This window comes from Caretta caretta, chromosome 11 (genome assembly GCF_965140235.1).
Source record: "Caretta caretta isolate rCarCar2 chromosome 11, rCarCar1.hap1, whole genome shotgun sequence".
Taxonomy (NCBI): Eukaryota; Metazoa; Chordata; order Testudines; family Cheloniidae; genus Caretta; species Caretta caretta.
Genome location: NC_134216.1, coordinates 70091614 through 70379971, shown reverse-complemented (window position 1 = coordinate 70379971; position 288358 = coordinate 70091614). Strand labels below are relative to the sequence as shown.

At 45.9% G+C, this 288358-nt stretch overlaps 1 protein-coding gene and 1 non-coding gene across 7 annotated transcripts; one reads left to right on the top strand and one right to left on the bottom strand.

Moving 5' to 3' along the window:
* Positions 1 to 93605: 93605 nt before the first annotated feature.
* Positions 93606 to 214053, bottom strand: COL6A3 (collagen type VI alpha 3 chain). Of its 6 annotated transcripts, XM_048869348.2 has the most exons (46): positions 213551 to 214053; positions 182929 to 183052; positions 180239 to 180856; positions 175162 to 175764; positions 168044 to 168646; positions 164169 to 164765; positions 162659 to 163225; positions 160319 to 160936; positions 158175 to 158774; positions 156893 to 157495; positions 154190 to 154789; positions 151714 to 152060; positions 150886 to 150964; positions 149351 to 149496; positions 147422 to 147514; positions 146728 to 146781; positions 145536 to 145607; positions 143861 to 143887; positions 143692 to 143736; positions 143543 to 143596; positions 142745 to 142807; positions 141439 to 141504; positions 140676 to 140729; positions 138910 to 138945; positions 137222 to 137284; positions 136751 to 136813; positions 135963 to 136025; positions 135186 to 135248; positions 134068 to 134118; positions 133508 to 133543; positions 133339 to 133401; positions 132567 to 132629; positions 130315 to 130347; positions 130173 to 130209; positions 130061 to 130072; positions 129372 to 129865; positions 128396 to 128495; positions 126825 to 127529; positions 125127 to 125229; positions 122435 to 122694; positions 119460 to 119723; positions 115847 to 115930; positions 111111 to 111290; positions 110943 to 110993; positions 95793 to 95963; positions 93606 to 94430 (listed from the first exon to the last, which is right to left on the bottom strand). In XM_048869348.2, the coding sequence occupies exons 2-46, from the start codon at positions 183014 to 183016 to the stop codon at positions 94390 to 94392; spliced, it is 9633 nt and encodes a 3210-aa protein (XP_048725305.2). In that variant the 5' UTR covers positions 183017 to 183052; positions 213551 to 214053; the 3' UTR covers positions 93606 to 94389. The 6 variants fall into 6 exon arrangements, with proteins under 6 accessions (XP_048725305.2, XP_074974255.1, XP_074974257.1 ...); XM_075118154.1 differs by lacking the exon at positions 180239 to 180856 and having other exon boundaries at positions 213551 to 214049; XM_075118156.1 differs by lacking the exons at positions 175162 to 175764; positions 180239 to 180856 and having other exon boundaries at positions 213551 to 214044.
* On the top strand, positions 141959 to 142031 carry TRNAK-UUU (transfer RNA lysine (anticodon UUU)). The gene has a single exon. It is a non-coding gene; the product is annotated as a tRNA-Lys (tRNA).
* Positions 214054 to 288358: the final 74305 nt, after the last annotated feature.

The window sequence follows — 288358 nt, the reverse complement described above, 5'->3', positions numbered from 1 at the left end:
GTTTGTGATCCCCTGTTTGAAAACATAATTTTCCTCTTCTTGCCTCCAGTTCTTTACTACTTTCACCTCTTTAGATCTAACGATACGGTCTCCCACAGTATTCTTGCCAGCAAGTTAAAGTAGTATGGATTGGATGAATGGATAGAAAGCTGTCTAGATTGTCGGGCTCAACGGGTAGTGATCAATGGCTCCATGTCTAGTTGGCAGCCGGTATCAAACGGAGTGCCCCAAGGGTCAGTCCTGGGGCTGGTTTTGTTCAATATCTTCATAAATGATCTGGAGGATGGCGTGGACTGCACCCTCAGCAAGTTTGCAGATGACACTAAACAGGGAGGAGTGGTAGATATGCTGGAGGGTAGGGATAGGATACAGAGGGACCTAGACAAATTAGAGGATTGGGCCAAGAGAAATCTGATGAGGTTCAACAAGGACAAGTGTAGAGTCCTGCACTTAGGATGGAAGAATCCCATGCACCGCTACAGACTATGGACCGAATGTCTCGGCAGAAGTTCTGCAGAAAAGGACCTAGGGGTTACAGTGGACGAGAAGCTGGATATGAGTCAACAGTGTGCTCTTGTTGCCAAGAAGGCTAACAGCATTTTGGGTTGTATAAGTAGGGGCATAGCCAGCAGATCGAGGGATGTGATCGTTCCCCTCTATTCGACATTGGTGAGGTCTCATCTGGAGTACTGTGTCCAGTTTTGGGCCCCACACTACAAGAAGGATGTGGAAAAATTGGAAAACATCCAGCGGAGGGCAACAAAAATGATTAGGGGACTGGAACACATGACTTATGAGGAGAGGCTGAGGGAACTGGGATTGTTTAGTCTGCAGAAGAGAAGAATGAGGAGGGGATTTGATAGCTGCTTTCAACTACCTGAAAGGGGGTTCCAAAGAGGATGGCTCTAGACTGTTCTCAGTGGTAGCAGATGACAGAACAAGGAGTAATGGTCTCAAGTTGCAGTGTGGGAGGTTTAGGTTGGATATTAGGAAAAACTTTTTCACTAGGAGGTGGTGAAGCACTGGAATGCATTGCCTAGGGAGGTGGTGGAATCTCCTTCCTTAGATATTTTTAAGGTCAGGCTTGACAAAGCCCTGGCTGGGATGATTTAGTTGAGGATTGGTCCTGCTTTGAGCAGGGGGTTGGACTAGATGACCGCCTGAGGTCCCTTCCAACCCTGATATTCTATGATTAATAGATGTGTGTAATTATGGCCCTGATTCAGCAAAGCCTTAAGCATCTCTCCCAGTTCAGCAAAATATTTAAGTTTATTCTTAAATCACAGGGGAATTCTGATTGACCTCACTGGAGCTTAAGTACAACTCAAGAACTTTGCCGAATCAGAAGCTCTGTTCATAGATTCTAAGGCCAGAAGGGACTCGTGCGATCATTTAGTCTGACCTCCTGTATAACACAGGCCATAGAACTTCCCCAAAATAGTTCCTAGTGCATGTCTTTTACGAAAAATGTCAACTCAACAGCCATGTGTGTAAGCTATGAATACCACCAATGCACTGTGTTAGATCCACAGTGATACCCAGGCATGAAATTGAATTACATTTCTGCAGGGCTTTTTCAGTGTGGTGCCAATCAAAAGCACTTCAGGAAAATGAGCACAATTAACTGTGCAACTGTGTTTGAATATGCCAGGTTTAAAAAAAGTGAAATTCTACTCTGAAATGTGATTAAAAATGGCAACACAGAGCTCTGTGTTTGTTGTCTTTCTGTGGCTCCATTTCAAAACTGCTCCGTTTTACAAATAAAACTACTTTCCTCTAGTTAGCCCCACAAACTCAGATGGGAATCTGAAAATCAAGCTGGGTTCTTTCCTGCTCTTCTGTCATCACCAGTCATAAAGGTTCATCAGGCCAAATTAAGACCCTGATTCTACAACATACTCAGGCATGTGCTTAACTTAATGCATGTGAGTAGAGCTATTGAAGTCAAAAGTCTACATTATTCATGTGCTTTAAGTTAGGTGCATGTTTAAGTGCTGAACCACAGTCTAGATCCTCAATCATAACTTTGTGTCTGGCACAACATAACACATGAACTCTGCTGTCTCGGGTTATGCTGCAGCCTGGGTTGGAATGGAACTTGATGAGACTAAATGCATTTAAAGTACCACACCACAAATTATGGCCACGCTGGTAAAAAATATTTGTTGCTAGGGAAATTCTGAGACATCAAGTATCAAGAGATTAAAGAAATGGTTTTCAAAACCTGTTGCTTAGTTACCCCGGGAAGAAAACTGGTATTCCAATGCCAGTTTGTCTGTAATTAAAATAATAATGAATTACATTTTGAATGCAAGAACGTTTTCTAAGGAATTGCAGCACTGCGAGCCCAAGAGCTGATCCTGTAACTACCATCAGAACAGGAACTGGACCACTGAGTAGCTTCTCTCTCTGAGGAACAGGAACTGGATCACTGAGTTCAGGAAGCAGGATGGCCACACACACACACATTTCCCTGGGCCTGAAAATTGCTACCTTAATGGAATTACTGGACGCCAATAACTCAGAGGAAAAAAGACTGGAGTACTGGAGTTGAACATGGGACTCCTGCATATCAGTGAAGGCTACTCAGTGCTTTCTTCTTCTGTGTTTATAACATATGTATTAGGGCGTATCATTTCGTTTTCCTATAAAGCCAAGACATCATGGGCACAATGTTTTGACAGACTATTATTGACCATTTCATCAACTTTGTCTAATGAGTCAGAAGATATTTCTAATCCATTTGCTCTCTGCAGCAAACTTTCCGGCCACGTTTTATACTAAAAAAATTTAAAATAGTTGTTTTTAAAGATCTCTAAGCCCAAGACATCTGAGCACGGCACAAAAATAAATTAGCGACAGGAGGAAATTTAAAAGAGAGAGTCAGTTCCGTCAACAAATAAAGCACTGGAAATGGCATGGAGAATGCTAACTCAAACATCTTGCTACTAACCCACTCAACAGCCAGAGGACAAATGAGACAGAGAACCAAATCCAACTTGAGGCCCACTTGAAAGGATTTCAGAGCCTGGCTTTGGCACCTCTTAAGGGTTAGAGGGATATGTGTACTGTTTATCACACATGTTTTTCCTTTAATATTTTAAGCAAACTGTATTTTACCATTGCAGAAGGAGGCTGTCTAGCTAGCTGCAGAAGGCAAATCAAATCCCTCAGGAAATGCTGCAACAAACAAAAGCACTGACCTACCCCTGTGCATTATTAAATAGTTATTTTAAGACGTAGTATCCATGGCCTGTTTAGCCTTGGTTTTCCCCAGATGAGCTCCAAAACTCAGGCACAGTATAAACTATGGCCAGTTCACATGACCTTAATTCTAGTCTGAGCCTGTAGGATTTGCCTGCTTTAGAAGATTATCATCTCCATCGTCAGGGAAGAGCTAAAAGATGCTAGTGCAGTTGTCTTCATGTTGTTTTCTCTGATGTGTGGGTGGGTTGATTTCCCCCCCCCCTTGTCATAAATATAAAGGGAAGGGTAAACACCTTTAAAATCCCTCCTGGCCAGAGGAAAAATCCTTTCACCTGTAAAGGGTTAAGAAGCTAGGATAACCTCGCTGGCACCTGAAAAATGACCAATGAGGAGACAAGATACTTTCAAAGCTGGAGGGGGGGGGAAACAAAGGTTCTCTGTCTGTGTGATGCTTTTGCCGGAAACAGGAAGGAATGGAGTCTTAGAACTTAGTAAGTAATCTAGCTAGATATGCGTTAGATTCTGTTTTGTTTAAATGGCTGAGAAAATAAGCTGTGCTGAATGGAATGTATATTCCTGGTTTTGTGTCTTTTTGTAACTTAAGGTTTTGCCCAGCGGGATTCCCTGTTTTGAATCTGATTACCCTGTAAGGTATTTACCATCCTGATTTTACAGAGGTGATTCTTTTACTTTTTTTCTTCAATTAAAATTCTTCTTTTAAGAACCTGATTGCTTTTTCATTGTTCTTAAGATCCAAGGGTTTGGGTCTGTGTTCACCTATGCAAATTGGTGAGGATTTTTATCAAGCCTTCCCCAGGAAAGGGGGTGTAGGGTTTGGGAGGATTTTGGGGGGAAAGAAGTTTCCAACTGGGCTCTTTCCCGGTTATATATTTGTTAGACGCTTGGTGGTGGCAGCAATAAAGTCCAAGGGCAAAAGGTAAAATACTTTGTACCTTGGGAAAGTTTTAACCTAAGCTGGTAAAAATAAGCTTAGGGGGTTTTCATGCAGGTCCCCACATCTGTACCCTTGAGTTCAGAGTGGGGAAGGAAACTTGACACCCCTTGACATGGGAATAAACTCATAAAAGGTCCAATTCTGTTATATACTGACCCACCTACGAAGAGGCGCAGCATCTCACTATTTTAATAAGAGCTCTCAGCGCTTCTTAAATGGGGCTGGCTGGTGCAGACCCCGATGTAGATTTTAATATTAAAAAATAACTTAGGTTTTGAGAGACTCCAGCACTTCTCTCCCTTTCAACTCCCCATGACAGTCTATGAAGTGTGGTGATTTTGTATATTGCCATGGGCAAATGAAAGGAGAACTTTAAAGTCAATGGAACTTTGTATATTAACACATTGGGACAGCACACAAGTGGCAAAGACTTCACCGGCACTTACATTTTTTTCACTTGTGACCTGATTTCAAAGGGTGAGAACACCTCTGAAATTCACGCAAGCAAAAGAATAGTGGAGCAGTAAATGGGAGCGGTTTTCAGAGACACAGAACCTGGTGTTCATCCGTGTGAGGATTGTTTGCATGTTTAATATTAAGTGAAGGATAAAATTTTAAAAACTAGGTCAACCGGCCTTTTACCCTGCCAAGGCAAGGTTTTTCCCTGCAGTCTCTTTCTTAGTGACTTTCCAGATCCGTTTTACACGTCCAAGGGATTGGCCTGAAACATTTCAATTACTATTTCAAACTGTCAGATTTCAGTGTTTTTGTTCCTGCTGTTCAGCCTAAACTTCCCTTTCTTAATGTTAGACTCATAGATTTTAAGGTCAGAAGGGAACATCATGATCATCTAGTCTGACCCTCTGCACATTGCAGGCAACAGAACATCACCCACCCACTCCTGTAATAGACCCAGAATCTCTGGCTGAGTTACTGAAGTCCTCAAATCATGATTTAAAGACTTCAAATTACACAGAATCCACCGTTTACACTAGTTTAAAGCTGCAAGGGACCTGTACCCCAGGCTGCAGAGAAAAGTGAAAACCCCTCAGGATTTCTGCCAATCTGACCTGGGGAAAAATTCCGTCCCAACCCCAAATATGATGATCAGTTGGACCCTGAGCATTTCAACAAGACCCAACAGCCAGATAAGTGGGAAAAATTTATCTGCAATTACTCTGAGCCCTCCCCAGTTAGTGTCCCATCACCAGCTGTTGGGGATATTTGCTGCTAGCAGTCACAGATCAGCTACATGCCATTGTCGGCCATCTTGTCATACCATTCCCTCCACAAATTTATCAAGCTCAGTCTTAAAGATAGTTATGTTTTTTGCCCCCACTGCTCCCCTTGGAAGGCTGTTCCAGAACTTCACTCCTCTGATGGTTAGAAACCTTCATCTAATTTCAAACTTCAACTTATTGATGGCCAGTTTATATCCATTTGTTCTTGTGTCCACATTGACACATAACTTAAATAACTCCTCTCCCTCCCTGGTACTTATCCTTCTGATGTATTTATAGGGAGCAATCACATCTCCCCTCAGCCTTTGTTTGGTTAGGCTAAACAAGCCAAGCTCTTTGAGTCTCTGCTCATGAAGTAGGTTTTCCATTCTTCTGATCATCCTAATAGCTCTTGTCTGCACCTGTTCCAGTTTGAATTCATCTTTTGTAAACATGGGAGACCAGAACTGCACACAGGTATTCCAGATGAGGTCTCACCAGTGCCTTGTATAATGGTACTAACACCTCCTTATCTCTACTGGAAATACCTCCCCTTATGCATCCTAGGATTGTGATCCATTGTGATCAGTTACTACACCTAGGTCTTTCTCCTCCTCGGTCACTTCCAACTAGAGTGACCAGATGTCCTGATTTTATAGGGGCAGTCCTAATATTCAGGACTTTGTTTTATATAGGTGCCTATTACCTCCCACCCGATTTTTTCATATTTGCTATTTGGTCACCCTACTTCCAACTGATACATCCCCAGTTTATAGCAAAAATTATTGTTGTTAGTCCCTAAGTACACTTTGCACTATTAACTTTAATCCCATTTCTATTATTCCAGTTTTCAAGGTCATCCAGATCTTCTTGTATGATATTCCGGTCCTCCCCTGTATTGGCAATGCTTCCCAACTTTGTGTCATCCGCAAATTTTATTCGCAAACTCCCACTTTTTGTGCCAAAGTCATTAAATTAAAATGTTAAATAAGATCGATCCCAAGACTGATCTCTGAGGAACTCCACTAGTAACCTCCTTCCAGCCTGACAGTTCACCATTCACTATGACCTGTTGTGGTCTGGCCTTTAACCAGTTCCTTATCCACCTTTTGATTCTCCTATTAATCCCCACCTTCTCCAATGTAACTAATTCCCATGTGGAACTGTATCACATGCCTTACTGACATCCAGGTAAATTAGATCTACTGCATTTCCTTTGTCTAAAAAAATCAAGTTATCTTCTCAAAAAAAGTGATCAGGTTCATCTGGCATAATCTACCTTTTGTAAAACCCATGTTGTATTTTATCTCAATTACCACTAACCTCAATGTCCTTAACTACTTTCTCTTTCAAAATTTGTTCACAGACCTTGTATTCACTTGGGGTCAAACTAATAGGCTTGTAGTTTCCCAGATCACATTTTTCCTCTTTCTTAAAAATAGGGACTATATTAGCAATTCTCAAGTCATAGGGTACGATCCCAGAGTTTGCAGATTCATTAAAAATCCTTGCTATTGGGCTTGCAATTTCATGTGCTAATTCCTTTCATATTCTTGGATGGAGACTATCTAGGCCCCTCAATTTAGACCCATTAAGCTGTTTGAGTTTGACTTCCACCACAGATGTGGTAATTTCTACCTCCATATCCCTGCGACTACCCCTAAGCTACTCATTATCCTTTTAAAAAATTGGTTTGTTATAGTATTACTCTGCACTAAACTCCTTCAAACCACACTAATTTCTCTCTCTCTCTCTCCCCCTTAATGTTAACACCCTTCAAATGCTGTTGTCACAGATACTACTTAGATTTCTTTCCACCACATACAGAATTTAACTCCATCCCTACTCCTGAGTCAAGGACTCCAGCTGCCTAATCGATGCTGTGGGTATTTTGCAAAGTCTCTCCAGTTTGTCAATGCCTTGAGGGTGCCTAGTATTGAATGAAATATTCTAGGTCTGGCCACTCCAGGGTCATTTAGAGAGACCTTGCGTAAGTTGCAGAATGCACTGTTGGGACTGGGTTTTGCTTTAAACCTCTTTGGTTATGGTGAGAAAGCTATATGGAAGCAGGAAGTGGTCCCGCTATTATGGGAAACATTCCTGGCTTATAAGTTACCCCAGTGAAATGAGCTAGAGAAAGGATCTGAGTCCTCACTCCCACTTCCTTTACCCAGAGGCCTGCCTGACCTCAAGGGCTCCCCTTCTACTCTCCTGGGTGGCAGAGTCCTTGTAACCCTGACAAGGCTGGGCCTAGGATTGGGCTCAACCCCCAACCTTCTCGTGGTCACTTAGGACAGGAGCTAGGGTGTCCCTACTCTGGTGTGCTCTCTCCTCACTGGATGCTTCCCTGACCCACTGATCATTACATACAGTTCAAAGAAAATACAATTTTTTAAACAGCAATCAATTAAAAAATTTAAGGACAAAATGGGAAAGGTTAAAGGAAAACACATCACCCCGCTCTGTGGCACAGGGACATCACAACCAGTGTCTTTGGAATATCAGGGCAGTTCAGTCTGTTCCTCACACGTCCCAGGCCTCCTGCCCAGGCCCTGGCTGTGCTGCAGGGATGCTGCGGGTCAGACACTTGCTCTAGTGGTGGCCACACGCTCTCGGTCTGTAGGTGGCAGGACCCTTCTTCCCAGCGTTGCCCCAACCCCGTTGTGGCTACGATCCCCCTCCAAGTCTGGCCTGCAGGGCCTCTTGGCTGGGGGTGTGTCTCTGTGCTGGGCCCGCTGCCCAGGGTCCTCCCTCACTCTCCCCAGCTGCTCAACACACCCAGCTCCAGACTGTTCCAGCCCCAGCCCCACTCTGCCTCAGCATGGCTGCTGCTCTGCCTCCAGCTCCCTGGGCTGCTTCTCTGGCCCCTCTGGCTCTGGTTGCTACAGCTTTCCTCCCAGCACAGGTCTGCTCTCTAGGCTGCTTCTGTGACTCTGCTCCCAGCACTGACCTTACTCCCTGGGCTGCTTCTCTGGTTCTCTCTGGCTGGCGTGGCCCTGCTCCCTAGCTCAGCTTGGGACCCTGCTCTCTCCTTAGCTCGGCCCCACTCTGTTCCAGGCATTTCCAGCTCACACTGAGGATGGGACCCCCCAGCCTTCTGACTCCCTCATTAACCTGCCCGCCCTGTCAATCAGGCTGACCTGAGGCATTGGCCTCTCCCCATTGTTCCTGGGGACTGTCAGTCTCAGGGTCCTGATTTCCCATAGACTCTTTCCCTGTTTTTTTTTGGTACTGGGAAATAGCCCATCAAAAAACAAACAAACTGAGTTTTAGTAAGGGGCCAACAGTCCCCTTACATATAGCAGGAGAAGTGGTTATTAGTGTGTGGTAAAATCAGTCAGACATTTGTAAAGTCCAATCTCATCTAATAGCTTCCTCCACAAATGCATCCTAAGGGAGTTAGGCCCCTCTGAAAATCACAGTGCTTCTGGGAAAGACATTGTAGTGTATTGAAAACTGTAAAAATTACAAAATGTCACTAAGTCCGACTGGGGAGGAAAGGGAGGGTTCCCGCTCTTTTTTGCAGGCTCAGGGGCTCTGAAGGAAGCATGTGATCTGTGTCCTGATCAGACAGTCTGCAGAGAGTCCACCTACAACAAGATGGATGAGTTGTGCCTCTCTGTTTTAGGGAGCAGCCTGTTTTATCTCTCTCTGTTTTGAGGGCTGTTGTGTGTTGAGGTTCTGAATTCCAAGAAATGAAGTAGTGTTATGTTACAACCTTCTTGACAGAGTATTTTATGTCTTTACCTAACTTCTCTGGATGAATGCCATGAACATAAGACACCATCTGCATTCTGATAAAAAAAAGTTGCTGAAAACTCATTCTCCATTACTTTCCAATAACATCTCTGGCTCCCTGACTGAGATTTTGGTTTATATTATCGTAAATCAAAGAAATGAAAATATTACAGCATTGGGGTCAGAAAGGGAGCACAGGAATGTGTCAGGGCACACGCACAGCGAGAAGTGTTGACATTCCATTCTCCTGCTCCCATTTAGGCTTCTCTTATATTACCCACCATCTCCATCTCATTATCAATGTCCAGGTCGGAGCGTGGGAAGCGGCGAGAAGTCAGCCTGCAATGCATTCTGGATGGGATGGTATTAAGTTTATTGGGCGGTGCAGCAGTGGAGAAGCAGTTCTTTGGGTAACATTGTATTACATTTTTAAGGACGAAAATCCTCTCCAACAAGGAAATAGCTATTATTTTTATATGCACTGACTGACTGTGCCTTGATTTCATATAGGAACTATGGGCCAGATTCTTCTTCATGTTGAGTATCACTTTCCTCTGCCAGTACTGAATCCCAGCCTCTCTCTTTGCAGCAACGCAGAGGAAGAAGAGAGAATAAGACACCCCACACTCACCTGCATGGCCTCACAGCTGCAGATGCTGAAGACAGAGCAGCTGCTCTGTGCCTGGTATTCTGCACCTCTTTGTAGAGAGAGAGGGAGACTGGACCTTACATTATGCAAACATTTATAAATAGACTCTTTGGGAAGAGAACTTTTTTTGTGGATTGTTTGTTTTTCAAGATCCCTTTTAGCAAACACATTCCACTTTTGAGATATGAAAATGACTCTTCTAGATTGTAGGACAGTCTAAGGTATAGGCCACTTCTACATTGATTGTGTTAATCTTGTATTTAGTCACCCTTCTAGTTAGAACCCATTTCTATTAACAGTGAGATGATGGTGATGTGAAATGGATATGTCAAATTCTCAACTTTTGTTTTAAAGCCCTCATGGTTGCAAAACAAACCTTAAAATGGTGCAGTGATGTCTTCCTGAGCCTGCAGCCAGCCTGAAACACTAGCTCTGAGAACTGGCAGCTGCCTCATTCTGCTCAGCAGGGTTGTTAACACTGAAACCTAAAGAGGGCAATGTTAAATATTCTACTGCTGATCATTTTAGCAGAAACATCCACTTGGATTTGGCAAATGAATCTGACAAATGGATCTAAAATTCAGATATCAAATGGGTTTTCATAACAAATACAGTGGAGGCAACAGAGCAGCTGCATATTTAAGGTCACGTGGCCAGTAGCACTAATACAAGGATTGAATTTCTTTCATGTGTGTGAATATACATGTGTATCCTCCCTGAACTTTTAGAGAACTTCTTAAGGTGATGATGTGATTGAAGTGGGTAATGCTCAATAACTGATATCTGTTGGGAGTAAATTTTGCCTTAACTTTTACAGTATCCTTACTTTTACCTGTTTCCATTGGCAAGATGAAATACACTTGAAATGCATGTCAGCTTTTGAATGCATGAAACGGTCAGAGTTGTAAGAGGTTAATTTAAACAACTTAATGCTAATACGGAACACTTATTTTCTACACAAGAAGTAACAGAACCTAAAACATCTTTGAAAGTCTCCTGCCTCTCTCATTTTCGAATGCGTAGCTGCACATGGTTTGTCTCAAATGATATCATCAGACATTAAAATGGAAAGTCCCTGCTTCACTGTTCACTATATGTAAGCTGCTTAGAAAAAGTGTTAATAAAGTAAGTTGCCAGTTAGGTATTGCAGTTAGACACCCGGCTGCATTGTCAGGCCATATAAAATGGCATAGCTCCTTGAAGTACTTGGAGCTACACCTGATCATGCCAGCTGGGGATCTGGCCTTTAGTAACTAGACAATCAACAGGGTTTTCTTTTTTAAGGCTTGTACTCACTGAGCCAAAGCTTTCTCTTTTGGCAGCAAACCCCACAGAGTGAGGCTGAGCAGATACCGGCCTCAGGTGCATCCTCTCCACAAACCATCCTAGCAGACTTCTGTAATACACTCTGCAGTGCACATCCCTGCTCCTCGGACTAGGAGCCCAGTGCAAGCCATCCTGCTGCTGGCTGGTGCTTGCTGTTGATGGTAGCCTATGCAGCAGTTAGACTGCGGGCTGCATTCCTCTCCTCTCAGTGGACTCTTGGTATTTGGGCAGGCTGCCTTCATGCCAAGAAGAGATTCTGTGTGCCATCCTTCCAGGTAAGAGCTTGAAATCCAGCACCTTTGAAATGCTTCCAATTCCACATGCAGGGCCAATTAGACAGGCAGATCTGCAAGGTCTCAATGCGAGGACGAGATAATGGCATAGGGAGGAGGGGTTTAGATTTATTAGGAACCGGGGAACCTATATAGGCAGGATGGGCTCCACCTAAACCAAAATGGAACCAGATTGCTGGTATGTAAAATTAAAAAGGCTGTAGAGGAGATTTTAAACTAAGGGCTGGGGGAAAGCCAACAGGTATGGAGGAGCACAGATATATGCAGAGATAAAGTTTCTAGACACCATAAATGCCTACTTCTTGTAGGAGCTAGGCCTGGAACCCACAAGGAGAGAGGCAATTCTTGATTTAGTCTTAAGTGGAGCACAGGATCTGGTCCAAGAAATGAAGATAGCTGATCTGCTGGGTAATAGCATAATATAATTAAATTTAACCTCCTTATGGGTGGGAGAATACCAAAGAAGCAAAACATAGTAACATTTAACTTCAGAAAGAGGAACTACACAAAAACAAGAGAGCTAGTTATATAGCAATTAAAAAGTACAGTCACTATTGTGAAATGCCTGCAAACTGCATGGAAACTTTTTAAAAATACCATTATAGGTGCTCAAATTAAATGTATACCCCAAATTAAAAAACACAGAAGACCAAAAAAGTGCCACCGTGGCTAAATAACAAAGTAAAAAGTGGTTAGACGCAAAAGGGCATCTTTAAAAAATTGAATGTTAAATTCTACTGAGGAAAATAGAAAAGAGCATAAACTCTGGCAAGTCAAGTGTAAAAGTACAATTAGGCAGGGTGTCATACGGCGGCACAGGTTTCCTTCCCCTTGTCCCTGTGCCCTGTGCTTGGGCTGGCCAAAGAAAGGGTCTCAGACTCCCCTTGTAGGTGCTTCACCCATGTTTTTATCTACAGTGGCTGTACAGTCCCAATTCCCCCAACACCTGTCCCCACCCCAAACCCTCACTGGGTCCTCTGGCCTTTTGAGGCTTGTGTCAGCCAGCAGAGACAGAGCCTCAACCCTCCTATCTTCCTGCCTGGCTCACCCCTTCCTGAGCTCTTCCCTAGGTTTATATGCCTTCCCAGTCATCAACCCAGCTGGTTCCACTAGACTTAGCAGATCACACTGAGCCTGCCCTCATTAGGGTCTGCAGCTGGGCTCCCTGCTAAGGGTCCTTGCCCATACACCCGGCCACCCTACAGAGAAGTAGGGGGAAGCCGGCTCATTAGCAGGGCACCCAAAGGTTTTATGCCTCTGCCCTGCGACACAGGGCAAGACATTTTTTGTGTCTTTTGGTAGTTGCTCTTCACAATCCTAACAAGAAACGTTTTTATAAGTTCCTCAGAAGCAGGAAGCTTGCTGAACAATCAGTGGGGCCACTGGACCACTGAGGTGCTAAAGGAGCACTCATGGAAGACAAGGCCATTGTGGAGAAGCTAAACAAATTCTTTGCATCAGTCTTCACTGCAGAGGATGTGAGGGAGATTCCCACACCTAAGCCATTCTTTTTAGGTGACAAATCTGAGGAACTGTCCCAGAATGAGGTGTCAGTAGAGGAGCTTTTGGAACAAATTGATAAATTCAACAGTAATAAGCCACCAGGACCAGATCATATTCACCCAAGAGTTCTGAAGGAACTCAAATATGAGATTGCAGAATTGCTAACAGTGGCATGTAGCCTATCACTTAAATCAGCCTCTGTACCAGATGACTGGAGGACAGCTAATGTGACACCGATTTTTAAAAAGGCTCCAGAAGCAATCCTGATGATTACAGGCAAGTAAGCCTAACTTCAGTACCAGGTAATTAGTTGAAATTAAATTTGTAAAGGGAAGTCATGCCTCACCAATCTATTAGAATTTTTAGCATGGGAGGTGGGGTTAACAAATGTGGACAAGGGTGATCCAGTGGACATAGTGTACTTGGACTTTTAGAAAGGTCTTGACAAGGTCTCTCACCACAGGCTCTGAAGCAAAGTAAGCTGTCATGGGATAAGAAGGAAGGAACTCTCATGGATCAGTACCTGGTTAAAAGACAGGAAACAAAGGGTAGGAATAAATGGTCAGTTCTCAAAATTGAGAGAGGTAAATAGGAAGGCGCCCCCAGGGATCTGTACTGGGACCAGTGCTGTTCAACATATTCAGAAATGATCTGGGAAAAAGGATAAACAGGTGGCAAAGTCTGTAGATGACACAAAACTACTCAAGATAATGAAGTCCAAAGCAGATGGCGAAGAGTTACAAAGGAGGTCAAAAAACTGGGTGAGCAACAAAATGACAGATGTAATTCAATGTTGATAAATGGACAGTAATGCATAATGGAAACATTATCCCAACTACACATACAACACATGAATACTGGGAACAGTTCTGTGCACCTCATCTAAAAAAATGTATTAGAATTGGAAATGCTACAGAGTACAGCAACAAGAATGATTAGCGGTATGGAACAGCTTCCATAGGAGGAGAGATTAATAAGACTGGAACTTTTCAGCTTGGAAAAGAGACGACTAAGGGGGGATATAATAGAAGTCTATAAAATCATGACAGGTGTGGAGAAAGTGAATATGGAAGAGTTATTTACTCCTCCTCATAACACAAGGACTAGGAGTCACCAAATGAAATTAACAGGCAGCAGGTTTAAAACAAACATAAGAAAATATTTCTTCACACAACGCAGAGTCAACCTGTGGGACTCTTTGCCAGGGGATGATGTTGTGAAGGCCAAAACTAAAACTGGGTTAAAAAAAGAACTAGGTAAGTTGATGGAGGATAGGTCCATCAATGGCTATTAGCCACGATGAGCAGGAATGCAACCCATGCTCTGGGTGTCCATAGTATATGATTGCCAGGAGCCGGAAATGGACAATAGGATTGGATCACTTAATGATGACCTGTTCTGTTCATTCGTTCTGAAGCACCTGACATTAGTCACTGTCAGAAGACAAGATACACGGAGAGGATGGACCATTGGTCTGACCCAGTACACTGTGTACGAGTGCAGCAAAGGGTGGGAGTTAGCTCTCTGTTTAATTCACTCTGTCAAGTCACTTATTTATTTTTTCCGTAGTAGCATGCATTGGTTAATAAAAGCATAGGAACTGCCAGATTGGATCAGACCAGGGACCCATATCCTGTTTCCCCACAATAGTCAGTTTCAGCTGCTTCAGTTGAAGGTGCAAGAAACCCTGCAATATTATGGGATAACTTTCCCCAAGGGGAAGTGTCTTCCGGACTCCCATTAATTAATGGTTGGTTTATGCTCTGAGACATGAGGGTTTATCTCTCTTCCAAAACTCATTGTTCTTATAAATATCCAGTCCTGTTTCTTTGCATTCTGCTAAGTTCCTGGTTTCAATGATCCCATTGTCGCTCCTGAGTTTCTTAACCTTTCTTGGTTAGTGTTATGTTATTGGTTGGTGCTTTGTTTGGTCTGCAAATTGAATTCACTTCTCATCCTAGATTGTTCTTTAAATTCACTGTACAAAGTGCAATTGTGTATTTTGCTTTATATTGGGATGTGGAAATTTTTGGGCATAGTCACTTGATTAAACTGTACATTAAGTGGCCCTTTAACTCCAAATTGCTTCCATCACAGATGAGTGACTAGATCTTTCCCCTATCAAATCTCTATGATAGGTTAGTGTAGTGCAAGCCAGAATAACAATAAGGTGAAGAATGGTGGTAAATTCCACTCGATATCCTGCATGTTGGCTCATACCTGTACAATTCAAATGAAATGCTGTTTCTAGACATGTTTACAGCCCCCAAAGAATACTCAAGAGAACTTGCCAGCAATTTATTGAAAGGCTAAAGGAAGAATGCTGTATCCAGACAATATAAACAATACCAAACAATGTGCTGAAATAAATAGTTGGTGTCATAAGGTCACCTTACTACAATAAACAGTCTGGGCTCTGGAGAAGGATAAGATATGAGAAAGAAACCATCATGGAAGCCACCAGGAGGGGCTTGTAACAGACAAATGAGGTGATAGGAAGAAGGGCAAGGTTCTTGAGACACAATCTGTTATTGGACCATCTTCTCTTGGTGAGAGAGACAAGCTTTTGAGCTACACAGAGCTCTTCTGGGAAAGGTACTGAGAAGCATCACAACTAAACAGAAGGTGGAACAGATTGTTTACAAGTTGTAACAAACGGAGTTCTAGGAACCATTCAAAGTGATGAGGGGAACAAAGTATTGGAAAGTAAAGTTCTTTATTTCTGAATTGAATTTCTTCAGACAGTATCCATGGCACCTGGCTTCCCAGAGGACTGACTACATAACAAGTTTCATCTTCTACAGCTATGTGGCTTTTAAGTTATCAGTGTATAACACCATCTTGGTCACCATGGGGAAATGAACCTGTGACCTTCACAGCTAATGGCACGAGTCTCTCTACAGCATAGGCTAAAGAACAAGCTCTTCTTGGGGGAGGTTTAGGTTGGATATTAGGAAAAACTTTTTCACTAGGAGGGTGGTGAAGCACTGGAATGGGTTCACTAGGGAGGTGGTGGAATCTCCTTCCTTAGAGGTTTTTAAGGTCAGGCTTGACAAAGCCCTGGCTGGAATGATTTAGTTGGGGATTGGCCCTGCTTTGAGTGGGGGGTTGGACTAGATGACCTCCTGAGGTCCCTTCCAACCCTGATATTCTATGATTCTATGCGACTGTAGCAGACCAGTATTGTTTGTGGCCTGGACAGAGCAGGAAGCATAACACACTGGACAGTGGATTAGTCAAGCACAAGAGCATTATTCTTTCCCAAGAACACCATTGGTTACACTAGGATAACAGAACAAATGGAATTTTGACCAAATTCTCCTCCTTTTCTCCCTCACCCACTTTGGAGATGAGAAAAAGCATGAGACATTTTCTTGGAAATTTGTAAGTATCTGACAACAAGGGCTGATAGCAATAGCTCTTCCCCACCCTTAAGTAGAAATTTTATATCCTTGGCACAGTGATGCTAAAAACTACATTGCCTTTTTATGGGAACAAACTCTGATAATGTGATATGTTCATAGATATGTTCAGGAGCCACCCAATGAAATTAATAGGCAGCAGGTTTAAAACAAACAAGAAGTATTTCTTCACATAACGCACAGTCAACCTGTGGCACTCATTGCCAGAGGATGTTGTGAAGGCCAAGACTTTAACAGGGTTAAAAAACAAACTAGATAAGTTCATGGAGGATCGGTCCATCAATGGCTGTTAACCAAGATGGTCAGGGATGCAACCCCATGCTCTGGGTGTCTCTAAATCTGACTTCCAGATGCTGGGACTGGACGATGGGATGGTTCACTTGATAACTGCCCTGATCTGTTCATTCCCTCTAAAGCTGCTGGCACTGGCCACTGCTGGAAGACAGGATATGGTGCTAGATGAACCATTGATCTGATCCAGTACGGCCAATTTTATGTTCTTATGAATTCTATCAAAATTAAGGCCCTGATTCAGCAGGACACTTAAGCATGCCCCTAACTTTAAGCATGTGAGTAATCCCACTGAAGTCAATGGGTCTACATGCTTAAAGTTAAGCACACACTAAGTATATATTGAATCAAGGCCTAGGGCTGGAGTTTTTAGATCCTGTCTTCCATCCACCTTACAGTGCAGGATTATTTTAGGATTGTCTTCAGTGCTTAGCACAGTCCAGTTTTGAATTACTCACATGAGGATGCTTCCTCTCCATTCCCCTGAGAAACTATCCCACAGTCTGGGAGACCTCACTGTTAAAAACAGAGGGACAGGAAGACATAAAATCTGAGCAGGGAAAGTAATAACATGTGACACAGCTAAAGAACTTTTATCAGTCTATGAGGTTGTGGGAGACATAAGCCGTAGTATTAGTTGTGCTATCTTTACAAAGCCAGATGGAGGGATAGCTCAGTGGTTTGAGCATTGGCCTGCTAAACCTAGGGTTGTGAGTTCATCCTTGAGGGAGCTATTTAGGGATCTGGGGAAAAAATTGGGGATTGGTCCTGCTTTGAGCAGGGGGTTGGACTAGATGACCTCCTGAGGTCCCTTCCAACTCTGATATTCTATGACTCTATGATATGTTAGGCCAGCTGATAGATCATGTCCTGCGCTTTGGGCTGAATCTGATAAGAACAGCTCTTAAGACTTTCAGCATCATCAAAACTAATCCTAAACTGTCCCTTTCATTTGGGGTTGAACTCCAATCTTTGTTTTTAATCCCAGTCTGGAACAGAGCACTGTCTCCTTGGAGCATATCTTTGGAATGCTTCTCTAGAAGAGAGGGCCCACTCTGCAATGCAAAGAGAATCTTTCCTGTCCCGTTGGACAGCCCCATGGATTTCTGAAGAGGATTTACTTCCAGAAATCACACAGCAGAATCCAATAATTCTGCAAAAATCTCAGACTGTGAGGACTTCTCAATCCTTTCACTTGGAACTATAATTTAAGGGCAAAAGAGTACTTCCCCAGATGGCTTTTGGAAAACATGCATAAATAACTTACATGCATTTAGGCTCCATAATAAAGCACCATTGATTTAGAGAAGATTGTATCACGTTGAATACTTTGGACAAGAACGATGTCTGAAGTGACTCTGGAGGAATATGTATTTTTGTCATCACTGGCAGAGCCGTGTATTGCTTCTTTTAAAAGAAGACAAATGTAACTTTAATAGGCAACATTTTCCAAGTGTGACAAAGGGATGTATGTTCACAGATCATCACTGTGCCTTTGCAGGCATGGAGATGACTAATGCGGTGTCTTAAAACCAGACGCCTTCTCCAAATCACATTTTACTAAATAATCCATGATATGCGGTCAAACAGCTAGAGAGCCATGTAACAATTTTGTTAGAAGCTTCATAGTTAAAGGAGAAAACAAGTCCAAAACCATGGAGGTAAAATCCCAAAGAGCTTAGTTTACTATAGCAATTGCAGAGCAGCAAAAAGAGAGTGTGTGCCCACATATATACCTGGAAGGGCCACGGGGCAATGGAACTGCTGCAGTTCCAGAATGTGAGGGGCAGGGGGCGCAGGCCACAAAGCAATTGCAAAGGAATACTCCTGAAGCCCTATATGCTGAGGAGTTGTGCTCAATGGCAGCTCTCCATGGTAGGGCGGGGGCTTTGGGGCACAGCGAGATGTGGAGGAATGGGCAGTATCCATAGACCATGGCATAGTTGCTGCCAATGCAGTCAATAGTCCAGGGGTCGGCAACCTATGGCACGCGTGCCGATTTTTAATGGCATGCTGCTGCCTGCCGGGTCCCAGCCGCCGGCCCCGCTCAGCCCGCTGCCGAACCCAGGCCGGGACTCGGCAGGCAGCAGAGAGCCATTAAAAATCCTGCCCGGCCTGGCCCGCTCTTCTCCACGCCTGTCCCCAGCAGGATGAAGAAGCTTGGTCCTGCCAGCTCCTGCCCCTCCCCACCTCTTCCTCTGCCGTGCTGGGTTCCTGCCCCTCCTCCTCTCCCTGCTGCCGATCAGCTGATGACCCTTGCACGGGAGGGGGAGAAGAAGAACTGCAGCCTACGGGGAGGAGGTAGAGAAGAGGTGGGGACAGGGCCGTGGGGACAGGGGGTGGCATCAGGGCATATCCCCTCCAGCCCCCTGCCATAAGCTGCTCTGGACAGGGGGCTGGGAGCACCCCCACGACCCCAGCTCATACCCACAGCCCTCTGCCCAGCCCCTTACATCCCCCCGACACACCCCAGCCCCTTACATCCCCCCGACACACCCCAGCCCCTTGCCCTGAGCCCTGCACCCCCCTCACACACAGCCAGTCCTGACTCCAGTGTCCCCCAACAGACCCCAGTCCTGACTCTTCCACACACACACCTCCCACATTCCCACCCCCACCCTGAGCACCAAACAGGAGCTCCTGCACCACCACCCCCACATTCCCACCTGCACCCCTTGCCCCAAATGGGAGCTACCCAGGTAAGCACTCTACACCCAAACCTCTTGCCCCAACCCTGAGCCCCCTCCCTCATTCTAGCTCCTGGCCAGACCCTGCACCTCAATCCCCAGCCTGCTCCTTCACCCCCAGCCCTGTGCTCAGTGCACTCCCACCCTCAGCTCAGTGCAGAGAGAGAGGAAGAGAATAGGCTAGAACCAGGGAGAAGGTAGGTAACCACTCTGTGGGCATGTCCGGGAACCCAGACTGGCAGCGGGCTGAGCGGGGCTGGCAGGAGACGGCGGACTGAACCCCAGACCGGCAGCGGGGTGAGCTGCTCAGCCCACTGCCGGCCTGGGGTCCCAGCCGCCGGTCCCGCTCAGCCCACTGCTGGTCTGGGGTCCTGGCCACGGGCCCCGCTCAGCCCACTGTCGATCTGGGGTTCTGGCTGCCAGCCCCTTGCCAGCCGGGGTCCCGGCCGCAGGCCCTGCTCAGCCTGGTGCCAGCCTAGTTGAACAGAACCCCAGGGTGGCAACGGGCTGAGCGGGCCAGCGGCGTAAGGTTAGCATTTTAATTTAATTTTAAATGAAGCTTCTTAAACATTTTGAAAACCTTGTTTACTTTACATATGACAATAGTTTAGTTATGTAATATATAGACTTATAGAGAGACCTTCTAAAAAACATTAAAATGTATCACAGACACGCAAAACCTTAAATGAAAGTGAATAAATGAAGACTCGGCCCACCACTTCTGAAAGGTTGCCGACCCCTGCAATAGTCTGCAGCGATTGCTGCGGAGTGTCTGCACCATGCTCAGCACATGAGGAGTTGGGGGTTCGGTTATGGAGTTTCCCCTGCATTCGTCCCATTCAGGGTCTGGCCTATGGTTTTTTAGAGACTTTTTCCTGTCTTCCTGTCTATCACTGCCTTGTCTATTAAACTGGCCAAACACCCGAGATTCTCTAGCATTCCACTGTCATTTTATTGCCTGGAAATAAGTAGGTTGGTCTCTAGTCTCTGGGGAAGTATGGGGTGATGCCTCTTAATGATCTTTGGAATTCAGCCCCAGCTACATACTGTGGGGTGCACCCCATGGAATTGAAGCAGAGATTGACAGGCAGCCAAACCAAATAAAGTAGTAAACTGATCTGCTTCTATTTAGGGATGGGCACAGAGCTGCAAAGTTTAGCTCCAGGTCTGAAGTTTGGGTGTGTTCAAATCAGGGGGAGGGGGAGGGAGAAGGCTGAGTCATCCCACTGTGAAGGCAGGGGCTGGTTGCCAGGTTCGGAACTGGATCGTGTTCCAGACTTCTCCCAGGTTAGGAGGGTGTTGGGCTCTGGGTTTTGGTTCAGGCCCATCTCTGAGTTATCCCTCCCAGAGCAAAGAGAAGAAACTTATTGTAATTAAAGCAGCTTTCCTTAAAATGGACACGTGTCAGTTCTCTGCCCTGCCAGTTACAGTAATGTACAGCAAAGGGCCACATGCTTCTGGAAGTGAAGTCCGTGTACACACAATTCTGGGAAAAGTGAAACAAGGGATGGAACAGACTCGGCATGAAGACCTGTGAAGCTAATATGTTTAAACTGTCTGAAACTGTTATTGCTTAAACCACTCCGATCATTTGGGAATGTACCGTTTGCCATGTAAACTGTCTTTTATGTGACACTTGAACATCTGTTGCCAAAGCCTTTTTCTTTGCCCAACACAGACCAAGTTAAGATCTGTGCAATGCTAACAGTTCTCCTTATTAGAGAAATCAAACTTCATGCCTGGGGCTGGATATTTTCAGAATGATCTGGAAAGGGGATATTGTGGCTGGGCGGGCGATGAAAGGTTTGACCCTGCTGAGTTTGGTCAACTCCCAGAAAAATCAATGGGAGTTGGGGGAGCTCAGTATTGTACAGGAAGCACCCAGCACTTTACGGGGCATACCCTGATTGCTTCGCAGTACCATTCACAGTGCATATTCAGATAGGACACATAATGGTTGAGATGAGCCGTACCCTCTTACTTAGAGCCTGCACTCATTGAAGTCAATGTGGGCACTGCCATTGATTTCAATGGGAGCTGGAGCATTAGACTTGCTGCAGTTTGATGCAGGCAGGATGCAAGGTTAACATGTATAGGTCCCTGGGAATCGAATGCACCGATGTCCCCTTTGTGACCCAAATACTACTGGGATTTTAGATCTTAGAGAATGAGATGAGTGACAGCTGTCACTCATCATGCTCTAGTACAGTGAGCTAATCCTATTTACACCACCAGTTGGGGATGTGAGTGCATTAGTTCATTCTGCTTCTAGAGATATGACTGGCTCTGGGTAATACAGGCTGTCACTGGAGCTCCTAATATCTCTAAACAAGGAAAGAAAGTTCCAAGGGCTCCCACTGTAGCAGTAGTGAAATGGGCTGGCCATGCTCCCACTCCATCAGGTTTTTAATCAGACCCTCGTTGCTCTCCTCAGGGTGAGCCCTGTCAATGTGTTCAGCTGACCTCTATTAGTTTGCACAATGTCCTGGAACAGAAATGGGAGAAAATCACAAGGCCAAAGCAATTTAAAAGACTCCATCTGAGTCTGCTTAAAAAGAGAAATAAAAAAAATGGGCCCAGACTGAAACCTCAGGTCCAAACACCTTGACTGACTGGGGAAATTCAGATTCAGCTACAAACTATTTCTACAAATAAGTTAACTGTGCAATGGTATTTGAAACAACAGCCCGCTGTGATCTGAGGTTTTCCCTTACAGATAACTATATCCGTTGCCTTCTAGTGATATTTCCAGTGGAGAGACTGACTGATTCCTTCCTCTCTTGCACTTCCACCTTCTTTTTCTGCCATCCCCTGCCCCCCACCCTCATTTTTCCAGGAATTTTTTTCTTTAAGAAGAGGGGAATGGAATAAACAAATTTTGAAAGAATTGTTCTGAAAATTTTCCGAGAAAAAATGAAAGTTAAATTTTTCAAATAAATGAAAAATTGTGTGTGTAATTGTGAAACACACTTACCCTCTTGTCCAGCCCTCTTTAGGTCTCATCTGACGGCAGTCGCTCTACTGGCATGCTTTCCTCTACTACTTGTCACCAAGTCAGAGAGGCCAAGGGCCCATCTGCTGGGGAATCACCATTATCATCACATCTTACAACTGCCCATCCAAATAGGGACCAGGCCCCATTCATGAGAGTTTGTAAGAGCTGATGAAATAACAGGCTGAAGGAGCTGCAGGGACAAATGTTTAAACCTATTATGTTAGATCCTCAGCTGGTTTTAATTGACGTAGTTCTATTAATCTCAGCTCCAAAGAGCTTAAACAGGATGTACATGTTATAGGTCCTATATAGGCCTTATGCACAGGGGTGAATTTCACCCTGTATGAACATATATGCACAGAAATGCACCTGTCATAAATATAAAGGGAAGGGTAACCACCTTTCTGTATACAAAACTATAAAATCCCTCCTGGCCAGAGGCAAAACCCTTTCACCTGTAAAGGGTTAAGAAGCTAGGATAACCTCGCTGGCACCTGACCAAAATGACCAACGTGGAGACAAGTTACTTTCAAAGCTGGAGGGGGGCGGAACAAAGGGTCTGTCTGTCTGTGTGATGATTTTGCCGGGACCAGGTCAGGAATGCTCTTCAGAACTTCTGTTAAGTTAATAAGTAATCTAGCTAGAAATGTGTTAGATTTTCTTTTGTTTAATGGCTGGTAAAATAGCTGTGCTGAATGGAATGTATATTCCTGTTTTTGTCTTTTTGTAACTTAAGTTTTGCCTAGAGGGATTCTCTATGTTTTGAATCTGATTACCCTGTAAGGTATTTACCATCCTGATTTTACAGAGGTGATTCTTTTACTTTTTCTTTAATTAAAATTCTTCTTTTAAGATCCTGATTGCTTTTTCATTGTTCTTAAGATCCAAGGGTTTGGGTCTGTGTACACCTATGCAAATTGGTGAGGATTTTTATCAAGCCTGCCCCAGGAAAGGGGGTGTAGGGCTTGGGGGGATATTTTGGGGGGAAGATGTCTCCAAGTGGGCTCTTTTCCTGTTCTTTGTTTAACACGCTTGGTGGTGGCAGCATAGGGTTCAAGGACAAGGCAAAGTTTGTACCTTGAGGAAGTTTTTAACCTAAGCTGGTAAGAATAAGCTTAGGGGGTCTTTCATGCAGGTCCCTACATCTGTACCCTAGAGTTCAGAGTGGGGAAGGAACCTTGACAGCACCCATTGAAGAAAAGGGCAAGAGAAGAGAAGGACAGCAATAAGAAACAGTCTTGTGGCCTTTTTTTATTTGAGATGATCAAATCTCTGCAGAGCGCACACTTGGGAATTCTGGCAGGCATTACAGAGAGAATTCTGGCAGGCATTACGGATAAACAAAGCATAGCTGTTGTTTTCACAGGGCATGCCCCAGAGCTGTACTTGGGATGTCTCACAGATGTTACACTGCATTGTGTTTTGCCCGCTTTGTGATGCTGTCTCTGCTCCAGCCTAGTTCCCCTGGGGAGGTATGCTGGAATGTTCCCCAGATTTGCCTTTACAGAAGTGCAGGGTCTCAGCATTTGGTGAACTAAATTAACCAAGCTGGAGAGGGACAGGGCTATGAGATGGGTGATGTACTGCAATGAACGGGGCTAGGAGCCAGGACCACCAAGGTTCTATTCCTGGGTCTGACAGAACTCAGAGTGAGGCCTTGGAATTTGCACTGACTGACGTCCAGAGGTGCTGGGCACCCCCAGCTCCTGCAGGTGTGCCGTGTGTCTCACAGCCCAAAAGCCTTTCAAATTGGGCACCCACAGGCTGAAGCACCTCAGCTTAGTGACCATCTTTGAAACTGTTGCCTTGGACCTCTCTGAGCCTATGAGAGGCTGGGTGTAGGTGGGCATGCTCACTTGCACCAGGTCTGAGTCTAGCCCATAGTACGCTTCCTAACCTGTGAAACGTGGAGAGATTCCGTGTAAGCTCTGCAAGAGGCCACCGCTGTTGGACAACTTCCTGTCGTAAGAGGCCATACCAAAGTATCCCCAAATGGAATGGGCCAGCTGCTCTAGAACAGCCAGTAAAAACCAGGGCAGTTTCAGGCCGTTTCCTATTATGCTGGCTACACGGCCTCCAGGAGGCATTTTGGGCACTGCACGTTAGCAGTGCATAGAGATGCCCTGGCCACACCCATGGCATGGAAGTAGGGCGCTGTGGAAATGAGGTACCAGCTCTGTGCCTTCTGGGGATTCCTCTAGCCAAAGGTCAGTCCCAGTGCAGCCAGTGAAGATGCTTTATGCCATGAGTAGCTAGGAAATGACCCCTGGGATGACAGTATTCCATGTTCATTATAAAGCAGCCTTCACTAAACCACCTGATTTTTGTCAGGCCCTGGAGTGGTGGCTTAAGATAGGTTTCACTGTAGTTACCCACCTCACAGGGGAGTTGTGAGAATTAATTAATCCTGCTCCAGTGTGTTGTAAATGTAGCGTGTGATCTATGAGCTAAGAGAAGATTTTTCCAAAGTGACTAGAGATTGAGTGCCCAACGTGGGACATCTTAAAGGGACCTGACCTTAAGAATATACTGAGCACCCACCCTCAGAAAAACAGGCCCCTGTTGGGAGTCTCCAGCTGGGTGTGAAAAACTGGAAGCATCCAAAATAACTGGAAATTCTTGGCCTAAGCACTGTTGTTGTGAGGAGTCAAAGTCCTTCAGCCTATGACGGTGGTTTCTGAAAATACACACTCCAAGCACATACTGATTCAGGAACAACTCAGGCAACCAATGGAAATTACTAATTGGCTTCTGAGAGTGACAAGGTGGGTGAGGTAATATCTTTTATGGACCAACTACTGATTTAACTGGGAATTGGTCCTGCTTTGAGCAGGGGGTTGGACTAGATGACCTTCTGGGGTCCCTTCCAACCCTGATATTCTATGATTCTATGGTGAGAGAGACCAGCTTTTGAGCCACACAGAGCTCCAATAAAAGAGACTTCCCCACCCACCTTGTCTTCCTCACCCAGCTTATCCTGGGTCCAACACAGCTACAACCACACTGCACGGTTGGTATCTTAGCATCTTGTACACGAAAAGAACTTCCACTGAAACCTACAGAATTAGCACCTCATGACAGAAGTATTGTCATTAGCTCTCTGAGCTTGCAGAATACACCGCATGAAAGGGGCGTAAAAGGAATATAACTTCAGCGATTACAGGCTGGCCTGGAATAGTGTCAAAGTGGACTTTAGAAAAAGACCCTCAGAATTTCCTGGCAATAATGGAAAAAATCCCATATAAGCCCCTGGGATAGGAAAAATCTCGGGCTCCCTCAATACAGGTGAGAGAATAAAGAGAGAGACTATGGTCCTGCCAGCTGTAAAGTGTATTTGCATATTAAACTCTCTGGCTCCCCCTGTGCCCATGACCATGTCTACACCTGTGGTTGTGTGTAGGGTACCGCTGTAGCTACATGCTTCGGAGGAAAGCAGACTGAATCCACACTGCAGTGTGTAGCTACACGTGGCAGTGAAAAGCTGTGGCAGGGGGCGGCAGAGGGGAAAGGCTTCAGCAACGACACACTGCTCTGCTAAAAATAGCAGTGTGGACAGTGAGGTGCTGCTTGGGCGTGTAGAGAGCGGTGTAGGGTATATACCGTAAGGTTCTGGTCTCTCACCGGAGCAGTGCCTCACCACCTAGACTGCTATTTGGTAGCTGGGTGTGCAGTGTCTGTATCCTATACACCACTGTAAGTGTAGACACAGCCTACAAGGAACACAGGAAAACTGACTGGGTTCATTCTTCTGTCATGTGTAATTTGCACATGCTTCAGTGGTGTTTCAGTGGGACTGAAATGTTCCCTTTGCCACCAGCTGAGGAAGGGCAGTCTTCTGGTGCGACCACTGGACTGGGGCTCAGGAGACCGACATTCAGTTCCTAGCTGTATTAGAGACTCTCTGCATGAACCATGAAGGGAAAGCAGTGGATGTATTGTTTCTTGACTTTAGCAAAGCTTTTGACACGGTCTCCCACAGTATTCTTGTCAGCAAGTTAAGGAAGTATGGGCTGGAAGAATGCACTACAAGGTGGGTAGAAAGCTGGCTAGATTGTCGGGCTCAACGGGTAGTTATCAATGGCTCCATATCTAGTTGGCAGCCGGTATCAAGTGGAGTACCCCAAGGGTCGGTCCTGGGGCCGGTTTTGTTCAATATCTTCATAAATGATCTGGAGGATGGTGTGGATTGCACTCTCAGCAAATTTGCGGATGATACTAAACTGGGAGGAGTGGTAGATACGCTGGAGGGGAGGGATAGGATACAGAAAGACCTAGACAAATTGGAGGATTGGGCCAAAAGAAATCTGATGAGGTTCAATAAGGATAAGTGCAGGGTCCTGCACTTAGGACGGAAGAACCCAATGCACAGCTACAGACTAGGGACCGAATGGCTAGGCAGCAGTTCTGCGGAAAAGGACCTAGGGGTGACAGTGGATGAGAAGCTGGATATGAGTCAGCAGTGTGCCCTTGTTGCCAAGAAGGCCAATGGCATTTTGGGATGTATAGGTAGGGGCATAGCGTGCAGATCGAGGGACGTGATCGTTCCCCTCTATTCGACATTGGTGAGGCCTCGTCTGGAGTACTGTGTCCAGTTTTGGGCCCCACACTTCAAGAAGGATGTGGATAAATTGGAGAGAGTCCAGCGAAGGGCAACAAAAATGATTAGGGGTCTGGAACACATGAGTTATGAGGAGAGGCTGAGGGAGCTGGGATTGTTTAGCCTGCAGAAGAGAAGAATGAGGGGGGATTTGATAGCTGCTTTCAACTACCTGAAAGGGGGTTCCAAAGAGGATGGCTCTAGACTGTTCTCAATGGTAGCAGATGACAGAACGAGGAGTAATGGTCTCAAGTTGCAGTGGGGGAGGTTTAGATTGGATATTAGGAAAAACTTTTTCACTAAGAGGGTGGTGAAACACTGGAATGCGTTACCTAGGGAGGTGGTAGAATCTCCTTCCTTAGAGGTTTTTAAGGTCAGGCTTGACAAAGCCCTGGCTGGGATGATTTAACTGGGAATTGGTCCTGCTTTGAGCAGGGGGTTGGACTAGATGACCTTCTGGGGTCCCTTCCAACCCTGATATTCTATGATTCTATGATTCTAACCCGAGAAAGTCACTAAGGGCTTGGTTACATGAGGAAATTTATCAGCAGAACTACACCAGTCTAATTAAAACCAGTGTTGTAGTTATGCTGGTATTCCAGAATAAGAACTTCCACACGGCGAGTTATACCAGTATAACTGCAGTGCTAGAATTATTCCAGTACAGTTATGCTGGTAAATTTCCCCATGTAGACAAGCCCTAAATCTCTCTGTGTCTCAGTTCCCCATCTGTAAAATGGGGATCAGAAACTTCCTGTCCCTCCCAAATATTGCCTGTCTTGTCTATTTAGATTGTAAGCTCCTTGGGGCAGAGGCTGTATCTGTACAGTGCCAAGTCCCCTGATCTCAGCTGGGGTTTCTCCGTGTCCCAGGAATACAAACAATAACCTTTTCGGAGTGGAGACCAGAACCAGAAGTGCCAAAATACCGTGAGAAACAGATTCTCTGTTTTGGGCTGTTTCATGTCTCAGGCTACAGGGAATTCTTTGAATCAAAGCCCTGAGACTCAGTACTGAGGTGCATAACTGTATATCAGACATAGGCTCCCAGGGGTAGGGAGAGTCCTTCGGTTTGGGTTTGTACAGCACCGTGGGACAGGACTAGGTGCTACCACAATACAAATAGTTGTTAATAGCTGCTGTCTCTTCCCAGGCCTGACTAAACTCCCAGAGTCCTAGCCCAGCAGACAGTGGAAAGCATAGGCCACTCTGTGTAAATATAGGCTGGTCTCTTTGGGGTGGTCCTCTTTCTGGTTATACCAAAGTCCAGGACAGGAATCTGGAGATTTTCCCAGGACATTACAGCTGAGAAACAGCAGGAATCTCATGAGACAGCCTGAAGTCACAAGATTTCCAGCCCAAAGTGGTCTGGATATGCTTCAAACTTTTGAAAGCTTTGTCCAAGCCAACTCTCTTAACTTCTTTGGGTTCTGCCCTCCCTAGTGTGTAGGCTTTGTAGGGCAGTGCGACAGATTGTGCAACTGGTGTGACTGCGACGGCACATCTGAGAAACACACAGATTTCCCGAGGCTGGTGTAGTATCTGGACCAAACAGTCTCATGAATTTCCAGACACATACTTGGCTTGGACTGAGGAAGGGGAGCAGCTCAGTTGTCAGTGTTTGTGAGAAAACCCGTTCACTGATCACAGTCTGACTGCAGCCCATGAAGGCGAAATGGTTTCAACTTGGGCCTTGAAATGTGGATCTAATTATATTGGCAACACACATTCCTCTGTCTGATGTGACACTTACTCCACAGTTTGCAGAACACATTAAAAAGATCCCTGTCTGTTAGGGTCATGAAGCAGCATTGCTACTGGCTTTTCCATTTGGTAGTTCTTCCTCAAATTAAGAGATTTAGGCCTAGATCCTCAAAGGGGTTGAGATATCTAATCCCCATCCGTGGGAGTTAGGTGCCTAAATACCATGAAGATTTGGGCCTTAGGAGCTGAAGATTTCCTGCCTTTGCCTTGTATGTTCAGTACTCACTTCCCAAGTAGCGCATGGAGGATATTATGACAAACCTGTCTACAGGATTGCAGGGGCATTCCCTGTATCAGTGGTGGGCAACCTGCGGCCCACGGGCTGCACGCAGCCCGTCAGGGTAATCCGCTGGCAGGCTGTGAGACAGTTTGTTTACATTGACCGTCTGCAGGCATGGCTGCCCGCAGCTCCCAGTGGCCATGGTTCACCGTTCCTGGCCAATGGGGATGTGGGAAGTGGCTGGGAACAGCCCCCCCTCCACCGGAGAAGCCCTGGCCAAACCGGCCCAAGCACCGGCCCGCCCACCCAGCTGCCCCGGGCTGCTGGCTGGCTGGCCCACCTCAACTGTACTGGCTGCCCTGAGCACCAAGCTGCCCAACTGGCCCAAGCACCATCTCAGCCCCCTGGCCATCCCAGGCTGGCCCGAGCCACCTCAGGCCATTAGTTGGCCTGGACTACCGGTCGGGCACGCCCCGAGCTCCAGGCCACTGGCCCAAGCTGAGCCCCCACCGGCTAATTCTCAAATGGGCAAAAAGGCAGAGGTTAGTGACATCTTATGAACTTGTCACAGTTAAGCTTACGGTAAATTTTTAGCTCTAATAATCATGACAGGGGATGTGGTTGTGCCAATCCCAGGACTGGTTTGCTGCTGGGCTTTGAAAATCACACCAGTGTCCTTGAACTTCTAATCTTTGTTCAGTGGGCAACGGGTGCAGAAAGTGGTCTATCTGGTGATGGGTTTCTGGCAAACTGTGTAGGTGAGCACCTGAGCTGTTGCATTCTATACTAGCTGGAGCTTCCTCAGAGTGTGGGAACTCCTTCCTAGATAAAGAGAATTGCATTAGTCCAACCTGGATGTGACAAATGAGTTCTGCTAGGATCAAGGTGGCCGAGGTGATATCTTTTAGTGGACCAACTTCTGCTGGTAGACAAGACAAGCCTTCAAGATTCAGAGAGTTCTTCTTCAGGTCTGGAAAAGGTAACCAGAGCATCACAGCTAAATACAAGGCAGGCCAGACCGTTAAGTATGAGGGGTTAATGCATGTTGGAAGAAACCATTTAAAATGAAGCGGACAATTAACACCTCGGGAGTCATAGGACAAAGGAGGGTCATCCCTTACAAATTGTCTAATGAGCCATAAAACCAGTGTTTCTGGTTACCTTCTCTAGACCTGAAGAGCTCTGTGAAGCTCCAGAGCTTCTCTCTCCAACCAAGTCCAATAAAAGCTATTACCTCATCCACCTTTTCACTCATGTTGTGGGATACACGCGGCTAAAACAACACTGCAAACAACTCTCCTAGGATGCATCTCGCAAAAAGAAAAGGAGTACTTGTGGCACCTTAGAGACTAACCAATTTATTTGAGCATGAGCTTTCGTGAGCTACAGCTCACTTCATCGGATGCATTCATCCGATGAAGTGAGCTGTAGCTCACGAAAGCTCATGCTCAAATAAATTGGTTAGTCTCTAAGGTGCCACAAGTACTCCTTTTCTTTTTGCGAATACAGACTAACACGGCTGTTACTCTGAAAACTCTCCTAGGGTGACATTTACCCATGATCCGGCAGACCACTGTAGGTCCCTTCACACCGCTGGAGCTGAGGGAGCAATACACGCCAACCAAAGGAAATACCCCAACAATCTAAGAAGCCAAGAGTAGGTTTCACTCCATCCTCCTCAGATGGGTATTTGTAATCCCTTGACAGCCTGCTGGGAGTGATCCCGTATTACAAACACTAGAACAACCAGCGAGCAAAATATCACCATCTCTCTCATGGTTCGTGGCCTGAGCCAAAGCCTGTTGCTATCTGTGGGAGTCTCTCTTGTCTTCAGCAGTCTTTGGACCAGGCCTCTCATTGGATCAGGCTGCTTTCAGGGGCTCCAGTGAAATACCTTGTGATACTGGAAGCGTTCTTCTGCAAATAACATTTTTCTATTACGACAACCCGGCCCCCCAAAAGGCTCATCGAAATCATGTTGGGTTTGGGCTGGTTTGTTTCCTGGCTTTTGCAGCTAGTTGACTGTCAGCTCTGTGTTAAATCTGATTTTTCTGTACAAGTCAAGGGAGACATTTTTATTGTTCACATTTCAGAAGCAACATCCCATTGTGCTGCCAACGGGGGACATGGGACAGGCGTTGCAATGTATTTTCCAGGGCATGCTGGCATGGTCCCCAGACTGACTGGCGACATGATTAGGGGCCTGGCTCAGCTACGGTATCATCAGCTTTCTGGCTAAGTCCCTGAGACCCAGGAAGAGTCTGCTATGATGCCCCAAATCCTTGCCCTCTGGAACTAGTCAGGCAAGATACTGGCAGAAACGTCTCCTTTTCTGCTGAACACTGTTTGTTTTAATGCTACCATGTCCTCCCACTCATTTATCTGTTTCTTCTCCAGGCGGTGTCTCCTGCCATGTAGATTGTGTGCTCTCTGGGACAGGGACTTTGTTCCATGTCTGTGCAGTGCCTACTGCTGGCCAGAGAGTCTGGAGAGCTGGGATTTAGTCCCATCTCTGCCACCGACGTGCTGGGTGACCTTGGATTCCTTCCCTTCCCCCCTCCCCGGCTTTGTCTTGTTTTGTAGACTTTAAACTCTTTGGGGCAGTGACGGTCTCTTACTGTGTGCACTTCATAAATATCGCTTCCCTGATGTTGGTGCTGAGCATTAGCTGAGGCCAAATCCAACTGAGTAATATCTGTTTGGGACGGATCCGTGCAAGATGTGCACAAAAATAGTTTCACGAACCAGAGAATGGTATTACCACCTGTTGGTTTTTAGGGGCTCAATATCTCAAGAACTCCTTGCTCAAATGACTTCAAATTCAGGTGACTGAGCCTACCCTGGACTGGATGAGGCACACAAATTTTCACTGAATAGCCATGTGGATTTTAGAGCATTGGGGAAAAAAAATCAACTTTTGAACAGTGCTACCACCCCCTTTCAATATACAGCACCTAGCACAATGGAGCCCTGACTTTTGATTGGTGTTCCCACTGGCTACCTGAGTATAAATAAATGTGAGGCAGTGTGACTTAGTGAACAGAGCACTGGGCTGGGACTCAGGAGACCTGGGTTCTGCCACTGGCCTGCTGGGTGACTTTGGGCAAATCACTTTGCTTCTCTGTGTGTCAGTTTCCGCATCTGTGAAATGGGGAGAATGATAATGGACTTCCTTCGTAAAATGCTTTGAGTCCTACTGGCTGCATGTGCTGTATAAATGCTAGGCAGAGTAATTTACAGAGCAGGGCTGCCGCATCTGTGTCCTCTCCTCAGACATTTCAGGACAAGTATGTTTGTGGCAATAAAAACACTCTCACCTTCCACCAAAGGTTGTACATCCCTATTGCTGGAATAGAGGAACATACTAAACAAAGAGAGTCCTGCAATAAAGCCCTTCTGGGCTCTGTTTGGATGAAAGCGTTTTATGAAGTCTGATGGCGCCTACAAGCATCGGAAGGCGTCGGCCCGTAGCACGCCAGCAGGAGTAAGAGGCTCTCTAAAGAGTTGTACATCAGAGGTTACCCGCCAGCATGTCCTGACTTTTGCCTGAGCAAGCTCTGTTTTTAAGGTGGTCCAGCACTCCCAGCTCCTGGGCTCCATTCTTGGCTGGAGGAAGTGGTTGCTCTACATGGCTTGGGCTCCTGGCAACTGGTAGGAAATACTGATACAAAGGCCAGGCTGTGTTAATGCTGCTGGTAAAAGATCTAACTGCTGCACCGCCCCTCCGGTGCCGGGGGAGGGATGGAAAAGCATGCAGGGAAGTAGGGCGCGGAAGGAGGAGGGGGACTCAGGCAGGACACTTGAGTGGTACTGTGGCACCTTACCCCACTGGTCCCCTGAGGAGGAGCCAGCCAGTGGTTTTTGCTTGAACTCCCACCAGAGCTCTTCAGAGTCCAAGCTGAGACGATCGCCTCCCAGAGGGGAAGCCTTTTAAAGGGGCTGAGAGGGGGGAGAGGACGGTTTGCTGAACATGCGCTGAGACAGGGAACCCCTATTTCCATTTGGTTGGGTTTTATCGTGTTTGCTTGGAGCTGGCAGCCTGCTAAGCCGCATGGGGACGGTGCGGCCAGAGACAGTGCGATCTGTGCTATTGTAACTGAAGTGAACCTTAAGACCCGCCCAGCCACCTCCAAGATTTCTTGTTTTGCAGCTTTGCTTAAGCTGTGGCCATCGGGAAGTGTCTTTTCCAGCTGCCCAGACCATGACACCTGCCCCAGGGACCAAGAGCAGCAAGCTCCCAAGTGATCCAGGCTGTGTTAAAGGCAGACAGCTGGCAGAGGTGGATGGGCTGCCTCTCAGTTCAGCTGCTCTGAGAACTGTAGCTCTGGTGCCAGATTTCCACACACATCCTCTGACTCCAGGAGTTTTGGAGGCCGCATTGCCCCCTGCCCTTTTTGTCCACCATGAGGGCAGATGGCAGAGCCAATGCCTCCGAGCCCTTCTAACCTCTCATGAAGCCTGCTCCATGACAGGGTACAATTTAGCCCACAGCCATTAACAGTAACAGATGCTACTTTGCCCTTTTGCATAGGCATGTGCAGTGCTTAACCCTATCTCCTGCTCGGCATGGGGCTAGACTGTGGCATTGAAACCTGACAGTAGAGGGTGTACGGAGGGGAGGCAGTGCAGAGTCTCGCTCCCCTTGGGAAAGGCAACAAGGAGAACTTGTGTCTCAGGCTGATACAGCTGCTCAACATACCTGGAAATCCACTCTTCTGCGCTCCCAGTAGGGGGCAGCATGTTACTCGCTCCACTTTGCCAGGCCAATGCTCCCACCTCCTCCCAGAGTGAACACTCCCAGAACTACCCACGCCAAAGCAGAAGGGCTGCCCTTGTGTGAGGCACTTCTGCTCTGAGTAAGAGGAGATGGCAGTAGCCCCTGAACTCAGTGTGGGAATCGAATCTTCGAGATCAGACCCACAATGCATGACCAGGAGCTCATTTCATAGGTGGTAATAAATGCAGCTGTCAGCCTGCTTCAAGGGAGTAATGGGCTGTCTTTGGTGGAGAGGGGAAATGGACCAAGAGGGCTGCAGGGCTGATAAATTATTTTCAGCTCCTGGGCGGTTCGACGTGGTGCTAATATTGATGATGGTGCACAAAATTATCCCCCATTCAAATCACAGAGCAGCCCAGTCAAATACAAGTGTTGTGGCCCACTCAGGCTTCTTAACTGATGGCTCAGAAAACAGTCATGTACTGTCACCTCTCGTTTTCCTTCCAATTCCTCTTCTGATCAGCCGGGCTTAATATAGAAGAACGAAGTGAGAGCTGTTTGTGGCCATGATTTTACTTTGCATTCGTCAATAGATTCAGAGGCCAGAAAGGACCAGTACGGGCCTCTATAACACACATCACATCCACTGGGCAGGCATGGGGGGGCGGGGCTGGTGTTTCCAGGCTGACTTGAACCTGAATCATACTGCTACCCCAAGGAGCCAGTTGATGAAAGGCTCTTGTTGCCTTCTCCGAAGATCAAACTCAGGACCCTCCGACTGAGGCTGATGCGTTAAGAAGGCTCCAAAGATACCACAGTAGTAGTAGTGTTTCCATAGCACCTAGGAGTCCTAGTCATGGGCCAGGCCCCCACCGTGCTAGGTACTGTAGAAACCCAGAACAAAAAGACGCGTCCTACACAAGGGCTTCCACAGCATTTAAATATACAACCTCTTGCACCATAAGCATGGCCCTAGGCCACCAAGACACTTGGCAGTATATAACTGTGGACCTCTATTTAAATGCAATGTCAGCACAAAATGGTTTCATCCATCAGTTACAGCATGAAGATGGACTAGTTAGCAAGTAACTAGGAAATATCATGCAGATTGAGATCTCTTACACCAGTGCACAGTAATCCCTAGCTTTTCACCTGGAGATCTCACAGTGCTTTATAAAGGAGCACAGTACCATTACCTCCCTTCTACAGACGGGGAAATTGAGGCTTAGAGAAGTGAAGTGCCTTGCCTGAGGTCACCCAGCAGGCCAGTGGCAGAGCCAGAAATAGAACCCAGCTCTCCTGAGTCCCAGTCCAATGCTCTAGCCGCTACACCAATCTGCTCCGAAAAGAAGCCAGCGTACTAAGAACTGCACTGGTCAGACTGGGAGTGTTGTGTGCTCATAATGCCCTAGTGTGGATGATCGCTCAAGGTATAAAACAATGGGGAATCAGGCCCTAAGTCTCTACTACTTGCCAGTATGATTGTAAACAGGGCTGTAGCCGTGTTAGTCCCAGAATATTAGAGCTCTGTGTAAGAAACTGGTCCAACAAGAAAGATTTTCTCACCCGCCTTGTCTCTCTAATATCAATATGGTTAATAATTATTTGTATTACTATGTACAAAACACTATTCATACGCAGAGCAGAATGATGGTCCTGGTCTCAAACAGCTTATAGCCAACCTGTGAGACAGCTTGCACCTTGGGTAGCCTTTAATATCTGTGCAAAATGTGTTGTCCCCCTCGGATTATGTTTTACACCCACTTTGCACACAAGGGGCAGGAGAGAGTCAGGCCCTAGGTATCTCAGTGTACAGGGTGACTTACATCTGCCCTAACCGAGAATCTGATGATCACTCTGTGGGCGCCTATGTCCTGGTAATGTAGTGACATCAATTAGGGCTAAACATGGCATGTAAGTGAAAATGGTACAGGACCAGCACAGAGACTGCTGTGTAATCTATCTAGATAATTATATGGCCCCTTATCACTAGAGCAAGTGAGCATATGGCAGGGCCCTGTGCAGTAGGGATGTATTATTAGTATCATCATTTTCAGATGGGGAACTGAGGCACAGAAAGTCTATGGCTGATCTGAGAGCTGAACCATATCCCCTTGAGTCCCAGCCCAATACTTTTAACCACACGATCACCATTCCCCAGAGAGCCTCAACCTCACATAGTTGGCAGGAAGCTCTCGTATCCCTGCCCTGCAGCTGCTAAATCCTTCTCCTCTGGGGGCTTATGCCAGGAGAGCTCCCTGTGGCTCTGATGACCTTTCTTTGTTCTCTCACATTTCATCCCACTCTGGGCAAAAACAAAGATGATGAATCTCGGCTGTATTTTTGCACAGAGTGGGATGAAATTGCCCAAGTTCTTTGTAATCCCGGGAGCATGGGATAGGGCTAAAAATGATCTCAAAGAGCACAGTGAGTCATTGGGGCTTCCGTTATAAACTCCTATGCAGTTTAAAGTGTGGTTATGGTCATGGTCAGAAAAGTGACTCTCAAAGAGCCGTTCTGATGTTCCATATTTATTCAACAGCAGTGACTTCCATATACAATGAGCTTAGTGTACAGTATGAAAGAGCATTTCTCTAGCCCTTAGCACTGCAAAAGTCGAGCAGGTAGCTGAAAGCCAAGCTGCATTTTTTCTACCTTTCATATAATCACGGATGATAGAGTCTAGAAATGGAACATAGCTGGCAATTGGGTGCAAAAAGAACAGTTTGTCTTTCGCAATTGTATGATTGGTGAACGCAAACAAAAAGAACTTGTTTTTCCAGTGACCCGAGCAGCTCCATAGAAGGGATGTTCCAGTTTAAGGAGCAGAAAAGAGTGGGAGACAAGGTGCTATTTTCAGAACCACTTTTCTGACTTCAGTGACCCATTAAAGCCTTTGAACAAAAGTGCATGTAACAAATTGAGAATTCAAACTGATATTTAGTTACACAACTGGGACAAGATTTTCAAAACTCAGAACCTAAAGTTAGGCTGCTAAATCCATACTTAGGCACCTAAACCAGCAGCCAGATTTTCAAAAGTGCTAAACTTCAAACATCACCTTAATCTGGACTTTTGAAGCCTAAGAGTGTGTCTACACTGCGCGCAAAAAAAAAAAAAAAAAACCCCAGGCACCACACAAAAAAACAGGGCAGCAAGTCTGAGAGCCTGGGTCTGCAGACTTGGGTTCATGGGGCTCCTGCTATGGGACTAAAAAATAGCCAGGTAGATGTTTTGTCTCTGGCTGGAACTTGGTCTTTGAAACCCAGTCTGAGGGTGGGTTTCAGAGCCCGCTCCAGCCTGAGCCAGAATGTCTACATGGCTATTTTTAGTTCTGCAGTGAGCCCTGCAAGCCTGAGTCTTTAGACCCAAGCTCTGAGACTTGTTCCCACTTTTTTTGTTTTTGTTTTGCAGTGTAGACATACCCTAACTAGTTAATGCTTTAACCACAAGCCCCACCTTCCTCTATGCATTAGTCAACCGAGTTTGATCCAAGATGAATCTGGCCTATATTTTTTCCAAATAACTTTGCAAAGGAAAAGACACATCCAAAACTGTGCAGACTCACAGCACCAACCTTGTAGGCAATGACATGGAGCAGCAAGAATTGCATGGAGCTTGGAAGGATAAAGACTAGTCACTGCCAATGGGTTTAATTAAGAAATCAGATGGATAAGAGAAGCCAGCAAAATTTAATTTCAGCAGACTTGATTAGTACCGAGATTGTATTTAGTGCCACCAACTGAAAACTGCTGAACATTTTCACCATCTTCAGTGAAAAATTCAAAAAGAGGTGGAATGAAAGAATGCACAAGGGGCAGGTCAACAATAAAGGAATGAAACATGCATCCAAGGTCTGTGGGGATGCTGAGTAATTAATTTGGGAACGTGCTCTGGATTTGGCACCTGCTTGTTAGATGTCAAACTATCGGCTAATCCTTCCAAATCTGCTCATAACCAATCCCAGCAGTCACCAAGCAGTGAATCTTGAAATCTCAAAACACACGTTGTTTTGTTAAACCAAAAAGGCACACTCGCATCTAGCCCTTCAGCAGTGATAACTGCTCCAAATGATAGGATTCCTTTGATTGTGCTGCATTGGGGTTTACATTATTCAGTGTGGCTTCTTCAGCCAAAAGCTAACCAGTGGCTCGGATTTGTTGTCAGAACTGCTGTTGGGGATCTAGTGTAATCCTCAGTTTTTAAGGTAGTTGACTTTTAGGAATTTGTTTCTTATTTTAAGGATACTGTAAAGCCATTCATCATTATTATTGCAACCCCTTTTGGCCCAAGTGTTTAGCCAATACTTGCAGCCCGCTGCGTTGTTTCTATTAGGAGGATAAATTGAGGAGATGTCTGGTGCAACCTTGTTTATCTATAAAGCACGGAGACACAGCCCTCTTTCCTTTAACATAGTAGAGACAAAGAAAAGGCCAGCAGTTTCCTTGCTCACAATTTCCAAGCCTGCCTTTCCAGCCAGTCCCGTTACCCAAGTTGCGCTGAACCTCTGCTCCATCTCCGGGCTGGCCCATACTCACAACTGCTGCTCTTGTTTTCTGCTGGCTTTCTCCTGCTTTCTGCCTCCCTCATACACAGACACACACAGCTGCAACCAATCAATCCCTTAGCCCCCATGTTTGCAACCAGACCCAGGGAAACCCCTCTGATCCGCATGTCCGTGATTTTGCTCAGGCTTTGCCATGTAGCCTAATGCCTTGGACAGTAGCCTCCCATTGTTTCCACTTACCAACACATAATGGGCATTTAATGACTCTTATTAGCCTGAATGAGGGGTGCTTAGCACACCCAATAGCTTTAGCCTGATCTGTAATTGTCAGCCGATCAAAGATCTACTGATGGCTGCTGTTAAACATCTTCCAACATAGCACTGCTTTTGCTCTTTGTATTATGGTTACGTTGACAGGCCCCAACTGAGATGGGGTCCTGTTGTGCTAGGAGCTCTACTAACACATAGGGTGACTTAATTTTGTAGTGTAACTTAGGGCAAGTCTACATCGACATACAGCCCCTGCAGTAATTGAATCGGTTTTACACATCCACGCTACACTCCTCGTGTCAGCGGTGCACGTCCTCACCAGGAGCGCTTGCATCAATCTAACTGCCAGTGTGGGGCATTGTGAGATGGCTTCTGAAAGGCAGCAACTGGTGATGTGAGCTACGCAGTGTCTACACTGACACTATGTTGCTACCCGGCTCGTGGAGGTGGAGTTAAGTTGGTGTAGAGGGCAAGGTACATCAGTTGGAGCGACATTTTTAGTGTAGATGCTTACAGCCTTAACGTCAATCTAACTCTGTAGTGTAGACCAGACTTGAGAAACTGTCCCTACATCTGACTAGACAAGATGAACAATGGAAGTATTATTATCCCTGTTTTACTTGTGACTTGCCTGTGGCCATGCAGAGTTGGGAATTGACTGCAGACTTCTTGAGTGTCAGCCTAATGCCTTAACCAAAAATCATCCTTCCTCTCTAACAAAAAAAATCTCCTCCCCTCTGATAGGACATTTTAAGGCTGTTTCTAATAAGGTTTGTGATTTCCTGTCTGGCCTGCTGTAGCCCATAGGCTTGCCTGTACTGTATTCACTGCCTTGCCTTCATTATATTCGGCTGCTTTCATTATATTCAGCTGTAATGCAAGAAACCTACAGTATCCTGTAAGACATTAGCTGAAGCATAAGTTAGCATAAATAGGGTTAAGTAGGCCATAACACTTGGCATAGATCAATGGTTACCTTTAGAATTTAGGAACTAAAGAGAGCTTGGTCAATGGTAGGAGGTAGAATGTTCCGGTCAGTGCTAACGCAAGGAATATGGAAGGAATAACCACAAATCCACTTAAGCAAGGAGTGAAGGATATGATTGTGAGCGGAAATGATAGTTATACATATCAATATACTAACCTATAGTAAACAACTGTCAGGGATGGTCTATAGATAATACTTAGTCCTGCCTTGAGTGCAGGGGACTGGACTAGGTGACCTCTCAAGGTCCCTTCCAGTCCTATGATTCTACAGAAGGAGGACACCTCAGCATTAGTAGGATGAGGAAATACAAATAGGGAAAAGGGGGAAAATCCCTACTGAATATGCATTAGATATAGTGGCATCAGCATGACATTGTAAAAGTTGCATCCCAGCCCGTGGACTGGGGGAGAGACATGTAGCCCTTGGAAGGGGCCAGAATGATGGACAATGGTGATGAGGAAGATAATGGGTGAATTGCATTCACCCTCCAGAAGTGGATGCAAAATCGGTGGGTCCCATCGGGGCTTTGGGACGAGCATGATGGGGCTGCGCCAGTTGCTCTGTGACCGTTCTATGACTCAGAGTTCCAGCATCAATTGAACCTCTTCTTCCACGATCTCCCGCATCTGCCGGGGAAGGGGCCGGGTGGTCTCGCGGATTACCTGGCTGGGTTCGGTCTGGATGATGTGTTGGGTGAGGGTGATCTGTCCAGGTGCCACAGTGAAGGTCCTGGGGAAGGCCCTTAGCAGGCTGCAGACTTGCTTCAGCTGCTCAGGAGTGAGGCTGTCACCTAGCTGGGGTTCACCCTCATCATGGGCCTCCAGAGCCTATGGCCCCAGTGCGGGTTCAGGGGTGTACAGGTAACCAATAGCCTCTCATGCTCCCACCAGGGCTTCAAGAGGTTTACATGATAGATTTGGTGGTGGTTCTTGTGATCCAGCTGTTGAATCTCATACGTGACAGGACCAATCTGGGGGATTACCTTGTAGGGGCCTTGCTAGTGAGCCAAAAAGCTTTGACTCTTCAGAGGGAAGCAGGAGCAGCACTTGTTCCCCTGGGTGCAAAGGAGCGGGTCCGGGCCTTCTGGGTGTAGTTCTGCTCTTGGGCTTCTTGGTCCACTTGCAAGTTCTCTGGCTAGTTTCCCCACCTGGGTGAGGCGTTCCTGAAGCTGCAGGACATACTGTAGCAGCCCCTACGTCGTTTAAGGTCTGGCTTGACAAAACCCTGGCTGGGATGATTTAGTTGGGGATTGGTCCTGTTTTGAGCAGAGGGTTGGACTAGATGACCTCCTGAGGTCCCTTCCAACCCTGATATTCTATGATGGGATGTGTTCCCAGGCCTCCATCAGGTCCAACAGCCCCCAGGGTTGTTGGCCATTCAGGAGTTCGAAGAGGAAGAACTTTGTGGATGACTGGGGACGTCTTGTGTGGCTAGCAGTGGGTGGGGTGGGGTGGATGGACAACTGGTCCCATTGGCAGAGCTCCTGAGGAGGGAACTTTTGGAGCATTTCCCTTAGAGTCCTGTTGAACCGTTAGGCCAGTCCATCTGTCTGGGGGTGGTATACCAAGGTCTACAGTTTCTGGATCCCCAAAAGGGTACACACTTGTCAGAGCAGCTTGGAGGTGAAATTGGTCCCCTGATCCATGAGGATCTCCTGGGGGAGGCCCACTCAAGAGAATACCTCCGCGGCAATGGTGCGACCAGTGATGTTCCTTAAGGGGATGGCCTCGGGGAAATTGGGTGGCATAGTCCAGCAGGATGAGGATATACTGATACACAGCATTGCTCTTTAGGAGGGGGCCCACCAGGTCCATCGAGACCCATTCGAAGGGGACTTCGACAACGGGTAGTGGGCCTAGGGGTGCCTGTGGCACCCCTGCGGGAGCTGCAAGTTGGCACTCCGGGCAGAAGTTACAATATTACTTCACCTTCCGGTGGATCCCAGGCCAAAAGAACTGAGCTAAGACCTGGGCCAGGCTCTTCTCCTGCCCAGATGGCCGGCTGCAGGGACATCATGTGCGAGCCTCAGGATAGCCATTTTGTGGGCCTGGAGAATGATGAGCTGTGTCTGGGACCTCCCAAGTCCAGGAGCCTCAGTCGATGGGGTACAGCTGGTTGCTGGTTAACTCAAACCTGGGCCATTGGGCCACCCACTGAGGCTCGATCACATTGCAGTCAACATGGGCCAGTTGTTCATAGGCACGGCATAGCATGGGGTCCTCCCACTGGTCAGGGCTAAAGTCTGGGAAGTCTAGTGGGACGGCAGCCTCCTGCTGGTGGCTTGGGCCAGGTATCAGGGTTGGCGTGCCCTCAGTATTGGGCCTCTTTTCTTCCTTGGCTTCACCGTTTTCAGCCAGGTCTCCCTCAAGGACTTCTTGTGAGAGTACCGCTCCAAGTGGCAGGGCCCAAAGCAGTCTGGTGAACTCCAGCCAGTCACAACCCAGAATGAACGGGTAGGCCAATGTAGAGGCTAGTCCAATCATCATCAGCTGGGTGACTCCGTTCACGGTAAGTGGGACCCAGGCTCAGGGGTACAGCTTGACAGCCTCATGGATGCACTGGATCCGTATTTCTCCGAGGGTTGGGTCTGGGGCGAGCTCTCGACAGATGAAGCTCTGTCCACAACCTGAATCGAGGAGGCTGGTGACTGAGATCCACCTGACCTTGACAGGGGTTGTGAGCTTGGCAGAAGGATGCTGCTGTGCCCAGGAGTCGCCCATATAGACCCAACAAAAGTTGCAGTCCATCTCGATGCAATCCTGCTGCAGATGCCAAAACCTGCCGCATGAGAAGCGGGGCCCCACTTCAGGGGCACCCTGACCTGTGTGGTGGTTCAGCCGGATGGCAGGGCAGACTTGGCAGCAGCGCTCGGCCCTTCTTATTGGGGTGTCCCAGCATCCCCTGCGGTGCTGAGCCCGCTCGGCATGGGGTGTCACTCCCCCAGCTATCATGTCTGCAGGATCCAGGCCACATGGCTGCTTTGGTCCCAGACTTCTCAGGTCTCGAGGTGCCCACCCCGATGCTGGGACCCGCATCACTGGCCCGATCAGAGCGTCCGCAGCGAAGAAGTCCTCCTTCAGAGCAACGGCTGTGCTCGGCATTGGTGGCTGGTGCCAGAGGACCCAGGCCCTCCCTCGGGTTGGGAGGATGTGCACAAACTGCTCCAGGACAATCTGTTTACCAACGTTATTCACAGTCCATCACTCGGGCTGCAGCCACCTCCAGCAGGCCTTCAACTCCTAGGCCATGACCCAGGGTCGGGCACGCATTGGATAGATCTTTTCACAGAACTGCCATTGGAAGGTGTCCAGGGTGTCCAAGATGGCTGCTTTCACTCATCTATAATCCATGGCCTCATCATTTGGGAGCCCCTGGTAGGCAGTTTGAGCTGCCCCGTCAGGTACGGGGTGAGGAGGATGGCCCATTGGTCACAGATGCGACCCGCTCAACTGTCACAAGAAAAGCCTCAGGGTCGTCTTGGGGTCCTATCCTCTCCCAAACGCACAGTATGGTGGGGCCAGAGGGGCTGGGTGCTTCCATGGGCTGGGACCGGGCATCAAGGCTGCCAGGTGCTGAAGGCATCGCTGCTGCTGCTGCTCACGATGTTGAGCCCCCAGCTCACCAAGTAGCTGCTGTTCCTGGTCCCCCAGCTGTTGCACTAGTCGCTGCTGTTACTGAAGTTGTGCTGCCCGTTGTCGCTGGTGGCTCTCGCTGCCATCTCCATTGCTTGGCCATCTCCATTCTTGTTACAGGAACCGTTAGAGTGCAACTCGCTTAAGACCCCTTCCCACAGGGGTAGGGTGGCTACCCGTGTTCTCCACCAAGTGTAGTGGACTCACGGTTGTGCCTCCCCCTCTGGGTTGAAGGAAGGCCACATCACCTCACTTCATCATTGGGCTCACAGCCTAGTATCAGGGGGAATCAGCAAAGCAGTGGTTAGAGCCCCAACACCCTTAGCAGGTGGGTCCAATAAGCAGTCTCTAAGCCCCAGACCTTAGGCAGGGTGGAACAAGCAAACAGCCTATTGCCCCTGGGCTACTTCCTACCTGAGTTCCAGATCAGGCTGTGTGGTCTCAGGCTCCTCTGTTTCATCAGGGTACTCAGCCGGTGGCAGTCCCACCAGCTCCAGCTCATCCTCGCCCCCCTCCAGATCCAGGGCACCACCTGGCTCAGCAGCAGAGTTGGTGGGCAGCAGCAAGCAGGACATGTCTGTCTCCTTCACTGGCTCTGCCCCAACTGCATCTGGGGAAGAGACAATAGTCTCCTGTGGAGAGTGACCATTTTGGGTGCTGGTGCAAAGGGGTGCTTTCTAATTGTAGCTATGATGGCATAATGGGAGGGGGATTTGAAGGCAGAGCCCCGCAGTGTGAGAGTAGCGAGAAGAGGAGCCTACACAGGGTTGAAGACTCCGATGATAGCTTTAGTGTTTCCTCTTGTGTTGTGTTTGGCACCAAGAGAAAAAAGTCAAGGGTCCGAGTTCAGTCCCGTGGTAAGATGGAAAGCGAGCAAGAGCAGTGAGACCACAAGAACTGTTGATGGTAGGCAAGACCCATCCATCTGGGAGTGGAGCAGCTGTCTCTCTCTGAGACAAGTATCTGGTTTGGGGGCTCTGTGACCGGGAGGGTGGTCCCCTCACCAGCATTATGTCCCACAATTCAAAAGAGCATTGTTGTTAGGATTCAATCCAGCAAAAAGAATGGCCACAATTTCTGATGATCCTCTCCAGACGCATTTAGCAGAAGGTTGGATGCAGGAGTGTGACTCCAGGTGCTGAGTTCCTTCCACCTTTTTTCTCTCTGTCTCCTCTACTGCGTTGGCCAAACCACCACCCCCCCTCGGCAGGTGAGCTGAGTGTGCATCCATCCCCACAAGCTTGGGCTCAAGAGCCTGCAACATCTGGAGGGGTTGGGGCAGGAGAGAATCATACTGGCTCCTGGATCCTATGGTGGTGGGGTGACTGGCCAAGCCATTTGTTGACATTGGCTCTGTCTCTTTTCATCGAGTTGGACTGATCTAGAGCATGTGGGAGATGGAGGAAGGGTGAGATCTTGTGCACCAAAAGAGCTTTGGGCAGTAATGGCTCTTTCTTGAGAGATTTCCTGTGCTCGCACAGATGAATAGTTCAGGAGTTCCAGCCAGAGGAGAAGCTGGAAGAAGTGGACGTGAGCAGCCTTGACATCCATCTAAGCAGAGATGAACAGTCCTGAGCTTTCTGCCTTCCACAGCACTGGGCGTGAGTCAGCGGTGACTGCACTTACTTCCTCATCCTTCTCCTCCTAGTTTTCTTCAGAGGACATGTGCACGCTAGCTGGGTGCGGAGCTCTGTGGTATTAAGTCCAAGGGAACAGTCAATCTACTGTGTAGTGACTACTTTGAGTGCAGGTGCAACAGGGTACTTTTTAATTGTAGCTGTGATTGTATAATGGGAAGGGGGGGGTTGAAGGCAGATCCTTGGGGTGTGGGAGGTGCCAGAAGAAGAGCCTGCACGGGGTTGCAGACTCCAATGATAACCCCAGAGGGAAAAACAAAAGTTATGTTTAGTACCAAGGGAAACATAGTCAAGGTTCCGAGTCCAGCCCCATGCTAAGATGGAAAGCAAGTGAGAATAGTGAGACCGCGAGCACTGTTGATGCCAGGCAAGACCCATCCAGCTGGGAGCAGAATAGCTGTCACTGTCTGTGAGAGAATCATCTGGTTTGGGGGCTGCTTGTCTCTGTGATTGGGAGTGGTGTATCCTCCCCAGCAGAAGGTTGGATCCAGCAGGGTGACTCCAGGAGCTGAGTTACTTTCCTTCCTCCCTCTCTCTTCCCTACTGTGTGATTGGAACAGCCCAGGCCAACAGGAAGTGAGGGATGTCACCATCCAGGGTTGGTTGCATGGTAGGGCTGGAGCTCTGGCGGACCAACCCTTTCTGCACCCAGTAGGGCTGCGGGGTGGTGTGTGTGAGGCTTGTAGTCTTGTTTTTAATACTGGTATGGACTCAGCATGCGTGCTGTCAATAAAATGTCTTCTTCAGCAGCTGGCTATGTGCACTTGGTGAGGGTGGGACCCGGCTGTCCGAGCTGCAAGGTGGGTGCAGTGGGTTATTGCAGCTAGGCCTTGGCTGTATTGAGGAGTTGTAAGAATTGCAAAGGCCACCTCCCGTAGCTCCAGTTACGACCTCCACAGTAACGAAAACTACTGCACAAGGAAACAGAGGAGGCATAGAAGAAAGGGTGGAGGAAAGACCATATACCCCTGAACAGATTAGGGCTTTAGGGAAAAATCAATGGGTTCCCTAAATAGAAATATGGTAGTTGGATGGTTAGCAAACATGGCAGGAATGCCTGGATTAACAGGGAGTGATATCTCAGCTTTGATCAACGAATGTATGAGATCAGGTGACTTTGCTGGACTCCCCTATGAAATACAGGGAAGAGGAGAAAGAAATACAGATAGGATAGAGGAGGAAATTTTGAAGTTTTTCTTTCCTGGAGAAGATCCAGTGGTATGGTTCCATCAGGAAAAACAGCAACAAAAGGAAAGGTCAGAACCATACATACCTAGGAAAGGGTTATTGTATAAACATTCAGGAATTCCCCGGGGAGGTAGAGTAGTGTTATATTATGTCCCATAATTCAAAAGAGCATTGCTGTTAGGATTCAATCCAACAAAAAGAATGGCCACAATTTCTGATGATCCTCTCCAGATGCATTTACGTGATATAGAAGAAACGGCAAAGAAATGATATGAAATACAAAAGAGAAACAAGTTTGCCTCTTAAGGGAAAGCATGAAAAGGTGTTGGTAATAACCTTCTCCAATAATGGTCCAGGGAAGACCAGAAAGTCAACAAAAGCAGCAGAACAGAGAAGAATTTAAAAAGGAGGGAGATAAAAATAGGAAATTCATTCCTTATGAACAGAGGATGGGTGATTCAGGAAGAAATTGGCGGGGGGAGAAAATTACTGCAGTATGAACCTTATGAACAAATTAATGGGTTACCTACAGAAGAACTGCTCTGAAGATTAGCAAATCATGAGAGGATCATGCCTACGGCTCCACCTAACCCTAAAGATCAAAGTATATGGAGGCTGAGCACCCCTATCTTCAGCAGATCATGCTGATTTAGTGGCACATTTACAAACAGATGACTGGGGGAGACCCACTGTATACATGGAATTTAATAAGGGAGCATTCTGACAGAACATGTTAAGAGATACAGGTGCCACATTTTCTCTGTTACAATAAGAATTTATTTGGACCTCCTGTAACAGGCAGGAAACTACAAGGATTTAAAGAAGAAAGAAGTAAAGTACCGTTTAGTGCTCCAGTGCATTTTCAATTAGGGACATTTAGATGGTGTAATAAACATACATCTAAGGGTAACATAAAATCCCTCCCTTACCTGTAAGGGGTTAAGAAGCTCAAATAACCTGGTTGGCACCTGACCAAAAGGACCACTAAGGGAAGAAGATCCTTTCAAATCTGTGGGGGGAGGTTTTGCTCTCTCCGGGAGAGAGAGAGAGACCAGGGCAGGAAAAACACATCTCCTAAAACCCTACCTGAAATAAGCATCTAAGATTACAAAAATTGTAAGTAGTAGCAAGGAAACGCATTAGATTATCTTTTGTTTTAGCTTGTGAACGTTCCCTATGCTAAGAGGGAGGTTTATTCCTGTTTTTTGAAAAGTTTTGCCTAGAGGGGAATCCTCTATGTTTTAAATCTTATTACCCTGTAAAATTACCTTCCATCCTGATTTTTACAGAGGTGTTTCTTTTACTTTTTTCTTTATTATAAAGTTCTGTTTTTAAGAATCTGGTTTTTAGTGTCCTAAAAAATGAAGGGTCTGGTCTGTGCTCACCTTGTTTACCTATTTGGTTGGTATATTATTCTCAAGCCTCCCCAGGAAAGGGGATGAAGGAGCTTAGGGGAATATTCTGGGGAAACAGAAACTCCCAGTGGTCCTTTTCCTGAATCTTTGTCTAACTCACCTGGTGGTGGTAGCAATACTGTCCAAGGATAAGGAAGAATTTGTGCCTTGGGGAAGTTTAACCTAAGCTGCTAGAAATAAGCATAGGGGGTCTTTCAGGCAGGTCCCCACACCTGTACCCTAAAGTTCAGAGTGGGGAGGGAACCCTAACAGATGGTAATGGAATACTTGGTGTTGATGTACTAAGAAAACTTAGATTAACAGTAGATTTAGTAAATAAGGTGTTATGGGAGATGCCTTTTGATAGAATTAAAGCAATAGACCAACTTTCATTGAAGCAGGGTATAGGTTTGCTACTATTAAAGCAGTAGAAGAAATGAAATAGTCTGGTCAGCAAAAGTTTTGCAAATTGCACAAAAGCATAAAGAGATCTGGGCTACTAATAAGACAGGATGTGGAAAAATAGAAGCAGAAGATTGATTACTGGACCAGATCCCCCACCTCAAAGACAGTACAAATATCTAAGGAAGCAGAACCCAGTTTAATGAAAATGATACAAGGGCTTTTAGATCAGGGAGTTATAGTGGAACAGAGCATAAATAATGCTGCTATTTGGCCAGTTTTAAAGGCAGATGGTAAAACCTGGAGGTTAACAGTCGATCTTAGGCCTCTGAATAAAGTAACCCCAGTGACTGCTCTTGTAGTAGCAAAGTATCCTGAAGCGATTGCTTCCGTTATGGGTGGAGCATGGTGGTTCACTGTTTTAGATTTAGCGAATGCATTCTTTGTGATCCCTTTACATCCAGACTCCTGGTACAAATTGGCCTTTACTTTTCAGGAAACCCCGCAAACCTCCCCAAGGATTTCATAATAGCCCTGCTATTTGCCATATTCATGTAAATAAAATGTGGGAGAAAATGGCTAATAAGGAGAACATATCATATTATCAGCACAAAAACTAAGGAAAACGATTTGGAAATATTAGATCAAGTTTTACAAAAAATAAAAGAAACAGGGTTCAAGGTCAGTCCAGAAAAAGTTCAATTATGCCAGCAACAAGTCAACTACCTGGGAGTAACATTAGGACAGGAAGGACAATCTAGTGACAAACAGAGGGTCAAATTATTACAGAAATTGCCGGTTCCAACAGATGTATTCACTTTAAGGTAGTTTTTAGGGATGACTAACTTCTCAACAGATTTTATAAAGGATTATGCAGAAAAAGCTAGTCCACTGTATCCATTATTAAAGAAAGGTAATAGATGGGAGTAGAGATCAACAGCAAGAAGTTTTTACTCAGCTTAAAAGAGCTTTAGCTCAAGCCTAGGTTTAGTGTATTGTAGCAGAGCTGCTTCTCCGCCTCGATGGGTTCCGTGCTTCCTCTTAGCAGCAGGCTGGGGAATTCCTCTCTCCCTGGGTTTACTGTTTCCACCTTGTCTGAGCAGGGGTTCCTCCCAGCCTCCCTGACAGGGGTGGGGAGCCTCTTAGTCTCTGATAGCTCCTCCGAGCATAGTGGCAGCAAGCCAAGCACCCAGTTCAGTCTCTCACCTCTGGCAGGGTCTCTTCCCCCAAACCTCTGGGCCCCGGAAGGGCTGTACGCCCTGTTGGGCAGGGTTTCCCCTGCCCATCATAGAATCATAAAATATCAGGGTTGGAAGGGACCCCAGAAGGTCATCTAGTCCAACCCCCTGCTCGAAGCAGGACCAATTCCCAGTTAAATCATCCCAGCCAGGGCTTTGTCAAGCCTGACCTTAAAAACCTCTAAGGAAGGAGATTCTACCACCTCCCTAGGTAACGCATTCCAGTGTTTCACCACCCTCTTAGTGAAAAAGTTTTTCCCTAATATCCAATCTAAACCTCCCTCACTGCAACTTGAGACCATTACTCCTCGTTCTGTCATCTGCTACCATTGAGAACAGTCTAGAGCCATCCTCTTTGGAACCCCCTTTCAGGTAGTTGAAAGCAGCTATCAAATCCCCCCTCATTCTTCTCTTCTGCAGACTAAACAATCCCAGCTCCCTCAGCCTCTCCTCATAAGTCATGTGTTCTAGACCCCTAATCATTTTTGTTGCCCTTCGCTGGACTCTCTCCAATTTATCCACATCCTTCTTGTAGTGTGGGGCCCAAAACTGGACACAGTACTCCAGATGAGGTCTCACCAATGTCGAATAGAGGGGAATGATCACGTCCCTCGATCTGCTCGCTATGCCCCTACTTATACATCCCAAAATGCCATTGGCCTTCTTGGCAACAAGGGCACACTGCTGACTCATATCCAGCTTCTCATCCACTGTAACCCCTAGGTCCTTTTCCGCAGAACTGCTGCCTAGCCATTCGGCCCCTAGTCTGTAGCGGTGCATTGGATTCTTCCGTCCTAAGTGCAGGACCCTGCACTTATCCTTATTGAACCTCATCAGATTTCTTTTGGCCCAATCCTCCAATTTGTCTAGGTCCTTCTGTATCCTATCCCTACCCTTCAGCGTATCAACCACTCCTCCCAGTTTAGTATCATCCGCAAATTTGCTGAGAGTGCAATCTACACCATCCTCCAGATCATTTATGAAGATATTGAACAAAACCGGCCCCAGGACCGACCCCTGGGGCACTCCACTTGACACCGGCTGCCAACTAGACATGGAGCCATTGATCACTACCCGTTGAGCCCGACAATCTAGCCAGCTTTCTACCCACCTTATAGTGCATTCATCCAGCCCATACTTCCTTAACTTCCTGACAAGAATACTGTGGGAGACCGTGTCAAAAGCTTTGCTAAAGTCAAGAAACAATACATCTACTGCTTTCCCTTCATCCACAGAACCAGTAATCTCATCATAGAAGGCGATTAGATTAGTCAGGCATGACCTTCCCTTGTTGAATCCATGCTGGCTGTTCCTGATCACTTTCCTCTCATGCAAGTGCTTCAGGATTGATTCTTTGAGGACCTGCTCCATGATTTTTCCAGGGACTGAGGTGAGGCTGACTGGCCTGTAGTTCCCAGGATCTTCCTTCTTCCCTTTTTTAAAGATTGGCACTACATTAGCCTTTTTCCAGTCATCCAGGACTTCCCCCATTCACCACGAGTTTTCAAAGATAATGGCCAATGGCTCTGCAATCACAGCCGCCAATTCCTTCAGCACTCTCGGATGCAACTCGTCCGGCCCCATGGACTTGTGCACGTCCAGCTTTTCTAAATAGTCCCTAGCCACCTCTATCTCCACAGAGGGCTGGCCGTCTCTTCCCCATTGTGTGATGCCCAGCACAGCAGTCTGGGAGCTGACCTTGTTAGTGAAGACAGAGGCAAAAAAAGCATTGAGTACATTAACTTTTTCCACATCCTCTGTCACTAGGTTGCCTCCCTCATTCAGTAAGGGGCCCACACTTTCCTTGGCTTTCTTCTTGTTGCCAACATACCTGAAGAAACCCTTCTTGTTACTCTTGACATCTCTGGCTAGCTGCAGCTCCAGGTGCGATTTGGCCCTCCTGATATCATTCCTACATGCCCGAGCAATATTTTTATACTCTTCCCTGGACATATGTCCGACCGTCACCTCTGTACCTGTGGGGTCTCCCTCCTGGGGTTTCAGTGTCTGCACCATCCGGCTCTTCAGTCGCACACCTGCTCCCCACAGCTTCTATCGCGCGCACCTATCTGATTGGAGGGGAGGCTTTTAATAGGTTCTGGCAGGCCCTTGATCGGCCCCAGATGTCCTAATTAACCTGGAGTAACCCCTGTTCAATTACCAGGGGAAAGGGGACTTGCTTATCCTCAGGCTAATATACCTGCCTTCTACCACGCTCCTATAACCATCTGGCCTGACCCCATCACAGTATCCAAAAGTAGGACAACCTTTTGTATTCCAGTTGGCTACTACAAACACGGGCATGCGTGCTGTTTTAAGTCAAAACCATGGTACAGGCTCTCGACCAGTGGCATATGGCACTCGAAAATTCTGAGTAGAATAGAAGAAAAATTTACTCCTTGTGAGAAGGGAGTATTAGCTTTAATTTGGACCTTGCAACATTGGGAGTATTTAGTAGGGTTATCCCCAGTGCTTTTGAAAACATCCCATTCACCTGTAAAATATGTATTAACAGGAAAGATTAATGAAGGGCATGTCTCTAGTCCCAGTTTAACAAAATGTACATTAGCCTTGTTAAATAAGACTGTAGCCATGGAAAAGATTCCAAGCTTATCTCCAGTTTCTTATGGTTTTTTTGATAGGAGAACAGCATGAATGTCCTTTGCCAGAAATTCCACCGGAAGGACCTATATTGTTCCAAGGTGGAGCAATCCTAAGTGAAATTATGGATAAAGTAGATGTAATTTGGTTTGTGGATGGTTCTAGCATTTATCAAGAGGGTAAAGCATATACAGGATATAAAGCTGTAAGGATATCTGCTGAAAGTTATTAAGGGAGCATGTTTACCTCATTCGCAAGCTGCTGAAATTGTAGCCGTAATAGTAGCATTAGAAAATATGCCAACGAATGAAACAGTGACTATTTTTACGGACTCTGAATGGGTATTAAGAGCTATAGTAGATTGAATGCCTCGATGGCAAAAGAGAGGCATGAAAACAGCAGATGGTAAACATATTGCCCATACTGACAAGTTAATGTATTTATGTGATCTAGCACAACAAAAGAACTCAACCTGTGTTGATGGGCAAAGTAAAAGTTCACAAGAAAGGTGCTGAAGGAGCTCAATGGAATAAGAAGGCAGATGAACAGGCCAAGGAAGAAGCCAAGGAGGGGATGATGATATAGCAACCACTACTCCAGTTGGCCCAGATAACAAAAACAGAAGGAGAAAAGATAGAGCAAATCAATCTAGTAGCTTTACAAAGAAAAGATCCTCAAATACAAAAATTGGCATCAAAAGAAAACCAATGATGGAAAATTTGGCAACATAACAGGATTGGTCCTAGATACTAAACAGATGATAATGTCTGTATGGATAGTTCCAACTGAAATTAGGACTGAAATAATCTCCTCAGTACATGATAATGGGCATAAGGGAATAGATAAAAACTCTTGATAGGTTGCAAATGGCAGGTTGGTGGCCAAGTATGAAGGCAGATGTAGAATATGTGAACAATTGCTTACCCTGTGCAGCTAATAATGGAAATACTAAGATAGTAAAAGGACCATTAGGACACTAGAGAATAGATTGCAAATTGATTTTATTGGTCTGCTTGCAAGAACTGCAAGAGGAAATCAATATTGCCTTGTAATCATTGATCCTTTTTCTAAATGGGTTGAGGCAATTCTTACGAAAAATAAAACATCATTAACCACAGCTAGAGTTCTGGTGGATCAAATTATTACAAGATGGGGCATCCCATAAGAAATAGATTCTGATCAAGGGCCACATGTTATAGGAGAAATCACAAAGGGATTGTGTCAAGCTTTCAGTATTAAATAAAGGTTGCATATAGCTGGACATCCTCAAAGTTCTGGCAGGTAGAAAGAACTAATTAGAATAAAAACTTCCCGGAGGAAGGTGGTGAACCATCAGGGTAAAGATTGGGATCAAAAGTTGCCTTTAATATTAATGGCTATTGGGGAACTGTAGCATCACATCAGCTGTAGCATCCATTCAAAGACATGACTGGGAGAAATATGAGATTACCGGAGCAACGGTGGGTAGTTGGAACACCCCAAGATGAATTAATTCCTAGGGTACTAACAGATCAATGGATGCAACAACTGTTAAAGTCCATTACTGACGCACACAAACAAACAGCAATTGCACTTAAGGCAAATGTCCAACAAATGGACCAGAAAATGGGACCAATTTTGCATCCCACAAGAATGGCAGATAGGTGATATGGCCATGTATAAACAATTCAAAAAAAGGGGGGGGGGTGTCATGTGCTTAGTCCTCTGTGGGAAGGACATGTAAGAATAGTGGATAAAACAAGCTCTACTGTAGATCAGCTCAATATCCAACAAGGAAAAAGAATCTAAATGATTCCATTCATCACAGTTAAAAAGGTGGAAAAGAGAAGCAAATTAATAAGAGTGACTGTCGCTTTTAAAGACAGGATAGAGGACAGCAGATAGAAGAATGCAGAAGGAAGAAATAAAGGAAGAAGTTTGGGAGAATCTACATGGTTGGAATTTTCAGAATTCACAACCCAACGCACTGATGATCTATTCAAAAGTTTGCCTGTAGTAGAGTCAATAAGTCAGACCCAAACACCCCAGACACCAACTCCAGACAATTTAGTAATGGGACAATCCTGTTCCGTTGTTACTCCTCTGTGGAAGGACCAATATGGTCGACCCATAATAGACCTGGATATAGAACATGGAAAATTTCATCAGATGTGGTGTTTGGATATTGGGTCACACTCAATACTGAATAGTGTTGCAGGGAACCATGGGAAGGAGCAGGCGGCCTGGGACCTGAAGGGCCAGTTGAGTGATATGCGGGCCAAGGTGAGCAGCTACAAGGACAAGGTGCAGAGACTGGATGGGGAGAACCAGCAGCTCACGAGGCACCTGAAGGAGCAAGTGGCTCAGAACTGGGAACTGAGTAGCCAGCCAGGTGAGAAGCCAGGAGACTGAGGGGGAGGGGGAAGGATCCCTGTCGTTCTGGTTGTGGGGGAATGGCCCCTGCCCCTACTGTCTGCAGCACACTGAGCTCTGCACTGCACATTTGCCAGGAGCTGGCACAGCAGAGGCTCCGTGAGGTGATGGAGTTGTCAGGCTTGACGCAGTAACCAGCGGAGCAGGTCCCCAGGCACAGCAGGACCATCTGAGAGCTGGAGGGGACCAAGCGGGACCTGTCAGCCCTGCTGGAGACTAGAGAGGTGGGTCTGAGCCGGGGGGGGGGGGGGGGGGGGGGAGGGAAGTGTGATGTTAACCTCCCGCACTGGAGGCAGACAGCCCTGATCCAGGTCATGTGGCTGGGGCCAGGAAACAAAGCTCAGCGCTTTAGTGGCATGTTCTGTGGTCCCTGTGCTAGGATCTCCCATAACATGCTGTACCCTTAACCCAACCGTGCCCTGTCAGATTCCTGCTCAGTAGACAGGTTTTGCACCCATTGGCTAATCTGCATCTGCATTCTACTGCATGCTCTGAGAGGGACCTGGCCTTACACAGCACCTTCCATCCATGGGCTCAGTCTGCACCTCCTAGACACAAGCTTCATCTCCTATAGCAATAGCTCAGCCTTATGAAGGTTTTACTTAGACTTACTGGGACAATGTTGTGCTCTTCTCCAGTCTCCTGGAAATTCCCATCCTGCTTTCAGGACTTAATCCTGTATCTGGCTGTTTTGCTTTAGTTATTCTCACACTCACTGAGAGTGCTGCACCTCCATAAAGCGACTGCTGTCCTTCTGGGGTGTTTCAAAGGAGCCTTTCCCCAGTGTTCAGGCACCCAACTCCCTTTGAATATCCCAGCCCGAATGTTGGGCCTCTTTGATTCACTTGTACTGCAAACAAGCACTGCTTTCTGCACCATTGCATGCATTTCCCACAACAGCTTTGCTTTGACTGCGTTATCAGCTACACTCCTTGTCTAGCAAGCCTGTCAGTTAGCAGCTGGGATTCAAACATACTGGCTTGACCCATGGCGTGTGACAACTGTTAGGGGGCTTATTCCTTCACCCACTTACTTCCCTGGTCCTTCTTGCATGAACAGAGAGCAACAATACCCGAAGTCCAAAGGTGCAAACAATTTGATGTTTATTGGGGTGAACTTCCAGCAAGCATGATTCCAGTTTCCTTCCTTAGTATCCTCCTTCCCAGCTCTGACACCACAGAGCCTTACACCTGTGTCCCTGTTCCCATTCCTGCCCTTAGCCAAACATGATTCCAACTTCCTTACCCCCATTCCCTGTTCCCATCTCCCACACACCCACCTCCTCCCACCCACACCCACTTCCTCATTGACTACAGATTATATAGTAAAACTTGAGTTCTGCTTAGCTATACCTTAACCAATCATTTTCCTGAAATTTAACTAACCAATCCTAACATATTGTAACATGATTATGTAACCAATTATATCCCACCACCTTAATTAGTTTACACCCAGCAAAATTAATTATACAGCAGACAGGAACAATCACAGAACCAGACAGAGATTATACAGACAAACAATAGCAAAGTGGGAACTATAATGACAAGACAATGCAGAACTGAGGATTTCACATCCCAGCTATTGATAAGTGAGTTCTTGCCAGACAGGATGCTATCAAACTAAGTTTCCTTTTACATTTTCTAGGCACTTCCCTTTCTCTGGAGGTGATAGGAATACAATCCTGTCCTGATAGTGCCTAACAGCCCAATAGCACCTTATTCAGTGTGACTAGTTTGGAATGTGAGGATGTGACTGTTCGCTTCCCAGCTTATGGCTGCCTCTGCTGCTTAGCCAAAGGCCTTAGCCTAAGAACAGGGCCTCAGACTGTCACAGTAAGAGAAAACCCTTACACCAGCAGACAGTGATTTTGATTCTTTCTTTTATACCTCTAGAACTAGCCAAGTGATAAGAATACACCTAAATTCTTAGAGTATAGGCCTTTACAGACAAGCCTGAATATCTATATCCTAACAACAACATGGTCTGTTGTCTCCTGGTGGGGAGGGACGGTGTGGATAGTGATATCCAGAGAGTCTCTAGCAGTAACCCCTAACCAGGGGTGGAAGTGAGCCAGGACAGGCCGGTACTGCGTACCGGTAAGAACCCGCAGCGGCCCGTACCCAGCCCCCATCAAAGCGTGGCAGTGCTTTAACATCCCTGCCCCTTTTACCCCCCCCCGGCCACTGATGGGTGGGGTGGGGAGGGCAAAGGGAGCAGCTGCCCTGGGGCCGGCTATTTAAAAGGGCCCGGGGCTCCAGACGCCACCGCAGCAGCGGCGTCCAGAGCCCTGGGCCCTTTAAATCAACATGGGAGCCCCATGTGGCGCGGGCCAGGAGGCCTGGAAGGGCTGGCTGGGGGATGATGACCCCCCCAGCTCCGCCTCTTCCGCCTGAGGCCCCACCCCTTCTAGGGGCCGGAGCCACCCAGGCCCCGTACCGGTAAGTGTCCTGACTTACTTTCACCCCTGCCCCTAACTCCTCCTGGTCATGCTCCAGGTGAGTGTGAGAACAAGGAGTTGAGAAGCCAGGGGGGAGCCCAGCTGCAGGTCATGACCCAGCAGCTGCACCAGCAGGAGAGGAGGAAGCTGCACAACCTGCTGCAGGAGCTCAAGGTAACAGGACACTCTCATTCCACCCCACCTTGAGGGGGTGGGGAGCACAAGGAATTAGGACAGGACACCAGGCCGTATGGTGTGGGCGGGAAGAAGATGGATTGGGAGGGACAGCTGGTGGGAGCTTGGGACAGAGCCTTTCCCGCACTGGACTGACCTGTCTCCTGTCCCCAGGTTAACATCCATGTGTGCCCCGTTGGCCTGAGAGAAGGAGAGGCAGAAGGGGCTGGTGCACCTGCACTTCCCCCTGCAGGACAGCAAAGCCCTGGTGCTCTCTAAGATGCAGGAAGGGAGTCCAGGGGCTGGGGCACAGCTAGCCCTGGGTCTGTGAAGGGCCACAGTCAGCCCTCTGGCTATGCACTGGCGGATATTCAGGGCCTTGCAGGGCAGTCACTGTATGGACTTGGCATTCGTAGGGTTAAATTGGAGAATGCTGGTGCAATCTACAATTTCCACATTACACAGGCACTAGGCTTGGGCACTTCCCCCTGCAGGGATCCCAAGCCAGCCACCTCAGTCCCAAGCCAAGGAGTGGCTGACTCTGTTTCTGAGTAGCTGCTGCTTAAATGTAGGGCCCCTGTGCTTGGAGGCTTGGAAACCCTGCTAGCACCTCTCAGTCCAGCTGGGCCTGCTGCCTTGAGACCAGCCTTCTCACACCACCTCTAGGGGCTAACATTCTTCTGAGCAGCTGACCATAGGTCTGTGCACACGAACTCATGAAGGAGGGTGAATCGTAGTGTAGATGGTGCACAGACATTCATGTATGAGACTCCCAGTGACAGAGTGTTCCCACTGCAATGCCCTTGGGGCAGTGCCCCATGGCCAGTTCCTTCCTTGTTAACAAATTACATCTTATTTGTAGACTGAATGTGTCTGGCTTCAGCTCCCAGCCACTGGTTTCTCCTTCTGTCTCTGACTGCTAACTTAGAGCCCTCTGCTCTCATCTGTCCATATGGGTAAGTAGAGACCATGATCAAGTCTCCTCTGAGCCTTCCCTTCAATAAGCTGAATACAGGGAGCTCCTTCAGTCTCTTACTGGGGCAAGTTTTCCAGCCTTCGAAGTAGCTGCTGTTGCTGGGCCCCCAGCTGTTGCACTGGTTGCAGTTGGCTCTCGGTGCCATCTCCATTGTTGTTACAGGAACTATTGGAGAGCAACTCACTTAAGACCCCTTCTCACAGGGGTAGGGTGGCTACCCATGTTCTCCACCAAGTGTAGTGGAATTGCCGTTATGCCTTTCCCTCTGGGTCAGAGGGAGGCCACACCGCCTCACTACATCACTGGGCTCACAGCCTAGTATCAGGGGAATCAGCAAATCAGTGGTTAGGGTCCCAACACCCTTAGCAGGTGGGTCCAATAAACAGTCTCTAAGCCCCAGCCCTCAGGCAGGGTGGAGCAAGCAAACAATCTCTTGCTCTAACCCTTAGGCAGGGGAGCTCTGGGAGCAGTCTATAGCACTACAGTGGGGAGATGCCACACCAGGGGTCGGTAGGATGGCAGGAGTAGGAGAACGCAGGCCCACCCGACTCCACTGTGTTCCAGCCCAGAGCCCGAACAATGGCGGGGTGTCCCATCACCAGATCAGCAGGGATCCTCCTGCAACACACTGACTGGCTGTTAAGTCACAACACCATCAGACTAAACCTCGGGGCTACTTCCTACCCAAGTTCCAGTTCAGGTTCCGTGGTCTCGGGCTTCTCTGTTTCGTCAGGATACTCAGCTGGCCACAGTCCCACCAGCTCTAACTCCTCCTCAGCCTCGGGCCTCTCCAGGTCCAGGGCACTGCCTAGCTTGGCAGCAGGGTCGGCGGGTACCAGCAAGCAGAACATATCTGTTTCCTTCCCTGGCTCTGCCCCAACGGAGCTCAGGGCTCTGCCTTTTGTACTTCCTGCCCTGCCTCTCAACTTCCAGTGGTAGGGCCAAACCCAGCTGGACTCCACCCACCGGGGCAGAGAGAGTGGTTCCTCCCCTCTGGGTCAGAGAGAGGCCACACCACCTCACTGCAATAATAAAACTAAAAATAGCATAATGTTGCTATATAAATCTATGGTAGACCCTGATCTTGAATACTGTGTGCAGTTCTGGTTGCCCCAACTCAAAAAAGATGTATTAGAAATGGAAAAAGGTGCAAACCAGGGCAACTAAAATGAGTAGAAAGAAAAGGAGTACTTGTGGCACCTTAGAGACTAACAAATTTATTTGAGCATAAGCTTTCATGAGCTACAGCTCACTTCATTGGATGCATACTGCAAAACGAGTAGGGGTATGGAAGTGTTTCCATATAAGGAGGGGTTAAAAAGACCGGGATGGGAAAACTCAGCAGAGATTTAAAATTGTTCCTATCTAACGGATTTTTGGTAGCCCCTGTATGAGATTACTATAGTGGGCCTCAGTTCCAGCTCCCACTTCACAAACTCACCACCATGCTTTGTACTAGATTGTAAACTGTTCAGGGCAGACAACGTCCCTTTAGATGACAAATTTCTGACCATCTCAAAACAGCTTTTGAAAAACAACACTGATTCTGTTTAAACCCAAACATTTAGAAAAATGCTGATTTCAATAAAGTTTTGTTTAGACAAAACTGAAATGAAGCTTTTTGTTGATGTCCAACATCTCGTTTCAACATTTTTGGGAAAAACGTTTCAATTGTCTCAAAAGAAGTTTTTGAAACAATATTAATTGTGTATTATATTTAAAAATTATTAAAACTTGGAAAAGGTCAAAATCAGAGCAAAATGTATCAATTAACTGAAAACTTGTTTTGCTGGGAATTTTTATTTTTTGTTTGTTTTCTTTCCCTTTTGGAGTGGAAAAAAATTTGAATTTGAGGAATGTCCCATCTAATAGAAAATTCATTTCCTGCCCAGCTGTACTTCCTCTGGAAAGAAAACAAATTTGCCACAAAACAAAATAATAATAATAACGTTTTCAGTCAATTGATCCATTTTGCTCTGATTCTGACCTTTTCATACAGTGCCTAGCACATTGGGACCCTCATCTCAAGTTGGTTTCTCTAGTGAGAGCTCCTGAAGCAGGGGCCAAAATAGTCTTATCTACTATACATCTGAGAACTGGCAACATGCTGACTGACACACACACACTTTGAGGGTGACAGAGAAAGTTCAAAAAAGCAGAAGACAAACCAAAACACCCTATGATTTAATTTAAAAAAAACTGATTTTGGGGATCTTACTCATAACTTTTGGGGTTGGCAATACTGAGTATCTCCATTCCTGAGTGTTGAGCTGTCCTAGATCTCATGGGCTTGAGTAGGACTTGCAGGTGTTCAGCAACTAAGAGTTGGGCCCTGAAGGTGGGATCTGCCAGTCCAGACTATTCTGGGTTCCTGCAGATCTTGTGGATTTCATTCTGCTGTAGCTCTTCACTACTCTCCACCCTCTGGTGCCTTCTTACAGCTTCTTTAATGGATTTAAGTGTCAGAGTTCAACATAATCAAGCCAGCATTTGCACATGAAAATCATGCATGCACAGTAGGTTTCTGTACATGGAAATTGTGTGCACAATAGGTTCCAGTCAATAAGTGGGATTCTAGGCTTCCTTCTCAGAGCAAGCTCTTCTGCATTTTCTGGGGATGCTTATTTTCTAACACGCCACCATTATCACCTTAAGAAGTGGGTGACAAAGAACTGTTTTGGCCTGAAGCATTACAGTGAATGCTCACTAGTCTAGTCTTGGTCTCCTCTCCTGTGCTGTCAGCACAAAGCTGCCTTCTATTGTTACATGCTTGTAAATTTCCTAATCTAATCCATTTCCAGGAGGTCTTTAAGAACCCAGTCCTTTCCCATCCACAGCCATTTCTACCTAATCTATTTAGTTCCAGTTAATGCAGACCTGGCTTTCCCAGCTGCCACTAGAAATTCTGCATCTGGATCCACTTGTACTAAATTGTGCAACTGGGACCTGTTTCCTTTTGCCCTGTCACACTTCTTTCTCTTAATGCTCCTTCTCTTCCTTTCTTAGGAGACCAAATGGGCATCTGTGCTAGCAGATCTCCCATTCACCACTGGGCATAGCAAGGGTGTGGGTGTTAGAGTGCACAGAATGGAAGTGTTGCTACCACTGGGCTGTTGAAGAACTAGGCTGTGCATCCCTTACGGATGTTGATATGCACTTAGCAAGTAGTCCTGTGCAATCCTTACACTGGGTGGCCATTGACTTGCAGGATATCATAGAATCATAGAAGATTAAGGTTGGAAGAGACCTCAGGAGGTCATCTAGTCCAACTCCCTGCTCAAAGCAGGACCAACACCAACTAAATCATCCCAGCCAGGGCTTTGTCAAGCTGGGCCTTAAAAACCTAAGGATGGAGATTCCACCATCTTCCTAGGTAACCCATTCCAGTGCTTCACCACCCTCCTAGTGAAATAGTTTTTCCTAATATCCAGCATAGACCTCCCCCACTGCAACTTGAGACCATTACTCCTTGTTCTGTCATCTGCCACCCCTGAGAACAGCCTAGCTCCATCCTCTTTGGAACCCGCCTTCAGGTAGTTGAAGGGGGGATTTGATAGCAGCCATCACTCTTCTCTTCTGCAGACTAAATAAGCCCAGTTCCATCAGCCGCTCCTCATTAAGTCATGTGTCCCAGATCAAAAAGACTATTCAGGAGAGCAGCTGCTCACAAGAGTAGCGGTTGCACAATGCAGCCCTAAGATTGGCTGGTCCCCAATACAGTGGTACAAACCTGAACGTTGACTATAATTTTACAATTGCTATCAAGTGGAGTTGCATGAGACCCCCATTATGGGCCTAGCTTTTGCTAGTGTAGACCATGCTTTATATGGTCTTTAGAAATGTATGCCCTCCTTTCCTTCTCTTTATTTTGGTCTGCATCCTTTGCATATTACCTAATCACTGTTTTCTCCATCCCACTGTCTGCTACCATCCATTTCTTTCAGAGCCTCTTAGGCATTGATTCCCTCTTGCTCTGCACCTTCTTTGGTTATTTATACCTGTGCAAAGCAATGCCAAAAGGACACCTACAAAGAGTGGAAACATGGCCAGATTGCTAAGGAGATGTACAAAGGAATAGCACAAGTGTGTTGGGACAAAATCAGAAAGGTCAAGGCACAAAATGAGTTACACCTAGCAAGAGACAGAAGACAATAAGAGGTTATATAAATATATTAGGAGCAAGAGGACCTACACTTTCCTTCATCTTTCTCTACTTCTTGGGCAAGGAGAAATAATAATGGATGACATCAAGAAAGCTGAAATGTTAAATGCCTATTTTGCTTCAATCTTTACTAAATAGGTTAACGATGACCAGATATTCAACACAATGAATGTTAACAAGGGGGAAGGACCACAAGGCAAAATAAGGAAAGAATACGTTTAAGAACATTTAGATAAGTTAGATGTATTCAAGTCAGCTGGTCCTGATGAAATTCACTCTAGGATACTTAAGGAACTATCTGAAGCAATCTCAGAACCATTACCAGTCCCACCAACAGTGTGGGGCAAATGGGTCAATTGCCCAGGGGCCTGGCGATTTAAAAGGGCCCAGGTAGATGGGATAGATCTGGGATTTTTTTAACAAAAGAAAAAAAAATCTGGTTTTCTGCAGCTGCTGCTCTGTACAGAGCACACACACACACACACCCTCCACCCAGGACAGTAACAGTTTGCCGGAGTGCTGCTGCACCCTGCTAGTCTGGCAAAGCATCAACAACAGGGGCGGGTAGGGAGACTTGAAAGAGAAACAAGCTCCCTCTGCGCTACCAGATTTCCTCCCACAAGGCTGCAGCTTCTTGCCACATACAAGCCAGCAAGTTCAACCACCCAATCAAGCCACCCTAAGTTTGCTGAGAGGCTGCCGGGGCTCACGCTCCCCCCCACCCACCTTCATTGCCTCTAGCACTGGCTGACAAGCTGCTACCATGAATGCAGGATGAGAGGGCACTTCCACCACTCAGCCAAGGAACAAGTTTTCCCTCTGCCTTTGCCTCCGACAACCTCCTCAGAGGTCTCCCAGTAGATGTGACACACCATGCCTGTCTCCTCATTGCTCTGGGTGTTGATGTCCCACAGCACCATCAGCACAAGTATTGTGTATTTTAACTTTGGTGGTCATATTCAGTTACATCTTCTATATCAGTTTTTTCCTTGTCTTTAGATTGCACATGAATCATGATTAGGTGCTTAATTAGCCTACTTGATACTTTAGATATTTTCTTTCTTTGGGCTTCTTTAAATGTTGTATATATTAATTTCATTCCATAATGTATTTATTTAATTTAAATATAGAATTCGTAACAAATTCTACATCTTATACTTAGGCTCACAATTTGTTTAATACGGGTGGTGCAACTGGAAAAAGTTAACTAGATCAAGCAACACCGCAACTTATGCGTAGTGGGTTATAATGTGTTATCAATAGGATAACAAGTAGTGTCGTAAACCTCAGCCATCCCTTTCTAGGGGGGGCCATTGACTATTCTGCCCTGGGGCCTGGAGTTACTGTTGGCAGGCCTGACCATTACCAATTATGTTTGAGGACTCAGGGAGAACAGATGAAGTCCCAGAGGACTGTAGAAGAGCAAATATAGTACCTACCTTTAAAAAGGAGAGCAATACCTGAGGTGTCAGAACAGTCAGCCTAACTTCAGTACCTGGAAAAATACTGAAACAAATTATTAAGCAATCACTTTATAAACACCTAGAGGATAACAGGGCCATAAAGAATAGTCAGCATGGAATTGTCAAGAAGAAATCATGCCAAACCAACCTAATTTCCTTCTTTGACAGGGTTACTGGCCTACTGATACCCTTATGCTTCAGGTGTGAAGTATCTTAATTTTTAGTAATCCCACGTGACAAACTAGGGAAATGGGGTCTAGATTAAATTACTAAAAGATGGATGCAAAACTAGTTGAAAGACCATACTTACGGTCATTACCACTAGTTCACTTTCAAACTGGAAGGATGTATCTAGTTGGGCTCCACAGGGGACTGGTTCTAGTCAATATTTTCATTAATGATGTGGATAATGGAGTGAAGAGTATGTTTATAAAATTTGCAGATAACAAGTTGGGAGGAGTCACTAGCACTTTAAAGGCCAGGATGAGAATTCAAAATGACCTTGACAAATTGGAAAGTTTACGTAAATCAACAAGATGAAATTAAAGACAATTGCAAAGTACTACATTTAGGAAGAGAAAATCAAAGTGCCCAACTACAAAATGGGGAAAAACTAGGTAAGAAAGGGATCTGAGGGTTATAGTGGATCACAAATTGAATGAGTCAACAATGGGATGCAGTTGCAGAAAAGGCTAATATTCTGGGGTTTATTAACAGGGGTGTCATATCAAAGACATGGAAGGCATAGGCGCCAACTCCGAGGGTGCTCTGGGGCTGGAGCACCCATGGGGAAAAATTGGTGGGTGCTCTGCACCCACCGGCAGCCAAGAACACAAGAATGGCCATACTGGGTCAGACCAAAGGTCCAACCAGCCCAGTAACCTGTCTAACAGTGGCCAATGCCAGGTGCCCCAGAGGGAGTGAACTTAACAGGCAATCAAGTGATCTCTCTCCTGCCATCCATCTCCACCCTCTGACAAACAGAAGCTAGGGACACCATTCCTTACCCATCGTGGCTAATAGCCATTAATGGACTTAACCTCCACGAATTTAACTAGTTCTCTTTTAAACGCTGTTATAGTCCTAGCCTTCACAATCTCCTCAGGCAAGGAGTTCCACAGGTTGACTGTGCACTGAGTGAAGAAGAACTTCCTTTTATTTGTTTTAGACCTGCTGCCCATTAATTTCATTTGGTGGCCCCTACTTCTTATATTATGGGAACAAATAAATAACTTTTCCTTATTTACTTTCTCCACACCACTCATGATTTTATAGACCTTTATCATATCCCCCCTCAGTCTCCTCTTTTCCTAGGCTAGGAAAAGTCCTAGCCTCTTTCATCTCTCCTCATATGGGACCTGTTCCAAACCCCTTATCGTTTTAGTTGCCCTTCTCAGAACCTTTTCTAATGCCAGTATATTTGTTTTGAGATGAGGGGGACCACATCTGTACACAGTATTCAAGATGTGGGCATACCATGGATTTATATAAGGGCAATAAGATCTTCTCCATCTTATTCTCTATCCTTTAATGATTCCTAACATCCTGTCTGCTTTTTTGACTGCCGCTGCACACTGTATGGACGTCTTCAGAAAACTATCCACGATGACTCCAAGATCTCTTTCCTGATTAGTTGTAGCTAAATTAGCCCCCATCATATTGTATGTATTGTTGGGGTTATTTTTTCCAATGTGCATTACTTTACATTTAGCCACATGAAATTTCATTTGCCATTTTGTTGCCCAATCACTTAGTTTTGGGAGATCTTTTTGAAGTTCTTCACAGTCTGCTTTGGTCTTAACTATCTTGAGCAGTTTAGTATCCTCTGCAAACTTTTCCACCTCACTGTTTACCCCTTTCTCCAGATCATTAATGAATAAGTTGAATAGGATTGGTCCTAGGACTGACCCTTGGGGCACACCACTAGTTACCCCTCTCCATTCTGAAAATTTACTATTTATTCCTACCCTTCATTCCCTGTCTTTTAGCCAGTTCTCAATCCATGAAAGGATCTTCCCTCTTATCCCATGGCAACTTAATTTACGTAGAAGTCTTTGGTGAGGGACCTTGTCAAAGGCTTTCTGGAAATCTAAGTACACTATGTCCACTGGATCTCCATTGTCCACATGTTTGTTGACCCCTTCAAAGAACTCTGATTAGTAAGACATGATTTCCCTTTACAGAAGCCATGTTGACTTTTGCTCAACAATTTATGTTCTTCTAAGTGTCTGACAATTTTATTCTTTATTATTGTTTCAACTAATTTGCCTGGTACGGACATTAGACTTACCGGTCTGTAATTGCTGGGATCACCTCTAGAGCTCTTTAAATATTGGCGTTACATTAGCTATCTTCCAGTCATTGGATACAGAAACTGATTTAAAGGACAGTTTACAAACCATAGTTAATAGTTCTGCAATTTCACATTTGAGTTCTTTCAGAACTCTTGGGCAAATGCCATCTGGTCCCAGTGACTTGTTACTGTTAAGTTTATCAATTAATTCCAAAACCTCCTCTAGTGACACTTCAATCTGTGACAATTCCTCAGATTTGTCACCTACAAAGGATGGCTCAGGTTTGGGAATCTCCCTAACATCATGTAAGGGAGCAGCCTCACCCCTGCGGCACCTCCTCTTGGTCTTCGTCAGGAATTAGCTCACCAGGCTCCGAAGTGCCCTCTGCAGGTTAGTGATCCGCCTTACTGCTGGCCCCACGTCCGTCCCGAACCCAGTGCCCCTTGTCTCTTGGATGGCTGCCCCCTGGCAGTACACCCACTGTCTCTCAGGGTTCCCCCACCCCCTCCCCCAGGAAACACCCCCGCCCCCACTATCCCCACCTTGCCTCAGTAAAACTACTGCCAGTCACCAACTAGCCCCTTGTATCGGGGGCAGACTGCAGTGTAAAAGCCACTCATCACTGGCAAGGAGGGATTTGGACCTGCTGCCTCAGCCTACCCATGGGCTGCCCCCTTTGCAACCCCAGTACCTGCCTGGCCTTCTACTAGGCCACAGCCTGGGATTTTCGAGGCTGGAGCTCCCCAGCTCCCTTGGCCTTTCCCCAGCCCTGCTCCAATCTAGGTACTCTCTGCTCCCTGCAGCCAGGTCCCTCCCTCTCCAAAGGCTAGGGAGAGAATGAGTCAGCTCCTGGCTCACTGCCTACTTATGAGGCCTGGGCTGTTCTAAGCCCCTCAGGGCAGGAGTGGGTGTCTACCCCGCTACACCCACCCCCCACAAAATCCCCACCCCAGGGGATCGGGGGGGCCTTCTGGCCCGTGCAACCCAGAGATGTCCTGCCAGCCGCTCTCGCATCTCCTCACTGTGCTTCAGTTTGAAGGCCAGGTCCTCCTCCTCCTTGTGGGCTTTTTGTAGCTCCACCTCCACTGTCAGGCAGGCCTGCTCCACGGCCTCTAGCTGTGCCCGCAGGTCTGGGTCCCCCTGGCCCTTTTCCCTCTGGATCTAGGTTCCCGCAGCTGACTTTTCTACCCCAATCTGAGTCCCGGCCTCCTGCTGGGCCCAGTCTGTCTGGGTTTCCTCACTGGCGGCCAGCCCAGTGACGGTCTGGATCCCGACCTCCTTTGGGGTCCGCCTCCACCACCTTGTCGGGTGTTGCCCCTTCCGGGCTCTCAGGCCCCACTTATCGCTGCCCCTCAGTTCCCCCAAGGGGGCAATGCCTCTTAATGTGGTCCAGTGCCCGGCAGCCCCAGCAGGCTCCCCGCCTCTGTGCCGCCCGGGACTTTCTATGGTCCATTCGGGGTCCTGTCTTCTTGCTGGGACTCATGTGGACCTCCTGCATTGGGCCTGGGCACTTCCCCCATATGTGGCCCTGTAGCCCACAGGCCCAACAGATTGGCTGCCGCCCGGGTTCCCTCACCCAGCGGTATGGCCCCGGGATTTGCCCCGGTCTCCGCTTGGGGTGAGGCATCCTGCTCCCCCTCCCAAGAGGGACAGTCCCGTTTCAAGTGTCCCTTCTGCCCGCAGGCATAGCAAGCCCTGCGCCCTTCCACAGGCCTCCTGGTCTTGGTGCTCCGCTTCCCATCCTGCTGCCGGCGGCTCCTCCAAAACTCCCTCTGGAGGAGTCATACGAAGGCCCTCTGCTCCCTCACCAGCTGGGCCATCTGTCCATGGAGGGCCTCCTGCACCTCCTACAATCCCTCCTTGGCCTCCCAGATTCCCTGGAGGACGTCAGTCCCCTTCCTCGGGGGCACTGACCCCAGGGCCCAACCTGAGATGGCACCTGGGGTCTCCACATAATAAACCCCAGCATACCTGGGCTCCATCAGCCCCTTCCTCAGTATCTCAACGTGGCACAATCTGCCTGGTCCTCTCACTTGCCCCTTGTATCAGGGCAGACCACTCGTGCCTGCGTTCTCCACCACGTGTAAGGGAGCAGACTCACCCCTGCAGCGCCTCCTCTTGGTCTTAGTCAGGAATTAGCTCACCAGGCTCCGGAGTGCCCTCTGCAGGTTGGTGATCCACCTTACCGCAGGGCCCGCGTCCCTCCCAGACCTGGTACCCCTTGTCTCTTGGATGGCTGCCCCCTGGCAGTACACCCACTGTCTCTCAGAGTTCCCCCCCCCCCCCCCGGGAACCCCCACCCACTATCCCCACCTTGCCTCACTGCAAGGCTCCTGTCAGTTACCAACTAGCCCCTTGTATCGGGAGCAGACTGCAGTGTAAAAGCCACTCATCACTGGCAAGGAGGGGTTTGGACCTGCTGTCTCGGCCTACCCATGGGCTGCCCCCTTTGTAACCCCAGTACGTGTCTGGCCTTCTACTAGGCCACAGCCTGTGATTTTCCAGGCCAGAACTCCCTTGGCCTTTCCCCAGCCCTTCTCCAATCTAGGTATTCTCTGCAGCCAAGTCCCTCCTCCAAAGGCGAGAGAGAGTGAGTCAGCTCCTGGCTCACTGCCTACTTATAAGGCTCCCTGAGCCCTAATTGGGGTGTGGCCCCAGCTGAGCCTACTTCCCTTCTCAGCCTGGACTGCTTGCCCCAGCCATAGCTCTCCCCTGGGCTGTTCTAAGCCCCTCAGGGCAGGAGCGGGTGTCTACCTTGCTACACATCCTCAGCTGTGAAGACTGAAGCAAAGAATTCATTTAGTTCCCCCACAATGACTTTATCATCTTTAAGTGCTCCTCTTGTATCTCGATCACCCAGGGGCCCTGCTGGTTGTTTAGCAGGCTTCCTGCTTCTGAAGTACTTAAAAACCATTTTGCTATTACCTTTCGAGTTTTTGGCTAGCTGTTCTTCAAACTCCTTTTTGGCTTTCCTTATTACATTTTTACACTGAATTTGGCAGTGTTTATGCTCCTTTCTATTTACCTCACTAGGATTTGACTTCCACTTTTTAAAAGATGCCTTTTTATTTCTCACTGCTTCTTTTACATGGTTGCTAATCACGGTGGCTCTTTTTTAGTTCTTTTACTGTGTATTTTAATTTGGGTATACATTTAAGTTGGGCCTCTATTATGGTGTCTTTGAAAAGTATCCATGCAGCTTGCAGGGATTTCATTCTGGTCACTGTACGTTTTAACTTTTGTTTAACTAACCTCATTTTTGCATAGTTCCCCTTTCTGAAATTAAATGCACAGTGTCAGGCTGTTGAGGTGTTCTTCCCACCACAGGAATGTTAAATGTTAAATATTAAGCTCCTGGCTCCCTACCTCGCCTCGCCTCGTCTCTGCCTCCTCCCCTGAGCGCACCATGTCCCCGCTTCTCCCCCAAGCTCCCAGTGTTTGTTGCCACAAAACAGCTGTTTCTCAGTGTAACAAGCTCCGGGAGGGAGGGGAGAGGAGCAGGAATGCGGCGTGCTCAGGGGAGGAGGCTGTGATTTGGGGAAGGAGTCCAATAGGGGCAGGGAGGGGGCGGAGTTGGGGCGTGGACTTTGCGGAAGGGGTTGGAATGGGGGCTAGAGGGGGTGAGGCAGGGCCAAGGGGGGTTGAGCACCCACCGGCACCAGCAGAAATTGGCGCCCATGGTGGAAGGTGATTGCCCTGCTCTATTTGGCAATGGTGAGGCTTCAGCTGGAGAACTGTGTCCAAGTCTGGAAGCCATACTTGAAGAAAGAGAGCCAGCAGATCGAGGGACGTGATTGTTCCCCTCTATTCAACATTGGCGAGGCCTCATTTGGAGTACTGTGTCCAGTTTTGGGCTCCATACTACAAGAAGGATGTGGACAAATTGGAAAGCATCCAGCAGAGAGCAACAAAAATGATTAGGGGACTGGAACACGACTTATGAGGGAACTGGGATTATTTAGTCTTCAAAAAGAAGAGAAGAATGAGGGGGGTTTGATAGCTGCTTTCAACTACCTGAAAGGGGGTTCCACAGAGAATGGATCTAGACTGTTCTCAGTGGTAGCAGATGACAGAACAAGGAGTAATGGTCTCAAGTTGCAGTGTGGGAGGTTTAGGTTGGATATTAGGAAAAACTTTTTCACTAGGAGGGTGGTGAAGCACTGGAATGCGTTACCTAGGGAGGTGGTGGAATCTCCTTCCTTTGAGGTTTTTAAGGTCAGGCTTGACAAAGCCCTGGCTGGGATGATTTAGTTGGGGATTGATCCTGCTTTGAGCAGGGGGTTGGACTAGATGACCTCCTGAGGGCGCTTCCAACCCTGATATTCTATGATTCTATGAAAGAAGTGGACAATTTGGATTGCATTGGTGTTAAACTCCTGTATCAGGTTCAAATGAATTGAGCCCTGTAAACCTCTGTACTACTTCTGTGCTACCATCTATGTAGACAGAATCCTCAGCTGGTGTAAATCAGCTGTAATTCTGCTGATCTCCATGGACCTGTGCCAGGATACACCAGCTAAGCATCTGGCCCAAGGTACTGTTTGTTACCTTTCTCAATCTGTTCTTCCCAAAATCACCACTTTCCAGGGGCTTGATTATCCACCAAAAAACACTTCCTGTGAGTGAATCTTAGGATAAAATCTCCCCAAGATATTGCTTTAATATAAGGTTTTAATACTTCAATACGTTGAAGTCATCACAAATGCCTACACTTTTTTTACAGTGGTTGCTATAGTAGCAAATGTCAAAACAAAACATATAGTCTTAGCTAAGGCAAACTTTCCTGGCTGATGGCTTTCATATTTATTTTTTATGAGCTGCCTTTGGAAGATCTTTTAGTTTCCATTAGCTGTCGCTTTCTCTGCCCTTCTCCCCTGTTGTCTGCTCCCTCTGTCTCTGCAGCAATTGCGATAAAGGTTAGACATCTGTTTTGGATCTACCCACGTTGTTTAACTTAAGCTGAGACCCACTCTCCCTGTCTTGTAAATCACTGTGCATCTGGAACACAGGCACGGCTAATAGCTGGGACTGTTTACCCCACTACGTCTGATTTTAAAGAGTGACTTCACTTCCAGCTAGTTGTGTTCTGCCATTTGACAATCTTTTTTGCCTTAGGATTTGTTGGGGTCAGGGGTGGGGAATGAACAAATTAAAAAAATTTCTTGGGATTGAAATTGCCATAAGACTTAAACTACAGAACCTGGGGGACATCACTTCTTGGGTAATAATAATAAATGTTTGATATAAATATATGTGCCCTCCCAGTTGATGTGAGAGAAGATGTATGTGGAAAGAGGTTTTTACACACACAACGCATAATTAGCCTATGGAATTCACTGCCACAAGATACCCCTGAAGTCAAGAGCTTAGCAAAAAAGGATTTGCACATTAATATGGGAGGACAAGAATACCCCAAGTTAAAAATAGGGCAGAAATAGTCAATGCCTTTTTTTTTGTTTCAATTTTTACCCAAAACATTAGCAGTGTTGTCATAAATATAAAGGGAAGGGTAACCACCTTTCTGTATACAGTGCTATAAAATCCCTCCCGACCAGAGGCAACATCCTGTTACCTGCCAAGGGTTAAGAAGCTCGGCTAACCTGGCTGGCACCCGACACAAAGGACCAATAAGGGGATAAGATACTTTCAAATCTTGGGAGAAGGAAGGCTTTTGTTTTGTGCTCTTTGTTACCTGGTGGTTCTCTCTTGGGACTGAGAGAGGCCAGACAGAAATCCATCTTCTCCAACCCATCCTAATCCAAGTCTCCAATATTGCAACCAGTATCGGTAAGCCAGGCAAGGCGGAGTAGTTTCTCTTTTGTTTTATGTGAATTTTCCCTGTGTTAAGAGGGAGGTTTATTACTGTTTTCTGTAACTTTAAGGTTTTGCCCAGAGGAGGATCCTTTGTGTTTTGAATCTGAATACCCTGTAAAGTATTTTCCATCCTGATTTTACAGAGATGATTTTTACCTTTCTTTTTTTTTAATAAAATCCTTCTTTTAAGAACCTGACTGATTTTTCCATTGTTCCAAGATCCAGGGGTTTGGGTCTTTGATGATTTTGTAACCATTTGGTTAGGATATTATTCTCAAGCCTCCCCAGGAAAGGGCTTGGGGGGATATTTTGGGGGGAAGACGTCTCCAAGTGGGCTCTTTCCCTGTTCTTTGTTTAAAATGCTTGGTGGTAGCAGCATACTGTTCAAGGACAAGGCAAAGTTTGTATCTTGGGGAAGTTTTTAACCTAAGCTGGTAGGAATAACATTAGGGGGTCTTTCATGCGGGTCCCCATATCTGTACCCTAGAGTTCAGAGTGGGGAAGGAACCCTGACATGAGAAAAAAAAAAACCTAGAATTTTTTGAAGGACTATGGGCCCTAGCGCTTTATGGCACAAGCCGTCTTCTAGCTAATGGGGAAGAAACTTTCCTCAGGTTATCCCATATCTGCCTACTGCAGGGTTCCTTGCACCTTCCTCTGAAGCAGCTGGTAGTGACCGCTGTTGGGGACAGGATACGGGACTAATTGAACCATTGGTCTGAAGCAGCCTGGTTATTCTGAGATCTCGTGGGTATCCAAGACCTGACAAAATTGTGCCCATGCCAGATTCAGAGGCACACAGAAACCCAGAGACAATGGCCTCTTTTTTTCTTGGGACAGAGTCCAATAAAAAATCAGAATAATCACTGAGGGGCTGCCTCGTCCCTTCATCACCAAGGGGAAAAAAATACAAAACCATCTCTAGTTTGCGCTCTCCCAGGACCCATCACAGAAGACATCAGACCCCACCTCAGAATAGTACAGGTCCAGAGAGGGCCCTTGTGCTAACCAGACATGACCCAGATGCTATGGAGAGGCTGCTGCCAATACCAGCTCAAGAGGAGGTGGAGTGAAGGTCAAGAACATGGGTCTGCTGGCTCCTCTGAGGCTGCCACATCCATGCTGCTGTTCAAGAGGTCGGGTGGAGCATGGGCGAGCAGCCTATGAGTTCTGCAGGCTCAGGTTTCACTGGATACCTGCCCATGGAGGCCCTGATTGGTGGTACCTACTGCGTTTCCCTGATTGGCTCAGGCATGTTATGTAAGACCCGGGGAAACACCTGGAGGTTGCCTGTGCAACTAGGTGGATCCCTGGCTTTCTGCTACCAACAGACCCTGCTGTGTTGCCTTATTCCTATCTCCAGGTCCCCCTGCCCAGCTCCTCCTAACCCAGCCTGACACTGTTCTACTTGACTTGACTGATCCAGTCAGCTTTTAACTTAGCATGGCTCAGCAACTGCAACCTGACCCTTTGGCGCAACACCAGTTCAGACCGTGGCTTCTGGCTTCTGGCCTCAGCTACCCGCAGCCGGGACCCTGAGAGCTAGCCTCCATTTTTCTTCTTCTCTGCGCCAGGCCACCTGGGGTTTGAATTTGCATATCTTTGCTCTCCTCCGCCCCATGCAGCAGAAGGGGACATTGAGCCCCATCTTTTCAGCTCTTGTCCCAGGGCAGGAATGAACCTGGGATGCGTCTGCTCGGTTCCGTTAGACACAAACAGAGCTTTCAGCGGCACTTTGCACCCAGCCCACAATGAGTCACTGTCGTCTTTATTATTTGTAATGTGGTAGCACCTAGCAGCCCCCGCCAGGGACCAGGACTCCATTGTGCTCAGCACTGTACAAACACAGAACAGAAAGACTGTCCCTACCCAAAATAGCTTACTCTCTCCATCATTTTCCCCAGAATTCAAATATAACATTGAATATACCCAAATCCTCTAGCCCTGGAGCCCTAGTGCTTCACACTTCCCTTCTCTCAGAAATTTGGCCTCAGATTCAGGCTTTGGGAGGATTTCTTAGGCTGTAAGGTTGCTTCCAAAATTTCAGGTCTTTGAGCAGGGCTTTGGCCATAGATGAAGCAGGTGTCATTGCTGCAGGCATGTAATGATATATGGAATCACAATCCTCCTCAAAGAGGAGGTGTTTGTTAAAGAAAACAGTAACACACTCAAACAAACAGGTGTCCACACAGCTTGAGTTCCTGCTTTGTCTCCCTGGTTTCCAAGGAGCATGCCCTCTCTGGAACAGTTATACAGTACAGTGGGTAGTGACAGGTTTCAGAGTGGTAGCCGTGTTAGTCTCTATCAGCAAAAACAACGAGAAGTCCCTGTGGCACCTTAGAGACTAACAAATTTATTTGGGCATAAGTTTTCATGGGCTAGAACCCACTTCATCAGATGCATGGAGTGGAAAATACAGGAGCAGGTATAAATACATGAAAAGATGTGATTTGCCTTACCAACTGTGAGTTCAGTCTACGGAGACAATTGAATTGACAGCAGGATACCACGGGAGGAAAAATAACTTTTGAAGTGGTAATGAGAGTGGCCCATTTCAGACAGTTGACAAGAAAGTGTGAGTAACAGAAGGGGGAAATTAAGTTTAGGTTTTGTAATGACCCAACCACACCCAGTCTTTATTCAGGCCTAATCTGATGGTGTCCAGTTTGCAAATTAATTCCAGTTCTGCAGTTTCACGTCGGAGTCTGTTTTTGAAGTTTTTTTGTTGAAGAATTGCCACTTTCAGGTCTGTTATTGAGTGACCGGGGAGGCTGAAGTGTTCTCCTACTGTTTTTTGAATGTTATGATTCCTGATGTCAGATTTGTGTCCATTTATTCTTTTGCATAGAGACTGTCCGGTTTGGCCAATGTACATGGCAGAGGGGCATTGCTGGCACATCTAGACATCTAGTGGCTAAATAATATCCTTCACATAAACACAGAAGTGATATTGAATGGAACAGAGAGATACTGAATTCCCTCAGGCCACAAAGCAAACAAATCTTGAGTTCCTTATACTGTCCAGATTCCCTTGAAGTAGGAAATAGGTTATTTTCCTTCAGGGTTATTTTTTAAATTAAATTGCATTTTCTTTTCTGTCATTTTCTTCTCCAATTGGAGAGGACTAATGAGAAGGAGAGCAAAATATCAGCTTTTCAGTTTCCCATTATAGCCTGTTAAGTGGATTGTATTGATCTGAGTGCTCTAATTAAAGGGAAAGGAACATTATGTTGATGATTATTAGACAATTACTCCAAGGCATCACAGACAGAACTGCTGCCCCAAAGAGCTTGCAGTCCAAACAGAAATATGTATGAAATGGTTATAGCACACAAAGAAAACTTCTGAGATAGAGATTTAAATACTGTGTTGAATAAGCATGGATGGCTAAGCATCACATTCAGTGCCAGAGTGGTCTTTATATAATCTTTATTCTTCCCTCTTTTACCTTTTTTTTTTTTTTGGCAATGCCTGTATTAAAAATCAGAGCTTAACATTTCATCACTTGGCACCATCCAAGTGCATCTCATTTACATACCCTGCTCTGACAACGAAGCCGTCATCCTTGCCACTCAGTTTCATTGGACTAAATGCATTTTTGGAGAGAAGTCCAGGTACATCAGCCAACTCCCGAGTGCTCCTCTCTGCTGAGTGAAATACACAGTATTTCTTCAGATATAGAATATCAATTATGAAAGGGAAAAAAAGCAAATAAATACGAAGAGATCATTACTTGTTTAACATAACAAACATGAGAGAGAGCTCCAAATATTACATCATTCCAAGTTAAGATGTATCTCTTTATGGTACTTACATGGTCCCCATTATTGGGCTGTCTGAGCCCCTGACAATTTTTAATGTATTTAGCCTCCCACAGCTCTTTAAGATAGGAAAGTGCTACTATCCCCTGTGTACAGATGGTAGGGTGACCAGATGTCCCGATTTTATAGGGACAGTCCCAATATTTGGGGCTTTTTCTTATATAGGTGTCTATTACCCCTTCCTTCTCTGTCCTGATTTTTCACACTTTCTATCTGGCCACCCTAACAGATGGGGAACTGAGCACCAGGCAGACTAGGCCAAGAGCCACAAAGGTATTTACAAAAAGAAAAGGAGTACTTGTGGCACCTTAGAGACTAACCAATTTATTTGAGCATGAGCTTTCGTGAGCTACTTTTTGTGAATACAGACTAACACGGCTGTTACTCTGAAACCTGTCACAAAGGTATTTAGCCTCTCAACTTTCATTGAGTTCAAGGGAAGTTAGGAGCCTAATTACCTTTGTGGTGCTGGGCCTCAGTGGTGCTTGGCCAAGGTCCCCCAGGAAGCTGTGGTAGAGGCAGGAATTGAACGAGGTCTTTTAAGTTCTAGCTTAGTATTCTAACTACGGGACCATCCTTTCTATCTAGGGCCAGCTGCCTCAAGCTAGGCTTTTAAATCCATATTCAAGTACCTAAATAAGTGCCCTGCTTTTGTAAATTACTGAGCATTTTAGATACCCATTTTTTGAAAAGCTTGGCCTTTAAGAATCAAAATCTATAGTATATGACATGTCATCAACATTATATATGCACTTTTTGAAATGAAGAGGATTCAATATATAAGTTAAGTGCTGCATGCTTAGACTGACTTCATTTACAGAGACTATACACTTAATACTAGCTAATAAAATATTTCAGAGCCACTATGAATTTTCTTATAAAAGTTTCCAAGGGTGGATATAATTAAAGGCCAAACTCTAGCATTAGTGCAATGTAAAGGCTGAGACAGCGAATGATCAAAAGATAGTAAATTCCAAACGTTGCCATCACAGTGGTTAGCTCTGCTCCATTTCACATCCAAAAATTTTTTAGTATACATAAATAATGAAGGAATGAAAAGAAAAAGGACGTTTTACAAGGGAAGCAGCAGTACAAAATGTTCTGTAATGCTACTTATTTACAGCCTAGCAGAATTAGACATGGGAGGAGCAACCTTAACTATTGCAATTTTCTAACTGTTGAATGCTTGATATTTTGACCTGAACAAGCAACACGGCATTTCATTTACCCGTGTGTGTTTAGATAGAGAAGAAATAAAAAGAAAAGGGCAGGGTGGAAAAATCTAAGAGACAACACCATTTCATGCTGACTAATATAGTCTTATTATTTTCTTGTACTCCCTGTCTGTCTATCCATCCATTGTCCCGTGTCTTATATTTAGATTGTAGGCTTTTGGGGACACAGACCATCTTTTTGTTCTACGTTTGTACAATGCCTAGCACAATGGGGTCCTGGTCTCTGACTGGGACTCCCAGCTGCTACGATAATATAAATAGTAAATAAAAAATTCAGAGTTAATTGGCTTGGAGAATTTGCAAATACCAGAAGCTTCACCGATGGAGTTTGTGCATTCCATCATCTTGGGTGTATGCCAAGGGCTCCCTGGTCTGGTAGCTATCCCTTGTGGAGCCTATAAACCCCCTAGTGGTTCTAACAAAGCACTCCTTAGCTCAGTTGTCCTCAAACGACCTTGAAGGCTTGGCCTGAGTGGTTTACAAATGCTACTAGCTTTGTCAAATCACAAGATTTACTAGACACTTTGAGACCTCCATTCCAAAATAAAGTAAGGCCATCCAACCAAGCCCCTCCTGCAAATGCCTGAGAGAGTAGATCACTCTTGCACTCTTTTCTAACGATTCGAAGGCCCCAACTTTTTCACTAAGAGGGTGGTGAAACACTGGAATGCGTTACCTAGGGAGGTGGTAGAATCTCCTTCCTTAGAGGTTTTTAAGGTCAGGCTTGACAAAGCCCTGGCTGGGATGATTTAACTGGGAATTGGTCCTGCTTCGAGCAGGGGGTTGGACTAGATGACCTTCTGGGGTCCCTTCCAACCCTGATATTCTATGATTCTATGATTCTATGAACTCTCTTTAGACCAATGGGGCACTGACAAGTCAAGGCCCTCCTAACAAAATAACCCGACACCAGCACTCATTATAATCTAGGTAGCAATTGCACCCAAGTTGATCTCAGCCTTCATGGCTGCATTGCTGTATAGACAGGACCCATCATATAGGGTTTTGTAGACCAAAATCAGCACCTACTAAACCCAAGATAATCTTGTGTTTTAAGGCCAGGGATTGATCCTCAAGAGTTATGGAATTGATTCCCAGTTCTGTCACAGACATAGGAGTTGCTATTCCTGTTCATACCAGTGATCCATCTAGTCAAGTACGCTGTCAAATAACAGCCATGATAAGATTTTTTTCAGCGGAAGGTACAGGGAACTCCATACTCGTTTGCTATAGAATAATTTACCCATAATCACCAATTACTGTTTGGCTTATTCCATGAAGCATGAGGGTTTATTACACACCTATTTTTATACAATCTAATATAAATGGTTATTCTTATATGTCTATAAAAATGCATATAGCCCTCTTTAGAACTGTACCAAGCTTTCGCTCCCACTATCTTGTTGCAGTGATTTCTCAGGTTAATTATGTTCAAAATGTGAAAGCATGGTACATTTTTACTGAACTGTACATCAAAACAAGTGTGACCAAATTTGTTCTAAATTAACAGTAAATAAATACTCCAGTGGCCAGAGAATTCTCCAGTGGCCAGAGAATCAGCACACCAATTTTTAGACTAAAAAGACATATTCTTGCCCACTTCTAGGAGAGCTGAGAAAAGGGCTTAGATCAGGGGCAGGCAAACATTTTGGCCTGAGGGCCACATCGGGTTTCCGAAATTGTATGGAGGGCCGGTTGAGGAGGCTGTGCCTCCCCAACCAGCCGGGCATGGCCCGGCCCCTGCCCCCTATATAAACCCCCCTGCTTCTCTCCGCCTTACGGCTCCCCCAGGACTCCTGCCCCATCCAACCCCGCACTCCTTCCTGACTGCCCCCCCCAGACTCCTGCCCCATCCAACCACCCCTTCTCCCTGACCGCCCCCAGACCTCTTGCCCCTAACTGCCCCCCACCACTCCATTCAACCCCCCCTCTCCTTCCTGACCACCGCCCCAGGACCCCTACCCCATCCACCTCCCCTGCTCCCTGTCCCCTGACCGCCCCTGCCACCCCATCCAACCCTCCTCTCCTTCCTGACTGCCCCCCTGGGTCCCCTGCCCCCATTCAACCCCCCTGTTCCCCGCCCTCTGACCACCCCGACCCCTATCCACACCCCTGACCGCTCCCTGAACTCCCCTGCCTTCTATTCAACCCCCCCACCCCCGCTTCCTGCCCCCTTACTGCGGCTGCACCAGGACAGGCAGCCACGCCATGCAGCACAGAGCACTGAGTCAAGCCGGGCTCTGCAGCCCCACCGCCCAGAGCATTGCGCCATGTGGCGGCATGGCTCCCGGGCCAGGAGCTCAGGGGCCGGGCAGGACGGTCCCGCGGGCCGGATGTGACAGACTCCTAGACTTTAAGGTCAGAAGGGGCCAGCATGATCATCTAGCCTGACCTTCTGCACATTTCAGGCCACAGAACCTCCCCCATCCAACTCCTGATACTGTGAGTATCTCCGCACAAAATGACACAATGAGATTAAAGAAAAGCTTAATACCAGATTTAACAGTGTTCACTGTGCCAGCCAATCACTAGCCCATGTAAATGCTTTGTTTGAATAATAGGGCTTAGGACTAATGCAGCACTTTCTGTCTGTAGACGTTTACAGAAGTGGATATGGCTCACGCTGAACAAATGGCAAATACCATGTATATTGTGAGCATAGTCAGAGCTCTGATTTAGTATGGGAACATCAACCGTTTCGGCTAAAAATATCCATTATTGGGAAGAGGAGCAGGGCAGTGGTGCTGGAACAATTTTTATAGTGGGGGTGCTGAAGTCAGAAACCATGTATTTGGGTTGTTATTACTACTTCAAACTAGGGGGTGTGGCAGGACCCCTAGTTCCAGCACCTATGGAGCAGAGCCTTGGAGGGGAGAGACTTTATGAAATGGTCCTGATCATTGATATGTCTCAGTCCCTTCAGAAATCACTTGGTACTTCTACTGCACTGAAGTATTTAGGAGCCAATCCAGCTCCTATTAAATTCCCATCGACTTCACTGGGAGCTGAATCGGTCCATTAATCATCCACATATCTTTCCCTAAAAGCCCATAAAAAGGAAAAAGCTAAGGAGGAAATAGACGCTGAGTGAACAATGATGTCGAATCATGTTGGCCAGGAGTAGAAGTGCTGAGTCTTTGATGAGGTGTCCCCATAACTAGTGATACATTTCAGAAGATCTCTCTTGCTCTGTGCTCAGAATCTCTGCTACTCCCTAATGGATAGACACACGTGTATAGAACCTGCCTGAGTTATGCTGAGTCCATGGAATTCCCCATGAATAACACTTCATCAAAGTGCTTTCTTTAAACGGAAGCATTCTCCGCTCAATAATACTGGCTTCCACATCCTGAGAGGCACTGGCTTTGATCTCAGGCCATGTCTACACGAGCGAGCTTACAGCAGCACCGCTGTACCGTTGTAAGAGCACTCGTGTAGCCGCTCTATGCCCACAGGCGAGAGCCCTCCGTCGACATGCCTAACCCACCTCCAACAAGTGGCAGTCATTATGTCGGTGGGAGTTGCTTTCCCACTGACATAGCTCTGTGCACACTGGCGCTTCTGTCCATGTAACTTATGTCGCTCAGAGGGGTGTTTTTTTCACACCCCTGAGCAATGTAAGTCATATTAATAGAAGTGCTATTGTAGATATAGCCTCAGTCACGTTTAATGTTTATCTTTGTTTCCACCTCACCAAAGGGGGTGGGGAACATCGGATACTGTAAATCTTAAGGAAAAGGCATAGCACACACCAGATGGTACATGGGCCTTCTGTTATTAATGACACAAGTCTGTTATTTGAAAGCAGGAGGAAAAAATAGTGACCTTGGAGGTTGTTCAGGGATGGGTTAGGTAGTTTAGATGAGACCTTTCTGATGCGGATTTATATGATGATGGTTCTGTCTCTACAAGGACACTGTATATCCCCTCTTGGCACTTTAACACTATAAAAACAATGACAAGTTACTTCTGCCTCTGGGTGTCCCAGAGCATCATGTCTTCTCCAGATCTGCCTTCCAGATGTTAAGTTCATCAGGGCAGGGACTGTCTTAATCATAGAATCATAGACTATCAGGGTTGGAAGGGACCTCAGGAGGTCATCTAGTCCAACCCCCTGCTCATGTTTTTGAGCATATAGAGAGAACTAGAACGCGGTACCAAATGTTTCTTGATGTTGTGTCGAGCACTTAAAAAACATTGCCAAGAACGTAGCAAGATTCAGAGAGGTTCCAGTATCTGTCCATGTAAGTGTCTTGCGTGTCAATTTGTTTAGCGCTCCACATTTCCCACCTGTCCATCTCCAGGATTCATTTCTCCTCCTTTTCTCCTAGTCATCTACTCACTCTTTCTGTTTCTTCTTGTTCTGTTTAGAGAGGACTTCCATTTCCTCTGCTGTCAATTATAGTATTTTGAAGAGCCATAGAAAAGATGCTCTCTGGACAGTGACTATGGAAACTTCTTTGCATCACCCTGCTTCAGTTTTGAACTGGAGGAGCCACCTCTATTTGTCAAAAAGAAAAGGAGGACTTGTGGCACCTTAGAGACTAACAAATTTATTTGAGCATAAGCTTAGGCTCAAATAAATTTGTTAGTCTCTAAGGTGCCACAAGTCCTCCTTTTCTTTTGCAAATACAGACTAACATGGCTGCTACTCTGAAACCTCTGTTTGCAAGTCTCTCTGCTCTTTCAGTCCTTGACCTAACTGCTGAGACTGCCAGCAAGGGAGCTAATTGTAAAGGTGATGGGACATTACCGGAAGTTGTCCATTAGAACTGGCTAAATTCATCAACTCATGAATAGCCTCCAGATGCTGAAAACCTTTAGTAGCATTACCACCTGTCACGCACCCAATTCTCTGAGAGTCCCCCTGTCTGAGCCATGCTGTGGAACGTCCTACCTGAAAAGCAGTTTGTCTTAGAAACTCCATATTTATTGTACTTATCTGGCTTCAAGAAGGCCCAGTGGTTTGTGTATTTTTGGAAAGGTTGGTGGTTATTTTTAGACTTTCTCAATGCAGATTTCTCAATCAGAAATTGCTTTGTCTGGTAAAATTCAGATACAGTATTACAGTATCCTCATTGGACTACACTGAGGGCTTGTCTATACTACCTGCCGGATCAATGGGCAGCGATCAGTCCAGCGGGGGTCGATTGTATCGCATCTAGTCTAGATGCGATAAATCGACTGCCAAACGCTCTCCTGTCGACCTGGTACTCCACCAGTGCAAGAGGCGCAGGCAGAGTCGATGGGGGAGCATCAGCAGTCGACTCACTGTTGTGAAGACACCGCGGTGAGTAGATCTAAGTACATCGACTTCAGCTACGTTATTCACGGAGCTGAAGTTGCTTAACTTAGATCGGTCCCCCCTCAGTGTAGATCAGGCCTGAGACTGGAAGAGTTATAGGCTATGACAAAAGACACTGAAACCTCCTGCCTGCCTGTGAATGAAAGATGCGATCCTGTGCATAGAAAATTACTGGATGTCATCCGAAGGTGGAAATGCAAATGATCTTTCTAGTTCTGTTTATCTGAATGCATAGGAGATAGATCTTGGGAAAATGCTTATTGTTAGCTGTGATGCACTTCTTTTAAAATGCTGAGCATGTTTTAGATTTCAGAGTCGCAGCTGTGTTAGTCTGTATTCGCAAAAAGAAAAGGAGGACTTGTGGCACCTTAGAGACTAAGGACCAGGTCTGTCTCTGTTTATACTGTGCCTAGCACAAAGGGGCTCTAATACTCACTGGGACCTCTGGGCTGTAACTTAATATGAATATTAAATATTGAATAATAGTAACAATGAAGTTGATCCCTACTGATTCATTCTATCAAATTCTCGCACTCATTTAATGGTCTCAAAGTGCACTACAAGCAGTAATGAAGTTGTGAGATATGTAGTGGACTTATCTCACCATTAAGTGCAGCATTGCACATGGCTGATTCAAGGGCAAAAACCGAAGTCACCTGAGGTACCTTAACTGCACAGTTTCATATATCCCATTGAATGGGGGATGGTTTTGAATCTATCATTTTAACTTTGAATTTCTTGGCTTTCAGGTATTTTTTAACTACAACGTTCTAGTATAATTTCCCCCCCATAACATAATTTCTGCCTGCGCAGAGGGGGACCCAATGAGACACGAACTGAGCCTGACCTGGAAACCTGAAAGCTCGTATTTGCTGGAATAGAGACTGGACTGGGGAGAGCACCCCAGGCAGTAGGGCTTGAAGAGCCCTGACGCTCGATTGGGCTGCCCCAGGGATGCAGACAAGAGCAGCTATTACTCACTTTGAACTGTAACTGTTTAAGCCTCAGTTGTACCTAGGGTATCTGCATCCATGTCCTTCCCTGCCCGCCCTAGTGAAATACCCTTCCCCAAGCCATGTGTCTGACTGGTTAGTGGGACACACCTGGTCTAGCGCCTACAAGGCCGAGCTGCTGACGCACCTACAGTGTTTGCCTCCAAGCTGTGGTCATCCAGCATGCTACTGGTACCCTAGGGGTTTGGTGTGCTGAGCATCCCCAGTAATTGCAGTAAATATGACACTATAGTCATGTGAGGGACAAGTGACATGACTGAACATAGGAGAACTTCTTAACTGGGCTGGAAATTCTAAGTAAGAACACAGCTGATGCCGTTCCTTGGAAGGGTTTTGTTTTTTCCTGGAAAGAAATTAAAGAGAGAGAAAGTGCTGCGTGTTTATTCAATTACGGTAAGCCGGAAGTATATGACAAGAAGCAAGCCAGAAGAAGACCTGGAAAAAGAAGACCAATGGGTATAAATTATTCCCAAGATGAAGAATTCTTCTGGGGTGAATAGTTTGTGTCCTGGATCCTCATCCTAGTTCTTTACAGATCCTTAGAAAACAAACTAACAGTCTCTTGTCTGCCTATGGCATAGTGGCCCTGTTCCATTCTGGGACTAGGGAAAAGAGAACGCTGAAGAACTCATGTTTGGCAAAGGTTTCGCAGCTACATCTGTAGATCATGCCTCTTAAATTGGTTGGTGGTATGATATTGTTTTCTGCTCTAATTACAATTTTTGCATTACGTTCAGTACCATAAGGCTAGAAGGCGATCAGGTCCCATGATGCTAGGCATTGTACAGACACATACTAAGAGACAGTCCCTGCTCCAAAGAACTTGTAGCCTAAATGGACAAGACAAAGAAGTATTATTATTATTCCCATTTTTCAGAGGGGGAAACTGAGGCACAGAGAGACAGAGTGACTTGCCCAAGGTCACACAGGCAGTCTGAACCAGAGTCAGGAACTGAACCCGTATGCTCTGAGGCCCAAACCAGCATCCTAGCCACAAAACCGTCCTTCACGAAGAACTTACACAATTCTGCTCCTGGGTTTGCCATGAGTAGTTTTGTTTGTTTGTTTAATGGGCAATAGTGAAAGGTGCTGTATCCCTGCTTCGATAATCAGACAATGGTCTCAAGTTGCAGTGGGGGAGGTCTAGGTTGGATATTAGGAAACACTATTTCACTAGGAGGGTGATGAAGCACTGGAATGGGTTACCTAGAGAGGTGGTGGAATCTCCATCCTTAGAAGCTTTTAAGGCCCGGCTTGACAAAGCCTTGGCTGGGATGATTTAGTTGAGGATGGTCCTGCCTCGAGCAGGGGGTTGGACTAGACGACCTCCTGAGGTCTCTTCCAACCCTAATCTTCTATGGTTCTGTGATATAAGAACGATCCCTGAGAGGTTTTCCCATTTCTGATACAGAAAGGACAGACTTGTTAGAGAATTTTTCCACTGGGGAGAAGAGAAGCCGTTGATTTTCCTTTGCTGTATTCCAGTCTAGCCACAGACGATGAGGGAGCCAGGAATCAGGGAAGACCAATATCTCTGCAGCGGTGTTTAGTTAAAAACTGATGGCTTCAATAAGCATTGTGGATCAGGCCCAGTAATAACTGAATAGTACAATCCAAGCTCTAAGGCCTGGTAAGAAGACTTTGCTCGAAACTCGACAGCTTCACTTGGAGACCGGGGAAGCACAAAGAGGGAAAATGTAATGGCTAGAGATAATTAATGTATCCACAAGTTCAGCTTGGCTGCCTGCACATTGAAGCATACGCTTGCTAGTGACAGACAGGACTAAGCTGCTTCTGCAAAGGCCTCTGAAGAGCTGCACCCAGTTATTTTTGGTCTGAGTCCCCGGCCACGTTGGCAGATGCTCTCCCAGCTGACCAGCAATAGCTTCCATGTGTGCAAGCCGGAATGCAGCCCTTGAACAGATTCCAGTGACATGATGTGCTTCCTTAAAAGGCCTGAGAAAGCTGAGCTGTGATGCCTGATGTGCTGGGAGTGAGAAAGGAGGCTAGGTGATCACTTCCCAGACAGGCCCTTTCCAGCAATAAACCGGTTAGTTCGTGAGTGTACTCACATCCCAAATAACTAATCAGATGAAACCAGCCTCCATGGAATCTGCCTCTACCCCAGGCAGATGCACTCAGAAATACAGTCCTCTGTGAGAGCTGGATCACTGCTCAGTTCAGCTTCTCTGCTTCCAATTAAAAACAGAGTCCTCTGATTAGATCATTCAGGCAGCATGCGATAGTCAGACCCTGATTTGCATTTACACTAAGGCACTTTTAGAGCACTCCTCTGGGAGTGCAAAGGAGGCAGGAAATACCTTTACAGGCCCTTTTACACTGGAAAGGGGCCTTTTTATAAATGAAAATCAGGCCCTTAGTTTTATCTAGACTAACGAGCCACAATAAAATGGGGGCGTTACAGAAAAGAAAACCACAACAACCTCAAAGCAAACCCCCTTCCCCACTCCACCAGCCCCTTTTATAATTAAGTGCTTGAAATGTGCGAGGAGGCAAGTCCAAATAAATGTTTGAATAGCTTGGCTTCCAGGGCAAACAAGGCTGAGTTTGGCACCTCCTGCCTACTGTGCAAGACCTCGGTCTCTTGCCAGTGCTTCCAAGCCTGTACCCGAGCCAGAACAGATCTGCATCAACAGAGGAACACAGTAAAAGGGGGAGTGAAAAAAAGGAAAATCCACGTTGAACATGCACCACGGAGAGCTAAAAAAGAGCCTATTGTGGACTAGGTGATGATCCACTCTTTGCGTGGGGGAGCTGTCCCAGAAGAATTGGTGAGGATCTAGTGCTGAAAGTCATGCCCCTGCAATATGGAGCATATCTGAGAGGAGAGGCAGGAATACATTGTGAATCACATGGAAAATGAGTATCATTTGGTATCCTGAAGCTAAGAAGCACTGTCACCTGGAAATCACGCCCTTATTTACAACCTTAGTAGGCTTAGTTATCTGGATAAGGACAATTTCCACACTAGGTAGAGTAAAAAAATGCATAAGAGATATAAAGCTTCATGCTTCAGGGCATAAGCCAAATACTCACTGACTGGGATAAAGACAAAATTTCCCCCAAGGGGAATTCCTTGCACCTTCCTCTGAATCATCACCAAAAAGCATGAGATTGGCATAAAAATCATGGCTTTTTAAAATAAAAATAAACGAGAGATTTTATGTGTTTATGTCTTTCCTTGGTTTTGAATCTTTAGAGAACACTCAGTTAACTTTTCAAGCTTTTCTCTGCATCCACGAATGGTAGAATCTTACAATGTTAATGAACGCTGACATTTTCACAGGACTTTCACTTGTCTCCAGGAGCTGGGGCCTTAAGGAAGCCCTCAAAATATTTCAAGACTTATGAGTGTTGGCCACTGGGGTCTGTTTCTACTTTGTACACAGGAGCCTCTGCATTTCCCATATTTTTTCCAAATATTTTCTATTTTTATTAGGACTCGTCACAACTTCTCAAATTCCAAACTGCTGACACCATTTTGAAATTCCAAATTTTTTAATTTGAAAAAAAATGGGAAAAATATTGATTCGATTTTTGGTGAAATATCCCCTCCTGTTTTTCAACTAGCCAGTCAGACTCACTGATCAAAATATTCCCTTCTGACCTTTAATGCTATAGATCTGTGAACCCAGAGAAAAGACCTTATTACTTGTAAGGAGAGCTGGGCAGAAAATGGTTTCCCCATCCTAAGAATTTTTGAGATATTGAAAAATTTTCCCATCCCAAATCAGGAGGAAAACTCAAAACCTTGGCAGTTTTTGTGAACCAGAAATCTGAAGGCAAAAAGAAATTTTATGAGATCAATTGAAACATTTTGTTTTGATCATTTCAAAATGTTTCATTTCAAGTGAGATCATATTTTACATTTTTAACTAAAATGATGTTAAACTAAACAAAAATTCATTTTGACCCAAAAAGCAAAACTTTTCATTCCAAAAATGTCAAAAAGGGACGTTTGAACAATCACAAAACTTTTTTTTTTTTCAAACCATACCCTGTGAAAATTTTTGGCTAGCTCTTCAGGGCAGAGACTGTCTTCTGATGTGCTTCCCTAGTGTGTAACACAATGGGAACACATTTTGCTACATAGACACTATATTGCCCTCCACTGAGATGAAACCGCTTTTAGGGTGAAATGGAGATGGTGCTTTATCATATAAAACAACATTTGTTGTACAGTAGATGAGCATCTACGGCTTCACTTACATGGCTTTTATTTTTATACAGTTCATTGTCTAAGGGCTTCTTCAGTTAGTTTTTTTTTCTTGTTATTGTATTGCTTCAAATATCAAATCACCCCAATACACACACTATTCAGCCAGGTGCTTATCTCTGCTTTCTTCAAACATGGACTCTTGCTTTGTGTCTTCACAGTGCGCCAGAAACCATAAGAACACAAGAATGGCCCTATTGGGTCAGACCAAAGGTCCATCTAGCCCAGTATCCTGTCTTCCAACAAGAAAAGGAGTACTTGTGGCACCTTAGAGACTAACCAATTTATTCTGTACAAGTTTCTTCATGCAGTTGATAGATTTCCACTCCATACGGCTAAATGCAGTGCCTTGCATAATGACAGGTTTCAGAGGAACAGCCGTGTTAGTCTGTATTCGCAAAAAGAAAAGGAGTACTTGTGGCACCTTAGAGACTATATTCTGTACAAGTTTCTTCATGCAGTTGATAGATAGTTGATAGATAGTCTCTAAGGTGCCACAAGTACTCCTTTTCTTTTTGCGAATACAGACTAACACGGCTGTTCCTCTGAAACCTGTCTTCCAACAGTGGCCAATGCCAGGTGCCCCAGAGGGAATGAACAGAACAGGTCATCATCAAGGGATCCATCCCATGTCGCTCATTCCCAGCTTCTAGCAAACAGAGGCTAGGGAAACCAGACACTAAACTACCCTAAAATCATGGACTTCACTCTCCACCCATTTGGTTGGTATTTTGTTGGAAGGATGATGAAAGCTGCTGCTGCATACGGAGCAAAACCTGGACTGTATACATTAGGTGGTGCCCTCCAGTGCCCATGTTTGATTTCAGAGCCAAAACCTAAATCTACAGAAAATTGATGAGACGAACATCTTGGTCCTCTGTGGACAACATGGAGCATTTGAATGGGAAATAATGTAATTCCTCCAGTTTAATTAATCACTTTTGTATGGTGATTAAAAGAATGATGATGCCACAGAGGGCAAATTTAAATGCTGGAAAAGTTGCATCAAAGGAGTATAGGAATTACCGGCTGGATCACCATCTAGTCCAGTATCCTGTCTCTGACAATGGTGCAAGAAACCCTCTTGGATAACCTGCCCCATGAAGGTCTCATCCTAGTTCCTAATAGTTAGTGGTTGGCTTAAGCCCTGAAGTTTAATCTCCCGAGAAATTTTTTTAGAGTAAATTATTACAACTTTCTTCTTGCTTTGCATATAAATGTCCAAGCCTCTCTGAAGCTTGCTATGGTCTTGGCAATGATTTTTACATGCTCAAGACAGCATCAAGAAATATTTGGTCCCATAATCCAGCTCTCTCTGTGTGGACTTCTGTGGCCCCTATGATCAGCCAAATTGACAACAACACAAAAGTTTCATGTTGATCAAAACAAAACCTTTTGTTGCAGTTCTGAGGGATTTTTTTAAAGTGTTTTTTTTTTAATTCAAATAACATTGAGGGGAAATCCGAAATGAAATGTTTTTCCAAAGCAAAAATGTTTCGTTTTGGAAATGCCAAAGCAAATGGGTTCACCATTCCTGAAAAATGCTTCTTTTTTTGTTTGTTTTTGCCAAAACAATTTGCCTCAATCAAGTGGAATTTGTGAATAGTTTTAGTTGACCCCGATCTCCATTGTTTGGTGTGGAAAGGCTTTGTAAGAAAAATTTCACCTGGTTCTACTTCTGATACTCAGTCCCATGGCTGATCCACAAGACACTCCCACTCCTAACTTTTCTTTCATCTCTTGTCATATCTCCCACCTCTCTCTTCACCGTAGTGTCTGAGCATCCCCCCTGCGCCCTGAAGCGGTAGGGAAGTGTCCCTGCTTGACAGACGGGGAATGGAGGCACAGAGTAGGTCACACTGGAAGTTGGTGGCTGAGCCCAGCGCTCACTCAGGATCCCAGTCCAATGGTTTATCCAGTATAGCGTGCTTCCTGTCTCCATGCACTGCACACCTAAGATCCTGTTCCTTCCATGCACTGCACATGTAAGATCAGATATCCTCACTTATGGTGGGCAGCAGCATACTCTGGGGTACTCCCAGTGACATCATGGAGTAAGACGGTTTTGGCCATGAGGGTAGGGCTGACAGTCTGGCCCTTAGGAATCACGCATGCACTGAAGATCTGGAAAGCTCTCCCAGCTCCAAAGTCACTGGTTTAAGTCCCGGCTTAAAAACTGTTTTTACCTTAGCTCCTCCTTAATGCGGTGAAGCATTTTTAACACACTTCAGAGCAGGCAGTTACTGAGCACCATTAATGTTTACCATTTTCCTGGTAGCTCTTTTGCTCTGTTTTCCCATCTGTTGCAACTTTGAATTCTTAGTCGTAGGTTTATATTTGGTGCAGACCCTTTCTGTCCGGCCTTATTTCCTTTTATCTTTGTAGACTGAGATTTATTTTAAACCCAGAAGTTAATTGCACCATTTTATATTACATTATTCCCCATATGGCATTCCAAGCTCACAACAATCTCTCTGTTGTGTCTGTACTTAATGGAATAGAGCAGGAGCCAGGAAATGCAATACACGCTAGGGAACAGTAGGGGGAGCCGAGAGAGAGAAGAGTGGGATGGAAAGAAAAGGTATCATAGAATCTCAGGGTTGGAAGGGACCTCAGGAGGTCATCTAGTCCAACCCCCTGCTCAAAGCAGGACCAAACCCCAATTTTTGCCCCACATCCCTAAATGGCCCCCTCAGGGATTGAACTCATAACCCTGCGTTTAGCAGACCAATGCTCAAACCACTGAGCTATCCAGGAAGCAGGAGGGCTTCTTTTCGTCATAGAATCATAGAATCATAGAATATCAGGGTTGGAAGGGACCTCAGGAGGTCATCTAGTCCAACCCCCTGCTCAAAAGCAGGACCCATCCCCAATTAAATCATCCCAGCCAGGGCTTTGTCAAGCCTGACCTTAAAAACTTCTAAGGAAGGAGATTCCACCACCTCCCTAGGCAACGCATTCCAGTGTTTCACCACCCTCCTAGTGAAAAAGTTTTTCCTAATATCCAACCTAAACCTCCCCCACTGCAACTTGAGACCATTTACTCCTTGTCCTGTCCTCTTCCACCACTGAGAATAGTCTAGAACCATCCTCTCTGGAACTACCTCTCAGGTAGTTGAAAGCAGCTATCAAATCCCCCCTCATTCTTCTCTTCCGCAGACTAAACAATCCCAGCTCCCTCAGCCTCTCCTCATAACTCATGTGTTCCAGACCCCTAATCATTTCTGTTGCCCTTCGCTGGACTCTCTCCAATTTATCCACATCCTTCTTGTAGTGTGGGGCCCAAAACTGGACACAGTACTCCAGATGAGGCCTCACCAATGTCGAATAGATGGGGACGATCACGTCCCTCGATCTGCTCGCTATGCCCCTACTTATACATCCCCAAATGCCATTGGCCTTCTTGGCAACAAGGGCACACTGCTGACTCATATCCAGCTTCTCGTCCACTGTCACCCCTAGGTCCTTTTCCGCAGAACTGCTGCCTAGTCCATCAACATCTGTTCAGAATACAGATTTATCCTCCTGCCTGCTTTGCTTATGTCACTCAAAAGGCAGGCAGCATGGTGCCCTGCATCAGGACTGGACCGGGAGATGGTGCACATGGGCTCTGGTCCTTCTGTCACCTGACTTGCTGTGTGATCTTGAGCAAAACCCCCTCTAAACCTGTATCTGTCTTGTCTATTTACATTTTAAGTTCTTCAGGGCAGGGACTGTCTCTTGCTATATTCATGTACAATGCCTGGCAGAATGGGGCAGATTTCAGTTGGCTGCTCCAGGTGCTAACCTAACATTAATAATGCAATACAATGCTTGGTAACACTACTTACAGACCATTCCCTTTCCCAAAGACGATATTTTAAAAATCCCCCATGAAAGATGTTTTCTGATGAATATACATGTTCCGTATCAGACTGAGTCACACCAATGACTCGAATCCAAGTCCTCTTCTTTCTTCCTATAAAGGCCCGACAAAGGGCAGAGTGCTTTTCTCGAACATCCTCTGAGCCAGGGATTTCATTTGACCATTCCAATGGTTAATCCTCCTCTGAAATAACCTTTGTTTTTTTGTTTTTTTTTTGCTTGTATTTATGTGCCTCTGAGCCATTCTAACCTGGTTTTTCCAATATTTAAAATATTTTGGATCAGATGGAAAATATAATCCAGCTGCTCTTCTCCGTGAGCTCTCACAAAAACCAGATACTAGATCCGAAACAGCTATTAAATCGTCCTGCAGCCCGCAATTAAAAAGCTATTGTGAGACTCCTTGATGCTGGGCTCCTTGCAGGGGAAAGTTTGCTAAGGGCCTGGAGACTGAAGCAGGACAGGGATGTGCCGATACTGCACACCTGAACTTAAAGCTGACGGCTCCTGACAGAGCCCTAGAGAAAGGGCCTGTAGCCAGAACCACACCTGGGTAGTCCTCATTGGCACATGGAGCTCAAACTGGGAATTCTTTGTGCTACTGGGGTGAATGTGGCTCTTTGACATCACAGATGGAGTGTTAATGGCACTTTGGGGTATCAGAAGAAATTGTGTCAATCAAATGTAACCCTGTCATAATTTGAGCATCACTTTTTCACTGTGTTTAGTCCTATGAATATGCGCTGGCTTTTGTCCCTGTGGAAACAAATGCTAATTCAGATTCTAGAGAGATTTGCGGGATCCCTTTTCCTGGATTAACCTGCTAGGCTTTCGGGATCCTTTCAAAGGAAATGGATGCCCTTTGATTGGGTATGACTCAATATGAGGGTACTAATTTGCCTAATATGAATTCCTGATGTGAGCATCACTCGTCTGCCTGTTGATCTAAATCAGGATTCTCTGACCAAGCAAGTGAAGATGGCACAGTCCACTTTCAAAGCCTTGCCTTGGGCATTAGCTTTCTAGGGTAGTCTTGACTAAATCTGGGAACACCAGGTGCTAAAATATTACAATTGCCATGGGCAGCACTGGAAATATCCAAAATTCCAGCTCCAGAGCCTTCCTTTTCTGCAGACTTTTTCCAGACTGGGTAAGGTGGAAAACCCAAAGATACTGGCTGTTTCTTGATGGCCGTTGTGGCTGGGACCAAATTCTCCTACAAGAGAGATTCATAGATTCTTTTAAGGCTAGGTGGGACCATTCTGATCATCTAGTCTAATGTCCTGTAAAACAGAAGGATCCAGATCCATCTTCTGGGGCTTGGATCCAAATGGACCCAGCGCCTGAAGAAGGAGATTTTTGGATTGCTGGATTGACAGGTCAGTGTGAAGGGGCAGTGTTATTCCCCACTGCCCCGTGTGTTTGTGTTGGCAGGGCTGCTGTCACACCATTCAGAGCCAGACACAATGTGACTGCCACCAATTCGGTTCAGACGCTGGCTCTGGAATCAGATCTCAGCTGCTGTTTGAGCTCGGATAATTACCCAAATCCTGACACCTCATTTTGGCATCGTCCAGCCTGGCAGGCAAATTTCTCTGGGTGACTCATCCCCATGCTGGAAGGTTTCCTCTCATTTCATAAAATGCCTCTTCAATTCTGGTTTGACTCTGTACATGGAGCATGGTGCATGCTGGGCCTTGTGTGAGGGCCGCATTGGCTCACAGAGCCTTCTTCCACCCCCCCTAGCATAACCATCAGGTACACCCGCAGTCTCTGCCCTGGGAGGGGCACATTGGGGTGCTCCCTGATAGTAACCAATACATGCAAATCACATCAAAGAAGGTGGGGTGGCAGGCCCTGGCCCGGCGCACCATCGCACACTGCCCCACAGAACTGGCCGATCTGGGGTGGTGAGCAGCCGACAGCTCCCAAAGGGATATTGCAGGGGGGGGCCCACTCCCGTTACCCATTGGGAAGGGGATGTTGCAACTCTGCCCCAATCCTGGCATTGACAGGCGGGTGACAGTGCATCAAAAGTAAGGGCAGAGGTGTGTGCAAAGTTGTATTTACACACCTGGAGGCTGCTCGCTGAAATCAAGGTCACTGTTCCTAGCCTACCGGCAATGGCCTGTGCCAGCTATATTTTCTACCATGGAAGCTTCCTAAAGAGGTGACCCTGCACCCATTGAAGTTAATGGGCGTGTAGTTGGCTTTAGTGGGTGTCGCCTCAGATCTCAAACCACTGTCTTGGCTACTGAACCATACAAGAAATCAGTGTTTTATGGTCTTTTACAAGGCAGCATGGTCCAATAGTTATTCCATTGGACAGCAGCTCAGCAGAACAGGGTTCTATTCCCAGTGTTGTCATGGACCTACTAGGTGAGCTTGGGCAAGTCACTTGTCCCCTGTGCCTCGGGTTCTCCATCTATAAAATGAGGATAATGATACCAACTTCCTTGGTCAAGTGCTTTGAGATTTATAGGTGAGAATTGCTACAGAAGAGCTCAGTATAACAGCTGATAATAGCTCATCTTAATTAATTAGCCTCTTACAGTTTGTATGGCAACTTCCACCTTCTCTGTATGTGTGTGTGTGTATATATATATATATTCTTACTATATGTTCCATTCTATGCCTCCGATGAAGTGGGCTGAAGCCCACAAAAGCTTATGCTCTCATAAATTTGTTAGTCTCTAAGGTGTCACAAGTCCTCCTGTTCTTTTTTCTAAGTATTTTTATTGTTCAGTCTCTAAAACCCACTTTAAGTTCCTTGTTTCTTTATTTTGATCAATGATTGAGGTTCTGATCCTGCAAAGACCTACGCATGTGCTATACAGGAGGTCAGACTGGATAATCCGGTGGTCCCTTCTGGCCTCAAACTCTGACTCTGACTTTATGTGCTAACATTGCTCATGGGAGTAGTTCCACTGAAGTTAAGACGGCACGAAACTACAAGACTTTCAAAACCTCCAGTAGACTTTATTTAAAAGTTCTTTTGTATAGACTTCCTAAAAACAAAAATCACAATAAAAAAAAATCCCCAGCCCTGCAAACAAACAAAAAAGATAAAACACACAACATTAGAGGAATGCCAAAAACATTCTACACCACGATTTAAAAATTCTTTAACTGAGGTGTTGGTCCCAGCAGCGCATCTGTATTCAGAAATCTTGCTTTTTCTTTCTTTTTAGTTTGATTGATCACATATGTCACAAATGCGTAAAAAAGAATCCCTTTGAAATCTAATCCAGCAAGAGTAAAAACAGAATGAAAAACTGAACTGCTTGTTTATCAGAATTAATGACTTCTTTACACATAGGCTTTCCATCTAAAGTTATGCTCAGTTATGAAAATGATACAAGCAAATACATAACAGTTGCAGTGAAATTATTTTGTCCCTTATTTTCTAGACTTTACATTGCCATAAACAGGCATAATGCCAGAATCTGAAGGAAATGGTAGTTTGTAGACATGTTCAAACAAAATAATCTGCAGTGGATAACTATTACATAAAGTTGAAGGTATACACTATAACCCGGACACATGTAGTACTCAGTCCACAAACAGTTTAGCACCATATTGATAGGTCATGCAGCAAAACACTCTCTTCAAGGTTTGCTTGGAATTTAAAGCATGAAATAGTACAGTGCAAGGTAGTCTATACCCTTAGCTTCTACAGGGGTAAGTTGGCATTGGCTGACTCCTGGTTCTCTGAGAGGTATGTGTTGATATGTTGCTGTCTTTAGGTTCCTATTGTCGTGACAACCCCAGGATTAATGTGAGCTGAAATTTGAATGGAGAGAAAAAAAACAACATTATTGTGTGGCCAGGAGACCACCTACGGCCTCAAACAAGGCAATGTTTAAGCTCTGAAAACCCCTTTTTCACAGCCTGTGTTCAGGCTATGCCGACAGCAGCTCAGGAGCAGGCAGGGGCAGATGTTGCCCTCAGAGGCAGGTGGATGGGGAGCGAGTAGGCAGTCCATGGAGCCCTGACCCTACCCCCAGCACATTGGCCAGTGGAGCAGTTCGCCCATGCAGGGGGCGGTGCACGGCACCTTGCAGAGTTATTTCCCAGCAGCGCAGGGGACAGCACCCTGGGGGAAATTGTTCCTGAGGTACATGCAGATCCTGGGTCAGGGTGTAGACTACACGTGCTGGCCTTTACTAGGGGTATGTGCAAGGAGCACAGCGCAGCTCTAAATATGCTGTTCCTCAAGGTCATCACCCAAGTGGCCTCTCGTGAGGCCATTTATACAAGGGTTGATGGGCTACTGCAACTGGGAGATGCCCTGATCCTCTCTGGCCACGCCCCAGAGATGTGCACGTGGCTATGGAAGTGTGGAACACGTCAAGGATGAGCTGTCGTCCCAGGTCCGGTGTATGAGTGAATCCTCTTCTGTGTACTCTCCTGTCCTAAATTAAAGAGCTCTACCACAGCACATGATAGAAGGTGCTTTTTGTCCTGCCAGCTCTCTGCTGTCCTCCTGTGCCCACAGATCTCTTGCACACATAAATTTAATCTATAGGAAGGCAGGTGATCACAGCAAGACCACAACTGGGTTGATTCCTAATGGGCTGGGGTCTAGTGTCTTCCCCATATGCAGCAAGTCCTTGCACTAGGCTACACTCGAAATTTTGGCCCAGGGCAATCAATGGGGTGGAGCAAGACCCCCTCTTGGAAGAGAGGCTTCAAGAAGGATAATTCAGTGCACCCGTGCCCCTAATCCATAGCAGACTGAAGTCAATGGAAAGACTCCCACTGACTTGAATGGGGTTTAGCCCAGGTCTTGTATGGAAAAAGGGATTGTAGTCACTGTCGGAACTGGTATCTGAGCTCCTTGACAGTCAATTTCTGGAATGTCCACGTGATACAGGTTTTGGAGCATTCTGTAATCAGAAGCCAGTGTTTTGGTATCAGATTGGAAGTGACAATTTCCTCATGCTGTAACTATTATGGACCAGACCCACAACTGGTGTAAATCAGAACAGCTCTATTGAGGTCAATGGAGTTACACCAATTTACACTAGCTGATGAGCTGGCTCCATGACCTTAAGTTATGATTAACTGCCAACAGTTCCACTGCCTCTCTCCAGCTATTGTAGCCAAAGGGAGCTGGGTAGTGGCAGAAGGGACTCCACTTACCAGGAACGCAAACTTTTTCACATTCTTTCTGGGTGTTAAATCTGTTTTCGTTTCCACCGCAGCCGCCATACCAGAACCTTGCACAGCTCTTGGTCTCTGAGTCATAGTACCATTTGAGCATGAAATTCCTGCAGGTTCCTTCTTCTTTTTGCAACCTACAGATATCTGTGACTACAAATAAATAGAGAAAGAGAAAGACTTAGCAACTGATAAATGCACACACCACCACCACGTTCCCAGACAGGCTCCTGCACTTCCATGGTTTCATAGATACCATTTGACACAAAGTCAGACGTGGCCTCTCAGAAGGTGCATGCTTAGAAGACGGAGACAGATGGATCGCTGGGTACATGTGGCATGCAGGATTAAAGAGACAATCTCCATATTACAACATACAAATTACCAGTTGATCAGATTATTGGTCCATCATTCCAGTAGCAGCTGCTGCTTCAGATAACGTCAGAACCACCATCACCCACCCACAATTACCTAGCCAACTATCCAGTGTTTTCCAGGAAGGACAAAATTCCTTCCTGGTCCCTGCAAGAGATCACTTGAAGCTGTGAAGCACACGATCTGGCCAGCCCCTGTGTGGGACCTCTTCCCCTTCCCTCATGTTGCACTACTTAGGGGCTGGCCAGAATCTTGATAGGAACATAGTCCCTGCTTCTTCCAAGTATCCCCAAGAATGCGAGGTGCCAAAAGAGGACGAGGAGAGGGCAGGGCTATGTCTGTAGTCCCTTCTGCGCCAGCCAGTGGAACTGGCCAGCTAAGCATGGGAAGTGGGCTGCACTAGCTTCAGTGTATGTGGCCCAGCAGTACCAGAGGGTACTGGAAACTCCAGCAGCTGTATGGCCTGTCTGCTCCCCACTCTCACATGGCTAACCATGCCTAGGGAAGAGGGAAGCCAGACATCGACTACAAACAACATTGAGCGAAAAGCCCACTTCCAGTCCTTTTTAAAATCTAGGCCATGTCGAATTCAGTGCACAGGCTAGTCTGTGTAGCGAGAGCTGCTCAGGTGTGGGAGTGAAAAAAGTCTCATTCCTCAGTCCTAGCTATACTGGGAACAAACTCACATCTAGTGATGAGGGACAGAGCACCTGTGGAGTGGTGCTGGATCCTCTCCAATGACTGTAAGCTAAGAAGCCACATGGCCGCTGCACACTGACCTCTCCAGTCTCCTCCCAAAGGACAGGATTTTCTCTCCTACTGTCAAATCTACATTTTCATTTTTCCCTTCCACTTTTCCTGGCACCAAGCTGTTATGGCTGCACAGAGTGGGGTCTCACCGAGAATGTCGCAAATGAGCCCACTAGCAAGGGACAGATGTGATTGTGTATGGGGTGTGTGTGTGTGTGCAATTTAAAGGATTGTCCATTAGGATTAGCTATGCCTGGGTTTGGCAAGGTTGTGACATGATGGATAGCAAATTTCAAAATTAGGTGACTATATTTTTGTCGCTCATTTTATTATAGTATCTATATTATATATGTATGTGTGATAGAGATACCGATCTGGAAATAGCTCCACATAGCTATGTCCCTTCCTCACAATAACAAGGGCATACCTTGTAAACTGTTGGAGATTGGGATCTAGCCCCTGACTCACTGATGTCCAGCATAGCTCAGCCAAAGGTCAGAACTCCACCATGCATTCACTTCCTGGAAGCCTTTCCAATGTCAGCTGGTGCCGTGATTAAAGAGGACACCTCCTAGTTAGAGTCAGACCCCAGCCTGCACCATGTGCCTTATCGGCTTGCTGCCGCTGGCTGCTGAATTCTCTTTCCCAAGCACACACGGGAAATCCTTTGGTGAGAAGGGCTTACAACAGTCTGTGGAGCTCGTCACCTGAGCTACCCCATTTCTGCCCTAAAATACTATATTTTTCTCATATGTACAAAATCTGTGAATGATATAGAGGCCATACGAACCAAGATAATTTGAGACATAATCCCTCTACGCTCACCTTAGTAGACAGTGTAGACTGAATATAACTTATTATATTTAGTTAACTTATTAACTGAATGTACCTGATACTAGGTCGGCCCGGTCCACTGAAACCAGTCTGACCTTAATATCTGCACATGGTATGTCAGGGTCAAGATGCTTTTCCTCATGGAGCTGTTTCCGGAGATGTGCAATCTGCACACAAACAAGATTCTCTGGATCTTTTTAGTGACAAACATATTTGAAACTTGAGCCAAAGTTCGATCGTCTGATCTACAGGTGGTGTAAACAGGTGCAGCCCATGTAAATGAGTCCCACGATTTACCCCAGCTGAGGGGGCTGCTCCACAGAGCAACCGCAGAGCAAACATTTTTGTGCAAATACTTTCTTTTGCTGAAGAAAGCAGACTTGGGTTGAACAAAATAATTTGCAGGCTCAGGTAGACTGTGGCAAATTGTTTCGGTCAAGCACAGAAAACATTTGGAAATGTCAAAATGATTTGTTTGGGCATTTCCGAACCAAAACCATTTTGAGTTTTCATTTTGGAATTTCACACAATTAAAAAAAAAAAAGTTAAAAAGCCCCCAAACCTTTGAAAACTAACAAAATAGTTAATTTAACTCAAAACACTTTTGGTTCAACTTTTTTGTTTCACCCAAAAAATCAAAAAATGTTTATTTTGGGTTGCTCTGAACCATTTTTTTCTTCAGTTCTGCAAGTGAACCAAAAAATCACTTATTCACACAGTTCTCCATGGGACCTGGTGTGATGTTAGCAAGCCTTTCCATTTACATTCTGGTCACAGCACGATCCTTAGTGACTCAGTGCCAGGTGTCAAAGAGCGTGGACTCGATACACCCTCCTGGTGAAGGGGATGTATAATAGGGCAGAGGGACCCCAGGGGGGTTGGCGGGGAAAGCAGAAAGAGTTTGCAGCTTTAGCTCAGTGAGCTACCCTGATCCTTCATTGGGGTCCTCGGAACTACTAGAATACAGATCATAAATAATTGCTAACAGGTTCTAAAAAATATACTTAGGACCATCATCAGAGTCATTGTTGGCTACAATGTGTCCTGCCCTACCTAGAGTAGAAAGGTCCAGTTTTTGTCAGTATACAGATACAAATCTCTTAGCTGAGGTTATAGCATAGGAGGACATACCAGACAGCACTCCCTGCCCTAGCAAGAAGTGATATATTAGCCAGATAGATTCACCACCAAGACAGTCCATGCATGGAATCGGGATTATAAAACCACAGCCTTTCACAGAAACACGATTTATCTGTTTAGTATAACACTATTTATTTTAAATAGCCTGCCATGTAAAAAGCACTGCCTATTTCTGAGCCATTCAGTATCTGTCACAGGCAAGAAAAAATACATGCCTTAAATGGCAATGGTGAGGCCGGCAGAATCTAGTGAGAAGACTTGGCCCTGGAGTTCCTGCACTGATCCAAGCGCAAAATGAAGGCTAATACAACTAAATGCATCCCATGGAGTAGTAAGTGCAATGGCTGATTGATTAGGTAGAGATAAAAATAAGGTCACATGGTAGCTACACTCTCTCGATAGGGACAGAACTCTAGGAGACCCTGAACTTTACAAGACATTCATTTACAGTATCGGAGTCAATGGTTTTCATGTAAGTGGATTTATATTACAACTCCCACTGAAATCACTCGGAGTTAGGCACCTAAATGCCTCTAAAAATCTGGTCCTTGGTCATTTATTTTTCTATTTATTAAAGAATAGTTTCTCTTCCAGTTATTTGTCAGCAATGGGTGAGATCCTGGTCCTCTGCTCAGGCTCTTTGTACTGCTCCAGTGCTAAAAATAAGGGGGACACAAAGCTGGCTTGAGGCACTCCCATTGTGCAAGGAGGTGAATTAGGGGGCAGGAGTTGTGTGCTATGCCCTGGTCATCTCAGTCTGGCATAGCAGCCACTTGGAAGCCATTACCAAGGAACCCAATTTAGAGCGGTCCTGAAGCTGCCCTAATCTGGGGTCTAGTTGGCCTCTGGATCAAGGGGTGAAGTTTATAATTGGCAAACAACCGTCTTTGACACCCCTCTGGGGTCCTGTGTCAAGCACAGGGTCAGTGGGATCCACACGTCTTCCTCAATATTTCCAGTTTCTTGTTCCCTTTTGTTTCATACTGGCCTTTTCCAGCCTGCCACGTGATTAAAAATCACACGCAGCACACAAAAACCAGAAAAGAAAATCGGTTAGCTGGGGAGGCAGGGAAGGCTGATGTTCTAATTGTTGCAATATTTCCCCATCCCTTGGGAACATGCTTCTTTGGTAACAAATTCATCATGTGTTTATGTAGTTTGTAAACAGCTGCAAGGGGGAGAAGCTCTCTAAGGCTACTACATGCCTGGCAGTATTTGCGATCAGTTTTGTAAGACATTCACAGGATGTGAAAGTGGAAATAACTACTTTTTACATGCTTGATTTTGCATCAGATCAAGAGTAAAAAAAAAATTAAATTTAAAACCCTTTGCCTTCCTTTCCAGTCTGAAATTTAGCCTAGGCGACTGTAAAGTACAGTTCAATATATAAATAGGATTTTCAAAGTGACTAGTGATTTGGGGTAACTCAGCACTGGGGCTCCCAGCTTGAGACCCCTTAAAATCAGGCCCTTTGGAAGGTATGGCAAGTTGGGCATCGCAAACTTGAGCTATTCAACTGACTAGTCACTTTCAGAAATCTCGGCCTCCATGCATTACAGCTACAATGGTTTCGGCAGTCCTCACCCTGATTACAAATTTTAGTTAATGTTAACAAAGCACAGGAGGCCCAAAGAGTAATCCTCCTTCCCACAAAACATCCCATTGAACTTAACGGGCCTACCTGGCCAAGTAAGGACTAATCATGGGAATATATGGTTATGGGATCAGACCCCAGTTTCCTATAAAGCAATTTTACATCAACATTGAGGATAAAGGACTTTTTCTCATTAAAAAATGAGAGAAATCTGTTAGGGGTTGACTACAGTTTCTCTTCTAGTTATTTTTAAATAATGAGAGCACCTCCCTGCCCATTTTTTGTTGTTGTTTTTTGGGGGTCGGTTTGTTTGTTTGTTTGTTTCCAGGATTGGGGCCTTTGATAGCACCAGGGGCCCAACCTAGCAGACTGGAGGAATGAAAGTACATTTGCAAGCTAGTTTCTTAAACTTAGGCAGATCCTAAAGAACAAGACTTAATACTCCCTAAGCTCTGTATTGGGGAATGACCTGGAACTATGCTACTGCAACTTTGATTAGAAAACAGGTCTGGCAAAGAACTCCAGAAAAAAGATTCCAGTGGCAAGTTGATCGAAATAAATAATAATGGTAGGTCCTGGAAGCTACTCAGGGGTTTGGAATGTTAGACTGAATCCCAGATGAGCGATTAAGAGCTTGGAGATGCAGTCATAGGTTTGTGATACATGTATCTTTATCACAAACCCATGCACTTTATCACATTGTTATTACAGACACCCCCCCACCCCCCCATGTATGCAGTTGTATTCTTCACACAATTATACTTCGGGCTCAGAATCTGGCATATATAAAATCAACTCTGCTCTTCAATTGAACTGGGGGGAGGGTTCCCTACTGTGATGCTTTACGCTATATTAAGAGTCTCTCTGCTTTATGATCACATATATCTGAGTATATCTTTGCTAAAAGAAATTCCAATGTGTCAATTAGATCAACCTCAAACTGTCCATCCTCCTTACTGGAATCACACTGGAAATTTGTTGGCTGCTCTGTTTAACAGTTCTATATGGTTAACAATTTATTGTATGGGTGGATATTAGGAAAAACTTTTTCACTAGGAGGGTGGTGAAACACTGGAATGCGTTACCTAGGGAGGTGGTGGAATCTCCTTCCTTAGATATTTTTAAGGTCAGGCTTGACAAAGCCCTGGCTGGGATGATTTAGTTGGGGATTGGTTCTGCTTTGAGCAGGGGGTTGGACTAGATGACCTCCTGAGGTCCCTTCCAACCCTGATATTCTATGATTCTATGATTCTATGTGATGTATAATCCATTGACACTGGGAACTGCAATTCTGAGACAGGAGAAAGTTTTAAAAGCACTTTTCTAGCCCTTGTCATTTCTACCCATTGTCCCGTACGAGTCTGCAATCAGCACAGATCTTTCAATTCAGCTTTGTTGATGGACACCTGCAGCCAAAAGCTTTTCCAGGCCTTTGGGAGAGGAGGATGTTGTCTTAAAAACAACACTCCAGCTCACTGCTTTTTGCATTCCAATTGGCCAATGTCAAATATAAAAGCCAGCACTTACACATGCAAAAATCAATCCACTCCAAATTCTGGCGCTCCGTTATGGACTCCGGCTGGTAAACAAAGTTGTCTGACCATGGTATGTATAGGTACTAGTACTTAATCCTCTGCAGCACAGAGTCTCCTTCTTTTTAAGACTAACGATGAGTTAGCGGGTAATTCTAGATCCGTTGGTGCACAGTAAAAGTCAGCTACTGTTTTACTTGGTGCACATCCAATTTCAACTTCAGCTTCAGGATTCTTTCTGCTGTACCATAGCTGAAGATTTATGAAACTGTATATGTTGATAATGTAAAAAAACAACAGCTTGCGGTTATTACATGGACCAGAAAATACAGGAGGATCTTAAGAGTTTTGGAAAGAAGGAAGGTCCTGATTGTCAAAGGAACTCAGCACCTCCCATTGAGAACAATGGTTTCAATCAGATGCCATGTGGACATACATCACGCTGGAGGATCAGAGCCTTAATGGGTACAGGCAACAGAAATGAGTCCTTTTGTATGTTGTTAAGGGGGCCCACTTGTTCTTTTTGAGTTTTGCACTTTGTACACAGACACAATCTCAGTGTTGGGGGAAGAGGTTTCTTCTTCTAGTGCTTTTCGTTAAAACTCTCTGGAGCTATTTGCTTTTTGAAAGCATCATGTAGGTAATGTTTTCATGCTCGCCTTCTTGCCTCTCCTTTGATTATGTGCTACAGAGCCTTATTAGCAAGCACAAATCCAAAGCAGCCATCCTGTCTGCTTCTAACTTTCATCTGTGCTTGTTAAATTAGTTCCTGACCAGTTTGACTCTCTTCTTTGTTTCTACCTTTATAGTGAGGGAGTTTTCATTTCTGTTGCAGTTGGAAGGATATACTGTGGGTTAGTCTTCGTAGTTAGCCTCTGTCTTTGCATCTTGGGTAGTTGATGGTTGTTCATCAATTCCACGTTATTTTAGTGACTCTCTCAGAAAAGCCATTTGGGGGCAATCATTACATTCAGTGCAACAGGACTGCTTCAGCCCAGACTCAGACACAAACCTAGAAGTTGGAAGATGTAGCTCTCCTTGCATATGCTTCATCATACATCTTTCCAGCCACTGGGCCCTTAGTATTTACGGGAGTGTCTAATGTAGAGCCCTGCGCGGATACAACTTTATACCCACGGATGCGGATATCCACGGACAGAAATCGGTATCCACAGAAGCGCAGGGCTCTCCCGGGAACCACAGCGGTGAAAGGAGCCGAACGTGGGGCCGCTGCTCCCAGGAGCCTGTGCCCCAAGCCAGCAACTCCTCTGGTGCGGCTGTACCGCCCCCCCAGCCCTGTCCCCAGCCCTTCCACGCAGCTGTGTGTATCTCCTGTCTGGGGGCGTGCGCTCTGCTTGAACACAAGAGTGCGACCACGGACAGCTGCCGGTGGGCCTCTAATGACCATTTGTATCTCTTCTCTACATCCACGCCAGAGGAGATGCTGGCTTGGGGCGCTGGCTCCTTTTGCCACTGCGGTTCGCGGGAGAGCCCTGCGGTTCTGCAGATACCGATTTCTATCCGCGGATATCCGCGGATATCCGCGTCCACGGGTATAAATTTGTATCCGCCCAGGGCTCTAATGTAATGGATGTTTATAGTGCTGTCTCCTAATCCAGAGAATTCAGGGAGCCATGTAGGTGTTCGCTCATTTCAACGATTTACAGTAATTAGGGCCCTACCATATTCACGACCGTGAAAAATGCATCACAGACCATGAAATCTGGCTATTGTGTGTGTTGGGGGGTGGAGGGGGCGTATTGCCACCCTTCTTTCTCCATTGGCTTCACAGCTGGGTGGCCGGAGAGTGGTGGCTAGTGGGAACCATGTGATTTATCCAACACTACAACTAACTGACATAGCTTGGAGAGTGAATACTGAATATCTGCAGTGATCTGACATGAACAGTACACAGAATTTTTTTAAGCCCCCCAAAAATGTATAGAAAATTTTCAAACGAATACATGGAAGGAAATCCTGCTAATAGCTATTCCAGAAGGATAAAAAGTTCGAATTCATTGGCTAAATTATTCACCATGAATGATTATGTCACTCTATGCTTTAATTCTGACTCCGAATGATATTCCTGAAGATTTGGCTATGTGCAGATAGCAAAATAGAGTCTCTCCAGTTTTCCTACTAGGCTACATTGACTTTGACAGTTACACAATGGCACCTCTGCTTTAAAGTGATAGTTTCTTATCAGTCCAGTCCTTTTCATAGACCTCCAAGAGTGTTTTTAAACCTCCTTCTCTGATTAGCTTTAGCATTTGAATTTCAGCACTAATCGCATCAGTGCTTACCTATTTTCCCCTTTAATTTCTTTGACGGTTAGCTTCAGTTCGTTCTCATTGACTGGTCCAATTTCCACAATACAAGCATTTTTGTGGCTAATAAGTGATATTAGCTGGTCACGTGTCAGGTTCTGGATTGTGCAGTAATTTGCAGAGGTGCTGACTCTGTCTTCCTTTTGCTCTTTTTTCAGTACTAGTTAAATCTTTTAATTTCTTTTATGCATTTTCAAGGTTCCACCTCCAGCCAATGGATTATAACCTGTGGTTCTTGTGAGCGGCTAGCTCGAGCCAAACTCCCATTGACTTTTAGGGAAACACTGAAGAATTAAGCCCAGAGTAAAAGCTGTGTTATCCGGCACTTTACCAACCGGAAAGCTCTATAAACAGGCATTTCTGATCTTCATAGAAAGTCCTGTTTATAGTCTGATTGGTGCAGGGCCAGCAGGCTCCCTATCTGGCTCTGCGTGACTCCACGGAAGTGGCAACATGTCCCTGCTGCTTCTAGGTGGAGAAATGGCCATGAGGGGTTCAGAGTGCGGGAGGGGGTGCAGGGTGCTGGATCCGGGAGGGGCTCACCTCGGGCAGCTCCCTGCAAGTGGCAACATGTCCCAGCTGCTCCCAGGTGAGGCACGGGTAGGCGGCTCTGTGCGCTGCCCCCGCCCCGCCCCGAGGCCAATGGGAGCTGTGGAGGCGGCACCTGGATCTGGCACCCCGCATCCGTTGCTGTGCCCAAAACCCCTGCTGTGAGCCCCCTCCCATACCCAAACTCCCACCAGGAGCCCACACTCTGCACCCTCTCCCATGCCCCAACCCCCAGTCCTGAGCCCCCCTCTTACCCAAACTCCCTCCCTCTTAGTTAACCGGAGTTTGTACTTACCAGCACCCCCAACTCCCTCAACATGCTGGATAACAAAGCTTTTACTCTATTTGGGCCCTTGATTCAGCAATACTTCCCTGTTCAGGAACGCACTAAAGCACAGGATTGAAATTAAGGCCTTGGTGCTTCAGCAGAGGATGTGGAGATCTTGTTTTTGTGCCATTATTCTGGGCTTCATCTATGCACACAATTCATTTCCTTTCCCCTCTTTCAGCTTTTGGCCTTTGCATGATAGTTTTGCATTCACCAGGTTATTTTTCCTTTGTTGTTTTCTACTTTCTGTGGCAAGTCTCCTTGTGCCTCCTATGATCTTGTTAGCCTTTCTTTCTTTAATCTGTTTCCTAGCAGCTCTTGCCATTCATTCTGCATTCTTTCCCAATTTTCCTAACCATACATAATTTCTTCTCTGGATATTTTGACAGCAGTTATTTTACAGGGAGGCTATGCCAACTAGCTGCTAGTCCAGGGGACTGAGAACAAGAGGATTTTAGTTTAATCTGACTTTATATAATCTTGGGCAAGTAATTTACCCTCTTGCTAAAATAAGGCTACTACTCGCCTTAGTAAAGTACATTGATATTCCTGGATAAAAGGAGCTATATAAGTAACGTCAGCTCTATTCTGACCCCTTTTCAAACTCCATTTGCCAGCCTCACACAGCAGATTACCTTCAGGATCTCCCTCTCTGGCTAGGATTTGAATTTTTCTTATGTCAGTGTGACTAAGGGCTCAATTGTGCAGTACGCTAAGCACTTATCTGAGACACTGAGCAATCTCAACTCCCACTGTGGTCAACGGGATTTCTGCTTGAATCAGGAGTGCTTTTTTTGACTCACTATGATTTCTCGTGTGTCCACCGTGTGAGTGTGGGAAAACTGTGCTATTAATGAGCAAATCATTCAGACAATTGACTGAATTCTTCTTAGTTGTTTAGGCACCAGGATCCTAACAAGTTTCAGTGCATCTAACTGGTGTCTAGGGGAGGCACGGATCAGGATTGACATTGCACTCCCTGTCAGTACCTGGTCTGGACCAATGATCCGGGAGCGGACCAAATTCAGTGATGAATCCTGGTCACATGCCACCTGAGACATGTTGTGCATACGGTAAGAGGAAGATTTGTGTCTCAAGCTTGCAGTACACAAAAAATGACCCAGACAAGCTGGGTCTAATCACAGTGCTGTGTTCTGAATTTTGTTCAGACCTCCTAATTTACTGAAATGGGCTTTAAGATGTGGCTATATTGCACATAATTGAAAGAGAGGAGGTGGCCACTGTGAGTCATGGCTTTACTTGATCCAGTCACACACACAAATGTATGACTGGAATGCTAGCCTTAACTGCTGCTGTTTGGATTTGTTTCTTCCATAGTAAACTTAAAGGTTATTTCGTACTTAAAACATGGAGATGGTCCTGAAGCAGAGCTCTATATCCAAAGAATCCTAAAGGTTGGCTGGGTTTGGAATCCCACATATATCCCAATTTTACAGCTGTTCTTCATCTCTTTGCACCAAAATCCCTGATCCAAACCCCCCAAATATCAGTGTCTGAAAACTGCTGCTGACTTTTGTGTCTCAAACCCATCTCTTTTTTCAATCAAAGATTCAGGCTGAACTTTGTAGAAGAAAGAGAGTCTAACTAAAACTTGCAAATAAAAAGAAGAAATCTCCTGGAGAACCATGGACATAAATGTCTGTCTGCCATAAAGAGGGCCACTTCATTGCTTTTCTTGTCAATCTGCTGTGGACTGTATGCAGAGTAATAACGCCAAGTTTAGGAATCATAGAATTGCAGGACTGGAAGGGACTTTGAGAGGTCATCGAGTCCAGTCCCCTGCACTCATGGCAGGACTAAGTATTTTCTAGACCAGTGTTTCTCAAATTAGGGCTGCTGCTTGTTCAGGGAAAGCCCCTGGCGGGCAGGGCCTGTTTGTTTACCTGCTGCATCCGCAGGTTCGGCCAATCGCGGCTCCCACTGGCTGTGGTTTGCCGCTTCAGGCCAATGGGGGCTGCGGGAAGGCTGGCCAGCACGTCCCTTGGCCCGCGCCGCTTCCCGCAGCCCCCATTGGCCTGGAGCGGTGAACCGCGGCCAGTGGGAGCCGCGATCGGCCAAATCTGCAGACGCGGCAGGTAAACAAACCTGCCCGACCTGCCAGGGGCTTTCCCTGAACAAGAGGTGGCCCTAGTTTGAGAACCACTAATCTAGACCATCCCTGACAGGAGTTTATCTAACTTGCTCTTAAAAATCTCCAATGATGGAGATTCTACAACCCACCTGGGCAATTTATTCCAGTGCTTAACCACCCTGACAGTTATGAATTTTTTCCTAAAGTCCAGCCTAAACCGCCCTTGCTGCAATTTAAGCTCATTGCTTCTTGTCCTATCCTCAGAAGTTATGAAGAACAATTTTTCTCCCTCCTCCTTGTAACAACCTTTTATGTACTGGAAATATCACTTTAGCCTAAGCAACAAAATTCACTGGAAACGTCACCAAGGGACATGAGAAACCCAATCAATGCATAACCAATATAACATAGAAATAGATCTCATTTGGCAAATCTATTCATTTAGGCCCTGATTCAGCAGGGCCTCTCTATTCAGCAAAGTCCTTAAACACATACTTAACTTTAAGTCAATGGGATTTCAGTACTTAAACTCGTTCTTAATTTTAAGTAAGTGCTTTCCTGAACAGGAATGGAGTTAAGGATGTGCTGACGTGCCTAGCTGAATCGAAGCCAGAAAAGGCTTCCACACTAGCAATATGCTCCCTTTGGCTTAGCGTTCTCAAACCGTGGTCCACAAATCATTGTTTCTCTCCAGAGTTTACTGGTGACAGGACACAACCTATTTCTAATATAAAGGACTCGGAAATCTCATTCGGCACAACAAACTATTGATCTCGACATTTCTGCAGCTCTCTGTGGCATGCTCCTCTGGTGTATTTCTACTTCGAAATCCACATAGGAATTAATGTTCATCGATTCCAAGGCCAGAAGGGACTGCTGTGATTATCAGGTCTGACTTCCTGTGTAACACAGGCCACAGAACTTGCCCGAATTAATTCCTGTTTCAGCTAGAGCAGATCTTTCAGAAAAACAGCCAGTCATGATTTTTAAATGATGAGTGATACAGAATCCACCACAGCCCTTGGTTAGTTGTTCCAATGGTTAACGACTCTCACTGTTAAACCTTTGCAACTTATTTCCAGCCCGAATTTGTCTAGCTTCACCTTCCAGCCCTTGTATCTTGGGTCATACCTTTGTCTGTTAGACTGAAGAGTCCACTATCAAATTTCTGTTCCCACTGTGGGTACTTACAGACTGTGATCAAACCACCCTTTACCAATCCCAAGCAGTCAAAACTCATGAGTCAGCCCTCACCTCCCCCCGCCCCCGCCCCCGCCCCGAGATGGCTGAAACATTAAAAGATTTAAAAATAAATAAATACATTTGGGCATTCTTTTTATTTGCTTTTTGGATTTTGAGTCTTTAGCATGCACTTGGATCACGTTTTGAAATATTTCTCTGCCACCGTGAAGGCTAGAAACTTGCTTTTTAAAAAGGAAATATTAAAGCCAAGATTCCCAAATAAGCATATAACTAAACTACAGGAGCCGTGGTATTCAGCAGAGCACAAAATAACATGAGACTTACACTAAACTCCTGAGAGTTGGTCCCTAGAGGTAGTCAAGAATTTTCCAGCAGAATGATTTGCTGATGGACAATTTAGTTTCTGCAGAATTGAAATTTTCCCCTCAAAAATTCCTCCTGATTTGGGATGATTTTTTTTTCAAAAACTCAAAATTTTTGCATTACTGAAAGAGGAGGTTACTTACCTGTCACTGGAGGTTCTTCGAGATGCGTGGTCCCTATGTATATTTCACACATAGGGACCATCACTTGAAGAAGAATCCCATTTCCCGGATGGCTGTTTTGGCAACACTGTATGTTGCCTCTAGCAATTGGACTAGACGACCTCTCAAAGCTCCTTTTAGCACTACATTGCTGTGGTTCCCTGGCATTAGCTTCCTTCCTGGGTTTGTCTCCCCTCCCAGAGAGCGGGCTAGGACACAACCATTGCAGGGAGACAGGGTTTCATCAATGCTGGCAGGACTCTTTTCTATTCAGGTTTTTGTCCTGTGGCCATCGCTATGGAGGAGGAAGTCTGTTGTGCATTGATCTTCAAGATCCCATGCAATCACAGGCTACACCCTCTGTCCAGTCTACAAAGCTGCAAACCCCCACATTACAGCAGAGGAAATTCCTTGAGGAGAACTTTGCAGTTTTCTAGTGTGGGTTCCCCCCACTCTCCATTTCTTGAGGGTTTTTCCACATAAGGGGAACATCTGGACTCAAGACCCAAGCAATGAGGAATATTTTTCAATTAAGTATTTCAATTAAAGAAAAGTGTACAGATCCACACTACTTTACTCCTGGGAGAATTCTGTGCCCCCAGGGGCACGGAATTCATACCTTCTGCAGATTTCTTGGCTCCCCTGCAGAAAAAAGGGGGAGCAAAGAAATCTGTGGGGAACACATGCCCCTTCCCTGGCAGCCCAGGCAAGTCCATTGGGAGCAGCCAGCAGCAGGGAGAGCAGATCACTGTGCAGGGGAGGAGAGAGGCTGGGGAAGTGTGCATGCGTCCCTAGAGAGAGTCACTCTGTCCCTCGTGCTCGCAGTTGCTGCATCCCGGACTTGGAGGCCTAGGGCTCTATGAAGCAGGCTCTGTCCCTGAGAAGGAGCAGAAATGTAACAATTAAGCAGGCAGGCTGCTAATGTTCCCATTGTTAGTGAAGTCTTCTCATCAGTCAATTAAGGCTCCTTTACCTTGCCAGAGTGGTGTAAAGGAGCCTTATTGGAAATGACAGTAACGGACTCTTCAGCTAGGAAGATCTGTGTGCTTTCTCGCTTTTTTTCCTGCGCCAGAGAGGCACAGTGGGGTTAGATTACAGCTCAGGTTCTATTTTACTTATCCATTTAAAAAAAATGCAGGTCAATGACGAGCAAAACTGTATTTTCATGTGTGAAAGTCTTGGCCATATAGAGTGACATTCTACTTTACAGAACACCAAATGCCAAAATACAAGTAAATGAAAACCCAGGATTATAACTGGATTGCAGGGTATTGATTACCAAGTATTTGTAACTTAACTGTTCAGGAAGTTATCGTTATTTTTTTTCTGTATGGTAGTTTAAATAAATTACCAAAATAAGTGAAACTGGTGTTCTTATATTGCATTATTTTGACAAATAATATATGCAGAATTTTGCATTTTTGGCACAGAATTTTGGATATTTTTTTTTTGGTGCACAATTTTGGATTTTTTGGCGCAGAATTCCCCCAGGAGTAATGCATACAGCAGAGTGATGGCATTAGTTAGGGACACAGTTACCAGGGGACAACACAACAGTGCTAACACGAGTTTCCTTGTGATTGCAATCCTCTCCAATTCAGTGACCATATACTTATCATGAAATAAACGACCCGGTTTTGCTGTAACTACAGTTTGTAATTAACTCGTGTCAACACTGCGTTTCTGGATGCAACATGAGGCATGCCAACAGCGTGTCCATGCAAAGCACGTGATGGGTCAAGTGGTCACAGCTAGTCAAGTGGACAAGTGAAAAAAACATACTTTCTGGTTACATTTGCCCTAGTCCCACAGTGGCAAAGCTTGCAACAGAAGTGGCCAGAGCAGTGAGATTAAATGCAGGATCTGCTGCATTTGTGCTTTTACCTGGCAATAATCTTTTCTCAAGGGGTGGTTGCTGCATGACTTTCTCAGCTGCTGTAGGGGAAAAAGTGTGTGGGGTTTTGTTTTTCAACCAAAATTTCTTGCCAATCTAAAATTTTATTTGACAATATTATAAAAGTGCAAAAATGGTTAACCCCATGTGGTACTTACATGGCTTCAAGCATCTGCTAATGCAATCAGCTTCTGTCTCAAATCTATTGGCATTACCGCCACACCCACCATACCAAATCTGGGTGCAGATCTTGTTTTTGTAGTCAAAGAACCACATAACCTGATACTCCTTGCACTGTGTGCCCATGTCAAAATCCAGCAAGCAAGGATCTGTCAAATCTAAATTTCAAAATGTGCAAACGTTAAATGACTCTGAAAGGGTTAAAAGCTGAAAAGGCAAAGAGAGCAAAAACAAAAAAAAAATCAAGCATTTTAAAAAGTCATCCGTAAAACTGGGCCTGGCCTGAATTCGGCTTCTGCCAGGTCTCTAGTCATATCTGCACATACTCTTGCACTAACCACACCAGATCAAACATGCCAAGCAGCTGGTGCATGCACCCCAGATTTTTATTTATTTATTTTTTTTGCATAGGTTTGCAGGGAATGCGCTAGGCTTGTACGTGCCTCTACCTAGCCTAGGACATAAGCGCCAAATCAATGCGATGTAGTAGTCAGGGGCAGAACAGAGCATGGGGAAAGTGCCAGAACAGTGTAAAACATTTCACAGCCCAAGTGAAATCAGGGACATTACTGTTTGCTGAGGTTTCATGAAAAAACAAAACCATTTTTTGGGCCTAATTTCAATATTTGCCAAAACCTGATTTCTCTAGGCCAGACTGTGAGCTCCGTGCTCCAATGGGGATCAGTTATTCACAGGAGTGGTCAATGGGAACTACCTCTGCAAATAACAGCTCATCGGGGTGGGTCACAATCTCGCCCTCTCTAAGCAAAACCCCCAGAAACCAGAGATACTGGGGGGTGACAGGGATTGCGCCCAACTGAGCGAAACGTCGGACTGTGATGTCGTTTTGCAGTATATGTAAGATTTCGCGATCCTATCCAGTTTGCTACCAAGCAGATCTAAGCAGAAAAACTCAGCACACGCGTAATCGTGGTCAGCTCATTCATTACTGAGGGGCAAATCATGGGCCAGGCTGCGCCGCTTTCTGTAGGCGGGGTAGTGCTGTACTCCAGGACCAGCCCTATTCCTTTTAATGGAACCACTCACCAAGTAAGGTTGCTCCTCTGTGGGCAAGAGTGGCATGAGCTGGCTCTGAGATGCCCATGTCCAAGGGCACAAGGATTCCCTGTGTGCACCAATGCAGAAGAGAGCCACAATGCAGCTGTGTGGGGTTGAGATTGGGAGGATCGGGACATTTCTAGCACCGATGGCAATGCTGGACAGCCCAAAGGGACTAGGATGGGGATGAAGGCTGATCACCAGCACCTCCAGCCAGTGGCAGCAGGAAACACACCCTACACCTTTTTAACAGGCCTAGCAAGTATCACTTTGGGAAGCCCCCAGCAGTCCCTTTGGCATTATGCCGTACGCAGTCATGGTGTTTCCCACCCAACTCTGCTTGGACAATACACCCCCATCCCACGCACTCTGAGGAATAACTGGGCCATCGGTCGGAGTTGGACATTTTCCATGGCGGGAATCATGTGGTAGTGGTGTCAGTTTAGAGATCACTGAGGTTTTCTAACTTGGCAGAAAGCATGAAAAACAGTGTGGGCTCAGGTATGAAGGCACTGAGCTATCAAGTCAGGGAGGCTGCAGGAGGCTAAAGGAGCCAGCTTCCCAGCTTCCCTGGAAGGTCAATGGGAGTAGTGTGACTTATTCCCTTAAGCTCCTCAGATAACAGTGCAGGCTGGAATTTCAAAGGGAAAATTTACTTAAAATCCTGTCTCCTTAAATGGAGAGTTCCAGGACGAAGCTGTCATTTTCAAGTGCTCTGAATCGGTGGTGTCTCTGTGAGCGAATAGTGGTTGGATTTTCTTGGGAAAGTAATGGATGAAACACTTTGGAATTTCAGCTTTACTCCTGGGTCTTCTCTGAGATCTCTAGGTAGGGATTGTTTGCTTGCTGTGGTTTAGGCTGCTCCAGTTTACATCAGTGGGACGTCTGCTGTGGATTTTAATGGGAGCAGGCTTGGGCTTGAAGAGTTCTGTGCTCTGAAGTGTGTATTCAAAAACCTATTTGCCTTGGCATGAGTTTTGGGTTTAAAGTACATTTTTTTAAAAAAACTCACTGATTTCAGAAGGTCTGACTTAAATAACTGAAGATTAGAGTATATTACTTGGAGTCCAAAAGTGATTGTTTAGGGCTAAATCCTGCAGTTCTTGCTCAGGCAAAAATCTCATTTACTTTAATAGGAGTTTAACTGCAGGATTTGGCCCTTACTTTTTAGCATGTGCCCTTTTTCCATGCCAAATAACTGACACAAAAGCTTGTATGCAGGTTTAGATTATGTAACCCAGTGTTTCCAGTATGCTATTCTGGTTAATGTCTTAAGCACCTGGATGGAATCCAGATAAGCTATGCCACTGTATGAACTACTGAACTCTGTATCAAACTGCATGTTTCCTCCAGATCACTAGCTATTGGAAACCCGGGCTTCTCTGGTCCCATGACTCTCTAAGCAACACATTTCCTAGTCCTCTGAGAGCCTGTATCAATTCCACAGGCACACGTGCCTGATTAGCTATTCTATTGTGTATAATTTATGTATTTTGATGCTGTTTTGTTCTGTATATCAACCCTTAAGCATTCCCGCGGTCCGCTGTATGTCCTACGAAGTCACACGTGGACACAGAGATGTATAGTGCACCATACATCTTGTGCCGCTGTTTCGGAAGGCATGACAAACAAAGGGTTAAACGTGTAGACAAGGGCTAGTGCTCTCAGAGTAGCTGGGCAGTCCAAGCCAGCTGTGTCATTCCAGGTGAAAAACCATGGAGGGGGTGGGGGAAGCAAATGCAAATGGTTCACACACAGACACTGGAAATGATGGAAGACAGCAAATGAAGAGAGGGATGTACTTCGAAGGAACCATTCAGTGTGTTACAGCCAATCTCAGCAATGGCATGTCATCCAAAGAGAGAAATGAAATCTTGCTAATCTGGAGCCAGCAAGTTCAAAGTGCTGCGGCTGAGCAGTGCTACTTAAATGCAAGGGCAGTTATACATACGGCACCCATAATGAGATTGTCCCTCCCCATCCCTCCCCCGTGCCAGTGTTAACTGTAGGAAAGCTAGCAAAGATTTTTCAGACGCTCCTAGGAATCCTAGTCCTTCACAGTACCCTGGGGTTGTGGGGAGAGGTAAGATTCAGTGTGTTTAAAAAAATCACTTGAATAAACTCAATCTGGTTTAAAGAACAGGGGCCATATTTCACCCTCATGTACATCCAGGCAAACCCCATTGACCTCAGTTGTGTGGGTTGGCCCAAGAACTTCCTAATTCCCATTAGAAACTAATGAGAACCTGGCGCCCAAACCCCCTAGCCAGCTCTGAAAATCTCACCCTCCAGGTCTGCATTTTTAACTCAGATCTCAGAACCTATTTTCAAAGAAAACATTGTTAAGGTAGCAATAAGGTCTTAACAAGACAAAGGTTACAAACCTCAGGATTATGGTTCAGACTGGGAGCCAGATCCTCAGCCGATGGAAAACAGCGCTGCTTCAATGACTGTAATGAAGCGGAGCTGTTTTCCATGAGTTGAGGGTCCAGAGCTCCCTCATTTGTGAATCAGGTGTTACAGGCAGGGGGCTGAGATCAGTGCTAGCTGAGGTGTAACTGATCACATTAGGTGCAATCAGTTGTTTACCTTTCTTTTTTTTGGGGGGGGGGGAACGGGAGGGCCTTAATGTAATATCTTTATGATCATTTAAAACAAAGTGGAGGAGCCATTATAGGTATTAATCACTACAATGGTTATATGTTAATAACAAATGTTAATAATAAACACACTGTTAATCACGAATAGGATCTGATTACTTGCTCATTAATGGTTTATTACAATAAACCATTGATGCCATGGTGGAAGAAATGAAGATGAGGGTGGGCAGGTGGTAGGACTTACAGTGTGAGGGAAGCTTACTAAACCGACTCAAAAGGTCACATGACCATTCTTCATAGGATCCCTGGGAAATCTTTCACTTTTACTCCCCGGTAGGCCGCAAACTCTTGGGTAAAGCTCTGTATTACACCCAGGAGCCAAGTGAACCGAGCATCGGATGGTTCTCAGCTCAGCCTCTGATGAAGGTTCATTCCTTCTCCAGTCTGACACTCCAGTACAATGGTGCAATGTGCCATAGAGCATTCTGCACCGTTTACACCTTCAGGTCAGGAAGGGAGGTTGTCAGGAGAACAGTACAGAACAGCTAATGGGGTTATGCCTGAGGCCTGCCTAAGAGCCAGATTGTGCTAGCCTTACTTATGTGGGGACTGATCCAAAGGCCCCTGAAACTGATGGAAAGCATTCTATTGACTTCAGTGACCTTTGGCCCAGGCCCAGGCTGTTGTACCTCATGCCCTGAGCAGTCATATTGAAATCAGTGTGACTTCCTGCAGAGTAAGTTCCTGCTCTGGCTCAGGCAGGCCAGCAGAATCTGGCCCTGAATGAACAGCACTTTTCCAGCTCTTTGCACCTTAATTGTCTGAGGAAATAATTTAATTCACAGCAGAAATAAAGGGCCAGTTCTTCTGCTGGTGGAAATCTTCATAACTTCACTGATTTCCATGCAGTTTACGCTAGGATCTGATCAAGGACCACTGAAGTCAATTGACTTAAATGGAGCTAGAGCAGAGTCTAGCAGAGGCCCTAGTACAGTCCCAACACAGGTAATTATGGAACCTACTGCTCCCATTCTGTTAAGTGCATTGCTACTCACCTATTTCTGGCCGTTCCAAAGGCTCAGTATTCACCATCAGATTAGCAGACGCTACTGAAGGTGCCTTGGGCACTGGCATACTTTCTGTGAGAGCAAAACCAAATGGAATGATCAGCCAAAGGGGAAAAAAAAAATCCTAGAGCAACAGATGTAGCTAAAGGAAAACCAACACCACCTCCCCTAGCAATGTGCCCAGGCCAGCCTCCTGTCTTCTATTTCTTGCCTTCTAGAAATCTACAGTCTGGACCAGGAACTGTGCTTGTCAACCAGAAACAGCCTAGATCATATTGATTATGGAAGGAATGGAATAAGAGTTGGTAAACAAAATGTGCTGGTACGGGGAGGGAGAGATGCAGCACTGTTCAGAGCTGGGTTTCTTTACATAAATACATAAACTCTAGAAATGTATATTGGTTGCAGCTGACACAATGAGTAATTCATGTCAGAGTAACTGCATCTCGGATTAATTCTTCTCCCTCCAGCAACTATGCTAACAGGATGGGCTGCTTTATTCTGTATTATAACAACGACAGTGTTTACTCATCAGTGCTTACACTGGGCCAGATCACACCATCCCAGGGAAAAAATCCCGCTGGCAGGGATTCCTGGGGAGGAAGTCTCCATAAAAATCCTTTAATGGAGATTCCCCCTGACTGTTCTATTGTGGAGTTTGGAAACCCCTAGAAAGGTCCAGGGGGCCTGCTCTCAAGCTCCAGGATCCCCTGGGATCTGCACGGAGGCCCTGCTCTGGTCCCTAGTACCCCCCCAAGACAGTTGCTGGTAGCACAGCCCCATGGTAAGTGCACTACCAAGAACTCTCTCCTGGATACAACTGCTCCCAGGACTTTTGGAGTGGAGGGCAGAGCAATCTCCACCATGCATGCTGCCCCTTCTCCCTACCCATCTCTTCCCCCCATCCACAGTACAGATTCCAGACCCCCCAAGGTTGGGAGGAAGGAAGGGGATGGTGCCCAAAAGTAGCTGACACTGGTTCTTTCTGTACAGGATGGATTTGGGTTGGGAGGGGCAATGATCCCACTCAGTGGGCCAAATACTCAGTTGGTGTAAATCAGTGCCACCTCATCGGTTTTAATGGAGCTATGCCAATGTACAACAACTGAGCATGCTCCTCCCCCCCCCCAGCGCAATTTGCAGTTCCCAGATGGGGTAGCAGTTATACAGCTGCTTTGATGATAAGTTTCAGAGGAACAGCCGTGTTAGTCTGTATTCGCAAAAAGAAAAGGAGTACTTGTGGCACCTTAGAGACTAACCAATTTATTTGAGCATGAGCTTTCGTGAGCTACAGCTCACTTCATCAGATGTATATCGTGGAAACTGCAGCAGACTTTATATACACACAGAGAATATGAAACAATACCTCCTCCCACCCCACTGTCCTGCTGGTAATAGCTTATCTAAAGTGATCAACAGGTGGGCCATTTCCAGCACAAATCCAGGTTTTCTCACCCTCCACCCCCCCACACAAATTCACTCTCCTGCTGGTGCTAGCCCATCCAAAGTGACAACTCTTTACATAATCAAGTCGGGCTATTTCCTGCATAGATCCAGGTTTTCTCACATCCCCCCCACCCCCATACACACACAAACTCACTCTCCTGCTGGTAATAGCTCATCTAAACTGACCACTCTCCAAGTTTAAATCCAAGTTAAACCAGAACATCTGGGGGGGGGGAGGGTAGGAAAAAACAAGAGGAAACAGGCTACCTTGCATAATGACTTAGCCACTCCCAGTCTCTATTTAAGCCTAAATTAATAGTATCCAATTTGCAAATGAATTCCAATTCAGCAGTTTCTCGCTGGAACTTTACATAATCAAGTCGGGCTATTTCCTGCATAGATCCAGGTTTTCTCACATCCCCCCCACCCCCATACACACACAAACTCACTCTCCTGCTGGTAATAGCTCATCTAACTCATCTAATTCAGCGAGAAACTGCTGAATTGGAATTCATTTGCAAATTGGATACTATTAATTTAGGCTTAAATAGAGACTGGGAGTGGCTAAGTCATTATGCAAGGTAGCCTGTTTCCTCTTGTTTTTTCCTACCCCCCCCCCCCCCCCAGATGTTCTGGTTTAACTTGGATTTAAACTTGGAGAGTGGTCAGTTTAGATGAGCTATTACCAGCAGGAGAGTGAGTTTGTGTGTGTATGGGGGTGGGGGGGATGTGAGAAAACCTGGATCTATGCAGGAAATAGCCCGACTTGATTATGTAAAGAGTTGTCACTTTGGATGGGCTAGCACCAGCAGGAGAGTGAATTTGTGTGGGGGGGTGGAGGGTGAGAAAACCTGGATTTGTGCTGGAAATGGCCCACCTGTTGATCACTTTAGATAAGCTATTACCAGCAGGACAGTGGGGTGGGAGGAGGTATTGTTTCATATTCTCTGTGTGTATATAAAGTCTGCTGCAGTTTCCACGGTATACATCTGATGAAGTGAGCTGTAGCTCACGAAAGCTCATGCTCAAATAAATTGGTTAGTCTCTAAGGTGCCACAAGTACTCCTTTTCTTTTTGATGATAAGATTTGTGTTGAATGTAATCAAGGATACCTAGACCTAGTCAAGCCTGAACTCTGCTGGAAAAGGCCTTGCTTCACACTGCAATGGCAGTTTCCACCAAAATGGGTTTTGCCCAAAGTATAACAGCAGTCCAGAGGACTGGTTCAGCCAGAGGGACACACCCCCCTTCATAAATTCTGCAGCACTGCTTCTGTGGGCAGGGTTGTTTTTCAAATCATGGGTGTATGCAGGCAGCAGTGATAGGGGGATCCTTTTAATCGGCATCCTAGCTTCTAACTCAGTTCATGCAAATGCCTCTTCTTTGGGCTCACGTCTTTTCTGAACGTTCTGGCGGGTGAACTGATTGCTCGCAAAGGTAAGCAACTGCAACGAGCGTGATCCAAAAACCACTGAAATAAATGGAAAGCCTCCCGCTGACTCCAACAGGCCTTGGGAGAGGCTTTACCAGCACTAAAGTGAGCCGGTCATGGAGCTGGCAGGCATAGGGCAATCTTCCCCACGCTGCTCTGCCAATACACCTCAGTGCTGATCAGCGAAAAGCTTGGGCTTATCCTGAATAGCCAAAGCGTTTGGTGCTTTTCATGAGTTACCTACTCATGGATTTGAACTTGGGTCTCCAGAGGACTAACCTGCTGCTTAATCCCCTCTGAATGGACCTGTATAATATGTTATACTAGTACAGTTGGGAAGCTGAGCTCTTTTGATACTGAAGGCCTGAGTCAAAGATCAGGGCCCCATCGTGCTCGGGGCTGTACGCACAATAAGAAACAAATTCCTCTTTGAGGAATGGACTAGTCCACTGAAATCTTCATCAGTTTAACTGCATTGAAATGACAACTTGTATTTGCTGTTGCAAACAATTTCTGTTTGCCATTGCACTACAGACCAGGCTGCTGCGCTGAGAGGTGGCATGTAAGACATACGGTTACACACTGGGCATTATCAAGGCATGAATCATCATAATCATCACCAATTTACTCTCCATTGTTTGTGACTTTTTCCATTTAATGTTTTCAGCATCTCCCCTGGAAAAAAATGTTTATTCCATCCCACATGCCCAGAAAGACACTTACTTGTGCTGAACGTTTCCATGTAGGTTACTTTGGCTTGTGATTTGTGGTACCCAGTAATTGCTACCTGGTATTTCTGCCCGCTTCTGAGGCCTCCGATCACCCGTTCAGTGCTGGTTACGTTTAGCTTCAGGACTAGAGAGTGGTCCTGTGCTGAGGTGATGGTGATGTCAAAGAAGTCAAGGGTCTGGGGTTCAGGGTTCACCCAGCGTAGCTTAGCGCTGTTCTCAGTGATGTCAATGATCTGGATTTCACTCTTCACTTTAACTGCAGTGCAACACAAACTAAAGTCAGAAGCTTCGAAGAGAAAAGCTGAGGGGATGGTTTGGTGCATAAGGAATTCTAGTCCAATTAGCTGTTCCTGAGGAGGAGGATGGGAAGGTTAACCAAGGCTTTAATTATCACCGTATAGAACAGATTATGGAATACTAAGGCCAATATTTTCAGAAGTGCGTTTCAGAGGGTGGATGTGCTGCCCTTCCTGAAGCACAGGACCCTTCAAGGGGTGTCAAGTTGGGCACTCAAAAATTGAGACACCCCAAATCCCTGGTCACTTGTGAAAATTTTGGTTGAAATGCCATGTATGGTATAGTACCATGGTTCTGAACTGAATTTTTAAAAATGCTCTAGAGAAAATGAATTGTGCTCTTTAATTCACACTTGGAAACTGCTTTAGTCAGTGTTTCTCAAGTATCTCATGTTTGTTCATTAAGAAAAAACTCTTGATCTTTGCCCATCCCATTGTGGGACCAGAAAAGACCAATGGATAGTGCAACCGCGATGGGTTCACTGCTCAAAAAGGGACATGGTTTGAGGGCTCCATGGAGACTGCAAGGGATGTGCAACGAGAGGGCTTAATCTGGACTGCTGCAGTAGGGTTTGAGAAGCCTTTGCAGATCAGGGAAGAATCAGGGCTGGTAGATCTGTGTTTATGTGGCCAAAATATCCCCACAGAAATGGAGCAGGAGGACATTACCTGCAGATACCACAGCAGCTCTGTGAAGGCTGCTTTGCACTTTAGGGTCTGCTGCTGAGCTACAGTCTTGGAGGAAGATTGCCCCATGACCACAGCAGAACAGCCCCAGCCCTTGCCCCAGCACTTAAAATGCTACAGCAGCACAGCTGTGCCACGGCAGTATTTCAGTGTAGACTACACCTATGCTAACGGGAGGGGTTCTCCTGTTAGTGTCGGTGATCTACCTCCCTGAGAGGCGGTAGCTAGGTCAGCTGAAGAATTCTTCCATTGACCTAGCACTGGCTACGAGGTGATTTAGGTCAATTTAACTACACTGCTCAGGGGTGTGGATTTTTCACACCCTTGAGTGACGAAGTTATGCCGACCTAATTTTCGAGACTAGACCAGACCCTCGTCTGCTCTCTCCAGCTAATTTATAGGTACCAGGGTTAGAGCTTAAAAAAAGAAAGCACGTAGTGCCATGTGTTACTTCAACTCCTCAAAATCAGCAATTCAGTTCTAAATGGGCACAATATTTCTTCAATAGTTTTCATTCACATGCACATAATTTTCTTTCTAGAGGCAAAACTAGAGCTGGGTGGAGCTGAAACAACCTATTTCTGAATGTTTCTGTGCCTAGAAGATGTTAACGGGCTTTTCCGCACTCATTGGCATCAGCAGCGTTTTTTGTTCATAAGAAAGTTCACGGAAAGCGGGCGCTTGGGAAACCTTGAGCAAAAATATTATCATGTGAAGGTCTATGGCAGAAATGTTCCTGTGATGAACCCTGAAACATTCCTGCTTTCCCTCTTCCTCTTTATAAAAGTTTCGATCACCCAGCTATCTGATGTGACAAGTGACCGAATCACAATCCACGTATAAGAATAGTGACTAGCCAAAGACATCTTCAAAGCAAACAAGCCTCCCACAAACTCAAATATGTTTGTATGATGTTCCTAACAATTTCAAATAGCAAACAAATCTGCAAACACCAGCAGGCCACATTATAAGCTGGCATAGCTCCATTGACCTCTGAGTTGTACCAGCTGAAGCCCTAGCCCAGTGGCCACCCAAGGGTAATTTATTAACAGAAAATAGGTCTAAATGAGTCAAATTATTTGCCATGAAGAGTTTTCCCAGCTCTGGACAAAACTATGATACAATGTTGGATAAAACAGTTAGAAAACTGGCTGAAAACTCCAGTGAAGCATGAGACTGGGTCTCCTCTGCAAGCTGACGACAGAGTTGACCCCTAATGAAAGTGTAACCGTATATTTACATGGAGACGTTTCTCTGCATATGTTCTTTGTTACTTCTGTCACTGAAAAGTAAAGACTTGTGCAACCCCCTGACAAAACCATATGGCATAGCTCTTTTAAATGACCATTGCTCGCATAAGAGGCTTTCTTTTCCCATATATGGTGCCAGCATTGGTTCTGTCTGCACAGACTGCAACGTTTCCATTTAGCTGACTCAGAAGTCAAATGATCCTACACAGTGGCTATGTGCTTAACCACAATGGGCCAAATTCAGCCCTGCTATAATGGTATTAAAGACCCTCAAGGTCAAGCCAGTGGCATTACACCTATGACCCAGCTGCACTGGGTTGGACTGTATAGCTCATTTACTATATTTATTCCATCTAAACCACTGAGAATCAACAATGCATTTGAATAAAGACATATCTTTTATTTAGTATAAATTCTGTCTAGTCTCTGATTCATTCATAGCCATGCAATCCCACAAAATCTTTGTGGGAGTTTCCAGGCACAGACGTTAGAAGGGCAGCTCTCCCACTGGTGTAAATCAGCAAAGCTCCATTGAAGTCAAGAGCATTATACCACTTTACACCAGTAGAGGATTTGGCCCTCTAGGCACTTTTTAATTAATATAGTCCTTTCTGAGACAGAACGCTCTGCCTTTTTATTTCCCAGTATTTGAAAAAGTGAGCACTGGATTTTACTGCCCAGACCCCGGATCTCAATCTTCTAAAAAAGGGAAGACTGGGGAATACCGTACATACCCGCTGGTTGGTCTGTAGCAGCTATGCGTGCACTGGGAGTTTTGCTTCCAGTTGTAGCTGTAGCTTTCCGCGCACTGGTGGTTGCGTTTGCTGTTGTAGCTTTCCGCGCACTCGTAGTTGGGCTTGTTGTGGTCGTAGGCGCAGTTGTGGTCGTAGGCGCAGTTGTGGTCGTACGCAGAGTTGTGGTCGTACGCGCAGTTGTGGTCGTAGGCGCAGTTGTGGTCGTAGGCGCACTGGTAGTCACATTATTTGCACCATGTCTGTTTAAACCAAACCAGTTGTTACAGATCGCTCTATTTTTCTATTTAACACAAAACGTAGCTGTGCCGGGCAATAACATCTTTATTCGTGTGATACTAGAGTTCTGGAGGTAGAAGGACTCATAAAAGTTCACTAAGTCAATGGGAATCTTTCCATGGGCTTCCCTGTGCTGTAGGCTGCGCCCACAGAGGAATGAGAAGCTGGTGGATTTCTGCCAAGCAGCTGAACGCTACTCCTAAGTACTATCATGGCAGGCACGTTACAAGTTCTGTTGGTAAGGAGGCCATTAATTAGATAGCGCTGTAGGTATCCTATAGTACAGGGGTGGGCAAACTACGGCCCACAGGCCACATCCAGCCTGTCAGACCATTTAATCTGGCCCTCGGCTCCAGCCAGGGAGTAGGGTCAGGGGTTTGCCCCGCTCCGGCACTCCAGCCGGGGAGTGGGGTCAGGGGTTCACCCTGCTCTGCGCGTCGTCTCCCAGGAAGCAGCCGGCATGACCCCCCTCCGGCTCCTATGTAGTACACGGAGGCACGGCCAGGCGGCTCTGCGCGCTGCCCCATCTGCAGGCACCGCTCCTGCAGCTCCCATTGGCCACGGTTCCTGGCCAATGGGAGCTGCAGGGGTGGCACCTGTGGATGGGGCAGCGCGCAGAGCTGCCTGGCCGCACCTCGGAGCTGGATGGGGGGACATGCTTCCAGGAGCTGCTTGCGGTAAGTGCCGCCCGGAGCCTGCGCCCCAATCCCCTGCCACAGCCCTGATCCCCCTCCTGCCCTCCGAACCCCTTGGTCCCAGCCCAGAGTCCCCTCTTGTACCCCAAACCCCTCATCCGCAGCCGGAGCCCTCCCCTTCCCCCTCCACCCCCCATGCCCCAACAGCCTGCCCCATCCCTGATTGCCCTCCTGTCCTCCGAACCCATTGGTCCCAGTCCGGAGCACCCTCCTGCACCCCAAACCCCTCATCCCCGGCCCCACCCCAGAGCCCACACCTCCAGCCGGAGCCCTTACACCCCTCCCCCATATCCCAACCCCCTACCCCAGCCCTGATCCCTCTCCCACCCTCCGAACCCCTTGGTCCCAGCCTGGAGCCCCCTCCTTTACCCCAAACTCCCCAGCTCCACCCCAGAGCCCACACTTTCCCTCACACCAACCCAGAGCCCCCTCCCTCACCCTGAACTCCTCATTTCTGGCCCCACCTCAGAGCCCACACCCCCAGCTGGAGCCCTCATCCCCTCCTGCACCCCTACCCCCAATTCCGTGAGCATTAATGGCCCACCATACAATTTCCATACCCCGATGTGGCCCTCAGGCCAAAAAGTTTGCCCACCCCTGCTATAGTATAAGCTTTTAAAAAGAAATTCATTGTTCTCATTTTCAGACATACCTGTTCTGGTTTTTCTATCCTGTCTATCACCATACGAGCTGAATCATCTTGCCACACATAGACTCATAGCAATGTAGGGCTGGAAGGGACCTCAAGCGATTATCTACTCCATCCCTGCCCACCATGGTGAGGCAGGACCAAGTATACCTAGACCATGCTTTATGGCATGATTGTGGTATGAGAGAAGGCAACAACCCTTACCATGCACGACATCCCATGATAGCACAATCATTTTAGCAGTGATTTACAATGATGCCAGTGAAGTAAGAGAAAGATACACAATTAATAGATGAATAGCGAGGTATATTAGGCTGTCTTGCTTGCTCTGTACCTGGAATTCTCATTCAAATTACTGGGATTTTCATGAAGAGAGAACCTGGAGGATGGGTCCATTGACATGACTTGTAAATTTAACATAAAAAAATCTGCTTAGGAAAATACAGGACCAAGATTTTCCAAAGATGCAAGTCATAGCGAGTGTCTTACTTTTGGGGTGTCCCACTTGAGACCCCCTAAAGCAGTGTTTCCCAAAGTGCCCCCTAAGGGAGTGCAAAGCACTAGCTGGAGCAGGAGATGTATAAATTGAGAGGGGTCAGCTTTTAACACCACCCGGCCAGGTTGAATGGGAGTGTGATTGGTTTCATTTTCCTGAAGCAGAGGATCAGCTTTCAAAAGTTTGGGAAATGCTACCTAAGAAGGGCCTGGTGTTTAGACAGTGCTGAGCAACTGGTCTCTGTAAATCAGGTCCTTTTACGGTGGGCCAAGTTGAGCACCCAAAACCATCAACCACTTTTGGAAATCTTGGTCCAAACGAGGAAGATAGTTTTATACTCTACATAGTATATCTGTATATCAAAATTATCTAAAGACAGATGTGCTGCTCCTTTGCTACAGCACTAAGGACAGCAGACTCATGAACACTTAGATGCCCTGTGGGAAGATCCAGGATTCAGTTTAATTCAATATGACAAGGAATATGAAGACAGTGCTTGTCCCTCAGAGATTTGGCTTCCCAAGCCCAATCTGTTGCAGAAAAACTCCTACTTACAATGTTTTTTGGCCAAATTTAGAAGACCTCTTTGCTGACTGATCACCTTGGAACCAATCACATTGTTTCCGTATGTCTGGAGACAGGTAAAAAGAGTTTTCACCTAGAGAGAGAAACAGCTCAATGTGAAATGTTGTTTTTTAATAATGGTAATACCTTTAAAAAAATGATTAATCAACTCAGCATAACAATTATTTCATGTTAATTTAACCACATTGATCTCACTTTGGCCACAAAAGACAGCGGACCTGTTTTAGGTTGGAATGTTGTGTTAACGACTATATTATAATATCTCTGGCACCAGCTCCATTGATCACTACAAGAAATTAAGCTGTTGCTTAAAACGGTATATTTATTATTTCAAGACAGCAACAGCTCCATGGGGATCATAAGTTTTAGATTTATATCAGGACAAACCATAAGAATACATTGGTTGAGCATATTAGATAATGCCTAAACCCTGCTGTACTTAAACAAAACCCATGTGTTCCCACAGTACAGGCTCAGCGGAACGTAATATTTTTCTGACAATTTAAAGGATCTAGGCCTCCTTCCTGCGGAGATGGGGAAATCAAGCTGCAGAGTTCTAAACGTATATTTTATTCCCAGGTGCCGAGACTGTATGATGGTGGGTAGTTGTGGAGTCTGCAGGGGGAAATCCCAACATTTAGGCTTTGTTAGCCCAATGGGTTGCTTTTGGTACTGCAGCAGGCAGATTGTGTATTGTAGGAGAGACAGTGCTGTGAAGAACCCCAAGAGGGTGAACATAAACACTAGAGCTAATGGCCTCAGCAAAGCACCCAATTCTCCTCTCAGTGGGCCAGATCTCAACTTGCATAAGTTGAAGTTAATGGTGAGTTGTGACCATTTGCACCAGCTGAGGCCAGTAACATTACACTTGCTGACAGGCATTTCTGGTGCAACAGAGATTTGGTTTTCAAGGCACCTCTAAAGGAGCCATGCACAGTAAGTTACATGGAACTCAGGATACTGCCTCTGAATGACAAAGGGCCGAGAAAACTATTGGGATCTGAATCTTTGGCCAGCGTGGTTTACATCACTAAATGCCTGAGCATTACGCTCAGAGAACGGTAATTCCTCATTTGAGCTGTTCAAATATCGCCAGGGTGGGGTGCTGGGGTGAAGAGGAGAGCATGCTTAGTGAGTTTCCAGCGTGCTACAGGACAGCAAGAAACAAAGCTGCCCTGGGCCTGCCCCTGAGAATCTCCTCAATCACTGTGGTTCTTTGAGCCACCAAAGACTTAGTATGACGAAAGATTTTGCACTGCCCAAAGCAGCCAGCCCAGAACTCCCTTTCTGTGGAACCAATTTGCATCTACAAGATGAAAGAATAAAAAAATGTTATAATTAGGGCTGACTCGAAACTGCAAAATGCAGATTCAGAGCCAAAGGTCCCCAAAGAGCTGAGCTGCCTAGATTCAGAATTTTAATGTATGGACCTAGGCACCAGGCATCTTGATTGGTTCCAGAGGCAAACTTGCCTAACATCCTCAGGTGTTCAGATCTGCAGTTCGGGCTTGAGGCCCATCTCTAGTTAAAATCAAATAAGACAAAAAAGCCATGCCAACAACTGCTAATTTTCTGTACTTTCATGCTGTCCCCATCTCCAAGCTGCATTATCATATTAACATCTTTATTCTTCCACTTTCCCCCATGCCTGTGCTATGTTCTACTTACTGCTGATAAACGACGGTAACAATTTTGCAAAGCGCAGTAAGGGCTCTTCATGCAGCTCAGACGGCTTCTCGACTAATTTGAAGAACACATCATTTGGCTCACTAGCCAAGCTGTAGATATTCTTGACATTCACTTTCTTGCCGATGCCAAGTACCACGAAGAAGTACCCTTTGCATTTGGCACCCAAGATAACTCTTTGAAGGTGCTCAAGTTCTTGCTTTTTAACTTCTCCAGTCATCATCAAAACCATGACTTTCAGATCCCTGGGGTTTGGTGCACTTTCAAAAACATGTCCCATTGTGTATTTAATTGCACTTCCCAGAGCCCTTGTGCCATATAGCTGGGCCATTTGGTTCAGAATGAAATCCACCATCTTGTCTTTGGACCTATAATCTGTTAGGGACAGCTCTACTTTTACTGGCAATGAGCTTGAGTTGCTTTCGTATTCATAAGGAGCATGCTGGAGAACGGCCACTCTTGCATGGTGCTGTGATGCCTTTGGATTAGAGCTGATCTCCAACTGATTTACTATGTAGGAAATGTACTTCTTCATCTCGTTGAACTGCAAAGGAGTGGTGCTCTCAGAGCTATCCAGGAGGAATGCCATGTCAATGTCTACGTCCGTGGGGACTGCCCTCCTGTCTCTGAAGAAAGGCCTTTGAGAACTAGGACTAACGCCACAGACGGGATCAGGATCACATACATCTAGAAAAGAAATACATCCTGTTTCATGTGCACATCCATAAGACAATCATTCCTTGACATAGTTATAATCTATTTTCTGACGAGATCCAACAATATCACAGATGTGGTCTCCCATAAAATACTTTGGCATGTCATATGCCTGGTGAATTAATAGTTTTGCTATAAAAGCAAATCCAATAACAGTTTTGCTTGTTTCCACACTGTTGGCATAAATTAAGCATTAGTTCCAGTAGGTGCAACTGAATCAATTACAATTTTCCTTAATTATATCACGTAGCTATGTAGTAATATGCTCAAATTGTATTTATTCAGCTACTGAACATATCTTCTATATCGCTCTTACAATCTAATTCCCTCATAATATGAAATACTACCAAGGCTCGAGCAGAAAGCAGTAGGTTATATATCATATATAGAGGATTTCATCCCGAGGCATCTTCAGTTACTTGAACACATGTCTACTAAATCAATGAATTTCACACTGTGCAGTCCGTCAAGCCCTTTCTAGCCAACTGGAGAAGGCAGTATTTTGAGCACTAAGAAGCAGGGGATTGAGACATTGGAAGAGGAAACAGCCCATGAAAGGAATATGAACATCTGATGTGATCTGCAGAACGCAAAAGCTGGAGAACCACTGTGTTAAACTGCAGTGTGATCCAGGCCCTTTCTGATGAATGTTCTCTCTCAAACATAACAACTCAGCAAAAAATAGAAATGTGAATGTATCCCACCTCATACTGCATATCGGCTGACTCCTGATTGTGCTTCCATCACACCAAAACTTCCATTGGCTGTCATGGGGCTACTCATGTAAGACAAGGCCCTAACTAAACAAAATTATAAAGAGGAGAAATCCAGTGCCTTACCCAAACAAATGTGACATGTCAGTAGTCTCCTAATGGTTTGATTAAGTGGAACCGCAGCGGTAGGAAGGACAATAGCTTGTCCCACTGCACTGTTATTCATCTGGTTTAGACAAAAGCAAAAAACACAGGGTTCATAACACAGTATTTATAAGTTTTAAACGTATAAACTTCTTAGGGTAAGGGTAGTCTTGAACTAAGGCACTGGATTGGGGGTTAGAGAGCTGGATTCAGTTCCCTAATCTGCCATACATGCCATGTGTGACCTTTGGACAAATTATTTAATCTCTCCGGACCTCAGTTCCCCAACAGTAAAATGGGGATAATAATGTGGTACTTCCATTCTTCCCCTCCCCCCCCTTCTTTTGTATTGTCTGTTTAGATTGTATGGTTTTTAAGGCAGGGGCTGTCTCTTGCTATGTTTGTACAGCACCTAGCACAATGGGTGATTGGAGCTTTTGGGTGCTGCTGGGTGGGATACTAATAAATAATAATACTTTCTTTGGAGCTTACTCAGATTTTAAGTTGTATTTCAACATACAGTATAGAGATTTCTTATTCTCTGTGTATGAGAGACCTCTCACCCAATTCATTCACAAAATGCCGTTCATTCACATCAGTTCCTTAAGAGTGAGGTACTTGTGTGGGTATTTTACTGAGATTGTAAGTTCTTTGGGGCAGGGACTGTTTTTGTACAGTTCCTAGCACAATAGGGTCCTGGTCCGTGACTAGAGCTTCTAAGAGCTACCACAATACAAAGAATCAATATTCTCGTTCCACAGCATGCATTGCACTGGGAAAGAATTTTGGAATGTGCATGAAGCCTGTTGTTTGTCCTGACAATGTTGCTCGGAACTAGGCATTTGAAAGGCTTGAGCCGATGCCTACATAAGTCAATAGAAACGTGCCCACTGACTTCCATGGGAGCTGACAGAGCTCATCAAGCAGAAAGGAAAGAGCAGGAATGAGTGGTCCAAACCTGCAGTGCATTTATGAGAGCCCGATCCTCTCTGTCAGTAAGGAACACTGGCGTGACTCCAGCATCGTACAGCTTCAGCACCGCATCATTAAGTTGTGACGATGCTCTTGTTGGGCCATTGCTGAAGAACACAGCCACCTTCCTCATCAGAAAGCCACTGCGTGCACGCTTGAAGGTGTTTCTGGCTACAAAGGACATGGCAGTTTCCAGGCTGCGCTGCTTTGTCGTCAGGGTGATTTGGAGGTTCTGAAGCTGTTCCAGGAGATTGGCTTTCTTCCTGGCATCAGCAAAACGGATCTCCGTGGTGACATCACTGTTGTAGGTCACGACTGCCACACGGGCACCCCGGGGGCAGTTGCTCTCGGCAATGATTAGGTTGTTAGCCACTCTCAGCACTGTCTGCTTCATTCGGTTGAAAATGTTGTTATTGACACCTGAGGAGGTATCTATAGCAAATGCCAGTTCTGTTGGGTACACAGGGCATTCCTTGGGGCCTACCCGAAAGATGGGTTTAAAACAGTTAATATTAGATGATATTATTAAATAGCAAGGACCAGATCCTCAGCGGGCGTAAATCAATTTACCTCCATTGAAGTCAATGGAGGGTATTATATCGCCTGAGGCTTTGGCCCTGAATAAATATATATATAAAAATTACTACCAGACATTAAACAATCAAAATGACTTACCATAGCAGCAAGCTGTGAATAATTAAAAGAAAGTGATTTAGTTGGGTCAGTTTGTATAACATGATCAGCACACAAGTGAGCTACAGAAACACGACAGCACAGAGATACTTACGACATTTATCTTTGATGCTCCGGATAAGTACACATTGCTTTAAAAAAGAGGAAAAGGAAAAGAGAGAGAGAGAGATAAACACGCCATCAAACAAAAGGTATTTCAGAACAAGATGGAGGCAGAGAAGTAATATTCAACTTACATCTTTGGATTCGCCTCTTTCACCCTTAAGCCCCTGTTTAAAAAAAAGCTTGCATTACAATACATATTGATGGGATGTTATACCAAAGTCACTTAAAATTGTTATTCAGCCAGTGAGCATGTGGAAGTAAGAACAAAAATCTGTATATTTGAATTTCCATCTCCAGGAAGAGATCGAAACTTTCTATCCTTATCAATGTTATACAGTAGAATCCCTATTTTACAAACTACTTGGAGATGGAGGAGCTCATAAAATCAAGGATCTGTTGTATTACAGGCATGCAGGGCTCTTATTGCTCATCTAAATCATTGCAGTCACTGTTAAGCACCTGGTGAAATTCACCCCTGTGCAGAGGGTCACCATCCCTTAGGATCTCCGCATAGGGCTTATGTGAGAATGAAGTGCTACACAGACCTTGTGCAGGCCCTGGGCACAGGGGGAATTTCACCCATGTGAGTGTTAGGGTGACTTTGTGCCTTGCCCTGGAGGAGTACGCACACTGGGGCTAAGGCAGTCACAAACGTTCCCCCACACGCACACCCAACTTGCCTCATTGGGTGAGAGTTATGTACCATCTTGGTGAGGAGCATGAACCGCCCTGGCAGTCCTCCCCTGGGTCAATTGCCAGAAAACAGATTCAGGGCAATGCATTTCAATGACTGTAAAACAATGGCTAACAGGCAGGCCCGGCCAGTATAAATGGCATGTAATTAATTAAACAGAACTAATTATCTCCCAACATATTATGTTCCTGGGTGTCTGAGACGCAGGATGTTTTCTTAGGGCCCAATCCTGTGCTGGGGTATGTAGGCCGCTCCACATCCATACCCAGGAGTAAGCAACTTGCTTACCACTTTTGGTGAGTGTTACTGGGCTGTGCAATGGAACAGCTGCTATTCCACATGTTGCACTAGGTAACACAGAAAGAAAAGGAGTACTTGTGGCACCTTAGAGACTAACCAATTTATTTGAGCATGAGCTTTCGTGAGCTACAGCTCACTTCATCAGATGCATACCGTGGAAACTGCAGCAGACTTTATATACACACAGAGAATATGAAACAATACCTCCTCCCACCCCACTGTCCTGCTGGTAATAGCTTATCTAAAGTGATCAACAGGTGGGCCACTTCCAGCACAAATCCAGGTTTTCTCACCCTCCACCCCCCCACACAAACCCACCCCCCTGCTGGCGCTAGCCCATCCAAAGTGACAACTCTTTACATAATCAAGTCGGGTTTGTGGGGGGGGGGGTGGAGGGTGAGAAAACCTGGATTTGTGCTGGAAGTGGCCCACCTGTTGATCACTTTAGATAAGCTATTACCAGCAGGACAGTGGGGTGGCAGGAGGTATTGTTTCATATTCTCTGTGTGTATATAAAGTCTGCTGCAGTTTCCACGGTATGCATCTGATGAAGTGAGCTGTAGCTCACGAAAGCTCATGCTCAAATAAATTGGTTAGTCTCTAAAGTGCCACAAGTACTCCTTTTCTTTTTGCGAATACAGACTAACACGGCTGTTCCTCTGAAACCTGTCATTGGGTAGCACAGGACTCACTTAGTCACAGGTAGTCCGCACAGAAGAAAAAATGGCATGCTGAGTAAGGAAAGGGGATACAACAAAAAGCCCTGCAGATTTAGCAGATGGGTAACCTCCTGCCACTTTGAAAACAAGTAGCCACACAACCTCCACCTCCCATCCAGGGTCCGTGCAGCTGCAGGCTTGGCAATCTGTCCCCAGGAGCCCTGCGAGAGAAGTTCCCGAGTACTTATGACATTGTTAAGGGGTGGTGGATTTAGCTGGTGTATTTGGGTGGTTTCTATTTGACCAAACGCTGAGAAGGAAACTTCCCACGTGGAACAACTAAAGGCCAAATGTCAAAGAAATGTACATTGATAAACTTCTCAGCAGGTACCAGCCCTTCACTGCTAGCCTCCTCAGAGTGCCTTGCATCACACACTGAACCTGGAGCATGTGTGAACATTGTTCAGTGATAACAACAAGCTAGGAATTTATAAAGCGAGCACAATGAAATCAGGATCCCATTATCCTCACTAGACCCAAAGGAAACATGCAACATGTCCAAGATAATGGAGGATGAATTTGCCAGAGTGTAAGATAAAAGGAGGAAAAATAGAGCTTATTTCAGTTGTTGGCAAACATGCTACATATTAATGGAAAGGGAAATTAGCAAGTTCTCTGGGGACAGTGAAGCCAATCTACTAGACCAGCTGTAAATACAATGAACACTTACAGGTGGTCCTGGGTATCCAATCACTCCGATCTGACCTGGTTCCCCAGGCTCTCCTGCATTCCCCTGAGAAACAGTAGAGTAAAGATCACCAATCCACATTTGATATGTTTGAACACAAGACTAGAAGAATGTCCCGAATGCTCTTCAAGGAGAACAGAGCCCTATGCACCTCACTGGAGGTACGTAGATGCTAATGAGTTATGAGCTTTGTAGCGTACAGTCCCACTAAGGAATAGGTGTCTGAAATACAACTGGTATAACCTCCCATGGTGGATTATTTTTCAGAATAAAGGCACTAATATAAAAAAGTGGCTTCCTGAGGAATAACTTTGACCAGCTGACTACAAGTGCTATATACAGCAGAGCAATATGTCTATGCTCTAATTGCAAATCCAGACATGAGTAGCCAGCCGGAAAGCTTGGTACATGTTCACCTCCTCCCTCATCCGTGGAGCCAATGTGCAGGGTTTCTTCAGACCAATGACTGAATTAGTCTATCTGTGGCAGGCAAGTCCCCTCCCCCGGGAAGAATGGGACTGTCTGAACAGGGCTGCATGCTCCAGTGTAACGAAGAGCAAAATCTGGCCCAACCGATCACTCTCCCAAAGCTGCAGCCTAGCAATCCCAATCACTGGGAGCAGGAGAACCCCCAGAATAGCGTGAATGAGGAAAAAACATTGTGCAGAACTCACAAAGCCCTGGAGCTAAGCAGGCTTTTACTCCGTTCTTGTGTAAAGGACTGCATGAGAAACCGTGTCATGGTAAAACTTACCCTGCGGCCTCTGTTTCCTTTAGGGCCAGGACCTCCACCGCCACCGCGAGATCCAGCTGCGCCCTGTTTAGAAAACAGTATAAACAGGAGTTGTAGCAGAAGATAACATAAAACAGAAATTTGCTACTCTCGCAGAACATGAAGGGAAGTTACATAAGCTCAACGGTACCTTTGGCCCTGGGTATCCCGGGAATCCTGTTTCACCCTGTAGTAACAGAAAAGTTTTAGGGTTTAAAAAAATTAATCTTGCTTCTGAAGACAGGTCCAAAGCAAATGTATGAAGGAAAAGAACCAGTGGAGGAAAAGTGAATGAAACTGCAGACTCATAATGTTGATATGATCAAGAGAGAATAAATGGCAGCTGGTTTAAAAATCTGATTGTTATTGGACTGTTAATATCAAACAAGACTGAAATGACAGCCGATGCTGCTATTTCTAAAGTGCCATCAGTAGGCGGACAAGCTGCACTGAGGAGCTAACAAGCACAAAGGCACCCAACACATATGAAGGAGGAGGGGTTTGACCGGCATCTTGTTGTGATTCAATAATCAGACGCACTAGAGCAGATCCTTGTTCCTATGCACAACCCCACTGATTTCAACTAGACACCCCCACGCTCCATGCGTGTGGATCCAACTGGAGGATGGAGGTCCTTGTTACCGCCAGGGTTTCGGTTGTTTTTTAAGGTCCTTGAAGCGATACTGTTAGACATGTTGTGGCTGCGCTTACTCTTTTGCCTTTAGGTCCTGGCCTGCCGACTCCATCTCGCCCATCTTCTCCCTAAAATTGGCAAAGATGAAAGCATTAATATGTAACACATGTGCAAGGATTATTGGTGCAACGTAAGAGTCACAAAAATCCATTTAGTCCAGAGCCAAAGTCCATAGGAGTCAATGGAAAGAGGCTTTTGAATCAGGCCCTTTTAGAATTAGTTACTTAGAGAGAAGTAAAAACAAAGATATAAAACTAAAAACAGGCTTGGTGCATATGCACTCTGGGTGAAATCTGGCCTCGTTGAAGTCAATGGGAATTTAACTATTGACTTCATTGGCACCAGGATTTTACCCTGGTTGTATATCAAGTTGCTCAAAAGAAACCAGAAGTCTCTCTGAACCAGTATATCAGATAGCTATTCTATTCCTAGAGGAACCAGGGGAACCAATCCAACACACATGAAGTCAATGGAAATTTTGCCACTGCCTTCAGTGTGAACAGGATTGAGCACCACTTCCCTGATCTCACCAATACTTGTGCATATGCTTAACTTTACATAAGTGCTGATCCTGCAAACATTCACCCAAACGTGTTTGTTCCTCCTTATTTTAGACGACCAACCATTATCCCTCCTACAGTTGACTTTTAGGACTGCAATCTGTATTAAGCTGAGAATGGTAGGAACTATGGTGACTGCTAAGTAGGGTATACATCTAGGCTCTGTGCAATGGGCCAGAAAGAGACCTAGCTACCACTTCGGGGCAACAGGGTGAATATCCCCCATAGAGCTGATAATATTTCTTGCACTGGTCTATACACCTGTTCTTCCTCATTGTGAAGAATTCTTAGGTATAAAGGAACAGATAGTAAGAGGCAAAAAAACAAAATCACTTAATAGTATCCCCTCAGCTAACGTAAAGACTCCTCCAGAGAGTGATTGCCATTTAAAAAAAAATGTTCACACAAGAGTAAAACTATGATGTATATTTCTTCTTTATATGTCACCATGTAAAATACAAAGACCATAGGCAGGACAATAAAACTAAATTTTCTGCTTTTATGGAATTTTGCACATTTATACCAGAATGGGATTTAGCCCAGCATCCTTTAGAGCTGCACAGAACAATGCTTACTGTCTCTCCTCGAGGCCCAGGAAATCCAGGCTGTCCTTTTGTTCCAATATCACCAGGTTCACCCTGAAAAAGGGAGTATTCATTTAAGCCCTTATCTCTCCGCTTATGCATTGGTTCTTTTCTACAAATGCATCTGTAATGGTCCCTTACAAGCAGGAATGCATGGCCATGTTTACACAACTAAAAATGTGTGGCTAAAGCCATAGCACTGTTTATCCTTTTGCCTGATCCAGTGATTTCAGAGACTGTGTGAAATACAGAAGCTGCAGTAATAAGTGCCACCATTTGTCTGTTATGAGCGTACCAACAATAAGGCCAAAATACAAAGGGCCAGACATTTTGCTGATCGAACTCCATGGCGAAGTTATAACAGCAGGTTTGGTGGCCCAATGGGTATATATGAAGAGGGCATAACAGTGATAAGGATCACGAAAAAAAGGATTGGATCATTTTCTGGTGCAAATCAGCTAAGTCAATCAAGCTACACCAATTTACACCAGCTGAGGATCTGGCCCAGAATATTATGAATCTCAAAGTTGTTTTTATTTTAATAAATGTGTCTTCTAGTTCAATGACATAGGATTCCAGTAAAGCAGCCAGTGGCTTAGCCTTTACCCTGCTTTGTTCCACTCTATGCAAACTCTTGAAGATGATAAATCACAATTTTGCTTGAACATGTTGATTGCCAGTATGTTTAAAAAAAGAGATTAAACTCATATTCAGCAGCTTTTCATTATTATTTTAGGCACTGATGCTCAATATTGATGCTCACCGTACCTTTTGTCCCAAGGGACCAATCCTGCCCCGATCCCCGGGTGGTCCGGCAGCACCACCACCGCCCTACAATAGAAAGAAAAGAGCCAAAATTTTGCAACATGTCAATAAAGCTCAGCACATTGAAATTAAATATTGGGGCCTAGCTCCATAGCTCATTTAGCATTATTTATTAATAACGTGTGTATCAGCCACACCAAACAATCAAAAGGTTTTGCTCAACAGTGGAAATCACCTATTAGCTATTAAGACTGAGATCCATCAAAGCCACTTAGGGGCTCAGATGCCCAGTTCCCATTGGTTTTAATGGGAATTGAGTGGAAAAACTGAGTTGGTGTCATTGTTAATATCAATCTACCCTGTCTGTAGACTAAATGCTTTTCAATTCCTCAGAAACTCTTTCTTCTTTCTCCCTATCCCCCTGCCTTAAAGACTTAGGCACCTTGACCAGAGAAGCAGGGGGCCGGAAGTCAAGTACTCCAACCACTAGCCACCTGGCCCTCCAAGCCCCCTATTACAGGGAGTTTGCCTGTAAAAAGATTGGAACTTGGTCAGAATTTGACCCAATGAATTTCAAATTCATGTTCATGTCTAAACCAGTAGTTTGGGGAACCTTAGCATGAGCTTCAAATAGAATTATTTTTGCAAGGCCTGGGGTACTGGGGAGAAGTCCAGTATTTGTCTTTCATTCAAAGTCCCACTGAAATCAATGGAAAGATTCTCATTGACTTCATTTAAATCAGGTGCAGTAAGTTTCTTCTCCCAGAATGAGAAGAACAAGAAATATTTACCCTTGGGCCAGGAATGCCTTGCTCTCCTCTTAGACCTGGAGTCCCAATCTGACCGGGAGGACCCTGCATATGGAGAAGATAAATACTATATAAGGTATAAAATATTAAAAGACTGAGATAATATTGTTAAAATGAGACTGGGAGGGAGAACCAAAGTTACAAGACTAAAAGACAATTCTGAAAACCATGGGGACCAGTTCCAATGTTTCATGATGTGACCAACACACCATAAATATAATGAGTGACTCATGTCCTGGGGCAGAGCAATCGGGGCCCCTGTCAGCCACAGTGCAATCGACAGATCATAGTCACCTTGCCATAATATTCAGAAGCAGTTATGGACAAGGTCTCAAAGACATTTACCCAGAACAAGGCAAGCTGAAGCATATTGCAGTAGCAAGGTAAAGGAAGCAACATAGCAAAGGAAAACATATTTAGGCTGTTCAGGAACTGTCTGTAAAACTTACTAACCTGTGGCCCTCTTGTACCCTGTTCTCCCACGGTTCCTTGTAGACCCGGCGCACCTTTGGCACCCTTAAAATACAACATAATGCAGATTAGAATGGGAAGATCTGGGGTCACAAACAATTTTCAGTGAGTCCCAACTAGCCTCCCCTTCTTTATGGCTAGATGGGAGGGGAGTTATGATGTTTTTTCTCTTGTAACCTGAGGTCACAGTACAGAGACGGTTGAGAATCGCTGATGTAGAGACATTTAAGCTCCTGTTAGCTTGTCTTCCACTTTAGCAAGAACAATGGCTCTGATGACTGGGTATTCTAAGGCCTCTTCACACTGCTCTGGCGATGTAAAGAGACTTTACTATAAATGAGAATCAGGCACAATAAAAATTAACCCTTTAAGGCCAGTAAACCATGTGCATTAAGAGGTTCATTTCTCTTACTGATTCATATGTGTTTAAGTCCCATTACCATTAGTGTAACTGACTTACAAATGCGAAGGCCAATCCTGCAGTCCTTACTCAGGTAGATCTTGCAATGAAAGCACTGGAGTAAGATCTGCAGGGCTGGATTCCTGGGTTTACACTGCATAGTACAATAGGACAATTGATTCATAGATCTAAGGCCAGAGGGACCATTAGCTCATCCAGTCTGACCTCCTGTCTAACACAGGCCAGAGAATTTCACCCAGTTTACCCCAGTTATGTTAAACCATTGTAGGGTTATCATTTAATGACCTGAGCCTGCCAGGTGCTGAGCATTCTGAACTCCCTTTGCTTCAATGGAAGTTGAGGGCACTCGCTGTTTCTTAAGAGGGACTCAGCATCTTGTAGGATGGAGGACACAACACAGTGCAGTGCAGGCCCAGACAGTGCAGAAATTAATTTGTAATACACATGGGCAGATGCTAAATAAATAACTGCACAACATTCTTACGAAGCACAGGAGATCAGGGAACCCGGGGCACTAGATTTTTGATTCCTAACACTTTATTTTTTCCTACATTAAAAGTAGTCAACATGCTTTGTTGGGTGTAATTGTGAGGCTCAGGTTTCCAATATGAAAACTCACGCTGAGAAATTCAACATTTGAATTTCACAAATAGTCACTTAAAATTTGCTCTTTCCATGAACATTTGGCTAATACATGTGTTCACAATAGTAACAAAAGCAGACAGGAGTGAGACCCTGGAGCTGAAATCAATGCCATTATTCTATTCAAGCAATGAATCCTGGGAAATTTTGTCAAGTATTCTCTCAGCTCTTTTCAGTCTCCTCTAATTGCTCACTGTCTCCTCTGCCAGTTTATGCTTCTCCTTTACTTTCAGAACACATGACCGGAGGGTAAGTCAACACTGGGGTTTGTTTCTTGCTCTTTTTAATATGAGATTGCTCCTTGTCCCCCACGCGTTGTGTCTGGTGACTGGACTGAAAGAGAGAGTAGAATAGGCCTGCACTTTGCAGATGTGGAGTCTAATCTCACAACAGCCACAGGATGGGAAGGAGCTGAGAAATGTGAGGAAGAGGGTAAGTTTGGGGGAGGTGTGGAAGAAAAGAAGAGAGAAACAAAACCCAAGTCTACTTCCAGCACTACTGTGCAAGTCACTCTGTCTGGAACACATCAACTCTGTACCACTTACACAGTCTGCAATGCAAACCGGCCACCTGTGCAACATTGCCACACAACACACTAGACACTTACTTTGGGTCCTGGGGGCCCTCTTCTTCCGAAACTACCCTGTGAATCAATAAATCACAACAAAACATGTTATGCCAAGCAACTGAATCTAATACTCACAGCTTGTGGTCTGTGGATTCCTTTAACCATGTACACAGCATGGAAGCAACAGAGAAGCAGAGAAAGGTGTCTCCAAAGAGCTCTGGCTTGCCAGCTGAAATAGCAACGACTTCCTTTTTGCCCTTTAAAAACGATGGGCCTTCTTCTGCTGTCTTTCACACCAACGTAAACTCCACAGACATCAACAGAGTTCCTCCAATGGCAATGAGATCAGAGCCTGACCGTAAAACTCTAGGGAAAGGGTGGAAAAGCACAAGGCCTTTTCCCCCTGAGGTTTGTTTGGTATTTTTTAGTTCCCTCTTAGAGTTGTAAGGAAAATATGAAGTAAGGCACAGAACGAAGCAAGTTTTTTCTGTGAACAAGATTCCTCAGACATGAACTGGGTTTACCCAGCTGAGGACCTGGTCCTAAATATTGCCGACTGTAATATCGGCAATGAAAATACATGAAATACACACTTGTGAATCGGAAGAGGCACATTCACTATAACACGTGGCCTGGGGGCAATAGCAGACCCTATATCAATTGAGTCTGGGTGCATCTTAGTTACACTTTCAGGGATCTCTTTTGATCCCAAACATACAAATAAGCATCCCCACAAGCTCTTGAAAGCTCCGCTGAAGCATCTAAAAGGAGGTTGCAATTTTCTGAAGAGACGCACAAATGCACCTTGTGGTGTATGAGATTAGAATGGAGCCCAGAGAATACAGAGATGTGTTATGGTTCTGCAACTCAATATGGCCCTTTCAAAAAGGAATTCACTGCTGTGACCATGAGCCATGTCAAATATACCAGGTGCTCTGATGCAAACTACTAGCTAATAACACCATTCTGTCCCATGCAACAATATTCTTTCAGGTATACCATGCCATTAGGGCATAGCCCTCAGGTGGGAGCAAGATGGAGCTGTGAATTGGGGGAGAGATTTACTTTAATCTGCTCTCACACTGGTTTTACATTGGTATACCTCCCAGATCTTCTCTACAGTATAACCGAGAGCAGAATCAGGCCTCAGTTTTGAGAACTGTTCTGCACCCCATGTCTGCTCAGCAGTGCTATCAAGTTCTGACATACATGTTGTAGATCCAAGACACAGACACATGATACATGTCAAGTTGACTTTGTTTCAAAATTAGGTAATGATTTTTTGTTCTGATAGGTAAAATTTTACTTCTCTTTGCATATTGACTGTCTAAATCAGAGAGAGATCTAATCTGCAACGTTATTATCCAACTTTCTCACAGTTTGGGATGTTCAGATTGGTGGATTTGAATTGGGCCCATGTCTAATAAAAATACAAGCCTAATTCTATAAAATAACTGCACTCTTTAAATATTATGTCTAAGTCCTCTCTAAACAAATGAAAAAATGTATGTTTCAATCCTGAAATCTCTGCTCAGTCCTTACTCAGGCAAAACTCCCACTGAGTTGGCAGTGTGGGAGTTTTGATTCATTAAGGACAGAAAAGACAGCAGAATATGGCCTTTCATGATTAAGCAGCACTGATTGAAGTGACAGACCAATGTCTTTTTCATTTAGGTTCCATTGGTGTACTTTTACACCCTTTTTACACTTTTTTAATTGACCCTTCAAGATCCTTTTCATAGCACCAGATACTTCCTTGAGAGGGAGGGGTTGTCTACAATACCAGGATAACTAAGGATACTCACATCATTTCCAACTCCACCGGGGGAACCCGCCCCCCCATCTGGTCCAGGTTCTCCCTACGGTAAAAGAAAGACTGAGATAAGAGCCCTGAGATTTACTAGCAAGCAGAACATAGTTTAGCTCTCAAAAATTAAACATTCATACCAGCTATATTAGTGACTGATCCAAAGTCCTTTGAAGTTGATGGAAAATCTTTCTATTGACTCCAGTGGGCTTTGGATCATGCCCTTGACATACATCTTAGAGTTAGTCAGAACTCAGAATTCCCATTCTATAGGAAATTCCGATATTAAAAAAAAAATTAATTTCTTGCTCAACACAATTTTTGAAAAAAAAATAATTTCACACCGATTGAAGCATTGCATTTGGATAAAATCACAATGTTTCATTCCAATCTTGGAGTTTAAAAAATCTATATTAAAAATGAGAATGTATATTATATTATAATCCATTTTTATTATGGTATATTCCAATGTATAATAATATAAAAGAAATACATTTCTCAATGAAGAACAGGTTCAAAATGAAATTGCAACCATCTGCTCCAATAAGGTTTCATTTCAAATTGTTTTAAATCCAATTTTGCTAAACGTGACATGGTCCCACAGAAAGTTTCAATTTCAACAAAATGCCATTTTTCAGAGGGAAAATATGCCCTCTGAAAAATTTTGATCAGCTCTTCTAAATATAAATATTGTGTGCAATGTCCTATTTTCTTGCTTTATTTGTTTTATCATGCTTTAAAAAAAAATCTCAATACTTTACCATTGGTCCAATTTCACCCTTTGAGCCTCTGGGTCCTCGCTGTGTGTTATCAAGTCCAGTCTCGCCCTGAAAGCAGCAGAAGCAATGAAACCCACTGGTGTAAGTGGGGCACTGAGGCAGACATCCCGCGCTGTAAAACAGTCCATCATATTTCAACATCCACGTTTCATTTTTTAACACACATCATATGAAATAGATCACAATGGTGGCTGAGGACATGAGACATCTTGCAAGAGCGGAATAAGAATGGGGAAAGGATTTCATATAATGAAGCCATGTTTCCAATAAGTAAATAAATGGCCAGTTTAACATAAGTCAACATCGAGAGGCAAGTGCTAGCCACTCGCTGATTCTGCCCAGGCAGCTACTACGTTGGGGCTTTCCTGTGCCCACACAGTAACTTACATAACAGGTATGATTCAGTATGATTGTGCCCTCGTATGGCAACTACTTTACCACCTTCACAGTACGTCTAGGTCTGTCTATTTAGATGACAGAGCGCCCGGATAGCTTACAGAGCGCCCAGATAGTTCAGTCGGTAGAGCATCAGACTTTTAATCTGAGGGTCCAGGGTTCAAGTCCCTATGCGAGCGAGTCTCACTTCAGGGGGAGGGATAGCTCAGTGGTTTGAGCATTGACCTGCTAAACCCAGGGTTGTGAGTTCAATCCTTGAGGGGGCCATTTAGGGATCGGGGCAAAAATTGGAGTTTGGTCCTGCTTTGAGAAGGGGGTTGGACGAGATGACCTCCTGAGGTCCCTTCCAACCCTGATATTCTATGGTTCTATGACTCTTCTCATCAGCCATGTAATACAGCACTGGCCCATGTGTGCTTCTTATATTGCTCTGGCTCATCTCAGCATCACATTGTCAGACTGCACCTTTGGGTTTCAAAACAGGAACGTGTCTAACGTTTAATTACCAGGCAACCTATACTGTTTACTTGCACATCTCATTGAGCCGCCATCCTCGGTAGGTTCAGTGGGTCACATTCTGGCAGGCTCCTGGAAATAGGTGTATTACTGACATGTATGTGACAATGGCCATTTGCCATGTGCCTGTCCTCTGGAAGTAGGGTAGCAGCGCAGCCAGCTCTTGTCCAGTCTGTACATTCCTAACACAGCCAGGGCCAGACCCTCAGCTGGTGACTCTAGGGGAGCTACAAGGCACCAAGGATCTAGCCCCCCATCAGCTGGAGTTCTGGGTGCAGCAGGAACGAAGAACCATCCTTGCAGGCTAATCCGTGCCGAGGGCAGAGTGGGGAGGCCTAGCCGGCGTAAATCTTTATAAAGACTAAAGTATAGTTACCGGATCACCTCGAAGCCCTCGGTCACCTCGTTCTCCTCTGTCTCCTTTTACGCCTTTATCACCCTTTCAGGAGATATACAGAAAATTAGAAACGCTGCAGAAAGGGCTCACACACCTGCCTATATGGGATGGATTTACTCAGCACATCAACTGTGATCCTTCTCTGCTCTCTCAGGCGAAACTCCCTTAAGGATGAAGTGAGGAATGCAGGATCAAGCTGAGCCATGTGAATTTGACTCATGGAATAAAACATATCACTGCTGGGGAGAGTCCCTGTGGCTCTGGATTTGCCCACTGCTATTGGCTTTGGTACAAGTCTTAATGAATAAAAAGTATTCAGCCACTCATAAGAAAGGGAGCATATTGGCTTTGATCCTTAGCTACACACACCGCAGCCCTGCAGCTGGTATAGTTGGTCATGGGAGGATTTCCCCAGTGTAGGAGGCTCCCTGCTGCTGTACAGGTGATGTAGTGGCTCCTATGCTCTCCAACTCCCTGCTGAGATAAGAGGTGTGGCAGGAGAAAGGGGGCATGCCCAGGGCTTCCCTCTGCCCCAGCAATCCCTAGCTGGTGTAACAATCCCTTGAGAATACAGGGAGCTGATGTAACTTAGAGCAGCCTTCAGGCTGCTCTTATACCATGGGACCAGACTGTTGCACGTCCAGCCTAGGATGAGAAGAGCAAAAAGTGGTTTAAACCCAATCCCTCCCAAATTGTGTGGTGTGTCCCTCAACCCCAGCCAAGCACTGGGGTCACTGAGTGTAACCGTTCTGGAACAGTGTATATAATAAAACATACCCTTCTGCCGGCACTGCCTCGGTCCCCAGAAGCGCCTGGTAGGCCTCTCTCACCCTGCCAAAGACAAACACGTTAGCAGAATTTCTGCTGCTTTAGGAGGAATAGCACCATGGCAGCTCATTAAGAGAGAGCTCATTAAAATGACTTACTTCTTCTCCATCTATGCCATCCAGGCCGATTTCTCCCAGTTCGCCCTACAGAATAATAAAAGAAGCATGGTACAAATGATTAAATGTACACATAGGTGAAAAGAGGAAATATTTCACACACATGCGTGCTACCCGTCGCTGTCGTTATGTTTGTAACACGCTCACGTACCTTTTCTCCTGGGAATCCGCGGGAGCCCTGAAGATAACAAAAAATAGATGGTTACTCTCCCCTAGAGACTTCCCACAGAGATTGCAGCTAGGGAGAGATGGGGCACTCAAACCAGGGTCATAAACCTCCCCCACTCAAAGTGAGAAAGGGAGGCAGCCAGGTTATCTGCGTCCTTATAGCCTTTCAGCTGGCATCAGTGGGAGCAGGACAGTACTTAATTTGTGCCAGGGCTGAGCCCCGGCTCCTCTGGGCTTGGCAGTTCATAGCCCCAGCTCCTCTGGGCTTGGTGTGTCAATTATGAAAGTAAACAAATTTCTTGAGCCCCGGCACCTCTTTCATTACAAGTTAAGCACCAGAGCTGGACTGTGCGCTAAGTCAGCAGATAAGCATGAAGAGTTTGGAAAAAAATCTACTACGGGAGCCAGCCGCCCTATTTCGTCCAACAGCTGTTTTCTAAGGAACTTTTCCAAGTGTGAGGAGAGCTGAGGACGGATTGAGCCTGAAGTGAGGGGCAACGTGTAGCTGAACCGCCCTGTGACGGAATTTTACAACCCTCTCTCTGCCGCCTTTGACAGAGTTCTCCCTTCCACCCAGCAGCTCCCCTGACCAGCAAGTAGTGGGCGGCAGAGGGTGGACATCCAAGAGTCCGCCCACTCTCCAACCCCTCCCCACCCCACTCAATCACCACAGGGAGCATCTGGAAAACAATGCAATCCACAATTGCAGTGGGGTGCAATCCACACTGGACCCAAGATCTGGGTAGGTCTCAGTCTAGCAGGGACTTTGGAGTGCAGCTTTTACTGCCCTTTCCTCATCTTACTTTGCTGAGTAAGACAAGGGCACAATCTAGCCCATAAAGTGGCGTTCAGAAATTGGGCTCCCTCCCCCATTCTCATGATGCATCACAAAGTAATGTCTATATTAGCCAGTGGCCTCAATAAATAGTTTACTCCTTAAACAAATCCCCTTCTCCTCAACCTAATGACCTCATGTCTGATCCCTTTTCTGAGCCACAATACATTTGTATCCAAAGGATGTTCCAGACTGGATATTTTTCTAAGAGAGACTTTCCAGCGCTCTCACAAGATTTGGGTTTGATACAGGGATCCCTGGGAGAAATTCTCTGGCATGTGACAGAATGGTCCCTTCTGGCCTCAGAATCTATGAATATTTATAATAAAAATTGCAAATCTCCCCAAGTTCTTGCTTTTTCTTGTCCCTTTTTCTGAGCCATTATTCAATACATCCATTTAAAACAATAGTCATCTTCTCACTTTGCTCTCTGCCTCCCAATTGCAGTTTCCCTCCCACACATAATCCCAGCCCTGAGCCAACATTCACACATGGTGATGGTGTCAAGAAAATCAATCTCCTCTCTTCTCTCTCCCCTATGGTCCAGCTGCAAAGGCTCCCAATGATAACATTATTTTTGTCTGCAGACTGTGTGATATTGGGTTTAAGCACTTTGCATGGTGTTGTTCCTTCACATTACAATGCTATGAAATACTGATACTGTGACATATGTTGAAGGCACCATATTTCTGTCTTATGGAAATAGCCCTTTCCTAGTTTTGCATAAGATCCTCAGCTGGGGGAATAAGCTGTAATGGAGCTACACTGCTTGACACCTACTTAGGATGCGGCTGTATTCTCTAGAGATTCATTAAAAACATACCTTAATTCCTCTCTGACCAGGACAACCTTGGAATCCTTGAGTTCCATTGACACCTGGCGGACCCCGTTCACCCTAATGTAGGAATGGAGCAATTAGTAATGGTCTACGATACACCCTACTTGCCCTAACTTTGTGTATTTACACACTTGGATTGTGGTTTTACTGTACCAGAAACTGAAGATGCCTATAAGGGCTGGGCATGTTTACATGATACAATCTAACAGTACTTTCAGAGGTCAGCAACTGACAGGGGCAGGCAGCTGCAGTGTGAGTTTCCTCACAGCATCCTGCCAATGACCCTGGTCACGATCTGTGGGGGCCAACCCTAGTCTTAGGAAGCAATTGAAAGAGAATATCTTCTTGCTAAATTGTCTCTAGCCTCTCAAATACAGAATTGTGTTACGAGGTTCTCCTAAAAGAAAATGGATTCTGGATGGCTCGGTAATGAGATTCTGCCCTTAACTATTCAGACACAACTCCCATGGCACATAGTATCTGAGAGCAGAATTTGGCTTCTCTCTATTATGTTGCTAGATGGATGAGAAAAGCCAGTTGGCCTCCATCTCACCATCTGGTGCTGTGCATCACGGGCTGTTTATTTCCTAGTTTATGTATGACTGCAGGGTGACGTAACTGTTCAGAGGCGATAATGTTAATGAGGAGAAATTAAAATCATGGGACTTATTGTCTTCACCATCACTGTTACTGTCTGATATCCCAAAGGCTGGACTGAAAAGGGCAGCACAATCACTCCACATTTCTTCCAGTCAGCATCGATTACTTTGGGGTACTCCCCTAGCTGCACACAGGCAGGGTGTTTGCTCTGTTTGTTTGGCTTTCTATGTAACTCAGCTGTGGTCAAAGCTGCTCTGCCCTGAGTAAGGGGTGGCAAACAGGTGTGTGCTCCACCCTTGGAGTGGCCCAGAGACTGAAAGGTACACCCTTCCCCAGCTCCCCCTAGCTTCTAACACCTTTCCACACCCCATTGTGAGTCAGGCCAACTACTCAGGCCAGCGACTAGTGGGGGCTGGAAGCAGGGCACCTCCCATTCCCCGCCCCACAATCACAGGAGGGGATGTTGAGCGCAAAGTCCCAGCTCCCCACCACCACCACAGCCAGAAACAATCTGAGCAATGTCAAGAGCCCCCTTCATTCCCCCCCTGAGGCAATATAGCTCTAGGCAGTTACTTACGGGTCCACCTTCATCGCCTGGATAGCCTCTGTAGCCGTTCTCACCTGAAACACCCTAAAAAACAATGCATATCAGTTGATTTTCCACATAATATCTGAGGTTTCCTTGCTACAATCCATGCTTCCCCTTTAAGCCCCTGTTCAAAATATCCAGAGCAGTTGTTTGGGTCATATAATCTATAAAGAAACTAGTTAAATTAAATAATCTGATTACGACTTCCACAGACCCTCAAACTGTGCAGATAGCTAGTCTATGCAATCACATGTTTTCTATCACTATGATTCTTCATTTTCCCGACACTGTCCCATCCAATTGCTACACCTACTGGTCATGTCTTGTCTTAAATTAGATTGTAAACGCTATGGGGCAGGCTCTGTCTCCTGCCGTGTTTGTACAGCACCCAGCACAGTCAGGTTCTGACCCTGACTGGAGACACTAGATGGAACTGCATTAAGAAGAAATTCTGAATGAATACCATTACTATAGAACATGAAGCCCTACAATTTCATTAGTGTTGCTTTAGATGATTGTCTCTAAAATTCAACCCTCCTCTTGAATCGTAATGCAGGATGCTGGAGTGAGTGAGTGCTCCATTTATATTTCTTTATTAGGGGAAAGATCTGAAAGCTGGAGAGGATTTCTGTGAAATGTGAACCTAAGCTTGGATAGTTCAAAACTAGATGCAGTAACATACCTTTGGTCCAATGGTACCTGGCATTCCTCTATCTCCCCGCTGCCCAGAACACTTGCATGGCACTCGGCAGCATACTTTTTCTGCAATGTTGTCCTATAATGAAAGAAAGCTGTTAAAAACTCATGCAGGAGATGAACTCCCAAAGCAACATTCATCCTTGAGTGTGGGGTGAGGTACAGGTCTGCAGGAAGAGTAATTTAGTACATGAAGGAGCTAAGGTTTATCCCCCAATCCTGCAGCGAAAGCTGCACAAGTTCAGGAGTCTATCCACATTGAGCAAGGTTTCATTGCAGGGTAAGGACCTGGATATTAGTGGATTTTAGCAAAATGTTCACTACAGCCTCAGAAACAGAGCCAGACAAGGATGGAGAAAAAATATTCACCAGGATTTTAGACACTTTTAAATGGAATTTTGCCTACACTATATTTGCAACCATTTCTAGCTGCTCTTCCCAAACGTCCATGCGAGCAAAGATGTGTGTACACACATGTTCATGGAAAGTGAATGCCAGACTCCCAGCAAACTTCTTTTCAGGCAGAAATGGAAGTAATTCACACAGGCTAGGTCACATAATCGGGGAAAAGAGGATCTAAATTCACCCCTGGGCAGAGGGCCAATGCAAGGACTTGAGTCAGAGTTGAGTGGGGCATTGGCCTTGATATGCCCCAGTTTCACCCAGAAACAATACCATATGATTTAAGGTGATCAATCTCAATGCTGAAATGTCGAATCATGAGCATGGAATGCTCCAACGAATCCTCAGAGCGAGCATTCCGCAGGCTGAAAGTCATTGGAACAAAATAATTTCGAAGAGCAGACAAATTCATAAAATGTAGTCTAGTTTTGGGTACCAAGTATCAGTGCTAGTCTGTATCCACAAAAACAATGAGGAGTCCGGTGGCACCTTAAAGACTAACAGATTTATTTGGGCATAAGCTTTCGTGGAGTCATGCATCTGAAGAAGTGGGTTTTTTACCCATGAAAGCTTATGCCCATATAAACCTGTTAGTCTTTAAGGTGCCAGCGGACTCCTCATTAGTTTTGGGTAGTTCATTAGCAGGAAACCAGTAAAAAAATTCAGCAAGTAAATTGTTTGTCACTGAGGTCTCACCTATCTCTATTCAGCCTTTTACTAGGAAAATTCATTCAAATTGAATTGCACAGAGGTAGACTGAAAACTAGCTCAAATGCCACAAGCCAAAGGGTAATGTTAAACAACTATGTAGTGGTTTGGGGACAAAGTGTCCAGTGGAGGTAACACAAGGATCAGTGTGAAATCTGGTCTTATTTAACATTTTAATTAAGGATCTGGACGAGGAAGGTCATAAAACTGGCAGCCGATACTAAACTGGGGACAACTGCAAATGCCAATGAAGATAGAAAATCATTGCAAAGAGTCCTAGAGAGATTACATAGATGGGTGTAAAATAATAAAATTGCAAGCTAGTTCATTATCAAAAATATTACTGAAAGGCAGCTATCCACTCAGGGGAAGAAACCTAGAAAGCAGCGCTGCTAAAGAGATTTAATGAGACACAGAATAAGAGCAAGGTAGCCACAAGTTTGTAGTGCTAATGCAAATGGCATATAGAGAGATCTAACTTCTTGGAACAGGGAAATAATAGTCCAGTTCTATGGCATCGCATCTGGAGTACTGGGTTGAATCCTCAGGGAGTATAAACTGGCATAGCTCCTCTGAAATCAATAGAGCAGCACCGGTTCACACAAGAAAGTCAGGATTTAATTTTATTCACTTGCAGCATCCACAAAAATACACAAAAGAGTTTAGATGCACAGTTTAGTCTAGATGCACAGCTCATGTAAATCAGCAGAGCTCCATGGATGGAGGATTTCCACCCGCCAAAGATCCGGCCAGAGTCTTTGTAAAGTTTCTGCTCTATACAAGCTGTTGGCTCAAAGTTACTTACAAGTTGTTCTGCCAGTTCGAAATCTAAATCCAGCAGATTTACTCTGAGAGGCCTGTTATACGTGAACCCACGTCCAAACTCTAACTGCATCACATCCTCAAAACTTGGCGTTCTCTCCAGCCCCACAAAGATGAGCGCCTTTATACCTGAAGGATTGGAACAGAATGCATTTCTGTGAAAGCACCAGCAAGATCCGGAAGCATGCATATTGTAAAATCTAACTATGGATTGTTCCTGTCTGTCTAACTGGAAATCTAAAGAAAATATTGGCACATGTTTATTAACTTGAATGATTTTAGGGGACTGGATAATGCAAGGGATTAACGATCCATCCGCCTCTCTCTGGGTTTGAAAGTCATCACGTTTAGGTGCCAGTAGGTAGTGGATGGGCTACACACACAGCGTTTCACCTCTAGGTCACCAGCTTGACTCCAATTTGCTTCATTTAATGGCTGAAACACCTGGTGGCTGGGCATTTGTCCTTATAAAGCTACTCGGCCCAATGGGGACAGGTGGCCAGATGACCAAAATTGTCCTCATGGGGTTAGATTCCAGGTGGCCCCATACCAGGGTGGTGCAGTAGGGAGGGAGCGAGGAATTGCACGGCTCTTGTGTGGGCTGCAGACGATTGGGTCAGATTTGCAGCTTCTGCGCTCAGGGCTGTCCCAAGATGCTCCCGCTAGGAGCACTGTGCCCAGAAGGGGGCAGGAAGGAGAGAGAACCATGGTCAGCCATGAGAGCGTGCTGGGCCTATGCTGCACTCTCTAAAGGGGTGTAGCAGTTTGTACTGCCCGCAGTGCACCAGGAGGCAGAATGTCTCCAGTGACGGTGCTGAGTTGCTCCTTAACAGTACAATCTAGCCCGTATATAATTCCAGGTGCAAAGAGCAAAGGCAGAGGGTCCCGTCCTGCCAGCTCTTTGCCTCTGGAACTTGCCCTGCAGCTAATGGGAGTTCTGTGTACAGAGGGCTTGCAGAATCAGTCCACGAATGAGTGTGGACGCTGAACTCCCATTTCATTCCTTTATCTGGTCCCTTCAGACCCTATCAGCAGCACAGGGCGGGGCTTGCACGGCCATTGCCAGTGCTGGACCTGCTCTGTACCTGAAGGATTCCATTTCCCGTCCTGCGCTGTCATCACTTTGGATGAAACAGATGAGCATCCCAGGAATCCTCAGCCGTCACAGGTCACAAGTGATCAGTTAATGTAAGCTGACTAAGAGCTGTGTGGATCCTGGATTGAACTCCACCCTGTGCCCCAAATTCTGAGACATTCAGATTCAGATCTGAGGCTGTTAGCATGGGCTTGCCTCTGCCCGTGATATACCATACACAGAGTCTCGGTCAGTGTAACGCCTCCATAGCATTATTCAAAGGGGAAGAGGATTAAAAACAGCAAGCGTGTGTGGAATTCAGCTTAATACTGACCTCACCATTCACAGAGTCATCAAAAAGCTGAGTGCACCTCTTTTATTAGAAGCCATGAGCAAAATGAAGCAAAATGAAAAGTAAGTGTCCTGGCACTCTAACAGAATACCTTCTCTTTGCAGCGCGACTGATGCAGCCTCCAACTGGGCCATTCCAGCATCTACGCCATCAGTTAGGTGAATTACCACCTGGGAAGGAAACAATTCAAGTCAGGCCTCAATTGGGAAACACAGCCACATACAGCGATACAGTAAAATGTTTGGCCAGATTCTCAGCTGGTGTCCATTTTGCTTTGTTCCATTGCCTTCAATGGAATGATACAGATTTACACCACACTATTCAGAGCCGATCTTGCAATAACGTACTTTCCTCAGGTGCACATTTTGTCTGAGGTCACTCAGACTAGCTGATCCTACTGGTCCCTCCTGCCCTTCAAATATATGGATTTTTGGCTTGACGTGCCAGATCATGTTACTCGGATGTACATTTTCCAGTTAGTAATAGCTACAGCTCAGTATATGGCCCAAATCGGTATTCACAAACATTCGCCTGAGCGATACTCAACAGTGTTGTTCCTGTACAATATATTTTAAAATGACACTTAAGTGCAGCAAGACAATATGGTTAAGATGCTCTAACAAGGATGCTTTGTTTATTAATTTCCCTGAATCCATTAAACTAAAATATATACAGCAATATTCCAAGGGAAGAAATAATGGGAAAAAACCCAGACATCTAGGGATCTTTGCTTTTCAGTGTCAGGAAATCTTTCATGCTCGCAACATTTCAGTGGGGCAATTTCCTACCTGGTGTAAACTGGCAGAGCTAAGTTCACTTCTATGGAGTTGTGCTTGTTTAAACCAGTAGAGAATCTTGCCCAGTGTGTTTCAGTTTCCAAGAACATAGAAAAACCTCTATGAGGAGAACCGAGACTTACTTTCACGCTGTCGGCAGGAGCTGTTCTAAATTTGTCCTGGTAAGATCTCAGCGTCTGTGGCGTCAGAACATATGGACCACGGTTGCGCATGTCTTGGAACTTCTCAAACAATTCCGGCTGGTACTCGGAAAAGTCAAATCCTTCAATGGCTCCAGTTGGTGTTTGCGCCATGATTGCCACTCGCACAGTTGGCTGCTGGTTGCCAGTACAGCTGATCCTCTGCATCTGGGTAATTCGTTTCAGAATGATCTCTACCTTGGACTCCAATGCTCTCTGAGAATTAAATATATTTTGCCCGGGTCCAACATCTGAGACATCAAACCCAAGTATCACATCCAGTTTGCATTCTGGGGAGGAAAAATGTGTAGAGTCATTCAGACACAGAGTAAGCAGTGGGGGGAAGTTATTTCACTAGGAGGGTGGTGAAGCACTGGAATGGGTTACCTAGGGTGGTGGTGGAATCTCCTTCCTTAGATATTTTTAAGATCAGGCTTGACAAAGCCCTGGCTGGGATGATTTAATTGGGGATTAGTCCTGCTTTGAGCAGGGGGTTGGACTAGATGACCTCCTGAGGTCTCTTCCAAACCTAATCTTCTATGATTCTTCTATGATTCTATAATTGCTTCAGAACAGAGCAGGTACCGAACTCTGTTTATTTTTTTAAAATTGAGTCGCTAATTATCCATCTGTTGAATATTATCTGAATCCTAGATTGTGAGCTCTTTGGGCAAGCGACAATCTTTGTGCTATTTGTTTGGACAACAGCAAGTACAATAAGGCCTTGATCCTGGTTTGGATCCCTAACTACTACTTATAATAATAACAATGAATAAAAAGTGGTTATATTGGGGAAAAGGCCTATGTTTTTCTCAGTGTAGCTATTGTTTAGAATTTGACTTAATCTATTAAAAAACAAATAGGAAATGAATCCGCTAATAAATAAATGTGTCATAGATTGCATGGGGAAATATCTTGTTTTGCCTCTGTGAAAGCCTGTCCATCCTTTAACAGTGGGCAAGTGTTTTCTCCTTTCATTTGTTGCAATTTCCCATTTGTCGTCCAAAACTAGAGTTTCATTTTATCTTGATTTGCACAGAATTACAAGTCTTGCACTATTTTAGGAGAGAATTAGTACAAAGATTTAATATGAGACGCAAAAAGTAGAGTGGTTTAAGCAGGGCATTGGGAGCCAGGACTCCTGGGTTCTATTCCCAGTTTAGTGGCCAAACAGTTTTGTATCATTTGGCGTGGCAGGTAGACTCTGTTAGCTACAGTTTTATCATCTGTGCTTTATCTACTTCACAGGAATGTTGTGAGCCGTAATCGATCTCTGTGAAGTGTTTTGAGATCCTTCGATGAAAAATGCAATGATCAGTGCAAAATGTTATTCTTATCTGTATCATGGGCATGTCTAACTTTTCCCCAGCGGGGACCACATCTTAATAGAGAGATCATCACACAGTCTTCCCTCCCCTCCCAGTCCATCCACAGGACCCCTACCAGTCTGGATCCCCTTTCCATTCATGCAAGAACCCTGCAGAAACACCAGGTTCACCCTCCTTATTGCCAGCTTCTTCTGCGTGCATCCTGGCATGTCTGCAGCCGTGCAATCAGCTGGAAATGAGGAGGAGCAAGCATCATGTGACCTGGGCTATCTACAGAATGACCCACTAGTTGTATGGTACTTTCTTTTGTGGATGTCTGGCGCCAAACAAAGTCCATCACTCTGAGGATGGACCAATGAAATAGATCCTACAATATGACAATGTGCCCTGAAAGTTAAGGGCAGACCATGACAAAAGGGGTAAATCTCACTCATCTTCTCCCCACAATCCTTAATCCTCCAATGTATATAGTTATACCCAGTTCTGGTTTAAAGGCAAAATCCACGGTGAGGCCACCTGTCAAGCTGGAATTCACTGGCATAACATGCATACTAATCTTGGGCAGTTAGTTTTCAGTTTATCACTTAGTAAGCCTTTGGTCGTGAAAACTAATTAAGACAGTACAAAGGAGCTAGTCAGATCAGATAACACTTAAATCCACAGGGCAATATTAGATCATTTAGTAACTGTTTTGTTTGAGGTGGAGATACTATCATTGTCAACACATGATCAACCAACCCTGAGTGCAGGGGACTGGACTAGATGACCTCTCGAGGTCCCTAGGAATGCCTGTTGGGATTGTTATTTGACACATATTGCAGTATCACCCCACGTGTTCTAGGCGCTCCAGAGATGCATAGGAAGGCATGGTTTTAGTGCCAAAGAGCTTCCCACCTAGGGAAGAGTTTACAGGCTAGGGCCGAGACCATGCAGGGCTGAGCCCACTCACTAGAATGTGCAAGATCCAGGCTTAAGAAAGCCTGGCAACAGGAATACAACGATGCTCTTGGAGGAGTCTGTTTAAAGCAAACGAAGTGCTCCAAGAGGAGAACTATACACGGAAATAATATTTTTACCACAGGGGTACTTGCCTCGGGATTCACTCACTCCGGGGCACAGTTGCTCTTCCATAACAGCATCGAGAGTAATCAACACTTGTTCGTTCAGTTCCGACAGTTCCTGGGCTGTCGCCACCCTGAAAGCAGTGGCACTATCACTGGACAGCTTGCTCACCTCATCCAGGTCAATGTTTTTCACGCCAACGGCAAACACCTTGACCCCTGCGTTTGTCAGGGCCAAGGCTGCTGTCTGTCCCTCGTCCAAAGGCTCGCCTCCGGTCACAATAAAAGCAACTTGAGGGACCCTGTCCTCCCCCCTGCTCCCAGCCTCTTTCACAAAGTGCTTTGCCTGGATGTGTTTGATGCCTTCTCCTGTATTAGCCACTCTGCCCCCTCTATAGACTACTCTGTTGATAGCACGTAAGATCTGGTCTTTGGTGGTATAGTCCTTGAGAAAAAATTCATCCGTCACGTCAGAGTTGTACTGGGCCAATCCCACTTTAATGGATTTATCCTCTGAATAGAGAGCATCGATTATGGAATATACAAATTGGATAACTTGCTGGAAGTTCTCTCTCCCTAAATTGATGGAGCTGTCCAGCAAAAACACGATGTCGACTTCCTTTTTACCATCTGAAACAGTTAAAAAGAAGGTGGGTATTAAATGCTTTGTGGCGCCCAGAATATTGTCTCAAACAATAGAGGGAAACGGACCATTCTTAAATTGTCGGCAAAGGCGACGTGCTGCGCGTAGAAATAATTCTGCGTTGCCTTTAGAAAAATGTCTTGCCTTGGAAAATACGGTGAGCAGTAAGACTACAGCTAATTCAGAATGAGTCAGGGAAGGCCAAGCCATTGAAAAGTGAATTGATGCCTCCTTTTTTGGGTGGCCAATCTTAAAGGAGCCCGACTTTCAATGAGCAGGCGGCTGCTGCGTTTTCAAAAAGTCAGACCCGTTTAAGATGTCTCTTCTTTTGCTAGCACCCAAATTCACTAGTCACTTTTTCAAATCTTGGCCAGAATATACAAACTGACACAAACCCCAGCTCACACCTCACCTTTTTGGGGATTCATATTAGCACCTGAAGTCCAAAGTCTCCCTTGTCCCCAACTCCGCTCTGGCCCCTGCTCTGCACCTGTGCTGCTAGCCTGCTAAATCCATAGCAGAATCGGTCAGTCTGTGCTGGGAAAATGTCCTAAAGCACCAATGAACTAGAAAAGCCCTCTGAAATGTGAGATTTGAAGAAACTAGCCAGCAAAGCAGGTTCTGCAAGATTTATTGAGACCACATTTTGGATTTGGCAAAATATCAACCAGAGATGACTTCTTGGGAGAAAAGAGACCAAAGCAACAGGAAGGAGAAGAGAATCAATATGCTTAGGCTTGAGGCAACCATTTAGGGTGACAGATTATATGCAGAGAATACAAAAGGCACAGTTCAGGTCATTGAAAGAGACAATGACGGTTACATGGAGAAAAGGAGTGTCTGTATTTCAAAAGCTTTGGAGGAGCACCAAAAGATTATGAAGAACCAAAGAACCAAACATTAAGAGCTTTGTCTATCAAGGTTCCAGATTAGGGTACCATTGGGTGTAATTCATTACTGGGTGCCAGTGAAAAATCAAACAAGGAAAATTCTGAGCAAGCAAATGATAAAAACAGTGATTCACACACAACATGCAAGCACTCCAGGGTGAAGCCAGTGCAGAGAACAGGATAGATTGGGGGGAGGCAGGGAACAGAATTCCAAATGCCAAATCTAAGTGCAAAACTTCTATTATTTTAGCAAAATGCCTGCTTCTATTTTAAGATGAGGAGAACTCCTAAATATAGTCCTGATCCAAGGCTCTTGGAAGTCTGTGGAAATCTTTCCACTGACTTCAGTGGACTTTGGAGCAGGCCCCATGTGAAGTAATGATATGTTTCACTACCACTTCCATCTCATCTTTATGTTTCTTCAGCAACACAAGCAGTTTTGTGACTGCTCAGAAGAAAGGGGCCGTAAAACATAATATTTATGATAGAGTCATGAAGTTTAAGGTCAGAGAGGACCCCCAGATCATCTAGTCTGGCCTCCTGTATAGCACAGGCCAACAACATCACCCAGCACCCACACACTAAACCTAGCAACCGAAATGAGACCAAAGTACGACAGCCCATAGGAGACTAGACTTTATGTGCCATGGACAGAGAACAGGAGGGACCAAGGTGCACCAGTGCCTGAGGCCCCCACAATGTCAGGGAAATGATTAAGTGAGACATACACAGATAATCATGGAAAGTGACCCGCACCCCACACGCTGCAGAGGAAGGAGGAAACCCCCCCCCCCCCAAGGTCACTGCCAATCTGACCTGAAGGAAAATTCCTTCCCGACCCTCATACAGCAATCGGTGAGACCATAAGCATGTGAGCAAGAGCCAGCCAGCCATGCCCCTAAGAGAGAGAATGCTCAGTGCCACCTCAGAGCATGGGCCCACCCCGCCCAAATGTTATGCTATGTAATATGTTATTTATTTTTATGAGGAACATATTTCCGTCTTATTCACATTCTAAATTCTACCATTTTCCAAGTTCTGCAAGGTCCTTTCGGCGAGTATTCTTTAGTGAAATGCAAGCACAGGAATAAGGACTAAAATACATTAATTCTGAACAGCTTTACAAATTACGATCATTTTATCCCATGTTGCATCCCGAAGGTTTCCCCTAGTGTATACCAACATGAATAAAAGACTGACCAGGAACTGGAATTGTAGGAGGTATGGATGTAGACTCTTGAGGTTCTTTTAATGATTCGATGAATCTCTTTTCAACGGTTGGGAGTTCTGTAAAATCTCTGATTATGAATGCAAGTCTAGGATCATTGATAATTCTCTGTAACTGAGTGCTGTCTGCATTCCTTGCTCCTACACCCTGGACTTTAACCCCAGTGGATGCAACCAAAGCAGAAGGTCTAGTCACATCATCCTGGGACCTCCCTCCAAGGAGGAGGACTAAATGCTGGGGGACCCTGTCTTCTATTCTGCTCCCTGCGGACTTAACAAAGTAATTCTTCACAACATAGTCCAGTGCTGCTCCAACGTTCAGTGGGGACCCTCCTCTGAGCCTCAGGCGGCGTATGGCTTGCAGAACGGCATCTTTGGTCTTGTGTTGTTTTAAAAGGAACTCCGGGAAAACAGTATTGCTGAATTGGGCCACACCAATTCTCACTTTGTTTGGCCCAACGTCCAGCTGCTGAACAATTCTGATGATGAAATCTCGAATGTGTGCAAGACCGTCGGTCCTGACGCTGTCAGAGCTGTCGATGAGGAAGATGATGTCCTTCTCATTGCCGTCCAATTCTGTAGAACAAAAACGTCAAGGAGAGAGGAAAATTACTGACATGAAAAACCTCCTTGCTTGAGCTTTGCTGTAAGGTTTCTGAGCAATCCCTTCCCAAGGATGACACAACACATAGGATCTCTGATGAAGCTCCATTCACCTGAAAAATATAGCACATATGCTTTGTTTTTAAGGGGGAATGTTAAAATGTGCTATCTATTAAAGTGAAAACCCACTCTTTAGGCATGAGAATTGGAGTTGGTTTCTTTTGGGGGGGTGGGTGTTTTTTGTTTGCTTCTTTTTGGCTTTACCAGTCAGTTTAAATTTACATCCAAAATTATAATCATATATCACCCCAAATCCTAATCGCCTGTAATCTGATTTTTATTTTTTTTGCATTTATTTCCTTAAATGTTCCTAACCGCATTTGGCCCCAGATTTATGCTTATTTTAACTAGAAAACTCTTCAAAGGGCTGCAGATAAGGTAAGCAATATCACTTTTGCCCAGAAAACCTTAGCCCTCAATATCTCCATGAAATCTCTAATGAATCTCCATTCTCCTGACCGCGCAATGTGCTGTATTTCTTTTTAAGGGGAAAATCATTTGTTGGCAGGGAAAGAATGGAAAGTTATTTGCACTTTTAGCAATATCTACATTAACAGCAACACAAAGGCACCGAGTGATCAGACAATATTACCTGAAGGGACTTTTATGTCTTCCAGGAGCCTTTCTATCTGTTCTAAAGTCAATGTTCTAATAGGGGTCAGGAGCTTCTGATCTAGGCTGGGTAGTTCCTGGAAGCTTCTCACTGAGAATGTATATTCAGGGCTGAGAGAAATCTTTGTCAGCTCCTCAGGATCCACATTCTTTCCGATAGTCAGAGGTGCGACACCAGTTACTTTGATTTGGAAGGCAGGGTCCTCTACCTCATCAGCAGATGGGCGGGAATAGAGTAATATTAAAAACTGAGGGACACCTTCCTCTATGCGACTTCCAGAAGGTCTTGTAAAGATATTCTTCAACACATACTCCAGGGCAGCTCCTACGTTAACCCTTTGGCCTAATTTGGGCTTTAATCTTCTTACAGCACTCAGCACTTCATCTTTGCTGGAGTAAACATTGAGAAGAAACTCGACCCTGGGATCGTCACTGAACTGGATCACAGCAACCCGGGTGGCATCGAAACCCACATCCAGGGAGCTCACTAGCCGTTCAATCAGGCCACGGATGAAATTGAACTCAGCGGTAACAAACTGGGAGCCATCAATGAGAAACACAACATCCTTCTTGCTGCTCACTGTCAAAAGAGAAAGAGTTCAGATGATGCACATATGCCCAAGAGTTGCATTGGTAAATGATCTAAAGGGCAAAAGTTGAAGGCACCCACAGATGTGCAATTATACATCATCATTTTGGGGGGCAACAGCAAGCAGCACCAGGCTGAAATCAGCTGTCCAATGAAATCTATGTGTAGGATTAAATAGTGTGGAAATCTAGTCTGCAGTCCTCATACACAACTCTGACTTACAACATTTGGAATCCAAGCGAGGGTAGACCCTGCAAGCCACATTCTGTCCCACATTCACACAATCTCACTTTAATACAGCCACTAATTTAAAAAAATAGGTATCACGATTTCATTTAGTGCACAGAGGGGAGAGTGTCAGAGCTCTCTCTTGGCCATGTCAGGGAACAGAAGCATTAAAGCCCCTTTGCTCCCCTGTTCAGATTGCAACCCTGGCCATGTGGGGAGAAACAATGGTTGCTCTCCTGATATGAGTCCTCTGAGTGAAGACCAGGGAGGGGGCTGAGAAGGCAGGGAGTCAGAGGAGCCCTGGCTCCACACCTAATCCCTATTCACTGGCCAGACTAGCTTGCCACACAGATGAGGTCGTAGACATGAGGATTATCTCTGAGCCACAGGTCCTTCTCTGGTCTTTTCCCAGAGAGGTGCAGCCCCATGCTACCCCTTACACAAGGCAGATTGCAAGGTGACCATCTAGACATGGAGAAAGTGAGTTCAGTGACACCCCACTCTCTTTTGCGTCACTAGATTGCTCTACACTTGCCATCTGAGAGTTATTTTTCCTGTTGCTGTTATTTCATAAAAGAAGGTTTGCTTCCTGATGATGAGCTTTTCTACCCGGTTTCAGGTCAGAGCAAAGTTCCGTGCCTGAATTATAAATGTCTGAAAAATCTAGATAGGAATCTGCATTTACATGAAAATGTCAGTTTCTTATCTAAATGATCTAGTTTTCTTTTGGGGAAGGGGGGGGCAGAAATTATCTGGTCACTAAGTTATTGATTAATATATCACCTCATTTATTTATTGTAAGATAGCCTGCATTGACTTCAGTGGACTGAGTAGACATAGCGGTCTGCCCACATGGACCACAGGGTAGAACTGGGGCCTATAGAATCATAGAATATCAGGGTTGGAAGGGACCTCAGGAGGTCATCTAGTCCAACCCCCTGCTCAAAGCAGGACCAATCCCCAATTTTTGCCCCAGATCCCTAAATGGCCCCCTCAAGGATTGAACTCACAACCCTGGGTTTAGCAGGCCAATGCGCAAACCACTGAGCTATCCCTCCTGTCCTATAAAGGTATTTGAATGACTGGCAGGAATTACACAGATCCTTGCAAACCCAGGTACAAATGGGCAAATAGAGGATAAATTGGCAGGGAGATGAGGTTGGTTTTGGAACCTTAATTGTGAATGCCTTGCCTTTCCCTCTCTGCATCACAACCATAATGTTATTTAAACATCAGTTTTTTGTCTCTGAATCTTACTCGTATGCGCGGTGCTCTGCAGACACAACAGCCAAAAAACACCTTCTCACCTGGACTGGGTGTTGGCAATTCGAAATCCGGAGTTAGCTGTTTAATTTGTTGCCTGGTAAGCTGAGTGACTCGCTCTGAGATGACCTGCTGTACGGTATCCAGTTGATTGAAGTCGGGGATGGCAACAGCAAAGTCTGGGATGTAAGAGATGGTCTGCAGCTCCGTGATATCGGCATTTCCAATTCCAATGCCTAAAGGCACCATGCCTCCGGTCTTCAGGGCCACCGAGGGCCTTCTCACATCATCTCTAGATTTGCCAGATGTCAGCAGAATCAATAGCTGAGGGACACCTTCAGCTATTCTGCTGCCAGCTGGGCTGGTGAACACATTCTTTATGACATAGTCCAGGGCTGCACCTGTATTAAGAGGAGCCCCTCCCATAACGGACAGGCCCTGGATGGCACTGATCACATCTGATTTATCAGAGTAGGAGTTCAGAAGGAACTTGGGTTGTATGACGTTGCTATATTGCACCACGGCAACACGAACCCTGTCAGAACTGACATCCAGGCTCTCGACCACTCTTTGCACAAAGGCCCTCAGTGCAGGAAAACCACTTCTGGCACCATCTGAGCCATCAATCAGAAACACCACATCCTTCTTCTGACTTTCGTCAGCTGTTTATGGAGACAATGAGGGGAGGGGAAGATAAGTCAGATTCTCGGTGTAAAGTAGACATCCCCTGTATAAAATGATTTGCAGAGAGAGGAGAGGCTTGGGATCTTAGGTCATGTATCACTATTGACTTTGCTTTAGCCAGGCAGTCAAAGGCTCTTGACTAATGGACAGATAGATGGAAATCCAGTGAAAACCCTGCGACATCATGTGCTGGGTGATACCTTCTTAGTCAGGAGGGGCTCTATACTCTTTAGTGGAGGCATCAGCCTTCAGCAAGGGAGGACGAATGGAGTATGTAATCAGGGGCCATTTTCTCCTAAAGCGATCAAGGGTCTCTAGGGAGTGGAGCACATTAGCACCAGTTGACTACTCCACATAGAGTACTCTAGAGAGGGGTGGAAGATGGAGGAGAGACAGAGGGGAAAAAACGTCCCTGAGGATCATTCTAACCTAGAAATAAGTAATGCTGCACACACACAAATTCCACAGCTGATTGGACAACGGTGAAAGTATTTTTGTGACAATAGTTCAGCTGGCTCAAGCCAGCAGGATAGAAAAGTGAACTAAAATAAAAATGAAAAATTTTCAATCATTTTTGTGAAAAAAGTAGTTGAACATTTCTAAAAGATAAAAAAATTTGATCCGTTCTACTACCGAACAAACTCAGACCAAACTTCAGAACCCTGCTGCAGGCCAACCAGTAAGCACTCGTTGCCTGTCAAAGACCGGATAAGGTTCATCTGGCTAGAACCTTCATGGAGGCTTCATGTTAAGTATGTTGCATTTTCCATGTCTCCATCTGCTGGTGGGAGGCCATAATACCCATTGTCTTTGTTGGCAAAGCAGGGATGTTTCACCAAAAAGGCATGTGTTCACAGATGATGTCTGTATGATACCATGCTGTTTAGAATTTTGATGATTGAATTGTTACCCTTTTGTTATCCTTTATTCTAGTTATGTCATTTTAATTTCCTCCTGTTATAATTGCAACTGATTCAATAGCATTTAATTTACTGGTTGATATCTGGGAGCAACATATAAAAGCTCTTTGTGTTTCATTCAAGGAGAAAGATAGACAAATGAACCTAGGATGGCAAGCAATAGATTTATGCACTGGATTGTCAATTCTGCCATACTCCTCTTTCCTCACACCACTTTCAAGAAAAACAAAATCAGTCTGGAAGAGAAATAGAGACAACCATGCCCTAATTTGCTCCTTGTAGCCCTAATCCAGCAAAGCACTTAAATCTACTCCTACTGACAGTCTCTTTAGAGAAGAGACTGTCCATTACACCATATTTGCACAGTGCTTAGCACAATGGGGCTGCAGTCTCTGTTGTGGCCTGCAGATTATACTTTATAAATATAAATCATAAACCATAAGGTAGACTTTTTACTTCAATGAGACTGTTTGTGCCTAAAGGAAAGCATGCACTGAAGTCAGAGCCTGAATGAAGGAAAAGCAACGTAGACTACCACTTGCTACATAATTATTTTAAACCTCAATCATACTGGGCCTGAGCCAAAACATACTGAAGTCAATGGGAGACTTTTCACCAGCTCCAGTGAGCTTTGGATCAGGCCCAGGATCCATTGTTTTGTATGTAGTTTTAATTTATGATTTATAATTTATAATTTTTGCAACATTTTTTTTAGTCCTCTGAAACAAATTTGATACGTTTCAACATTATAAAAACAAAAGAAATGGTGGCTTTCCATACCTGGTCGTTGAATTTCTATGGTTTTCAATAAGTTCACTATCTTCGGTTGTATGTCTCCAATTCTAGGAAGGGAATCGACTTTTAGAATGAACTCTGGAGCATAAACTATCCTTTCTAGTTCTCTGAGATCGGCATTCTTGGCTGCGATAATAAAAACGACAACACCAATTCCTTTCAGGGCCTCTGCTGGTTGTTCCACGTTGTCAGTAGATCTCCCAGCAGAAAGCAGAACCAAGAACTGAGGAACGCTTTCTTCAATCCTGCTTCCAGCACTCTTCACAAACAGATTCTTCATTGCATAATCCAGTGCAGCCCCCATGTTCAGTTGTTTCCCAGTTTTTATCTTCATTCGTTTCACTTTCTGGAGTATTTCCTGCTTGGATGGGAGTTCATCAAAGGTGAACTCCACCTGGACGTCGTCGCTGTACTGAGCTACAGAGACTCGGATGGCATCTGGCTTCACATTGAGCTCAGAAATAGTTCTGTGCACAAAGTCCCGGACAACAGGGAACTGCCCCAATAGGTTGGCTGAGCCATCAATCATGAATAAAATATCTTGCTTACTCTCTAGAACAAATAGAGAGAAAAAGAAAACAAGATGTTAAAACCTTTTTATGGTTCATCATGGAAACTTTTCTTTTAAGGAGCCGGATATTTAAAATGATTGAGTGATTTTCATTAACTGAAGTATCTAAATGGAAAGGGACACTTAACCTATTTCACTTTGGTCACCTTTTAATTTCATTGACTTTCCAAAGCAAAGTGGAGCATCTGTTATCTATTTGTCAAATTCCTCTTAATTTTCTCATTTCCAAACAAAATAATCTTAATCTTTTTAATAGCCCCTTCTGAACGGAGCCACAATAAAAGAACTCTGGGGGAAATATTTATATATATCAGGTTAACGTTAAACATGACACAAATATTTTTGGAGATAATGTCAGAGACTTTCATTAACTTTTAACTCACTATCAAGAATAAATTCTATCCTCCTCTACACCTGGACCAGCCCGGTTATTTCAGTGGGGTTGCAACTGAGGGTCGACTCTAGCCTTTTATGTTTAGGGTTTGCTTTTGCCTTGGTTGATCTTTGCTGTTCTGCACTATATTAATCTCTCCATTTCATTTTTTGTGGGGAGCAGTAACCACTCCCTACATGTGAGCTGGTCCATTCAAACACCTATCATAGGCACTAATGTATCCCAAGTGGTCAGGATACAAAGGCTACGGGGACAATTGGGCAGGATATTTGGTACAGTGGTCATAGACCCATTCTGAGCTCCATTTCAGTGCTGACTCAGCAAGGCACTTGAGCAGTTGCTGAACTTTAAGCATGTTAGTGGTGACTTCAGTGGGTCAATGGGTCTACCCACATAAAATTAAATAAAGGGTTAATGCTTTGCTGGATCAGGGCCTTGGACAAATAAGAAGTTGTGCAACATTCAAAGTAAACAATCAAAAGAAACAAGACCAACTTAATACAGTCAACATGAAGAAAGGTAGATATTACCTGAAGGGGCAAGTGGAACTTCTTCCACACCTCCACTAACATATGTTGTTAAAGGATTAATTAACTCCTGTGGTAAAGCTGCCAGAGAACTGAAATCATCCACAAAATACACCATTCTTGGATTAAATGCCATCTGCTCAAGTTCTGCCTTATCAGCATTTCTAACTCCAACACAAAACGTCAGCACTCCAGCCCGAGCTAATGCATTGGACGCTTGTCTGACTGCGTCAGCAGACTGCCCTGCTACAAGCAGGACCAGGACCTGTGGAACTTGTTCATCTATTCTGCTCCCACCAGCTTCAATGAAGTGATTCGTAAGGACAAAGTCTAGTGCCGAGCCAGTATTCAGCACTGATCCCCCTCTAGGGAACAACTGCCTCAGGCGAGTAATGATCTCTGCCTTGGTTGGGAATGAGTTTAAAAAGAATTCAGTTGTAGGAGTGTCACTAAACTGTACTAGGCCAACGCGTACATTGTCATTTCCAACATCAAGGTCGTTAACTAGGCTCACAACAAAGTCGCGTACAAATGGGAAGTAGGCATTTCCAACGTTGAGTGATCCATCCAAAAGAAAGATGATATCCCTTTTGCTTTGAACTGCAGTGGAGCACAGAAAATAATGTGAGACATCATAGAAAACATACCAGTATTTGTCATGTGTGCATACAGTATGCACTGTACACACATGTATACCTTGTTAGAGAGAAGGGGGGAGTAGGAGAGAGAGAGAGAGAGAGAGAAGTGAAGAGAGAGTTTCCAAGAGAGTAACAGCACAAAGATTATGTGAAGTTATTGGATGTTTTGTTTTTGACTTGTGCTGCAAACAGTATTTGAATGGCTACTGTTTAGAAATGGAGCCTCGTCCTTGTCTGCTGCATAGAAAATGCATATTATTACTAATGCCAATCAGAATGGTTATGTATTCTGTAGTTACTCTGGGTCAGAACCTCAGCTGGTGTAAACTGGTTTCATTGACTTTAATAGAGAAACACTAATGTACACCAGATAAGAATCTGACTCTCTGCAGTTAGTCTCCATTTACACTGGTGTGAGATAATATTTAATTAAAACTTTGGGGCTTCTATTAACACCTTATAGAAAATATGAGCTCAGTAGTCTGTAAAATACACTGTGATCTGAATCATGGTCAAATATAGTGAAACCAGTACCAGAGACCATCCTTATGAGACAATCTCCCATTCCAAGTGACTGCCCCCAAAGCATAGTGAGCCAGATTCTGCTCTCAGTGTAAATCTGAGGTAACTCCAGGCTCTAGTAAATCTGAGGTAACGCCAGGCTCTGGTACTAGAGCACCTGTCTTAAGTAACCAGTTTCGGCTGGTATTTTGAGTGGTCACCTTAAATATCTTTCACTGTATGTTGTGTTTTTAAGTAGGTGTTACTCGTGGCTGTATTGGGGTGACTATGTAAGGTGCTTGTGTATCTCCACCCTCCTTAGCTGCAGAACGGCAGATTTGCATTTTGCTGTCAGTGACTGAGAGGAACTTCCCTCTTTGGGGATGCACTGCCTGATCCTGCACCCCTTGCTTAGGTCCCAATTCCGGCCCCTCGTATTGATGTTGCATAGTACCTGGCCCAGCCATGGTCCCCTGCAGCATGGAGCATCAGAGCCACAGAGCCAGCTCAATCCCACTAGAGGATTCGCCCTACATCAGCATTAGGGCCTTTTTGCTCTGGAGAGGTGCAGCAAACGGCAGGATCTGGGCCAAAATGTCACAGCTTTAAAATAGTATCTCAGCCCCTTAGATAGTGCTAAATCCCACTGGAACACTTAGGGTAAAATACTGGCCCTGTTGATGTTAATGGCAAAGCTCCCATTGACTTCCATAGGGTTGGGATTTCACCCTTGGAATCTCCCTTTTCCAGTTCCCGCTTCTAGTCCTTAAAAGGTCCTGTGATATCAGACTTTAAAATCATAAACATCCCTATCTGCTGAAAAGCTGCCGTTGCTTCCGGAACAAATCTGGGCCTCTACCTGGGATCAGTTTGGGGGGAAATTCCACTTTTAGGGGGATGCAGGAGCCAACTTTTCTCTTGTAGGTTGGTTTAAAAAACTAAGTCTCGTGTTTGAAGCTGCTGAGGGGTTTGAAATGTTAGGGGAAGTCCCCGGGAGATAGACTAGTGGGCTGGAGACGTGGTCCTATGTTTGAGATAAACTGCATAGGAATGCAACGGATTTATCACTTGCCAATGCAATTTATAGCATGCCTCTGCAATTGATCATATGGATGCCAACTCCACATACATATATAGGCATGTATGTATATACATTCCTCTATTCTTTCTATAGGGCCCTAGTAACAGGGCATTAAAAATCAAAAGGGCAAAATTGGTCCCTTTGGAATGAAATGATTTCTGCCAAATTATATAGATTAAGTTGTTCTTCTCTGTTCTCATCTGTGGTCACCATTCAAGGCCTTGATGCGAGCTAATATCCTTAGATAATCTACTGGAGTGTCATACTCAGTAGTACTATTTGTAATGGCCTGTTGCAAGGGAACATTTACTTGCATATAGTGTTTCTTTATGGCTTTGTTTATGACAGAGACAGAGAGACAAAGAGGGAAGCTACATTTATAAGTTTTAAAGAACAAAAAGTTTAAGGACATTTTTACTTGGCGTTTTGAAATAAAAATGTCAGGGTTGACATGTAGCCATGCAAAACTGTATTAGCAGGAAACACATTTTGAAAAAGCTTGTTAAATGATAGATTCTTTTCCTGTGATATTCATCTTAATTAAGGACCAGTGCAGGCAAACTGATTTATAAAATGGCAACTCTCCGTAGGGAGCAGTCATTGTGTTTTGAAAGGATTCTTAAAACCATACAGGTTTTCTGCACCCTGGGTTATCATTTTAGTAACTTGAAGAAACTAGAAAATGATACAGTCGTGATCGAATTTCACTTCAGTCAATGGGAATCTCTCTAGTGACCTTAATGGGAACTGAAACAAGTTAATTGGGGGCCTTAATTGTCTCATGTTTTCATGACATGGGACTGAAATGTGATTTTAGAATATGACCCTCTGTATTTTATTATAAGAATCCAGCCTCACACTTGTCCACTGGTGAAAAGTCCTGAGGAGAACCTTAGTACAAAATCTTTAGGCAGAAAAATCATCTATTGAAATACATGGGAAACTGGTTCAGATGCCATTACTCAGGTTACTGTGTAAGGGTCTCATCCAAAGCCTATAGAAGTCAATGGAAAGAAACCGTTGACTTCAATGGGCTTTGGGTCACACTCTAAATGGACACAACCAATTCTAGACTAGTTTTATACTCAGTTTTATAGATAGGTGGATAATGAGAATTTTTTCTGCACATTTGAATTTGAAAGTGAATTAGAAGTCCTCAATGTTCACAAACTTTTCAGGGTCACTTTCTCTGAACGTATGAATGGTCAAGCTTTATCATCAAACGTACAGTACTTTCAAATAGAATTATTAAGCTTGCATGATCGATCGAATATCCACTGAAAGCAAATTTCAAATTGTATATTTGATTGTAGTATTCAAAATTTGCTCGATGGTGATTAGTAACACAAATCATCTCATCAGAGATCAGAAACAATACCATGTGACTTACATAATTAACCAGAATAGCATGAATTTTGAAGTTAAGGTTCTAAATATTTACGACAAATATGTGGGAAGGGCAAATTTACAAAGACCTCAAGTAACAAATGCATTAAAGAATTTAACAATCTGTTCATGAACATTCTGCAAATGGAAAAGAGGCAACATTTAACTGAACTAAATATCCATTATGGACAATTCATTCATCTCTACTAGGTACAAAATAAGAAGTGAGAACTATGTCAGCTACATCTCCTTTGAGAAATGTGTATGGTTACCTGGTGGTATTTCTTGAATAACTACTTCTCCAGAGAGTGTTCTTATAGGTGTCAGCACTTCAGGGAGAATGCCTTGCAAAGCTGGGGTACTGAAGCTAGCTGAAGTGAACGCAAAGTTTGCTTCCTGGGCAATTGCTTGAAGTTCCGACTGAACTGCGTTTTTGGACCCGATGGTGAGAACCACAATTCCATTCCGTTTAATCTCTGCTGCTGGTTGGGAAACATCATCTGTGGACTTACCACCAGTAATGAGCACCAGCATGGGCAGAACACCTTCGTCACTCCTGTACCCTGCAGAACTGGTGAAGAAGTTTTTCCTAACAAAGTCCAATGCCAAACCTGTATTGAGTGTCGTACCACCGATTAACTTCAATTTCCTTACAGCACTGACGACCTCTTTTTTATTCTGACTGGCACTAAAATAGAACTCTGGTTTCACAGTATCTGCATATTGTGCCACAGCGACTTGGATAAGGTCTGGTCCAATTTCCAGCCTTTGGATGATTTTGGCAATGAAATCACGGATTGCACCAAACTGGGAAGGTCCCAATGCAGTTGTGCCATCTACCAGGAAGACTATGTCCTTCTTGTTCACTTCAACAACTGCAATTAACAATATACATATATATTGTCAGTGGAAGTGCTCAATCAACGGTGCTTATCAATGCAACATCAAGAATTGAACGGGCTACATGACTTCTTGTTTGCTTGAAGTAAGTGTTACTGTTATTTTACATGCCTCTTATGCTTACATGCTTCCTTTCAGAATATTTTCCCCTTTTCTAGTGTGGGATTACATTGAATTCCACTATAAAATATGATTTATTATAACAATGTCTCTTTCTAAATCATGGGGAAAAGTTAGAAAATGTCAAAGGCTAATCATAATAACACTGGAAATTTCATAGGGTATTCTAGCACAGAAAAAAAACACACAAATGAAAAATCTTCATACTCTTCAACGGGCTAGAACATCAGTTGACATAAACTGGTGTATTCCTATTGGCTTCAGCGGAGGCATGCTAATTTACATCATCTAGTCCCATGTGTCTCAAAATGATTACGCTCACAAAAGCAATTAAGTAAAGAACAGTTCCCACTTATTCCACATACCTGTTCCCTGTGTGTCTTCATGTCCTGTCTGTGTCCTTAGCTAATAAAACAAGTTATTACTGTTCTTCGCTCAACACAGCCAGCCCCGCTATGGAAGAGTGAGCTGGAGTCTATTCTGGCTCAACAAAATTGTTGACTAAATTTTAACTGCCAAATCTTTATAGGGATGTTGATGTAAGAAGTAGAAAGAACACAACTGGATTTTCAAATTCCCAGTTGAGTCTGAAGGGCTGGTAATTAGAAATAAAGTTGGTTGTGCCATACTGGCATCAAAATGCCATTATATTTAACACAGGAAATGTGGGCACTAGATAAATAAATATTAACATGGTTAATAGGTATTAGGACAAAATATGATGATATGTAGACACTATCATAAATATATATTTATTGCGTCATTTGTGCATGTGAATATTGCGCAATCTTGATTTAACTTTCAGCACTATTACCCTAGAAGCCATAATAAGAAAATCAACAATTATAGGATGGGGAGAGGGTCCACATCTTCGCTTTCCACATACAGCCTTAACTGAAACTTCTTTTTACAAATCCATTGCTTCTCTTGGTGACAGTGAAAAGCAATTTATACAGGAGCACTGGAGGACTTTTTTCCAGTTTTTTTTTTTAATGACAGTGGCCAAGATATTCAAAAGTGACTAGTGATTTTGAGGGCTTTAATTTCGGGTTCCCAACTTAAGAGTCCTTATAATGGCTGGATTTTCCAAAAAAGGGCTGGAAGACAGACTCCTCTACGGGGTCTCAAGTTGGGCACCCAAAAACAGAGGCATTCCAAATCACCAGTCACTTTTGAAAACCTTGCCCAGCTTGTTTTGTATGTTTTAGGCTAATTAAGAATGAAGGGTACAAGAAAAGTACAGTATTACAATACTGTCTATAATGTGGCTGGCCGGTGAAAAGTAATGTGCCATCTTAAAATACTCTTAGGAGTTTGATGCTCTTATGGGGCAAAATCCGTAATCGGGGCCTTTGCTGTGATCAGACTCTGCGCTGGAGCAGAAGGCCTAAAACGCAGTGGAGTTGATGCACTGGCAGGCAGGCTGTGGGAAGGCTGTTACAGGGATTCAATCTTCCATGCGCACAACACAGCCAAGGTTGCCGGAGTCCTGTCTGTGGCAGCATGTGCCGGAGCTTTGGCCAGTAGTTCAGGACTATGTTGTACTTGTAGACCAAGAGTGCTGAGTAGTGGGAGTACAGACGTAACAGCTGTTAGGATATAGCTATTCAGGCCTGTCTGCAAAGGCCTGTACTTTAAGAATTTAGGGGTATTCTTATCACTTGGCTAGTTCTAGAGGTATAAAAGAAAGAATCAAAATCACTGTCTGCTGGTGTAAGGGCCTTCTCTTACTGTGACAGTTCGAGGCCCTGTTCTTAGGCTAAGGCCTTTGGCTAAGCAGCAGAGGCAGCCATAAGCTAGGAAGCGAACAGTCACATCCTCACATTCCAAACTAGTCACATTGAAATAAGGTGCTATTGGGCTGTCAGGCACTATCAGGACAGGATTGTATTCCTATCACCTCCAGAGAAAGGGAAGTGCCTAGAAAATGTAAAAGGAAACTTAGTTTGATAGCATCCTGTCTGGCAAGAACTCACTTATCAATAGCTGGGATGTGAAATCCTCACTTCTGTATTGTTTTGTCATTATAGTTCCCACTTTGCTATTGTTTGTCTGTATAATCTCTGTCTGGTTCTGTGATTGTTCCTGTCTGCTGTATAATTAATTTTGCTGGGTGTAAACTAATTAAGGTGGTGGGATATAATTGGTTAGCTAATCATGTTACAATATGTTAGGATTGGTTAGTTAAATTTCAGTAGAATGATTGGTTAAGGTATAGCTAAGAATAATACTATATAAATTAGGGGCAAACAGGAAGTAAGTTGGGATTCGAAAATAAGGAAAAAGGAACTTGTATTTAAGCTTGCTGGAAGTTCACCCCAATAAACATCGAATTGTTTGCACCTTCGAACTTCAGGTATTGTTGCTCTCTGTTCATGCGAGAAGGACCAGGGAAGTGGGAGAGTGAAGGAATAAGCTCTCTAATAAACAGCCTCTACTACAGCTCATGGGTGGTAGTAGCAATTCTTCTACGCCATTAGTGTGGTGGGAGGAAATGGCAGTCCTTGAGCCCATCAGCGAGCCCCTGCCTGTTTATTCTGGTGTTGAATAAGACTAGTGTTTGGCCTCATGCCTTTTCTCAGGCAAAAGCCCTACTGGCTTCAAAGACTCCAGCTGGCGTTTTGCTTGACTAAGGACTACATAACTTGTCCTACGTTAAAGGTTAAAGCCAAGGTTCTGCCCACAACCTGCTCCCAGATGGGAGCAAGCAGGTGAATAGCTTTATTCCTGTGCCCCTGGACCCAAAGTCCAGGCAGCTCATATTAGGGGGATGCAGGAATTCTTACTCCATCTATGCCAGTGGATAATCCAAGTCACAATCTAGTTCTAACTGCCTAGACTTCCCAGTTTAAAAGGATGTTATTAACATAAGCTGCCAAAGTTAAGCTATTCACATACCATTCATTAGTGGTTTAACCTCAGCCACTTTCCAGAACCTTGAATAGTTTCCAAACCCTTCCAATATTTGTTCCCCCAGCAGCCAGTTTTGCTCCTCATCAGTTTCCCACTGGAGAGGGGTGCCAGGCACAAAGCCAGAGATTTGGATGTAGGAAGGATGCCAGCTTAATAAAAAGGCTTGTTAAAACACTGATTTGTGTCCTCCAGAAAGATGCCAAAAAATATCCTCTGGGCTTGTGAGAAGCTAGATATCCAAACATGGAGGCCCTGGGTCTTTTTTTTAACTTTATATAGAAGTTAGTGTGAATCATCCAAAGAGTTTGGCAGGCACAAAAGTGACCAATAAGGCATAAGTCTTTGTTAATAAATATGATTGCCATGGTCAAATTATACACTATATTTCCTCATATAACAGGAATGCAGGAACTGCAACCAACCAACCAGCCCTCCACCCCCCCCACCCCACCCCAAAAAAGCAACCCACTTCACCACCGTACCACTTTCAATGGACAAGATTAAGACAAAACCATTTCTTCCTGATTATTTCGGGGAGGTTAGACTCTTAAAGTCTGATCCAGAGACCACTGAAGCCAGTGGAAACACTCCCCCTGATTTCAATGGGCTTTGCATCAGGCCATTAGGACCTGACTCTGAAAAATGACGAGCACTCCTCCAAAGGGCTTCCTCAACTGTGGGAGTTAGGGGCCTAGCTACCTATGACATCTAGGCCTCAGTGCTTCACACGGGTGTTTAGAACCTTGCAGGAATGAGTTCTCATAGCTTGCGCTGACCTGTAGAATATACAATCTGTACATTGTGGGTAAAATTTCAAAGGCACAAATGAGAATTAGGTGCCCAAATCCCATTGATTTCAGTGCCTAACTCCCATAGGCACTTTTGAAAATTCCAGTCTCTCCCTCTCTCTCTCTCCATATATATAGACACACATATATTCCAGTTGTTGTATAATGTTTCAGACTGATACTTCTTCAAATGAGCTGTGCTGTAAATAGAAAATATACAAGTAGAAACAGAATGAATGACAACCCTTGCGGTATTGCGAGGACTGAACTTTACACTCGTAGCAGTCTCTGAGTAGAATGTTTTAAAAAAAAACTTTCCCATATAAATATCAAAGAACTGGAAAAAAGTTCTAAACTCAGATCCCACAGCTGCAAGGCCCCCATGCACAGATGAGCTGTGAACTGGGTCCTTTGGGCTTGATTTTCATGGGTTTTGGAATGGCCGCTTTTAGCTAAACAAGAATAAACTGCCCCAATTAAATTTTGAAACCAGGCCAGATGGTTAGATAAAAAAACTACCATGAGTGAAAATTACATGCATTTACCAATGGATGAATGGAGCCCATGTAGGAAGATAAGGTATTGGGCCAAATTCTGCCCTTGGCTATACCCATGCAACTCCAATGATAGTTCAGAATGTAATTGACCGAAACATTTTGGGATGACGTTTTCAAATGCCTACGCAGTGGGTGAACCATACAAAATGTACCATAGTCCATACTGGCCGTTGGATCCAGAAAGGGTTTCTTGTGTATATCAGCTGGGTAATGACATGTACAAATGTGGGGAAGGATAGCTTGGTGGTTTGAGCATTGGCCTGCTAAACCCAGGGTTGTGAGTTCAATCCTTGAGAAGGCCAAAATTGGGGATTGCTCCTGCTTTAAGCAGGGGGTTGGACTAGATGATCTCCTAAGGTCCCTTCCAACCCTGATATTCTATGATTCTATTAAATGGGTATCTTCATGTATCCAGAGAGGAGCAACAGCTGAATGGATGCATGCACATTTTGGAAGGCTCACTCAACCACAGGGGGCCTTTGAAAATATGGCACTTCATGTTTATTATGGTAACCATATATTACTGAATTTAACTTAATTAATGCAATGCAATTATAAAATGACAGTACCGAGGGATCCTAATTACCTGCATGTTCCAGAAAATTCATGTGTTAAATATTAACTCCAACACAGGTATGTTTTATTTCAGGGACATGTCACTGGATATATTCACACAGAATATCAGAGTTGGAAGGGACCTCAGGAGGTCATCTCGTCCAACCCTCTGCTCAAAGCAGAGCCAATCCCCAATTTTTGCCCCAGATCCCTAAAAGGCCCCCCTCAAGGATTGAACTCACAAGGCTGGGTTTAGCAGGCCAATGCTCAAACCACTGAGCTATCCCTCCCCCCTTCATGAATTATGTTACAATAACCCAGTTAATGCTGCTGAGTAATAAATAGATTGGTGTGTTACTTTAAATCTTCATTGCCATTAAACTGAGAAGGGACACTTCAGTGATTTGCTTTCACTGCCTCCATGTAAAGCTGCAAACCAACTCAGCTACAGTAATTACGGATAAATTATGTTAATAGGATAGGGATTGCCTCTAAAAATAATTGAGGGTTGCTTTTTTAAAAAAAAATTAAGGTCAATGTAATGGTGCCCTCTAATGCAACTTTCTTCCTCATCCCTGTACAGATGGTCTGTACAACATCTGTGTTCTACTTAAATTGTGCCACTTACGTCTTCCAAATACGGGGGACTTAAGTAGTGCCTAGGCCTTGAACTAGCCCTTTGCCCAGGAATGAATTTTACCCTTAGGGTAGAAATCTGACATACTAGGGCTGGGCATGAGCTAGGGCTGGTTGCCGTTTTCCATCAAAACTTTTTTCAGTGGAAAACTGGTTTTGACTAAATGAAAATGTTTGCCAAAAATTTCTGCTTTCCTCTGAAAATTTCTGCTTTCCTCTGCTTTCCTCTGCCTTGTCAGAAAACCAAAAAACTAAAAAAAAGAAAAAAAAATCTGGTCTCTGCTGAAACATTTCAGTTTTCAATTACTGAAAAGAAAAAAAACCATTTTTTGGCTTCTTTGTTTGTTTTTGGTGAAAAATCAACATTTTCAGGAGGGAAAAAAAATTCCAACTAGCTCCCCGCTGAACCCAAATTGGCTCTGAACATCCTCTCACCATAGTAGTTGTTCAAAACCTAGCTCTGGATATGAAAGCTGCACGTTGGGGCCCACCCTACTAGTTACTTCTTAGCTAATGACTAAGAATGATTAATCCCAATCTGCAGTCATATCATTGTCTATAGCACTGGATAGTCCTCATCTGAATTTTACATCTGTTAACTTCCCTGACCAAATGTCACACTTAAGCCTTCTATTGAAGCTTTATAGCAACATATGTTGTAAGTTTGAATGACACAAGCGTTCTTCAGAGACTGACAAATCAGAGGAGTTCACATCTGGTTTTTTATACCCTGCTTATTCTGTTTAAAACTGCTGTTGTGATAGTATGAGGTCAAAGCATCGCCTGCTGGGCTAATGCGTTTCCTCAAAGTAGCCCAGTGTCTTCTCTTTTCTCTCTCAGAGAACATACCAGAGATGTGTTTTAAACATGCAAGAGGCCATTCATTCAATGAAATACAACATTCTATAAATGCATACATACCTTCTGTAACAAAGGTTGGGGCATTTAACAAAATGAGTCTTTGGGCCACTCCAACAATGTTTGGCAGTAAGAGTTCCTGAAGATCAGCAAGGTTACGAATATCCAGGGCAGTAAATGTGAAGCTTCCATCAGTAGCAATCTGCTGAAGCTCTGCACTGTCAGCATTCAGGACCCCAATACTAAATGAAAATATACTAGCTTGCTTCACTGCTAACACTGCCTCTCGAATATCATCACTAGACTCTCCGCCACTTATCAGCACTAAAACCTGAGGCACGCCTTCCTCTATTCTGCTGCCTCCTGCCCGTGTGAAGTGGTTCTCCACCACAGATTCGAGTGCTGCACCAATGTTAGCTTCCTCACCACCAAGGAAACTAAGTGCCTTCACTGCATTCAGAACATCAGCTTTTGTGGAGTAGCGGTTCAAAGAGAACTCAGTTCTGGGCTGGTCACTATACTGCACCACCCCAATGTGTATCTCCTGAGTTCCAACTGAGAGTCTTTCAATGAAATTTACAAGGAAATCACGTATGGCTGGGAAATTGACACTTCCGATGTTGTTTGATCCGTCAATAAGGAAAATAAGGTCAGCAGATTCTTGCGCTTTAAAAAAAGAAATGCAAAAGGTGAAAGCATTAAAACAAGTAATTACATGCAGTTGTACACTGTTCTGACATGTTTCTTTGGAAAACAGTAAGAAACACGAAAATGGGAAAACAAAACACACGTTTATTGAGGACAGTGACATTTGCCTCTTAGTTCTGCATTCTGATTGAATATGAGTTAACAGACCAAATATCTGTTTCTTGAGACAATATAATATTTTGAAAGAATCTAAATTCATTTTTACAGTTAAATACCAGGACAATATTTTTACTGGGGGGAAAACTCTAGAGCTTAGAATTTCGTGAAATCTAGATAATTTCTGTGGAAGCGAATTGTCTAAATATTTACAGAAGTTAGGAGACCCAAAAGAACTAAACAGATTTATACATAAACACACATTTGCCCAGTCAGTGGAAATGTGAACATAATTTGTAATCACAGTTAAATTCAGGGGAAGTTATCTCATTGCACTTTTTTCAAGACAAAATGTAACTGCTATGCTGTAAAATTACATTCACAGCTGGTATGCTTTTTTTATATGGAAAGTTTCAGCCTCTATTTGGAAATCTGCTGTGTTGTATGTTTGAAATGTTGGCTGAACATATTGTTTTTTTCACACTGAGTGACCAGTATCTAAAATGTGTGTGTAGAACAACAATAAAGAAGGCCGTACGAGTGACCGTGTATTTCATTTTAGAACGTTATTCTCAGTTGTCCAGTCCATGCACAATATTAGTGGGACAAGTTTATCGTTACAGGTACAATAACTATGCAGATAAAGACCACAAATAAATGTGCTTGTATTTGTGGTTTTGTACAAACACAGAACCTTGCATTGGTTACCAATGTAAGTATCTGGTTTTGTATTTTTGCATGACCACTGGATATTCAATCAAATAATGCAGAATCATGTTAAAACAGGCTGATGAAACCAGTCATGACATAATTATCCAACCTTACTTATAACCTGGATGGCCACCAACACCGTACATGAATATGTACATCTAATGAATTATGAATTGGACCTCTTTTTGTGCAGGACTTACCAAAGCAGACTAAGCATTTCCTAAACAGTCTGTTCTTCCCTCCTTGTGCTCACCAGCGTCAATGGGAGTTGTACAAATGAAGGAAGGGCAGAATATACCCCAAAGTGGACTCGGATGTTTCCACGATACAACTAAGCAATCTTGAAGCCATTAATAAATAACTGACAAGTTGATTTTGGAAATCTTCTCTGACTCTGAGCTTTAAAGCACCTAAGGTGAAATCTTGGTTCTACTGAAGTCAATGGCAAAACTCCCAGTAACTTGGATGGGGTCAGCATTTCACCTCTGGTCTTTGCCAGGAGCCACTTTTGCAAAATACCATCAAATGATGCAACTATGCGATTCGTATGGTACAGTAAAAGGCCCTAGTCCTTTACCTATCTCATGAGCCATTTCAGTCCCCATAAACAATGCCAACAAAAGACCTTAGCTATGGTTAAGAACGACTAAGGGCTCGGAGATTTAGTCAAAAGCTATGAAAGTCCTTAACTTCTAATTTAATTGATCATTTCAGACTGTGATGTACTCAGCCCACAAAACAATAAAAAAGCAGAGGAAATATCTTGAACAGTACATGGCTTTGTTTATATCTGTTTCATGTGTCCTGGCTCTCTTTTTAATAACGGTATTTAATTTATTGACCGTTGTTTCGATTGTGATCATCATCATAGTATGAGTAGCTCCTGTGCAGGAGGAAACAGGAATACAATGTATGCAAACGTTGGATAATTTGTCATCACTGTAAAAACCTTGTATTTACGAACACACTGATGGAACAAGCCAGTGATGGAGAACAAATGAAAGCATGCTTGTTACACTATTAAGCAAAGAGTGTCAGATTAGACAGACAGCTAAGATTTAATGTAGGCATCAGGGCAAATTCAAGGCTGACTTTCCTATTCACTCTAGTCCACTCTGTGGCTGTCAAAGTTTGTGTTTTCTAGAGTGCAAATACAAGATCTGTTTTTCCTCTTACACTTCTGGTTCATGTATTATAATGCCCATGGCATTTTTAGGTGGAGAAGATTACAAAAAAGGGCTACATGGAATCACAAGATAAAATGAATGAAAGTCAATTACCAGCTAAATGAATGGCACCAAAGTCAATTACCAGCTAAATGAATGGCACCATAAAGTCATCTTAGACAGATGATCAGCTTGGGCTATGTCCCAATATCATCCAGCATTGATCATCAGCCGCACCATTACTTTTATTATAATTTATATATAGGCTGTGTAAATCACACAGTGACAAAATGCAGCTTATGTACTAATGTTACCTTTCATTTTATTTGTGGAAAAATAACACTCGCCAAAATTATTATTGAAGGGACGTAACCTCAGAAATACTCCTTCACAGAAATAAACATGTATTTTGGGCTTTAAAATATTTTCTTCTATAAAAATGTCCATAAGCCAATAGGGAATTTGATACATTAGTCTGGTTACATGTCAAGATGTTTCATATCACCAGCCCAATCCTCCACACATTAAGGCAATGGCAAAATGCAAATTGTCTTCAATAGGAGTTGGATTTGGCCTTTAGTGGCAAAAATATTGAACTCTCTATAGAGTGCAATCAGAGCGTCAGGTATCACAGTTATTTCATATATTGAAAAAAATCCATTGTCTATAACTGAGAAAGCTTAGCTCACTGATGGAAAAAAGTTTAATTTTCCCATGGATTGCAAATGATCTGTCTATTTGCCCCGTCAAATTCTTAGCAAAACAATAGGCCTGTGCTCAAGCATTTTTGTGCAAAGTATCATGCAATGATGGATAGCAACTGGTGGGATTGAAATGAGAGGTTAATTAGACAAGACGGAATGAGTGGATTAATGTTATATCTTGTATATCGCTATTGTCTTACATTACCCAAATGCTATTGATGTTTAGATGGAGTCTCAGGAATAAAACCAAAGGTTTGATCACTCGGCCTTATTATGTGAAATGTACAGTCATTTTCCAACTTCATAATTGCATAAAGAGGCAAAATTGTCTCATTAATTGGCCTGGTTCTGCCCTCACTTGCATCCAGGGCAGAACCGGAGAAGTCAGGGGGGTCCATCTTCTTTTACAAGATGGTCCTACTGCTCTAGCTCTCTACTGCAGCACTGCACAGGGGATTACCAACTTGCCCGCCTTCTTTGATCAGACTGAGCAGAACAGAAGAAAAGCTGCCACTATCCTAGAGTGGGCATGGGAAGTCGAAATTTCTGGAGCCTGGTCTCGCCACAACTGTTACCAAGCAGGGAGCCAACAGGAGGAAGGAGCCATTCTTGCCACATCTGCTCCCAGTGAGGAGCTGGAAGAATAGTCAGAGTTTTTAAAGCTGTAGCACCCTGAGACTGCAAACATGGCCTTCCTGAAGCTTCTTATAGTGATCAGTGCCTCCTGGAAGTGCAGGGATCTTCCCTGCAGTGCAAGGAGACGATCATCTTCCAAAGTGGTCCTCATTTCCTATAGTGAGATTCTGCTTATAGCGAAGTTTTGAGGAGAGAAAATTATCCCCAAACAACTTCATTACAGGCCAGATCCCAACCCTCCTGAAGTCGGTGGAATGGCTCCCATTGGCGCCGATGGGCTTTGAATCAGACAAGATTAGTGTGATCCATTGTATTTCACAAACTGAATTATCTAGATACATTTGATGCCCGTAGGACTAGTTCCAGGCCCCACTGAAGACAGTGACAGTCTCCCCACTGACTTCAATGAGTTTTGGAGCAGGCTCTTATGGGGCAATATTTCTACGGCTGCCGTTACTGCTGCAGGCCTTTATTTCACATTGCAGTAGCAGCTTGGGAGCTAATATGCTGGGACTATCTTCCAGCTGAGCAGCGTATAGGGTGTGTGCCTCTTTTAGTGCATTTATATCCATAGATATCCAATGGTGGATATTAGGGGTTAGATATAAAGATCCTTAAAGTCAAGCTGCTACTAAGTTGTATTTCTTACAAAAATCCCTAAACCTGTGTTCTGTTAATGAATGCACAAAAATGACTACCGGAGGGATTTCTGCAGTTGTTTGCATTATTAAGCCCATTCATCTGGAATAAAATTTTCCTGCAGATGAGGCTGCCAGTGAGTCCTGCAATCAGCTCCATGCAAGCAGGCTGACCTTTGTGCCCATGGGGATTGGATCACAGGATCAGGGCCTGCATTAGGAAGCATGATGCTTTTTTCATATCGCTGACTCACAGACCTAGACAATGCTTGATTTAATAATCTGGCAGGGAGGACAGTGTATTTTGCAAACAGTGACAGGCTTTTACTCTACGATTTGCTTGGAAACCTTTGTTTTTAAACCTTTGAACATCCATCTCTGTCCTCCCCTACAAAGGCTTTAAACAGTGCAATACCAGCAATTACCATACTTATCTCAAGGATCCGTACGGCAATGTCTCAGCACAGCAGTTTGCCATTACCTGTGACGTCTTTAATCACTCCTTTTGCTCCAGCCATTTCTGGAGTCAGAGATGAACAAACACTTGCCACTAAGTCTCCTACTATGGCGTGGAGAGCAGTAATATTCTCTAGGTTGAAAAGGTGCGTATCTCGGGGTTCACTCACTACTTCCTTTAATTCCCCTTCCATTGCATCCTGCACTCCAATTGCAAACACGTTTACATCAGCAGACTTAAGGACAGATGATGGCAGAGCGACATCATCCTGGGATCGTCCATCCGTTAACACTATAATAATCTGGGGGACGCCATCACTTGCTCTGCTTCCAGCAGCTTTAGTGAGATGGTTTTGGATTAGGTATTCTAATCCTTTTCCAGTCTTGGTGCCTCCCCCCAGATAAGGCATGTTCGAAATATGGGACAGGACATCTTGGTTAGAGTGATACGTATTTAACTGGAACTCTGTGTGTGGGTTTCCGCTGAACTGGACCAGGGCAAAACGAAAATCATTTCCTCCCACAGCTAAAGATTTTACAACATCATACAGAAACTCCCGAACAAGTTGGAAATGTTCCTTTCCAATGCTCCAAGAGGAATCCACTAGAAATATTATATCACCAGCAGCAACGATTTTGACATCTTTAAAAAAACAGATTGGTTTAGGATTTTCTACAGGTCAGCTGAATAAGTCCATGATGCCCAAACCCTTCCTCAGACTTGGCCTATTTTGCATTATCAAATGAAGCCCCCTATTCCCCGTATAACCTGGAGCAAGACAAAAGGATCATTTGAAGCTAGACTGTGAATCGCCCTGTGCAGGGGCACCAGGAGGGGGAAAGATGCAAAACGCCATCCTCCACTCCACCTGCACAGGGGCTCGTCCCAGACCTGGCACTCCCAGAGCACCAGGGTGAGAAATTATGACATTTAGCATGGGAAGCAGCATGCATTGCTGCCCCTTCTGCACTGCAGGAGCATCATACTTATCTCTGGGACAATTCCCCTATGCACTCTCTCTGGAGTGGCATGACTCCTCCCGTCTCCTTACTGTGGGCTGTGGTGAAAGGTCCTGGTCCACTGATGCAAAAGCATGTGATTAGTTTCATTGGCCCAGATCCTCCAAGGTATTTAGGTGCCTAACTCACATAGGCACCTAACTACCTTTGATGATCTGGGCCATTGAGGTCAACGGGACTACTCATGAGCTTAAAGTCACACACATGCTTCAGTGCTTTGCAGGATCCAGGCCTAAAGCCACCTTTTAGCCTTTTGTTATTAAAGGATCAAAGTTCCACTAAATAATTCCTGGAGCATGGTTTTTTAGCACCAGGAAATCTTTTCTGCTAGTCAAAATACAGGCTTAGTTATTAAGTAATGTTAATATACATGAGTATTGCTTGCAAGCAATTTATGCTCTATGACCCAAACAATGTAACCTTTGCTTGGACAAGGAGATTCCTGCTAGTGTCAATTAGGACTAAGGTGCAGAATTGGCCTCTGTATACTGGGTTCCCAGTGTTTTCTACTCCCAGTGAACTCCTATTAAACTAGTTACAACCCAAAAGATGCTATTAGATCTCTTCAGAAAACTAAAGAAGCTTTCTGCATGGTAATGCAGACAGTGGTCATCAGTGACAACAGCTGGAAGTTGGTGTTCTTTTCATTGCAACATTCCATTTTTCTTCCCATGCTTTTGGTCATATAAGGCAGGGGTGGGCAAACTATGGCCCACGGGCCGGATCCGGCCCCTCAGGGCTTTGGATCTGGCCTGCGGGATTGCCACCCCATGGCGCCACGGGCCCCACGCCACTCCAGGAAGCAGCCAGCACCATGTCCCTGCAGCCCCTAGGGGAGGGGCGGGGGCAGAGGGCTCCGTGTGCTGCTTTTGCCTATGGGTATCTCCCCCGGAGCTCCCATGGGCTAGGAACGGGGAACCGCGGCCAGTGGGAGCTTTGGGGGAGGTACCCACAGACAAGAGCAGTGCGCGGAGCCCTCTGCCTCCCCTCCCCCAGGGGTCATAGGGACATGGTGCCGGCCGCTTCCCAGAGTGGTGTGGGGCCAGGGCCAGGGCAGGCAGGCACGGAGTGTGCCCTGGCCCCGGTGAGCACTGCTTCCACCCCGGAGCAGCTCCAGGTAACCAGTGCCAGGCCGGAGCCTGAACCCCTCCTGCACCCCAACCCCCTTCCCTGAGCCCCCTCATACATCCCACACCCCTCCTCTGCTCCAACCCCTTGCCCTGAGCCCCTTCCTCCTCACCGCACCCTCTCACATACCCCAACCCCCTGCCCCGGCCCTGCATGCAATTTCCCCACCCAGATGTGGCCCTCGGGCCAAAAAGTTTGCCCACCCCTGTTATAAGGAATGCAAAGTACCTTTGCCAAGAAGCATAGACAATACATAGAGTGGCAATCCAGTAGATGTAAATGCTCCACTTGCAACACAAAGCAACATCAGACTGACACCATTTGCTCTTTACATGCCTAGGATAACTTGAGAGCCCTCTCCGGCATGTCTATGACTTGGCATTCAGGCTGACTGACTTGTGAGGAACTGATAAGCATCTACTATGCTCGGACTAACTCTCAGTCAAAAACATTGATAGGTCATAATATATTTTCAACATGCACATTTTAAAACCGTCCACAAACACAACAGGAAATATCATCCCCATTTTGAAAATGATAAACCCTCTAAAGATGCCGGAGCCTTACCTCCCTGTTGCTGAGCATCAACCATACAACAGCCTGAGAGCATGAGGCAAAAGACTGCCGCTAGCGGCAAATGCCGATGTCTCCTCATTTTTTGTTGTGTTTTTCACAGCACCAAATGTGTGACCTAAACAGGAAGAGAGAGATGATCAGTGTAAACTGCATTCTCACACCAGAACTCACCACTGCTTACGATACAGCGTTAGGGCCATATGTATGGCCTCAGACCCATGCTCTCCCCGGTGCAACTCCCCCACCCCCATGTCAATGGATTAAGGATTTTATAGCCCCCCCCACCCCCATTACTATATACCATAAACCCCTCTCCTGTTATTAATGTTTTACTGAGAACTCACGCTGGCTCCTGCTAGAGGTCTGTGGATGAAAAGATAACGTAACCGGAACAAATTCTCTTCTCAGTTATGGTGAAATGTAGTTGGACCAAATACAGCACTGGCATCAGAACACGTAATGCCCTCTGATTTCAATGGGAGCTGTGCTTGGTTATGCCAGGGCTGAATTTGGCCCACTGCCTTCAATAGGATTCCACTTGGGTAGCTGGGAAGAAGATTTGTCCCGTAACAGGTTACGCTCAGCTCTCGATGGCATTTGTTCTGTCCCATTTCCCAATGTTTTCTGGGGGTTTTGTAGCATCACATAAGTAAAACAGTACTTGGATGTGTTCTGCCAGCGTTGCTGATGCACAAATTATGATGTGTTTTGGCATGATAAGTCATTTAAAAGATGGAAGTGGGTATTGACAGGCAAAAACCAGATGTGTGAATTTCAAAAGAGAAACAATCAGCATTCACTAAATGGGAAATGGCAATCTGGTAAGGAAAACATTTTCACATGAGCAGAAGATACCACAAATAGTGGGAAACCGACAAGGCTGCATAGTTGAAGTTTGGCGGAGCAATGATCAGAGCACATTCATACATAAGGGCTAGATCATGCCTCCAGGCCCCAGCCCGTAAGAAGGGATGGTGCATTGCTGCTCTGTTACAGGAAACACACAGTCCCCCACTTTTGTCCTCCATGCTCCATGGAATAGTAACTTATTCATGGCCTATACAGCAACAAATTCCTGCTCTCCTTCCCCAGGCACTGGTTTAGCAATGCAGGCCAGTGCACTGAGGAAGCAGAGCTTGGCGTGACTCCATCCACGCCCCACCTCTCCCTTCCTGCTCACTTCTGTGCACCTGGACCAAAAGCCGGGGTAGCCAACATAGGGGCATAAAGGAGTTTCTTATTCATCCTGGCAACCCTGCCAGACTTACCGCCTAACCCACAATCTAGCCCTAAATGAAAAGGAAAGAGCAGAGAGACACAGGTACCCTCCTGGCTCCCATAGATGGATGTACTGTCATAGGAAACCAGCTGGAGCAGAAAACATTTCCATAAAACTTGGCAGCAATGGCCAGATCCTCAGCTGATGCAAAGCAGCATGCTCCACTGATGTCAACAGAGCTATGCCAGTAAATGCCAGCTGGGCATCTCACTGTGGCGTCTCACTCTTTCTTTTCTACAACTGGTGACATGTGCCTGTCACCAATAGAAGATTGTGAGCTCCCGGGGAGGAGATGCCTTTTTGTTGGGTGTGTACGTACAGCACCTCGCCATGATCAGGGCTCCTAAATACTGCTGCAACACAAATAAGAAATAATAATAATAATTAGGTCCAGGAACATCCTTTATAAAAGAGAGTTCAGCATAACTGAAGCATAAAACAATTCAAAAAGGCCCAAAGCAAACTATATTATGTCCTGGCCATATCTAGGCCAAGATGCTTCCAAGTCCAAGAGGAAAATGGCTGTGCCTTTGTTGTTATTATGCATTACTTATTACAGTAGTAATTAGTGACCAACCAAGCCGAGGGTCCGTTGCGCCAGGCACTGTACAACGGTAAATCAGGAAACAATCCCTGCCCCAAAGACCCTGCAATCTAAATAGCCAAGACAGGCAATGGGTAGGGGAAGGGCTAGAGCACCTAAGCAGAGTGACCAGAGTGATGATAGGCCAATAGTATGTTAGCACCAGCTTCTTTTAACATGTTTTGGGTGGGTGTGATGGGGTGAACAATGGGTTACCAGGAGGGAGAGTTCAATTAGCCCACCTGGCTGCTCCTGGAGGACATGTCAGGTTTGATTGGTATAATTTCAGCCCTGTGGCCTTCTTCAGACTGCCTTCCCCAAACCCTGTCCAGAGAGCAGCAATTGCCCACCTCCTAGCTGGCTAGATTGTCGGGCTCAACGGGTAGTTATCAATGGCTCCATGTCTAGTTGGCAGCCGGTATCAAGTGGAGTGCCCCAAGGGTCGGTCCTGGGGCCGGTTTTGTTCAATATCTTCATAAATGATCTGGAGGATGGTGTGGATTGCACTCTCAGCAAATTTGCGGATGATACTAAACTGGGAGGAGTGGTAGATACGCTGGAGGGGAGGGTTAGGATACAGAAGGGCCTAGACAAACTGGAGGATTGGGCCAAAAGAAATCTGATGAGGTTCAATAAGGATAAGTGCAGGGTCCTGCACTTAGGATGGAAGAACCCAATGCACAGCTACAGACTAGGGACCGAATGGCTAGGCAGCAGTTCTGCGGAAAAGGACCTAGGGGTGACAGTGGACGAGAAGCTGGATATGAGTCAGCAGTGTGCCCTTGTTGCCAAGAAGGCCAATGGCATTTTGGGATGTATAAGTAGGGGCATAGCGAGCAGATCGAGGGACGTGATCGTTCCCCTCTATTCGACATTGGTGAGGCCTCATCTGGAGTACTGTGTCCAGTTTTGGGCCCCACACTTCAAGAAGGATGTGGATAAATTGGAGAGAGTCCAGCGAAGGGCAACAAAAATGATTAGGGGTCTGGAACACATGAGTTATGAGGAGAGGCTGAGGGAGCTGGGATTGTTTAGCCTGCAGAAGAGAAGAATGAGGGGGGATTTGATAGCTGCTTTCAACTACCTGAAAGGGGATTCCAAAGAGGATGGCTCTAGACTGTTCTCAATGGTAGCAGATGACAGAACGAGGAGTAATGGTCTCAAGTTGCAGTGGGGGAGGTTTAGATTGGATATTAGGAAAAACTTTTTCACTAAGAGGGTGGTGAAACACTGGAATGCGTTACCTAGGGAGGTGGTAGAATCTCCTTCCTTAGAGGTTTTTAAGGTCAGGCTTGACAAAGCCCTGGCTGGGATGATTTAACTGGGAATTGGTCCTGCTTCGAGCAGGGGGTTGGACTAGATGACCTTCTGGGGTCCCTTCCAACCCTGATATTCTATGATTCTATGATTCTATGATTCCTCTCTCCTAGGTTTCTCTGTCCTGGGTCCCTCTCCTGGACCATCCCTGCAGCTTTCACTTCCTCCTTTTGTGAAGAACACCCAGCGCCGTTAGGGACCCAGGACAGAGAAATTTAGGAGAGAGGAGGTGGGCAGTTGCTGCTCTCTGGACAGGGCTTGGGGAAGGTAGTCTGAAGAAGGCCACAGGGCTGAAATTATTCACTGTGGTGGGCCCTGGAGAGGGGGCAAGGCGTGGAGGGAATCCTGAGGGGTCAGTGTTCCTGCAGCAAAAGGAGGAGCTGGGAGAACCCAGGGAGAAGCCAGAGGCCTGGGAACCAGAAGAGAGGCTGTAGTAAGTACAGGCTAGAGGGAAGCAGCACAAAGGGCTTGGACATTGGAAGTGGCCCAGATAAACAGCATGTCTGCAAGAGTTGCTTAATACAGGGTCCTTGGGCTGGACCCCAAAGCAGAGGGTGGGCCTGGGTTCCCCTACCAGCCCCAAAGACAGGGTCTACAAGCCTAAGATAAGAAGTATTGAGTCCAGAGTGGGGCTGAAGACTGAGCCTCAAGGGCGGGTGGAGGAATAGCCCCAAAGGGGGCAAATGGATCTTTTCTGTTGGGCCTTTTAGTTGGACTTTTGTTATCCCAGAAGGGGTGTGTCTAAAATGTGACCTGGCTGGAGAGTGAACTGCGAGACAAGACGGACCCACCATGGGACCGGAGCGACTGTCAGCAGGGGGTGCCGGAGGAGGCCCAACCCAGGGCTCACACCTGCAGCGAGTGCAGCATCCCCGGGGGAGCCATGCTGGGAGCAGCTTAGTAGAGCAGAAGGGCAAAGGGAGGGCGAGGGAGAAGACGGAGGGGAGTGTGGCAGGCAGGTGGAATGAGGCCGAGGGGAAGAGACTGTGAGGGAAGAGGGCAGGATGGGCTGGAGCAAGCAGCCAATCAGCAGAGGGAAGAGACTGTCCAGTCAAAACCATAGCGAACACTTTGACGATGCCAAACCCTGCTGCCTACTCCTGATGGTTTCAGTGCCTATGGCCTCTGGGGCTGGCTCCTCCTGGCAATTTCTTTCTTCCCACAGCCCATAGAGAAAGCCACATAGGTCTTCATGCTTCTTTAACATGCACAGCTCTGGTCTGGTAGGCCCAAAGCAGGGAAGGGGTGGTTCCACCCGGGCCCCCTTTTTCCCCCTCCCACTAGATGCAATGTGCCATGCGACATTAGACATTATGTGGCTGCCTGTTACTAAAACCTGCCCAGGGACAACGTCTGTGATTACACCCAGCCTGGTTATTTTACAGCACAAGGGAAAAAGATATTCGGGAATGATAAGCATGGGGGCTGGGGGGAATCCCAGGTCCCTGTATAAGGAGGTTTTAAGGTCCTTTTGGGCCACTCTGGCAATTCAGTGACCTTAGCATGGGCCAGGATCTAAGCCACAGTCTCTGTGGCTCAGGAGTTTGTATGGTTAGACCTCTGTCAAAGACTTGGATGATCCACTCTTTACCTGTGCTTCACATAGTTAACTGTAGTTCCCCCATTTAAAAAAATGTTAGGATTACAGCTGGCCATTGGAAGCCACCCAGTGAGGAGCATCATGCACTGATCAACATTTCTTTCTATTGCTAGTTCCTTTCTGATTTTTAGCCCCTGCCAGAATGACAATCAGCCCGGGATAGCACTTCTCCTCACTTCACCCTTTCAGGGACACCAAAGGCAGGAATGGAAACCTCATTCCAAGTTCACGTCTATTAATTCTTCTGACCTGCAGAATAACTACAGGAATCCTGCAAGTTTCCAGTCCCCTCTGTGGAATAACCTGTTCAGGGATGATCCTGTAGTAGGAACATGGAAGGGTCCCAAGAATAACTTTACATGTTGTAGCCAAGATAATACTTTATGTAAGCTTTTTATCTGGCATCCACATGGCAAATCAGCTGAAAGAATATAGCCCTTAGTATGACAGCAGATATGCTGCCATACTGGTGGTGAGTTTATGATTTAAGACTTGCTTCCAATCTTAAATAGCATACCCCACTAATACTTCTTAGCTGATTAATATCATCCAAGTATAAAATGTAGTGATTTAATATTTCTCTTTCCCCAAAAGGACATGAGGCAATCAAATGAGCCAGAAGAGATTCAAATAAGTCAAATGACTAAACCAAGTCAGCTTTAAAAATTACATTTACTGTTTTCTGCTGTTCTTGCCAGCTCAATTAACTCAGGGCCTCCTAAGTGATACAAAGGACTCCAAGACCATTAATGAAAAGAATAACAAGGTTTTGTAATAAAGACTTGGAAGTCAGACAGCTGACAAAAAAAAACAGCTGGAAATAAATCCATGCATCCTCGATCATCTGAAATGCACAAATAAAGGGGCACCTGAGATGTTAATTGCACACAGTGGGACAATTTCACACATGCTCTTTTCAGGATTATCCCACTGGGTTTCAACTGAAACTTGACGAGGTATGCTGAGCCAGAACCTCAGCTGCTGTAAATTGGTGTAGCTCCATTGACTTCCATGGAACACAGTTGATTTGCACCAGCTGAGATTCTGGCCCTATGTATTTCACAGAACTGCTAGAGATATAAGAAACGTTCACTTGCTTTGTGATGAATTACTGAAAGCCAGCAAGACACGCATTTTTCTTCCTATTCGGGCAAAAGAATTCACAGTGTTTACTCTCCCAGATTGTATGAATGGCTGGGTTACCCTGCCACTCTTTCTAGCTGCACTTCTTTGCTTCAAAGCATTAAAGCCACTGAATCAGAAAAATCAAAGGCAGCATCGTATTTCCTTGTTAGTGAACAATCATTACCCTGAGTGCTTGCCCTTAAAAAGTCAACGTGTGCCAACAGCTAACCCAAAGCAATATCCGAGACATTGCAATTATTTCCCAATCCACGTGTAAGGCATGTTGGCTTTTTAAAGACAACCAAAGTAGCAGCATAGGGCATTATTACCATTTTTAATTGACAAGCCAAGGTTCCATTCCAATCAGAGCGAGTGCTCTCTCCAGCCAAAACTCTCCCAAGCTGCGAGGAAGGGAAGGAGGGGTATCCTCCAGGCCATTGTCATCTCACCTCTCCCTAACAGCCTTGAGAAATCCCTTCCAGAGGTGTTTCAGGGGCACTCTTCCCTCTGAAAAGTGGCGGGAAGGAGGCAGGAGGGGATGGAGCACAGGGGCAGACACTCTCTGCTGCCAGACTGCTGCCCAGAAATCCTGAGGGAAGTTAGCAACGGTTGTGGCTTTAACGTCTGAGGACTCCTTTCTGTCGCTGTTTCTCAACAGCCCCCGCAGGGTTGTTTCCATAACTGATTTATCTGGGGACCTGATTCCCCACTGCATTACGCCAGTCTTATGCCCCAGTGATGCGATTCCAGTGCAGTTATGCTGGCAGGAAGCTGGAGAAACCCAATGGCCCATCAAGCCCACTCTTTCTAAGCACCAGCAAAGGCCTGCTCAGGTGATGGAGGGCAAGGTGGTCCAGCTCAGCCATGCAAAGTGGCTCCCATCCATGCCGCTGATTACCTGCCTATGTGGGAAATGCCCTTCCCCATAGATCTATGGGGTTGGGCAGTCTTGTGCCCTGGCCACTCTGGATCTACCCCCAAATTCCTACCATTAGAGAGAGAGGAAAACTCCAGGGGATGCCTTCAAACTCTGGCCCTCTCCTGTATGTTCCTCTGTGGAAGGAGCAACCTGGACCTTTATTTATATAAACAGGAAACAAGGGAGAAATAACATTTTAAAAAGAAACATGTTGTCATGGCCTCTGGGAGCAAGTCCAACACAAATAATAAATCATCATCATTCTAGGGCCTCAACAAAGTAATGTCTTAGAGACTAACCAATTTATTTGAGCATAAGCTTTCGTGAGCTACAGCTCACTTCATCGGATGCATCTCACGAAAGCTTATGCTCAAATAAATTGGTTAGTCTCTAAGGTGCCACAAGTCCTCCTTTTCTTTTTGCGAATACAGACTAACACGGCTGCTACTCTGAAACCTAACAAAGTAATGGAATCTTTGGGAATTCCCATGGGAGTTAGGTGCCTAAATACATTGGAGAATCTGGGCCCAGATCCTCAGCTGGTAATAAATCAAATATTGTACCATTAGCTTTACTGGAACCACACTGATTTACACCAACTGAGGATCTGGCCCGATATATTTTACATTCAATCAGTCTGTCAACCGTAAGACAGCAGTTCATGCTGGAAGATCATGTGACAATTATATGCTAATCATTGGAGAACTCAGTGCTGCTTCATACAAAGCTGTTATCTATTTGAACATCTGGTCACTGAGCCAACTGACTCCTCCTTTCTCTGAAGGACCTTGCCACAGATTGCTCTCTCAGAAGGCCTACTGCATAATCCTTTCCAAACTGCAAAAAGGGATGAAATCCTGGCCCCACTGAAGTAACTGGCAAACTGACCTTGCAAACGCTTACACATGTGAATAGTCCGAGCCATTGAATTCAATGGGTTTATTCACCTGTGTGAAGTGACCCAAATACACAAGTGTTTGTAGGACCTAGATTTGCAAAAATAAATGAGAAGAACAGTTAACACTGATCTCCCATTAAATCTTACTGGAAAAATTCCCTTGTGGGAAAAATGGGATTCTAGAATTGCTGGACAAGTGGATATTTCATGCTATGATTGTTTATTAACATTAGTTTCATCAATTGGGATTAAAATGAAGCCTGTCATTAATCAAATATCTGAAATAAAATGCATAAGCCAAAAAGTGGCTTCAGAATTTTGCTGTCCTTATTCACCCAAATGTGAATAACATCTTTCATTTGATAAGAAGATGAATATTTTTCTGAAAGGTGTATTATATTATTCTTGCAGGTCACCTGTATTTCATCTTATCAAACATGCCACAGTCTACTACAGATGGTCTGTAGGGAAATAGGAAAGAATATTCACAAACTGAAATAATCTTTTTCCAGCTAATATGAAAGGACCCATCCAAACAATTTTGGTTTTCTGTTTTAATATTAAACAGCTGTAAGTCATTTTCCTAAATTGTTTACAGGCTCTGAAATACAGCATACCAGTACAAACAAATATTTGTAAGAGGTCCTTTGATATGAAGGAAACACTTTTTAGTATGTTTAGGTTGCACATTCTAGTCCCAGTCTAGAAAGAAAAAAATCGTGTATAGTGTTAAAAGATCTAAAAGAATCTCAAACACCTGTACACGCCATGTACTGTTAATAAAGACCAAATAATTAAGTATCAATGATACTTTACTACAATGTGACTTTCTCCTCCACATGCATAAGTGAAAATAACAAAGTAAAGGTGTCTGCAACTTATCCTCAGCCCTGGCATGTTGCATTTATAAAGCCCTCCTGTTGTTATTCATAGAGACCCTAACCATCCATGATTCCAGGCTCTGTTCATATACACAGAGCTGGTCCCTGTTCCAAAGTGTTTATGTCCAAATAGACAAGACATATATATATATATATATATATATATATATATATATATATATATATATCCCTTATTTACCATTGTCTCTTGAGTGCCTCACACTCTTTAATTTATTTATCCTCATGATACCCTGGTGAGGATAGGGTTAGGGTTAGGTTGGGTTGGGATGGGAGGCAGCATTGTATAATGGAGCTCAGGAGACTGGGTTCTAGTCCCTGCTCTGTCACTTCACTGATCTGTGCCTCAGTTTCCCCATCTTTAAAATGGGGATAATAGTGCTGACCTCCTTTGTAAAGTGCGTTGAGATCTACTGATGAAAAGGTCCATGTAAGAGCTAGATGTTATTATTCCCATTATGCAGATGGGGAATTGAGGCACAAAGAACCTAAAGGTGGGATTGTCAGCACTGCCTCAGCAATTTCAGTACCTAATTCCCGTTCATTTTCATCCAAATCTCCAGGTGGCCTGGAAAATCTCAACCAAGTAACTTGCCCTAGTTCACCCAGATGGGCTGTGGTCCACTCCAGGGACTTAACCACAAGACCATCCTCCCTCTTACTCAGTCTTCCTCTGTGGATCTCAAAGGGCTTTCAAAACCTTAATTTTCCTTGCAACTTTCCTGCAATATAGGCAAACATTATCCTTCTCACTCTATATACTCCAGATTGTCAGCCCCACATATCTAAAAGTCATGAGCTGGACGCCAAAATATCCTGAGACTGACCTGAAAATCATGAGATATTTTACAAAGTACATTTGTGGGTCTTTTTATTTGCCTTCAGGTTTTGGAGCCTTTGGGATGCAGTCAGGTCACATTCTCAAGCTTTTCTCCATGACCACGAGGGCTAGACACTTATTTAAATGGCAGCTGAGAGCCTCACACAATAACATGACTCCAGGAGCAGGGATATTAAGTAAAACACCAACCTTCATGAGAAAAGCTGAGAGCTGGTAACTAGGGTTGCCATCTTTCTACTCGCACAAAACCGAACACCCTTGCCCTGACCCCTGCCTGCCTCTCATCTGAGAGCCTGCCCCGCCCCTTCTCTGAGCCCCACCCCCCCAGCTCACTTCATCCTCCCTCCCTCTGTCGCTTGCTCTCCCCACCCTCACTCACTCGCTCATTTTGACTGGGCTGGCTCGAGGATTGGGGTGTGGGAGGGGGTTCTGGGCTGGGGGCTGGAGCTGAGGGGTTCAGAGTATGGGAGGGGGCTCCAGGCTGAGGCAGCGGATTGGGGTGTGGGAGCGGGGAGGGCTCTGGGCTGGGGGTGAGGTGTTTCGGGTGCAGGAGGGTGCTCTGGGTTGGGACCGAGGCATTTGAAGGGCAGGAGGGGGATCAGGGCTGGGGCAGGAGGTTGGGGCACAGGAGGAGTTCAGGGGTGCAGGCTCTGGGCAGCGCTTACCTCAGGTAGCTCCCAGAAGCAGCAGCATGTCCCCCCTCCGGCTCCTACGTGGAGGCATGGCCAGGTGGCTCTGTGCGCTGCCCTGTCTGCAGGCGCCGCCCCTGCAGCTCCCATTGGCCTCAGTTCCTGGCCAATGGGAGCTGCAGAGCAAGCACTCGGGACAGGGGCAGCATGTGGATCCCCGTGGCTGCCCCTACACATAGGAGCCGGAGGGGGGAACATACCACTGCTTCCAGGAGCCATGGCAGCCAGTAGGGTGACCAGATCGCAAGAATGAAATATCAGGACACATTGGGCAAGTGGTGGGGGAAGAGAGCCACAGGTGCACAGCCCCGACCAGAGCCAAGAGAGGGGGCGCACAGCCCTAGGAAGCTGCAAGAGGGGTGTACGACCCCTGCTGCGGCCCGCACCACAAGCCACGGGGCAAGGACTCATGGCCCCAGCTCCAGCCCCCAGCAGAAGCCACAGGGCCAGGCCCACAGGTTTCTCCTCCCTCCCAGTGCCCTTCCCCACAGCCCCACCACCACAACTAAACAATGCCCCCACTGCCCAGCACCCTGACACACACAGATCTCCCCCACTGCCCAGCACCCCCCAACAGGCCCCCACTGCCTAGCATCCCAAAACACACAAACCTCCCCCACTGCCCAGCGCCCTCCACACCGTCACAGCCCAGCACCCCACACACACCTCCCAGACACTCACTCCATCACACCCTGCCCCCTTCCCTGGCTGCACTCACCAGCCCTGCTGGGAAGTCTCTGGCTCCTAAGGGCAGAGCGGCGAGGGGGGTCTCCAGACTCTCCACGTGCTGCGCCCGCCACAAGCGGAAGCTCCGGTGCCTCCCATTGGCCGGGAAAAGTGCCAATGGGAGCTGCCGGAGCCGCGGAGCGCGGCTTGCAGGTGGGAGCAGCCCGCAGAGCCCCCTACCCCCGACCCTAAGAGCCTGAGGGACCTGCCGGGAGGCGAGGTGGGGAGTCCTGGCGGTGCCTGCCTGGGCAGCTCCCAGAAAGGATCTGGCAGGTCCCTCTGGCTCCTAGGGTCGGGTTGGGTGCGGTGCGGGGGGGGGCACGGAGGGCTCTCTGCCCACTGCCGGCGCCTGCAGGCCCCGCCCCCGCAGCTCTGATTGGGCAGGAGGGAGCGGGTGCAGCACGCGGAGACCCCCCTCTGCCTCTGTGCCTAGGGGCCGCCCACACTGCAGGCTCCTGCCGGCGGGCAGGCACTGAGAGCTGCCCCAGGAAGCGCCACCACGCCGGCCCCGGGACTTTGGCGGTAACAGTGAGCGGTCCGCCCCCGATATCGGGACAAAGGGCGTCCCGACCAGTGGGTTAAAATCGGGACTGTCCCGATAATATCGGGATGTCTGGTCACCCTAGCAGGCAGGGAGCCTGCCTTAGCCACGCGGAGCCACCAACTGGACTTTCAGCGGTGCTGACCGGAGCCGTCAGGGCCCCTTTTAGACCAGGCATTTGGATAAAAAACCAGACATCTGGCAACCCTACTGGTAACAGTTATGTTGCTATCCTGATCACAAGAGAGAGTCCCTGGCTTGGTAATGGTGAAAGTTAAGCAGCTGCACAGAGTAGTCAGGAGGTAAGGGGGAGGTCAGAGAGAATGAAGTTTCCTGCCAGCTTGGAATCACTCCTGGAAGGGAAGCAATGAGGAAGGCTGCTGGAAAGGTAATGCATGATTCTACTTGCTACTAGATCACACACCCTGGTTCTCATGGGCGACTTTAATCTTCCTGATATCTGCTGGGAGAGCACTACAGCGGTGCATAGACAATCCTGGAAGTTTTTGGAAAGTGTAGGGGACAATTTCCAGGTGCAAGTGCTAGAGGAGCCAACTGGGGGGGAGCTTTTCTTGACCTGCTGCTCACAAACCGGGAAGAATTAGTGGGGGAAGCTAAAGTGGATGGGAATCTGGGAGGCAGTGACCATGAGATGGTCGAGTTCAGGATCCTGACACAGGAAAGAAAGGTAAGCAGCAGAATACGGACCCTGGACTTCAGGAAAGCAGACTTCGACTCCCTCAGGGAACTGATGGGTAGGATCCCCTGGGGGAATAACATGAAGGAGAAAGGAGTCCAGGAGAGTTGGCTGTATTTCAAGGAATCCCTATTGAGGTTACAGGGACAAACCATCCCGATGTGTAGAAAGAATAGTAAATATGGCAGGCGACCAGCTTGGCTTAACAGTGAAATCCTTTCTGGTTTTAAACACAAAAAAGAAGCTTACAAGAAGTGGAAGATTGGACAAATGACCAGGGAAGAGTATAAAAATATTGCTCGGGCATGTAGGAATGAAATCAGGAGGGCCAAATCACACCTGGAGCTGCAGCTAGCAAGAGATGTTAAGAGTAACAAGAAGGGTTTCTTCAGGTATGTTGGTAACAAGAAGAAAGCCAAGGAAAGTGTGGGCCCCTTCATGAATGAGGGAGGCAACCTAGTGACAGAGGATGTGGAAAAAGCTAATGTACTCAATGCTTTTTTTGCCTCTGTCTTCACGAACAAGGTCAGCTCCCAGACTGCTGCGCTGGGCATCACAGCATGGGGAGTAGGTGGCCAGCCCTCTGTGGAGAAAGAGGTGGTTCAGGACTATTTAGAAAAGCTGGGCGTGCACAAGTCCATGGGGCCTGACGCGTTGCATCTGAGAGTGCTAAAGGAATTGGCGGCTGTGATTGCAAAGCCATTGGCCATTATCTTTGAAAACTCATGGCGAATGGGGGAAGTCCCGGATGACTGGAAAAAGGCTAATGTAGTGCCAATCTTTAAAAAAGGGAAGAAGGAGGATCCTGGGAACTACAGGCCAGTCAGCCTCACCTCAGTCCCCGGAAAAATCATGGAGCAGGTCCTCAAGGAATCAATCCTGAAGCACTTACACGAGAGGAAAGTGATCAGGAACAGTCAGCATGGATTCACCAAGGGAAGGTCATGCCTGACTAATCTAATCGCCTTCTATGATGAGATTACTGGTTCTGTGGATGAAGGGAAAGCAGTGGATGTATTGTTTCTTGACTTTAGCAAAGCTTTTGACACGGTCTCCCACAGTATTCTTGTCAGCAAGTTAAAGAAGTATGGGCTGGATGAATGGACTATAAGGTGGGTAGAAAGTTGGCTAGATTGTCGGGCTCAACGGGTAGTGATCAATGGCTCCATGTCTAGTTGGCAGCCAGTATCAAGTGGAGTGCCCCAAGGGTCGGTCCTGTGGCCGGTTTTGTTCAATATCTTCATAAATGATCTGGAGGATGGTGTGGATTGCACTCTCAGCAAATTTGCAGATGATACTAAACTAGGAGAAGTGGTAGATACGCTGGAGGGCAGGGATAGGATACAGAGGGACCTAGACAAATTGGAGGATTGGGCCAAAAGAAATCTGATGAGGTTCAATAAGGATAAGTGCAGGGTCCTGCACTTAGGACAGAAGAACCCAATGCACCGCTACAGACTAGGGACCGAATGGCTAGGCAGCAGTTCTGCGGAAAAGGACCTAGGGGTGACAGTGGACGAGAAGCTGGATATGAGTCAACAGTGTGCCCTTGTTGCCAAGAAGGCCAATGGCATTTTGGGATGTATAAGTAGGGGCATAGCCAGAAGATCGAGGGACGTGATCGTTCCCCTCTATTCGACATTGGTGAGGCCTCATCTGGAGTACTGTGTCCAGTTTTGGGCCCCGCACTACAAGAAGGATGTGGATAAATTGGAGAGAGTCCAGCGAAGGGCAACAAAAATGATTAGGGGTCTGGAACACATGACTTATGAGGAGAGGCTGAGGGAACTGGGATTGTTTAGTCTGCAGAAGAGAAGAATGAGGGGGGATTTGATAGCTGCTTTCAACTACCTGAGAGGTGGTTCCAGAGAGGATGGTTCTAGACTATTCTCAGTGGTAGAAGAGGACAGGACAACGAGTAATGGTCTCAAGTTGCAGTGGGGGAGGTTTAGGTTGGATATTAGGAAAAACTTTTTCACTAGGAGGGTGGTGAAACACTGGAATGCGTTACCTAGGGAGGTGGTAGAATCTCCTTCCTTAGAAGTTTTTAAGGTCAGGCTTGACAAAGCCCTGGCTGGGATGATTTAATTGGGGATTGGTCCTGCTTTGAGCAGGGGGTTGGACTAGATGACCTCCTGATGTCCCTTCCAACCCTGATATTCTATGATTCTATGATTCTGTCTTGCTATGCCTTCTGCTGTAAGTGAGCCTGGGTGACCAGCCTGGGCCCAAGCCTGCTTTCACTGAAGTTAATAGCTGATCATTCAATTCTTCAGTGGGAGTAGGAGTGGGCTTAATTTTTAAAATGAAGTGCAGAGACTTTTCAAATTTGGATGCCTGGAATTAGGTACCAAAGGCCCAGACCTCCAAAGGCATTTCGGTGCCTAACTCCCAATGGGAATTAGGCACTTAAATACCTTTGAGGATCTGGCACTATATTTAAGGACCTAAATTAAAGTGGGCTGATTTTCAATGGTGGTCACTGTTCGGTGGTGATGTACAAGCAATAATAATATTTCATACCTTGATGCAATGTGTTATCTGGCTCAGTTACTGAAACTGCTATGCTCCTTAGAGACACAGCATCTGTGTGTAGATGTGTAGGCAGCCTCTGCTAGTTTGGGGGGAACCTAAGAAGCTAATTTATAGTCCTCTGATTTAATTATTGATTTCTACAGCTGAGGCCAAAGGGTCTGATTCACCACTGTGTTACTCCAGATTATAATTTTGTAAAGGCCCCAGTTAGGAATCAGGGCCCCCATTTGTGCTGGTCACTGTACAAACACTGATTGAATCGACAAAACCTGCCCCAAAGAGCTTCCCATCTAAAACCCCGATCCTGTAGCTGCTTGCGCAATGAGTAGATTGCTGCGCCCCCACAGAGTCTTACTGCAGTTAACAGGGCCACGCACACATGCAGGTCCCTGGGTGCAGAGCTGCTTGCAGGCTAGGGGCCTAAGTTTAGACAAGCCATGTAAGGAAAAGGGATAGACACTAGCTGAGATGTAAGGAGGGATGGGTGGAGGAAGGCCACAGGAATCAGCAGATGACATTGTTGAGGCTGTCGATGCATGTGTATTGCTACTATCAGCACACTCTAACAACCTCAATCTTTCCTTCAACCTTCCTCCTATGTCCCTTCCGTGGGCATGCTCAGAACTGCTAAGGAAGGGCTTGCAGCAAGATTTGCATTAGGAAAGATGGGAGACAGGATCAGTCAGGGGCCACTGAATGTCATAAGGCTTGGAGACAAGAGAGGGAGGACCTGGATAACCTGATGGTTTAGAAGATTAATGGGGCCACACAGACAGACATCCAGGAAGATATGCTCATGAGCACTGTATAAATCCCCAGCACAAGAGGGGGACTGAAATGAAACTGTTCTGTCGGTAAGAGAAGGAGCAGAGTTAAGGGTATTGGAAACCTACAGTCTGCCCTTAGAAAGGGCCCATACTGCCTCAAGAGCAGGGTAGGAACCAAACAAAGACCAACTGCTTCCCCCTTGCTGCACGGGAGAATTAAGCTGCACCAGCCTTGTCCCAACCACAGCTCACTTCCCCTTGCACGTCAGTTCAGCTGTGCAGACCAATGTGTTGAAGGTGGGGAGGGGAGAGCCAAGAATCCATCCATTCCCCACCCCTTGTCGCCCATTTCCAACCCAGCAGCACAGGAAGAGGAGGGGTAGCAACTCCCTAGTGGCTATTCTCTGCACTGTGTTGTAACCTGTGATGCACGTAGTAAGTGCAGGGAAATAAGGGATGCCATATGTCCCTTACTGCCCTGAGTAGGCCTCATGATTAAGCCCTTCCAGACATTATGGCAAATGGGCTTCTTGCATTACACCTTTCTAAATTCCTGACTTTCAGGCAACCACACCTCTGAATGGCTTTGCTTTCAAATGTTTTGTTTTGTTATGTTGTAATGACAGCGTTTGAATAATATTGCTTGGAAGTAGTAGATATTTATTTACAGACTTACTACAGTCTTAACAAAGTTTTTTTCTTGGGAATTTCCTTAGATTTTCACAGAAAGTTTTTTTCTCAGTGTGTGAAAGCTTAATGTGGATTGGGCCACCAGTTTGCAAATGTGAGAGAGTTGGGACTGAGATCATAGAAGCATAGAAGCATAGAATATCAGGGTTGGAAGGGACTTCAGGAGGTCATCTAGTCCAACCCCCTGCTCAAAGCAGGACCAATCCCCAACTAAATCATCCCTGTTGGGATGACAAGATTTTAGTAAACTTGGAACTTCTGGACATTTGCTTGCACTGATTAGATTTAATACAAAGATTGGAGAACAATTTTACTAATAGTTTATGAGTAGAAAGAGTCAATCACATAAAACTCAAATTTCTAAATACTATGTCTGGCTACGGTGTATGTATATAGTATGTACTGACCCCTTAATACAACATATGTACTCTATTGCATCAAATAATATACATCTGTTAGTAATAACTCTTTCAAAAGGCAATCATTTTTACCTCTAACGTAGTAAAGTGATTTCCTTAAATATTTTCCCAGCAGCTATTTTCTGCCTTTTGTGTGCGTAAAGTTTGACATTGTACATCATTTTGTATTTCCACTGGATGTTTAAAATTGCCTTTCTAAAATCACTCTTTATTTGTTTTTTCACTAGAGCATAGATTTAAAAATAAAGACGTGCAAAGCAGATGATCTATGGTTCTGTCTAAAAGATCTGAACATGAAAGGCAGGAAAAACTTACTACAGCTGTTTCATATCACCCTGATTCATTGCACATGTCTCATCTGGCCTGACTGGTTTTGAGGGGTAGGGTGTGTATGGATCTGACTCCAGTGTGTGTGTTTGTGTCCAAGGGGAATAATTGCAATGTTGCTTCAATATTCCCCTTAAATTCAAATATCCAGCTATACAGTGTTTTAGCAACTAGCACTAGAACATGCCAGCATGTAAGAACATCACGCAGCTCAAGATGAACTAAAGGACCTTAATAGTCTTTTTGCTCTTCTGTGTTGTATTTAATTCATTATTTGTTAAGTGCCTGACACAATTAAGCTGAGGGCAGAGTAGGTTTTAGAAGGGTAGAATTGAATCAGGGAATTGGCCAGCCAGAAAGCCTCTGGTGAGTGATTTATTTGTGAAATCTGTATGCCAAGGAGACCTCAAAATGGGACTGAAGCTGCAGAGGGAGGGGAATAGAATCATAATGGCGCCAAAGTAAACCGTGGATGGGAGAAGTAGCAATGCAATGTTTAAAGCCAGCAAACGGGAGATATGGCAACAAGGCAGAAGGTTCCCAATCTGCTGCCCATGATCTAAAAGCAGGGGTTCCTTACATGGGCTGAGATGGCATAAATGACAGGAAACATCACAAGCTTTAACTCACGGAGGCAATGTGCTAGGGCCCTTTTGCATTGCTCCAAAGGGGCAGCTCACAATTCCCCCATCGCTGGGGAATTTTCAGCTGACACAGAGCCTTTGCAGCCAGTTCTATGCTAGTTCTCCCAGTGCAGGGGGCATGGTGGGGGCTGGAGGTGCCTGGGCAGAACACACTGCTTCCGAGCTCCCGGCTAGCAAAACGTGAAACCTATCTACTGAGCTATAGTTATACAAATAAGGGAATAAAGCCTCTCCTCGGTCTTGAAGGGCATTTTTTTGTGCTCACTAGGCATATGCAGTTAGCAATCCGTGTAATGCTTTGCCTCAAAAGAACACAGATCAAGGGGTACAAATCTTCTGTTGAGATCCAGGACTGGATCTGAGTATTATATTAAACAAATGCACGCAGTGCTCTTGTGCCAATAATTGCGAATGTGCAAGCGAGGTACGTTTCATTTCATGGATAGAATGCAGATTTAGGCCCAAGTTCTCCAGAGGGTGAAGGGGCGGAGGACTGTAATACATAAGTGAGTGTGTGTTACGAGTCCCTTTCTGTGCCCTATCCACGGAGGATATGAGCCACAGCTGCAGTTCTAACGCTTTAGCTCAAGTTGTAGCAGCTCACGCTTTTAGCTCTGGAGGGCCACGATTCAATCCCTGGTGTGCCAGCCAAGACGGCAGCCAACCCAGAAGCATGGAGTCATGGTGGCTCATTAGATTCCCTCTCTCATTGTGCAGCCACGTCTGGGCTCTGTTCAGCCTTGGGAGGCCTGGGGCAGCTGCTGAGGGAGACAGGAAGCATCGATCTACATGCAGAGCTCCCAAAGCAAAGAGGGCTAAGTAATAGGGAATGGAGGTGACCAACCTAGTGCAAGCATTAAACACGCCCGCTGTGGGTTACCGAGCCCAGTGGAGGTGGCAGGCTGGGGTAGACAATGGCAGAGTGGCATGTCTGCCAGTTGTGATCCCAGTGTTAGCAGGAGAGAGCTATAGGCTCAGGACCAAGGGTTTCTGTAGGATGCCTACCCTAGCCATGTCCCTTCCCTCTCGCTTCTGGCTCCATTGCCTGCGGGAGAGACAGCAATGGAACTGTTGCTCTTTCAAAGCCAGGTAGATCTTTGATTTATTTGTTGCCCTCCCCTGGTGTTACATGGAAGGGGAACCCGGGGATCTCGTTTTCCAAAGCACAGTCAGAAAGCCCTGCCTGGCCTTGTTCATAGCCACATGCTCCCCTCTGTCACGCAGCAGAGGGTTAGCAGTAGCAACACGCTGCAGTTTGTAGTAACTGCACCAAGCGGCGGTCCCTGACGAGAGTTTGAAGCACTCACGCAGCATGTGGCCAGGAGAAAACCCCTGCCGAAGGACAGCAGAGCAAGAGCGGTGCAGAAGCACCCGGCCTTGCCAAATCAGCCCTGAGTGGAGTGAGAGAAATCACCTACCCAGCACCTTCAGCCCTCCCAAAACGAGTGCAATGGGCAAGGAAAAGTCCAACATAAATTATGCCACAAGCATTAATTTGCTCTATGCAGACAGCCAATCCCATCAGGGTGAGGGACCAAATTGCTGCAAGCCAGGCAGGTGCCCAGGGCAGTCCAAAGCAGCCCAGAGGCCTTTGGGAGGCATGCAGCTAGATGGGATGGCCAGCCTTTAGCCATGGATCCGTGTGTCTTCAGCCTAAGCCGACGGGCCCTACTGATCAGCAGCTCATCCCACAACGGACTTCTTCAGCGTACAGAAACCACGGAACATTCCAAGTAGGGTTCCCCCTCCGCCCCGCTGCGCTTTTTCCAGGGGATGGAAGTACATGTGTTGCTAGAGAAAGAAGCTGAGATTTTCAAAGTTGCCTGAGGGGTGTAGGGGCTCGTTTCCCATTCAGTTTACTGTGCGGTGGGTGTTCAAATCCCTTGGGTGACGTTGAAGATCTCAGCCGTAAAGTACTGTAGCAATGTTACTTTCTAAGTCACTCTTCAGTGACTTTAAAAACATTTCATTTGGTATCAAAATGGCATTCGCCCGCCTGCAATTTGGCAATAGCAGTGGCCCTGAGATACCAGAAGATCAGAACCTGAGCAGAACAGTGAGAGGTCTGTTTGCGAAGCCATTTTATACCTATATTTTATTCACACTTAACTAATATAAGAAAGTAAGAGCTGCCATACTGGGTCAGATCAATGGTCCATCTAGCCCAGTCTCCCGTCTCTGACAGTGGCCGGTACCAAAGCTTCACGGGAGTGCACAGAACAGGAAACTTGTAGTGATCCACCACGTCTTCCCTTCCTGGTTTCTGGCAGTCAGAGATTTAGGGTTGCCCTGAGCATGGGGTTGCATGGCTGACGATGGTGGCTAATAACCATTGATGGACCTATCCTTCATGACCTTATCTAGTTCTTTTTTGAACCCATTTATACTTTTGGCCATAACAACATCTCATGGCAATGAGTTCCACAGGTGAATTGTGTGTTAGGTGCAAAAGTACTTCCACATCTGATGCCCATTAATTTCATCGGGTAACCCTTGTTTTTTGTATGGTGTGAAAGGGGTAAATAACACTCCTCTATTCACTCTTTCCACTTGATTAATGATTTTACGGCCCTCTATCATATCCCTCCCTTAGTGGTCTCTTCCCTGAGCTTAACAGCCCTAGTCTTGTTAGTGTCTCCTTGTCTGAAAGCCGTTCCATACCCTGGATCATCACAGAGGTTATTTCTCTTTCTGAGAATAAAACTCCAATCATAAAATATCAGGGCCCTCAGGAGGTCATCTGGTCCAATCCCCTGCTCAAAATCCCCAATTTTTGCCCCAGATCCCTAAATGATCCCCTCAAGGATTGAACTCACAACCCTGGGTTTAGCAGGCTAATGCGCAAACCACTGAGCTATCCCTCCCCTCCGCTGGAAAAAGCACCCACATGTGAACCAGGGACCTCTTGATCTGCAGCCAAAATGCTCTACTCCTGAGTTATACCCCCATGTGCAGAAATAACTTCAAGCATCTGTATTTTTAAATGAATTAAAGGTCAGGGGAGCCCGGGGTATAGGGCCTTACTCCCCTCCATTGGGTACCCACTTCAAGGGTAACAGTGTGGAATAAGAGCAGCCCCCATGGGGCTGCTACTCCACCTCCCATGCATCTGGAGGGGGAATGGGCAGCAAAGGATGGGGAGAGGGTTTATGCTTGGATCTACCTCCCCAGTACACTGAGCCTTTGCATCTGAGGAAGTGAGCAGGGCCAGGTATAAAGCCGGCATAGATTGCTTCTTCCCTGGAGGGGAACCAGGGCCCAGAGAATGACTCTGCCCTCTGGGCAGAACAACTACACACTGCCCCTAGCTCGAGGCTTGTGGCAAAGCCATGACTGAAGCACAGACAAAACAAAAATCCCCTCTCTAGACTTGCCCGATAGGAACAAAAAGGGGTAAATCAGCCCAACTGACTTAAGCATCTTAGAAAAACAGGGCTATTCCATCTCTTCTTAACTATTCTAACTTCTTAGCGGCAAAGTGAGAGTAAATCTGGCTGCCGCTGATCTACTTCAGAAGAAATATTTTTATGATACATGATTTCTCTCTGTCCAGCCGTCCCAGGGTACCAACTAAAAAAGGCTAACGTAGAGAAGACATACATTCTTATCTCTTCAGCTCTCAGCTTTGGCTGAACTTCATATGATTCTTTCTGGTCTGACTCACAACAGGCTCCCGGTTGCCAAGAGACGTGTTTCATAATCTCCGTTTTGCTGCCATCTGCTGGAGTCCTTGGTTACATTTCTTCACCGTATACAGTAGAATTTACAGTGTTCTCTCAAGTTTTGGGGAAAGTCAATGTGAGTTTCATACTCACGATATTTATTGCTAGCTGTCATTTTCAAAGCAATTTACAAGTATTAGTGAATCCTCACAATACCATGTGCATTATTTAAACTCAGTTAGCTCCAGATTGCAGATGGGTAAACTGGTCAGGGGAAATTGAGGCACAGAATAATTAAATGCCCATGGTCAAAGAGCAAGCTGGCGGTTGAACTGGGATTAAAATTCAGTGTTAAAAACCCCAACTCTTCCTCTGAATCCAGTTGTTTTAAAAGGTGATGTTAAATGTCATGTACGTATTCTAGTTCTCTGTTAATGCCCCTCAGCCCTTCTGGCATCTGGCACTTCTACATCATCAGAGAAAAGTGAAAAGTCATTGGCCCATAAAAAGCAATTCTAACGTGGGTGGAATGTGACTTCACCTAAACATGACCAATTTTTTCTGCAGATGGTTTGCAGCAGCACCCAGTAATGCAATTGCATTGCTGAGTCAGAGTCTCACTTTGGCAGCTCATTTTACCCATCCAACCCCCACCACAGAGAAATCCTGTTAAATCAATGGGACTGCTTATGTGAGTATGGGGAACTGAATTTGGCCCATTCTTTCAAGAGGTAAAATCGGCAGCTAAGAAATTTGGGACTAAGGAATCTCAACAGTGAAAGGGAGCAAAGAAACAAAACACCTTTGGAGCCTCAAAATTGTTTCCTCTTTCTCTTAGCATGTCCAGAGAGAAAAGACTGACCGCAACATTAAAGAAGGGCTTTGCATTTTCAGACTGCTATGGAATCCCCAGACATCGGCCCTTTCTTTACGATTCAGAAATGTCTACATGTCTTATAACAGAAAAGGGCTCAAATTAACCTTGACACAGTGGAAACAATGCTTTGAAGTTCCCTAGAATGAAATACTTCAGTGTTATGCCTCTAAACCAAACAGAGTATTAACCTGTTGAAGGAGGCCAACATAGAATTCGAACCTCTTGCTCTCCAATTCACTGCTGATGGGGATGCAGCTACTTTATCTGAAAAAGCGATCAATATACCATAACTTTGCTTTTCCACTAGGATCCACCAAGGATGTATATGTTATCAGTCACATCCTTACAAATCTAAGCTTAGGAATTTCAAAAGAGGTGCTAAACTCCCATTCATAGAATCATAGAATCATAGAATATCAGGGTTAGAAGGGACCTCAGGAGGTCATCTAGTCCAACCCCCTGCTCAAAGCAGGACCAATCCCCAATTAAATCATCCCAGCCAGGGCTTTGTCAAGCCTGACCTTAAAAACTTCTAAGGAAGGAGATTCTACCACCTCCCTAGGTAATGCATTCCAGTGTTTCACCACCCTCCTAGGGAAGAAGTTTTTCCTAATATCCAACCTAAACCTCCCCCACTGCAACTTGAGACCATTACTCCTTGTCCTGTCCTCTTCTACCACTGAGAATAGTCTAGAACCATCCTCTCTGGAACCACCTCTCAGGTAGTTGAAAGCAGCTATCAAATCCCCTCTCATTCTTCTCTTCTGCAGACTAAACAATCCCAGTTCCCTCAGCCTCTCCTCATAACTCATGTGTTCCAGACCCCTAATCATTTTTGTTGCCCTTCGCTGGACTCTCTCCAATTTATCCACATCCTTCTTGAAGTGTGGGGCCCAAAACTGGACACAGTACTCCAGATGAGGCCTCACCAATGTTGAATAGAGGGGAATGATCACGTCCCTTGATCTGCTCGCTATGCCCCTACTTATACATCCCAAAATGCCATTGGCCTTCTTGGCAACAAGGGCACACTGCTGACTCATATCCAGCTTCTCGTCCACTGTCACCCCTAGGTCCTTTTCCGCAGAACTGCTGCCTAGCCATTCGGTCCCTAGTCTGTAGCTGTGCATTGGGTTCCTCCATCCTAAGTGCAGGACCCTGCACTTGTCCTTATTGAACCTCATCAGATTCCTTTTGGCCCAATCCTCCAATTTGTCTAGGTCCCTCTGTATCTTATCCCTGCCCTCCAGCGTATCAACCACTCCTCCCAGTTTAGTATCATCTGCAAATTTGCTGAGAGTGCAATCTACACCATCCTCCAGATCATTTATGAAGATATTGAACAAAACCGGCCCCAGGACCGACCCCTGGGGCACTCCACTTGACACCGGCTGCCAACTAGACATGGAGTCATTGATGTTTTAACCAAGAGGAAGGATGGCTCATTGGTTTGGCCACTAGCCAGAGATCTGGGTTTAAATCCCTGCTCCTCCACAGACTTCCTATATAAATTTGGGAAAGTCACTTAGTGCAGGTCACTTAGTGGGGTAATACTCACTATTGGAGTGTGATTTCTAAAGCGCACGAACTTGTCAGGCATTAATAGGTCCGTGTAGACCCAGCTGGTACACACCTAAAGTTTCCAAGTTCATTTTAACGTAATGCTATTTCAAACAGGACTCAATTAAAGCTCACTAGTGAACTTTTAGTTCCCATCAGCAGGGTCCTCAATGATCAATTAATGTGCAACACATTAGCGTGCTTTAGAAATCACACCCCCATCGGGCACACTGCTGCTCCATGTAGACAAGCCCTAAGTCTCTCCTTACCTCAGCCCCCCATCTGTATAATGGGGACAATAGCACTGCCCTGCCTCCCAGGGGCGTTATGAGGATTAATACAATAAATATGGTGAGGTGCTCAGATACTCTGGTAATGGGGGGAGGCCACAAAGTACCAAAGACAAAACTTCCTTATGCCCCTTTAAAAATCTGATCCTAATGAACCGAAAAGAACAAATTTGCCCTCACTCAAATTTCTGACCGTTTCAAACCACAGGGAGTGCACTACCCACAATTGCTGCTCTCGGAATACTGAGACACAGTACAAATAAGCTGGTGGTCAGTTACTGGTAGAGCTTAATACAATGCATCACTAAGCCATGCCGAGTGGCTGTCACAAAGCCAGGGAACCACAGCCCCAGTGGTTACTGATTTCCTGGAACTTTGTCCTCTGAGACTTGAGTCATCTACAGCTGTTGTTCAATAAATTCCAATTCTAAAATTATTTGGAAGACTGCAGAGGACCATACCCCAGTGTCAAAATCATGGCCCTCGACGTTAATCAATGTTAAACGTCTGACAGCTGGAGGTCTAAGCAATTTTGCAGGAAGCTGTTTGTTCTACAAGTCTCCCTAACCGAATCTTTAGCCTAACATAACTCAGGGAGGCTCAGATGTTTCTTGTTATATAGCATACTCCCTGAAATCAAGTGGGGAAGGCATTTTCTATACTGAATGCTGCCAGATGCCTGAAAACAGAAACCAATGATATAGAATAACCCTTTGCTAATAAGAGATTCTTGTTAAAGGCTCTAAATTTGTGCCTTTCTCATCTGTTCTCTTCATATTGTATGGGGTAACATTTTCAAAAATTCCTCAGAGACTTAGGAGACTAAATCTAATTTTCAAAAGTGACTTAGACACTTAGATGCCTCAGTCCCATTGATTTTCAGTGAGACATAGGCTTGTGAGGCCCAGGTCTTCAAAGGTATTCAGGTGCCTAACTTCTTGGGAGTTAGGAGCCTGAACCCCTTTGAAGATCTGGGACTCACAAGCCTAAGTCACCTTTGAAAATGGCAGTTAGACTCTTAAATCACTAAGGCACTTTTGAAACTCTTACCCATTGGCCGTATTGTGGCAAGCCACACCCTCACCAAACAAGCCTCAGGTGAGGCTTCTTCTAGAGAGCGATGACAGTTCCTACGCATCCTTAGCTGACGTGGCACTCCATTGAGTTCAGTGGAGCTGAGCCAATTCACATCAGCGGAAGACCTGGCCCAAACAGAGTTTAATAGCGGAGCTGCTTACTGATATTGAAAACTGATGACACTTGAAATACGAAGGTTTTATTAGGCTGATGCCCGCTCCCAAAGACTGCAAGTTAGACCTGGACTAAGCAAAAAACAAAAGGTTTAGAACATCAAAAAACCTTTCCATTACAACCCAATTTTTCTTAGTTCTCTTGTTTTGCTGAAGGCTGGGTTTTGCATTTTGGGATATGTTCTCTCACATTGCACCTGGGTAACTCCCACCTGGGCTAGCTCTGATAGTAGTTGCATATGTGCATTTGAATGAAAAAAGAATGCCCTTTGGCTCCAAATCCACTTCAGATGTATGGAAATATGAAGGGGAGTGATTCATTGCTGATCTAGCTAACCGCTAACTAAAGTCAGTAGTAATCTCTGGTGAGACGTGTAGTAGCTGGATCTATGCGCTTTGTGAGCTCCACTTGGTAAACTTCCCCAGCCTTATTATGCAATCCATCAACTGTTTCATGCATCCCTAGAGGAAAATGGAATGAGCACACAAGTCAGGAACAGCCACTCAAGCGGCTCATCTCAATTATGTCATATTGTGTGTTAACTTGCTTATTTCATTCCTTAACTTTGCCTGTTCTCCTTGTGCCTGATCTGCCCCCTGCTGGAGTTATGGGAGTTATTGTGCTGACTTCAATGGCAGTTGAGTCAGGTCTCCTGGGCAGGAGACTCTCCATTCAACAGAGCTGATACAATGCAAACATTTTAGTTCTACAGCATCTCTTCCTGCTCTCCTAACTGAAGACCAAATACCACACCCTTCTGTCTCAAAGGCGGTTCCTTTGGAGCAGATTTCTCAGACCCTCTTGTGCCGACAACAGGGAAAATGCAAGCAAATCAAAGCAGGGACAGGAAAGGAGAGACAAGGGTTGGTGGTTAATGCATACGGAGCTGCTAGGGATTTTTCTCTTTAAAATCATCTTGTTGGCTTAAAATCTGGTTATTTTCTGCTTCTTGCATCTGGGACTGAAATAGAGCAGTTAGTAGGAGGAAAGAGAGTATTTGCTGAAGAAACGAGGAAACTCCCTCAGGAATCAATGACTCTTTATGTATAGGAACCTATTCTACCAGGTCCCCTCCACCCATGCTGCTCAGCTTCTTAATATAGAACACGGGTCATTAAAATGTAGAAAACCTGATGGAGGTGTGGAACATCAGTGCTTGACATTTGATTCACAGGAGAAAACTGACACAAAAGACCACCAGAAAGCAAACTGTGCATCTAGCACACTTAACTGAGAGGCAGAGAGAAGAATTGTAAACCAGGTTTACAGTTCAGACTGAATGTGACCAGGAAAAGCTGGCTAGAATGAAACCCCAGCCTGACAAACAAGAGGAAAATGGTAATGTCAGGCAAATATCTCCATTGAAGGTGCTGATAAAACCTTCCCCCCACCCCCTTAGGTATTTCACACGCGTCAAGATCATTACCCTGAATTATAAGAGCAAAATCGTTAGAGCTAAGTAAGAAGTAGGTTAAGGATGTTTTTCACATGTCATGTGGGAATGCATATCCAAGCCTAGGGACCAATTCTGATGATACTGAAATCAGTGAAAGAATCGCCTTTGAGATCAGTGGTAGCAAGATCAGAGACCTAGTTTTCAGCCTGAAAATGTCATCCCACAAAAGCCATGGATCTACCGGGTTTAAGCAGGGGGAGAACATGATCTCTTGGCAGTTCTGCTTCATGGATGTAGGGAGTCGTGTGCCTTGTCCATCACAGCGCAATCCACTGTCAGTCACTCCTCATTTGTTCTCCTCAAGGGGCGCCTCAGGCATATCTCTATTGCATTACGAAGAAATGGTGCGAAAGGGAGTGAAAAAGCCCTGTTCGCCAAGCTCTCTCCACCACGGGGACTGGTGGCAGTGCCTTTCAGCCAGGAGGCTGGCTGAGGAGGGATGGTCCAAGTAGTTAGTGGGCTTGCCTAGGACTCAGAAGACCCAGGTTCAATTACCTGCTCTGCTACTGGCTTCCTGGGTGACCTTGAGCAAGTCTCTTATCCTCTGTGTGCCTTGGTTCCCCACCCGTGAAGCGGGGACATCTGTATGGCCCTACATCATAAGCATGGAGTTGAGCTAAACATGTTTAAACCTGTGAGGTGCTCAGGTGCTCTGATGACAGGCTCTAGCTGAAAGCCTGCTCCAATACAGTAGCAATTAATGGGATTAAACCAGCAGATGGGTGGGTAAAGACGCGGGATTAAAAGGGACAGTCCTCAGAAATCCTGCATGAAGGAGCCACAAATAAACTGAGAGCTTCCCCTCTCAGCAGCATCCCACTGGAATGAAGCTGACTTTGGCCAGCCAGGATTGGGGCAGGAGCAGTCTTGGCCCAGATGTCTGGTCAGGAAGCAGCTGGGGCCAGGAACATTTCCTCACCAAGGGCTCTGGTCAGGAGGGGCCTGCTGCTGGAGCAAACGAGCAGGAGCTTAGTCAGAGCAAAAGTCCCCCAAGAGCAGACTGCCAGCTACATCTTCTGTGGCCCCAGCCGGTAATAAAATTCTTGGGGTTTCCCTGTGAGGGCATCTCTGTCTCTCTCATTGGCAATTGTATACACAAAGGCCAAGCTGTTCCCTCTCCCCCCAGCACAGCCATAATCTTGCACATAAAGAACCAGATTCTGCCACCTCTCCTTTGTGTGCAGCCCCACTGGGTACCAGAGGACGACTGGAGGGGGAAGGTGCCACTCAGCAAGCGCATGAGGGGCAGAACCGGCCTTGCTGGGATCACTCGGTGCCCTCCTACCTCCTTCATGCATCGGTCCCCTCAGGGACACAACTCCGTGTGGACAGAAGAGGCGGGGTGGGGGCTCAGCCAGGAGGGCAATTAGAGAGAGTAGGTGATGAGCATCTCCACAATACACCTTGCCCCTGGGGAGCCTGGCTAGTGCGCGCCATGGCGCACTAAGCACCTCACTGCCCATAGCCAGGGGCCAGCTCGCCACGGGAATCGCCGGCTATGCACCACGCACGGGACTGATCAATCAAAACCACACGTCTCCGCTGCCCCGGGGGACAGGGAAGGAAACTGACCGTGGGCACCGCTTCCCGGGGTCACCGCTACTCGCTCCCACCCACCGCACCCGCACCAAATACACGAACCATGCAACTGACGAGCTGCTACTTCCACCTTCTGGGAAATTAAGTAGGGACCCAGAGGCTCTTCCAAGAAGTCACCCAATGCAGTGAAATGTCCAGCAGCTGAGTGAGGGCTGTGGGTGGCAGGGGGTAGATCTGGGTGTGACCGTGGATGGGCGGGTTGGGGCCGACCGGCGCCCCGGCGGGGGAGATCCGGGACAGACCGGGCGGGTTGGGGCGGACCGGCGCCCCGGCGGGGGAGATCCGGGACAGACCGGGCGGGTTGGGGCGGACCGGGCGGGTTGGGGCGGACCGGCGGCCAGGCGGGGGAGATCCGGGACAGACCGGGCGGGTTGGGGCGGACCGGCGGCCAGGCGGGGGAGATCCGGGACAGACCGGGCGGGTTGGGGCGGACCGGCGCCCAGGCGGGGGAGATCCGGGACAGACCGGGCGGGTTGGGGCGGACCGGCGCCCAGGCGGGGGAGATCCGGGACAGACCGGGCGGGTTGGGGCGGACCGGCGCCCAGGCGGGGGAGATCCGGGACAGACTGTGGCTGGCGGGAGCTCAGAGCCCCTAGCACCCGCTCTGCAGCGAGCAGAGCTCAGAGTTGTGGGTCTCCTTTTCCTTCTGGATGGGGCCAAACAAGATGTGGAAGGGAAGGAGGAAAGGGCTATTCCCTCTGCAGCCAGAGGGCGTGTCCCACCGTGGGACGGGTTCAGAGGACGCTGCAATGAAACGCCCCAGGCCAAAGCACTGATCAATCAAAACCACACGTCTCCGCTGCCCCGGGGGACAGGGAAGGAAACTGACCGTGGGCACCGCTTCCCGGGGTCACCGCTTCCCGTGGGTCACCTGGTCTCCCCACTCCCTGCGCCAGCTCCACCGGGCACGTGGCACGGCGCCTGCAGCGCCAGCCTGGCTCTCCCACCCTGCCTGGCACCCCGACAGCACCTGCCCTTCCCAGCGGGACAGGCCACGGCGTTCGCAGCCCGGCGAGGAGGGCGCCGCCAGCAGCCGCCGCGCCCTCCACCCAGCGCTCGCTCCGGCGAAGTCTGTGGCCCAGGCCCTGCGGCATCCTGCAACTGCCCTCCCTGGATCCATCCCCTCGGGCACGCTGCCCCTCCCCGGGGACCCCCTCGAGCACGCTGCCCCCCTCCCCGGCCCCCCCTCGGGCACGGTGCCCCTCCTCGGGGACCCCCTCGAGCACACTGTCCCTCCCTGGATCCATCCCCTCGGGCACGCTGCCCCTCCCCGGGGACCCTCCCCGGGCACGCTGCCCCCCTCCAGGGACCCTCCCCGGGCACGCTGCCCCTCTCCGGGGACCCCCTCGAGCACACTGTCCCTCTCCGGGGACCCCCTCGAGCACACTGTCCCTCCCTGGAGCCACCCCCTTGGGGACGCTGCCCCTCCCCGGCCCCCCCTCGGGCACGCTGCCCCTCCCCGGGGACCCCCTCGAGCACACTGTCCCTCTCGGGGGACCCCCTCGAGCACCGGCCCAGGCACCGCTGCAGCCCCTCCCCGAGGCTCCCCCTGGGGCGCTGGCCCAGCCAACCCCCCTTTCCGAGGTTCCCCCTCGGGCAGCGGCTCCACCACCCCTTCCCAGCCCCCTCCCGCCCCCCCACGGGCACTAGCCCTGCCACGGCGCCTGCCCCTCCCCGAGGCTCCCCCCCGAGCGCTGGACCTGCCTTGGTCCCTCCCTGAGGCTCCTCCTTGGGTCCCACCCCTCCCCACGGGCCCTGCCACCGCCCCAGCCCCTTCCCTTCTCTTGCCGCTCCTTAGACAGGGCTGCAGCAAGAAGTAGCCCAGTAAGGACAGCAAAGCCAGGACCTGAGTGCTCAGCAAGGTCAATACAATGCCATTCATTGCTTTGGCCCATAGTTGGTTCCCCTCTCCTTCCACGAAAGGCTGGAAATTGCTCCTGCTCCGCTCTCAGCCCTCTCCGCGCCGGGGTTGCTGAGGTAGCTGCGTCTAGCTCGGGGACCAGCCCGCGGAGCTAGGAAGAGTGTCCCGAGCCGTTCTGCCTTTCCGCTCAAACTAAAGGCGTGGGGCCCGAGCCAGCGTAGATCTCACCCGGCCAGCGGGTGACCAGACAGCCAGTGTGAAAAATCAGACCAGGGAGTGGGGGGTAAGAGGCGCCCACATAAGACGAAGCCCCGAATATCCTGTAAATTCGGGACATCTGGTCCCCTTATCCTGCAGGATTCCGGACCATTACACCCGGGACGAATCGAGCTCCTTGATCTCATACCTGAGAGAGACCGCTCTGGCCAAAACCCCCGGAAATGTGCAAAGTCAGCACATGCCAACTGAAAGCACAGGAGAGAAGCTCTCAGTCCAGCTGGGACACACAGAGCAACGATCAATCCTGGGCAGCGGAGCTCCTGTGCAGAAAGAAACACTTACCCCAAAGAAATGCGAAGAATTACTTGTTCCCAGACCTTTTACGCCAAATTATTTGCAGATTGGACTCATCCCTTCTCCTTGGCGTTCAATCTCCCCTTCCTGGAGTGTGTTTATTCTCCACAGTGAACGTGGGGTTGTGAATGGTAAAAATCCTCTTGCCGTTTTCCCAGTGAGTCTGGAGCAGCAGAAAACGGAGCTGCCTTTGGTGGAGGATGCAGCTCCGAACTGGATTGTCTCCAGCGTTACAGTCAAGGCCGCCCCACTGAGTGACCCAAACTGTAAATGAAAAACAGACTTGCATGACGCTGTTTCTTCTGGCCCTTCTGCGAGGGTGATGTCACAGAGCCTCTGTCCCACAGCTCTTCAAACTAAAGTCTGTCTCCCCTCCGATCAACTTTCCGAGTCGCTGTGCGTGGGGGGGCTCTTGCAAACGGGATCGCTGTTTCATGCTGGTTCCCTGCTTCCCAGGGTTTGACTTGACCCCTTTTTCCACCGGTATCTGCGAGAATAAAACAAGAAGTGCGGTCTGGTTTTCCAACGTTTAAAAATAGAAATCTGCTTGTTTGGATGAAGGGGCTCACACCGTCTACTGTAATAATCCCTCCTTAACTGAGGAAGGGTTTTTTCATTTTACCAAGTAAAGTAAAATCACCTGGGTTTTAAACCGAGCAATAAAGAGGGAGCAAAGCCCTGGATCTCTTGTTGTTAAGGGAACAGTGGCAAGGGGCAGAACTGGGGTTGTAAAAAGAACCTGTTCCAAGATGCGTCTAGGTTGCCACAGGGGAGCTTTAGCGGGATTTTTCATACACTTCGCGGTGCTTCTCCTCTGCCTAATCTGCCTCAAACCGTGTGTGGGTGTTGTCAGCTGTCCTCTTTGTGTGATATTGCAAATATCTGAAAAATAAGGTCCCTGTAAAAGACAAGGGTTTTGATTAGCGAGACCAGGTGAGCGAGGTCATAGCTTTTATTGGACCAATTGGTGAAACAGTCAAGGTCTTCAACCCCGAAGAAGAGTTCTGTGTAAGCTTGAAAGCTTGTCTCTTTCACTCACAGAAGCTCATCCACTAAAAGATACCCCACCACCACCACCACCCTTGTCTATCTCATATCCTGGGGACAATATGGCTACGACAGCACTGCAAACAAGATTGTTATTGACATTTAAGACGCTGTTTCTGGGTACAATTTTCAAATACTGACTTACGCTCTTAAGTCCCATTTTCAAAAACGACTTTGGACCAGATTTTCGCAGGCACTGAAGGCACGGAGTGGGGATTTCTAAGTTTTTGCCAGTAGAGTTTTCGAGGTGAAGGTCCTCTTCAAAATCCCATTAGACACCTCTCTGCATCATTAGGTTCCTAAATACCGTTAAAGTCTAGCCCTAGGTGCCTAAATCACTTTTGAAAGTGGAACATAGGCTCCTAAATTGTTTAGCTAGTTTTGAAAATTTAACCTACTTCTTCAAACAGGCAAGAAATGTCAAACAGGTATTTAATGATCTATGTGACCTTCTACCTTCTGAATGATGGGAGTCATTGATTGAAATTAGAATAGTTTGGTTTTGATTTTTTTTATAAAAGAAACTAGGATAAGAAATCATCTTTATTCTTATCTCTGTTTTCTTACTTCAGCCCTTATAGAGGCTGGAATCAAGCTAGTTTAGCAGTAAAATGTTTCTCAAAGTATTTTATGTATTTTTACAGGGGGATTTACTATGTTTATTCTTGATTTTCTGGCATTTCAAATATCAGCCACATAAAAATTTGCTGGAATGCTCTAATGAAGGAATACCCTGGAGCATTCATACTGATGTAATAATCAGTTTTCAAAATAGCGCTTGGCACGCTTTGTTCACTATCAAATAGGCTACTGCCTTAAATTAGGGAACTTGAATCTTGAACTTATATAAAGATGTAGTACAAACATTCATACTATGTGTGTCATACTGAAAACAGACCCCAACTCCAGAGAACCTGACCTTAGAGGAAACTAATTTCTGAGCAGGAATTTGATACATCTAGGAAAGTGTCCTGCAAAATAAGGGGTCGAGATCCTCAGCTATTATATATCGGCATAGCTCTGTTGAATCCCTGGAGCTGTGTTGATTGGCACCATCTGAGGCTCAGTTCCAAATTCTAAAGTGTATCATCTAAAAGGCAGGGAACAGGGATTCTCAAGCTTCTTCTACTGTGGTTCACATCTTGATATACTGGCCCCTGCATTACTTCTCCTTCCTTTAGTGATCATTAGGGCCGCTTCCCATTGCTTTCATGATCGCTTGGACCACCTCTTCCCATACATGATCGCATATAATTCCTGGGATGACCACAGTAATTACTTCCATGGAAAAGTAATATTAGGAGTGCAGTGAATGTATTTTTAGCAGCACTTTTAAGACAATTTGGTAGCTGGAAATAAGAAGAGCCGGCATCATGTGGCCAACAAATACCCCACAGACCTCCAGTAGTCTACAGCCCACACTTTGGGAACCTTGGATCTGGGAGTCTATTCCAAGCCCTGCCACTGGCTTGCTGTGTCACCTTGGGCAAGTCACTCAGGTCTTTATTTTTAAAAATCTGCATTCAAATACACACTCAAACCGGTGCCTAATTTATGCATATGTCTATCACAGTTGAATGTACAAGAGCTGAAACTCACCTCTGTGCAGACGGTAAGTCCTCTATGCAGGAGTGACTTTCATCTAGCAATGGGGAACTGAATGTACAGGCTGTTTGGGGGCTTATTCCTTCACCCGCTTACTTCCCTGGTCCTTCTTGCATGAACAGAGAGCAACAATACCCGAAGTCCAAAGGTGCAAACAATTCCATGTTTATTGGGGTGAACTTCCAGCAAGCATGATTCCAGTTTCCTTCCTTAGTGTCCCCCTTCCCAGCTCTGACACCACAGTACCTTACCTGTGTCCCTGTTCTCATTCCCCCCCTTAGCAAAACAGGATTCCAATTTCCCCATCCCCATTCCCTGTTCCCATTCCCCCCCTTACTTCCTGTTTGACTGAAGACTATATAGTAAAACTTGAGGTCTGCTGAGCTATACCTTAACCAATTATTTTACTGAAATTTAACTAACCAATCCTAACATGCTGTAACATGTTTATTTAACCAATTATGTCCCACCACCTTAATTAGTTTACACTCAGCAAAATTAATTATACAGCAGACAGAAACAATCACAGAACCAGACAGAAATTATACAGACAAACAATAGGGAAATGGGGAGTACAATGATAGAACAACACATAAGTGAGGATTTCACATCCCAGCTATTGATAAGTGAGTTCTTGCCAGACAGGATGCCATCAAACTAAGTTTCCTTTTACATTTTCTAGCCACTTCCCTTTCTCTGGAGGTGATAGGCTTTATCAGGACAGGATTGTATTCCTAACAGCCCAATAGCACCTTATTTTAATGTGACTAGTTTGGGATGTGAGGATGTGACCGGTCGCTTCCCAGCTTATGGCTGCCTCTGCTGCTTAGCCAAAGGCCTTAGCCTAAGAACAGGGCCTCAGACTGTCACAGTAAGAGAAGACCCTTACACCGGCAGACAGTGATTTTGATTCTTTCTTTTATACCTCTATAACTAGCTAAGTGAAAAGACTACACCTAAATTCTTAGAGTATAGGACTTTACAGACAGGCCTGAATATCTATATCCTAACACTCCACCCCCTTTTTTTTCCTTTTTCTTTTTTGGGATCCTCCTGCCCAGGTATCCCTGGAAAAGCATAGGACATAGGGCGACACATTTCCTGATAGGGCCAGGCATCAAGGTGGAAGGTGTCGATATTCCATTTGTCCCACTGCCCCTTGTGTAGTATAGTGCCCTGCACCTTCTCTCGTACGGGCATACCACACCTATTCCAGTTAGTGTTCCAGACTTCCCATTAGAGTGGGCCCGAGAAGGTTGGGTCCGGGTTGTCTAGTACACTGCAGGGTTTGGAGGGCTTATTACTTATAGGTTATCTCCATATGCAACGTAACACAAGTACAGTTAACAATACAAAATCCACAGCAACACTGAGTCCTGACCACTGCAGTATGGTCCAATGTCCGAGACACCCCCAAAACACTGCCTCTCCTCCTTCGACGGGGTCACGATCTGATGTGTCCAGTTGTTGGCAGTTGCAAAAAGCTGCCTCTGCAGGTTTTGCGTGCTTTTGTCCATATCATAAGTCCACTGAATGTTCACAGAGAAATGAGATATTGTCCAAACCAGCTTGACCACTTGGTATGGAGTCAGGCAGTATGCCCTGGTTTGATTATTCACAGCAATAAGATTCACATATCCATTTGTGCACAAAAGTCCAGATAGCAGCATGTAGATGGGTGTAGTTTGGTTATGGGCTGATGTAATTGTGCCCCTAGTAATATGTACATTCCCAGCAAAACACCTTATACACAGAACACCCAATTGTCCACCCCTTGCATAGGCCATTGATCCTGCTCCTCCATAGTCATAGGAGAGGGGCACATCCAAATATCTTCTCTTGATTTACACCATTTCACACACCCCTCCATTGATTCCCAGTGAGCTCCTCCCCTTCTCATTATTTCCATAGGGCTTGTGGGGCCCCCTCTTAGTTGCCGTTTCATTTCCAGGTACCACTGTAGCTATTACACAGGTGCTGGCCTCCTAGTTGAGTATTTTGCGTTCCCATACACATCTCCCGCCCCCCCCCCGGTCAGCCTTTTGAAGCCATCCCCCACCCACATCATGAGGTTTTCTGTTCATTGAAACACAGCAATGCTAGCAACAAGACAAACACCACAGACAAACACCACAAAACATAGATCCATGGTACTCTGAGTTATTTTTCTGCTGGCGCCAGCTTGCTTGTAGAGTGTCTGAAAAACAAAAGAAACAATTTCCACCCCCCTGGTGGGGACAGATTATTGCTTAATAATAATACCACTTTCTTTTACAAAATTTCCTTGCTAATTGCAGGAAAAACAGAAGAATTACCTCCAGGCTGTCCTTATTTTGTTCTATAGTCAGGCTAGTGAATTACCCCACTCGCTTATGAAATTCACAAGGTGCTGTACCTCAGTTTCCCCTCTTGAACAACTCACCAGGTTTGCAATAGTTTCTCCGCTGCATCAAGCATTAAGTTTATTCTCAGGTAATAGCTGAGAGACAGCTTTAGATTTTAGCACTGTACACACACACACACACACCTTAGGGTTAACCTGGTCCCCTTATTTTTAAGCTTGACTTGTTTTTTTCACCTCCCTTTCCTGGAGGGCCATAATCTAAGTCTTCTAGTAGTTGTTTGCTGACCAGATGTATTCATTATTTGCAGCTCCTTTGTGCCCATCAGCTAAGTAATTTGCATTTACACAGAGGCTTTCTAGCTTGCTTTTGGATCCAAAGCTATTAGCAGCTCAGAGACTGTCTTAAAAGGGACACATTCCACTTCCACTAGAGTTCTGATTACTTTCCACTTTCATCTCCTGCTCCAAATCACACAAAGATCTGAAAAAGAAAGCACAACCTATTGTGGTTCCTTTTGGAGCCCTAATAGGATTTTAATTAAGTACCATGCATTTCTTTTACCCCTTCTCCAATATACACCGCACACGTTCTGAGAAAATGCACATTCCTTCCATAGTTTAACCTCCATAACATTATATTAGCTATATTAATTTTACACAAGGTGTAATTGCCTCCCTGTGCCCACAGAGTTTTTATGCACACCCACCAAAGCAACAATCCGATCCCCCAGAGCCACCCCAAGGCTTAGTGTTCCCATCATTCCTCCCCTTTTCCTTTTCTTTTACCTGTGCACACACAAAATTTTCTTTTGCCTAACATCCCTTGCACTGTGATTACTCTTTTTTACACAACTGTACCCCAATTACACTCCCATCTTGTACAACTGGGCACAACCAGGGGCAGCCAAGTTAATTTCCAATAGAAACCCCTTACATCCTTTAGTGATTTTGATTTCAAATAATTTTGATCAGATTCTCTCCCTGCCTGCTGCCTGCAACAGTCCCTTATAGACCATTTCTGTGGGAAAAGGGCCTGTTTTACCTCAGAATAGCTGTAAAGGCTTCTGGGGACAGAAGCATAGTGGTGGTAGTAGCCACTCTACCTGACCCCCTTGGATAATTTAATTACCAAGCTTTCATCCAATGTGACTGCATAGAGTTGTACATTACAGTTACATTTATATAACTGGGTTTTATTATTAACAAAAACTTCTTTCTTGTAACACCACAACTGTTACTCTTTAACATCTTTACAACAGTCACCTTTTACCATTTCCACAACTTTCAAATGTTTACTTTCCTCCAAACCCTGTATTATTAATTTCTGCAAAAGGTATTTGTAACTTTTCACTCACTTCTTTAAATCACTTACATTTAGTTCTTTAAGGTAGTGCAATTTGTCTGTAACAACTTAGCCACCAAGTACAATTATTGCCACACAGCTGCCTTAACCTGTGCTGTCTTTACTTTGAGACTGTTCAAAGAGGCAGTAAAACATTTATCTCCATGGATGCCCATGGATCTTTTACTCCAAAAATTCCAGTGGAACACAGCAGACCTCCCTCATACTTTGTCCAAAATAACCAAAAACATTTCACATAAGTATCCAAAGTACCCTCCATTAAAACTTCAGAAAAACAAAAGTGTGGAAAGGCAGGGGGAGGGGAGGGGGAAGAGGTGGAAAGAAACCAATTAAGCCTGTCAGGTCAGTTTAAAGTATAGGCTACCAGCAGCAAATTAAGTAAACCGAGAAAAAGAAGAAGGAAAAGAAGAAAAGGATATCGTTAGCTCTGAGCCAAGAGTAGGCTCCCTGGGTTGAAACAGTTGGGAACCCTTATCCCCAGGTTCTCATTCTGGCTCCGGGAAAAGAGTGTGGGTTGTTACCTGCTCCTACAAACCCTGCCATTTTGCATTTTGAAACTTTTTTTTTCCTCTTTCTCTCCACTCCCCCAGGACCAAGTCCCAGCTCCAGTCTCTAAAGGTAGTCTGTTAACTCTGCTTTTGACTTTAAACCCTGTTGTGCCAAATCGTCTTTCACTACCGCTAACTAATTTACAACCCTTTAGCAGCCCCTGCTGAAGCAGCACCAAACTTGAAAGATTCCTGGCAGCTTCCCATAATGCTGCCCTTACGTCAAACCTCTCACAAGCGGACTGAAGTGCCTCCTTTCCCTGGAAGGCATTCAGTCCCCATGGGCAGGGACCTTCTTCCACTACCCATCTACCAAAGGAGGGTGGGCTCCTCAGCCACCCCGCATCTCTCTGGGTCCCCTAACACTGCCTCCATTTCCTTTTTAATCTCATCCCAGGTTGACCCCTGCATCTGGTATGGGCCCTGGTTCTTCCTTATCCATTTATCCAAAAAATCCTTTACCCTGGCTTGCCAGAACTTGCAACTACCATTACAAGAGTTCGCGATACCCCACCCCAAGCAGCTGTGCGGACTGTTGGGGAGGGGGACTTACAGGCTGCCACTCACCTATCCAATGCGATGAATCCCAGTCACGGCACCAAGATGTTAGGGGGCTTATTCCTTCACCCACTTACTTCCCTGGTCCTTCTTGCATGAACAGAGAGCAACAATACCCAAAGTCCAAAGGTGCAAACAATTCCATGTTTATTGGGGTGAACTTCCAGCAAGCATGATTCCAGTTTCCTTCCTTAGTATCCTCCTTCCCAGCTCTGACACCACAGTACCTTACCTGTGTCCCTGTTCTCATTCCCCCCCTTAGCAAAACAGGATTCCAATTTCCCCATTCCCTGTTCCCATTCCCCCCCTTACTTCCTGTTTGACTGAAGACTATATAGTAAAACTTGAGGTCTGCTGAGCTATACCTTAACCAATTATTTTTCTGAAATTTAACTAACCAATCCTAACATGCTGTAACATGATTATTTAACCAATTATATCCCACCACCTTAATTAGTTTACATCCAGCAAAATTAATTATACAGCAGACAGGAACAATCACAGAACCAGACAGAGATTATACAGACATACAATAGGGAAATGGGGACTACAGTGATAGAACAAACACAGAAGAGAGGATTTCACATCCCAGCTATTGATAAGTGAGTTCTTGCCAGACAGGATGCTATCAACCTAAGTTTCCTTTTACATTTTCTAGCCACTTCCCTTTCTCTGGAGGCGATAGGCTTTATCAGGACAGGATTGTATTCCTAACAGCCCAATAGCACCTGATTTCAATGTGACTAGTTTTGAATGTAAGGATGTGACCGTTCGCTTCCCAGCTTATGGTTGCCTCTGCTGCTTAGCCAAAGGCCTTGGCCTAAGAACAGGGCCTCAGACTGCCGCAGTAAGAGAAGGCCCTTACACCAGCAGACAGTGATTTTGATTCTTTCTTTTATACCTCTATAACTAGCTAAGTGATAAGAATACAGCTATGTTCTTAAAGTACAGGCCTTTACCGACAGGTCTGAATATCTAGATCCTAACACAGGTGACCAGAACTGGCCATTTGCATGCACAATAACTCCCATTTGCACACGAAGGCATGGCAGTTGCACAGACAAATTAGGGGTGCAATGGCACATACATTTTGCACATGCATTGCATGCCCCAAATCAGGAATCACACTTCTCTGTGTCTTAGCATCCCCATTTATACAGTGGTGATGGTAACACTTACCTTCAAGGGTTTCAGGAGGCTTAACTTAAGTTTGCCAAGCAGACTGCTATAAAGGGCTATGGTAGTCAACATTTCATTATCTTCTGCCTCTAAAATGGAAGAAAAAATAACAAATCTGCATGGACATTATAGATTATGTGCAAATTTTGTTGATCAGTTTTACTGGAGAGATGTTACAATGTGGGTCAATAAAATTCCATTTTGAGACAATTAATAATAAACAGAACATACAAAGTATGACTGTATGACTGAGCCTAATTGGCACGCTAATTAAAGAGACCAAAGAAGCTCACAGGACAACTAGCTGGAATAAGGTTCTTTGCAGAATATGGACAAATATGATCAGTTGCGATAAGGCAGCTGGAGCAATGACTGCTAGACAAGTAAATATGCACAACCAGTAGAGAGTTCAAGTAATTTATTGACAAAAATGTTCCATCATTTATTCCAAACCACAGGATTTTCTTCTCCAGATTTGAGGACTTGGGGCCAGATCCTCATCTTGCATAAATCTGCATAGCTCCATTGAAGTTAACACCCTCGGAGCTATAACACACCTTCAAAAATAGTAATAAAAGTATTAATTAAAAATCTCAGCAACCACTATAATTTCACATAAGCCTTCTGTGAAAGACTGAATTTACAACTGTTCACTTGAGACAGAAATGCAGTCTTAAATTTGCCAGATTAGGCTGGACTTAAGGTAAAAGCATATCTCTAAAGAGCAGAATAACTTACAGTTTTGAATTGTTCACAGCAGGCTCCATGCTAAATTGTTGCTCAGCTGGGTTTCCCCATTTCTCAAAAAAAGCATGTTATGCTAGATACACACCTCTCTGATGCTCAAGTCCCATTCTATGCAACTCTCATTGATTCTACATACCAAAGGGAGAATAAACCCTCTAGGCTTCTCCATTTGGGGATTGACCCTGGACCATTCAAGCCAATGGGAGCGTTTCCATTTACTTGAACTGGAGCAGAATCAAGTTCTTATACTGCAGTCAATGGAGTGACTCCTGTTTTTCACCACTGTAAATTAGAGCAGAGTTTGGCCCCATCATTGGAAAGCAAGATCATGCAGTCAGACACACTGTGACTAGAAGGATCAGGTTTTAGACCCTCACACAAATTACCAACATTGAATGTGGCACCAGTTTCTGGAGTGTAATTCACTCCATGCTCTTGCCAACTTGTTTAGTCCTACTGAGTCTCCCAGCTGACAAGCTATCTGGTTACAGGTCATACTTCTCTGTTGTTAGACACTTGATTGCTCTAGGATGTGAGGTGGATTTGCAAATCTCCTGAAGGATCTGGGCTCTGTCCTGACTGAATAGACTGTACTCACCCATACCTGTCATCATCTCATGTGGGACCCTAGTTAGAGTGGCAGGTGGGTGTTCCCACAGAAAGCCATTGCATAGGGTGGCAGGAAGCTGAGGCCTGCCTCCTCACTAGGGTGACCAGATGTCCCGATAAAATCGGGAAGGTTCCGATATTTAGTTGTTTGTCCCACGTACATCGGTCGGGATGCCATTTGTCCCGATATTTTGCTTCGGCGGCACTCCGGCTTTTTTTTTTTTTTTTTTTTTGTTTGGGGCGGGAAAAAACCTGGCGGCCGGGTGAGCCTGTGAGCCGGCCCTGGCGGGGGGTGAGCCTGTGGCTGCTCCCCCCCATGTGTCCCGGTATTTTGTTCTTGTCATCTGGTCACCCTACCCCTCACAGCTCTTTCAGAGGCCGGCAGAGGAGATGCCATGGGCTGAAGAGCGAGGCCTTGCCATTCTGTGGAGAAGTGCCTGCCGGCCCAGCAGAAGACTCCTGTGGTTCGGAGGCAGACGGCCACCCTAGCAGACGGCCCAGCTGCAGAGGCAGGTTGGGGGAGGCAGAGGCTCCCACACAGGACCCTTGGTTGGACTGGCAACGGTGTGACAACGGTGTGACTGGAAGGCCTCCCACCACACTGTGTTCAGCTGGGGGAGTGGGGTGATATGGTGTCTCCTCTGGCCCAGGGCTCTGCACCGACAAACATTGGAAGCAGCGCACTGAGCAGGAGCAAGGCCTCGACCAGCCTGAAGAGCAGCGGCACCATTCTCCCTGCATGCTACCCCAGCAACGGGCAGTGTGTGGGCACACATGTGGGAGGGGGGGATGCTGAAGTGTCCAGCAGAAGGTACTGCCACGGATGGAACCATCTCCTCCCCGCAGAACCTCACCTCACCCAGGGCTAGCCGCAGGGGCAGCCTTGGCAATTTTAATAGGAAGTGCAAAAGCCAGACATGCTTGAAGGGCAACAGCTGCCTTTGCTAAAGCATAAACCAGTCTTGGCCTTGCTCACTTCTACCATTGGCCACATTCACGTCCCTAGCTACCAAGTTTTCTGCAGCTCACTTTGTTGCGGGGGGAGGGGTGGAAGGGGGGGCAACGAGTGACGGGCGACACAAACTATTTAATGAGCTAACTGACATAGCTGCAAGTAATTTGCATATGCCCATAACTTCAGTTCAGGGTCAACGCACCCCAGATTGCCTTACTCCCATCCTGAGTCTGGTTTCCTACCAAAGAAGTGTGTAAGGGGGTTAGAGAAGTGGGCCCCCTGCACACTCTCCTTACCTTGAACACCCATGCCAAGGGCATATCAGAATCTGTCCTTTAGCATGCTGGCTTTTTTGATGGTCGAGAAATTACCAGGAAGCCAGTTAGGGACCACACAGCCAAAATGAGGCCCATGGCAGATGTTCAAGAAGAAATATAGATTATAGTTGTGGGTGAGTCACAAACCGTGATTGCCAACGGCCCTTTGGAAATTATGTCCACAATCAGCAGACACTGGGCCAAAATTCACCACTCGTTTACAGGCAAATCGTGGAATAATTTTTTGGTATCAAACTTTTGCCCCATCCAGCTGTGTTATGACTGCATGTTCAACACATACCTTGCACATTCAAATGGGGTCACGTTTTGACGTCCTTACTCAATTGTCAGCAGAGAAGAGCTCTTACTAACTTCAGAGGGAGTTTTGCCTGGGTAAGAACTAAGGGCTTGAAACGCAAAAGGGGCACATCTAGAACACTTCAGTGTAGAAGCTACCCACAAGAGCCAGTAGCAAAGTTGACAGAAGAATTCCTCTGTCAATGTAGCACTGTCTGCACTAGGGACTAAGGTGACTTAACTGTATTGCTCAGATGTGTGGATTTTTCACACCCCTGAGAGACACAGCTGGGTCAATCTAACATTGTCGTATAGACCACACGTAAGTAAGGACTTCAGGATTTGCCCATGCATAGGATATAATCAATAGCTAATTAGCTACGGTCCAGTGGACAGGGCACTACACTGGGAATTAAGAGCCTTAGAGTCTATTTCTGGTTCTGCCATCATCCTGCTGTGTGGCCTTGGGCAAGTTAGTTCACTCTGTTTGTTTTCTCTCTCACCCCTTGTCTATTTAGACTTTATGATCCTTTGGATAAGGGCTTTCTTCTTACCTATTCCTACTACGGCTACCACAATGCTTTCAGTTGGGGGTTTTGTTTTGTTTTGTTTTGTTTTTTGAGCTATTGTACTACAAACAATAATTGATCATAAAAGTGAGTCTCAATTAATAATGAAAAGTGATAATTGCATAATTCTGAGTTCTGTCCTAGCCTCCTATATGCATATAATTTCCATTGTCATCAGTACAAATTATGCACAAATATCCAATGACATTGTAGGATTCATAGAATCATAGACTTTAAGGTCAGAAGGGACCATTATGATCGTCTAGTCTGACCTCCTGCACAACGCAGGCCACAGAATCTCACCCACCTACTCCTGTAACAAATTCCTAACCTATGTCTGAGCTATTGAAGTCCTCACATCGTGGTTTAAAGACTTCAAGGTGCAGAGAATTCTCCAGCAAGTGACCTATGTCCCATGCTGCAGAGGAAGGCGAAAACACCCCAGGGCCTCTGCCAATCTTCCCTGGAGGAAAATTCCTTCCCGACCCCAAATATGGCGATCAGCTAAACCCTGAGCATGTGGGCAAGACTCACCAGCCAGACACCCAGGAAAGAATTCTCTGTAGTAACTCAGATCCCACCTCATCTAACATCCCATCACAGGCCATTGAGCATACCTACCGCTAATAGTTGAAGATCAATTAATTGTCAAAATTAGGCTATCCCATCATATCATCCCTTCTATAAATTTATCAAGCTTAGTCTTGAAGCCAGATAGGTCTTTTGCCCCCACTGCTTCCCTTGGAAGGCTGTTCCAGAACTTTACTCCTCTGATGGTTAGAAACCTTCCAGTAACACTGTAGGATTTATCAGAGGAGCTCTCTGTTAAAAAACCCAGAAGTCTAGTGAAAAAAGCTAAGATACAGCCTCACAGATAAATAATGACACTGGTGAAACTCATATGGTCTGCATTATATTTCTACAGCAGTTCTATTTAAAACATATTTGACTGGTAATTTAATATTTTGTATTTTTATGACACCAATTTTTTCTTAACATGGTTTTAATATTAAAGCTATCTAACCTACTGCTCTGATTGTTAAAGTAGAGTAATGGAGGTTTAAAAGCTTACATATGATTGGCTTTATTTATGCTAAAAATCTAGTTAAAGGTTTTTCTTTACAAAAAAAGGGTTGAAGGCTTCATGGCAAGGGTGTCATAGCAAATCCAGCAATGTGCTTGGAGGGTTTTGTAATGTATAATATTTTTCAGTTATTTCTGTTAGTGGTTTCATAACAGCCTCAATCATCAACTCCAGCAATTCCCTCTCTTTCTGCAGAGGCACTTTGAGCCTCCCCGGCAGCATCAGGAAATATTCCATCTGCCAGCTGGAAAATATCAAAGAGAGACATTCCAGATAGAAACGGTCAATTCAAAGCAAAGACAAATCCTAGCCATATTTACAGTCTGTCATCAGAGTTTATCTAGAGATGATGGGGTACAAACATAGCGTAGAAAATGGAAATGGTACTTATGAGACTCAGACTTGTTTCCATCTTCAACCTTAAGGGCGGGGGGACTTTGATCATTATTAAAACACACCATCTTGATGTGCATGAAGGTCTGCAGACAGTAGCCGAGCAGAATGGCTAACACTAGTACATTTCCTCTCTGTAGTATTATAACCAGACATGATTTAATGGCCGTGAGTCAGGTTTAGGTTTTTCAAAGATTCCTTTCCCATCTAGCTAGCACAGAGCAATAAAAAACCCAATGAATTATTTTATGATCCCTAATGCAAAGAGCTAGATTAAGTGTTGGACTACACGCCTGCACAGGGGAGCAAGTTATCCAGAATCATAGAAATGTCGGGATGAAATGGATCTCAAGAGGCCATCTAGTCCAACCTCCAGGATTAAATATACCCAGCCCATATATAGCCTTATGCAGGCTACCTGGGATTCATGTGTCTGTCTAGCTAAGGTACTTCTATGTCCCCTATTATAACAGTATCCAGGCAGCTCACATTCCTTAACATATTTATCCCCAACTCCCCGAGCAGATAGGAAAGTTCCAATTTTCCTGTCAAAGAGTGTGGACCCGTCTGGAGTTCTCCCTTTCAGCAACCCATAGCATAGCAGGCATGTCTGCCTCAGTTTCCCTTCTTCAGACTCCCCAGAAGTACTCCAAAGCATCTTCCCATGTATAAATATAGCCCTTGTGGGGTTCGTTTATTATAAGAATTCCCTGCACATCAATCATAACAGGAGGTCCTCACTGAAAGTCCAGATTTCCCAAGTATAATCCAAACAGTACATGCAACATACAGCCGGGGCGTCCCTCACCAGGTCCCGGATCACCAGTGCAGCCCCGATGCCCTTCACCAGGCTGTGGCTTGCCAGCACAGCCCTGGCATCCCTCACTGGGCCCTGGCTCGCCAGCGCAGCCCTAGTGCCCCTCACCGGGCCCTGGCTCTCCTGTCCTTGTACTAGGACAGTCTTCCAACTGGAGTGCAACCCTGCTCTTCCCAGCAGTAACCCCCAAGCCTCTCTACTGGGAGCATCCTTTCCAGGCGAGCATCCCCCATCCTCTGATGGTGCCTTAGGGTCCAGCTGTCGAGCCCTGGAGATGTCAGCAGGTCAGCCCATCCACTGCTCCCCTGCCTTCAGGCCACTCCAGCCCTGTGCTCTGGCTTAGAACCTGCAGACAGCTCCCTTTATTGCTGTTCCTCCTGCCTCCAGGAGGCTGTTTGGCTGTCAGATTGGGGAAGTCAGCTGGCAATGGGCTCTTGGCACTCTCCGTGTCTTCAGCCTTCCCCCAGGAAACACCTTCTGCTTCCTTCCAGAACCTTCCACAGTCCCCTGCTCCTCCCACCTAGACCAGTCTGCTCTGACTCACTGGCTTCCTGCGGGGACTTCCTCTTCTGGCTTCGCTCCCTGAGCCTTTATAACCCCCAGGTGCTGCCCCGCCGGCTTCACTGGCCAAATGGGAGCATCTCTCCTGGTGTGGGGCCTATTTCATTTACAGGGGCCAGCCACCCTCAGACTGAGGGGGAGCCCACAGATGGCAAACAGGCACCTAACTCTCCTTGAAAGTCATTGGGAGTTAGGCACCTGACCTACGTGCCACTTGCAACTTTAGAACATCCCCCCTTAACTGACCAATCTACAGGAGCTGAGCCCTGGTTTCCTGGATCCCAAGTTAGTGTCCTAACCTCTAGACTAGCCTCTCTGCATACTTATTCATCCCTCAGAGCAGGTGGATAGGGAAGGGTGGGGAACGGAGAGTGCCTTAGTTCCACCTGCCACTCACTAGCCAGCATGTGCGAGGCAGCAGTTACTGCTGGTATAAACCAGCTGTAATTTGCTACTCCCACAAGGAGCAAGACGGATAGCGGGATGGAACAGTGGTTTCCTGAGCCACAATTCCTTCCCAGGAATGTTCCTGGCACAACAAAGCTACATGCTGCCCCTTACAATGGGCTCAGGACACAATCTAGCCCAAAGTCTGGATAGGAAGAAAAATCAATATTGAAATCAGCCCCAAAGCACCTGAAAAGCAGATCGGGTGCAGTCCTGGCTCCGCTGAAATCCATGCCATCATCTTTAGCACGCAGCTAAACCAGAATGCTGTGTAAACTGACCCATCGGACCCAGGACGTCCTGGGCTTGGGGCAAATGCTGATTCTGCAGCCAGTCATTCTGAAAGTCATTGGGGGAAGCATTGTTGCTGGGATTCATCTGGAGTCACCTACATTTTTGCATCACTTGTATTATACATCGCACAGCAGGACACAAGATTAGCACTTAATTTTACCAAGCTCCTTCCTAACTTTTACTTCCTGTGTCTCAGAAGATGTTGTCTTTTCAATACTGTAGTAAATTCTCAACTTAGGGGGCAGGAGAAGAACAGCTTTGGTATTATCCTAAAGAAATTCATTTTTAAGGCCAGAAGGAGCCCTATTTTCCACCGCTTGTTGGGCTTGAGGGCTGGGCAATCCTTTTTCTATTGGCTTTGGGCCAGATTCTGATCCCTTCACTCAACACCTTACTCCATAAGTCGTCTCGCTGATTTCAGCAGTGGAGTAAAGGCTCTCAGTCAGGGTACCAGAATCTCGGGCTTTGTATATATATTTTTTTCTGCCTTCTACGGCAAAAACATAAGCTATTTCTATGTCAGGAATCCCAAAATAACTTTGTTAGTTGAACCCAAAGGCTTCTTTATGAACCATGTTTCGGGCAAGTCATCTCAGCACCAACTGGTCTTGTCCTTGCAGAAGAAAAATCATTTCTCAGAGAAGGGGATCAAGTCATCACCTTCATGGCCAAATAGAAGGTTGGGGAGTATTCCCCTTTTCAAGCCCCCACCCTGTACTCAAGGCTCCTGTTAGCATGAGGATACTCTACCATCAATCTTGAACCTTAAATTTCCACAAAATTTGAAAGACAGGGTGAGTGAGGTAATATCTTTTACTGGACCAACTTATATTGGTGAGAGAGACAAGCTTTACCCACCTCGTCTCTCTAATATGCTGGGACCAACTTAGCTACAGCTACACTGCATACAACAATGCAATTTGAAGGCACTGCACCCAGGGGACCTTTCTTCTCTCCGGAGTAAGGGCTCCAGGATTGGGCCCCTTAAAAAAACAGTCAGTGGGGCAGAGGTGGGCCAGTGCTGAGCCCTTTTGAAAATCCCACGTAGTTAGGATTTGGCAGTGACATTTGTATGTGTGGTTAGAAAGAGATGCTTTGTGGGGTTTTTCAGCTTCCTTGAATGCAGCGGGGCCAGATTGTTCCCTCAGGCATAGACACAGAAGCTGCTGGGAGTTGTGTATGTGTCGGGGAGGGTGGGATCCATCTGTGTGAGTGTAGCAGATCTGTGCCAAAAGGGATGAATCTTATTTATTATTCCCTACTTACAATAAATTGAATTTCCATCAAATAATGGCATTGTGTGTTAAGAGTAGACATTTATTCTCTTTTCTATGAAAAGCTTCAATGTCATCTGCGGCAACCCACTCAAATAGAGCCCCGCCGTGTAATGTAAGCCCTAAGACAGCCTCCCCATGGGGCGCTATCACCCATATAGAGGGTAGGATGCCTCCAGAAAGCCCCACCTTGGGATACCATCACCCATGTGGGGGAAGGCCCACCAGTAAGGCCACCTTCACCAAAGTGTGAGGGAGGCCCCTAAACGTTTCCTCTTGTTCCAGGAGTGCGCTACATCTGTAATTATGTCAATAAGTTGACTGCGAGGCCCTGGAGAAGCTCCACTTTTCACAGCTATCCTCACTCATCACTGCAGAGACTAGAATGTTGCCCAATGAGCTGAAGGAGTGAGAAGTCTCTGATTTCTGATACTACATTAAGAGCTGATGTAAGGAGCTGCACAGAGGAAGCCGCGTGACATGCTGATATCAAATTGTATTGGTCCTACAAAACCCAGGATCTAAGCTACAGATTCTTAAGCACCATCTACTGACACCTTACCTAGGCACTAACCATTCCCACAGATGCACACAGGGAGGATCCATAAACCACTCCTACAGCTTGGGTCACTTAGAGTACTTAGTCCACCACTGAGGACCTTGCTTAATAAGTCCTGTCTGCCTTCCACTCCATCACAAGCCTAAGCAACTCACCCCTCATACGAGGAGCTGAACATGCTCAGAACAGTATCTCTCTTCCTCCAGAAGGCATAGGTTGTGTGTCCTTCGGGATCTGTGGCTTTCCTCCTAGAGAAAGTGCTTGCAGTTCTTGGAAGACAAGATTGATGTTTGTAGTGAGGTTAGCTAGTGACAAATCACTGAAATTAGGGGCCGAAAAGACCTGTTCATCTTGTCCCTCTGTCTGTCAGCAACAGGACAACATCTAACCTGGATTATGCATGGTTAACTGAACTAGAAAAATCTGATTTTGTGTATATTGTACCCTGTCACCTTAAGAAAATTGTTCTTCTGTTTTTATTATTTACTTCCAACACAAGGATTTACGTCCTAGACCAGGATCGTAGGCTGCATTATAATTTTGCTTGAAATATATGTTTTTCATTAGTTCCAAAGGATTTTTCATAGCTTTCTTCTAAAGTATTTTCCCCCAGTTAGGAAATGATCTGGAACATATTTTCTAAAGCTTCTCTTGGTTCCACTTCTCTCCAAGTTTTGTGTTTTGTGTGTTGCACTGCATGCAAATACTTCACTGACATTTCCACCAACTATTTGGGACTGTACTTGGGCTTAAAACAATAGGCGGCACAGTGCAGAGGAAATTCTGAGGTATGTGGCGGGGGAGGGAAATGCAGACAAGATAGAAAATAGCAAATGTTGCATGTGAATAAGTTAGGAGAATACGTACCCTGCTCTGCCTTCCTCATCACATGGTGCAAAGAATACACCTGCAGCCAGGGGAGTGATTCAAAATAATGTCTGCCTCCCAAATATGATTCCCTGCTTTGTCCTTACCCTGTTCATATTCCCGATTAGTCTTAGTCTGTGATGTGATGTTAAGCGGAGGAAGCACTGTGGGGTGGGTCCCACAAGGGAAGGAGGAATCTTAGTTGGGTCCTGATGAGTAGATCAGAAGATCCTGGGTGCAATCCTGGCTCCATTAAGCTAATGGCAAAACTCCCATTGACTTCAGTGGAGCAAGGATTTTACCCATAATGCACATTGGAGTAGTAGATTACTGCTGATCCTATGTCCAGCTGAGTCATTATATAAGGAAGGACGGTCCCAGGGTTAGGGCACTAGCCTGGGAGATGGGTGTTCAATTCCTTGTTTTGCTATATGACCTCGGGCAAGCCGTTTTGCCTCAGTTCCCCATCTGTATAATGGAGATAAGAACACTGCCCTATCTCACAGCGGTGTAGTGAGGGTAAATTCATTAGAAGTTGTGATGAGCTCAGATGCAGTGTTAATGGGAGCCAGGTACCCAATAGAGCTGTGTAGGAACTAGAGTTTCCATTTTGTGGGAAATTCCATGAATTTGAATTTTTGTTTCCATTTAGAACAAAATCAAAAATTTTAAAATATCCTGCAAAATAAAAATGGGGGAGGGGGGGTAGGGAATATCATTTTGTGTTGATTTTTACATTTTTATTTATTGTTTTACATTATAATACAAAATAAAAGATATTTCAAAACAAACAGTCATTTCCAAATGAAAAAATCCCAATGGTCCATTCTGAAAATGCTGCATTCAGACATTATGGAAGCCCTTTGCGACACTTTTTAAAAATGAAAATCCGTCTAAATCAACATTTCACTTTCAACAAATTGGCATTTTCTGATGGGAAAACATTCTCTCAGAAAATTCCCAGCCATCTTTAGTACCTAAGATAAATAGAGTGATGGGATAACCTCAGACGAGGAAGTAAAAAACAAGGCTGTACTGATACTATAAGTGATGCTAGGCATAGTGATGCTATACATAGCAAATCATGTGCTTAATCCAAACCTGTCTCTTATTTGGCTATCAGTCATAGGACATTGGAGCTTATGCAAAAAACAAAATCAAGTGAAAAGACTCCTGTCGTACCACTTTCTTTTACCACTTTCTTTTAGATTAGAGACGTCATCTCTAATCACAAGGAACAAACTACTCTCAAACATTTAAATAATTTTAATCCTGTTTCCCTGTAATGTAATGTGTGTACGGGACCATGGTTTAATTTGTAAGTAAAGTATTCAAAAGTGGCCACTGACTTGGGGTTCCTCTGTTCTGTGCAAGGGTCAAGGTAGTTCATGGTGGCGTCTGAAGTTGAATAACCAAAAATCTCTGGCCACTTTTGTAAATTTTGGCCATAATCTTTTGTGGCAAATTCAAAGAAATTGTGTTGGTTTTGGAGCCAGCTGACAGTTTATGAATTTCAGAGTCTGAATGAAATTTCAAATCTGGGGAGGAAAATTGGGACAATCAAGCCCAGTCCTTTCGGGCTTGAGCTAAAGGAGAAGTTCTTTAGTGGCTGCAGGTTGTTATAACCCTGGACCCGGCCACTAATGATCATATGCATGAAAACCCTAAATCAAAGCCATCAGAGGCAATGGACAGACTCCCTTTGACACCAGCTCTGGATCAGGACCCAAGCCAGTGTATTACTATATGGTCTAGAGCGAGTTCTGTGTGGATAACAGAAAAAACACCTAAACTCTACAATAATTATTTACAGTGCTGGTTAGGATCACAAACATGTACAACCATTCCTGTAAGCAGATTTCTATGCACTTCATGGCTATGCACCTTTTATTGTAGCATTTAATCCATCTGAGGATAGGAATAACATTTGCCCACATTTTTTTCTTGTTTATACCTCTGATGGGGTGTACAAACCCCACACTGGGCATCAAGGGGTTAAGGCACTGCTCTGGGCTCAGCCAGCCCCACCCTGCTGCACCTGTAGGAAATGCTCCACCTGGAGGAGGAGTTAACAGGCAGGGGAGCAGCACACATGGGGGCTGACCAGAGAAGAGAGCAGACCTGCACCCTGCAGCTCCGGCAGAGAAGAGCTGAGGGGAAGGCAGAATCTCTCCCCATGACAACTGCCCAAAGGTCCCTCTCTGAGGGATGGGAGGGCCTCCTACAGAGACAGCCTGAGAGGGAAGCATCCCCCACTTATACAAGCTTTGGGTTTTGGTAATTCCCTTGGTTTGGGTTGGACTACCCCTGCAGGGGAAAGCCCTAGGACTGAGCTGGTCCAGGAGGATTGGCCACACCATGGAAGGAGGCAGGTGCCACCCAAAGGAGGAAGCTACCATGCTACACGCAGCTGCCAGAAGGTGCCTTGTGGTGTGCAGACACCCTTCACACCGCCTTAACCCAGATGGCATCCCTCGGACAATTGCGGTGGCGGGAGGGGTGATAGGAAGTGGCCCAGGGATGGCATCCTTAAGCAGCACCAGCTGTCAGCTCACTGATAGCCCTCAAAGAGCCCTGGGTCAGAGCCTGGTGGAGTGCGAGGGCCCAGACTCCCCTACCAACACCCCCTCTGCAAGTCAAAGGCCTAAGCCCTGACCGTTACATGATGCTGCCCTACCCACTGACCCCCAAGTAAGGACCGTCACAGTACCCCTTACACCTTTTCCTTTCTGTGCCCGCACCCAGCCACCCTCCCCATTTCCTGCTAAGCCATACCCCTTGCTGCATTATTACAGGCATAGCTTTCCTACTCCTGTATAACATGAGCATAAAAGCACGTACAGGTTTATTGAGCTATTCAGGTTCAAGCAAGTGAACAGAACATGCTTGTGTAAGTATCTCAAAATACTACACAGCCGAGGGGTATAAAACTCAAACAAATACTTCAGAGGGAATCTAAATGTGCTTGGAGATCAGACATAAAAAGACAAATGAACACAGCTAAGCAGTGGGAAAAATAGATTGTAGGGCTCGCCTGCTCTCAGGCTTTCAGCCAGATAGGAAGGGTAGTCTAGAGCAGTGGTTCTCAAACTAGGGCCGCCGCTTGTTCAGGGAAAGCCCCTGGCGGGCCGGACCGGTTTGTTTACCTGCCACGTCCGCAGGTTCAGCCGATCGCGGCTCCCACTCGCCACGGTTCGCCGCTCCAGGCCAATGGGGGCTGCGGGAAGGGCGGCCAGCACATCCCTTGTCCCATGCCGCTTCCCGCAGCCCCCATTGGCCTGGAGCGGCGAACTGCGGCCAGCGGGAGCCGCAATCGGCCGAACCTGGGGATGTGGCAGGTAAACAAACCGGTTCGGCCCGCCAGGGGCTTTCCCTGAACAAGCAGCAGACCGGCTTTGAGAACCACTGCTCTAGTGGACAAAGCACGGGGGTTGGAGTCCCAGTTCACTCTTACACTGGTCACATGACCTTGGCCAAATCACGTAATCTATATCATGGCTGTACTCCCCTACCTCAGAGAGGGGTTGTAAAAATGAAATCCACTAACTAATTAAAGGGAGGCAGTGTGACCTAAACTATACAGCACTGAACTCAGAAGAGAGGGGTTCTCTTCCCAGGTGGGCAACCACGGACAAGTCATTTTGCATCTCTGTGACTCAGCCTCTCCATCTGTAAAATTGGGGTAATGATGGCAACCTACTTCGTAAACTGCTTTGAGACCTTCTGATGGAACATACTACGTATTGGTATTAATGACTATGAGCTGTTCATATACTTTGGTTATGAAGTGTCAGATCAAGGTCTTCACACAGACAATGGCTGTTGTGTAAAATATTTATGAATGATCCGGAAAAGGGATAACAAGTGAGGTGGCAAAATTTGCTGATGGCTCAAAATTATTGAGGTTAATCAAATCTAAAAAGGAGGCTGCATCACTCTGGAATGACCTAACGAAGCACAGGGACTGGGCAACATGACGGCACATTCAGATCGGTATAAGAAGGGATATTGTGAATTAATGAAACACATTAAATTATCTGTACACACTCAGGAGAAAAAAGGGCCTATGAATCACTCAGTACTGCTCATTGAAAACATCTGCTTATTGTGTGGTAATAAATAAACAATATGAGGGCATCTTACAAAAGAGAACAATGCTGAGACTATTATAAAGCCATTATATAAACGTATAATACATCCTGACTTCAAAGACTTCCAAATGAGGGTGAATAGAATATAGCACGAATCAAAATATGGGTCCTTTCCTGTTTTAGGCAATTCTTGGCATGTATGCCCTGCCATTTTCTGGATTTCTTTAAACTAAATGATTTTAAGTAATTATTTTACTTACTGTGTTGTTCTTTTTTAAATCAAATGGCACGGCGAAGTCGGGGGGAGAGACAGGCTGGAGTGGATTTTCAGTTTTGTACTGTCAGCGTGTATGGTTTAAGTATGGGGGCTCCAGTAGTAGCTAAGGATGGACAGTAGAAGTCTTTTAATATGGACAGTCTGGTGGCAAAAACTGTGAGCAGATTCTCACCAGCCCTTCAGTCCCTTTGCATTGGTCACTTGCTGGGGAGTCCCCTAGCACAGGGGAGTCCCTGCCTAGCATAGCTGGCTCCTACACCACTTCTCTGCAGACTTCTGTGCCAGGGGGTGTCTTGGGAGAATCAGAGTGGGAGGGATAGCTAGAGCACAATGTACTTTGACATCACCACCTAGCAAATGCTCCCTTAGGGATGACTGTCGGTTGGTATAGGTTAGAGCAGCCCCAGGTTGCTCCTCTCTGTGATTGTTTAGGGGTGGGCTGAGAATGAAAGTGCCATAACCTTTGATAGCCCCTGCTGCTTCACCAGTATAAGACGGATGAAGAAGAGTACGTGCCCCAACAGATGTAGGAGAAAGGAACCTCATCCAAAGCCCATTGAAGTAAATGGGTGCCATTCTGTTGACTTTAATGGACTTTGGATTAGGTCCTAAATCTGTATTTTCATAATGTCCCCACTCATCAAAATTTCATTACTTTGAATCCAACTGAGAAAATAAAAATGGCTCTGGGAGAATTCACCATTTACAGAGATCCCACCTATAAATCAATTCTTCTTCATCGGCTGTCTTGACTGTGTGTGGCTTTATTATAACAGCTGTTGCGAATAGCTCTGCGGAGATCTTTGCACCGCTAGAGTCTGTATGCAAGAATAGGTAAGCTGGTTTGAGTGTGGGAGGAATATCTTGTCCATGGGTAACCTCAGGTTTGCTTATTTCAAGAAAAACAAATGTGATCATTCCAAACATCTGTAGTAGCTTCACTTGGAAACCCTGATTGCCATACAAGAGTCAGAAACACTCCCTGAGGTTCTCTGCATACCAGTACTGTGGTCTAGGGACCTGATTTTGGCTCCGAGACCAAGGATCATTAATTAGGCTCTTTCTCAGCTGCCTGTCACATTCAAATCAGAGATACTTCAGAGATTTTTTGGTAACTCTTTGGTGCAAGTATAAAGACTGAGCACTAAGAGGACTGGTGTAAAGTGGGAGATTCCACTGAATTTAAGAGAGCTATGCCAATTTACATGAGCTGAGAATCTGGCCTAATAATTTGTCCATGATGAGTATGTTGCCACAGTTAGTAATGAGCTTTTCCTTTCCTCTATATCACATGCATCATGCAGTGTTCCCAATTGGTTTTGTTTTCTGTTTAATTCCTTCTCATGTCTAATCATGCACCTCATGGTCACTGGACATACTCTGAGCCCTCTAATGTGTTTTGTTTATTTCCTTCTACAAGGTTCAGATTTTCTGCAGAAGGTTAAATGGCTGCACTCCAGGAAGCTGGAGAACTTCCTACAGAAAAGTCTTGTATCTCAATCCAGAACAAACAACTGTCTTAGCACAGACTTAAGAACTCCCGGCATATATGCCCACGACACACATGCCCACCTCATCTTCTGCCTGACCCCTAACCTATCACCACAGCTAACCTCAGGTATTAATTACAAGTTAATTATCAAAGAAGCTATTCTTCGTGGAGAGAGGGGGAACTAAGCCTTTCCTCAAGGGGCGGGAAGAGAGCTCGAGGAGCGTGGGGTGAATTGAAGTGGCAATGTGGAGAAAAGTGTGAGGGGATCTGAGGGGCCGCATTGGTTTCCATTGAGATGAGTTCCGAGGACAGAAGTCAATAAGAGCTCATTGGTGACAAGATGGAGAGCACATTTCAGTGTAATAAAAACTTAAGGTTAAATCAATGATAACTGAACACTGGGATAATAAACTCTGAAGCCTAAGATACTACCTCAGAGGCCTATTCTATACAGGTTCTTATACTGCCCTCACCCCTGTAGTATCTGTGACCCAAATTTTCAAAGGTATATAGGTGCCTAAATATCCATGGGGATCTGGACCTGACCACCTTCCATTTGTGCATGAAGGACATGACTAACATCTGTCACATGATGCTCTTTCTTTCTTTTTTCTCTCCCCCAGGGGAGAATTGTGTGTGCAGTGAATAGGGCTGGTTGAAAATTTTCCATCAAAAGTCAAAAAGCTGCAGTGGCATGAGATCCACCTGCTTAGCTTTCCCTTTTCCACTCCTCCTCCTTTGGAGAGTCAGGGGATGTGGGGGGGGGGGGGCGTGGCAGAGACAAATACAGAAGTTTTTGTAAAAAGAGTTATAGAACTTTCCTGCTGTTCCCTTTGTCTCTGGCTGCAGCTCAGATCTTCCTGTCTTCATACATGGTCACCAGGCTGACAACATCTCTGCTTCCTGCTTCATTACTTCATATTCCACTTTGTCACATGGTCAGCATTTAAACTTGAGTAATTTTAGTAGAAATATTTTCCGTGGGATCCAATGACTTGAAAATCTATTGCTGTTTGCCTTGAAGGGCTTTTTTCTCTCCATATTCCTGTGCAAATGTAAACAAGGTCAACTGGAGTTAAGCATGCACATGGAGAAAGTAAGAGAGCTTGAAATCTACCATCCAAAATTAATTGTTTTCATGTGTTCATTAGCACTTCTGCTGAAAATGTTAACCGAGGGGTGACAGACACCCCTGGGCAAAACTCCCCCAGTGGAAGTGGTCTGATGGGAGCATATTATCACAGCTGTGTTTTGCTCTGGTTTTCTAATTGTTTATGGATGCAATCCGAAAAGTGTTAGTTCAGGGGTAACATTTTCAAAAGTGACATAAGCACTTAAATCCCAGATTTGTAAAGTTATTTAAGCATCGCTGTGCTCAGCGTTACAATGATTAATGATTGACAATCCTAAACCTCATTTTCAAAAGAGATTTAGGCACCTAGGAGCCAAAATCCCATTGACAGTTGGTGGTTAAACCTATGGTTAAAATTTGCAGTAGAAGTGCCAGGAATTCATGACCAGCATAGATGGTAAAATGGTTGTTGCTTTGTGTGCAATGAAAGCCAGATTATTAAAGTGAAACCAAAGATTGTTTGCTGTGTTTATATCACTGACCTGCTTGATAACGTGTGAGGGCCAGGCTGCTCTGTGATGGTAAAAGAAAGTTCAAAGGAAGGGATAATAAAGAGAGCAATCCCGTTTCTAAAAACACTGAAAACAATGAATTTTGCATGGTAGATTTCAAGCTCTCTTGTTTTCTCCATATGCATGCTTAACTCCAGTCGAGATTGGCTATAATTGCACATGACTATGGAGAGAAAAGAGTCCTTACAAGGCAAACAGTGATGGACTTTCCAATCACTGTATCCAATGCAAAACATTTTTATTACACACACCCCCCAGGATGTCAATGGGAGTTAGTTGCTTAAATACCTTGACCAATCGGACCCGTAAGAGCTTAGGTTTTATTGTAAATCAGTAGGACTTACGTTCCTAAGTTAATTTTTAAAAATGGGGCTTTGGCTTCTAGGGTTGGGCCTACACTACAGATCCTATGCCGACACAGCTGTGCCAGCGTGGCCCCCTAATGCAGAGGCAGTGTAAACCCACAGGAGTTTTTCTGCTGGCGTAGGAACACCATCTCCCTGAACAACGTTAACTGAGCCAGCAGAAAGAACGAGGAGGACTTGTGGCACCTTAGAGACTAACCAATTTATTTGAGCATAAGCTTCCGTGAGCTTTGCTACGAAAGCTCATACTCAAATAAATTGGTTAGTCTCCAAGGTGCCACAAGTCCTCCTTGTTCTTTTTGCAGATACAGACCAACACGGCTGCTCCTCTGAAACCTGAGCCAACAGAAGCGCTCTTCTGGCCCCAAAGCGAGGTCTGCCCTGGGGGTGCAGCCAGCACTGCTATGTCACATCGCTGTGTGGTTTTTTTCACACCTCTGACTGACAGCTATGCCGGTCTAAGTTTTAAGTGTAGACCAAGCCTAAGTTACTTAGGCCCAGACCCACAAAGGTATTTAGGCACCTAACTCCCATTGAACTCAATGGGAATTCGGTGCCTAAATGCCTTTGACGGTCTGGGCTTTGGGTACTGTTTAAAACTTTACTCCGATTCTGTAAAGCCCTATATGGCTGGGGACCTGGGACCTCTCTAGCAATGCATCACTGTGATGAATGAGATCAGCTGAATCAGTTTGCAGGCAGCCTCTAAGAGGGTCAGATTCTGATAACCACCTCTACCAGCAGTGGATCTACTCATGCTATAAGGTACCCCGTGGGAGTAAGGGTGCCAGATTCTTCCTTTCGGAGACGAGGAGCGAGGCGCTCTAAGTGGGAAGGAGAGGCATTTTAAATGTGGCCCTCACTCCATCTGTCACTGCTTCGTTTAAAGAAGCCCCCAGAGCACGGTACGAGGCAGATCTCTTTCATTAATTACTTGCAGGACTGGGAACCGTTGCTGGGTTTTTCTGTTCAGATGGCATAGCACAAAGAGGGCTGTTGGGTCTCCTGTGGGCTATTTGTTTGGCTGTGTTGCTGAAATTCGAACCCTGAATGGGTGAATATCCTCCCTGGTAAGCAGCGAGAGTATCCTGAACCACATGGTCTATGTGAATCATAGAATCCTAGAATATCAGGGTTGGAAGGGACCTCAGGAGGTCATCTAGTCCAACCCCCTGCTCAGAGCAGGACCAATCCCCAATTTTTGCCACAGATCCCTAAATGGCCCCCTCAAGGATTGAACTCACAACCCTGGGTTTAGCAGGCCAATGCTCAAACCACTGAGCTATCCCTCTCCCCACATACTTCCCCCTATGTGGAGTGGACTGAGCTTGTTAACTAGTTTATATGAAGAGAGTCTGGTTTTTTAGGTGTTCTTTATACATGCAAGATTGACATGTTCTCCGAGAGGAAGAGGTGGGGAAGGATTACATAGTTACAGTTACTGTTTACCAGCCTTTTCAACAGCTGGTGGCAGAAGCCAGTGGAAAAAAGGCTTCAAAGTTCCCTGTAAAACATGGTTCAAATGAAGTCGCCAGCCTTACTAACGCATTCTCAGTCAAACGTTTCATTCGTTCTGCGTGCGAAAGCCCTGTCACCCGCCAGCGTTATAACACTGCACATTTGTCCCTTTCTCTTGTAAAAAAAGCTGCCGAGCAGCAAGTTGCTTGGATCTTAAGAGACGTCATCAAAACTTGCTCCAAAAACGGCAACAGCAAAGTGCTGAGGAATTGAACTGTGGTCCCCAATAAAGCACAAATAATTGGGCTGTGCCCCTTTTGGGTGATTTTTCTCTTCCAGTGGAATAAGGTCTCACTGGTATACAGTATAGGTAACCATTCTAAGGCAGAACGCAGAGAGGATGAATTTGAGCAAAAGTCATTTGTGCTTGGATACAGATTGCAGAATGGCATTCTGCACTCTTTTCCCCATATGGAAATAAGCCACAGTAAAGACATAGGAAGTGTCTTGGATACTTTAGCAGCAGAAGAGTTTATCCAAGAAGACAAAAGCTTAAACAGTAAGGTCACATGGTCTGCAGAACGGCATAGCAGATGTCTTATGAAAGATAACAGCATCTCTCTAATTTTTTTTTTTTTGCTAGAATCATAGAATATCAGGGTTGGAAAGAGGTCATCTAGTCCAACCCCCTGCTCAAAGCAGGACCAATCCCCAATTTTTGCCCCAGATCCCTAAATGCCCCCCTCAAGGATTGAACTCACAACCCTGGGTTTAGCAGGCCAATGCTCAAACCACTGAGCTATCTCTCCCCCACAAGAGAGAAATGAATAAACATCTGGAGGAAAGAAATGCTATTGCACACAAAAACAAGTGTGTGATTTTAATTTGAGCCGTGAAAAGCACTTCATCACTGTCACCATGTATAGAGATTAATACTCATAGCATTGCCTGTGTCTAAACAGATTTCAGAGTAGCAGCCATGTCAGTCTGTATTCGCAAAAGGAAAAGGAGGACTTGTGGCACTTTCTTTTTGTGTCTAAACAGTAACCAAGGATGTAGAAATCCACATCGTGGTGAATTCTGCAAATTGTATGGCTTCACTCTTCAGGATAAACTTATTCATCCAAAAACTTGAACTGACAAGTGAGTTAACTAATTGCTGGTTATTTGTTCTCCTCTTTAAAATGTTTCTAGTCTTCCAATCAAGAAGCAGAAATGATACCATGTGACTCAAGTGACCAACTAAGCAACGTGTATGTAGAATAGTTAAAGTGAACTGTTCAGAAACACCTTCCAGTCTGAACTCGAGCTGGGCAGGAAATGGCTTTCCCATCCCATGCAAATTTGAGATTTCAAAAAAATTGCTGTTCCACACTGGGATGAAACCAAAACCTTTGGAATTTTTTTTTGCAAGGGGTGGGGGGGTTACAGTTTCCCCAAAATAGCCTGGTCGGAAGGGCACTCTCCTGGGATGTGGGAAACCCAGGGTCACATACCTGCCCCAAATCTGGCAGAGCAGGGATTCGGATGTCCCCTGTCCCAGCTGGATCTCTTTCCATGTGTTTAGTTACATGGGATTCGGTCACTGGAAGAAGCATACTTTCTGGTTGAAGTGTTCAAATGTTGCAAAGTGACTTAGGAGTCTAAGTCCTATTTGAAAAAGTAACGTGGGTTCCTACGTCACTTAGGTGTTTTTGAAAATTTCAGTGCAATGATAAGAATAGAGGGTAATAATAGTTATTTCAGGCTATATTGTGTGTGGCTCTAATGCAGCAAAGAAAACCTCCTACAGCCCAGATGGCCATGTTAGGGGTCCCTGGACCTTGGGTCCAGAGGGAAAAGCAAGGGTTGAGTGGCTGGTACTCCACCCTGAGCCGGGAGGGGATGGAGAGGGACCAGGCCAGGGCAAAGCTTGGCTGTGCTCCCTCAGCTCACAGCTGGGAGGGAAGTATGCTACACCCTGTAAAAGGGAGCAGCATATTACACCCCACCCCTTCACCTCTCATCCCCAGAAGGAGGCAGTTCTGAGTCAGTTCCTCCCTGGAACAGCATGACTATGCGCCATGCCATACTCAGAGCCCTGAACAAGGGCTCATTCTAACCCTTAAATGGTATACCGAACACACTAAGTGTAGCTCCTCTGTAAATCATGCCAAGTTTGGGCCTATTGAATGCAACAGGAATCTTTGCGCTGATTTCAAATGAGTGTTGCGTGACTTCGTGGTCACCTTATTGGTAGACTATCACAAACAGGCAGAGCCCCAGGAATGATGATGCTGGCGTGAGCTCAGTAAACAGAACATGTGTTTATTACTAGGTTACATACAGATCACAGAGGCAGCTCCTCATGATGCCGGTTGGTACTGATGGAAAAAACATTTTCTTCTCCTTCCAAGCAGGAAGCACAACCCCACCCTGAACGTGCTCAGAGTTACTTCCTGAATTAGGCATCTTTCCCATCAAAGAGGAGCTGCACCTGCTGGTGTTTTCTAAAGAAGTGCAACACACAGACCCCTCCAACATGGTAACTGCTTCATGGACTTTGGATCAGTATTGGAGCTGGTCGGAGTATTGATTATGAATAACATACACAGTGAATTTAACCTTTTCTCTCCCTTTTTAGTTCTGGAATCATTTGCAGATCCAGATTGCTACTGATGTATTCTTTCAGCATAATCACCCAATAGATTTTAAATACAAATCAAATGGGATATCTCAGTGGTTTGAGCATTAGCCTGCTAAACCCAGGGTTGTGAGTTCAATCCTTGAGGGGTCCATTTGGGGCAAAAATTGAGGATTGGTCCTGCTTTGAGCAGGGGGTTGGACTAGATGACCTCCTGAGGTCCCTTCCAACCCTGATATTCTATGATTACCAAATGCCTGTCTAACATCTGTATGAATAATTTACATAATCAGATTACAGCCTACAGCATATTTGTGAACTGCTCACCTTGATGATCCACTGGTTATGGTATGTTTCAGAGTAGCAGCCATGTTAGTCTGTATTCGCAAAAAGAAAAGGAGTACTTGTGGCACCTTAGAGACTAACCAATTTATTTGAGCATAAGCTTTCATGAGCTAAAGCTCACTTCATCGGATTCATGGTATGCAACCAGTAATTCCTTCTCCATGTTAGGATGACTGAAAGTTCTTAAAGCAAAATCTAACACACTTTTGGCCTGAATTTTCAAATGATAAAAAGAAAAGGAGTACTTGTGGCACCTTAGAGACTAACAAATTTATTTGAGCTGTAGCTCACGAAAGCTTATGCTCAAATAAATTGGTTAGTCTCTAAGGTGCCACAAGTCCTCCTTTTCTTTTTGCAAATACAGACTAACACGGCTGCTACTCTGAAACCTTTCAAATGATAGTAACTTGGAACTGATTAGGAAATTCTTTCAACAAAATTTCAACTGGCACACTTTCCTTTTTTGTCCCTTTTTCATCAAACATCTTTCCATTTCAGTCAAAACTGAAAACCCCTTTTTTTTTTAGGGCAAAAAAAAAAAATCTTGGTTTTCAGGTTTGATTAAAATCTAGAATTCTAGTTTTTAAAAACAGGCATTTTCCATCAAAAATTCAATTCAGTTGAAAAACCAATTTTTCCTCAAGCAATGTGATGACAATCTTTTTACCAGCTTTAAATCACTCAGATCAAGAATGACTCACCTAGACATAATATTTGCCATGTCATACCAATTGCAGGCTTCTAGAAATGTAAAGTTGAGTGGGAGGCCAGAAGATCACCAACAGAATCTTGTATAATTCAGTGGTTCTCAAACTTATTTGATCACACTCCCCTTCTTTGTGTCTGTAGTCATTTATGCCCCCTCCCCCATGCCCACAACACAAGTATGTATACCGCCACCCAGCTCTGAAGGCAGCGTTGCCGCCAGCAGCAGCGCAGAAGTAAGGGTGGCCTGGTAGGGAATTGTCACCCTTACTTCTGCACTGCTGCTGTAGGCCCAGAGCTGGGCATCCGGCCAGCAGCTGCCATGTCCCTAAAGCTTCTCACGCCCCCTCAGATTGGGGGCGCACTCCCCGGTTTGAGAACCTCTGTTGTATATAACAAGATCATTGGTGCTATCTAAACAAGTCTGTCTGTTCTGACTGGATTTCAAACTTAAAATGAGAGGGTAACACCAGGTGGCAAATAACCTTAGCTTAGCAGCACATTCAACTTGTATGTGTTTTGTCTGGTAAATAGTGTAACCTCGTTTTACTTCAGTTCAGGATTTAACTTCGTTAATTGAAAGCAAATGTCCATACGGGAGCACAGCACTTTACACTTGAAGTTGAACAGTTGGAAGCAAGAAAAAATCCTTTGCAGATGCAGATTGAAATAGCTGTAAATTGTAACTCCTTTGTCCTGGAACACACTCATTTTCTTTCTTTCTTTATCTTCCCACACCTTCAGCTGCACAGGGCCCTAATATGTGGGTATAAAAAACATACTTGGATAGATCATGGTAACAACAGGGTATTCTCCTGACACATGCACAGTTCTAGTGCCAGATCCTGTGTCTTAGGAAATACCAGCTGTTAATACCCTGAGGTGAAATCAGGAAATAACAACCATTGTGCTTGGGTTGTGAGTAGAGTTTGAATTTGGAACCTTCCGTAATAAAAACTATGAGCTTCTACCAATTGAACTAAACAAGTTATAGGCTGAAGTAGCTGCCTCTTATATAGACCAGCCATTAGAGGCGAACACAGACATGTATGCAGCAGAAAATGGCCTGGGGAAGGGGAACTGTAAGGAGGGAAGAGGATTTTTAGCTTTTTTAAGTTTGTTGGTGGGTTGGTGCTTGGTGGTAGATTAGCTTGAATAGCTGCAGTGCTCCTGCAATGTATAAAGTTATGTCTTGGATTCCTAGGGTGTGAGTGATGCTTACTTATTAATTGTTTAACTCTTTTTGTGTGGGGTGGGAAGGTAAGTGACAGGGGAAGGGGGGAAAGAGATGTGAAGGGCACCAGCATGGAGAAGAGGAGGGGGAAGAGAAGCATGGGAAAGCAGATGGGAGAGTCATTTCATGGCAAAGTAAGTAGGTAACAGCAAGTGTCAGCAAAGCCCATGAACTGCATCTGGGGGCGTCCGGAGCCCAGGGGCTAATCTGGAGAAATCCATGCTGTGAGGTCAGCAGCCATGCCCACCAGCTGTGGAAGTGTTTCCTGCTCCCCCACTGCTTTTCCCAGGCCTCCAAAGGAGCTGGAACTTCTAAGCTCCACGAATGAAGCCTGGTGCTCTTGGCTGGTGAAGGCCTGGCCATGTGGTGGTAGTGGCCCGAAGTAGGACTAGGCCTAGCAGCAACTTGCCCACATTCTCTCTCGTGACTGCAGCATTGTCCTGAGGCACGGCTTCTATTAGTGCCACAGTCAAAAGGGGCTTTAACAACGAAGGAAGGTAATGATATGCCACTCGGCTGGAGGTCTGCCCTGACCTACAGTCTCTCTTGCCTGAGCTCCAGCCCCTCCCCTGAGGCACAGCTTGGTGTCTGCTCTGCAGATATTTCCCCAGGACCATGGTAGAGCTGTTTCCCCAGCAGCTTTGCAGAGGGGATGTTCTTAGATATATGGCAGCAAATTTTTCTCTCCTCTCCCACCATGAGTAATGCTGGCCTCCATGAGTAATGCTGGCCTCCATGAGTAATGCTGGCCACCATGAGTAGTGCTGGCCTCCATGAGTAATGCTGGCCTTTGGCTTGTGTGACTTTTCCAGTCATGCTTCCAGGAACTCACATGTACACTTGACCTGCCAGACAGAGCCACTCCCCTCTCTATCGGACTCTGGTGCCAGAAGGCCGGAGCAAAGACTCAACTGTCTAACTTCTAATGCCCCTTAGTTAGTAACTGCGCTTCAAACTTACCTCTCCTCTTAGGCCCCAGCTGGGAGGTGCACTCCAAAATGCTGTGTAGACATGTCCTTAAGCAGCCTTCATCTCAGTGTTCTCTAGCTGAACACCAAGGCTCACTCTGGGGCTGGTTTGCTGGTACTCAGTGACTCTTTCAAGTGCCTTGGCAGCCCCATGCCCCTCCTCCTAGGGAAATAAGTCTGGTGTTGGTCAGCAGCACAGACTGCACTGCAGTGGAGAGCCCCTGGAACAGGAGGTGTGCTAGGTGCAGGAAGAGACATGATCACTTCTAGATAGACACAAGGCAGGATAGTCCTAAGTAGTGTGGGGGGCTGACTGGCACCCTCTCCTCCAGGACAGATGAACCATAACCCACCTCTGCTCAGTCCCTGCATCCAACCTTTACAAAACCTAAACTTAACTTCCCCAATACTAATGTCTCCCTACTGTTACTCACACCTTCTTGTCAACTGTCTGTAATGGGTACTCTCTTACCACTTCAAAAGTTATTTTTCCTCCCTTGGTATCCTGCTGTTCATTGATTTATCTCGTTAGACTGATCTCACACTTGGTAAAGCAACCCCCCATCTTTTCATGTATTTATACCTGCTCCTGTATTTTCACTCCATGAATCTGATGAAGAGGGTTCTAGCCCACAAAAGCTTAAGCCCAAGTAAATTTGTTAGTCTCTAAGGTACCACAAGGACTCCTCGTTTTTGCTGATCCAGACTAACATGGTGACCACTCTGAAACCTGTTCCCAGAGAGTAATTATCAATGGTTCACAGTCATTCTGGAAGGGCATATTGAGTGGGGTCCTGCAGGGATCAGTTCTGGGTTCAGTTCTGTTCAATATTTTCATCAATGATTTAGATAATGGCATAGAAAGTACACTTATAAAAGTTTGCAGATGATACCAAACTGGGAAGGGTTGCAAGTGCTTTGGAGCAGGGGTTTTCAAACTCTGGGTTGCGGCTCCTCAGGATTAGCCACTGGCGGACCGGAGACGCTTTGTTTACCTGCAGCGTCCGCAGATATGGCCGATTGCAGCTCTCAGTGGCCGCAGTTCACTGTTCCCGGCCAATGGGAGCTGCGGGAAGCAGCGTGGGCCGAGCCGCCATTTCCCGCAGCTCCCATTGGCCAGGAATGGCAAACGGCGGCCACAGAGCTGCGATAGGCCATACCTGCGGATGCCGCAGGGAAACAAAGCATCTCCGGTCCACCAGCAGCTAACCCTGCAGAGCTGTGACCCAGAGTTTGAAAACCCCTGCTTTGGAGGATAGGATTAAAATTCAAAATGATCTTGACAAACTGGAGAACTGGTCTAAAGTAAAAGGGATGAAATTAAATAAAGACAAATGCCAAGTACTCCTCTTAGGAAGGAACAATCAGTTGCACACATACAAAATGGGAAATGACTGCCTAGGAAGGAGTACTGTGGGAAAGGATCTGGGATCATAGTGGATCGCAAGCTAAATATGAGTCAACAGTGTAACACTGTTGCCAAAAAAAAGTGACTATCATTCTGGAATGGATTATTAGCAGGAGTATTGTAAGCAAGACATGAGAAGTAATTCTTCCGCTCTACTCCATGTCTCAGCTGGAGTATTGTGTCCAGTTCTGGGTACCACATTTCAGGAAAGATGTGAACAAATTGGAGAAAGTCCAGGGAAGAGCAACAAAGATGATTAAAAGTCTAGAAAACATGACCTATGAGGAGAGATTGAAAAAATGGGTTTGTTTAGTCTGGAGAAAAGAAAACTGAGAGGGGACATGATAACAGGCTTTAAGTACATAAAAGATTGTTAGAAAGAGGAGGGGTTGTTCTCAACCCCTGAGGATAGGAGAAGAAGCAATGGGCTTAAGTTGTAACAAAGGAGATTTAGGTTGGACATTAAGAAAAACTTTCTAACTCTCAGAGTAGTTAAGCATTGGAACAAATTGCCTTGGGAGGTTGTGGAATCTCCATCATTGGAGGTTTTTAATAACAGATTAGACAAATACCTGTCAGGAATGGTCTAGTTGTTACTTAGTCCTGCCATGAGTGCAGGGGACTGGACTCGATGACCTCTCAAGGTCCGTTCCAGTCCTACAGTTCTATGATTCTGTGCCAAGTGTGACTTAAATAGTGTTTACGGGTTTCATTTTTCCCGTCTTCTCAGTGTGAGAATGCCCTTTTGTTCTTGGAAGTAGGATTTAATGCATGTTACAGTGTGATTCCTGCCATAACAAGATGGCATGACTAAACTGTCTTCCAAGATCTTCTTAGTGTGTGAGCAAATGGTCAGTCATGGGAAGATATGCTGTTCTAACCTAGCCAGACAATGAAAGGTTCTTGGAGAAAGAACTGTCTGAGCAATAGTAGTATTTACTCTCTGCCTTGGGCTCTGAATAGAGTCAATTCTTGAGGCTCCATTCTTGACTGGCTATCCTGGAACTAAGGATTGGTGTGGGCTGAGATCCTCGAAACAAGGGATTGACTATGTGTTGTCTGATTATCTTATTTCAGGAGTGGTATAAATAAAGCAAGTGAAACTTAGAATATAGCCAGCCTCCATGTCTCCTCCCCTGGAGGGCATGGCACCAGAGATCTGCTATTGCTTGGCAGATGGACAATGGTGGCATCACAATGGAACAGTGGTGTCAAAAGACCCAACTATATCTCTTAATTCTTAGAATCAAAAGCCATCTTCCTCCCAAGCATCTTGTAGTCCAGGCATAAGATAAATGCTCTTTTATTAGCAGAGTTCCAGCAATCTGCTTCACACTCACTCTGAGTATGCACTAACTCCACCTAGTACCGATACTGCATGAGAGGCTCAAGTCAAGAACAGCATCCTCAGACATTGTGACAGAAGCACTCATTAACCTGACTCTGGTCAGACTGTGAACAGACTGAGTTGCACATTTAAGGCTGCTGTAATGAGATCCTGTCAAATGTGTACCTTAAATGCCTTATTTTCCCCATGTCCCATCCACCCCTATCTCCAGAGCACTTAATATTAGAGTTGGGGGAATAACTGATTTTTCATTTTGGTGGCAATTCTGAAAAATCAAACTTTTTGGATCAGGTCAAACTGAACGTGAAAAATTTCAGAACTTCTGGTGAATCAAAAATCTGTTTGGGGTCTGTTGCAGAGCAGGGATTTGAACCTGGGTCTCCCCATCTTAGGTGACGGCCCTAATAGCTGGGCTAAAAGTTATCATGGCAAACAGAGCGGGGGGGGGGGGGCAGCAACAGCTCCACCATTACCACTTCCTCATCCTCTGGCCCTCTTGCGAATGGCCGAAATTACCCGTGTCAAATGTTCAAATAGTTCCGGGTTGACCAAAACTGCATTTTTGGCAAACTGTTCACCTGAAAAATGTTCAGAAGCCCACAATCCAAAAGCATCAGTCTTTTTTGGAAGTTAAATAACATCCAAGGAGTTTAGGCATCTGACAGAAAAGCCATATATCTGCTTCAGTAACTTGGGCGCATCTGCGTTCCAAAAGAGAAACTACTGGCTATATCCGTTCCTTTCAGCCAGCAGGAACGTGCAATAATGTTCAAAGTACAGTATGTACCCTGCTCTCACAGCAGCATGTTCTCTCCAACTGTCCTCTTAATGTTTCAATTGATGTATATACTCTAGGAACATGCCACTAATATCCTCCTAGCTGTGCTCTATAGAAGTACAAATCTCTGCAGAAAACATCTGGTCAAATAGCTTAGCCAAGCATCCCACTAAAACTCCCTGTATAAAATAGCTGTCACAAGAGAACTCAGTGGAAATATATTCTACATGAAATAAGCACCCACTGAGATGTCTAGCTGTGATGCACTTGGCAGAGGATTTTTAAATGCTCTTTTTAGCTCTTGAGGAAGTTTTAAGAGGCTTACAAATCATTGCCATGTAAATATCAGACACACGATAATCATTGCTACAGTGAGCTTATTTTTTGTTGTTGTTTAGAGAAACATTGGGCAGTAATATAATCATCAAATCTCTCTATGTAACAGAGTGTTCCCTTATTAAAGTGAGCCTTTTTACAGCAGCCAGGATGTGGTCTTTCTGGTGATTTCTATTAAATTGAATGAAAATGACTATTCGTTTTTATCAAACCAGGTGTCAAACTTTAATATTCTAAAACATTGGAGCGGTGTGCTAGCTGTAAAATGCATTTCCTGAGTTCAGTAGGTACAGGAGGTAGGCAAGTGGTTAAAGTGTTGGGCTCTTCTCTCCTCAATAGACACACAAAGTACAGCCACAAAAATAATCCTTGTAGCGCACGCGTTAGTTCTTGTTCTCCCACACCTTGCTCCATTCTTCCACAATCCATCACCCTAATTATCTGAACCTTCCCACCCCTAAAACTTTGACCTGTGTAAGCCATGGCCACATGATGTGATGCTCTGTCCCCCCCAGTGATGGCTGGGCCTGAGACATTAAGGAGCCTGTCTACAGCCTGTGCCATGCTCAGGCAATAGGAGCTCACACATGAAGATGTAGACAGCCCAGGTTCGATCCCTGCTGCCGACAACCCATCCAAGGAGGTTACACCTGTAAGAATTCTGCTCTTTGGGTTCCCAGACAACTGTTTTCTCATCTTGTGGTGCTTCCCCTGATCTCTCTGTGCTATGCCCAAAACCCACGGGAATGTGAGCTACATGATCAGCGTTCCCCTAGTGCAGAGATGTTTAGGTCACTGCCGCTGGGTGTTTTATAGTCTCCAAGTCATCTGCCGCCCCCAAAGATAGCACCGGTACTATATCCCAAAGAACTAAAAACCAAACAGTCAAGCTAACGAAACAACTGGGCTGTGATAGCTACACAAACCAAGCAGCATTTCAAACAAATTATCAAGAGCAACCAGAGAAATACAGAATAAAGGGAACCTTTGAAAGGAAACCATTGCCGTTGTAAATTGGCTGAGCAGGAACTGGCAGCCAATAAAATTACTGAGTCAAAACCGTGGGTAGTGCAAATGGACTTCAGCAGAGCTATGCAGAGTTACATCAACAGAAGAATCCATTTCCATAGGCTTCTAATGATGGAACAATTCTCCCCTAGCCTTTATGGGGTGAAGGCTTCAGCCATTACTATTGATTTTTGGATGCCCAGCTTGAAACCCCTTTTAAAGGGGCCTGACCTTCAGAAAGAGTTGAACACCCACTCTCAGAACAGCAGGTCTCTTTAAGGTGTCTCAGTATTTGGCATCAAAAATTCCCAGTTTATATATATATACACACACACACACACACACCCCTTGGCATATACAGCTGTATCAAAGTATAAGTTTATAGAACCAAACATAGACTGTGGTACCTACATTTCTGACGCTTATTATAGAGCTTCAATGCTTTATATCTTGTTGTCTGCGACAAACTGTTAAAACGGATTTAAGATTGTGCGTGTATATTGCTAATTTTAGATAAAATACATGTGTGAGGTAATTATCTCAAAACTGTGTTGCAAACCAAGGAAATTCAGAGCATATGGTTAAAGTTAATGTCTGGACTTCTTTGAAGGCACTCAAAGAACTTTAACCCTGTAGGGAGACCATGCTATAACCATAAGATGGAGATTTGTTGTTGCAGACTAAACTGGTAGATTGGGGGAGGGCGTTTCCTCCTCTTAGCGTGTATTAGGTGTATTACTGTAGTGCCTGGGAACCCCAGTCTATGGACCAGGACACTACAGTGCTAGGTCCTGTACAAACACAGAATGAAAAGACAGCCCATGCCTCAGACCGCTTACAAGCTAAGCATAGGACAAAAGACAACGGATAGAGACAGATTGGCGAGTACCAGGAAGCGGAGAAGATATTGGTCAGCATAATAGGCTGTGGTATCAGTGTACCAGTGGCCTACCCATACAATGTTTTTCGTAGCCATCACACAGAGGAGAGTTTGAAGCAGGATAACGTGGTGGCTTTTGCAGATCTTTGAGGAGGTCCTTGCAAGTATGAGGGACAGCATGGGAAAAAGTACAAAGGGGCTTGTTTGGAAATGTAACTAGTAGGTGATGGAGGCTGGCACATGGGCTGATTGGAGGAGGGAGCTGACATCTTGATAACAAATGAGAGATAATTGGTAGGGTGGAAAGAGGCTTTGAAGGGGCTTGACAGTGAAGACAAGCAGCTTATGTTTGATGTGATGGAGAAGGGGGAGCCAGTAGAGAGATGTCATCTCTGTGTCTCAACCTCTGGGATTCTAGGCCCGGCATATTATTGTGCCCTATGCCCCCATCCTGTAGTATATCTAACAACATATCATAGAATCATAGAAGATTAGAGTTGGAAGAGACCTCAGGAGGTCATCTAGTCCAACCCCCTGCTCAAAGCAGGAACAACACCAACTCAATCATCCCAGCCAAGGCTTTGTCAAGCCGGGCCTCAAAAACCTCTAAAGATGGAGATTCCACCACCTCCCTAGGTAACGCATTCCAGTGCTTCACCACCCTTCTGGTGAAATAGTGTTTCCTAATATCCAACCTAGATCTCCCCCACTACAACTTGAGACCATTACTCCTTGTTCTGTCCTCTGCCACCACTGAGAACAGCCGAGCTGCATCCTCTTTAGAACCGCCCTTCAGGTACTTGAAGGCTGCTATCAAATCCCCCCCTCACTCTTCTCTTCTGAAGACTAAATAAGCCCAGCTCCCTCAGCCTCTCCTCGTAAGTCATGTGCCCCCTAATCATTTTCATTGCCATCCACTGGACTCTCTCCAATTTGTCCACATCCTTTCTGCAGTGGGAGGCCCAAAACTGGACGCAGTACTCCAGATGTGGCCTCACCAATGCCGAATAGAGGGGAATGATCATGTCTCTCGATCAGCTGGCTATGCCCCTACTTATACAGCCCAAAATGCCATTAGCCTTCTTGGCAACAAGGGCACACTGTTGACTCATATCCAGCTTCTCATCCACTGTAACCCCTAGGTCCTTTTCTGCAGAACTGCTGCCTAGCCATTCGGTTCCTAGTCTGTAGTGGTGCATGGGATTCTTTTGTCCTAAGTGCAGGACTCTGCACTTGTCCTTGTTGAACCTCATCAGATTTCTTTTGGCCCAATCCTCTAATTTGTCTAGGTCCCTCTGTATCCTATCCCTACCCTCCAGCGTATCTACCACTGCTCCCAATTTAGTGTCTTCTGCAAACTTGCTGAGGGTGCAATCCACACCATCCTCCAGATCATTAATGAAGATATTAAACAAAACCGGCCCCAGAACCGACCCTTGGGGCACTCCGCTTGATACCGGCTGCTAACTAGACATGGAGCCATTGATCACCACCCGTTACGCCCGATGATCTAGCCAGCTTTCTATCCACCTTATAGTCCATTCATCCAATCCATACTTCTTTAACTTGCTGGCAAGAATACTGTGGGAGACCATATCAAAAGCTTTGCTAAAGTCAAGAAATAACATGTCCACTGTTTTCCCCATATCCACAGAGCAAGTTATCTCGTCATAGAAGGCAATCAGGTTGGTCAGGCATGACTTGCCCTTGTTGAATCCATGTTGAGTGTTCCTGATCACCTTCCTCTCTTCCAAGTACTTCAAAATGGATTCCTTGAGGACCTGGTCCATGATTTTTCCAGGGACTGAGGTGAGGCTGTAGTTCCCAGGGTTCTCTTTCTTCCCTTTTTTAAAGATGGGAACTACGTTAGACTTTTTTCAATCGTCTGGGACCTCCCCCGTTTGCCACGAGTTTTCAAAGATAATGGCCAATGGCTCTGCAGTCACATCAGCCAACTCTCTCAGCACCCTTTGGATGCATGAGATCTGGACCGATGGACTTGTGCACATCCAGCTTTTCTAAATAGTCCTTAAGCTGTTCTTTCACCACTGAGGGCTGCTCACCTCCTCCCCATACCATTCTGTCCAGTGCAGCAGTCTGGGAGCTGACCTTGTCTGTGAAGACCGAGGCAAAAAAAGCATTATCATAGAATCATAGAATATCAGGGTTGGAAGGGACCTCAGGAAGTCATCTAGTACAACCCCCTGCTCAAAGCAGGACCAGTCCCCAACTACTTCAGATTTTTCCACATCCTCTGTCACTAGGTTGCCTCCCCCATTCAGTAAGGGTCCCACACTTTCCCTGACCTTCTTCTTGTTGCTAACATACCTGTAGAAACCCTTCTTGTTCCCTTCACATCCCTTGCTAGCTGCAACTCCAGTTGTGCCTTGGCCCTCCTGATTACAGCCCTGCATGCTCGAGCAATATTTTTATACTCCTCCCTGTTCATCTGTCCAAATTTCCACTTCTTGTAAGCTTCCTTTTTGAGTTTAAACTCACTGAAGATTTCGCTGTTAAGCCAAGCTGGTCGCCTGCCATATTTGCTATTCTTTCTGCACATCGGGATGGTTTGTTCCTGCGCCCTCAATAAGGCTTCTTTAAAATATAGCCAGCTCTCCTGGACTCCTTTCCCCCTCATATTAGCCTCCCAGGGGATCCTGCCCATCAGTTCCCCGAGGGAGTCAAAGTCTGCTTTTCCGTAGTCCAGGGTCCATATTCTGCTGCTCTCCTTTCTTCCTTTTGTCAGGATCCTGAACTCAATCATCTCATGGTCACTGCTGCCATGGTCGTCCATCTACCTCGTACACTGATTAAATTTAATCCAGTATTCAGACATACCAGCTGTTGCTTTGTCAGATGAAACATGGGAAGGGGCTGGGTGGCCCCGTCTAGGAGCAGTGCTTGGTCAGTTTAGGTTCTGGCCCAACATTTCTGTGCTTAAAGGTGCTGTGCGGTTCCCCTGGCCGCACACTCCACTGGAGCCATACTGCTAGAGAACCCCCTACAGTCCCCGCCTCTGCTGTCCTTGGGGGACCCCAGGAGCACCTTAGAAAAGAGGAGTGTAAATGGGGGCACAGCCATCTCTGCACCAGATCTGGAATAGGAGGCTTGGCATGGGCACGGCCAGGGAAAGGGGACATAGCTGGAGCACAGCTGTATCGAGCAATCCCCTGCTGGTGGAGCAGCCTCTGAAGCTTATTACACACCCCTGTAACTTACAGCAGCCCTAAGGCTGCTCTTCATTGTGCTGAGGAATGAACCAGCCCTATTGCCCACTCTCCTCCCCCATGGTGTTACTTCTCTGTACCCGTTTCCTGCATGGTGTGGGTCCTGCTTTGGTGTTTCTCACACACCCAAAAATGCCCATTGGTTTCAGCAGGAGCCTTGCTGTATGAGGAATGCCATATTAGATGTTTGGATACCTTACACAGACTTAAAGAGGCATCCTTGTTTTAACGGGACATGTTTGTGCACATTCAAGAAGCTCTGGGCTGCCCTGAGCTCACCTAACTAAATTAATCTCCTCAACTGTAAAAAGAAAGACAAGGAAACTTCACCCTGGGAGAAGCAAACGCAGACTGGCTTTCACTAACATAGTTTGCAAACAGTTTATATTTTTCTTCTTTAGCAACCGAGGCAACAAGGAGGGGGAAAGGCAAACACGCAATCGCTCCCACAGGAATGGGAACGCCTTCCAAAAGGTGTGTTAAAAAAAGGAATCTTTAAAAGTTATGTTTGCTGCTTTTCCATGGGTTGACTTTCTGGCTGGGAAAATGGCCTGTTGACAGTCCCTGGCACAAGAACTGCATGGAACAGCTTTCTAGAGGAGCAGCACAATGTGTGACCCCAAAAAAGCTCCAGAATTTTTGTTTTTCCCAACCCACGCCCATTTGAGGAATAGGCTCTGAAAATCCTGTTTCCAGAGGGATGGAAAGCCCCACCACCACCACCCCCTTTGTCCTGCTTGATGAGTAATTGCTGCTTCGATAGAGACAGACCCAAAAGCTAGCCAGTAGTCTTTTTTTCTTCCTCGCCCTCATCACCCCAAAAAATACCTCCCATTCACAGGCTCTCTCAATTGAGATCTCTTGTGGCTTAATTCAGCAAGGCCCCAATCCTGCAAATTACTTAAGCACATGCTTAACTTTAAGCACATGAGTCGCCCCATTGAAACCAAAACGAGGCATGTACTTAAGCATTTTGTGGGACCATAGCCTAAACCCAGAGCTAATGTAAGCACTCCAGCTTAAAACCTAATCCTCCAGCTCCTATTGCCCTCTGGACTTTGGGGCAGCAGGGGAGGGATCTGTACTTTATCCCTCCAGTTTTAATTTGTGTCACGTGTTGCTTCGTGTATTGATTGTCACTGTGTGACACTTCTAGCTTCACCACATGCCAATTATTGGTTTTTAAAAATACAACTCAGACTGGAGTGTGTCCACATTTCAGATGACTGGGTGTGACTTTTCACATCCTTGAACAGGTGAGCTAAAATGGAGAAGGCAGGTGATTTTACAAGACACGGCAACATGCTTCCACAGATCTCTCAACGCAGACTTGCAGTTCAGTAAATCTGGTACAAGCCCCTGTATGGAGCCTCTCAGGTCACGCTTAACCCTGGTCTACACTAGGACTTTAGATCGAATTTAGCAGCATTAAATCGATGTAAACCTGCACCCGTCCACACGATGAAGCCCTTTATTTCGACTTAAAGGGCTCTTAAAATCGATTTCCTTACTCCACCCCTGACAAGTGGATTAGCACTTAAATCGATGTTGCCGGCTCGAATTTGGGGTACTGTGGACACAATTCGACGGTATTGGCCTCTGGGAGCTATCCCAGAGTGCTCCATTTTGACCGCTCTGGACAGCACTCTCAACTCAGATGCACTGGCCAGGTAGACAGGGAAAGAACCGCGAACTTTTGAATCTCATTTCCTGTTTGGCCAGCGTGGCAAGCTGCAGCTGACCATGCAGAGCTCATCAGCAGAGGTGACCATGATGGAGTCCCAGAATCGCAAAAGAGCTCCAGCATGGACCGAACGGGAGGTACGGGATCTGATCGCTGTATGGGGAGAGTAATCCGTGCTATCAGAACTCCGTTCCAGTTTTCGAAATGCCAAAACCTTTGTCAAAATCTCCCACGGCATGAAGGACAGAGGCCATAACAGGGACCCGAAGCAGTGCCGTGTGAAACTGAAGGAGCTGAGGCAAGTCTACCAGAAAACCAGAGAGGCGAACGGCCGCTCCGGGTCAGAGCCCCAAACATGCCGCTTCTATGATGAGCTGCATGCCATTTTAGGGGGTTCAGCCACCACTACCCCAGCCGTGTTGTTTGACTCCTTCAATGAAGATGGAGGCAATACGGAAGCAGGTTTTGGGGACGAAGAACATGATGATGAGGAGGAGGTTGTAGATAGCTCACAGCAGCAAGCGGAGAAACCGGTTTTCCCGACAGCCAGGAACTGTTTCTCACCCTGGACCTGGAGCCAGTACCCCCCGAACCCACCCAAGGCTGCCTCCTGGACCCGGCAGGTGGAGAAGTGACCTCCGGTGAGCGTACCTTTTAAAATACTATACATGGTTTAAAAGCAAGCATGTGAAAGGATCACTTTGCCCTGGCATTCGCGGCTCTCCTGGATATACTCCCAAAGCCTTTGCAAAAGGTTTCTGGGGAGGGCAGCCTTATTGCGTCCTTCATGGTAGGACACTTTACCACTCCAGGCCAGTAACACGTACTCGGGAATCATTGTAGAACAAAGCATTGCAGTGTGTGTTTGCTGGCGTTCAAACAACATCCGTTCTTTATCTCTCTGTGTTATCCTCAGGAGAGTGAGATATAATTCATGGTCACCTGGTTGAAATAGAGTGCTTTTCTTCAGGGAATACTCAGAGGAGCCCATTCCTGCTGGGCTGTTTGCCTGTGCCTAAACAGAAATGTTCCCTGCTGTTAGCCACAGGGAGGGGGGAGGGTTGAGGGGGTAGCCACGTGGTGGGGGGAGGCAAAATGCGACCTTGTAACGAAAGCACATGTGCTATGTATGTAATGTTAACAGCAAGGTTTACCCTGAAAGAGTGTAGCCACTGTTTTATAAAATGTGTCTTTTTAAATACCGCTGTCCCTTTTTTTTTCTCCACCAGCTGCATGTGTTTCAATGATCACAGGATCTTCTCCTTCCCAGAGGCTAGTGAAGCTTAGAAAGAAAAAAAACCGCACTCAAGATGAAATGTTCTCCGAGCTCATGCTGTCCTCCCACACTGACAGAGCACAGACGAATGCGTGGAGGCAAATAATGTCAGAGTGCAGGAAAGCACAAAATGACCGGGAGGAGAGGTGGCGGGCTGAAGAGAGTAAGTGGCGGGCTGAAGAGAGTAAGAGGCGGGCTGAAGACAGGGCTGAAGCTCAAATGTGGCGGCAGCGTGATGAGAGGAGGCAGGATTCAATGCTGAGGCTGCTGGAGGACCAAACCAGTATGCTCCAGTGTATGGTTGAGCTGCAGCAAAGGCAGCTGGAGCACAGACTGCCACTACAGCCCCTGTGTAACCAACCGCCCTCCTCCCCAAGTTCCATAGCCTCCACACCCAGACGCCCAAGAACGCGGTGGGGGGGCCACCGGCCAACCAGCCACTCCGCCACAGAGGATTGCCCAAAAAAAAGAAGGCTGTCATTCAATAAATTTTAAAGTTGTAAACTTTTAAAGTGCTGTGTGGCATTTTCCTTCCCTCCTCCACCACCCCTCCTGGGCTACCTTGGTAATCATCCCCCTATTTGTGTGATGAATGAATAAAGAATGCATGAATGTGAAGGAACAATGACTTTATTGCCTCTGCAAGCAGTGATCGAAGGGAGGAGGGGAGGGTGGTTAGCTTACAGGGAAGTAGAGTGAACCAAGGGGCGGGGGGGTTCATCAAGGAGAAACAAACAGAACTTTCACACCGGAGCCTGGCCAGTCATGAAACTGGTTTTCAAAGCTTCTCTGATGCGTACCGCACCCTCCTGTGCTCTTCTAACGGCCCTGGTGTCTGGCTGCGCGTAACCAGCAGCCAGGCGATTTGCCTCAACCTCCCACCCCGCCATAAACGTCTCCCCCTTACTCTCACAGATATTGTGGAGCGCACAGCAAGCAGTAATAACAGTGGGAATATTGGTTTCGCTGAGGTCTAAGCGAGTCAGTAAACTGCGCCAGCGCGCCTTTAAACGTCCAAATGCACATTCTACCACCATTCTGCACTTGCTCAGCCTGTAGTTGAACAGCTCCTGACTACTGTCCAGGCTGCCTGTGTACGGCTTCATGAGGCATGGCATTAAGGGGTAGGCTGGGTCCCCAAGGATACATATAGGCATTTCAACATCCCCAACAGTTATTTTCTGGTCTGGGAATAAAGTCCCTTCCTGCAGTGGGCTTCGGCACCTTTACTTCGGTGCTTCTGCGCTACGATGGTCTTTAATTACACGATCTCACGTTGTTTTTTCCACGGGATCCCTGCTTCATTCGGCACATGGGATGGACGGTGCTCAGTTAATGAGCCGCTGGTCCATATTTTCTTTTACCCTCGTTGTTCCACCTCTTGACCTTATTTAGTGTGTGCTCTTCCAGCACTGCTCTGAACGCAGGCTTGTTAATGGCCCCCTGGGGTTTTCTATGGGGTTCATCATGAAAGTATCTGAGTGCTTCATATACAATAATGAATTTATTGTCACCGTACCCCTGGGAGCCGGCTCAGCTGCTGCCTAACCCGGTGGGCTTCTAAATTCTCTAGGTGCTTAACTTTCCGCTGGTAAAGTCCCTGTGGCACTTTAATTTCTACCATTGGGCACAGCTTCGCCCGCAGTCACACACACAGTGCATACCCTCGGTGAGACAAGGCTGGGCAGCCCGGGGGCATCCCTGAGACAGCACCAGCTCCACAGCAGTGGTGAGGAGGAGCAGCAGTGGGCCCCCCCACTGCCCACTAATGAGGGGGGATGGCCGGGCTGAAACTGAGCCAGTGGCTTTGCGCCTTGGTGCCTGGGGGACGCAGCTCGGTTCAGGTTTGGCCCTCAAGCCTGAGTGGGCAGTGGGATGTCCAGCGCTGCCCCAGCTCCTGCACCTCAGACCCACACAGCTGAGTGGGCCAAAGGCTGTAGCCTAGGCCTTGTGTCCTAGCCTGCTGCCCTGAAAGTCACCACCATTTTTACCACGGATTTCAGTGGGAGCAGGAGCTGGCTCTAGACGTGTTATATAACAGTGCACCTTCTTTGTTCATCCGTTTATTATGACCTTTGTTCCTTGATGCTGATTAGTTTTTCTCTTTAATTGTAGTAGAGGGTTGGAGGGGGGGGCACTGCTACGGAAGTAACAAGAAAGGCTTTTTCACAGGGTACGTACGCGGTTGTTGTCCGATGAACATTGCACAGGGTTATAACAAGTGGGGAGCGGTCTCGGGGTCCTGTCTATAACACTCTGGAACACGGTTCCCCTGCCTACACACCTTCAGGCACCCCTTTTCAGACTGTAACAGGCATTGTTTTTAACTGCAAAACCATGGAAAGAAAAGCTGGTCAGGTGATGTCTCCCAGCTTCATAATGAATAGGCCTAGGGCTCTTTTCCAATTTGAATTAATTCCAATTAACCCTGGTCTACACTAGGACTTTAGATCGAATTTAGCAGCATTAAATCGATGTAAACCTGCACCCGTCCACACGATGAAGCCCTTTATTTCGACTTAAAGGGCTCTTAAAATCGATTTCCTTACTCCACCCCTGACAAGTGGATTAGCACTTAAATCGATGTTGCCGGCTCGAATTTGGGGTACTGTGGACACAATTCGACGGTATTGGCCTCTGGGAGCTATCCCAGAGTGCTCCATTTTGACCGCTCTGGACAGCACTCTCAACTCAGATGCACTGGCCAGGTAGACAGGGAAAGAACCGCGAACTTTTGAATCTCATTTCCTGTTTGGCCAGCGTGGCAAGCTGCAGCTGACCATGCAGAGCTCATCAGCAGAGGTGACCATGATGGAGTCCCAGAATCGCAAAAGAGCTCCAGCATGGACCGAACGGGAGGTACGGGATCTGATCGCTGTATGGGGAGAGTAATCCGTGCTATCAGAACTCCGTTCCAGTTTTCGAAATGCCAAAACCTTTGTCAAAATCTCCCACGGCATGAAGGACAGAGGCCATAACAGGGACCCGAAGCAGTGCCGTGTGAAACTGAAGGAGCTGAGGCAAGTCTACCAGAAAACCAGAGAGGCGAACGGCCGCTCCGGGTCAGAGCCCCAAACATGCCGCTTCTATGATGAGCTGCATGCCATTTTAGGGGGTTCAGCCACCACTACCCCAGCCGTGTTGTTTGACTCCTTCAATGAAGATGGAGGCAATACGGAAGCAGGTTTTGGGGACGAAGAACATGATGATGAGGAGGAGGTTGTAGATAGCTCACAGCAGCAAGCGGAGAAACCGGTTTTCCCGACAGCCAGGAACTGTTTCTCACCCTGGACCTGGAGCCAGTACCCCCCGAACCCACCCAAGGCTGCCTCCTGGACCCGGCAGGTGGAGAAGTGACCTCCGGTGAGCGTACCTTTTAAAATACTATACATGGTTTAAAAGCAAGCATGTGAAAGGATCACTTTGCCCTGGCATTCGCGGCTCTCCTGGATATACTCCCAAAGCCTTTGCAAAAGGTTTCTGGGGAGGGCAGCCTTATTGCGTCCTTCATGGTAGGACACTTTACCACTCCAGGCCAGTAACACGTACTCGGGAATCATTGTAGAACAAAGCATTGCAGTGTGTGTTTGCTGGCTGTCATAAATATAAAGGGAAGGTGTAAACCCCTTTGAAATCCCTCCTGGCCAGGGGAAAGCTCCTCTCACCTGTAAAGGGTTAAGAAGCTAAAGGTAACCTCGCTGGCACCTGACCAAAATGACCAATGAGGAGACAAGATACTTTCAAAAGCTGGGAGCAGGGAGACAAACAAAGGGTTTGTGTCTCTCTGTGTGCTGCTCTTGCCAGAGACAGAACAGGAATGGAGTCTTAGAACTTTTAGTAAGTAATCTAGCTAGGTATGTGTTAGATTATGATTTCTTTAAATGGCTGAGAAAAGAATTGTGCTGAATAGAATAACTATTTCTGTCTGTGCATCTTTTTTGTAACTTAAGGTTTTGCCTAGAGGGGTTCTCTATGTTTTTGAATCTAATTACCCTGTAAGATATCTACCATCCTGATTTTACAGGGGGGATTTCTTTATTTCTATTTACTTCTATTTTTTATTAAAAGTCTTCTTGTAAAAACTGAATGCTTTTTCATTGTTCTCAGATCCAAGGGTTTGGGTCTGTGGTCACCTATGCAAATTGGTGAGGCTTTTTATCCAACATTTCCCAGAAAAGGGGGGGTGCAAGTGTTGGGAGGATTGTTCATTGTTCTTAAGATCCAAGGGTCTGGGTCTGTAGTCACCTAGGCAAATTGGTGAGGCTTTTTACTAAACCTTGTCCAGGAAGTGGGGTGCAAGGTTTTGGGAAGTATTTTGGGGGGAAAGACGCGTCCAAACAGCTCTTCCCCAGTAACCAGTATTAGTTTGGTGGTGGTAGCGGCCATTCCAAGGATAACGGGTGTAATATTTTGTACCTTGGGGAAGTTTTGACCTAAGCTGGTAAAGATAAGCTTAGGGGGTTTTTTCATGCAGGTCCCCACATCTGTACCCTAGAGTTCAGAGTGGGGGAGGAACCTTGACATGGTGGCACAGTGGTGGGATTAACCTGAAATCATCTGAGATCCAGCTGAGATTTTTTGAACTAGAAATACAGATTTTAAAAAGGAAATTTTTTTTTTCCTTTGGAAAGAAAGTCCAGGAAGCAGCTTTGAAACTGAAAGCAGCTTGGTTTCTCTCTGCTTTGTGGCCAAGCAGAGACAAAAGGGGATTATCTTGTGAATTGCAGGTTTTTTTTTTGCCTGGAGGCAGGGTACTTAACTCCTGCAGGGAAATCTTCCAATCCAGAGGTTTTTTTTCTTTTCTTCCTAAAAGTAAATAGGGGGTGTGTGTTCTACCCATTTGCTTTTTCTTTGGGCTGGGTAAGCAGGTTTCCAAGCAGTTGGAGGTTTTTTGTTTTAATTTGGGCCCAGAGCAGAGACAAGGGAATTGTCTTTTTCTGTAGGCTGACAATCACTATCAGAGAATAGGTATTCTATTGCAGCACAGCAAAATTTTACAGCCAAGTTTTGTTTGTTTATTTCTAAACCTCAGGTGTAAAGTTAGTTAAAAACAGAGAGGTTAGAATGACCAAATCCTCAGCTCGACTACAGCTGGAATTAGCCAAATTTCAGGCTGAGGAAAGACAAAGGGAACATGAAAGACAGATAGAACTCATGCGGCTGGAGAAGGAGGTACAGGAGGCTGCCCACAAGAGGGAAATGGAGGCAAGGAAGCATGTGGAGGAGGAGAAGGAAAAAGAGAGGAAGCATGTGGAGGAGGAGAAGGAAAAAGAGAGGAAGCATGTGGAGGAGGTGGAGAGGATAAAGGCCCAGCAGAATATACCAACAAACCCTAGCAATCCTTCTCCAGGTACCACTTCCCATCCCAGAAAGTTCCCCACCTACAAGGCAGGTGATGATACTGAGGCCTTCTTAGAAAACTTCGAAAAGGCCTGCCTTGGGTACAACATCTCTACTGACCAATACATAGTAGAGCTGAGGCCGCAGCTCAGTGGACCTTTAGCTGAGGTGGCAGCTGAAATGCCTAAAGAACACATGAACAAGTATGAACTGTTTAAATCCAAGGCGAGAGTCAGAATGGGGATAACACCCGAGCAGTCTCGTCGGAGGTTCAGAGCCCTAAGGTGGAAACCAGACATGTCATTTACCCGACATGCCTACCACATTGTGAAACATTGGGATGCCTGGATATCAGGAGCAAGTGTTGAATCTCCAGTAAATTTGCCCTTCCTAATGCAAATGGAACAATTCTTAGAGGGTGTTCCTGAGGAAATAGAAAGATACATCCTAGACGGGAAGCCCAAAACTGTAATCGAGGCAGGAGAGATTGGAGCCAGATGGGTGGAGGTGGCAGAGAAGAAGAAAACTGGTCGCAGTTGGAGTGGAGACCAGAAGGGACCACCCCAGACCACACCCTATTACCGGGGGCCGCCCAAAGCCCCACCTACCTCCCAAAGAACCCTCCAGACCCCTTATCGTCCCACCACCCCGTTCTCCAGCAACCCTCCTCGCCCCAGTGACCCGTCAGCTGGACGATGTTTTAAGTGTAACGAGCTGGGGCATGTAAAGGCCAACTGCCCCAAGAACCCCAACAGATTACAGTTCATTGCACCGGAATCACACCAGAGGTCCACAGGCCCAGATACCTCCCAGATACCCTTGGAGCGGAGGGAAACTGTGAGTGTGGGCGGGAAGAAGGTCACCGCGTGGAGGGACACCGGAGCACAAGTGTCAGCTATCCATGCTTCCTTAGTGGACCCCAATTTAATCAACCCAGAGATCCAAGTGACGATTCAACCCTTCAAGTCCAACTCTTTCAATTTGCCTACAGCCAAGTTGCCTGTCCAGTACAAGGGCTGGTCAGGAATGTGGACTTTTGCAGTCTATGATGATTATCCCATCCCCATGCTGTTGGGGGAAGACTTGGCCAATCATGTGAAGCAGGCCAAGAGGGTGGGAATGGTCACCCGCAGCCAGGCTAAACAAGCCGTGAGGCCTAGCTCTGTTCCGGAAACTTCTATCAGGACCCAGTCAGAGGTGATGAACCTGGACCCCAGGCCAATGTCTGCAACAGCAGTAGTGGATCCAGTCCCAGAGACCCAGACGGAACCAGTCCCAGAACTGGAACCAGCCGAACAACCAACACCAGACCCCGTGTCAGCACTGAATCCAGTACTTGCAACCTCAACAACAGAGGGCCCCACCGAACCTGAACTGGCAGCAGCCGATAACCCTACACAAGAGGCTCAGCCGGAGCCTGAATCCCAACATAGTGCACCAGCGGAGAGCGGTTCACAGTCAACAGAAACAGCTCCATCCCCTATATCGCTTCCAGAGGGACCAAGCCTAGGTCCACAATCCCATGAGGAACTGATGTCTCCAGCATCAAGGGAACAGTTCCAGACCGAACAGGAAGCAGATGAAAGCCTCCAGAGAGCTTGGACGGCGGCACGGAGCAACCCACCGCCTCTCAGCTCTTCTAATCGATCCAGGTTTGTTGTAGAAAGAGGACTTTTATACAAGGAAACTCTTTCTGGTGGACACCAGGAAGACTGGCATCCTCAGAGACAGTTGGTAGTTCCAACTAAATACCGGGCCAAGCTCTTGAGCTTAGCCCATGATCACCCTAGTGGCCATGCTGGGGTGAACAGGACCAAGGACCGTTTGGGGGGGTCATTCCACTGGGAGGGAATGGGCAAGGATGTTTCTACCTATGTCCAGTCTTGTGAGGTGTGCCAAAGAGTGGGAAAACCCCAAGACCAGGTCAAAGCCCCTCTACAACCCCTCCCCATCATTGAAGTTCCATTTCAGCGAGTAGCTGTGGATATTCTGGGTCCTTTTCCGAAAAAGACACCCAGAGGAAAGCAGTACATACTGACTTTCATGGATTTTGCCACCCGATGGCCGGAAGCAGTAGCTCTAAGCAACACCAGGGCTAAAAGTGTGTGCCAGGCACTAGCAGACATTTTTGCCAGGGTAGGTTGGCCCTCCGACATCCTCACCGATGCAGGGACTAATTTCCTGGCAGGAACTATGAAAAACCTTTGGGAAGCTCATGGGGTAAATCACTTGGTTGCCACTCCTTACCATCATCAAACAAATGGCATGGTGGAGAAGTTTAATGGAACTTTGGGGGCCATGATACGTAAATTCGTAAATGAGCACTCCAATGATTGGGACCTAGTGTTGCAGCAGTTGCTCTTTGCCTACAGAGCTGTACCACATCCCAGTTTAGGGTTTTCCCCATTTGAACTGGTATATGGCCGTGAGGTTAAGGGGCCATTGCAGTTGGTGAAGCAGCAATGGGAGGGATTTACACCTTCTCCAGGAACTAACATTCTGGACTTTGTAACCAACCTACAGAACACCCTCCGAACCTCTTTAGCCCTTGCTAGAGAAAACTTACAGGATGCTCAAAAGGAGAAAAAAGCCTGGTATGATAAACATGCCAGAGAGCGTTCCTTCAAAGTAGGAGACCAGGTCATGGTCTTAAAGGCGCTCCAGGCCCATAAAATGGAAGCATCGTGGGAAGGGCCATTCATGGTCCAGGAGCGCCTGGGAGCTGTTAATTATCTCATAGCATTCCCCACCTCCAACCGAAAGCCTAAGGTGTACCATATTAATTCTCTAAAGCCCTTTTATTCCAGAGAATTAAAGGTTTGTCAGTTTACAGCCCAGGGAGGAGATGACGCTGAGTGGCCCAAAGGTGTTTACTACGAAGGGAAATGTGCTGGTGGTGTGGAAGAGGTGAACCTCTCCATGACCCTTGGGCGTATGCAGCGACAGCAGATCCAGGAGCTGTGCACTAGCTACGCGCCAACGTTCTCAGCCACCCCAGGACTGACTGAACGGGCATACCACTCCATTGACACAGGTAATGCTCACCCAATTAGGGTCCAACCTTACCGGGTGTCTCCTCAAGCTAAAACTGCTATAGAACGGGAGATCCAGGATATGTTACAGATGGGTGTAATCCGCCCCTCTGAAAGTGCATGGGCATCTCCAGTGGTTCTAGTTCCCAAACCAGATGGGGAAATACGTTTTTGCGTAGACTACCGTAAGCTAAATGCTGTAACTCGCCCAGACAACTATCCCATGCCACGCACAGATGAACTATTAGAGAAACTGGGACGGGCCCAGTTCATCTCTACCTTGGACTTAACCAAGGGGTACTGGCAGGTACCGCTAGACGAATCTGCCAAGGAAAGGTCAGCCTTCATCACACATCTCGGGCTGTATGAATTTAATGTACTCCCTTTCGGGCTGCGAAATGCACCCGCCACTTTCCAAAGACTTGTAGATGGTCTCCTAGCGGGATTAGGAGAATATGCAGTCGCCTACCTTGACGATGTGGCCATATTTTCGGATTCCTGGGCAGACCACCTGGAACATCTACAAAAAGTCCTTGAGCGCATAAGGGAGGCAGGACTAACTGTTAAGGCTAAGAAGTGTCAAATAGGCCTAAACAGAGTGACTTACCTTGGACACCAGGTGGGTCAAGGAACTATCAGCCCCCTACAGGCCAAAGTGGATGCTATCCAAAAGTGGCCTGTCCCAAAGTCAAAGAAACAGGTTCAATCCTTCTTAGGCTTGGCCGGTTATTACAGACGCTTTGTACCGCACTACAGCCAAATCGCTGCCCCACTGACAGACCTAACCAAAAAGAAACAGCCAAATGCTGTTCAGTGGACTGGAAAGTGTCAGAAGGCCTTTAACAAGCTTAAAGCGACACTCATGTCTGACCCTGTGCTAAGGGCCCCAGACTTTGACAAACCGTTCCTAGTAACCACAGATGCGTCCGAGCATGGTGTGGGAGCAGTTTTAATGCAGAAAGGACCTGATCAAGAATTCCACCCTGTAGTGTTTCTCAGCAAAAAACTGTCTGAGAGGGAAAGCAACTGGTCAGTCACTGAGAAAGAATGTTATGCCATTGTCTACGCTCTGGAAAAGCTACGCCCATATGTTTGGGGACGGCGTTTCCACCTGCAAACCGACCATGCTGCACTGAAGTGGCTTCACACCGTCAAGGAAACTAACAAAAAACTTCTTCGGTGGAGTTTAGCTCTCCAAGATTTTGATTTCGACGTCCAACACATCTCAGGAGCTTCTAACAAAGTGGCTGATGCACTCTCCCGTGAAAGTTTCCCAGAATCAACTGGTTAAAATCGTCCTTGAGATGTGGAAAATATTGTTAGTCTTTATGTACTTGGTAGTATATTTAGAGATGGATGTGTCTTATTAACTCTGTTTTCCTAGAGCTCCAGGAAGAAATCCCAGCCAGTGTTTCACCCTAGCTGAGATTTGGGGGGCGTGTCATAAATATAAAGGGAAGGTGTAAACCCCTTTGAAATCCCTCCTGGCCAGGGGAAAGCTCCTCTCACCTGTAAAGGGTTAAGAAGCTAAAGGTAACCTCGCTGGCACCTGACCAAAATGACCAATGAGGAGACAAGATACTTTCAAAAGCTGGGAGCAGGGAGACAAACAAAGGGTTTGTGTCTCTCTGTGTGCTGCTCTTGCCAGAGACAGAACAGGAATGGAGTCTTAGAACTTTTAGTAAGTAATCTAGCTAGGTATGTGTTAGATTATGATTTCTTTAAATGGCTGAGAAAAGAATTGTGCTGAATAGAATAACTATTTCTGTCTGTGCATCTTTTTTGTAACTTAAGGTTTTGCCTAGAGGGGTTCTCTATGTTTTTGAATCTAATTACCCTGTAAGATATCTACCATCCTGATTTTACAGGGGGGATTTCTTTATTTCTATTTACTTCTATTTTTTATTAAAAGTCTTCTTGTAAAAACTGAATGCTTTTTCATTGTTCTCAGATCCAAGGGTTTGGGTCTGTGGTCACCTATGCAAATTGGTGAGGCTTTTTATCCAACATTTCCCAGAAAAGGGGGGGTGCAAGTGTTGGGAGGATTGTTCATTGTTCTTAAGATCCAAGGGTCTGGGTCTGTAGTCACCTAGGCAAATTGGTGAGGCTTTTTACTAAACCTTGTCCAGGAAGTGGGGTGCAAGGTTTTGGGAAGTATTTTGGGGGGAAAGACACGTCCAAACAGCTCTTCCCCAGTAACCAGTATTAGTTTGGTGGTGGTAGCGGCCATTCCAAGGATAACAGGTGTAATATTTTGTACCTTGGGGAAGTTTTGACCTAAGCTGGTAAAGATAAGCTTAGGGGGTTTTTTCATGCAGGTCCCCACATCTGTACCCTAGAGTTCAGAGTGGGGGAGGAACCTTGACACTGGCGTTCAAACAACATCCGTTCTTTATCTCTCTGTGTTATCCTCAGGAGAGTGAGATATAATTCATGGTCACCTGGTTGAAATAGAGTGCTTTTCTTCAGGGAATACTCAGAGGAGCCCATTCCTGCTGGGCTGTTTGCCTGTGCCTAAACAGAAATGTTCCCTGCTGTTAGCCACAGGGAGGGGGGAGGGTTGAGGGGGTAGCCACGTGGTGGGGGGAGGCAAAATGCGACCTTGTAACGAAAGCACATGTGCTATGTATGTAATGTTAACAGCAAGGTTTACCCTGAAAGAGTGTAGCCACTGTTTTATAAAATGTGTCTTTTTAAATACCGCTGTCCCTTTTTTTTTCTCCACCAGCTGCATGTGTTTCAATGATCACAGGATCTTCTCCTTCCCAGAGGCTAGTGAAGCTTAGAAAGAAAAAAAACCGCACTCAAGATGAAATGTTCTCCGAGCTCATGCTGTCCTCCCACACTGACAGAGCACAGACGAATGCGTGGAGGCAAATAATGTCAGAGTGCAGGAAAGCACAAAATGACCGGGAGGAGAGGTGGCGGGCTGAAGAGAGTAAGTGGCGGGCTGAAGAGAGTAAGAGGCGGGCTGAAGACAGGGCTGAAGCTCAAATGTGGCGGCAGCGTGATGAGAGGAGGCAGGATTCAATGCTGAGGCTGCTGGAGGACCAAACCAGTATGCTCCAGTGTATGGTTGAGCTGCAGCAAAGGCAGCTGGAGCACAGACTGCCACTACAGCCCCTGTGTAACCAACCGCCCTCCTCCCCAAGTTCCATAGCCTCCACACCCAGACGCCCAAGAACGCGGTGGGGGGGCCACCGGCCAACCAGCCACTCCGCCACAGAGGATTGCCCAAAAAAAAGAAGGCTGTCATTCAATAAATTTTAAAGTTGTAAACTTTTAAAGTGCTGTGTGGCATTTTCCTTCCCTCCTCCACCACCCCTCCTGGGCTACCTTGGTAATCATCCCCCTATTTGTGTGATGAATGAATAAAGAATGCATGAATGTGAAGGAACAATGACTTTATTGCCTCTGCAAGCAGTGATCGAAGGGAGGAGGGGAGGGTGGTTAGCTTACAGGGAAGTAGAGTGAACCAAGGGGCGGGGGGGTTCATCAAGGAGAAACAAACAGAACTTTCACACCGGAGCCTGGCCAGTCATGAAACTGGTTTTCAAAGCTTCTCTGATGCGTACCGCACCCTCCTGTGCTCTTCTAACGGCCCTGGTGTCTGGCTGCGCGTAACCAGCAGCCAGGCGATTTGCCTCAACCTCCCACCCCGCCATAAACGTCTCCCCCTTACTCTCACAGATATTGTGGAGCGCACAGCAAGCAGTAATAACAGTGGGAATATTGGTTTCGCTGAGGTCTAAGCGAGTCAGTAAACTGCGCCAGCGCGCCTTTAAACGTCCAAATGCACATTCTACCACCATTCTGCACTTGCTCAGCCTGTAGTTGAACAGCTCCTGACTACTGTCCAGGCTGCCTGTGTACGGCTTCATGAGGCATGGCATTAAGGGGTAGGCTGGGTCCCCAAGGATACATATAGGCATTTCAACATCCCCAACAGTTATTTTCTGGTCTGGGAATAAAGTCCCTTCCTGCAGCTTTTGAAACAGATCAGAGTTCCTGAAGATGTGAGCGTCATGTACCTTTCCCGGCCATTCCACGTTGATGTTGGTGAAATGTCCCTTGTGATCCACCAGAGCTTGCAGCACTATTGAAAAGTACCCCTTGCAGTTTATGTACTCGGCGGCTTGGTGCTCCGGTGCCAAGATAGGGATATGGGTTCCGTCTATGGCCCCACCACAGTTAGGGAATCCCATTGCAGCAAAGCCATCCACTATGACCTGCACATTTCCCAGGGTCACTACCCTTGATATCAGCAGATCTTTGATTGCGTGGGCTACTTGCATCACAGCCGCCCCAACAGTAGATTTGCCCACTCCAAATTGATTCCCAACTGACCAGTAGCTGTCTGGCGTTGCAAGCTTCTACAGGGCTATCGCCACTCGCTTCTCGACTGTGAGGGCTGCTCTCATCTTGGAATTCATGCGCCTCAGGCCAGGGGAAAGCAAGTCACAAAGTTCCATGAAAGTGCCCTTACGCATGCGAAAGTTTCACAGCCACTGGGAATCGTCCCAGACCTGCAACACTATGCGGTCCCACCAGTCTGTGCTTGTTTCCCGAGCCCAGAATCGGCGTTCCACAGCATGAACCTGCCCCATTAGCACCATGATGCATGCATTGGCAGGGCCCATGCTTTCAGAGAAATCTGTGTCCATGTCCTTATCACTCACGTGACCGCGCTGACGTCGCCTCCTCGCCCGGTATCGCTTTGCCAGGTTCTGGTGCTGCATATACTGCTGGATAATGCATGTGGTGTTTAATGTGCTCCTAATTGCCAAAGTGAGCTGAGCGGCCTCCATGCTTGCCTTGGTATGGCGTCCGCACAGAAAAAAGGCGCAGAACGATTGTCTGCCATTGCTCTGACGGAGGGAGGGGCGACTGACGACACGGCTTACAGGGTTGGCTTCAGGGATCTAAAATCAACAAAGGGGGTGGCTTTACATCAAGGAGTATTTCAGGCAGGACTTCACGGAGGGTTCCAATAAGAAATGGTGCACCTAAGTTATTGTTCTTATTGGAACAAGGAGGTTAGCCTGGCCTCTGATTGATACATGGCTAGATTTACCTCGCTGCACCTTCTCTGTGAGTGACTGCAGTGTGACCTAGAGGAATGAGTCCCCTAGACAGGGGAGGAGGCAAATGAGTACAAAACAAATCTGGTCTATTTCTTGTTTTGATCCACTCCATCTATCTTTTACATCTTTGGCTGGCAGCAGACGGTGCAGAAGGACTGCATGCCATCCACATCTCATGGCTGCTCAGCAGAAGATGGTGCAGTAGGACTGCTAGCCATCCTCATCTCTTGCCTACCTGGCAGAAGATGATGCAATAGGACTGCTAGCAATTCGTATCGCCTGTCCGCTCACCATAAGACAGTTCAATAGGACTGACTGCAGGACTAAAGAGAATGACCTGGTCAAATCACTCCAAATTTAGTCCCTGCGCCCATGTCCGCCCAGGCGCTCCCAGCCGACGTGGCCAAGAGCACCTCGGACATGACGAGGACGGCTACCAGTCGTACTGTACCGTCTGCTGCCACAAGGCAATGGGTTGCTGCTACTGTGTAGCAATGCCGTACCGCGTCTGCCAGCACCCAGGAGACATACGGTGACGGTTACCTGAGCGGGCTCCATGCTTGCCGTGGTATGGCGTCTGCACAGGTAACTCAGGAAAAAAGGCGCGAAATGATTGTCTGCCCTTGCTTTCACGAAGGAAGGGAGGGAGGGAACGGGGGCCTGACGATATGTACCCAGAACCACCCGCGACAATGTTTTAGCCCCATCAGGCATTGGGATCTCAACCCAGAATTCCAATGGGCAGCGGAGACTGCGGGAACTGTGGGATAGCTACCCACAGTGCAACGCTCCGGAAGTCGACTCTAGCCTCGGTACTGTGGAAGCACTCCACCGAGTTAATGCACTTAATGCATTTAGAGCATTTTCTGTGGGGACACACACACTCGAATATATAAAACCGATTTCTAAAAAACCGACTTCTATAAATTCGACTTTATTCCGTAGTGTAGACATACCCTTAGAGAACGGGGACTATCGGGGCAGTGCTGTAGCTATGTCACCATAGCATAGACGCACTGCACAGGGTTCATTTGTGATATTTCAACTCTGCACATGGACAAGGTTCTTAATTTTTTGTTCACACTGGGAAAATCAGTAAGCTGTTGAAAATGTTCTAGCTAGCTCACTTAATTAACACCTTATTAAACACAACTTAGCACCTAGTTTCAGCAGGATTTCATTCCTTTAACAACGGGTCTGCTGGACCTGGTTAATACATGACTTTCTCTTGTTGCTGGGAAGTCTCAATCCGGGCCACAATTAGCTGGGCACTGTACATACAGTCTCCCTGTGCATATGTTCCCTGATTGTAAAATGGAAGTAAGCCCAGAGAAAGTTTGTCTACACATGGAGCTTTTAATAAATGAGTGCTTTTTTTCCAATTTAGCTTAATCCACTGGTTAAAGCTACATTCAAACAAGGCACTTGTTTAAAACAAATACAACAGTTTGGGGTCAATCAAAATATGTTGGATTTTGACTTTATTTTATAGATTTTTCTATAACTCTTAATATAACTAAAGCAATTTTTGAAGCAGTCACTTCAAAACATTCCATTGTGGTCAGGTCAAAACATTAGTTTGACTTTAACAAAAAGCTTCACTTTGATTTTTTTTTTTTAAATAAAAGTTTATCTAAACTGGCACTTTCCAATGGAAAACGGTTCTGTTGGAGAACTTTGGACAAACTCTATCTCTCAACAGAAAAAAAAATAAAAATAGATGACTTCATTAGGCATCCAGTGCTCAAACCAAACCTGCCCGCTAGGACAGGGAAGAAAGGTTCCTGACACAGGGAAGAAAGGTAAGCAGCACGATACGGACCCTGGACTTCAGGAAAGCAGATTTCGACTCCCTCAGGGAACGGATGGCCAGGATCCCCTGGGGGACTAACTTGAAGGGGAAAGGAGTCCAGGAGAGCTGGCTGTATTTCAAGGAATCCCTGTTGAGGTTACAGGGACAAACCATCCCGATGAGTCGAAAGAATAGTAAATATGGCAGGCGACCAGCTTGGCTTAATGGTGAAATCTTAGCGGATCTTAAACATAAAAAAGAAGCTTACAAGAAGTGGAAGGTTGGACATATGACCAGGGAAGAGTATAAAAATATTGCTAGGGCATGTAGGAATGTTATCAGGAGGGCCAAATCGCACCTGGAGCTGCAGCTAGCCAGAGATGTCAAGAGTAACAAGAAGGGTTTCTTCAGGTATGTTGGCAACAAGAAGAAAGCCAAGGAATGTGTGGGCCCCTTACTGAATGAGGGAGGCAAACTAGTGACAGAGGATGTGGAAAAAGCTAATGTACTCAATGCTTTTTTTGCCTCTGTTTTCACTAACAAGGTCAGCTCCCAGACTGCTACGCTGGGCATCACAAAATGGGGAAGAGATGGCCAGCCCTCTGTGGAGATAGAGGTGGTTAGGGACTTTTTAGAAAAGCTGGACGTGCACAAGTCCATGGGGCCGGACGAGTTGCATCCGAGAGTGCTGAAGGAACTGGCGGCTGTGATTGCAGAGCCATTGGCCATTATCTTTGAAAACTCGTGGCGAACCGGGGAAGTCCCGGATGACTGGAAAAAGGCTAATGTAGTGCCAATCTTTAAAAAAGGGAAGAAGGAGGATCCTGGGAACTACAGGCCAGTCAGCCTCACTTCAGTCCCTGGAAAAATCATGGAGCAGGTCCTCAAAGAATCAATCCTGAAGCACTTGCATGAGAGGAAAGTGATCAGGAACAGCCAGCATGGATTCACCAAGGGAAGGTCATGCCTGACTAATCTCATCGCCTTCTATGATGAGATTACTGGTTCTGTGGATGAAGGGAAAGCAGTGGATGTATTGTTTCTTGACTTTAGCAAAGCTTTTGACACGGTCTCCCACAGTATTCTTGTCAGCAAGTTAAGGAAGTATGGGCTGGATGAATGCACTACAAGGTGGGTAGAAAGCTGGCTAGATTGTCGGGCTCAACGGGTAGTGATCAATGGCTCCATGTCTAGTTGGCAGCCGGTATCAAGTGGAGTGCCCCAAGGGTCGGTCCTGGGGCCGGTTTTGTTCAATATTTTCATAAATGATCTGGAGGATGGTGTGGATTGCACTCTCAGCAAATTTGCGGATGATACTAAACTGGGAGGAGTGGTAGATACGCTGGAGGGGAGGGATAGGATACAGAAGGACCTAGACAAATTGGAGGATTGGGCCAAAAGAAATCTGATGAGGTTCAATAAGGATAAGTGCAGGGTCCTGCACTTAGGACGGAAGAACCCAATGCACAGCTACAGACTAGGGACCGAATGGCTAGGCAGCAGTTCTGCGGAAAAGGACCTAGGGGTGACAGTGGACGAGAAGCTGGATATGAGTCAGCAGTGTGCCCTTGTTGCCAAGAAGGCCAATGGCATTTTGGGATGTATAAGTAGGGGCATAGCGAGCAGATCGAGGGACGTGATCGTTCCCCTCTATTCGACATTGGTGAGGCCTCATCTGGAGTACTGTGTCCAGTTTTGGGCCCCACACTTCAAGAAGGATGTGGATAAATTGGAGAGAGTCCAGCGAAGGGCAACAAAAATGATTAGGGGTCTGGAACACATGAGTTATGAGGAGAGGCTGAGGGAGCTGGGATTGTTTAGCCTGCAGAAGAGAAGAATGAGGGGGGATTTGATAGCTGTTTTCAACTACCTGAAAGGGGGTTCCAAAGAGGATGGCTCTAGACTGTTCTCAATGGTATCAGATGACAGAACGAGGAGTAATGGTCTCAAGCTGCAGTGGGGGAGGTTTAGATTGGATATTAGGAAAAACTTTTTCACTATGAGGGTGGTGAAACACTGGAATGCGTTACCTAGGGAGGTGGTAGAATCTCCTTCCTTAGAGGTTTTTAAGGTCAGGCTTGACAAAGCCCTGGCTGGGATGATTTAACTGGGAATTGGTCCTGCTTTGAGCAGGGGGTTGGACTAGATGACCTTCTGGGGTCCCTTCCAACCCTTATATTCTATGATTCTATGATTCTATGATTCTATGACTGTGTCATCTTGATAGTTCTAGAGCAGATGAAAATTCATTCTCACTGCCAGTCTCAAAACCAGGTAGCTCAGGAGAATGACAAGTGGGAGAGAGGTTACAAACTACAGATCTACAAACTACAGGAAGGCAAGCCTGATGCTGGTCTTAGGCCAGGTCTACAGAACAAGGTTTTATTGCCATAAATACATTGGTCAGGGGTGTGGAAACTTAGCTCTGCTGGCAAAACAGCCAGGGTGGACACAGCCGTGCCAAAAGAGTGCTTCTGTTGGCTTAGCGAATGTCGTTCAGGGAGGTGGGGTTACTATGCTGACAGAAAAATGGTTTCTGTCATCATGAGCTGGGCCTTCATGAGGATATTCTGCTGGCACAGCTAAACCAGAAACGCTATGTAGCGTAGACCAGCCCTAAGTCTGGTGAAAACGAAAGGAAGGTACAAAGGATGCAGTTTGGAAGTAGAAGTATTAGAATTGCTTTTGATTCCTGTCATGCCTATTGACTGTAACACTTTACTATGAGTGGGTGACTATTATGCTGTGATTAGCATGGTGGCAATATGTTTCTATCCCTCTTGATTCACACATCAATCCATGCCAAGCCCTGTTAGCTGAAAACCATTGCTTCCACGCACTTGAAAAAGGCTTGTTCCCTCCAGCATTGTGATTTTGAACATATGGTCCTCTGAACTTTGTGATGAAAGGGAAGATGACGCTCTGTCACGTCTGCAGCTAGAATAATGCTCAGCGTTCGCAAACTTCAAGATCATCCTAATTTCTTTCACAATAGCTTCTCGAGAGGTTAACAGGCTGGCCGAAGGAGTTTGATTTTAAACAAATGACCCTAGTTCAGAGCAGCTGTCTCAAAGAATGTATCAGACAGCTGTTTCCCATTGCGCTCCAGTTGTTGAGAATCTAGCATTACTCCTTCCTTCTCCACATTCTTTGAGACAGCCATATACAGTATTGCTCCCTTCTGCTTTATCAAGGGGTTACACACCATGTAATAAATGAAGTGTCATCTTTCTGGCTTCTCTTCCCTTTGCTATTGGTTTGGCAAGAAGCTTCCTTTTCTGAAACGGAGCTGAACCTTATCTGTAGGGCCCTACCCAATTCACAGTCCATTTTGGTCAATTTCATGGTCATGGCCACTGCCTTCAGAGCTGAGCAGCTGGAGGGCGGTGGCTGCTGGCCGGAAGCCCAGCTCTGAAGGCAGAGCCCCTGCCAGCAGCGGGGCAGAAGTAAGGCTGGCATGGTACGGCATTGCCCCCCTGACTTCTGCGCTCCTGCTGCTGGCGGGGTGCTGCCTTCAGAGCTGGGCACTTGGCCATTAGCCACCGCTCTCCAGCCAACCAGCTCTGAAGGAAGCGCAGAAGTAAGGGTGGCAATACCGCAACCCCCCTAATAAAACTTTGCAACCCCCCTGCAACTCCCTTTCGGGTCAGGACCCCCAATTTGAGAAACGCTGGTCTCTCCCATGAAATCTGTATAGTATAAGGTAAAGGCATACACAAAGGACCAGATTTCATGGGGGGACACCAGATTTCACAATCTGTGACGTGTTTTTCATGGCCATGAATTTGGCAGGGCCCTACTTATCTGACTTTGCTAGAGCGGCTACAATGAAATCCTTGTTGCCAGGCAGTGGTTGTCTCATCTCGGTAGAATACACCTAAGGAGACTCAAAGGAGAGCAGTGAAAAAGGGGGGGCAATATATGATAATCCGATTTGACAAGCTCAGCACTATTGTTAAAGGCCAAACCTTGGTGCAATCACATTTCAAGGCAGTTTGTCAGCTGGAGTAAATCAGTGTAGATCCATTGACCTCGCTCCACTGAAGGTCAGTCTACACCAGCTGTGGATCTAGCCCTTCTCCATCAGGATTTATGGTGCCTGGGGGTGGCGGGGTGGGTGGTAATAGAACATAAGCCATATGACACTTCCCCAAGTGCTTCATACAGAGTATTGAGCCTTCTGTCAATATTCAGCTTCTGGGTTAAGAGAGAGTTTCAGACACAGCTGGTAACATCATCCATTCATTGAGAGATGACGCTGCCCAACTGGTTCAGGTTATTTTTCTCTGATTGCAGTGGAGCAGTGCATACTGGGATCAACAGTCACCACAAGCCTCTTGCTTCCTATGGACTGCTTGCTCCATTGCCCAGAAGCTCACGGCCATCCCTGATATCTCCATCTCTCACTCTTCTCCTCCGACACCCACTGAAGACTAGATCTCCCCTTCAGTCCTCCCTTCATGGCAATCCCAGTCCTCCCAGTCCTCGCAAACCCCTCGCTCAGTCGTTCCCAAAAGGCCACTATAGAGACACTGAGCTCCTCTTATTCTGCCCCTGTGGCTCCCAATGGCTCCCAACGCCTCCCCGCTCCTTCACACAACACTGCATTTTCCCTCCATCTAGCTGCTCTCTAGTGTGACATCTTCGTGCTCTCTTGGGAAAACATAAGAGGTAGAGCTGGTTTGGAAAATGAGCTCTTTTTGCTGCAAGACTGAAATTAAATTTCGTCTACATTTTTTTCCACAGACAAGGCCAAGTTTTCAGCAAAAAATAAAAAACTTAAATACTGAAGCTGAAAACATCCATTTAGAAGGAAATGTTGCTGTAGTGACTTACGGGAGATGACTCATGCCCCCCATTCTCCTCTGTGGGCCTGGTTCTCTGATCAGACCACATCTCCCATAATGCAATACATTCGTACCTCATAATGGGGGGAGAGGGTTGCATCATGGGAGATGTGGTCTGGTAGGGGAGATCAGCCCAGAAAGGAGACCTGGGTACGTGAGGAAAACAAGCTATAATTCCCGTGAGGCACCACCACATCACTTCCAAATAAAAATATGTAGAGTTGCGGGATTTCTTTAGCAAGCAATGACATCAAAGGGCGATTTCATTAGCCTCTTCCTTGAGGTGCAGGAAATCCTAAAGCTCTCCCTTTCTTAACTCAGATCTCATGCTCAGAAACACACTTCTGACCGGAGCTGGGCAAATAACTGACTTATTTTTTCTTGGTTTGCTAGCAATTCCAAAAAAACAAATGTTGTGGATCAAAACATACATTTAGTTAGGCCCAAAATGAAATGTTATGTTTCAATGTCCAGTTTTTTAATGTTTCCATTTTTTAATACAACTGAAGGAAATTTCCAGGCAAAGTCACTTGATTAAAAACCGTGGAACCTTTTGGTGGGGAGCACTAACAATTCAGCAAAAACTGACATGCATTTGCAAAATGTTTGTGCTGCTGAAGCTGCAGGGGTTTTTTGCCAAGAAGTCGGGGGGGGGGGTTTGGCCCAAAAATGTCACACACCTCTATGGGAGGTCTGATCATCTGAGGCTCACCAGAAACCAGGGGAATACAACTGATGAGTGTGAATATATCTAGGGATTAGCAGGGAATGGGGTTAACTTTTCTCCCTGAGGAGCAAAAAGATCACAGCGGCACGTCCTCAGTGTAGGATTGTCTGGGGAGCAATCCATAAGGGCAGTGAGCTGTAGTGATTTATGTCTTTCCAGGACACCACAGGACATGATCCCACTGACTTCACTGGGCTTTGCATCAGGCACTGGAAACGGCTGTGTTCCAGACACTGCAGCAGGGTCTTAAGTGGGAGTTGGGGAAAATGCTAGCTGGGGAAATTCTGGGATTTTGGCTTTACAACAATGTGATCTTTCTGGTTCTATTGAGTAACCAGGCCCTGCTGGGTTTTTTAAACATCTTAACCCCTTCCTGTGAGGGGGAAAGACTTTTCCCTGCTTCTACTGGGGTCTAGAAACTCAGTAACTCAGAGCTGTGGCACTGAGAGAATCTGTGCTGTGCTCTCTGCCTCTGGTATTGTCCACTCTAAATCTGTTAAAATATCCTTGATTATATTTTTTTTAACTTAGCTGCAGGACTGATGGGACTTTTTAGGGGTATTAAAGTTTTTCAGGAATCAATTGAGAAATACCAGGTGGGTGAGGTGACATCTTTTATTGGACCAACTTCTGTTGGTGAGAGAGTTTTCGAGCTTACACAGACCTATGACCCTGCAAACAACGAATCAATCGCTCATTCGGCTATGGGTTTCAGGGGGTAGCCGTGTTAGTCTGTATCAGTAAAAACAACGAGGAGTCATAGAATCATAGAATATCAGGGTTGGAAGGGACCCCAGAAGGTCATCTAGTCCAACCCCCTGCTCAAAGCAGGACCAATTCCCAGTTAAATCATCCCAGCCAGGGCTTTGTCAAGCCTGACCTTAAAAACCTCTAAGGAAGGAGATTCTACCACCTCCCTAGGTAACGCATTCTAGTGTTTCACCACCCTCTTAGTGAAAAAGTTTTTCCTAATATCCAATCTAAATCTCCCCCACTGCCTTGTGACACCTTAGAGACTAAGAAATTTAGTTGGGCATAAGCTTTCGTGGCATTCGGCTATGTTAACCTTGGCTGCTATGTGGCTCTAGTCCTGTTGTTAGGGCTAACATCCACGAGGTGGCACAAGACAACCAGTCCTGTCCAATCTCATCATGCATCCTGGGGATAGAAGGCAGCTGGGGAAAAGGGGGTTCTGTGGGTTAAGTGATTACAAGGTGTACAGGTTCGTTTTACCCCTAAAGTTTACTTGTCCTGTCCAAGTAACTGCCATTTGCTTGGTGGATGGTAGTGTAAGTGGACATCAGGAATACTAAAGACTCATGACATTGCAGTTACCACGTAGCAAGGTTAAAACGACTCCCCCTCTCTTTCAAGCTTCCCCCTGTATTTTTGGTGCATTGCGTGAGGATTCTGCTATATATGCTTGGCAGATGGCCCTTGGAAGACTGGGATCTCCAATTTCCCCTAATGAATCAAGGCATCACTTTAAAAATGGGTCTGCCCCTTGACCCACCCTCCTCCCGCCCCCACCCCCCCGCCTCCCGTTTATCTCTGGCACATTATCATCCTCTCTAATCACTTGCTCGTGTTTTGAGTCACTCATGTTGCAGGTGCAGCTTTATTTCCTATGAGGTCCCAGAAGTGCCCTCCAGAGCACTCGCTTCTCCCTGCCCACCATCCCTGTGTGGCAGACAGTATTCCTCTGGCCGAGGAGTGTCTGGAGCCAGCTTTCTGGTATCCTATCAGTGCAGCTCCTGACTCAGAGGGGGTCACTGCTGGATAATGCTGGGCACTCTTCCCTTCCTTCCCTGGCCTCTGCTGCACACCAGGTCCAGCCAGCCGGCAACTTGGATTTAAATAATTATGATATGACATTTTGTGGGTGGGATTTTTCAAATCCCACTTACAACCCAATCAGAGTTAAGTGCCTTCTTGCCCAGGGCTGCTTTGAATCCCAGCCTGCATCTTCAAATCACTGTCCCAGTGTATTAATCAATGCTGGTAACATGCCAGCAAACTAGTGTGAGCCCCATTTTATAGATGGGGGAGAGACACAATGAGGCCAAATAGAGACAGGGGCAGAGCAAGATTAGAACTGAAAATGCCCAGCTCCCAGGTTGGTCTTCAGCCCACTAGCCCCTCCACAGAGCAATAAGAGATTAACTATAAAATGGCCCCAGTTCATTGATAACTGTAGCTAGCTTGGCACATGATACAAACTGATTGATAAGCAGATAGTTTATCAGAACCTCTATTTTATTCGAGCAACATTTAACAGCTCTGCAATCTACCAGCAGTTTCCTGGCTCAAATATGGCACAGACATGCTTCACGGCATCTCAGTGAACATGCCTTTGTGGTACAATGTTAGACTCTCACAGTCCAATGTGGCAAAGTTGGCAAACTCTCCTTGCCTGCCCATGTGAATAGGTTGCCAATTTTTCAAAGCTGGACACTACAGGCCCCCCTATCGCTCACTCCTCCCACCCTCAACCCCCGCCACTCGCTCCTCCCTTCCCCAGGACTGGTACTGCCTGCAAAGGCGGGCTGGGAGGAGCTGATGCAGAACCTGCCTGCCTGCCCAGTCAGGGCACAGTGGGGCATCAGTCCCCAGAGCCAGGGCCCCCGGAGGCTGAGAAGGTGAGATAGGCTGTCACAGGTGGCGAGGCCGGCCTCTGGCCCCGCTACTCAAACACCACAGGCTGTCAGGATCCCTCCCCTGGTCAGCACTGGTACCTACCTCTCCGCCGGAGCCAGGAGCCCATTCCTCAGATTAAGCTTCTCTCCATCCGCCGAGTTCCTCCAGCAACTGCTCTTCCCGCCCTCCCAGTGATGGAGGCCAATTGCAGATCCTGTGGTAACCGGACTATTGGTGTCCAGTCAGCAGTACTGCATGGGTCCCCTTTCGACCGGACTTTCCAGTCAAAAACCGGACACCTGGCAACCCTACATGTGAATAAAGTTATTTGCCTTCCTGTTGGGAGAATTAAGGCCCTTCCCTCCTCTGCCTTCAGCCTCTAACTCTGAGGAAAACTGTGTTTTATATCTGCCCCTGTGGAGCAGCGAGAGCTTCTCAGACTGGACCAGTGGTGGATTTAGACATGGACAAAGGCGAGTTGCTGACACCCACCCTGGACGTTGGGGAGAGTGAAGAGGAAGAATGAGGGCATATGCTGGGATATGACCGGAGCACCGAGAAGGAGGGGACTGGAGGAAGAAAGGAATCTGCAACCTGCACAGTGCTGTGAAGTGACCAGTCATGAGTAGGGCCCTACCAAATTCACAGTCCATTTTGATCAATTTCACGGTCATAGGATTTTTAAAAAATCATAAATGTCATGATTTCAGCTATTTAAATCTGAAATTTCACAGTGTTGGAATTGTAGCGGTCCTGACCCAAGAAGGAGTTGTGGGGGAAGGGTCGCAAGGTTATTGTGGGGGGGTTGTGGTACTGCCACCCTTACTTCTGCGCTGCTGCTGGCAGCAGAGCTGCCTTCAGAGCTGGGCAGCTGGAGAGCGGCGGCTGGTAGCCGGGAGCCCCGCTCTGAAGGCAGAGCCGCCGTCAGCAGCAGCGGAGAAGTAAGGACGGCCTGGTACGCTATTGCCACCCTGACTTCTGTACTGCTGCTGGCGGGCTGCTGCCTTCAGAGCTGGGCGCCTGGCCAACAGCCGCTGCTCTCAGCCGCCCAGCTCTGAAGTCAGCACAGAGGTAAGGGTGGCAGAACAGCAACCCCCCTAAATTAACCTTGTGACCCCCCCTGCAACTCCCTTTTGGGTCAGGACCCTCAATTTGACAAACGCTGGTCTCCCCTGTGAAATCTGTATAGTACAGGGTGAAAGCACACAAAAGACCAAATTTCACAGGGCGGAGACCAGATTTCACAGTCCGTGACACGTTTTTCATGACTGTGAATTTGGCAGGGCCCTGGTCATGAGCCACTCACTTGGCTTTTCCTTGGTAGCTGCTTAGCTTATTCATCAAAACCCCAAGGGGTAGATTCTCTACCCCACTAGAGCTCTGCCCAGATGCACCACCAGGGAGCCAGTTGTGAGCCTACCTGATTCCGGTGCAAGTTTAAAGCTGCAGGGGAGCAGAAGCGATATCTATCTAGCAGACCTCTGCTCCAGCATGCACACTTCCTGCCCTGGCATGCCCGTGATGGACACAGGAGGAGGGAGGCATGTCCCCTCCCTTTCCCGCTAGGGGGAGTTCTGCAGTGCAAAAGGCTGGATAGTCCAGTCTGCTAAGTCTCTAAGGAGTGGTAGAAATCCAAACAACACTGTAGCCTCCTTAACAGTCAGCACCCTTCAGTGCCTGGCTCTGTAGTCAGATGTAATTAGACACGGGTGCAGGCTAGAACACCAGTTGCCACAAACGTATCTTGTATGTTGTTTCCAGGCTCCTGAGGGCAGTAGGAACACAGCAGGCAGCTTGTGTTTTAAATAACCCATGTTGTGCAACAGACCCAGAAAAAGTTACCCATTAGCTGCTGGTTCACTATGTAGCACAACGCCTGCATTTAACGTTAAAGGGACCAGATCTTCAGCTAGTGTCAGTAGGCATAGCTCACCGATGTCAGCGGAGCATTGCCAGCTTATAGCCAAGCGAGGGCCTGGCCCAGCATTGCCAGCTTATGCCAAGCAAGGGCCTGGCCCAGAGTGGCCATAAACGGGCATTACGCTATGAACTGGATTGATCAACGGCCCACATTGGGAAGATCTAAAGATGAGATGGGACTAGAGCAAGGAGATACAGTAGCTGGAGCTCTCTTACTCCTCATTCATGGGCAGCCCTTTGGGATGTCACATACTAGAGTGGCAGCTGGACACGGCACCGCTAACCTCTGTCCCTCCTTGACAGGATACAGGACATTCCCTGATTCTAACTCTTTACTAGTGAGCAAGACATTTAATTCTGCTGGAGCTGGGATATGAGAGAGAATTGTTCAATCAGTGTTAAGCAAGAAGCGACAGAGACGTGAATTGAGAGAATGAGCGCATCTACCAGCCCCTCTCAGTCTGTGCTCTGGACACGTGCTCCCTTCCCCGTTCCAGTAGGTCGGGCGAAAGCTGCTCCTGCCGGCCAAAAATCCAAAAGGAAATAATGTCTCTGGTTTGGTGCAGTTTCAAAGAACAGCAAGCCAAATGGAAACTCATTAGAGACCAGATCAATAGGCAGCTCCCCACACGTTTAGGGACACAAGTTAGACTCTCCTTACATGACCTTGCTGGGAGCAGTTTCACAGCTGTGCTGTGTCAGGTTGTGGGCATTATTCCTTTGCCAACAGGGAATGCTCTGCATATAGCTGCACCTTGACACCTTGCTATCCACCTCTATGCCCCTTGACACTTTGCATCTTTATTACTCCACATCCGAGGTCCTATTCCCAAGCAGCAAGGCAACCCGGCAGCTGCATTGCTCTACCAGTAAATCCACAGAAGCCAATGGCATGTCTCTGAGCCTACCGTGACTTAAGGTATGTCTACCCTGGAAATGCTACAGAGGCAAGCTGGAGCTGTTCCAGTATAGACCCTACCTATGCTGGCAGGAGGGGTTCTCCCATCAGCGTAGGTCATCCACCTCCCCGGAAGGCAGTAGCTAGGTCGATGGAAGAATTCTTCCATCCATCTGGCACAGTCTATAGGTTGGCATAGCGACGTCTCTCCAGGGTGTGGGGTTTGTGGAGATGTAGCTGTGAAAGTTCCCAGTGCAGACCAGCCCTAAGAGAGACTGAACTCAGTGTGCTGTTGGGAACAAGCTGCTGGTACGCCACTCCGCACGCTTAAGAAAGATCCCTTTGCTACAACACTGCCTGCCCCCTGCTTGCTGTTAATTCCCTCTGCGGCAAAGTTACTACCTTTTCCACCATATGCAGGATTTAATCGTATGTACTGCACACATAAACTACCCTAAAGGAACATTATTAAGGTTGCAAATACTCAGTGTGCAGGCCGTGCCAGAATAAAGATTGCTTGTGCACCTTTACTTCGGTGCTTCTGCGCTACGATGGTCTTTAATTACACGATCTCACGTTGTTTTTTTCCACGGGATCCCTGCTTCATTCGGCACATGGGATGGACGGTGCTCAGTTAATGAGCCGCTAGTCCATATTTTCTTTTACCCTCGTTGTTCCACCTCTTGACCTTATTTAGTGTGTGCTCTTCCAGCACTGCTCTGAACGCAGGCTTGTTAATGGCCCCCTGGGGTTTTCTATGGGGTTCATCACGAAAGTATCTGAGTGCTTCATATACAATAATGAATTTATTGTCACCGTACCCCTGGGAGCCGGCTCAGCTGCTGCCTAACCCGGTGGGCTTCTAAATTCTCTAGGTGCTTAACTTTCCGCTGGTAAAGTCCCTGTGGCACTTTAATTTCTACCATTGGGCACAGCTTCGCCCGCAGTCACACACACAGTGCATACCCTCGGTGAGACAAGGCTGGGCAGCCCGGGGGCATCCCTGAGACAGCACCAGCTCCACAGCAGTGGTGAGGAGGAGCAGCAGTGGGCCCCCCCACTGCCCACTAATGAGGGGGGATGGCCGGGCTGAAACTGAGCCAGTGGCTTTGCGCCTTGGTGCCTGGGGGACGCAGCTCGGTTCAGGTTTGGCCCTCAAGCCTGAGTGGGCAGTGGGATGTCCAGCGCTGCCCCAGCTCCTGCACCTCAGACCCACACAGCTGAGTGGGCCAAAGGCTGTAGCCTAGGCCTTGTGTCCTAGCCTGCTGCCCTGAAAGTCACCACCATTTTTACCACTGATTTCAGTGGGAGCAGGAGCTGGCTCTAGACGTGTTATATAACAGTGCACCTTCTTTGTTCATCCGTTTATTATGACCTTTGTTCCTTGATGCTGATTAGTTTTTCTCTTTAATTGTAGTAGAGGGTTGGAGGGGGGGCACTGCTACGGAAGTAACAAGAAAGGCTTTTTCACAGGGTACGTACGCGGTTGTTGTCCGATGAACATTGCACAGGGTTATAACAAGTGGGGAGCGGTCTCGGGGTCCTGTCTATAACACTCTGGAACACGGTTCCCCTGCCTACACACCTTCAGGCACCCCTTTTCAGACTGTAACAGGCATTGTTTTTAACTGCAAAACCATGGAAAGAAAAGCTGGTCAGGTGATGTCTCCCAGCTTCATAATGAATAGGCCTAGGGCTCTTTTCCAATTTGAACATAACGGTTGTTACTGTTTCTGCTTACATAATAATCTAGAACCAAAAGGAGCGTGATCAGATGAGTCATGATTTGAATCAGAAATGTGAAATAACCATGGCTCAGAGAAGGGAAGCAAAACTTGCTCTTTCTAATTCAGATAAACTAATGTGAGCTAATATATCCAGCTGGTTATTGTATCTTAGCATGGACTCAGCTGTGTAGGCTTTTGATCTAATACTCTGCATCTTGAGATCTGCAGAATTTACAAACTCTCATCCCTGCTGGAGACTAAGGCTACGTCTACACTGCAGGCTGGGTGTGATTGCAGTACCTGTGGACACAGGTCCAAGATCGCTAGCTAAGAGGATCACTGATAGCAGTAAAGCCATGGCTTCACTGTGGACTAGTTAGCTGAGTAATTACCCGCCAGTCTGAGGGACCATCTACTGCCCATCTTCACTGCTGTTGATGCTCACACCAGCAAGATCAGTAGCAGGACAGCAGGTCTTGAACCATAGTCTAGCCCAGGCTCTTAGGAACTAGGCAGTTCCACCCTGCCATTAGAGTGACCAGATGTCCCGATAAAATCGGGACTGTCCCGATGTTTAGTTCTTTGTCCCGCGTCCCGACCGATGCACGGTCGGGACGCCATTTGTCCCGATATTGCGGCTTTTTCTTTTTTTTTTTTTGCTTCCTCCATGTGTCCCGATATTTTGTCCATTTCGTCTGGTCACCCTACCTGCCATCCAGTAACCTGCTAACAGCTGCCACAATAGAAGCTGAACTCTGAGAGTCCTGGGATCTGATTGGTGGAATGCTAGGGGTCCTGATTGGTTCCCAGCTCTTATTTAAATCAAGCCCAGTACCAGGAAGTTGTTCTTTCAATTGAGTTTCCCCTGCTTTGAATTGTCTCTTTTGCACTACACTTGCTCCTACTGTCTGCCTCCTGACTCAATAGTTTGCCCTCTGACCTGTCTCAGACTCTGACCTCCTGGTATGTGATCTGGCCTGATTCCTGCTCTGGCCACTAGGGAAGACCACCCATGTAGTCGGTGACGCTTGGGTATGTCTATTGATGCTGGAATCACACCTCAGACTGCAGTGCAGAAAGAGACCGTCATCTAAGACTTCATTTCATGCACGTAAAGTGAATAGTCTCGGCTCGGCTACATGCAGGGGAGAGGGTTTGTTGGATTGGGTCCAGAGCCTATAGCTCTCCTTTCCTTTTGTCTAGCGTAACCA

What these genes read in the sequence shown, in the direction of transcription:
- COL6A3 (XM_048869348.2), bottom strand. Translation starts at nt 183,016, where the DNA reads ATGAGGAGACATCGGCATTTGCCGCTAGCGGCAGTCTTTTGCCTCATG. An exon ending in GAGGCAGTGCCGGCAGAAGG is followed by an intron (nt 142,808 to 143,542) that starts GTATGTTTTATT and finishes ATCTCCTGAAAG; the next exon opens with GGTGATAAAGGCGTAAAAGG. An exon ending in CTGGGCCTCGAGGAGAGACA is followed by an intron (nt 134,119 to 135,185) that starts GTAAGCATTGTT and finishes TGCCAATTTTAG; the next exon opens with GGAGAAGATGGGCGAGATGG.